Genomic DNA, 245,903 nt, shown 5'->3' on the forward strand with positions numbered 1-245,903 from the left:
GATGTAATGACAAAATGCATTAATACAATTTCTTAAATGAAAACATGGGATATAGGTTCAAGGTGGGGGGAGGTCAGGCTTATTGAAATTAACTGCACAATTTCTCCCAAAATGAAATGAATTCTTCAAGTAAAGTCAACAGTCTGAAAGATAACTTTTAAATTTTTTTGTTTCTCCCTTCATTTTTTCTTCATCTCCAAAATATTAACCCCATTTCACACACCAGGCCACAATTTCCAAGGCTGCCTTCTACCTCAAAAGCTGTAGCTAGCTCCTTCTTAGATCTGTGACCATCAAATCAGAGCACACTCACTTGGTTGAAGTTCTACCTTCTTAACCAAGAAATTGCTACTAATGTAGTCTGAGCTTGCTGAGTTGTATGTAACCATAGATTCTGGCCCTTCAGCTTTATGTATGTAAATCTTGTCTCTCCAGCTGAATTGTAAACTCTTTGTAGGCAGGAACTATATCTTATATGTCTGTATCTGACATATCCCTGAGCACAGTGCTGGGAATAATCATTGTTGGCAAGAGCTCACAACTTAGGCTCTGAGAATGTTAGAAGCACAAAGGACTTTGGCAACTAGGTGGTCCAATCTGTCTCATCTTATAGATAGAAAGTGGCGGGGTAGGTAGGTGGCATAGTGGATAAAGCACCAGCCTTGGATTCAGGAGGACCTGAGTTCAAATCTGGACCCAGACACTTGACAATTACTAGCTGTGTGACCCTGGGGAAGTCACTTAACCCTCAGTGCCCTGCCACCCCCCCACCAATGGCAGCCTAAAGAAGTTGTGAATGGTCCAATGTCACAGAGCTAGTTACACAGCTAGTATTGATTGATGAAGATGCCTTGCTTTTTTGGTTTTCCAGATGATTCTGTGACATTATGTTCATGTAGTTATAAGCCCACAGCTCAGTGAGGTTAAGTCCAACACCAAGTGCTCTGTCTTTTTGGTATATGCTTGCATTCCTCCCAACTGACCCTCTGCCTCCCTAGGGCCCCATGTAGCTATTGCCTTCCTCTTCATCCAGTTTGTTTATCATTGGTATATGTTGAACCTGCCTTGGGTGGGATGTGGCAAAGCCCACCATCACTATTCAGTCCTATGCCTTGGCAATTTTATTGACCTTCTGCAGACAGTCCATCTTGACCTCCCTTTCTTAGTAATGATCATGAAATTTGCCTTCCTCTTTTTCTGCCTTTCAGTTTAACCCAATGACTTCTCATATCGTGCTCCCTTCTTCTTCATGTTCAAGACCAGGCCCCCTCCCTTTCCCATTCAGTTTCTCCTTCCCAAACAGAATGATTTACTTCTGCTCTTAGAGGCTAGCCTAGCTAGAGAGAGCTATTTCACCATGTCTCAGTTGTGCAAATCAAATCACATGCCCAGCCATAGTCTTCTAATGGGAAAAATGCTTTGGCAGAATGCAGCAGGGAAACCAGGAACCTCTCTGTCAGCAGAAAGGCACCCACCTCCTCCCTCCCTGATCCTTTGCCCTGAACAGAAGATACACATCCCCTTTCTGAGACATTAAATCTTCTCCATAGCCCTATTTATGGCCACTGCAGAATCAGCCCTGATTCTTCCCCATGTGTGCATATGAGATGCCCTGCCAGTTTGACCCTGGAAAGGGCATTTTATCGGCCCAGGTGCAAGCCTGGGAGTCTCAAACCAATGGAAAGCCAAATAACTTTTACACTGTCTGACTCCCCTGCCATCTCCACTGTTCTTTTCCTTCCAGAGTTACACAGGGATCTTCCCAATTGGGAAAATACATTTCTGTATCCCAGTGAGAAGCAGAAGGCCCTCTTCCCCTGGGCCTGTTATCCATAGACACATTGCCTGACCTGCCACTCCTTTGTGTCAGGGGCTATCTGTGAGCATTAGAGAGCTGTACTGCAGAGGAGAAGAGAGGCATTTCCCTGCTCACATGTCTATGTCTTATAGCTAATGGGAGGGGATGGATGGGAGGGCTGTCTTTCCTCTGAGACCTGTTGGAGGGGGCCACGTGCTCTCTCCACTCACCCAAGGGCCAGTGCTATTTCACGTGACTTTTGATCCAGGGTTGACATTAGTCCTCAGGGGAAAACACAATGGGCGGCTGACTCTCTCGCCTTATCCTTGTCTGATCATCTGTAACTGTGCCAGATGGAGTGCAAGGGAGGGCTGTGTGTGAAAGGTGGCAGAGGGAATGAAAAGACAAGCTGAGAGAAAGGAGCTGTCTCAGGGCTTTGGGTACTGACTGCTTCTGAACTGTGAATAGAGGAGACAGGGTTTTCTTTGGTGTCTTTTACGTTGCAGGCCTGGCTCTCTGTTCATTTCTTCATGAAGGGCTCAAGGGACATGGGTTTTTTTGACCATCCTCTAACAGTTTCTGTGGAAGGCATTGGAAACTGGATTCTAAAAAGGAATGACCAGGATACTAAAAAGTTATTCTGGATTCTTAGGGACAGTTCCAGGAACTTTAACTCTGTGTATGTGTGCATGTGTAGAAAAGAGGTAGGAGGTGAAGAGAAAGAGAGATTAGAGATGGGAGAGAGACTGACAGAGATAGACAAAGAGACAGACAGAGAGACAGAGAAAGACACACAGACACAGAGATAGAGAGACAAGGAAAGACAAGACAGAGAGACAGAGAAAGACACACACAGACACAGACACAGAGACAGGGAAAGACAACGACACAGAGAAACAGAAAGACAGAGACAGAGAGACAGAGTCAGAGACAGAGAGAGACAGAGCAAGACACACACAGACACAGACACAGAGACAGGGAAAGACAACAACACAGAGAAACAGAGAGAAAGATGGAGACAGAGAGACAGTCAGAGACAGATAGAGACAGAAACAGAGAAGCGTGCTGGGTCTCTTCACCATGACTTGACAAGATAGGTTTGGTCTAACAATGAGGGCTTAGGAATTGGAGTGGACCCCAGAGATCCTGACTCAGGACAGAGTGATCCATTATCCCAAGAAAAACTTTAACTTTTCCATAGAGTAAAAGGGGACCAGAACATTGCCTCCTGAGAACAGGCCATCTGCGAATGAATTTCTCCTTGGGTAAGCATGGCCTCATCTGGATAAGAGGTGGGAAAACATCTATTTCATGCCCTTCCATTTTGAAGACAGAGACAGGAGTGATTCTTCTTTCCTTGGGTGGCTCTCCATATGGCAACTATCTAGGAGTTTCAGAGGGAAGAGATCCTCCTCCCCATCAGGCATTAGCTAAGGGAGGCAGTAGAGGCCTTAGAATGCATAACATTAATCTCCCCAAAACTTTGATGTTTCCCAATAACCTGGGTTGTTGAAACCATCTATACCTGCAATCTGTCCTCTAGCCCACAGGTCCATTGAGATAGCTTCCTGATGTCATTTTTTTCCATTTTGGTGTTAGAAAAGTATCTACTTCAGCAAAAGGTCCAGACCAAGGACACAGTGTAGTCTGACCACCCATTTGACACATAACATATGCTGCCTACTTTATACAATTATTTATCTTTATATGTGTGCATTAGTCCAGTGATGTTGTAGGGCTATGAATCATGGAACACTATGATCTCCAAAGAATTGAAGTTGAAGATCACTCAAAGGGCAGAGGAGAGCCACATAGCAGATATGAGCAGCATATTATAAACCAGGCATGGTGGAGAAGGGCAACTGGAACCTTGAGTTCATGCCCTTTGCAGATCATTTAAAGGAAATGGGCATTTTTGGCCTGGAGAAAAGGGGATTCAAGGGGAATCTGTGAACTGTATTCAAAGATTTGAAGAACTGTGGTGTGGAAGATGGATAGTACTTGTTCTGCTGGAATGCAGAGGGCAAGAGCAATGGGTGACATTGTCAACAGGCAAATTTAGGTTTAATGTCAATAAAAATTCCCAATCATTCTACTGTTCAAAAATAGATTCTTCCTCCTTAGAGGTCTTCAGGCAGAGTCTGGCTGACCACTTATCAGGTATGCTAGAGTAGAGATTCCTTTCAGGTGTGGACTGGACTTCATTGCTGCTAAGGTCAAATTCTATGATTCTGTGACCCATGCAAGAGAAGTGGTATAAAGGATATCATCAGGGAAGTGTAGGACTAGGAAAAGGAAAAGGAGATAAGCTGTTTATGTAGCAAGAGGGAAGGGTAGCTAATAGATGGTCCACATGCTCCTCTAGCAATTATACAATGTTAGGAGAATATAAGGAAGGCTGCTGACATGGTAGATGGACCCACTGCGGTAAATTTATGGGAGGAGGTAGATGAAAGTCACATAAGATGCGTAGACATGAATGGGCTGTGACCTTCATAGATGGAGGTAATATTCACATTGATATAATCAAATCAGAGTGTTGAAATTTGTAAAAATCTTGTCTCTCCAGTGAACCTTCCGAGGACTAGGTCCTTGCCTAATTCATATATCTTCAGTGCCTAGAATGGTGTCCCGTACCACAAGAACTCAAGAATTGTTTGTTAAGGAAGAAGATGAAGAAGTTAGAGCAGAGAAGCAAAAGGCAGAGCGGTGTAATGGAAAGACCTGAACTTTGAGTTGAGAGCCCTCATTTCAAAACCTGGGCTCTAATTGTTACTAGCTGTGTGAACCTTACTTTTGGTGGCTTGTTACATATTTTTAACACTTGAATTTCCTTAAGATGCTATGTACTACATTAACTATGTTCATTCAACATTGACAGTTTTATGATATTGGAGATTTCTTGAGAATGCCTTGTAGCAGAACAGATTTGAAAATGCCCACATGTTTGCATGAATTTTGCATAAAACATGTATTTTAAATAGATCCTTAAGTGATTTAGCATCTCTGAGCTTCAGTTTCTTCATTTGTAAAACAGGCATAATAATACCTGTGATACCTACCACTCAAGGTTATGAGGTAAACATTTTGTCCTTAAAACACTGTCTAGAAATAGATTGTTGTTGTTATTAAAAGTCAGTCACTCACAATTATCCATAAGAATCAGCATCATTTGTCTATTTGAATGGACCTAGGAGTATGGATTCTAAGGTCTGACATTGACTAGTAACTTCCTTTTGTGGAACCCTATCCTTAGAATGATTACTTGTTTCCAAAGGATTATAAAGGAGATCACCAGCCACCTGTACTCAAAAGGGACATGTCATTGTTCACATCATAATTCTGTTTTCCCAACTCTGAAATTATGATTGGCTTACACTAAGTCAACTATTTCTAAGTCTGCTTTAAGGTTTTGCTTATCTTTTCCTCAGGAAATCCAGAAACACATGACCAGAGAGTGGAAAATTTATTTTCAAAGACCTTTTCTTGGCCTCATGGTTTTGGCTGGGAACCCCATGGTTGTCTTTGTTTGAGCTAGAGATTTTGGAATCATATCTTCACCCTTCTTTGATTCTGTAATTGCTTACAGATGGGTAACTAAATGTTCATGATCCTTATGTGACATCAGGGCCTGCAGTAAGCTGTTAAAGAAATGTTGGCTCTACTCCCTCCTGCCCTCATAACTGGCATTGTAGAGAACAGAGAGGAACTTACTAGCAGAAGCAAGACTACCTGGGGCAGGTGCTGGTGAATAGAGACTCATGGAGAGGTTAAAGGGTCATTCTTTAATAGAGCATAAGGGATTTAGGATAGTGAAATGCACCATTAAGATTGATTTCCCCACAAAGTGCCTTTTTTTGTAAGTGCTATCTTTGGGTGGTTAAGTGAATAATCTTTATTTTCAGGAACTTTTCTAAGGAGATTGGACTTGTACCATTAAATGCTGCAGTTTCACTTATTGAAAGCCAGGTTGGTCTCTGGTGGCCCAACATTTAGGTATCCACCAAGATAATTGCCAACTTCAGGATAACCAGACCAAACATTCAGGCAGCCATTCTAAGATATAGAGCAAGGGCTTCTCCCAAAGAGAGAACTGTAATCTCACAAGACTAAACCCAGACTATAAGAGTCAAATGCTTACACTTTCTGCCCCCATCCTTTGTTCCTTCTATTCATGAGAACAGAGTTATCTTGCCATTGATTGTTCACACCTCTATCTCCATGCTTCTTTGATGAGGAGATGAGAAAGGTGGTAGTATTTTCTGGGATCTGACTAACACCAGGACTCATTTGGTGAAGACTAGATGACAAAGGAATGTTTGTATATGTGTCTTTACCTGGATTAGAACAGCTTCTCTGCCATCTTCCTCCTCATTATTAGAATTAGGATTTATTAGAACCAGTGGATCAGGGAAAGGCAGAAGCTGTCCAAGTTCTGAAGGGAACCAAGGTCCTAGCTGATAAAGACTAGGTGACAAAGGAAAGCACGTACATCTTTACCTGACTTAAAGAAATCTTCTCTGCCCACCATCTGCTACCTTCCTCCTCATTACTAAAGTTAGGCTTTGTTAGACCCATAGGATCAAAGAATGAGGATAGGCAATTAGGAAGTCTAAGCAGGACAACTTGTGATTATGTTGGTCCTATGTTGTTTTTATCCCCAGAAGCACCTGAGGCTCAAGGAAAATTGGTCTCTCCATGTTTTTTAATTCTTTCACTTCTTCCATTATGTGATTCTCACCACCCTCCTTCACAGGAAGATGGATTTTTGATAGAGAGATGTGAAGAGCAGATTTCATTCTGGTAAATAAAAGGGAAGTGACTCTAGTTCTTAGGTTAGAGGAGCTTTGGTGTCAGGTGTCACAAGATAGTTTGGAAAGTCACCCAATGTCTTCTGATTGGAAGATTTGAATGGATTAATCAGCTGGATTCACTCAGAGTTAATAAATCTTTAAACATGTTTGAAGGAGAAAACTCAGGCAGGGGCCGTATCCTGGGACCAGCCACAGCCAGCAGAGAGGAGCCAGCCACAATTACCGAGTGGCCCAACTGAGATACTGTTGAGCTACTGCCAGTGCTATACTCCTCCCTCCTCCCTCCTCCCTTCCAACAATCCCCACTGTGCAACTCCACTCATAGACACACAAAGTGGGCAGATTGGCATAAGCAATTTTACCTGCTCCCAAATTTTAAAATAGAAATGTATTAAAGAAGACGCAGCCAGGTAGAATTGTGGAGTGAGTAAAGTTTGTCTGTAGCACTCCTTATGGGCTTTTCTCTACTCAGTACCTCTGTGTCCTCCTTACCTTGTCACCTAGGGCTCCCCAACAAAGTGCCCCCTAGCCTTGTCCCATAAAACATTAGCTTCTATCTAGGGTCTTCCTCCTTATCTGCACCTTTGAGATCTTATCTTCCTTGACTTAGGAGCATGGTTTTATATAAGATGAGCTGGGTAATATTTATCAATAAATCTGGCAAAGGTGCTAATTGTATGGGTTTAAACAGGGACCTTCAAGAGAAACGATTGATGCTTTACAAGTAAATAATGTTAAGAATTGCATATTAGGGGGGCAGCTAGGTGGCACAGTGGATAGAGCACCAACCCTGGATTCAGGAGGACCTGAGTTCAAATCCAGCCTCAGACACTTGACACTTGCTAGGTGTGTGACCCTGGGCAAGTCACTTAACCCCCATTGCCCTGCCCCCCCAAAAGGATTGCATATTAGACCAGTGGTAGATTTTGAGAAAGGCAGATTAATGGCACCTTTCAAGCCCTAGCACATAAGGAATTACTGTTTTATCTAGATAGCAAAGTAGCTTTGATAACAACAATGATCATCATCTCATTCTTTTTTATCATTTCCAATAGAGTTCAGATAGAAATAGTCCAAGGACTGTCACTATCCTGCTATTATTCTTTTATAGTTAATGGTTTGTGGAATATTGTGCAGGTGAATAAAATGAATGTTTTTGTAATTAAATAAAAGTATTGAGATGTGAGGTCATCTTCTGTAGGTTCACCAAGCACATCTTTGGGACAATTCCAGTTGACACGATGATGCTGTAATTATCCTGTTACCACTTGGTTTTGATTTCCTCTACTATTATTATCACAATTTTTAGCAACAATATTTATAATATCTTAGTGCTTTATAATTTACAAAATATTCCTGCATCTTTCATTTGGTTATAGCAATCCCCATTTATAGATGGGGAAAATGAACTCAGAGGGGTTAAGTACCTTGTCTAATTATTGTCTGATGCAGTTAATAAGTATTGGACTTGAACCTGGATCTCCTGACTATGCTTAAAACTCCCTGTTTTAATTGGGCATTTGAAATAAAATGCAGTTGACTGTTCAATAAAGACTAACTTTCCCTCCCTTATAGGGGATATAGGATCATAGATTTAAAATGAAGGGAACTTAGAGGTAGTGCAGTAGATAGAGCTCCAGGCCTGGAATCTAGAAGACCTTACTAGCTATGTGACACATGGAAAGTCACTTAACAGGCAGCTAGGTGTCTCAGTGGATAGAGCACTGGCCTTGGATTCAGGAAGACTCATCTTCCTGAGTTCAAATCTGGTCTCAGACACTTGCTAGCTGTGTGACCCTGGACAAGTCACTTAACCCTAGTTGCCTCAGTTCCTCATCTGTAAAATCGACTGGAGAAAGAAATGGCAAAACACTCCACTATCTTTGCCAACAAACCCCCAAATGGGGTAACAAAAAGTCAGACACAACTGGACTCAATGAGTCCAAGCTTTTCCACTTTCTAAATGAGGAAACTCAGGCCCAGAGACTTTGACTTGCCCAAGGTCACAAAGGTAGCAGATGGTAGATGGGATTCAAATGCAGATCCTTTAATTTCAAATCCTTAATTTAACTGTAACCTTCCTTGGGAAGGGGATGTTACACAATCCCCAGTAGAAGATTTAGGTTAATGATTTCAAGCAGAGCAATTTCCTCTTCTGTAAAGTAAGGTACTAGACTACTCTTAGATGTTGATGAGCTCCAGGTATAATGTTTATTCAAACAACCCCCCCCAACTTATCTTTAAAAATCAGCTCTTTTAAAATTTTAATACAGTTCTTTGTAGTTTAGAAGCACAAACTCCTTCTTCTCTCCATTCAACTCCACTACCTTCTTAAGATATCCAAAACATTTCACAGTACATAAGGGATAATCACTACTTTTGAATATGGCCCAGAATGGTGTTAGAAACAGCATTGCACTTAAGCAAATTCCATAGGTTAACTGCTTCTACTTCTGTTTAGTCCATTATATCCTCTTCCATAACTGCCACCCCTTTGGCAGGGTCCTGCCAGGGAATGACTCAGTAATTTTCAGAATTCTAGAGCAGCTGACAAAGTTAAGAGATGTCTACTTATCAGCTAAAAGATGGTTCTCTCAGCCTAGAAAATAATGAGGACACAACAGAACTCAATGACCTAGGTAGAATCCTAGAGAGGATTTGGTCTAGTGGATAACATGCTGCATTTGCAATTAAGAAGACCTGGCTGGGTTCAAGTCTTTCCTCTGAAGCTAGCTGGGTGATCATGGGCAAGCCTTGAGACCTTCATCTGTACAATGGTGATACTAATACCTGTAGTCCCTATTTCACAGGATTGTTTTTCAAATGAGAAGGTATATGCAGAGCACTTTGTCAACTTGTGTACTATATAAATGTCAGTTATTATTATCCTTCCTCCCTGCCTTCCCCCTTCTCCTGGTGAGTCCATTCCTTCCTCCCACAATTACAGCACTGTCTTTAGATAATAACGAGATGGAGTGTACCACAAGGTGACCATGAATGACATTTCTAATCCTGGACTCATCATCGTGAGTGACCCTCAGCAGAGTAGCAGGGACTAATGTTGTGGGGGATGCTTATCTGGGTGGTGGAGGGGAGGGACATGATTTTAAAAAATCAGCCACAGGGGTTACATAAGGTTCAACTTTGGCTCATTGATTTTGATTTTCTTACAGTTTTTTGATGCCAAGTGAGTCATTTTGGGCTGTTCTGTCAGCATTGGCTCTAATCGATGGGATCGGAATCGCTTTTCAGCCCATTTGTTTTCAATAGCCTGCTATTGGTGGCCCCCCACGTTGGCTTTCTCTAACAGCAGCTGGTTCGCCTGGCTCCCTGTGGGTCTATGGCGAAGAACACTAGCTAAGCCACTGTCACAACTTCAGTCTTTTAATCTCTCCTTCTAAAGGATAAGGTCCCAGGCTTTCCTTTCTGAGCAGATTACTGTCAGTCTTGCAGAAGCCACAAACAGCTTTGCTTGTCACTTAAAGCCTTCCCCTTCCTCTCTGCATCTTCCTTCATCATTGAGAATAGGGTTGACCTTCCCTCAATCTTGGGCTATTCTAAGGACTTGGACAACTTTGGTAGCTGCATAAGAGAGCAAATTCCATGGAGCTTTGGACAGAAGACAAACTAGAAAGGCCAGAAGTTGCTTGCTGCTATCCCTGCCTCCTTGGAAGAAGTCTCAGTCTGAGGTCCACCCTGGGGTTAAATGGAGTTAATGGCCAAAGATCTTGGACCAAACCAGATCCCTGGAGCATCTGGCCCTGATTGAATCCAGACTTGTTTCAGAGAGCCAGTCATGGACAGAATTTCCCTTCCCCCTTCCCAGGCTAGGAAAAGGCTCAGAAGTATTGGTATGTGTCTATGTGGGAGGAGATACCATTTGCCTGGTCATTTGCTCCCTCTTTTTTGGGCATTGACACACCCAAAGTCAGGTAAATCCCCCTTGACCCTGCTCCTGCTCCATCTGGGCCTTTGTTTTGCTCAGATCCTCTTTCCCATCCAAAGACTGGCCTCAAATCACTTCCCTCCAGGGACTTAGCTCTTTAAAAGTCCTATCTCAGGTCCAGGATCCTTTGAAGTAACCCAAGGAATGGCTCTCTGGGACCTGCTTCCCCAATGGGTTTGCCACCAAATCAAAGTATTGGTCAGGTATTATTTCCACCACAAAGAGAGCTAAAAACCAGGCAGGGGATTAGGAAACAATATAGTACCGTGGAAAGAGTAGAGGGCCTGAAGTCAGCAAACCTGCATTCAAAGCCTGCCATGACTCTTTACTTGGTGTATGACCATGGACAACTTCTCCGAACCTTGGCTTCTTCATCTTTTATGAAATGAGCCCAATCATCACCACCACCACCACCACTATTATCACCACCACCATTATAATCACTATTGTCAATGCCACAATTCTTATCACCACCACCACCATCACCATCCTCATCGCCATCACCACCACCACCACCCCCTTACCACCATCATCATTATCATCATCATCCTCGTACCGTCTACCTCACGGAAGGGTTCAAAGAGGCATTTAAAACTGTAAAGGGCTCTATAAGCATAGTTGTGGCACAGTGGGAAAATTTAGATGGAGTCAGAGAATAGGAGTTAAAATATTCTTTGTTCTGTTCTTTTACTATATGTGAGACTTTATCATTTACCCTTTCTGGGTCTTGATTTCCTCATCCATAAAAATGGAGAGGTTGGACTAACTGGTTCCTAATGGTCCTTCCAGCTTTAAATCTACAATCCTATTATCTCACTCACAACCCTAGCCCTTTCTTGGCTTCTCTGATCTTTGAGAGCCTAGGCCTTATAGCCACTGTCACCATTTTCTCTTCTTTCAGCTCCACTACTCTGCCCAGTGTCTGTTTCTTCCTCTCTGAGAATGCTGGTTCAGAGTGATTGCTATGGTAAAGACATTCTTTCAAAGGCCGTTGATATCTCAGTTTTGACACTAGAGATCTCTGTTAGATATGGACTTATTTCACAGGATTTTGAACTGGAAGGGAGCTTAGTCTAAGTCTACCTTTATCCAATATTCTAATTTTTACAAATAAGGAAACTGAGGCCCAATTAGTTGAAGTATCTTGAATAAGGTCAGATAAGTGATAGGTAGGAAAGGAGTAATTTGACTTCAGGTCCTCTAACTCCAAACCCAGGGCTTCTCCTTATTACAGTATGATAGTTTGACCATCGTGCATACTGCATTTGAATTTGTTTATTTATTAAAATGGTCCCAAGAGATCCTTTTAGAACTCTTTCCATACACCCCAGACCTAGTCTTGGCTCTCACCAAGGATTCAATGTAGACAAAAGCCCGTTTGAGCTGAGACATTCAAAGGTTCCACCATTCTATCTAGCACCATTACATGGCTGCTCAGGACAGGGAACAAATGGCTGCAAGAGGAGGTTAAAACCACATGAGGCAGCTGAAGGAAGCACAAAATGATTGTCAAATTGGTAGCAGGCCAGGACACCTGGGCTAGTGCTCTGGCAAACTAGGCCCTCCCTCTTGGCACGTCTCACACTACTGGGGTTTAGGGTTATCTCCTCAGCTAGAGGACAGCATGCCTTCTCTGAACTTGTCACCTTGCAGGACAAAGCTTTAGAAGTCACTTGGGGGGCTCAGGTCCCCCTAGCAGCTCCCAGCTGCATCAGAATTCACAGGCGACACAGCATCCAGTGCAATATGGGAATATCATTTAATAATGACAGGCAGCACTCTGAGAATACTCACTCCAGTTCCATTTTTTTCTTAGGATTCCACAGACTTTTTTAAGCTAAAAGAGAATGCGGATGAATCAAACAATAAGCATTTACCAAGGCCCTAATATGTGCTAGGCTTAGGTCAAGACTATCTAACCATGATACAATGGACAGAATGTTGGATTTGGTGTCAGAGGACCTGATTTCAAATCCTGTCCTGTCACAAACTATCTGTGTGACCTTGGACAAATCACTCTCTTGGTCTCAGTTTCCTTATCTGTAAAATGGAGAGGTTGGACTAGATAGCTACTAAGGTCCCTTCTGGCTTAAAACCAATAATCTTATGATTCTAATTTGATTCCTTCATCTTACAGAAGGGAATAATAAAACCTAAAGAGAACCTAGGACTGGAAAGGAACCTAGAAGTGAGTGACTTGCAAAAGGTTGGCAATGGAACAGAGACTAAAACCCAGGGAAACTGTGTCCCAACCCAGTGCCTAATTGATCAGATCACCAAAAGTGGTTGACCAGCTTCTGCTCCCAGTTTCTCTAAAGCTCCATTCTACACTGAGGAAACAGAGATAATCCTTTAAATGTACTCATTGAGAAAATAAAATTCTATTCAAAGCAAAAAAATGTACTCATTGTCTAGTTAGGTCTCTCTCGTGAAACAATGGGAATTGACCATGCACATTTTCTGGGCAATTTATGCTTAATAAGTAGCTTGTCTTCTACCTCTGCATAGAGGTTCTCAGAAACAAGGAGGAGCCAAGAGCTGAATGCCTTGGATCACCAGGAGCTGAGATGAGAGCCAAGAGAAAATTAACCCTACATCTGGTGCTGCTGCTGACATCCTGGGGTGCTACTGCTGGTGGTATTCTCCAGCCTCACTTACTAAGCTGGCAAGATTCTCTGAGGAACTCAACACACCTTATGCAACCATAGGCAAGGAACACTTCTCCCTTAGTGCATCACTGTAGATTTTCCAACTCTCTTTGTACTTAGTATCTGCATCAAAAAGTGACTTTCCCCTAAGTCTCTTCAGTGGTCCATCTATTTAAGTAGAGTCAGCCCAGGCCAAAGGGGTAAAGATTCAGGAGACACAAGACATCCAATTCCATAAAGGATAAATCCCCTTGACAGGATATCTAAATGCTCAAATAAATGTATGATCTTATTGATGTGAGTGTCTTCTCCACAAATGCAGGTAATGACCCATCAATGACTTGCTCATCCTTTGGTCATGTTCCACCATAACAGCCCTACAAAGGTCCCTCTTTTTCATCCATACATTCCTTTTACAGAACCTTTTACCCATATTCTTTTTTATAATTTCTCATTTGGAACATACTACAGTGTGCTCACACTGACCATATGTGTCACCCTTGACCTCTGGGTGACACTTGTTTTTAATCTTCAGAGACTGTAGCATTCTGACTTGTGGCCATATCATAACACTAATATAATACCAATATTAAAAAGATAGGTCTTCATTTCTTTTTTTTTTTAGTGAAGCAATGAGGGTTAAGTGACTTGCCCAAGGTCACACAGCTAGTAAGTGTTAAAGTGTCTGAGGCCGGATTTGAACTCAGGTACTCCTGACTCCAGGGCCGGTGCTCTATCCACTGTGCCACCTAGCTGCCCCTAGGTCTTCATTTTTTTTTTTTGCAGGCAATGGGTGTTAAGTGACTTGCCCAGGGTCCCACAGCTAGTAAGTGTCAAGTGTCTGAGGCCGGATTTGAACTCAGGTACTCCTGAATCCAGGGCCGGTGCTTTAACCACTGCACCATCTAGCTGCACCCTAGGTCTTCATTTTTAAGAGGAGTTTAGAGTCATTAAAAGAGCTTTATAACTTTCCAGAACTAATCTAGTTGGCTTTCCTCCTCCTCTTTCATTCTAGACCCAATTTCTTGTCCATTGGTACTATCCAGGCAGCTAGGCAGTTGTATAGACTTGGTGCAGATTGTGATGTAGATAGAAGCATGGGCTTGGAGGCAGGAAAATCTGAATTTAAGCTCTGCCTCAGATACTTACTAGCTGGGGGACCCAGATCAAGTCACTTGAAAGAAAAGGGAAGGAGGAAAAGCATTTATATAGCACCTCTGTATGTGCCGTCATTTTTTTTTACAAATATTATTTCACTTGTCTCAGGAGGCAGTATTCTGGTCCCCTTTTACTCTATGGAAAAGTTAAATCTTTTCTTGTGGCTAATGGATCACTTTGTCCTGAGTCAGAATCTTTGGGGTACACTCCAATTCCTAAGCCCTCACTGATAGATGGGGATAAAAATAAAGCCTATACCACAGGGTTGTTGTGAGGGTCAAATGAGATAATATGTGTAAAGCAGTTTGCAAATCTTAAAGCACTTTGTAAATGTGAGCTATGATTTTTTTTTTTGCAGGGCAATGGGGGTTAAGTGACTTGCCCAGGGTCACACAGCTAGTAAGTGTCAAGTGTCTGAGGCCAAATTTGAACTCAGGTACTCCTGAATTCAGGGCCGGTGCTTTATCCACTGCACCATCTAGCCGCCCCGTGAGCTATGATTTTTAACTATCCAACAGACATACAGAGATGTATAAGCTCTATAGGTTGTCCATTCAGTTGCATGTGATAATCTGGATAATAGGCATTCTTTATCCATTTGTTTTTTCCAGGATGAATGGCTAGTTTGAGTGGTCATGGCTCTTTTCCAAAAGGTACTGCAGTGTTCCAGGGATTGATGCACCCAGCATAATGCCATTTGTAAACGGAAGTTCGGGAGCACCTCACCACCCATAGTGAATCTCTCTTTAACTTAGGTTCTGTCCTGGATATCTTCCATGACAGTGGCACAACCCTTTGGCAAGCATACATTTCCCTCATTTATGCCTTGCCTGATATTTATGATGAGAGGGTCACTGGACTAAATTTTCATTGTCTATATATCTTTCAAGGAATCTTGAGTAATTTTGATATATGGTTGGAAGACACATTGTTGGAAGGGAGCCTCTAAAGTGGTGTTTGATTATAATAACATCTGAGAATTCACATCAAGTGACTAGATTAGGTAATTTATAGAAATAGAATAGATAATCTATAAAAATAGTTTCACCAAGTTCCTAACCCTAATCACCTTACATATGCCTTAGAAGGAAGGGACTCTTAAGAAGATACTTATTAAGAACAGAACTTTCACTGCCCCTCCGGCACAAACTCATAAATAGAGACCTCAAGCTGACTGGATAGCACAGTTATACACATTTTAAATGTCCCCAAGGCCATTCACAAGGTACACCCTCCTCATTGTCTTCCAGGAAAGGCACCACACCTGCCAGCAGAGCATGTAGATACCTACACAGAAGGAACATTCTCAACAACCACAGAGCACCCTGTGCAGCTATACCACCTCATTACACTGAAGACCCCTTCTCCCATCTCCTATCTGATTCCTCCCTCTCTCTCTCCTTGATATACGGGCTTGATGTGTCTGCACCCACAGAATGATGAGGGCTTTCTGAAATAAATACTGTCAATGACTGCGTCAATTCTCTCTGCTTAGTCTGATTAATCATGGCTCTAGTGCAAAGGACAGAAACATTGGTCATTCCTTTGCCACAATAGCTGCACCTGGTCCCTTCTTCCTCCCCCAATTCCAAGTGCCCCATTGCCTTTCTTGCTGTGCTAACAAACTCATATTAAAAGATGATTTGTAAACATGTTGCGAATGAGATTAAGTGGCTCTCAATCTCACCAGGGAGCCTCTAATCTTAAATGTAAACTAATGCAAAAGAAGCTATAATTTTAGAAACTGTAACATATTACAAGATATGAATCAAGTGTTGCTGTAATGACAGGATGTTCTGATGGCCAGTAACCTTGGGCAAGACACTTAACCTCTTTGGGGCACAACTGCTTCCTCTGGAGAATGAGGGCGTTGAATTAGGTGACCTCTAAGGTCCCTTCTGGCTCTAAATCTGTTATCCTATGATACTAAAAATTTGACAATTTTTTTCCTAGGATTGACCAGGGAAAAGGGTGCCCTGACTAGCCATCATGATTTTTATAGTTCCCTTTCTTAGTGTAAATTAATAAATTGACATTCTGGTTTGTCAATCAGTCCCCATACCAGTCTATTTCATGTGAATCAATCCCTCAGAGCCTGATTACTCCTGGGAGAACTGACAAAATCTGTTGACCTACAAAGCTAGGACCACATTTTTATAGTGATTTTCCCACCAAGGAACAACCACACCTTGAAAAACTGGCTGAACTAGCCAGCTAGCTTTACCTTCTTCATGACAATAATCTGAATACCAAAAATGAAATCCAACTCCTAAGTCTCTTTACATTCCACAAAATAACACCTGCAATTTTCTAAATTTGCTTCCCAATCCTTTCAATTCAGATTTCCTAAAGTTCAAGTCACTTTACCCTTACATTTTTCTTCATCCTCAAATAAGCATTATTCAATTAAATAAACAAACATTTATTAAGTACCTACTATGTTCAAGGCATTGTGCTAGCAGTAGAGAATATAAAGACAACTAAGACATAGTCTCTGAAAGTAAAAAACAAAAAACAAACACAACACACCATACAATTCAATGAGAGGAATAATGTGCAAAGGGAAGTGGGATGAGCTAAGGACAGATAGGTATAGTACAGCCAGATTGTAGAGGGTTGAATGCTAGAGTTAAGAGTTTATGCTGCCCAGATATGTATTGGCAACATTTTGACTAAGTACCTCCTTCATTCAGATCAGGAGAATAACATAGGTAGAATGCATTTAAATTTCAAAAGACATTTGAAAAAGTCTTATGATGTTCTGACAGTGGAGATAGAAAAATGATACTATGGTTAAGTGGCTCCAGGGCTGGATAAATAATTGGACCCAAAGTCTTGCTTAATGACCCCATGTCAGTCTGGAAGGGCATGCCTGGTGGCTTGCCACAGAGCTCTGTCCTTGGTCCCGCTCAACATTCAATAAAATTCAACAGTGATTTATTAAGCAGCTACTATATGCCAGCCACTGCTCTAGGCACAGGGTATACAAAGATAAAATCCAAACAGTCTCTGCCTTCAAGGAGTTTACATTTTACTGAGGGAAAACAACAAATATTTATGATTTTATTAGCATAGAGATGCCATCCACCAATGTATACAGCAATCCCCAGATAGCTTGATAGATGAGATGCTGTGATGAAAAAAATTAATCACCTGATGGCTACCCTTTAGTTGTTATCAATAAACTGGATGAAGGCAGAAGGTATATTTATCAAATTTGAAGACAAAAGTTGGGAGGAATAGCTAATATTATGGATGACAGAATCAAGGTTCAGAAATATATTGCCAGGTTGAAATACTGTGTTGAAATCAACAAGATCAAATTTATGACAATAAATGTGAAGTCATACACTTAGGTTCAAATAATCATTTGCACAAGAACCACATAAGGGGACCCTGACTTGGAAAGAATTCATGCGAAAAAGACCTAGGAATTCTTAAAAGAATATATTCAGTATGTCAATGGTGTAATGTGACTGACAATAATGCTAATATAATCTTTGTCTGAATTAATAGAATTATAGTGCCCCAACCTTGGGAGATAATAGTCATATATACTTTACTTTATTTATTGTGGTTATTGCTGAGTGTCACATAGTAAGAGGGATGTTGATTATTGGAGTGTGTTCAGGAGATGATGACTAGGGCAATAAAGGGTTTAGAAACTATATCTTGTGAAAATTGGTTGAATGAACTAGTAATATTTAATCTGGAAAAGACTTAAAGAGGGACATAATGTTTGTCTTCAATTATTTGAAGAACTGTCTTATTGAAGAGGGAATAGAATGACCCCAAGTTTTGCAAGAGGGAGAACTAGGATGAATGGATGTCAGTTAAAAGAGGCAGATTTTTGTTTTAATATAGTAACTTTCTAAACAATTAGAGTAGTCCAATCATGGAACTAGTTTGTTTCCTCATGAAAGTTAGTGACCCATTACCAGAAATGCTCAAACAGAGACTGGATAGCCACTTGTTAAGGGATGCCAGGGAAGGAATTTCCACATTGAGTGAGAGCAGGGATACTCTTGCTTTGGGGATAACAGGGGCCCTCCCTCTCAGTGGAAATTGCCTTCTTCCCTCCCCTGGTACCTTAGAGTCTTAATTGTTGTTGTTTGTCCTTTGTTTTCAAAGATGACCATAACATCGGGGTGATGTCATGACTTGTAGTCAATTGGATTTAAGTGAGGAAGGGCTGTGCAAAGTCACCAACCTCAATTTCTCCTCCAGAGCCATCTGGGTCCAGTGGCAAGATATACATCAGATTGTCTGGAGATGGCCCCGACTGTTTAAGACAATTGGGGTTAAGTGACTTGCCCACGGTCACACAGCTAATAAGTGTCTGAAGTCAGATCTGAACTCAGGTCCTCCCAACTTCAGGGCCAGTGCAGTATGCACCAAACCACCTAGATGCCCTAGAATCTTACTTAGGTAACAGAGAGGGGAAGGGGTAGTTTTATCTCCTCCTTCAACACAGTTTAGGGCCCTTCTACAAGTTAGTTATTGATGGGATGCCTTCTAAGGTGCTTTCCAGTTCTAAGAGTTTACAATTCTATGGTTCTTCTAAAATAAGTCAAAGAGAGTCCCATTGCTTCTAGAATAAGCTGTGGACAGCCACGTTTCCTTCTGAGAAAATGTTAATCTAAGCAAAGTTAGACAACACCTACTGAGCTATATACTCAGTATTGTGCACCATGAAGGTTGGTTTGTTGTTTTTTTCAACAAGAATGAAAAGAGTTGCTTCCTGTCCTCAAGGACCTTACAGTCTATTGGGAACAGAGACACAAAAACAACTACTGAACTTGTTTACAGTGTAACTTATCAAAAAAAGAGTAATTTAATAGGGAGCAGGTAAAATTCTACCATGAAGAAGATTACGTGACAAAGTAGGATCCTACATAACAAAACTATTCTATGTCTTTGCAGGTGGCAAAAACTCAGGACTTTGTATATGCACACAAATATGTATGTGCAGAAACATACACCTAAATAGATAAATGTATCATGTATTTATACATACACATATGTGTTTTTATATACACACACAATGAACAGAGTGGCTCCTAGAGTGGTTCTTTTTTGTTTTGTTTTGTTTTTAGTAAGGCAATTGGGGTTAAGTGACTTGCCCAGGGTCACACAGCTAGTAAGTGTTAAGTGTCTGAGGCCGGATTTGAACTCAGGTACTCCTGAATCCAGGGTCAGTGCTCTATCCACTGCGCCATCTAGCTGCCCCTCCTAGAGTGGTTCTAACTGGTCCCCAGTTTTTCCTGGTTCACCTCTCCTCCTTGACTGTTCCACAGTATCCCCTACCCCAGCCTAGGAAATTATCTTCCTTGTTTTAAATCTGTTTTTAATGACCATTTCTACATCCAGCCCATCATTGACATCTTCAGGTCTTGCCATTCATCATTCAACCAATCAGCATTTACTGAATGTCTTTGAGGTGCAAGACTCTATGATATGGAGGGTGGACCTGTCCTTAAGGAGCTTATAATTTAGTGTTCCTAGGGATGCATCTTCTCACTTCTGTTTTCTTCTCTCTCTTCTCTCCTATTTATCACATGTCCCATTGCCAGGGCTAGTATCTCTGCTATATGGTTAATTGATAATAGTTGAGAGATAAGGCTTATGAGGTCACCTTTTCCAGGGATATTTTCATTGTTATAGGAGACTCTTGGAAGTTGAAAAGCCTTCAATATGCAGAGAAATGAATCTCTAATAGAAAAATTCAGGCATTGGTTCAGAATAGGAGAAATAGTTTTGCATGGGGGGATGTGTTTTCTTGGTGCCCCTCAAACGTAATTTCTGCTAATTTCTTAAGGCTGACCATGATCACCAAAGGTAGAGATTCAAGTATGAACTAAATGAGTTTGAGAGATGTTGTGGTAAAGTGGAGAGGAGGTCACTTAGGCTCATCAAGAATGCTATGAAATGATAAAACTCCACCACTGGCGTGTTTCTGTTCCCTTGATTTTTCAAAGTTCAAAACAAGATTTTTTACCTGAAAGGTAGAAGTGGTGCCTCAGCATAAAACACTGCGACCTAGAGACCTGGCTAGATGTCTCTCCCTCCCCCTGCCCCATATACATACCTTTTACCCAGGGGCACCTCCAACTCTCCTGGCAGCAGGTAGAGAGGTGAGCAGAGCAAAGACAGGAGATTTGAGAGTGAGGATCCAGTTACAGAAGGAAAGGGGAAAAAAAGAGAGATAGTGAGAGCGATCAAGAACAGCAATGCAGCAAAAAGGGCTTTTAGTGATAATTAATAATTAACATTTCTAATGATGTCCCGGCGACAGGAAGAGGCCAGAATAGGGCTCTGGGGCATGACAAGGGGTGACAGCAACCTCCAGGAGGCCCAGACAGTCTTAGCCCTCATTAACCTTCACAAGACCACCCAAAGCAGTTCAGATGCTTGACTGGGTTAATAGTGGCCAGCAGGCCTGTGAGAAAGGTTATTAATTTCAGCAGATTTGGGAGGAGGGAAGAAAAGGCTTGCCGTGGGCGGGGTGGGGTGGGGGATGTCCATGGGGGCATGCAGAGAATTACACTGCAGGTTTTGAGTCATTCTGTTTCTCAGATATCAATGGGAGGCCTGAGGGCACAGCAGGAGTGGTATATAAGGAGTGGGGAACCTTTCCCCTTTTCTCCCCCCATCCCCATCTCCTACCAGATCCACATTCTCATGAGCGGTAACCTAGAGCCTCTACCTTTGGACACACTACTCCCTTCCCAGTACCTATCACTAGAGACATTGTCACTCACTGCACTTGGATGAGCAGGAATCACCAACTACAGTTGTTCTAGAGAGATGGTGGGCTGCTGTTCTTCAGTCAGTTAGTTGCATATGACTCTTTGTGATCTCATTTAGGGCTTTCTTGGAAACATTCTGGAGTGTTTTGTAATTTCCTTCTCCAGCTAATTCTACAGATGAGGAAACTGAGGCAAACAGGATTAAGATCACACAGTAAAGAAGTATCTGAGTCCAGGGTTGAACTCAGGAAGAGGGGTCTTCCTGACTCCAGGACCACCACTCTCTCCACCGGGGCCCTTAGCTGCCCAAGAGGGTGGGATACCAGGCTTTAATATCTGCCATTGCTCCTTAAGTTGCACTGGGTCTCAACATCTTCCCTGCTATTATGCTTTCTGGACCCGCAGGCATTCCCCATCCATCCTGCCACTATACCCAAGGGACAAATGGCTCTTGCAATTTGCCCTGTAGCTGTACCCCCCTATATATGTTATAATTAGAATGGAAACTCTTTGAGAGCAGGGAATGTCTCACTTCTCTATTTGTCTCTCCAGTACCTGGCACAATACTCAGCACATAGTAAGTGCTTAATGAATGTGTTTTTATTTATTCCTTTGGGATTGTAAGAACTGGCTCCTTTTAAACTCACTTGGCTCTTCCCCATTTGCTTCAGTGTACTGTGGCACAAGAGCAATGGAAGGTATAGGAAATCCCAGCGGAATGGGAAACCCATAAAGAACAAAAGGAGTCTTTGAAAACAATTGGAATAGAGAAAAGTTCATCTCGAAAGGCGGGAGGGAACTGTCTTGAGCAGGCAGGTAGAGCCACAGCCGAGCGCATCCTGACTGAAGTCATGGAGGCAGGGATCCATGAAATTGTACTTGTGATGGACGTTTGCCCCCATCCTTACTGAGTCCAAGCCTGGACTATCCCAATCCAAAGACTAGTCGTGCCATCAGCCACTGCTAAGTTTACAGAGATAGTGAGAGGCTTTCCTCCTTTCCATTAAGTTCACTTCAACAGTCTTCTTTCTGAATGCCTACAATGTACAAGGCATTAAAACCCTGCTAGAAAAAGAAGTGAGGTTATGTGATGGGAGCAGGATGCAATGATATTATCACATCCCTCATATCATGAACTTGGCCAAATAGAGTGAACCCTGAATTTGGAGTCAAGAAGCCTGAGTTCTACTCCTGGTTCTAATAAGAATCATTAAAAGAAATATTTGGAGCAGCTAGGCAGTGCAGTAGATAGAGCAACAACCTCGGAGTCAGAAGGACCTGAGTTCAAATCCAGCCTCATTACTAACTGTTTGACTCTGGGCAAGTCACTCAACACGGATTCCCTTCCAAAGAAAGAAAAAAAATTATATTTACATAGCATTGTAAGGTTTATAAAACACTTAACATACATCATTTCATTTGACCTTCACAACATCCCTAGGATGTATTAGTCACATTTTATAGATTAAAAAAATTGAATTTTAGAATATTCAATTGAGTTTCCTAAGGTCACACGAACTGGGATTCAAATACATGTCTCCTGATGCCCTATGACAAGACCAAGTCATGTTCTCTCAGTGGGCCTCAGTTTCCTCATCTGTAAAATAAGGACATTAGGTTTGTTGTTAGCTAAGGTTCCTTCTAGCTCTGATATCCTATCCCTGTAGAGTTTTGCTCACCTTCTTTTCCTCGACCCAATAGATAACCTTTGTCCAACATTATTCTAGGTTTGCCATTCTCATCTCTGTGACACTTTAACTTAGAGTCATGGGACCACAGACTTTTTAGAATTGGAAGAATCCTTAAAGATGATCTAATTCGACCCTTTCATTGCTTACTGAATGCCCAGTTTTCAGATCCATCCATCTGGACCTTTCAAGACAAATGCAGATTCTATTCTCCCAGACATGCTGTCTCTCCTTCAAGACTGAAAATTAATATCTATTTGTGATTTCTTATAGTTCTTAAAGGGCAGCTCCAGGATGCAATCTTCTCTGAAATGTACTTTTTGGGAGCTATTTCCTTGGTTTGGTTTCCCATTGCTAAAACACCTTCCAAATATGCAAATAGGCAGATCAACAGTAATTTATGTTTTCCCATGGTCCCATAGCTTTGAGAGGCAGGACTTGAATCCATATCTTACTGAGTTCAAGGCTGACTCTCTAGCCACTAGCCACATATTGACCTTTAAATATGTTCCCAGTATAATTTGAATATCTTATTGTGCCTTTAGGCTGTGCATTAATTTTCTTAATTTGTCAGCCATCCCAATTCACAGAATCATAGAGTCTTAGAACAGGAAAGGACCTTTGAAATAACTTATTCTAAATTTGTCATTTTATAGATGAATAAACAGATCTAGAGAAGGGAAGGAATGCTCCCCCCACCTCCACCAAGGTCACACAACTAGTTGATATCAGTCTGGGAATAAAACCCAAGCTTTTCTGATTCCCAATCCAGAATTCTTTCCAGTTAAGTAAAAATAAATACTTGCTGTAACTGATCGGGCTCTGAACCCAGTGAAGACTTGAGCTGAGGGTAAATTGGCTTCTCATCACTCACAAGGGTTAGCTGGTGGGGTGGGGGTATATCCAGAAATAACTGAGGTAAAATAAATTCCTCTAAAGATTCCTCTAGCCCATCAATGCCCAGATTTAGACCCTAGTCTATTTGCTACCCTAATTTACAGGTTGGGGTGACAGCTGGGTCCAGTAGTAAGCAAACATTTGCTAAGTGCCTCTTAGATACAAGGCACAGGGAGAGTCTCTTGTTGCTTTCATGCTGATTTTGTTGGTTTTCTGAAGGCCAGGACATCATCACACTGGAGCATTTGGTGGCATTGCCCATTTGTGGTCATCAAGGTTTTGCCATTTATGAAATAGGGCATTATTATGTGCTTCACAACTATTTCTGGTGCCTAATTACTACAAGATTCCAGCATATGGCTCAGCATGGAGGAGGGGCTCTCAAGGAGTGTAATTCAGACAACAAGCTACAGATGTAGATTTGATGAAAGCAATGATTTTCTCACAATTAGGGCTACTTTTGGGGGGGTAGTGGGTTTCTCTTCACTGGAGGTCTTCAAGCTATGTCAGGGATATTGTAAAAGTTCAGGTGGACTGGAATAAAATGGTCCTGTTTACCTCCCAATTCTATGATTCTGTGATGTTATCACCATTTTTAGACATTAGGAAAATGAGGAAGCAATGAATACTAAAAAGAACACTGAATTTGGAGTCAGAGAACCTGTGTTTGAATGCCAACTCAGTGGCCTTGGGCCACTTACCTTGGGCAAGTCACTTATCCTCTCTGGGTCCTCAGTTTCCTCATCTGTAAAAGGAAGGGGTTGGACCAGCTGACCTCTAAACGCTTTCCAGGTCTAAATGTATGATCCTCTGATACTGCCTTAGCCGTCTTCCAGAACAAGCCTAGAAACACTGGAATTCCTACTGAACCACACATCTCATGGACCAAGGCAAAACAGAACAGATAAGCTGAACTTTTGGGGGGGGGAGGGAATGAGGGTTAAGTGACTTGCCCAGGGTCACACAGCAAGTGTCAACTGTTTGAGTCTGGATTTTAACTCAGGTCCTCCTGAATCCAGGATCAGTGCTTTATCCACTGTGCCACCTAGCTGCCCCCAGCTGATTTTTTTTTTTTACACAGTGAGACAAATCATTAAAACAGCACAGAAAAACCTCAATTAACTAACACTAACCCTAACAGTTAAATAGAATTTTTCTGGATGGAGTTTTAGGAGGAATTAAATGATAAGAGAAGAGGTGATAGGAGAACAAACTGATATAAAGGATTTAAAAAAAAAGAAATTTCAAGGACATGTATTGGGACCAGTAAATATGCAACCTAATCAACTCTCTCTCTCACACAGCCTCATATCTACTATACCCTGTGGGCCTATCAACAGATCCAAGATTCTCCAGGATACTAGATCATAGTATTATGGAATTTCAAAGTTGCAAGGTTCAATGACTCAAAAGTAATTTAGTCCAAACATACCTAAGCACAGTCCTCTTCTAAAATATCTAAACAAATTGTCTTCTAGTCTGTACCTGGTTGTGTACATGATTAAATGAGGTTCATTTTACTGTATTTACTAAGGCAGGAAATTATACTCATGTATTTTAGGAAGACTTTCAACAGGTTCAATATGACAGCATTTATGTTTAAACTACAGTCAACTATTATATTAAATTAACTGGAACACTCTGCCCTCCTTTGAGAATGACCTTTTCCCAGTCATATCATACATACAACCCTTCTTAAGCACTGTAATGCACTTATCATATGTTATTATATCTTATAGTCATTTGAGTATATCTTACTCTACTGCATTGTAAGTTCCATAATGTCAAGTATATATCTTATGTCTTTGTATCTTTCCCAGCAATAAGTTTTTGTTGAACTGAATTGACTTGAAATTAATTCCCTGCAGAGTCCAGTTTGAGATTTTATTTTAAATAGGTGTAGCAGCTGCCTTCTTCCAGCAGGGGGAGAGTGGTTGCTCTTTAAGTGACCCTGAGTCAGCTCTTCTAAAATGTGATGCTAGCTGATCACAGAATCTCAGAAAAGTTGAAAAGGACCTCGGACAACATCTAGTATAGTCTAAACCTAAAAGAGAACTCTCTGGAATTTAGCTTTGATGCTTTCTAGTTTAGTGCTATTAACAGCAGGATATATAGTGTATAGGGAACAGGATGGAAGAATGACTATAATTTAGATAAAAGAATACATTTCTCTTTATTTTGCATTGTGTTGGACAGAAAGCAATAGTTACAAAAACTTGTAGTAAAATTTCCCTTAAAAGGTAGCATAACTTTGAATCTAGAGTGATGGGGGAAAGAGTCTTGAGAAACCCCCAAATTTGAGACTATCTGTGGTAAATGGAGTGGTAGGAACTTGCAACCAAAATGTGAAATATATATATATATGTGTGTGTGTGTGTGTGTGTGTGTGTGTGTGTGTGTGTATGTTTATACACATATACAATATGTATATTTATACATGCATGATTATATGTATGTGTATATTGTTTAGTCAATTAGTCATAGATGACTTTTCATGACCCCATTTGGGGTTTTCTTGGCAAAGACACTGAAATGGTTTGCCATTTCCTTCTCCAGCTCAGTTTACATATGAGGAAACTGAGGCAAACAAGGTTAAGTGACTTGCCTAGGGTTATATAGCTAGTAAGTGTTTGAGGCTCAATTTGAACTCAGGTCCTTCTGACTTGGGGCTGGCACTTTTATCCACTGAGCTGCCTAGCTGCCCCTATACGTGTGTGTGTTAGTGTATGTGTGTTTATTTATATGTATGTAGTTATGTCTATGTGAGAGAGAGAATAAGGGGATAGGGCAACATAATGTTAATTTATTATTTTGGGGGGGGGGGAGTTAAGTGACTTGCCTAAGGTCACACAGCTAGTAAATGTCAAGTGTCTGAGGCCGGATTTGAACTCAGGTCCTCCTGAATCCAGGGCTGGTGCTTTATCCACTGTGCCACCTAGCTGCCCCCATGTCCTTTGTTCTTGAAGAGTACCAATGACATCAGGAGGATGATGCCTTGACTTGCAAGTGAATTGGATTTAAGTGAGGCAGAACTGTCCAAAGTCATCAGCATCACCCTCCTCTAGAGTCTCCGGAGTCCAGTGGTAAGATGATAAGTCAAGATGACCAGGGATGGTCCAGCAGAGACCAGAGATTGAGTCTTGTGCAAGGAACAGCAAGGAGGCCAGTTTCACTGGCTCATGGAGTATATAGTAGAGAGTAAGGTGTAATAAGACTGGAAAAATAGGGAGGAGCCACATTTTAAAGGGCTTTGAATGCCAAACCTGATTTTATATTTGATCCTGGAGTAAATGGGAAAGCCATTGGAATTTATTGAAGGAGGAGGGCAGATTGGTCAGATATATACCCTAGGAATATCAATTTGACCAAGTTGAGTAGATGGTTGGGTTGGAGTGGGGAGAGAGAAACTCAAGTCAGAGAGACCAACCAGCAGGTTATTTCAGTAGCTCAAGTGTTAGGTGATAAAGGCCTAAACTAGGGTTGCAGTGTTAGAGGAGAGAAGGGGCTATATCCAAGAGATGTTACAAAAGAAAATTTGATAGGGCTTGGCAGCATGTTCGATGTGGAGGGTGACAGAGTGAGGATAAGAGGATGACCTCTAGGTTGTGAGCTGGGTGACTAAGAGGATGGTGGTACCCTCTACACAAATGGAGAGGTTCAGAAGAAGCATATGTTTTGGGGAAAGGGGGGAAGATAATGAATTCAGTCTCAGATGTGTGTGTGTGTGTGTGTGTCTGAGACTGAATTCATAGATAGATAGATGGATAGATGGATAGATAGATAGATAGATAGATAGATAGATAGATAGATAGATAGATAGATAGATAGATAGATAGATAGTTTGAGATGTCCAACAGGCAGATAGTGATGGGAATCTGAAGTTTAGGAGATAGGTTAGGGCTAGATAAGTTGATGAGAGAATGATCAGCATACAGAGAATTGAATCTATGGAAGCATTGCTTGCACTGATGAAATCACAGGTCTAGAAATGTGGCTCCCCTTCCCCAACCCTAACCCCAAAACCAAGTCTTTTTCCACATGACAGTCTTATGAGATAATGTATGTAAAGCACTTTATGCACTTTAAACGGATATATAAATATTATCTATTATTATTATTGATAGGTATTATCCCCATCACACATGAATAAAACAGAATGGTGACAGTTGATGACTTACTCAAGAATATACAACTTAATAGTGACAGAGCTGAGACTGGAACCCAGATCTCATAACTAACAGATTAGTGCTTGCTTTCTAAACCGGACCTTGAAGGATAAAATCGATAAATTAAGAGAAGATTTCAAAGGAGGAGACTGGTAGAAACTAAGATCTGGAGTCAAAATCCAGGAAAAATTTTGGAACATGTGTACAGGGGACTGCAACCAGCTGTGCTTGGCTCTAAGAAAGGGGGCACTCTGGGAAATAAGGAAAGATAAAACCGAACTAGTATTTGGGGGCCCTAGGTGATGTCAGTAAATAGCCTTGAAGAATAGGCAGAGGAAAATGATTTGCTGCTATAGGCAATAGCAGGTTCTTTGAACACTGGAGAAAAGATGAAAATAGCATTTGAGAAAGATTCTTCTGCCAGCTTTATGTAGAATGGTTTGGAGGGAAGACAATCTGGAAAGAGGGAGGCCAGCTGTTGCAGGAGCTCAGACACGAGATACGTGGTGAGATTCCTGTTGGAGGAGGTCTTAAGACCTACCCATTTTTGTCTTCTAGCTCCCAAGTCCATTATGTAGGTGTCCGGGTTCCATTGGCCGGCTTCCACCTCCAAAGAAAACCACCAGATGGAGCTCTTCCACACCTTTCTAGTATCACATGTTCCTAGTAATGGTAGTTATCTATTGGTTGTTTGCTCCCCATGGAAAAGGACAGAGCTAGGACCAGTGCTAGAAATCTGTGATCAAGTAAGGGATAGAGTGGCTGGAAATAAATAACACACACACACACACACACACACACACACACACACACACACACACACACACACACACACTGGAGGTGGCAGCTGGCCAATGGAACCCAGGCACCTACACAATGGTCTTGTAGGGATATTCAGTTTAAGCAATGTGGTATGGTAGAAACAGCATAATACTGAAAATCAGAAGGCTTGTCTGCTTATATTTGCTCTGCTATTTAATAGTGACCTTGGACAAGTCACAGCCTTCAGCTCCTCTCCTCTAAAATGGGCATGATCATAGCTGCCCTGTCTACTTTTCAGGATGGGATAAAGTATATGAAAATGCTTTATAAACTATAAAGTACTATACAAATACAAGGGGTTTGTACACTACTATTATTTAAAAGTTCTCATGTACACCTTGGGGCTCTATCTTAGCTTTGTAAGTTTTCCACTGAAGCTCAGTTCTGCTCAACCCTTGGGCCTTCCTAGATAGCCTTTTCCCCCCCGACTCTTCCCCTCCTAAATCAATACTCCCTTGATCCTTCCAGCCCTATCCATTCCATTGTGACTAGATAGATCCCTGGCCTACCCAGGCTTCGGAAACTGCCATACCCTTCCTGGATAACTGGACTGCTGGTGGGTAACTCTGTCCTGATGCCAACTATGCCAAGGCATTAAACATACTATTGCCTTCAGGCAAAACTGTATCTATATCAAATCTGATCAGGGAATATCTGTCCAGTTCTCCAAGCTCTCTAGGGAAGTAAATTCTATAACCTCTGGTGGTAATTAGTTCTAGTCTCTCACAGCTCTTACAGAGAGAAAATTGTGCCATACATGTATGTAACCTAAATTCCTTCCCTGTTGAAATAAGCCCACAGTTCCTTTTATTCTCTACTCGTCTGAGCTAAATTTGTAGAACCAAAATAATAGGGAAATTCTTCTTCCTACCCCATAGACTAAATACAAATGGTCAGTCAACATTTATTGATCACCCCCAGCTTGCATGCAGAGCCCTGTACTATGTGCTCAGCAAGAGAAATAAAAATATTAGCTAACATTTACATAGCACTTTAAGATTCGCTAAATGTTTTATATACATTATCTCATTTGATCCTTACAGAACACCCTGTGAGGTAGGAATGATAAGTATTATCATCACCATTTTCCAGAAGAAGAAACAGATTCAGAAGGTCGAAGTGATTTGCCCATGGAAGGAGTGAGATGTGATTCCAACCTTGAAGGATAGGTGAAATATGGAAAGAAGAAGAGAGCGTGTCCCAAGTCTGGGAGGGGAGTAGTGGGTTGGAGGGAGAGGATCAATATGAACCAAGGCAATAAGCCTGGTGTGCTTAGGAACTGTGAGACTGGACTGGAGGGTGCATTTGGAGGAGTAGCAGGAAATAACTTTGGACAGGTGTTTGTGAATATGTCCTGGGGGAAGGCAAGATGCAAGTTTGGAGTAGAAGCAATACTTTAAAGGAAGGCCTTTAAAGCCAGACAGAGGAATTTGGAATCGATGTAGTAGGCAATGGGGAGCCAGTGTGGAACTCTTGAGTAGAGGAATAACAGGAGGGAAGCAGGGTTTAAGAAAGATCAATCTGGCGGCGGTGTGTAGGATGGATTAGAAGAACCGGCAGGCAAGGAGACTAGCTGGCTGGCCATTGCTGAAATTCAGGTGCAAGGGGATTAGAATCTGAGGGTGGAAACAGTTGGAACAGAGAGGACGAAATGATTCTGAGAGACTTCAGAGGAAGGCCTAAGAAGACAGAATGGATATGGAGAAATGGGGAAAGGGAAAGTGGAGATGCATGGAATTCTATGGCAAATCTATGCACATAGAAGTAAATTGCACTAGATTAGAGATCCAGGAGCCCAAGTTTTCATCTCAGGTAGAACTGGAAAGCTGTGTGATTCTGGGCAAGTCATCTCATCCCTTCGAGACCCAGTTTTCTCATATCTAAAGTGAGAGGATTGGAATAGATGCCTCTCCCAGTTCAATAATTCTATGGATTCATGACTCAGTTTTCCTTTCACCTGTCTACCATTGGTCCAGAGACCCAGTTTTTAATGGTTCCCCCTGTAGATGCAGTGTTTCAACTTTCTGAGACTCATTGCATTGGGGGATCCTTCTGGGGGAAGCTTGAATTCAGGATGAGGAAAACCCTCATCCCTTTCGTTGTCCTCCTACCTTTTGTCCCAGAGGAATGAAAGGGAGATAGAGAAACAGAGGAACATGGAAGATTTCAAAACAGAGTTTCAGAAATATAGACTGAAGAGAAGCAAGAGAATAATGATGCAATACAGAGTTGGCTTCATAATGTTGCAGTGGATGGATAGACTTGGGATAAAGTGATTAGATACAATCTGCTTTATGTTTTGAGGATTCCAACGATTAATTTAATTACTGAGAGTCCAACAATATTTTCCCACTCATTACCCTACCACCATCACCAGTGGATACATACCATGCCTACTGTGTTTTCATCTAATTCCTGGGTACTCAGCCAACTCCCTTTCCTTCTTATCCCTACCTCCCTTCCACTTGTATAATCTCTGACCCAATTCTTTATGTTCACCTTTGTGACACTGCTTGGCCTTCTCCTGATGAAATCTGTTTAGAATGGGCAGCTGGGTTCTGTAGTGGATACAGCATTGGGCCTGGAGTCAGGAAGACTCATCTTCCCAAGTTTAAAATCCAACCTCAGACACTCACTAGCTGTGTGACCCTGGGCAAGTCACTTTGCCCTGTTTGCCTCGGTTTCCTCATCTGCAAAATGAACTGGAGAAGGAAGTGGCGAACCCCTCTAGCGTCTTTGCCAAGAAAGCTCCAAATGGGTTCATGAAGAGTTAGACACAACTGAAATGAATGAACAACGAATGGACACTAGCAATAATATGTCCATATCTTGGAGCCATGTGCTCACTAATGTGGGCATTCTCTTCACTGGAAGAGATAATGACCCATCCATGCCTCCTCATCCTATGAAATTCTTGTCCTTGCCTTTCCTGAATTCCTTCATTAAGGATCTACTGAATACACTAGAGACAATCTTCTCTAGATCATTAAATAACTCCTGGATATTTCTGTGGCTCTTGGGATATCTTTTTATCCCCTTCTTTGCCAAGCTAATCAGCTCAACTTTTTTTTTTTTGTCAAAAATGTCCTTGATATTTTGAGTCCCCTTTTTCATACAAATGATCATTGCTGATGTGTTACAGTCTATTTACACTCCCCATGTATCTTTCCATTGCCCGTTGGCTCACAAAACAATAAGCTAAAATAATAACACAATTGTTCCTCATTATGTCTCTATTTCAACTTTCCTTCTTTTCAATAATAATAATGATAGCTAACATCTATATAGTGTTTATTATGTGTGAAGCACTATGCTAAGTACCTTATAATTGTTATCTCATTTGATCCTAATGACAACTCTGAGAGGTAGTTATAGTACTACCCCCATTTTATAGATGAGGACACTGAGGCAAAGATGAAGTGCTTTCCCTAGTATCACCTAGGTAGTGAGTGTCTGAGGCTAGATTTGAATTCAGATCTTCCTAACTCCAGGCCAAGCACTCTATCCATATTCTTTTTTAAATCTTGTCTCTTATCTCTATTACTTCTCTCTTTTTTATTTTTCCTTTCCTGCTCTCCATTCTATCTCACTAATTTTTCTGTTTCCTTTTTCTTTCTTCCCCAGTGATGAAACTGGCCAGGGCCCCCTCAAACAGAAGACTCCTTGCTATTTAGCACTGGCAACTTTCTGCCACTGGACTATCCTAAAGTTTAAGGTTCTTTTTCTTTGGCCTATGAAATGGTGGCATTTTCTCCCTTTTCTTCCTTCTTGCCCCTCTCTATAATGTGTCTTCAGCACATCAGATGTTTAGCCAGCCATTTTAGACTACAAATCTACTTTACTACAGTGTGATGAATTTGGGGGGACAAACTACAGACAAGGATGGAGTACAGGTATATATAGTCTTGTGCTTAAGCCAATTTGACCCTGCTAACACACAATGAATTGAGTTTTCACGGTTGCCTTTTAATTTTACCTGGGTGGCATGACTGACTGGATTATTTCCTTAACCTGGTCCTTGAGTCACTCTGTCCTTTCTTGGTGGGCTGCAGGTACAAGCAAATTCCCTTGGGTTTCATTCAATTCCTCTATCAAGTCTCTCCTCCCTAACTCCTTTCTGTCTGAGGAAGTTCCCCTCAATGGTTTCTTCCTGCTTTCAATCCACTTTGCATTGACCTCCTTCTGGTGAGCTGATGGACTCCTTTATTCCTTTGTGTGTGTGTGTGTGTGTGAAGCAATTGGGATTAAGTGACTTGCCCAGGGTCACACAACTAGTAAGTATCAAGTATCTGGGGCCAGATTTGAACTCAGGTCCTCCTGATTCCAGAGCCAGTGCTCTATCCACTGCACCACCTAGCTACCCCCAGACGGCTACTCAGTACATCCTTGCATCCTTGACCAAATCTTCAATTCATTGAGACAGTTTTTGAACGCCTTCTATGCAGAAGGTACAATGCTGTTTGCCTCAGTTTCCTCAACTGTAAAATAAGGATAGTAATAGCACCTACCTCCCAGGGTCATTGTGAGGATCAAATGAGATAACATTTGTAAAGTGCTTGGCACATAGTAGGTGTTATATAACCAGTGACCCCAGGTAACTCTCTAAGACAATTGTGCAGAATAGGTACCCATCTGCATGGGCAAAAGGAGTTTTCTAATCACGAATTCCGAATGTCAGTGAAATCATAGACCTAGAACAAATGACCCCCTTTCTCCTCCAGACCAAAAGATATTCCCATCTGGCCATTTCTAACACCATGTCCTTTTCTTCATGACCCTATGGACCATATTATCCATGGGATTTTCTTGGCAGAGATACTGGAGTGGTTTGCCATTTCCTTCTCTGGTGGATTAAGGCAAACAGACATCAAATGACTTACCCAGAGTCATACAGCTAATAAGTGTCAGAGACTATATTTGAACTCAGGTCTTCCTGACTCCAGGCCCAGGACTGTATCCATTGAGCCTGTTCATAGGCTTAGTCTAGTCCAACTTTCTCATTTTACAGATGATAAAACTGAGGCTCAGAGTTTGAGTGACTCACCCATGATCGCACAGCTAGTAAGTATCAGTGGTAGGAAACACTCTTTCCACTGTGTGACAGTTGCTTCCATACTCCTTGTTTATTGACTGCGGGTGTCATGAAACCTCTCTGAGGTTGCTTTTGGATAGTAGGCAAAGTCCTCTAAAGGCTACTATGAGGATGAATTAACAAGAAATGGAGGCATAAAGGACCTTTGAATGTTGAGAAGGTAGGGCACAAATGTACACCAAAGCTTTCATGCTATTATAATTTGTTTGTTTGTTTGTTTTGCGGGGCAATGAGGGTTAAGTAACTTGCCCAGGGTCACACAGCTAGTTAAGTGTCAAGTGTCCAAGGTTGGATTTGAACTCAGGTCCTTCTGAAATCAGGGCCAGTGCTTTATCACCACCTTTATCAGCCATCTAGCTGTCCCCATGATATTAGAATTTAAACCAACTGTGTGCAATAAGAATGAGGGAATTTTGCTTTCCATGCAGTATTTTTGCACTGCTCTATGGGATATGAGGGATAAAAGCAGTTGGGATTGAAGGAATGATGACCCTGCATTTAGGGAGACAAGGATTCGAATCCTGCTTCTGATGCTTACTAGCTGCGTGACCCTGGGCAAGTGACTTTACCTATCCAAACCTTGTTTCCCTCTTCTGTACCTACCTCATATGAGGTTGTTGTGAGGTCCAAGTGAAATAATTTACTCAAAGTGCTTCACAAATCTTAAAGCAAGAATAAAAGTGGCAGGTATTATAAAGCCAGTCCTTGAACTCAAGGAGTTCAAAACTTGATTGGGAAAAAAAGATTCTGAATACAAGATAATTAAAGAAAAAGAAGACAATATATAGAATCAAGTGCTAACCTTTGCCAGTGATGGGAAAGATCAGAGAAAGGAGAGAGAGCCAGCTGGGTCTAGAGGATCTAGGGAGAACTCCTGGAGGAAGAAGCAACGGGTGGGATTTGAAGAAGTGGGGAGAAGGGTGAAGGGCTTTGCAGTTAGCACAAGTCAAGGTTCTAAGCAAGACACAGCAAAGTACCAATGGGAAACATTACGGAGACTAACAAAAGAATAATTCCTGTTAGGGAATAGAGAGTAATGAAATTAGATAGGATAGAATCATCAGTTTAGGAAAGGAGGCTTAGAGACTGTCTAATACTCATTTTAATTTTTTTTTAGTGAGGCAATTGGGGTTAAGTGACTTGCCCAGGGTCACACAGCTAGTAAGTGTTAAGTGTCTGAGGCCAGATTTGAACTCAGGTCCTCCTGACTCCAGGGCCCGTGCTCTATCCACTGTGCCATCTAGCTGCCCCTGTCTAATACTCATTTGATAGATGAGGAAACTGAGGCCCACATAGAAGTGACTTGCCAAAGGTCATAACCCTAAGTAGTGTCAGAGCCTGGTTATTGGTCCACATGTTCTGACTTTCAGGCCAGAGCTCTTTCCACTATGCTTCATAAAAAAGGAACTTGTGATTATATAGATGGGTATAAGGGAAGTAGAGGTGATGAGGCAGATCCTGGGTGCTGATGGGTACCAGCAAAGTGTTTGCTAGAGGGCCAGGTGGGGGCTGGCACTGAGTATCTAAAGATGTGCCTTAGAAATGGTGTATTCCTTGGGTGGGTAGGGCCAATTCTGCTTGGTGCTCATCCCTTGTGAGTATGTGTAACAAATCCAGACTATGTTCCCTGGAGAGGATGCTGGTCTGCAGTTTTATCATATTCCTCTATCGTCACCTCCACCTCTGACCCCTGCTCTTCCCTAGCACCCTAGGTTTGTTGTATTTGTACCTGGCTGGTTACAAGAAGGTGCAATATCATTATGGAGTGTTTTGTGCAGAGACTAGTCACATCTGGATGGGTAAAGCTGATAATTACTGAGTTGGTTACTAAATCAGACAAGCCAAGAAGAGGGGAACGTCTGCTGCTATGGTTGCTACTCACAGCTTGGCACACCAGGGGAAGAAGTGAGAAGAAAACCAAGAAAGGTGTGTGTGTGTGTGTGTGTGTGTGTGTACACACTTAAATGCTCCAGAACTGAACGAAATGGGCCAATTATCAGTTACTTTCTGGCTCTCTGAGTTGAGAATGCTGAGGCTGTTTCTGCCCAAAGAACTCTGCCCAAGATCAGACATCACAGGAGGTATGCAAATAGCCACACAGAGATGGACACAAGGACCAAGATGCATTTCAAGTTGGCTATCAGAATGGAGGAGAGACAGCATGAAGTAGTGCATAGAGAGCTAGATTTGGATTAAAAAACCAGACCTGCATTCAAGTCTCATCCCTATTGCAAGCTAGCTGTGTCTCCTTGGGCAAGTCATTTAACCTCAGGGCTGCAGGCAACCTGAGACTTGAAGCTGATGTGGGTCAAATGAGAAGATAGACAAGGTGTATTAAAGCTTAAAACTGCACCAAGACTTTTGGGACGCTTATATAGAAAGCACTTTGTAAACCTTTGAGCACCACGTGTGTGTGTTGTTGGCTCTCATCAGTTGCTGATTTGCAACGGTGAAGGGAATTTTCAGGCTACAAGTTCCCCAAACTAATGAAATCACGGATCTGGACACCCCCCCCCCAGTTCCAAATCAGGACACCAGTACTATCCATGGTTTTGCATTGTCACTCATCTGCCTTCAGACCGAAAAAAATGGGCTGAGGGTCATGAAGTGATAGTGGAACAGACTGACTCCTCAGGTTGTTTGGACTGGATCTTCTACATGATAAGTGGTTCCAGTCAACAAACACTTACCACAATCCTGCAAGGTGCAGGATGCAAGACAAAACCAAAAGCTGTCCTTGTATTCCAATAAGGAAGAGTAAATGGCCCTGGGAGTTCTCAGAAACTAGAAGCCCTGTTATATCCCCTCTAGAGCAGTGAGAGCTTTTATTCCTTGCTCCTAGCAGGGGCTTGGCCTTTAGAGGTCTAGTCCCTCACCATCAGCTGCACCCCAGATTCTAGAATGTAAGAAACCCTTTTCTCAGCAGTTGTAAGAGCTAAGTTTTAGGTTGACCAGGGAAGTCTACACTAATGGAGGCTGGCCATATTAGCATCAGCAATGTTTACAGGGAAAAACAAAAGCTATTAGATCTGTCCTGTGGCATCTGATTGTGCATTTATTTCCTTGGTCCTCCCAGCGTTCAAATCCCTAGCCCCTGTGTGTCAGAAACCCTAGGCCTTGCCCAGTTTAGTTTGCTCATGTCAGAACCAGTGATTAGGCCCATTGGTTCTGGACATTTACCTGGGCCAGTTCCCAGCCCTGGGAATGGTGCTGCTTGGCAGGAATGCCCAAGAACGTCCTTTGCTGCTCATGCCTACCATGCATCCCCCTGTGCTTCAGAAATAGACGGGAATCCTCCCATGCCCTCTGCAGTGGATACTTTAGGGAAAGAACTCCCAGTGCGCACCAGCCAGCACCAGGGGGCCTGGTGGGGTCTTGGCGCCCGGGACCAGGGCAGTGCTAGCCCAAGGCGAGGGAGCTGGGGCTCGGTGGAGCGCTCTTGGGACTGGCCGTGCCTCTGTGCTCTTGTCCGAGGAGTCCAGCCGGCAGCAGCCGCCGCCGCCGCCTTCTCCACTCCTCCCGCACTGCTCGCTCCCCGCCCCCCGGAGCCGTCGGTGGAGGCCTTCCCTCCATACTAAACAGTTCCCGGGAGGGACTCGGGCACGTCCCCCAGACCGGATAAAGATCTGGCTCGGCTCTTGGGCTCCGCAGCCCGGAATCTCGCTATCAGCGCGTTCCAGCGGCCGCTCCAGACCGGCCCGGGCCCGGGTCCTGCCGGGGTCGAGCGACTGATCGTTACCGGAGCGGGAGACGAGGAAGGCAGGTAGGGGCGCTCCAGCCGCCCCCGCTGCCCTCCGAGCGCAGCCCGCCAAAGGGACCCGGCCCCCGGAGTCCCCACCCCTGCCTTCCCGGCCCGTTCCTCTCCCTGGGGACTCCAGCTCCCAGCTAGAGACAGCTCCAGGGACCACAGCCCGGGAGGAGCCCTCTTCCCCCCACCCCAACCCCCCCGCCCCTCTTCTCGCCAGGCCCTGCTGCCTCCTGAAGGTTACGAGACGTGGCTGCGGGGAGCGCTCGCTGTACCGGGGAGGAGCGCTCGCTTGCCCCCCGCCCCCGAGGCCGCCGCTCCCGCTCCGGCTCCCGGGCCAGCCTGGCCGCCGACTGCCACCGCAATCCCGGCTACTAAATCAGCGCGGGGAGGCGGCCCCTTTGCCCCCCTCCCCAATGCCCCCCCCTCCCCGAATTCCCTTTCCTGCCATTGGCCCATCCCTCCCTCCCGCCCCCCGCTCCCCACCCCCCGGCTCTCCAGCCATTGGCTGCCTGTCTCCGCCAGCCTTTACATAAGCCTGGGCGCGCTCGAGTGGAGTTGTATAAAGCAGAGCGGCGTCGGGGCGAGAGGGTTGAGGCGAGCCCGGGGCCGGGACAGGGAGCTGGAAGGAGGTGAGCGCCCGCCCTGTCACCGCGACCCGTCGCCCCCAGACGGTGCGGGGGGCGGAGGGGGGCAGTGAGGATGGCACCCGGAGCGGACGGCCCCGTAAGTACCCGGCTGTCCCTTGTACCTCTCTTCCCCCCCACACCTTCGGATGGAGAAAGTTTCTCCCATCCCTCCTCCGTTCCCGCCCCCCCCCATTCCCCCAAGCTGGGCAGCAGGGATGGCAGCTGGGGTGTGCGAAATGGGGAGGAGGAGGAGGCGGCAGCGGTTTCTCTCTCAACTTGAGAAAGGGCGCGGGGTTCTTGAACCCCTATCTCTTGGCTAGAGACAAGCCATGCGGGGGGGATGTGGGAGGGGAAACCACTGGAGAAAGGGGGAGCTATGGAATGGGGAGGAGAAGGAAGAGAAGAGAGGTGGGAAGATTGGGAAGGATTGGGAAGGGAGGTGAGGGGGGATTGTTGGAGGTCAGATGTTTGAGGAGGGGGAGCTCGCTAGAGGAGAGAGTGGAGGTGATGGGAGGGGAACAAGTGAAGAGGACTGAGCTGGGCTAGCCAGTAAGTGACTGATTAAGGCGGTCTCAATCCCCCTGCTTTGGAAGCTCTTGTGCCTGACCAGGATGTCTGTGCCTCCAGTCATTGGCATACCCCCGGAGGGGCTGGAGCTCTCCCTTGGGAAGAAAAGCTCCCTTAGGCATGGAGCTGTGTGATGTACAGCTGCTGAGCCCCTGCTCCACATAGTATTGCTGCTTGAGCTCCCACAGCCAGCCTCTCTCTTCTGCTTGGACTGAGGTGTGGTCTAGCATTGAGTCTGCCTCTGACAAGCTAGATTGCCTTACTAGAGGAAACTAAGTTGCCTCTCCTGGGGGGTAGCTTAGTGGAGGGGAGGGTGGGGAACAAGGAAACCTGGATTTTGGGGGCCTGCCCAGCAATGCAGAGGACTCCCTAGGCTGTATATGAGTTGAAGAGTCCTGTAAGAGTCTGCTTTCTGCAGAGCAGAACTCAGGAATCCTAAGTCATCTCCCCCTGGATGGGATCCTACTAGCAGTGATCAGGAACAAACCTTGCAGGGGGGTGTGGGGATGTAGAAGAGATTCAGGTATGGTAGGTGTAAATGGCCACATCACCTGGATTAAGAGAGGTCCTGATAATTTGGTGCCCCTGCTATCTGGCTCCCATGTGGCATTGCGGGGGAACCTAACTCTTAAGCAAGGAAGGACCCAGAAGCTTGGGAGCAGACAAGGGGGTAGGCATGTTCTTGAGCCCTACCTGAGGTTTCTTTTGGGCCAAGCTGCAGGACTTCCAGAATTGGAGCCAGGTCCAAGGGAAAAAGGAAAGACAAGGGACTAGGCGCTTGGCAGAACATTGTCTAGAAAAAAGGAGAGACATCATTGGGAGATGTGGCGTTGGATGCCATGATGGCTTAGGACTAGGGATGGTAAATCCTTAATTAAACCTGATATAAAGAACAACATTACCATATAAACCAATCTTTGGAGAGGATAGAGGGCTGGCAGCATCCAGTCACTTTCAACATGGCTTTCCAGGGAGAGTTAATCTCTTTTCTTAGTAAAGAAAATCTTTAAAAAAAAACCACAAAACCAACAGGTTCTAAAATGAGGCAACAGAGTGGAAATAGGGACATCACCCCTAATATGTTCCCAATTTCATTACCACCAGTTGAAAAACAGGAACTTTGGGGGAAGGTTCACACTTGTATAGAAGGGTTACCTGTTCTGAATTTTTACCTGAAACTTAATCACAACTTGCTTTTGAATGGATCCTGTTGCCTTTGCCCTATCCCTGGACATTTGTGGTTGTCATATGTTCTTAGTATGGTTAATTCAGCTTGGAGGCTGAATGAGTACGCCCTCTATACTCCCAGAAAACTAACTCCATCATCCTTGTACCTGCAATTGACACCTTCCTGGTCTGTTTCCCAGGACCATCACACCACTGGGAATTTGTGCAGCTAAATACCTGCTCCATTCGGCCTCTCTTAGCATCTACATCTAGGTTTAAGCTGATGTTTATTTTTTGGTTCTCTCATGTTTGATTGTGAAGTTCGGGGAGACTACTCCTGGGAAAAGCCTTTTAAGAGGTAACATGGTATGATAGAAAGAACAATGGACCTGAAGTCCAAAAACCTGGAATTAAATCCTGACCATGATCCCTCTACCCCATCTGTGGCTTCTAAGCTGGTGACCTTGGGCAAATCCCTTGACCTCTCTGACTCTCTGTTTCCTTATTTGTAAAACAGAGGAAATAATACTTTTATTATCTACCCCTTAGAACTTGCTGAGGTGATATGCTATATCTTAAGTGCTTTATAAGGTAATGATATCTATCATTTATATAACACTTTATTGTTCCTATGTGGCCTGTTTTTGTATTTTTAGGGGAGAGCCCCAATATTATTCTTTCCTTCCACTAACTTTCCAGGAAACAAGCCATCAGATCTAAAAAAAATAATATATGCCTGTGGAGAGGCAGCTTATCATCATGGAGAGAGTCCTGGACCTGGAGTCCAATGGGATTTCAAATTGTGGCTTCAAAACTCACTGGGATTGTGGCCATGGGCAGCCTCTCTGGTGTCTAGCAGGTTTTAAAATGCTTTTTGATTGATTGAGGATCTATTTCCTTATCTGTAAAATGGGGATGAGCCCATTTATACTACCTACCCTTAAAGAATCGCTGTGAGGAAAGTACTTTGTAAACCCTTTAAACGTAAAATGAATGTAGGTTATTGTCAGTGACGGTAGAGCAGCTCCCCAAGCTCCCTTGGATTCTGTGTGGGCCAGGCAACTTGAGGTAGCTACAGGGCCTCAAGGACAACTGGCTTCTTGTATTTCTTTCCTTTCCCACAAAGGCGAGGGTGACTTCCTCATTCTTGCTCTTATTCATTGTACTCACAAGGGGCCACATGTTCCCTGAACCTTGTTAAATGGTGGTTTAGTGTATGATTAGAGAAATGTGGGGAGTGTTCTCCCCCACTCCCCCCCCACAACACTGCAAAAGATGCTGAGATGTATTGACCCAGCTCTGCCCACTTGCCATGATCATTCCTTTGTGCTCTATGGGGCTCTAGTCTTTTTGTTTTTTGTTTTTTGCAGGCAATGGGGTTAAGTGACTTGCCCAGGGTCACACAGCTAGTAAGTGTCAAGTGTCTGAGGCCGGATTTGAACTCAGGTCCTCCTGAATCCAGGGCCGGTGCTTTAACCACTGTGCCATCTAGCTGCCCCGGGCTCTAGTCTTTTTAACTAGTCAAGAGCAGGAAACACATCTCCCTACGGTGTTCCAAACATAGCCAGCACTCAGTAGAGATGAACAGACAAGAAGTTTAGTGATGTTTTTGTTTAGGCAGAGAAGGGAGCACTTCCCCCGCCCCAATGCTGTGATTATGGAAATTGGATGAGGAGGAGGTACTATTCCCATAACTCACACAGAAGATCCTTGTTTGTAGCTGTTAAATGTTTTTCATAGGGTCATAGGTTCAGAGCTGGAAGGGGCCATAGGGGTTATCTAATTCAATACCCTCTTTTTAGAGATGAAGAAACTGGGCCCCCCAAAGGGTAATAAGTGACTGGTCCAAGGTCATACAGGTAAGTAGTAAATAGCAAAACCGGTATTCAAACCCATGTCCTCTGACTCCTGATCTTGTGCCTCTCTCATTGTACTATGACCCTTCTTCTTTCCCCTCTGTCCTTTCTTTTTTCCATTTCCCAAAATGTCCTACCCATTTTTCAGAAAAGTCTTTGGTGGACAAACAATGTGTCCTTTTCTCCCCTTAAGAATATGGACAGAAATAGGAAATACCTTACCCGTTCCTTAATATTGGTCTGCCTGAGAACAGTCTAAGAGAATTCTCTCCTGATCCTTGACTAGGGAGGTCTGCTGGAATAGGAAGGAACTCTGAAATGTCTTGTGGGTTCCACAGGACAATGTCAAAGACAGAAAGCAGAATATTAATGGGATTCCCCTAGAGCTGTAATCTCTTGAAAGATGGGGGTAAGGGCATCCCACTGCTGAAAGCTTTACTGTTCCCTTGCCAGTTTAACCCATTCCTTACCACTGCTGTGCTTAGTGTTAGGGTGACCTAATGTTGCCTGTTTCCAACTGTTTGCAACTCAGGCCATCCAACTTAAGCTGTGGTAAACCAGGGTGGGGGGAAATTCTGTGTAGCTTGTGGGAGCTCCTGCTGTCAGTTCATAGAACTGTGAACCGTGCAACACACCAATGGTTCCTCTTTGTTTGGTCATTCAATAAATAAACACAGGATGGGAGATAATGTCTGTCCTCCAAGAGCTTATAGTCTTTTGGTGAGATAAGACAAGTACCTAGAAGACTATAATATAAGATAGACTAGGAAAGAGCAAAAAGTACCCAGTGCTATGACATTTTAGGGGAGGGAGAGGTTCCTGACTGAGAGGGTCAGAGAAAGCTCCAGGGATAGGATACCTAGCTCAGATGCCCTTGAAGAATGGGTAAGAATAAAACAGACAGGACAATTCATGTGATAAGGACAGTGTGAGCAAAGCCAAAGAGTCAGGAAATCACAGAGCATGTTAGGGGAATATACATTTAGAATCTGGTTTCAGTGAAGGGAAAGAGTAGAATTATGGAATGTTAGCATTAAGGGGAACATGAGGTCATTTATTCCAATCTCATTTTATGCATGGGGAAACTGAGAGATCATAGAGGTCAAGTAGCATATCCAAGGTCACACAGCTAGTCAATGACTGGATAATGGAGGAGAAATGTTGATCATAAAGGGCTTTGAATGCCAAATGAAAGAACTTGGAGTGTATTCAGTAGGGAGCCACTAAAAGTTTTAGAGCAGAGGAGAGAGAGGGTCAGAGCTGTGCTTTTAGGATTGGAAGAATAATTCTCAGAACTTGAAGGATAATTAATAGTCCTTTCAAGATATAACTGTAGCCTTGACTTAAAATGTGGCAGTAAGAATGGAGAGGAAGAGAAAGAGGCATGAGCCACTGCAGAGGGAATCTCACAAAATGCAGATTTCCTATGGATTGCACTAAGGTCCAATGCCAAGACGGAAGATAGTTACCTCTCTTCTTACCTCTACAGGAAGGGGAACAGGGATTCTCTAATCTCAGAATCTGAAATGAGCAGCTCATGAGCAGCCTTTTCATCCTCAATATGCTAGCTGGGGATTTATGTTATGATGATGGAAGCTAGGGTTTCTTAGCATACCTGAAGGTTGCCTGTGCATTCTCTTAGCCTTCTGGGCAGACTCTAAGGTTAGAAAGCAGGGCCAGGGTTATCTTTTACTTTAATTCAAAGTGGGGCTTAGGGAGTTATGTCTAAGGTTACTCCCAGGGGCCCTTAGCCATAATGACACTATAAAGAATCTGGGCCTGCATTTTCAAAGCTTAACCCAAGAAATAAGTGATGACTTGAGGATGTATGGTCTTAGAGAATATAATTCTGGTACTGGGATTCTATGAAAGACCTTCCCTCTTGCCTTCTCCTCCTATGAGGTTGCCTCATAGTAGTGCCTACTTTTTGCTGACTCACTGGTGTTTTCCCCTGAGCAAGTCACTTAATTTCTATTTGCCTCAGTTTCCTTAAATGTAAAATGGAAATAATAATAATCACATCTACCTCCCAGGATTGTTCTAAGGATCAAATGAGATAATATTTGTTAAGCTCTCAGTAGAGTGTCTGGAATATAGTAGGCACTTAATAAATATTTATTTCCTTCCTTCCTTCCTTCCTTCCTTCCTTCCTTCCTTCCTTCCTTCCTTCCTTCCTTCCTTCCTTCCTTCCTTCCTTCCTTCCTTCCTTCCTTCCTTCCCTCCCTCCCTCTCTCACTAACAGGTGAAACTAGAAGTATAAGAATATGAGTACTGGCCCTACTTATAGCTAAACTTTAGAACTCATATGGAAACAAAGCTGTAACTAGGTTAAGCCAATTGGGGTTTTGCCCCAGGGTGCTGATTGTACTTAGGTCTCTTCTGTGTCTAGAAACAACTGAGGATAGCAAGAGTAATTAGTTAAAACATGAAGCTATCAGATAGTGAACTTCCTCCCCACCTCCCCTGCAGTTACAGTCCAGATGATCTTGTTGTGCCTTCCCTCCCTATCCCTTCTCAAGGAAGACTTTCTAGTAGAATCCTCAAGGTTTCTCAGGGTCTCTATCCAGAAGTGTTGGGTTTTCAAGATTTCTGACCACCCTCTCTGGCAGCTAGATGACACAGTGGATAGAATGCTGGGCCTGGAATCAGGAAGACTTCATCTTCCTGAGTTCAAATCTGGCCTCCGACACTTACTGGTTGTGTGATCCTGGGCAAGTCACTTAACCCTATTTGCCTCAGTTTCCTCATCCATAAAATGAACTGGAAAAGGAAATGGCAAAAATTGCTCCAGTACCTTTGCCAAGAAAACAACAAATCAGATCGTGGAGATTTGGACATGATTGAAAATGACTCAACAACAACAACATTCCCCTCTCCAATGGAATTTGTCTTTAAAAATAATTTTGATGAAGTGTTCTGCCACAGCCACAAAAACTAGAAGGTATGGATCCATGGGGAAGGGGTATTCACCAGGGCCTCTTAGTCTCTTACCCATGCCCACCCCTGGGATTTTCATTTGTGAGGACAGCCTTCCTTTGGAAGTTATAGGTATAACTCAGGTTGTGATGGATGACATTGAACTATTGATTCTTAGGGAAGGCTCTTTCTATTGGAAGAAACCTTCCTATGGGCACAATGATTTAAGAGTACTGACAGCATCTGGGCATTCTGTGTCTCCTGCATGTTGTAGATATGGGTTATGTGTCCAGCCAGTGGCCTTCTCATTACATGGAGGGCCGCATTGGTTGTATAGGGGATTTAGGCCCAGATACTTTTCTATGGAGATGGTATAACATTGATCAGTCACTACTACTGAGGTCATAACCACTGGTTCATACATAAAGTGAGAAGCCTGCATAAAAATGGGAGGCTGTATCAAGTAGAACTTTTTTTAAAGTAGGGGGTGAGATAAATTGGAAACAGAAGAGAAAATGGTGAAAAGAGGTGAGCTAGAGTCATGATCTGTGATCTACCCAAGATGGGGGGTGGGGAGGGGAGGGATGGTACTGTATGCCATTGTATCTTGTAGGATCTTTTCCCACCCAAGCATTCTTTGGCTCTGGAGTAAATTTTCCCATCATGGCACTGGGCCTACAGAAGAACATCCAAATGGTTTTACTAATAGGAGTCTGGAGGGTTCTATTCCTGTCTCTGCCACTGACTCATTGTATATAATCTTAGGCAAGTCATTTCTCCCCATCAGGCTCCTGTTTCTTTGTATAGTGTGTCTACTCTCTGCCTTGCTTGGGTGTGGGTGTCTACATGCTGATGGTCAAAGAATAAGTATAGTTGGTATTTTTAATAAGAAAAGCCAAAAGATTCGTCCTTCAGAAACCCTAAGTAGACACCTTTTTTTAAAAAACGTAAGGGATTTTTCCTTGAAAGAAATCATGTTGACTTCATAAGAGGTAAAGCATTTCATTCTTGGAGATATTCCAATTCCTTGGCCCTGCATATTGGTTCCAACCCAGGAAATCTGATCAACATCCGGAGGAGAAAGTGATAGCTACACAGATGACAAATGACTGGATCTGTCCCCACTGAGAAAGGGAGATGGCAAGTCCTCCTTCATCCTTTTCCTTCTCAGCCATCTCTGTGAGAGAGACGGTCCTGCATGGAACTTCGGTGAAGAATGGGGAAGAGTGTTATTAATTAGTAAAAACCTTGTTTACTGAACAGGCATATTCTTAAAGATCTCTTTCAAGGGACGTTTTGACATATTACTTTAATTAGCCACAGAAGAATCCTAAGTGTAGAGAGTGTAAAATGACCCTTCCTGTTGTTTCCAGTTACTGTTATCTTTGTTTGCTCTCGACAAGCATGGTGACAAGGTCATAGGAATCTGTTACACAGTGCAGGCGGTGCAGCCCATCGGCTGTAGGTGGGACTGCAAGAGAATTATAATAATCACATTTATACTCCATTTACCACATTGACTTCATCATGGCAGGTGTATTATATTCAGCCTCATTCTTTCCCCAGAATCCCAGCTCTGTACTGCCAACTGTTCGGACCCATCCATTGGGATGTGATGCCCATGCCTCAGACTCAACATGTTCCCAAACTGACTTCTTGCCTTTCTAAGCTTACTCCTTCTCCCAACTTCTTTACTGATTCCACCACCATCATCCTCCCTGTCACCAAAGTTCAGAACCTCAGGGTCATCTTTTTCTTCACTTTCCCATATAAACAAATCCCAAGATTTATCTTTTACCAATTCCAGTCAGTTCTATCTCCACAATCCCTTGCATCTATCCCCTTCACTTTACACACCTTTAGACAGGAGGTTCTAAGGACCTTGAAATGGTCCTTTAACTAGCTTCCTATTTCCCATCTCTCCCAGTCTTCTCATAGCTTCCCAAATCTTCCTAATATAAAAGTCTGAGCTAACTTGGAAATTCCCTGATAAAAAAAAAGCCTTCAGTGGCTCCCCATTGTCTACAGGACTAAATAAAAATTTAAACCTGTCATTTGAAGTCTGTTGTGATCTGACTTCAATCTACCTTCCTGGCCTGATTTTTACAGTATTTTTCATGTATGGTATATTCTAGCCAATCAGAACTACTAGTTATTCCCTGAGCTTGTCCTGTCTTTGTCTCCATTTCTGCTATTACACAGGCCATTCCCCCTGCTTAGAATGCACTTTTTCACATTTCTTACTGATAAATTCCTTTTCTTTCTTTACAGTCCACTTTAGGTGATATTTCCTCTGTGAAACTTTCCCTGATTTTTACCAGTTCTCCCAGTCAAAAGTGATCTCTCCTTCCTCAAATTGTCTTAATAAAAAAATCTTTGTTTTGGACTGATCGTTGACTGTTATTACATTGTACCTTAGATCATACCTAATTTTTTTGCAAAGTATATACACTCTGGAGGCAACTAGGTTGCTCAGAGGATAGAGGATTTGGGTTGGAGTCGAGAAGACCTAGATTCAAATCCAGCCTCAGATACTAACTAGTTATGTGACCCTGGGCAAATCACTTGAACTTGTTTGCCCCAGTTCCCTCATCTGTAAAATGAGCTGGAGAAGGAAATGGCAAAACCATTCCATTATCTTTGCCAAGAAAACCCCAATGGACAGCATTGGTGTGCTATGGCGTCTAGGATTTGAAGAGTCAGACATGATTGAACAAATGAACAACTATATATGCTCTCTAAGATTATAAAACTGAAGGCAGGGACTATACAATTTTTTCATCTTTGTCTCTCAAGCTTTCAAGAGTACCTTTCCCATAGTAGATAGTAAATACTTGTTGAATTGAATCAGAGGGACCTTGGAGATCAACCAGTTCAACTTCTTCATTTTACAGGCGAGGAAACTGAGGCCCAGAGAGTTGAGGTGACTTACCTAAGGTCACATTGCTAGTACTAATGCCATGTTGCCCAAGAACATTTACAAACTACTTTTTAGTTCCAAAGCAATGAACTGTAGCAGGAACTTATCCCTAAAGATCCTAGGATTTGGAGCTAAAAAAGAATTAGAAGCTAGAAAGAATTAAAGCTAGAAAAAAAGATTATCAGTAGAACCCCATTCACTTTCTGCTCTTCAAAGTGATTCACTTTCTTCATGTGAAAACAAGTTACTGTGCCTTCTAAATGTGTGGGGAGCATGTTGCACCTCTAATGTGCTTTTCCTTAATTATTATTTATATTGATTAGTGTCTTTGCTGTCTTCTGCTACCAAACCTTAAATTTAAGTGGCCAGAGGATCATGTTTTTCCCCTAGAGCTTGGAAGTCTGCTCCGTACACAGGAGGTGCTTCATACGTGTTTGTTGAATTGAATCGTTGTTGAATTGAATTAGCTTATTTGCTGGCATCGTTACAGATGGTATTAAATGGTTATACCCATTTTGTATACAAGGAAACTAAATCTCAGGGAGGCAACATCTTACTCCTGGCCCTAGAGTCAGAAGACCTAGGTTAAAATTCCATCCCTGTTGCTAATGGAGCCATAATATTGTACAATCCATCAGCTACAAGGCTCTTTTCAAAACAGAGCTAACAACACTGATCAATACAATGATCCGACACAATTGAAAAGGACTCATGATGAAAAAGGGCATCTAGGTAGTACAGTGGATAGTGTACCAGGCCTAGAGTTAGAAAGACCTGAGTTCAAATCTGACCTCAGACACTTAGCTGTGTGGTCCTAAGCAAGTCACTTAACCCTGTTGGCCTCAGTTTCCTCATCCATAAAATGAGCTGGAGAAGAAAATGGCAAACCACTCCAGTATCTTTGCCAAGAAAACCCCAACTGGGGTTACAGAGAGTTAGAAACAACTAAACAACAACAACAGGATGAAAAATGCTATCCACCTCCAGAGAGAAAATTGGTGAACTCTGAGTGCAGATAGAAGCACACTTTTTTCACTTTCCAGAAACAAACAAATAATGAAATAAAGAGAGCTAACAGCAAAAGAGGTATAAAGCCCACCTTTGGTCAGTAGGCAGGAACCAGGTACCTCTGACAGATTTCACCTCTCTCAGGCTGTTGATAGGGCTATAGGGCAATAATTCAAACTTTCCCAAAGTTCAATTCTCTTCCAGTGAGCTTCCCAGAAACTGCACCACCTTTTTCTTCAGCCAATCATCAAAGCAAAGCCTGTCTTCCAATCAACAGGCTCCCAGAACAGCAACTGAAGCTTCTCCTGCCGGTTTCTTTATACTCTTCCTCTTCACAGCTGGATTTTCTCTTACTCTCAATGCCCCAAATCTGAGCCTCCTAGTGGCCCATGAGCTCACCTTTCCCTTATGATGTAAAACTTAAGAACTGCATCTTTTTTGGTCAGCTTTGAAGCCAACAATCCTTATTTAGTCTTCCCACAGACTCCAAACAGTTCTTTGATTTGCCCTTTTTTTTTTTCATTTAACCTCTCAAACTCTGAAAACAGCCCCATGCAAATGAGCTGATGGACCACAATGCCCTACAGCTCCAGTTATTTCTCTGGTTTCAATAGATCCTCCCAGTACATTCAACTGAGTGCCAGTTTTCTCTCCAACTTTCCTAACAGTCTATGCCACTTCTTCACATTTTATTTGAGAAAATGTTTCTTTATACATGGGTTTTTATCAGTTTTTCATGCACAAAAGTTCTTTTTCTGCCCCTTTCAGCAACCAAACTGTTCACATATGAAAATATATAAATATCTTATACTTACAACATGTGTGATTTTGGGCAAGTCATTTAAACCTTCTGGGCCCCAGTTTCCTCATATAAACTTATCCTAGATTATATAAATTGGTGGGTTCAGAACTTGAACCCAGGTTTCTGGCTTTAAGCTCTTTCTACTGTACTACATAATTAACTCGTTCCTAAATAAGCCTACAGCATCAAATCAGGATGGCAGTAGTTTCATTTCTGTCTTTGTCTTCACAGAATCACAGAATTTTCCAGTTGAAAGGGACCACAGTAGCCACCCAGTCCAATCTTTCCATAAATGAAATTCTCACTACAACATACCTGTTCAATAAGCATCTGACCTCTACTTAAAGACTTCCAAGGAAAGGGAACTCACCACCTCTGAGTCAGCCCCTTATACTCTTGGCCCTAATTGTTAGAAAGCTTTTCTTAACATCAAGCCCATATTTGCCTCTTTGCAACTTCCACACATTGCTCCTGATTCTCTCTTGTAGGGCCAAATGAACAAGCATTAATCCCTCTTCCATATGGCAACCCTTTAAAACTTGAAGACAGCTCTCTTAGCCTCTGTGAGTTTTCTCCAGGCAAAACATCCCTACTTCCTCCATCCAACACTTATATAATCTGGATTAAGGCCCTTTTCATTCACCATCCTGGTCACCCTCTTCTGGATACTTTCTCATTGTTAAATATCTTTCTTAAGCTGTGGTACCCAGGACTCCAGATGGGATCTGACTAGGACCAAGGACAAAGGGACTATCAACTCTTTGTAACTGGAAGCCAAGCCTGTGATCCATTAGCTTTTTTGGCTACATGGATACATGAGACTAATGAGCATGCAGTCCAGCACTGAGCACAGTGCCTTGTGCATACGAGACACTTAATGAAGTTTGTTTAATTGGATTTTAGATCAAGAAAAGACCTTAAAGATCTAGGCCAAATCCTTCATTTTGTATGTGAAGAAACTGAAATTGACACTTGCCCAAGACCCTATAGAAACTCAGCTTGGGTTAGAATCCCATGCTTTTGACCTTGATCCCACTCACATGCTCTTTCAGCTATGACACCCCGACTTCAGGAAGTCATTCATTTGTTCACTAAACATTTATTAAACCTCTATTGTATGTAAAGCACTATACCTAGTGTGTGGCTGGTTACAAAGATAAAGAAGACCTATCCCCTGCCCTCAAGGGGCTTAAAGTTTATCAGTGCATAGAAGATCTGCATCCAAATTGGAATATAAGTGCAAAAGAAAGTGACAAGTAATGTATAATGAGGCCAAATGAAGAGGTCTCTCCTGTCTGGGGCGATCAAGCAAAACTTTATTTAGGACCCAGCATTTGAGTGGAGCCAGGGTTGGATCAACCATTTCTACTTTTGCCTTCCTCATTTGACAAGCAGGCAAACAAGCATTTATTAAGTGCTTATTATGTACCAGACACTGGGCTAAGGGATACAAAAATAAGCAAAAAGAGAGTTCCTGCCCTCAGGAGCTTATATTCTCATGGGAGACAACAACATATAAAAGGGAGCTGAAAAGGAGGAAGGGAATGGTGGCAAAATCCAGTGTCAGAAGGAGAGGCATCCTTGAGAGGGAATGAAGGATGCAGGCCTGGGTCACTCCTCAAAATGGGGGCCCTGAAAGAAACTCACCAATGGGAGAAGGGGACCAGTCGAGGGATATCCCAGAGGCCCTAGGTGTTGAGGGAAGTTCTGGTATGAAGGAGCAACTGAAACATCTGTATTGTGACTCTTCATTTGACTTACACCTGGTTGCAGGGGCAGGGACAATGAGAGATCAGTTCATTTTGACTTGAATCCTGTCATAGCTTCAGGGAAGTGGTAAGAGACTTGAGATTCACCTCTTCCACAGGTAGAAATAGACTCTGAGCTCCCTTGACAACTGTATTAAACCAGAAGTTTTCTAAGCCAAGATATTAATTAGGTAACATCCCTAAACATCTTTCTGCTCAGGCTTTTGGTGAAGGTGGCTCCTAATGCCTTCTGGGAATGTGGCAGTGTAGTCCACTGTCAATGGACAGGATGGAGGCACAGTTCACAAAAGCTTCAAAACTTCTCTCCCTAAATTTGCAAAGCATCTGTTAATGACCATATCTGAAGGTCTTTGGATCTTTCTTCTCAACCCATCTGATGCATTGGACTTTGGTAACCAGCCTCTGTTTCTAGATGCTCTGTCCTCTCTGGGGTTTTGTGATATAACTCTGTCCTCGTTTTCATCATACCTTTTTGATCATTCCACCAAAACCTCCACCTCCATCCTCATCTCCACCTCTACCTCCATCTTTTTTACTGGTACATCATCCACATCATGCCCCTTAACAGTAGGTACTCCCCATTGTTTTATCTTAAACCTTTTCTTTCTTTACACTTTCTCTTGGTAACCTCCTTGCTCCCATGAGTTTAGTTATCTTCTTTATGCTAATGATACACACATCTATAGATTCAGCTCTGGTCTCTCCTCTGAGTTACAGTCCCACATCACCAATTGTCTATTGGACATTTCAAACTAGATGCCCCCCCAAATCTCTCAAACTCACTATGTCCAAAATTGAAATCATTCTTTCCCCCAAACACTCCCTTTCAAACTATTCTATTTCTTTTGAGAGCACCATTATCCTATCAATCTCTCCGGTTCATAACCTTGTCATTCTCCTTGACTCTTCACTTTCCCTCAGTCCACATATCCAATCAGTTGCTATATTGTGTTTCTGTATCTTGCATGTGACCCATGCTCTCTACTCCCAGACCTACCACCTTAAGGCCTTCATCCACTCTTGCTTAGATTGTGGCAATAATCTACTAATGGGTCTTTTTCCTTTCCTATTCCAGTACATTCTCCACAATGGTGTCAGAGTGATTTTTCTTAAGCATATATCTGATCAGATTACTCCTCTACTTAGACAATTCCATTGGCCCCCCATTGTACCTAGAATCAAATATAAAGACCTCTGTTTAGCTAATAAAGCCCTTCACAACCTGGCACTCACCTATCTTTCCAGCCTCACAGGACATCACTCTCCCTTCTATACTCTGAAATCCAAACTGGCTTCATTGTTCCTCATACACAGCACTCCATTTCCTATACACTTTTCCCCACCACTGCCTGACAGCATCTTCAAGATGTTGCTTCTGTACCACCTTCTACATCAGTAGTGTCAAATAAAAATGGGGATGGTATACTGGACCTAAGGATCCCTGTAGGCTGCATGTTGGCTTAGAAACCACATATTAACATCTGTGTACTATTGTATTTTTGTTTATTTTATCAAATATTTACCAATTACCTTTTAATCTTGTTCTGGCCCACTGGGGAGTGTTGCAGGCAACCTTGCTGCCTGGTATATTTGATACATCTGTTCTACGTGAATCCTCTCCTGTTCCCTCTCTCATAAAATTGCCATTACCCTCTCTGCCAAACTACCTTGTATTTAACCACTTTGTATTTATTTGTATATAGTTATATTTGTGTAGATTTTATATGTGCATGAGCACATATATGTGTATTTATTTGTTGTCTCCCACATTAGAATGTAACTCTCCTGCCAGTGGGGATTGTTTCATGCTTTGTACTTGTATCCACAGTGCCTTATATATAATAGGGGCTTAAAAATTCTTGTTAATTGCTTGATAATTTTCCCTCTTTCTTTCTCCTACCACCTCCATCTTCTCATATTCCTCCCCTCCAAATTTTCTAATATTCTTTTCCTCTGGTATCTAGGTCTCCCCCCACCTCAAGACCAGAATGGATAGATTCTTTATATCGGGGTTTTATCATCTTATTGCTATATACAAATAAACCAAAACCCAGAGAAAAGAAAGCACATATGCAGTAGGTTGGTGGACCCTCTTGGCATCTCACTAGATTTCATATGCTTTCTCCCAACATCCCTTTCCTATCTTAAGTATGATACCCATTTTCTCCTCACAGTTTCCTAATGAACACTTCTTTATACTCATGACATCCCCATCAAATTCTTTGATGGCTGTATAATATCACTTGGGTAGGTATTCCTCTATAGGTATGGATCCCACATCTCCAGACCTCATCCTATGTCATTGCTGTTTGTATCTTTCTAGTATTGTTTCCCAGAAGATCTATTTCCAGTATCAAACCCTTTCTTCTGAGTCTTCTAATATTCAGAGGAGGTAGTTCAATTCTTTCTGTAGTGTATCAATTTGTTCTTTGTTTGGTGGAGATCATGAATCTTGGACATTAACAGTTAAAAGAATGTTTATTAAGGGGGCAGCTAGGTGGTACAGTGGATAAAGCACCGGCTCTGGATTCGGGAGGACCTGAGTTCAAATCCAGCCTCAGACGCTCGACACTTACTAGCTGTGCGACCCTGGGCAAGTCACTTAACTCTCATTGCACCGCAAAAAAAAATGTTTGTAGATGGTCTAAAAACTGTGTAATTGGGGGCATCTAGGTGGCGCAGTGGATAAAGCACTGGCCCTGGATTCAAGAGGACCTGAGTTCAAATCAGGCCTCAGATGCTCAATACTTACTAGCTGTGTGACCCTGGGCAAGTCATTTAACCCTCATTTCCCCACAAAAACCCAAAACAAAACAAAAACCAAAAAACCTGTGTAATTCACAGCACCTTCTTAGCATCTATGGGAGTTTCACCACTAAATCTGGAACTATTTGAGTATCTATTATCCATAGAGCACCTGCCTCATGTAACTTTCTATTCCTGTGCCCTTAGCAGGAATTGGATCATAGATTTTGGAAGGGACCTTAGTCTGACCTCTTCATTAATGATGAGACTCAGAGAAGGTAAATGAACTGTTCAGGGTAAACACAGGTAATAAGTAGCAGAGATGAAATTCAAACCCAGCCTTTTGCTTCCAAATCCAATGGAGTTTTTTTGGGTAGAGGATGTTTTCCCATCCTACTTTATCCATTGCCTCTTGGCAGTTTCTGTGTTCTATCCCTCCATTCTCACAATGCTCCTAGAAAGATAACTATGTGGGTGGACCTAGCTTTCTGCAAGTAGGATATAATAACATTTTGGACTTGTATACAATCTCTATTTCAGAGTTTGGGCAACTGGGTTGTAAGAGAGCAAGTTTCCCCCAGGGTGCATGAAAAATCCGTAGTGGAAGCAAGCCAAATACCCAAAATAGAGAATAGAATAAGACAGAGATGCCACGTGCCAGATACACTCCTAAAAAGTGTCTGTGAATCAAATTTTTATAAACTGATCATTTAAAATGCACTAGGAGAATTTGCTAAAGGTATCTGCTCGTGAATCTTTTGGTAAAGTAATGAATCACCCTCTTGTTTATATTTTGTGTCAATCCAAGTCCATAAATATTTGTTGAATGTAGATTGTAGTAAACCGTTTCAATGGGAGAACTCTTCGTAATGGGAGTGCTTCCATCTCTTTTTTTTCTTTTTTTTTTTCAGGGGCCCAATGAAAGCTCTTTGCCCTTTACTGTTTACTTTCCCAGAGGTCATCTGGTCTATGATCTCTGCCCAAAAAAGAAAAAGATGATAACACTACTGGAATTACTGAACCCTCTCCAGAAATTATTGGAAGACCTAGGAGTTTTAATTGGTTCCATGAAAATTCAGTTCCATTCAGTCGGGTTTTATTAAGTGTCTATTACATACAGGGCATTGAACGAAATGGTGGAGATACAAAGAAAAGAGCAAGTCAATCTCTGTCCTTGAGAAGCTTGTGTCATTGGGCAGAATGATATATCAGGTTAGCTCCATAGGACAAATGTTAGAAATGGGTGACTGGTGGAAAATAGGAAAGGATTCGGTTTAATATAAGAGCTGGAGCTGCAAAGGACACTAGAGGTCACCTAACCTGACTCTCTTGTTTTGCAGGTGAGGAAACTGAGACTGGGGGAGAGGAAGTGACTTGTCTAATATTACATGGGTAGTAGAGCCAGGATGGAAACTCAAGTCCTCTGACTCCAAAGTCAGTACTCTGCCCACCAATAATGTTTAAATTCTCTTATTGGTTGGGACAGGGTTATCTGAGAACAGAATAGAAGGTTCTAAGTCTAAAGGATGTGTCTAAGGACAAATTCACTTATAGAAAAGACACTGAAAAGAGAAAAAAATATAGCCTACCCATGTATAGTTATAAATTGTTGATGAACAGTTTATTTAAATGAATCCTTGAAAGTATCACCCTATTTTTGAAAGCAACATGCCAAGAGAGGATTTTTTTAAATGCATGGATTAGTTATCAAGATGGTTTTCCCTAAAAGGAAAATGTTTACTTTGTCATGACCTATTTTATATTCAAATGTGTCCATAACATGGTAACAGAATTCAATAAATAGTTGTGTTTTTAAAAACTTAAAAAAAAAGAGTGTAAAGGGGTCTGAGACCAGAACATTTGTGAACTGCTGCTTTAGACCATGTTGAATTTGAAGTGATGATAGGACATTGAGATGGAGATGTACGGCAAATGATTAGAAATGCAGGTCTTGATGTCAGGAAAAAGGCAAAGGAATTTGAGATTTACTAAGGGCCAATAGGGAACTACTGAATTTTTTAGCAGAGTGACATGACTAGTTCTTATGCATAAAAATATTATTTTGGAAATGGCATCAATGATGGATTGGAATCAAATTGGATGGAGATCTGTTGTTGAGTGCCCCAGGGATATGTCCTTAGTCCTGTGTAATTCAGCATTTTTATCAATGACTTGTAAAAAAGGCATGCTTGTCAAATTTCCAGCTGGACACTGTGCTGGGAGGGATAGTTAATATGTAGGATTACAATTAGGCTCCAAAGAGATCTCACCAGGCTAGAATGATGGGCCAAATCTAATAAAGTTAAATTTAATAGGAATAAATGTAAAACTTTGAACTTGAAAAGTTAATTTTTTTTGAACCAAAGTACTGGAATGGGGAGAGGGGGAAACCTGGCTATAAAACGGTTCATGTGATAAAGATCTGGGGATTTTAGTGGACCTAAAATTCAGGAAGAATCAGCAATGAGATGATTTTTTTTAAAAAAAAAAGGCTAATAGGCCCTCGGCTGCATTGAGAAATATAGAGGGCAGAGACTGTCTTTTGCTTCTTTTTGTATCCCTTGTGCTTAGCACAGTACCTAGCACATAGAAGGTGCTTAATAAATGCTTATTGATTGACTGTTCAGAGAAAGGTAGATGATAATCCTACTGAACTTTACTTAGGCCACATCTAGACTATTTTATTCAGTTCCAGGTGCCATATCTTAGGAAGGGCATTGATCAGCTGGTGAGAACCTAGAAAAAAGGACAGCTAGTATGATGAAGGGGTTGGAGACCATGCCATATGAGGAGTGATTCAAAGTCTCTAAGGAGCTTTAGGTGGGAGAAGAAAGGCATAGGGAGGGCAGGATAAATATTTATAATTTTATTATAATTATAATAAGGATATCCTTAAATATTTGGAAGATCCTTATATAGAAAGGGAATTAGATTTTTTTCCTTGGCTCTAGAAAGCAGAACCAAGGCAGCTAGATAGAGCTCCAGGCCTGGAGTCAGGAAGATCTGAGTTCAAATCTGACCTCAGACACTTCCTAGCCATGTGACATTGGACAAGTCGCTTAACTTCTGTTTGCCTCAGTTTCTCCATCTGTAAAATGGAGATGATAATAGCACCTACCTTCCAAGGTTGAGAGAATCAAATAAAATAATAATTATAAAGTGTGTAGCACAGTGCCTTGCACATAGTAGGTGCTATAGAAATATTAGCTATTGTTAGAACAAGGAGCAGCCATTTAAATAGCAGAGGGAGAGTTGGTGTGAGGAAAAATTAAACTTGGCTAAAAGTAGGATGAAGAACTTTAGGAGGAAGTAGGTCGCCTTGTACTGTCTTTAAGCAGTAGCTATATAGATTGTGTATGTTGCCCATGATGTAGAAGTCATATGTAGAACATGTCAGGCACACATTGAACTAGATGGTTTTTGAGGACTATTCTAACTCTGAGACTTAGGGAGATCAGGAGAGAGTAGAAGTTGGAAAACCTATTTGGAGAATATAAGCTCCTTGAAGGTAGGGGTCATTTTTATCTTTATAGCTTTAGCACATAGGCACTTAAATGCCTGTTGAATTAACCAAGGCTATTATACTTATCTGAGTAGACAGAGAGATAGATTAGATAGATAGATAGATAGATAGATAGATAGATAGATAGATAGATAGATAGACAGACAGATAGATTAGATAGGCAGATAGACAGACAGAGATAGATAGATTCGATAGATAGATAGATAGATTAGATAGATAGATGATAGATATTTATTACCTACCAAGCACTGTGCTACATGCTAGGGATACAAATACAAACTAGCAAGAGAATCCCTGCCCTCAAGAAGCTTACATTTCAATGGGTGTGGAGAATACACAAAGGTGAGAAATTCAAGACAGTGGCATGGTTTTGATGCTGGTGGCTGGGAAGTGAGATGGAGTACTTGTTTCAGGCAAGATAAAACAAGAGCTTACCTGTCCAAGTCCAAGGTAGTTCTAGGGGAAGAGTCTAAGGTTCCAGTGGTGAAAAGGTGAGGATGATGCCCAGAGTGGAGGTGACAGGGTTTGGAGCTGGTACTGTGGTTGTGGTAGCAGGGATAGAGGGGGAGAGACAGATGTGGGAGCTATGTTAGGGTTAGATTCAACAGGAGTTGGTAACTGTTTGGATGGGAGAAATAAAGGAGAAGGAAATCACAGAAAATGGTAAGGTTGGGGATAGAGACAGTGCTTGAAAGATGGTACCACATAATGTTTTACATAATTGCACATTTATAACCTATATCTGATGGCTTACTGCCTCAGGGAGTGGGGAAGGGAAGAAGGGAAGAAGGGAAGGAGGGCTAGAATTTGAAACACACAACTTTAAATAAAAATGTTTATTTAATAAAATAAAATGCCAAAAGGAAAGAAAAAAGTGGAGGAAGGAAGGAAAGAAAGAAAGAAAAGATGGTACCACAGATGGAAATAGTGAGACTGGAAGAAGCAGGTTCAGGAGGAAAGATAATAACTTCAAACAGAATAGAATGGTCAGCAGTATCAAAAATGACAGAGGTTAAGGAAAATTAGGACTGGAAGAAAAGGTCTTTGTATGTGGCAATTAGGAGGTCACTGGTGATCTCTTAGTCATACGGGGCAGATGCCAGCATATAAGGAGATTAATAGGAGAGTGGACGATAGAAATAATTGATATATGAGAAAAAGAGAATAGATCTATTCCATTTGGTCCTGGTTCTGTCCTCTGGAGACAATGGGTCATTAGAGGTAGGCTTCACTTCAGTGTAAAAAAGAGTTTTCTGTTAGAGCTAGCCCCAAATGAAATGGACTGCCTTGTCACCTAGTGGCTCCTTGATCACTCAGAAGTGTTGACAAGATGACCATCTGTCTGGGATATTATTATCATCATCATCATCATCATCATCATCATCATCATCATCATCATCATCATTATCATTATTATTTTGCAGGGCAATTGGGGTTAAGTGACTTGTCCAGGGTCACACAGCTAGTAAGTGTGAAGTGTCTGAGGCTGGATTTGAACTCAGGTCCTTCTGAATTCAGGGCCTATGCTTTATCCACTGTGCTACCTAGCTGCCCCTGTCTGGGATATTATTAAGAAGATTCCTCTAGGGGGCAGCTAGGTGGTGCGGTGGATAAAGCACTGGCCTTGGATTCAGGAGGACCTGAGTTCAAATCCAGTTCAAATCCAGCCTCAGACACTTGACACTTAACTAGCTGTGTGACTCTGCGTAAGTCACTTAATCCTCATTGCCCTGCAAAAAAAAAAAAAGAAGAAGAAGAAGATTCCTCTAGTAGGTGAGCGGTTGGCCTAAAGGACTCTAGGGGCCTATGCAGCTCTAAGATTGGAGTGTTTAGTGAAGGCGGTGGGTGTGGCCAAATTCCTTTGTCTGGGAAAGGCAGGGAAGAAATAAGGCAGTAGATATATTGGCCTACAAAGCCACGTTTCTTTTATTTCCACCCATAGAGGGGAAAACCATGCATACTTCGAGATGGAAGTGAAAGAGCAATCAGAAAGAGAGACAGTGAAGATGCCAAAGAAGGCCAGAGAGTCCAATACACAAGTAGAGAGTAACCTCAGGAAGGAGAGAGGACACCTCTTCCTCTGAGAAAGGAGGAAAGGAAAAACGTGAGGTAAAAAGGACAGATGATGAGTTCTAGCACAGCGAGATTTGTTGAACAAACCTTATGCCCTTCCTGATTTTCTGACTTTGGATTGTCCTTTGTAGTTCTGTGAACTTATCAGAATAAGGATATGGTAGAAATGGAGGGCATTAATATTCTGTATGTTGACTCTTCTCCCCGTTGCTCTGTCCAGCTTGGAGATTTTTGTTCATTTGGATGTATGTCTGGTGACTGGGCCTGCTCTTGGGCTTCATGGCAGCTCTCTTCCTCTGCTCTTCTTGCATGTGTCTAGTAAGTGTGCTCCTGAGCTCTACAGCCCTTCAAAAGCAGCTTTAGAAATGGCTTCAATGTTTCCCAGCTCTTCCTTTCACATGCAGGCAGGCACCAATGGTGCGGCAACATTGCCAGCCTTCAGTCATCTCCAAACAATTGTGGGTCTTTAAAATTGCCCTAAAAGGCTGACTATTGATGGTGGTTTATTTTTTGCTACAGCAGTTTCATATGTACAAAGCAGTCTCTACAACAGCCTTATGACGTAAGGAGTGCCACTAGTATTATTTGTATTTTACAGATGAGGGAACTGAGGCAAAGGGATGAAATGACTTGTGCAGTGTTACTTGGCTGGTAAATAATAGGACCAGGGTGAACTTAGATTTTTTCTGATTCCAAATCTAAGAAAATCTTTCTCTGCTTTCTCCTTGTTCTTCTTTCTCCTCTGCCTTCTTTTTTATTTCCTTCTCTTTCCCCCATATTCTTCCTTTTCCTTCTCCTCCTTTTCCTTTTCTTCTTCCTCCTGTCTTCTCCTCCCTTTTCTAATGATCATTTCCTATTCATTTTCCTTCTCCTCTACCTCTTTCTCCTCCTCCTCCTGTTTTTTTCTCTTTTTCTTCTGCCTGTTCCCCCTCCTCCTCCTCATATAACAAAGACAACAATGGCAATGACTGCTGCTGCTACTACTACTACTACAAGTACTACTACTGCTACTACTATTACTACTATAATTTGTAATTACAGCTAGTTTTACACAGTGCTTTAGGGTTTGCAAAACATTGGACATACATGATATCATTTGTTTTTTTTTTTGTGTGTGTGTGTGTGTGTGTGGTTTTTTTTAGTGAGGCAACTGGGGTTAAGTGACTTACCCAGGGTCACACAGCTAGTAAGTGTTAAGTGTCTGAGGCCGGATTTGAACTCAGGTCCTCCTGACTCCAGGGCTGGTGCTTTATCCACTGAGCCACCTAGCTGCTCCACATGATATCATTTGATCTTCACAACGACCTTGAGATGTGGCTGCATTTTGCTGATGAAGATACCAGGGTTGAGAGAGGTTGTGACTTTTCTAGGGTTTACCCAGTTCCTCGGTGTCTGAGGTGAGGATTCAGACTCAGGGATTCCTGATTCTGAGTCTACCTTTCTATCCTCACTGCATTGATGTGCTTCTCAATCATCCATACTAGCCTGAAAAATCAAGAAGCCTGGGTCACTGGCTACAGGTTTGCCAGCCCAGTTTATCAAAGTCATAAATCCTAAATCTAGTCCAACCCTCTCATTTTGAAGACTAAAAAACTAAGACCAAGGGAGGGAGAATGACATATCTCCAGACCACATAGATAGTAAGTGGCAGAGTCAGCATTCAAACCCAAGTCCTTCAGGATCCACAGCCAACAGCCTTTCCACTGCCTTATACTGCCCTATCCCTGAGGCTACAATTCATTGAATTTGGATGTCAGTAGTCTACTGATGTTTAAAGATGCTGGTGGACTTAATGATGTACTATATAAGTACAAAAACTAAGTACATAAGGTATTTTAATAAAATAATTTGATTACTTATTTTACTTCGGTCCTCCAAATTCTGGCAATGTAGGTGCTTCTTTCACCAATGTAGAGTATTATGGTGTTCATGAGTTACTATGGCTGAAAAATTCATGACAGTGGTGGCCAAACTTTTGATTATGAGCTTTTCCAAAATAAGCTATGGGTTGGTCTACCACCAACAAATATATAAGACCATTTGCTAAGGCTTTCTAGTTTGGTAAGACCATGTAGAACTCATGCTCTGCTGGCAGAGCCTTCAGGAACCCCAACTCACCTCCCTGACACAATGAGGCATTAGACAGCAAAGACTTATTTCTACTTTTTTATATGCTTAAATATTCAAATGAGTTCATGATTTTATCAAGGTGGGTCTTTTCTCTAACAATGCTGATTACAGTCCATCTATCCCCACCAATCCTGTGCAGCCTTTGTTCATATCATTTTTTTTTTTTTGGTGAGGCAATTGGGGTTAAGTGACTTGCCCAGGGTCACATAGCTAGTAAGAGTTAAGTGTCTGAGGCCGGATTTGAACTCAGGTCCTCCTGACTCCAGGGCTGGTGCTCTATCCACTGTGCCACCAACTGCCCCTATATCATTCTATAATGTTCTCACAGGTAGTCTACCCAACATAGTCGAGTACGTTGAACCTTCCTCAATTTCCCTTGATATCATGGGGATACCACTGGAGTATAGGGCTCATCCATCAGTTATTCCTTTCTCTTGCCTCATGACCAACCCATCTTCTTTCTCTCATCCTTGTCTTTGTTGACCCCTTTGGCTGTGGTTGTACTTCATAATCCCTCATTTGGAGTATACTGCAGCCTAGTCCCACCCACCATGCACCTCTCCTTTACCCTCTGGGTGATAGTCATTTTCAATTTTTCAGAGATGGTAGACTTCCATGCCTTGGAGCCTTACATGAACACTGGTAGAATATTGGTCTTAAAAAGATGGGTCTTTGTTTCAAAGAGAACCTTCCTATATAACCTAACAGATTAAACCATTCATTGTCATTTGGAATAAGGTTTTTTTTGGGGGGGGGGGCAGGGCAATGAGGGTTAAGTGACTTGCCCAGGGTCACACAGCTAGTGTCAAGTGTCTGAGGCCAGATTTGGACTCAGGTCCCCCCGAATCCAGGGCCAGTGCTTTATCCACTGCGCCACCTAGCTGCCCCTGATGGCAACCCAATAAAATGTCAATATCATTGGAAGCCCTCCTTCCTTCCCCCAAACTTTGTAGATAGCTTTGTTATGCTGTGCTTACTGAAAATATTCTTCCCATAAAATCAACCAGGTTGGCCAGAAATTCCTGCCAATTAATACCACTTATTTTTTTGGTCTGAGGACCCACACACTTTGTCAGAGGAACCACATATCTAAGAGATCTGTCATTTTAAGCCAAGGGCCCACCAAGTCACAAATGACTATGGCTGATCTATTTTATATTTTAGCAATGAAGTTACTGTTTTATTGTTTCATATATAATGTGTGCTGGGAATTAACCTCATAAATTTACTTTCTAAATAACCCTTGTATGCTTTATATTCCCTCTCTTCATCAAAGCGGCTGAATGTGTTACTAGTAATCCGGAACAGTAGCCATTCTTTGGAGGAAGATTGCTACAAAGAATATTATTTTCCTTTCTACCTTTCCTCCAATCTCTTTCCCAGCTCCCCACACCCTACAAAGGGAAATGGAATTTTACTTTTCTATTCTTAATCTAGTCAGATTGAGGATCAGCTCCAGGAGTTGTAGGCTTGACCCAAGACAGCCTTTTTTTTTTCTTGTTTTGGTCCCAAGGTTTATGTATACTTTGTTTCCAGGCCTCATCCCTTCGGTCCTAAAATGACAGTTTCAAGAGATATTTCGGAACAGGTTCATACTGGGATAGACATAAAGCTATGGGAGTTCATTTGGAACTGAACTTAGCCCAGTGAAGGAAGAGGACATTTTCATAGACCTTCTCCAAAGATTTGCCACTAGAATGTATGTTTACAAACTGGCCACTTATCTATCAATAATTGGGCATAGAAAGGACTTATGATTTCATTGGCATAGGAAACTCCTTAGCAAGCAAACTTCCTCTGCCAGTGTAGGTTGGCACCTTCTCTGCGACTTGTATTCTTGAAAGGCCGAGAGCCACCCACAGAATTCAGTTCTCACCCAGGGAAGTTAAATGACCTGCCCAGGGTCATGTGATCTAGGTCTTCCAGGCTTCAAGGTCATCCTACATATCAACTACTAACTAGTATTTATTTATTACTGGCTAGTCATTGCTGGCTATTTGGAGGCAGAACATAAAATGTCAGGGTGCAGTTCCTTTCCTAAAAATGTTTACTCTAAAGCAGGGGTCCTTAGCCTTTTGGGGTAGTAGACCTTTTTGGCAGTCCAGTAAAGCCTCTAGACCCCTTCTCAGAATAATGTTTTTAAACACACAAAACAAAATATATATTAGAGTTATGAAGGAAGAAAATTATATTGAAATACAGTTATTACAATCTCTATTTAAAAAAACAACAGAAGAACCCAGGCTAAGAAGCCCAATAATAGGTACAAATTATGTGTAATATACATATAATATATAATTAAATAATATATATTATACATAATTTCTCTATGTATATATACATATATACATATATTATATATGTGTGTGTTTGTGTGTATGAGGCAGCTATGTGGTACAATGGATAGTGTGCCAGACTTGGAGTCAGAAAGACTTGAGTTCAAATCCTGCCTCAGACTCACTTAACTTCTGTCTGCCACAGTTTTCTTATCTATAAAATGAAAATAATAAGAATATCTTACCTCCCAGAGTTGTGAGGATCAAAAGAGACCAATATGGACAGCATTTCCCAAACCTCAAAGAGCTATGTAACTCCTACCCTTATGATTGTGATTATTGTCCAAAGCATTAGAATTTTGCATTCCATCCCATTCCAGTTTTTGCTCTGAGTACCATCATATCAATAATGTCTTTACTTTGGGAAAGAGTGTGCCAGTTGACCACCATATGGATCACTCTCTGTAACTCTCCAGATACTCCCTTTAAAGGCCACTTCTCTCATATATGTGTTGCCTTCCTCTATTGGAAATCAGAGACTCTCTGATTTTTTGTATTCATATCCTTGGCGATTCACACAGTGCTTGCCATATAAGTGCTTAATAACTGCTTTTTCATTCATTCATTCCTTTACCCAGTTCCCGTTTTCTACCCTGATTGACAGTAAATCTAATAGAAAAAATTTGGAGTTTGGTCTGACCACCTAGATTCAGGTCTGGGCTTTTGTCCTAAATGTGTGATTTTGGGGAGCTCATGTAACCTCTGTGAACCCTAGTTTCCTCATCTGAAAAATGGGGTTAACAATATTTGCACTACTTGCCTTTATAGGCTAGGTTCCTGTAAAGAAAAGTGCTTTGTAGACATTAAAATTATATAAAAATGTGAACCATTAGTTTTGAACTTTGTAAATGTCAGAGTTCAAAGCAGTGCAAATAGTCTGTACTGACAGGTTCTTCTGGAGGACAGCGTGAGAGGGGGAAGTATTTGTACAGTATCCTGGAACTTTATCATGGGCAGATTTTTGTTTATCCCACCTTATTGGAATTCTTTCATAAATTCTCAAAGTTGGAAGGGACTTCAGAGTTCATTTAGTCCAACCTATCCTTGAAGAAGAATCCTCTCTAAAAATCATCCAGTAAGTAGTCATTCAGATTCCTCTTTGAAGACCTCCAGCCCATGGTATGTTAATAAATATTTAACAATCAATTTGGACTCTTGCATTTTATCAGTGTCCTTCCTAGAATGTGGTTACCAGGGGGCAGCTAGGTGGCGCAGCGGATAAAGCACTGGCCCTGGATTCAGGAGGAACTGAGTCCAAATCTGCCACTTGCTAGCTGTATGACCCCAGGGCAAATCACTTAACCCTCACTGCCCCGCAAAAAAAAAAAAAGAAAGAAAGAAAGAAAGAAAAAAAAAATGGTTTCTAGAATTGGACACAAAATACTCCAGATGTTGTCTGATAAGGTCAGAGTATAGCAAGCCTATCACCTCCCTGATCCTATACACGGCCTCTCTCAATGTAGCCTAATAGTACATTGGGGGTGGGGGTGGGGGAAGTGTGGCACAGGCTTGTTGAACTATTGACTCATTGAGCTTGAAATCCGCTAAAATTCACAGGTCTTAGGGGCGGCTAGATGGCGCAGTGGATAAAGCATCGGCCCTGGATTCAGGACGACCTAAATTCAAATCTGACCCAAGACACTTGACACTTACTAGCTGTGTGACCCTGGGCAAGTCACTTAACCCTCATTACCCTGCAAAAAAATAAAATAAAATTCCCAAGTCTTTTAGAAATTTTTTTCTAGTTATAGATCCCCAACTTTCAACTAATGAAGTTGATTTTTTGAACCCATGGGTAAAACTTTACATTTATTGCTGATGGGAGAGGGTGAATAAATCAACCAGGACTCAGCCTCTTCTTAACCACTGAGAAAATAGAAACCAGGTCACTCCCTACTTGGTCACTGGGACTCAGCCCATAACCACAGCCTTGCTCCTTGCCCCACCCCAACCCCATCCTTAGAAAATACAGGTAGGATCTGGTGTGGTTCCCATTCCAGATGGGCCCTCAGATACTAGACCTCTCCCTAGCAAGCTATAAAGCTAGTTTTGCTAACTAGGAAGGGTATTACAATCTATTGCCTACTGGCTAGCAAACTCTCCTCTTCCTCCTCTTATAATCTCATTGGTTCAGAGTTGAAGTCTGTCTGGGTAAAAATTTCCTTCTCCTATCATTCTCTCTACTCATTCCCACCAACCTAAACCCAAACTCTCATGAGATTTTGTGTTTCTCTGCCTTCCCCTCCATTGTTCCCTCTGGGACCTTTGTTTTATTGTTAACAAATTTCCCTTTTTCATAGTCCTCTACCTTTCTTACTCCTTTCACCTTCTTGTATTCATAGAAATCTGGCTCCATAGAAGATAGTACTTGTTTCCAGCTTCCTCTCCACCCCAACCCCTGCCCATGTATTTGGTTCCCTTCAACCACCCTGGATTCATAGTTCATCAGTTTCCTCGACTCCCATGATCTGCATTTTTGGTCTGCCTCAGCCACATATAGGGGCAGTCATGCTCTTGATCTCATTGTTGCCCACACATATTTCTGCTATTTAGAATTTTGAAATGCTCTTGACTGTACTAACCTGTCCTTCTGTCTCTCTTTGCACCTCTCTCCTCCTAAGCCTACTCTCATCTGAACCAACACCTTCAGTCACTCCATGTACCTTGCTCTGGTCTCACTTACCTCCCATAGAATTAACCAGTTATCACTGCCCTCCATCTTTGAATTCCTTGTTCCTTTGTCCTATCATTGCAAATGTCTTTCCAAACTTCAACCCTAGGTTATCTTCATCATTCACTTCCTCTGTTCCTATTCTCTGTGTGCTTAACATTGTTAGAGGAAGCCATTCAACAGTGCTGATTGGAGTCACTACTAAGTTACATTGTCTAATTTCAACTGGGCCTTTATTGTAATGTAGCGATCCTTTAGATGTTCCCATATGGGCTCTTGCATTTCCCTGAAGTGGCTATTCTAAATGTTCTCGCTCATTGAGCCACCTACACTTTCTCCTTCCTTGTTTCAGCAGAGGACCTCACCTATTACTTTACTGAGAAAAGAAACATCATTTCTTAGAAACTCCTTCTCCTACTCATTTCTACATCTCAATTGCCCTCAGCATCATCCACCTTTCCCTTCTACTTTGCTCTAGTCTTAGAGGAAGAGGTTGTCAAGACTTTCCACTACTTGTGTCATTGATCACATCCCCTCCTGACTACTTCAATCATTCTCTGTCTACTGGCTCCTTTCCTAATGTCTACAAACATGTTCAGATTTCCCTCATTCTTAAGCCTTTGTTTAATCTTGCCATGCCCTCAGACAAACATCCTACATCTCTCCTCCCTTTCAATCCTAACCTCCTAGAAAACACGTCTATGATCTTGTCCTCTACTTCCTCATATCTCACTTACTTCTTTACTGATTGTGATATGGCTCCCCATCCATAAAACTCCACTTAAATTGCTCCCTCCAAGGTCCCAATAACTTGGGGGTTTTTGTTTGTTTGTTTGTGAGGCAATTGGGGTTAAGTGACTTGCCCAGGGTCACACAGCTAGTGAGTATCAAGTGTCTGAAGTCAGATTTGAACTCAGGTCCTCCTGAATCCAGGGCCGGTGCTTTATCCATTGCGCCACCTAGCTGCCCCCCAATTACTTGTTTTAAAAAATTTATTGGTGTATATGCTATAGTCTCTTTAGAAATATAGAAGTTTCTCAAGGGCAGGGAATGCTTCATTTTTATATTTGTATCTCTGGTGAGTTGCACATAGTAGGTCCTTAATAAATACTCAATGAAGGACTTAAGTACATTTTATCTAACCTGTCAAGATCTTTGTGAAATCTGTGAATCCATTGCATAAGACTCTACCTTTCCATAAGTTGTCTCCTTCCCAACACTGTATCATCTGCAAATTTGATAAGCATATTCCCTATGACTTTATCTAAGTCAATGGTCAAAATGTTAAATAGCACAGGGACACCTAGATCCCTGGAGCACTGCACTGGAGACCTCTTTCCAAGTTGGCACCAAGTCCAAGCCAAGTCAACAAGCCAGCCATTCAACCAGTTTTGAATTCATCTAATTATTCTGTCATCTACCACACATGTCTCCAGTTTGTCCACAAGAATAGTAAGAGAGACTTTGTGAAGTGCTTTGCTTAATCTAGTTAAGCTATATTTATACCATTCCCCTGATCTATCAGTCTAGTGACCTCATCCCCACAAAAAGGAAATGAGGTTAATCTAAAATGATTTGCTTTTGGTTACCTGGTCCTTCTATAAGCTGTAGAGTTCTATAAGTGAGAACCATTTTTAAAAATTATTACTTAAGTAATTTAAGTGACTTAGGATGGCTCCATACCCTAATTCTTCTTTATGAGTGAACAGTATTATTAAAACCCCACTATTTGGTAGCTAAAGAATTAATGTAGACATACACATGTATATAGTATGAGGACACTGGTAGATAGGTGAATTTCACCTTCCTTCACTGTATCCTTGGCAACACCAGCACTAGGGAAAGAGGGATGACATTTATTAACAGTGTTTTCCTGTCCTGTCCTATGCCGACCCTGAAGCTCTCTATGTTTTGTCTACTCCCCTGTTGGAGGGTAAGGAAAGAGTTCTTATACTTGTTCTTCTCTACCACAACCCTCTATTTCCTAGGTGTTGAGTTGTCTAGAGTCCATCTCTATTTCTCATGGCCAATTAGAGCTGCTCACTTCTTGAACCATACACCATGAGCACTTTTCACACCCTGGGCTTCAGGGTGAAGTGATATGTGATAACTTGACTCTACCTCACCATCCTCAATGAATAGGACCTACCTGTCACTCCCTACGTTTCCTTCACTTGTTCCCTAAGCAAGGACCCCACCCTCACTTTGGGGGGGTGGGGGTAAGTCTAGAAATACAGTAAATATGACTTCGTTTTGGATTAAAGAAGTAGTTTCTGATGAAATGACAAATAAAATGATTGGTAAAGACAGTTCTTCCCTTTTCTTTCTTGCCTTGTCACTTTGTCCTTCTCTTCTTCTCTGTTCCCTTGTTTATGTTCCATCTGACTCATTTGGCCAGAGTGCAAGGAATCCTGATAGTTAAGGAGTGCCCGCTGCTGGGCCCCCTTTCTAGGGAATGAGCATTAAGGAGTAAGCTCAGCTGGTACCATTGAGACAGGCAGCCCTCGGCTGGATCTGGAGCACAACTTTCATCGTGGCTTACTTTCTCAGTTCTGACACATACCTTATGGAGACAGGAGTAATGCAAGCAGGGGTGTGCTAAAACTAACTCATACCAGCTTCTAAGAGCCAGTTGTTAAATTTTCCCTGTGATCATTTACACTTTGGAAATCGGCAAATGCTACAAATCAGGGCTTGATTTGTTCTTTCGTTGATTGTTTAAACTTAAGAAAGTAATGGAGAAAAAAATGTTAGTAATCTTTATCATTAGGTAAATAAACATTATATAAATCATCTTTATGATAATCAAGATTAAACTTAAAATTCTGTGCCATGTTTTTGGAAAGCTGGTTGTTAAACAACGTATAACCTACATACTGCTATGGACATTCATGATTTTATGCACCATAGTGATGATAAAGCAGGGGAAATTGCCAAGGTCAGACACCATCTGCTACAGCTGCACCCCTGCTCCCAGCTTCAACCGATTTCCTTGCCTTCATATTCCTAACTCACCCTCTCATGGTCTTCTCGTCTGTAAGATGGAGATAATAACTGTGAGAACTCTCACCAAACACTTTCTTACCACCATGTTTAGGCTGCTTAGAGCCAAGACATACCAGTCCCCTTCCCATTATCTATTTCTTTCTTTCTTTCTTTCTTTCTTTCTTTCTTTCTTTCTTTCTTTCTTTCTTTCTTTCTTTCTTTCTTTCTTTCTTTTTTTTTTTTTGTGAGGCAATTGGGGTTAAGTGACTTGCCCAGGGTCACATAGTTAGTAAGTGTTAAGTTTCTGAGACCGGATTTGAACTCAGGTCCTCCTGACTCCAGGGCTGGTGCTCTATCCACTGCACCACCTAGCTGCCCCATCTATTTCTTTTTAAATAGCTGTCCTTCACATCCTGTATCCTGTACACCTGTCACTAGCTATTCTGCATGGTGTAAGGTGCCACCAGCACAGTCTTCCAGCTGTAGATCATGTAGTACCCCATTTTCCCTACCATTCTGGCACAAGAGTTTTCTTTCCCTCTCATCTCTTCTCCTATGGAGCAGGGACAACACATAAAGAGAAAGAGAAATGTGGCCATTTCAGGCAAAATAGGGGACTACTGAGAACGACTTATTCTGATAATACATAATCCATTCCCTAATAATAATAGCTAGCAATTGTATAGTTCTTTCGGATTTGCAAAGCACTTTACATATGTTATGTCACTTGATCCTTACAATGGTGTTTAATTGAAAGATAGTAGCTATTATTGTACCCATGTTAGAGAGAAGGAAACTGAGGCTGAGGAGAGGTTACATGACTTCCCCAAGGTCACACAACTAGTAAGAATTCACGTCTTCCTCACTCCCAAGTCCAGCACTCTATCCACTACATTACCTAGCAATATCAAGCTAATCAAGGATTGCAGAAAATGGGTAGCCACTTCTATTCTGGGATACAAACAATGACTTCTTTGTTACCTGTGAGGAAATAACTGTGTAACTGAGTTGAAACATCTTCAAGAAGCAAGTAAACATGCCAGGGGGCTAGAATGCCTGATATGAAGTCAGGAAGACTTGAGTTCAAGTTTGACCTGGGTAGTATAAGCTTCTGGGCAGTTCACTTAACCTTTTTCTGCCTCAGTTTTATCATCTATGAAATGGGGATAACAATAGCATCTATCTCCCAGGCTTGTTTTAAAGATCAAATGAGGTAATGCTTTAAAAAACATAACAAAGAAAGAAGAGTTTTCCAAAAAGTTGAGAACAGAGTGGGGGAAAAAGTTCAATCTGAGTCTGAGAATGACAAGGGGCATAGCCTTTAAAAGCCGGATAGCGTGGCAAGGATCAATCAGTCCATTTCATAGTGTAGAAAAGCAAAGCCTTAGATTCCTCTTCTGTAAAATAGGGGAGGGGATTGGACCAGAAGACCACTGAGGCCTCTTCCTGCTATCAACGATCCTATAATAATATGACCATCTTAACAGTTGTCGAAAATTCATTGAATGGACAGACAGACTCAAAGATACAACCTGTCACAAAACTATAGCAATAGCACTGAGTTGTGAAGTTCTTCTTTTTTTTTTTTTTTTTTTTTGCAGGCAATGGGGGTTAAGTGACTTGCCCAGGGTCACACAGCTAGTAAGTGTCAAGTGTCTGAGGCCGGATTTGAACTCAGGTCCTCCTGACTCCAGGGCCGGTGCTCTATCCACTGCGCCACCTAGCTGCCCCGTGAAGTTCTTGAATAGGTTTATTTCATATCCTTTTATGGTAGATTGAAAAAAGATACTGGATTTGGAATTATAAGGAGCTGGGTTCAAATCCTGACTCTGGGTGACTTTGGACAATATCCTCCTCCTCCTCATCATCATCATTACTGATTTATATAGTACTTTAAAATTTTCAAGTTGCTTTGCATGCATTATCTAATGTGAGCCTCACAACGACCCTGTGAGTTAGGCCCATTTCACAGATGAGGAGACTGAGTCTGAGAGAGGTTATGGGATGTTCCCACAGTCATACAGATAATATGTGTCACAGGGAGGATTCAAACCATATTCTAACTGAATCCAAGCCCAATTCCAACCATTATTCTAGTTTTGGGACCTCAGTTTCCTCATCTGTAAAAAGAGAGAGTTGAATTAGATGACCTCTAAGAGCTCTTCTAAAACCAACTCTATGGTCCCCTAAAGCAACAAAGTGGAAGCTGTTATTCTTTATAGATTTCCTAGTAATTTGGGGCACCTCACTCAGTGGAACATCCATTACTTTCCTTTTGAAGATGAGATTAAAATCTTCTTTCCTAAGAGTCTTCTTAGAAGCAATTTTCTGACCAGTAATTGAAGTTTGAAGGAGTTACAGCTTTTTTTTTTTTTAGTGAGGCAATTGGGGTTAAGTGACTTGCCCAAGGTCACACAGCTAGTAAGTGTTAAGTGTCTGATTTGAACTCAGGTACTCCTGACTCCAGGGCCGGTGCTCTATCCACTGTGCCACCTAGCTGCCCCAAGGAGTTACAGCTTTAAGGGACCTTAGAGGTCAGGTTAGTCTGACTCCTATATTTTACAGATGAGGAGACTGAGGCATGAGAGGTAAAACCCTGCCTTTGCTTTGCCCCTTGGGAGATGGCTTTTCTTATGATCATGGGATTTAGATCGAGGAAGAACCTTAGGGATGAGTGAGACTATGGGCAGGTCACTAGACCTCTCAATTTTCTCATCTGTAAAATGGGGGTGATATCTGTTGGAATCAACTCACAGGGTTGCTGTGAGGATTGAATGGAAATGAATAAAGTCCTTTACAGACCTCACAATACTCAGTGTTAGTCCTTATTATTATCTACTTCAACCCACCTCGTTTTATGGATGGGGATCCTCAAAGAGGTTAAATGATGTGCATCTGGGTGATCGCCAATCGTCTTGACTTTTGTCCTGCCATTGGATTTCTTTCTTTTTTCCCATAGGGCATTGAGGGTTAAGTGACTTGCCCAGGGTCACACAGCTAGTAAGTTTCAAGTGTCTGAGGCCAGATTTGAACTCAGGTTCTCTTGAATCCAGGGCCGGTGCTTTATTCACTGCACCGCCTAGCTGTCCTTTGCCATTGGATTTCGATGACTCTGGAAGAGACGTTGAGGCTGATGACTTTGTGCAGCTCTGCTTCACTTAGATCCAATTCACACCCAAGTTGAGACATTGCCCTGTGATATCATCAGTCCTCTTGGAAATGAAGGATGAACAATAGTGGAAAGATGGCTGGCTCTAGTGTCAGAGGACCTGGGTTCAAATCTTACCTCTGACACTTAACTTCCTGTGTGGCTTTAGGTAAGTTAGTAAGCTCCCAGGGGTCTCTGAATCCTCATGTAAAGAAATGAGGAGACTGGACCATATGGCCCATTCCAACTGTAAATCTGCGATCTTATTATGACTTGCCCTGGTCACATAGCTATTAAGTGCCTGATCCAGGATTGGGATCCTGTTCTTCTTACTCTAGTGTAGTCCTTAGCTATTCCACAGGTTATCAAAGACTCCTGCCTAGTTAGAGGCATGTGTATGTCTGCCTCCCCACGTGAGGACCTTCTTCATTTGTATTCCCCTTCATTAAGACATCAGCCTCACTCAGACCCAGATCTTGCTGACTGATTTCTCCCAAATGCTCTGACATGCCAGCAGGATTTGTTCCATCAAAGAGAGGTGAGGTGCCTTCTGGAAGTGAGCAGCCGCGACATCCCCTTCGGGGGATTCGGTCCGGGCAGCAGTTGTGGGATGGGTTCCAGCCGGGCCTTCAGTCCTCTCAGGGTGGTTTCTTGTGCCTACCAGAATAGTCAGGTTGATGCTATCTATAGGAACTTAAGTGTCTCCCTTGCTCTAGCGTAGAGAGGGAGGGAGTTCCTACTTTGGCCTTCTGCATCTGTCTCTTGGGTGTGTGCCATCCCTTCCCATGGCCCCAGGCAGCTTGGCAACACTGTGAGTTATGTTAGAGATATAATAATGAATTATACAATGTATTATACATAATTAATTTATAATAAAACACGCATAAGATGGTTTAATTTCTCCAAGTGACTGATGCAGTGCCAGCTAGATTCTGCTGGAATGTCTGCCCTGGCTGCAATGACTTTGTTTCCTGGCTTTAAAGGCAGGGCCCCGGGAAGGGGGTGGAAGTTGGCCCAGGGAGGTAGCAAATAGTAAATTCCTTCTTGGCTGCTTGTTGGAATGTTGCTGTTCAGTCTTTTTCAGATATGTCCGACTCTTTGTGACCCCATTTGAGATTTTCTTGGCAGAGATACTGGAGTGCTTTGCTGTTTCCTTCTCCAGCACATTTTACAGATGAGGAAACTGATACCAACAGGCTTATGTGACTTACCCACCATCACACAGCTAGAGTCTGGGGCCAGATTTGAACTCAGGTCTTCCTGGGTCCAGGCTTGGTGCTCTATCTATTGTGCCACCTCATTGTTGGTACAAATACCATCTAAGGAAGTCTCCTTCACAACTGCTGATCCCTAATGATTCTGGCTGCCTTGACCTGAACCTCCAGGTTCCATGCTATGGGAAGAGTCTTGGGTTTGGAGTCTGGGGACCTGGCTTCAGATTCATGCTCTGTGTAACCCTGGTCAAGTAACTTAACTCTCTGGACCTCAGTTTCCTCTTCTGTAAAGTGCAGGGTCGGGACAGGATGACCTCAGAGGTCCTTTCCAGCTTCCAATTTCTGTCCTTGTGATTTTCTATTTTCCTTCATTTCCTTTCATTGCTGGGATCTGAATGTCCTGGTTGTTGATTAAGCTTCTTGTATGGTGGCCAGCTGTGTTTTAATCACAACTATTTACATGGGAAAACCCAGGCCTGCTTGGGTCCCCCATCCCTCCCAAGAGTAATGGCCTCCCTTTGAAGCTTGTTGGCCTCGCTTTCAGATGCTGCTGAGGATGCTGCTGCTGCTGCTGGGGTGGTCCCTGCCTCCCAGTGAGGGGTCCCAGAGAGCCGAGCCCATGTTCACCGCAGTCACCAACTCTGTCCTGCCGCCCGACTACGACAGCAACCCCACCCAGCTCAACTATGGCGTGGCCGTCACCGATGTGGACCATGATGGGGACTTTGAGGTTGTGGTGGCAGGGTAGGTACTGGTTTGTTTTGTTTTGGGCATCCTACGGAGGATCTGCTATTTGCCTCTTGCAGGCATAACTGTAGGTAGCCATGGCTGCAAACTTTGGTGCCCTGGCTCAGGGAGCCTTCTTCTATTTCTTTTTTTTGTTTTTTGAGGGGCAATGAGGGTTAAGTGACTTGCCCTGGGTCACACAACTAGTAAGTGGCAAGTGTCAGAGGCCGGATTTCAACTCAGGTCCTCCTGAATCCAGGGCTGGTGCTTTATCCATTGTGCTACCTAGCTGTCCCCCTCCTCTTTCTACTCTGACTCCCTGGGTGTGGGAGCTGCTGGCATTTCCTTTTTGTCTGGGCAGCTTATGTGACTTTATCTTTACTAATACTGGCTTTCCAGCCTCTAGGGGTTTCTGGAATTGTACTGGGCACAAGGAAGATTGTTGTTGTCATTCAGTCACTTTTGACTCTTTGAAATCTCATTGGGGTTTTCTTGGTCAAGATACTGGAGTGGTTTGCCATTTCTTTCTCTAGTTCATTTGACAGATGAGGAAACTGAGCCAAGCAGGGCGCAGTGCCTTGCCCAGGGTCACAAAGGCAGTAAGTGTCTGAGGCCAGATTTGAACTCAGGAAGATGAGTTTTCTTGACTCCATGCCCATCATGGAGAAAGATCCCATTGTGTTTATTCTGGATGGGTGAGAAGAGTGTCAGGTCTTCTATGCATACATGCTGCTCTTGTATGTACATGTATATGGATGCAGTCTTGTGCATGTATGTTTTCACATATACACATATGTACAAATATGCATAGGGGAGCCTCCTACTTCTACAATAATGGCGGCAGAATAAAAGAGAAGAAGGCAGAGGTTGCTAAGAATGCCAGTTTGGTGAGCTGTGTGCATATGGTTGGACACAGATAAAGAATTGTAGAGAATGGGCAGGGATGGACAAGTTATCATTTGCATTTTTTTAAGAAGCATTCAAATAAGTGAAATCAAAGATCCAGAGGTTTGCGGGAGGGAGAGAGGGAGAAGGAGGAAGAAAGTGTGTATGTACACACACACACACACACACACACACACACACACACACACACACACACGACAGGTGGTACAATGGACAGAGACCCAGCCTCTGAGTTAGGAAGACCTGCGCTTAAGTCCCTCCCCAGAGGCAACCCAGCTGTGGACCCTGGGCAAGCTACTTAACTTTTTAGTACCCTCAGACAACTCTCCAAAGCTTGAAGCTGCAGAGAAGGGGAGAGGAAGGAAATTCATATTTATTAAATACCCAAGCACTGTACTAAGCACGTTGGAAATATTATCTCATTTGATCCTCACAACAACCATGGGAGGGAGGTGCTATAATTCCCACCCCCCATTTTATAGTTAAGGAAACTGAGGTAGATAGAGGTGAAGTGACTTCATTTACGATCATCTGGCCTCAGACACTTGCTAACTGTGTGACCCTGGCAAGTCACTTCACCTCGGTTTGCCTTTACATAGAGTGTCCCTCAGACCTGAAAAGGCCTTCAGATTTACCTCTTAAAATGCTTAGCTTCACTTCAGGTGCCATCTCCTCCAGGAAGCCTTTCATGATCCCTCCAGTCATTAGTGCACTCTCTCTCACTCTCTTCTCCAACTAGCTTGTATCCATTTAACTCTTTCCACGTTGTCTCTCCCAGTAGAGCATTGGCTTCTCAATGACAGGGATTTTATTCCTGCCCATGTGGCTCAGCAGCTCACACAGTGCCTTGTTCCTGATAGTCATTTAATAAATGTTTATTGAATGGAATTGACTCCTGTGAGAAAGGGTTTGAGCCACCAAAGCTGAGACAGAAGACTAAAAAAGAAAGTTTCTGAGTCGATGAACAAGGCAGAGCAATAGCTCCAGAGGGGAGAGCTGCATCTGCAAGGCCCTCAGCTGTCTCTGGGGCTCTATCCCTTCTAATCCTTAAATGGCTCTAGTTGGGGGCAGGGGGGAAGGGAGGGAGAGTAAGTGTATGACAGTAAGATAGCAAAAAAAGAAAATAAAATAGGGTTACTGAAAAAAATCTTAATGTATAAAAGAGAAGAGAAAGGAGGAGAAAAAGAATCCCAGATAAACGGGACAACTTTGAAAGTTATATGTTGGATGTATTATGTGGGCAACTAGGTGATGCATTAGATACAGTGCTGGACTTGAGTTCAAGAAGACCTCAGTTCCAGGGTAGCTAGGTGGTACAGTGGAGCCAGGAGGACCTGAGTTCAGATCTGACCTCAGACACTGCCACTTACTAGCTGTGTGACCCTGGGCAAGTCACTTAACCCAATTGCCTCAGCACCCCCCCCCAAAAAAAAGAAGACCTCAGTTCAAATTCTGCTTCAGATCATTGCTCCGAATAAGTCACATAATCTCTCTCAGTCTCCATTTCCTCATCTGTAAAATGGGAATAATAATACACCTTACTAGCACTACTTGTGAGGCTCAAATGAAATAATATATGTTATTATATGTACTATAAAAGAATTTTTATATCATATATTATATTATACAACTCTTAAAACTCTAAGTGCTATTACTATCTTAAAAGAAAAGCAAGCTATACATAATAGATGCTTGCTATTTTGTATTTGATTTCTCTGTGTGTGTGTGTGTCTCTCTCTCATCTACTATGTACATGGAAATGCTAGTTTTATTTAATGAATGCTAAGCTTGGAAAAAATATTTTTAAAACAGTAAATAAATGCTTCTACCTTGCCACGCTCTTGGGACCTCCCTCTATCGGAAAAGTTTGTCTAACTGCAGACTGCAGTGGTACTTCTCTCCCAGCCTATCAGCCAGCTCTTGTCCAGCATGGGAAATGCTCCTTAGCTCTTCTGTCCTGACCACTCAGTTGATCTCAGTTTTTCCCTATTCAGTTTTCAGGGACCAGTGAAGTCCCTTTCCCAGCATTTCATAGAGAGAGCCTGGGGTTTGCACAGTTGAGTAGACTTTATCTAAGCTTCAAGGGAAGAAGCAAAGACAGCCTGGTGCTGCTTGCTTGCTTTTTTTCTCTTTTGATTTATAGCCCCTTGGCAGCTACCTCAAAGGCAAACCGAAATAGCAAAGTCACGGGCCATATTACACCTCTCACAACTCGTCTTTCAGGTACAAAGAACATGAATTAAAAAAACCCAAAAACCTGGAGGTCCTCTTTCAAAGACCTTCTCCTGTCCTCCCTTTCTCTGGGGAGGAGTTTTTGCTGAGGGCCTCTTATTCTTTCTGTCCCTTAAATTTCAAAGGTGATTGGTTGACCATCAAGCAAGGTACACAAGTTTACTGAAGCCAGTACAGCCAAGACTCTTACTTGAGCATATCAAGTATCCATTCCTTCTTCTATGTACTACCTCCAGATTCTTATTCATTGGATTTGAAGGCATTTCTTGTTATGTCTAGAAACTGACTCTTTTTCCTTTGCAAATGCTAATGATTCATTTTTGTCCTTTTCCCTTCTTATATTTCAATTGCTCTCTAATTTCATCAACGTAAAATACATCAAAGTACTGCCACCAAAGACCGCAACCCATTCACAACACCTTTTCCCACCCAATTTGGGTCCCAACGGTGAAGATTGCAAGCCATGCATACCACCCAATCCTTTTTTTTTTTTTGTGAGACAATTGGGGTTAAGTGACTTGCCCAGGGTCACACAGCTAGTGTTAAGTGTCTGAGGCTGCATTTGAACTCAGGTACTCCTGACTCCAGGGCCAGTGCTCTATCCACTGTGCCACCTAGCTGCCCCATACCGCCCAATCCTAATCAATTTGTACACCAAAGACGCAGATTGCAATCCATCCATACTACCTCATCCCACCCAATTCGTGTCCACATCCTCCTAAAAATCCTTTACAGAGGATCTGACCAATCAACTAGAGACCTTCCAGGTCTTTAACAAGTAGTTTATTATTGGTATAGTACTGTCCAACTGAGATATTCACTTTGGCTTCATGACCAACTCACCTTCCTTGTTTGACCAACTGTTTACTGGATGGTTCTCCCTTATGTCAAGATGATACGTCTCTTTTCAATGGAGATTTTTTTCTCTCTCCCAGAAGCTCAAGAAATAGTTTTTCTATGTCCTAAACAGTAGAGAAGCAGGTTGTTGTGTGTTATCTATTTTGTGGGTTATCTCTATAACAAAGTTGGAAGTCCATTTTGTGTGTGTTTATTATCTCTTTCTCTGATTAGCATCTTGGGATTATCCTATATGAAACAGAATTTCATCTCTCCTGCTCTTGGTTCAGTTCCTTGAAACACTTTCAACAAAAAATACTTAACCCTGGCCCCACCTTTCTCCCCGAGAAAAGACTGTATAAGCCACTAAGAATCAATTTTAGAGGTGCTCAGGTTCACAGGCATTCATCTGAGAGGTGATGTTGTCTCTCTCCAGAAAGGAATGGGGAGCAGGGAAGGAGTTAATCAGAGTTCAGGATGATCAAACTAGGCAGCTTTCTAGTTCCTGGGTCTGGCTTTCATTGTGGCTTCATTATCTGGTTTGAAGTGTGGTAAATTCCCAGAGCATTAGACACACTCATGCTTATTTAAGGACAAAAAATGAACTCCAAAGATAAAAATAACTTTTTGTGTTATCAAAATGTTTTTCTGTTGAATCTTCTGTTAGGAATGATTTGTCATCATTTCCCTTTCTTTAGGCTGGACAACCAAGAGTTGGATACCTAGATAAAACTTAGAATATCAAGTTATGGGGGGCAGCTAGTTGATTCAATGGATAAAGCACCAGTCCTGGATTCAGGAGTACCTGAGTTCAAATCTGGCCTCAGACACTTGACACTTACTAGCTGTGTGACAGTGGGCAAGAAGTCACTTAATCCTCATTACAATAAAACAAAATAAAATATTTTTTAAAAATTTTAAATTAAAAAAGACAACCCTCATTGCCCTGAAAAAAAATTAATTAATTAGTTAGTTAATTAATTAATTAAATGTGGGGGAAAAAAGAAGTTATGAAGTAGAGGACAGATGGTAACTTAGCAAAGCTATTGTAGGAGGAAGTTCATTCGTGAAATGAGGGTTAGACTAGATGATCTCTCAGATTTCCTCCTCCTCCTCCTCCTCCTTCTTTTATTATTGACTTGTTTTTACTTGGGTTTCTCAGGGGTCTTATGTCTTTAGGCAATATGGTAGTGTGGGAAAACTTGAAGTCAAAAGACCTGGGTCTAATCCCTTTTTGGGTTTTTACTGAGATCATCGACGAATCTTTTAACCTCTTTTGGCCTCAGTTTTCCTGTCTGTAAAAAGACAGACTTGGACGAGGTCCCTCTGTAAGAACCCTTCTGGCTCTAAATCCTCCGTTCCTCCTCAGTTTGATGGCTGAGCCTATATTTGATGAAGTGGAGGGTTTATACAAAGACTGGAAGCAAGATATTTGGCCTTTTGAAAGCACCTGCACTTCAACTCATCTTGGCTCCATTGACCTTGTGGTGGATTTTGTTAGGAGGCTGTGTGATCTGTTCTCTGCAGTATGCAGAGGGCTGCTGCTCTGAGTGTTTGCTCTTCAAATAGGCTTTTTTGGTATCTCAGTTCTGGGTATCGATGCCATTGATTTTGAGCCTGTTGCCAGTGAGTTTGTTGTGTTTCAGATTCTCCTGTTAATTGTGATGGAGGGAGTGTGCAGTGTGTCTGACTCAAGGGAGGAACAGAAACTGACCACTCTTTTTTGTGCTGAGTTCCCACCCCCACCCCCCGCCTTTGGGTGTACATCAGCATCAGGGGGGGGGGGGCGGGGATGGTCTGGGCTTAGCTTTCAGAGCCTCTGCTGGGAGAGTGCCTATGCATGCTGACTGCATATCTGTTCACCTGCAGGTGCAAAATTTCTCTTGGCATATTGTCTCTTCCATGCGTTTCATGGAGTAGCATGGGCTTATATTTTGGAGAGAGACACACATGCCTCCTGGTCACTGGAGATTTTGCTCCCTGGCTCCCCGTGTGTTAATTGGAAAGCCAGGTGCTTCCCTTTCTCCCATTAGGAAAAGTGCCCACTCCAGGGACTCATATCACCTAGACTAGAAAAATCTGGTTTTGCCATTCTTGTCCTTCGCAGAAGCTGCCTCTTCCTTTTTATTCCCAAAGGTCTGAGGTGATCTTCTGCCAACCAATAGGAGCACCCGTCAAAATAATAATGTAATATATGTTTCTTGAGGGCAGGACGATGACAATGGTCACTGTACCCCAGTGACTTGAGCAGTTAATAAATACTTGAATTGAATTGAAACTAGCTGTAGGGTTAAATAGGTATTTAGATCACTAGTTAGTCCCCTGATAGACACTTTGTGACATCCCCTTCAGTGAATTAAGGTCATGGTTGTTGATAAAGTTTTAACACCTATTGGACAACTCCCTTTAATCTTTCCAGGCCTCAGTTTCCTTATCTGTAAAATGAAAAGATTGGGCTAGACAGTCTTTATAAGGTGCTTTCCTGCTCTAAAGTTCTGTGACATCTTCTTCATAGCTCAGGGAGTGTTGGTTTTTTTTAAAGGGGAATGCCAGTCTTTAAAACAATAGCTCCTTTTGATAGGCTCCCTGCCTAATTTTACAGTCGCATTGGAAAATCGATCCTGGTTTTATATGTCAGATATGATTTGAAGTAGTCACTCCGTTTCTTGTGAGGTGAATCCTCTGCAATTCAACAGACTGTGAATATTTGGAGAATGCTTTTGCTATACTGCCCTGGAAGGACATCTCCCCCCATTAGAAATAAAACATTCACATGAGACTCTCATAAGAGCAAGAAGGGAATGTAGGTCAGGGGTGTGCTGGGAAATGTTTAACAACAGGCTCTCCAAAAGAAAAAAGAAAAAACACCATGCAATGGACACACTTTTTTTTTTAATTTTTTTTTTTTAGTGAGGCAATTGGGGTTAAGTGACTTGCCCAGGGTCACACAGCTAGTAAGTGTTAAGTGTCTGAGGCCGGATTTGAACTCAGGTACTCCTGACTCCAGGGCCCATGCTCTATCCACTGTGCCACCTAGCTGCCCCCCCTTTTTTTTCAATGTACACACTTTTAACTTTAACCTGCATCATTAACATTTTCCCCATCACTTTCTTAAGTCTAGACAATCAACAAAACCATAAATCAAGCCCTGATTTGTGGCTTCTAAGGTCTAAATGAGGACACTGAAAATTTAAAAGTCACTTGCTAGCTTATTGGAGCTGGATCCCACATACCCCGCCTAGTTCTAGTTCCTTGCTTGCCAAATAATGAAACTATGACACACAAGGATAAGACTTGCCCAATGTCACACAGCTAGCTAGTAAATAGCAATGCCAGGGTGTAAATGCAAGGCTTCCAGCTCCAAATTCAGGGCCCATCCCTCTACACCCTACTCTGTCTCTTATTTGTTTAAGTGAAGCAACATTTATGTATGCCGGATGTTTTTCCCCCTATCATGGAGATATATAATGATTTGAACAAAAGAAGGCGTCGTTTTTAACTTTGTCAGAAATGTATGTTTTTAGAAGATGTTAATTTTGTTCACATTGACATAAGAAATTTAAAATATTGGTTTGTGTAGCTAGCTCAATCTTTAACCTATTTTTTCTACTTATCCATGAACTGGAAAAGAAAGATGAGTTTTTTCTTGCTTTTTCAATGCCCAAACAATTCCTATTTAGAATGAATTAATCTAAAGAAAAAAACAATATTTCTGCTTCTGCAGAAGAAGCAAATAATGTTAAAAGCTGGCTTATGACACTTAAACTGGATTTGAATCTTTTCACTTGTTCATTTGGACCAGAGTAGCTTTCTTTAAAATCTCATCTGCAAAAATGTGTTTCAGAAATAGTATGTGATAGAATTTTGCAGCCAGAAGAAACTTGAGAGACCATCTAGTTCAAAGGGGTTTTATCCTTAATGTGTCCTTTGATGGTCTGGTGAATCCTTTAGACCCCACCCCCCCAAGAATAACAGGATTGTAAAGGAAACCAAAGGTTTCTTAAAATAAAGGTGCAGTTGGGGCAGCTAGGTGGCGCAGTGGATAAAGCACCGGCCCTGGATTCAGGTGGACCTGAGTTCAAATCCGGCCTCAGAGACTTGACACTTACTAGCTGTGTGACTCCGGGCAAGTCACTTAACCCCAAATGCCTCACCAAAAAAAAAAAAAAAGGTGCAGGGTTTTTCCCCATCCAAGTTCACAGATCCACTACATACCCCTTGGACTCCGAGTTAAGCGGCCCTGACCTAATCAACCCCCTCATTTTGCAGCAGAAGGAATTGAGAACCAGAGATATCAGGTGACTTGTGCAATGTTGCACAGCTAAGTCAAGACAAGTAGTTTGTTTTTCTTGTGCCCAAGGGAGAGTTCTTTCGCTCACAAAATGATGCCTATATAGTCTTTACCCTGAAATACATTAGCGTTGGTGTTATAAAGGCATCATTGCTAGATGTCAATGTTATAGCCCATTCTTATTTTCACTATCTATGGAACTGAATATTGAGAATAAGGGACGGAGCTAGAACACGCCTTGTTGGGACTATTTGTCAAACTTCTTTTAAAAGATTGAGTCAAGGTTAACCGCCTCTGCCCTCCTTTCCCTTGCTTTCTGCCCCCCTTCCCCCCCCCACAAGAACCTGTCACACATGAGATAGGAATAGAGCTAACAGAAACAGAGGGCTAACAGAATGCAAAATGGCCAGCCTAAGAGATGACGGCATAATCGCTCCATTTGGGGGAACAGGGGCGGAGAATTTGAATCTAGTGGCTTTGCAGTGGGAAGAGAGTAAAGGGATTTAGGGGGGTAGGCTGTGGCTGGAATCTTTAACAGCCTGGGGTCATCAGAGGGTCATTCCCTGAATAAAATAAGCTTGAGAAAAGAGAAAGCTTTCGTCTTCTCTCTCAGGCCTCTTTCTACCACCAGAGATACTATAGCTCTAGGGCGATACACTCTCCAACCTCATCATCCCTCTAAGACAAAGGTTCTTACACTGGAATCTGTGAATTTTTAAAAATAATTTGATAACCATATTTCAACATAATTGGTTCCCTTCCTAATCCTATGTATTTTAAGCATTTTCAAACATTCTTCTGAGGAGGGGTCAAACTGCCCTCATAAGTCAGAATAAGGTTAAGAACCCCCTATCTATGGGATTGTCTTCTGACCTCGTACCAGTTTCCTGGGTGCAGAAGGATTTAGTACTCACTGGCCTTATGTTGGATCAATTTCACCTTTTGGTCAGAGAGTTAGTTGGCAGGGGTGGGGCAATGAAGACAGAAATAAGAGTGGGAAGGTAGGAGTGACAAAAATAAATATTACTTGAATCAAGAGTTCTTATCCCCTTTTGTGTTGTGGATCCTTTTGCCAATCAGATGGGACCCCTTCTCAGAAGAATGTCTTTGGATTTTTAAAAAATTCATAATTGAAGGAAATGCTAAATTTTAGTTAGAGGATAATGTTGTTTTTCAATCCAAGTTCATGGACAACCTTAAAATTTCTACCTGGTCACCTTGGGGGTCCCTAGTCGCCTGGTTAAGAGCCCCTAGTTAAGATTTTGCCAGATCTAGCCTAGTTCACCTGCATCTGTTCTCGGCTAGGTAAAATCTATGCACGCAGGTATTAGTGGCTATGCCAGGAGATTTGAGCGAATGTCGGTGTGTAGGAAGTGCTTTTTTCCTAGCTGCTTAGTAATAACACAGTGCTACCTTGCCAAAATGCCGCCGTGTCACAGGCACGAAGAGCACGGGTGGAGGCAGCGATGTGTAGATGAGAAGGAAAGGAAAAGAGAAGTATGTGCATAAAGCTTGCCTGCCTTGGAACAAATCCATTTGCTGCTGCCTCTTGGCAGAGGAGCATTGAAGATCTGAGACCCCAGCTTTGAACAACCCCATCCAAGTTAATGGGCATTTGATAGTGCCTGACCAGGGAAGTAAACTCACAGGGTGGGTGGAAACACATTCTGTCTCCCTTAGCTATCAGCTCTGAACAGGATTCATTCCCCAAATATTTATTAAGCACCTACTATGTGCTAGGTGCTAAGCTATGGATAAAAAACCTAAAATGAAACAGACCCTTCTCTAAAAGAGCTTACATTCAATCAGGGAGATACGGCCAAATATAGGTACATACAAAATGAATTCAAGGTAATGACAAGGGTGGGGAGAGCAGGAACTAGTAGCTGGAAAGATCAAGAAAGAGCAGAGGCAGTAACTTAGTGCAGTGGATAGAGCTCTGAGCCTGGAGTCTAAAAAACCTGAGTTCAAATTTGGCCTCAGACACTAGCTGTGTGATCCTGAGCAAATCTCTATAGCCTCTGTCTGCCTCTGTTGACCTCATCTGTAAAATGAGGGTAATAATGGTGCTTACCTCCCAGGACTGTTGTGAGTTAAAAATGAGATGTTTTGCATATAAAAACTATACAAATGCGAGCAATTAGAAGGTGGGGCTTGAGCCTGAGTCTTGAAAGGAATTTGGGATCCTAAGAGGGAAAGATAAAGGAGGGCGACGTGATATTCCAGACATAGGGGACAACCATTGCAAAGGTACACAGACAGAACATGGGGGGTGGGATGGGGGAGCGATGTGTATGAGGAAGAACAAGGTCAGTTTGGCTGGATCACAGATTGCACGAAGGTGAGTAATAACTAATAAAGCTGGGGAGGTAAGTTAGGACCAGGTTATGGGAGGCTTTAAATGCCAAACAGAGAAGGTTATATTCCATTTTGGAGGTAATAGGAAACCACTGGAGTTTATCGACTAGGCTGGGCCAGGGAGATCAGTGTCACAGTCAGACTATGCTTTAGAAAAATCACTATGGCGGCCATGTGGAGGACAGATTGGATTGGGGTGCAACAAGGTTTATACAAGTGCTAACTTCATAAGGCCATGATCAAATCAGAGCATTCCTTGGAATCCTCTTGTGCTGAAGTTGCCCTTGTTCCAGATGTGAGCAAGAAGCTGAGACTTGATGCCCTGAAAAGAACTTCAGGAGCTGAGGGGATGATGGTATTCCAAGATTCAGCATGGCGGTCGGTGCCTTTATTGGCATAGGAGGCGTAGCATCCTCCACCACTGTGAAGGGATCAGGAGCTGGTCTGGACTATTTCAGCCACTGGAGGTGTCTATTGAGCTTATTTACCACCAATTATGATCATCAAGAATTTTTTTAAAAATACCCTTTTTTTCTTTAGGAGGCAGTGAATTTCAAATTATAGTCATTTGCTGAGTAAGGGTCTTATCCCAGAATTTGAATTGGAGGAAACATCAGAGACCATCTAGTCCAATCCATTCCTGGCCCTGAATCTCTCCTGCAGCATGCATGACCTTTGGTCATTTAACCTTTGCTTGCAGACCTCTTACTGGGGAAGAGGAGAGCCTATGACCACCTGAAACCACCCTCTGCTGCTTTTTTTTTTTTTGGTGGGGCAATGGGGGTTAAGTGACTTGCCCAGGTCACACAGCTAATAAGTGTCAAGTGTCTGAGGCTGGATTTGAACTCAGGTACTTCTGAATCCAGGGCCGGTGCTTTATCCACTGCACCACCTAGCCGCTCCTCCCTCTGCTGCCTTTGAACAGTTTCGATTTGCCTTGGATCAAGTCCAAATCTCTTCCCTTGCCACTTCTCCCCATTGTTACCCTGGAAGTTGATCATATTCTAGCCAGAGTACCGCAGGCCAGGCCCCAATTCCTCTTCCCCACCCCCTGCCAAGGTGATCCCTTTCAGAGAGGAGACTTTGAAGGTTTGATAAAGGCTATGAATAGTGCTTAACTCATTATTTTACTGATGGATTTATTCCACCGAGTGTGGAAAAACTATCTATTATCTCGACCAAGACCAAACTAGAACAAAACCTGGATCAGATTTGGAAAAATAAAAAGGCCTCAAACAAAGAAATACAATAGCAACTCTACCAACAAAGAGCTCGTGCTCCAACAAAACATTTTGTTGCTAGAATTACTGCCACCAGAGCAAGAAATAATATAGGAGGCATGGGGATGCACTCCAGGACATCAAAAGAGGAGGGGAACTAGAACAAAAATATGGCTAAGTACTTACTAAAATAAGGATGTGACTTAGACAATGCCCTGAATGTTGAGGTCATCAATTAATCAAATATTTACCGAGTGTCTGCTATATGCAAGGCCTTCTGCTCACTCCATTGTTGTATGTGACTTAAATAATCATTTGTTGACTGGATAGCATTCCTGGCCTGATCCTTCTGGCTGCTCTGGACTCCTCCTGTCCCCCGGCATAATGCTTCCGATTAATGTGAAGGAAAGGTAGTGGTGCAGGAGAAACAACCCTGACCTAGGAGCCAGGAGACCTGGCTAACTATCCCTGTGACCTGGGGCAAATCACTCAACTTCTCCCAATCTCAGTTTCTTCATCTGTAAAATGATGGAGTTGGACTAGACAGTAGAGCAATCGGCAAGAGTCTATTAAGCAACTATTAGGTGCTAGGCACTGGGGATAAAAGGCAAAAAAAAAAATCAGTTCCAACTCTAAAGGAATTTTCATTCTACTGGGGAAGATGGCAAAAACATATGTTAAATATAGGCAGAATGAATGCAAAACAGGCACAAGATAGGTTAGGGATAGGGAGGGCACTAGTCATTAGAGGGATTAGGGAGGGTTTCACCTAGAAGGTGGAGCTTCAGCTAAATCTTGAAGGAAATAAGGGATTCTATGAGATGGAGACCAGGAGGGAGCATTCCAGGCACAAGGACAAGTTAAAGGCACAGAGATAGAAGTTGGAGTGTTTTGTGGGTAAGGAATGGGAAACAATGTATGATGAAACTGGAAAGGTAGGCTGGGGCCAAATTGTGAAGTGCTTTGAAAAACAAATAGAGATTATATTTGATTCTAGACATAATAAGAACCATAGGATTTAGAATGGGGTAAGGAGTGACATGGTCAGAAATATGCTTCTGGGGCAGCTAGGTGGTGCAGTGGATAAAGCACTGGCCTTGGATTCAGGAGGACTTGAGTTCAAATCTGATCTCAGACACTTGACACTTACTAGTTCTGTGGCCCTGGGCAAGTCACTTAACCCTCATTGCCCCTCGAAAAAGAAAAAGAAAGAAAGAAATATACTTAAGGGAAATCACTTTGCCAGCTGTAAGGAAGGTCGATTGGAATGTGGAGAGACTTGAGGCAAGAGACCAATTAGGAGGCCATTTTAATGGTTCAAGTGAAAGGTAAAGGGTGGGGGGGGGTGGTAATTTAAGATGATAGATGTATAAGTAGTGAGGAAAGGATGGATGTGAGACAGTTTATAGAGAAAGATGATATCTAAAATTTTAGAAAGGTCTCACAATCTATGTTCTATGAATCTAAGGTGAAATCCCCCCAAATGTACCGATGGCCAATTGTACAACCCCTAGTGTTTTTATTTTCTGAGGAATAGCTGACCATCAGTTTCCTGTGACACCCTTCCCCACAAAGGTCAGCAACACATCTCCCTGTTGACTAGGAAAATCAGGAAATGGGGAGAAAAAAAAAGGAGAAGGGATGAAAAAGATGAGATATCCTAGGTTAGGTACTGTCTCTATGTTGTGAATCTCTCCCTTCTCAAATCTCTCATGCCATTCTGTTTAAACCTTCCCAGTTTATTATTAACCATTATCATAATCTCTCACATTTCTATAGTGTTCTGTAGTTAATGTAGTGCTTTTCCCACAGCCCCATGAAGTGGGGACTGGCAAGTTGTAGTATTCCCTTTTTAGAGATGAGGAAACTGAGGCTGAGACGAAACGACTCATTCAAGGTCACGGCATGGTAAATGGTAGAACAAGGGCTCAAACACAGGCTTTCTGATTCAGAGCCCTATCTTCTTTCCATTCCAAATGTTACTTTGGATTTAATAATATTTTAACATATGTTTTTAATATGCACACACAAACAACAATAATACATTTACCACTACCACCACTGAATTATAGCACCTTATGGGCTTTGAGAGTGGTTATCTTTTCATCTTTGCAGCCAAAGCACCCAGCATAGTGCCTTGCATGTAGAAGGTGCTTACTAAATGTTCATTGAATTAAAATGTGTTAAATTGTCTTAATAAATGTTGAACTGAGTTGTATTTTTTCTCTTCTATCCAAGACAGTTAGAATTTAGCTCCATAGTTTTCTTGACTATGGTTCCTTGCCTACTTATCCCAAGGTTGCCCATAGCTTTTGAAGTACCTTCCCAGTGGGTTGGGCTATGTGATCCCAGAAGGCCCTCAGCCAGGTTTTTAAGGCCTGTCAGCACTTTACTAATGGACAGCACCACAGCCACTGACCCAGGGCTGACTAGAATGTCCTCTCTTCACACCCAGGCAGCACGGCTTCCACAAATTGTAAAGATTTTTGTTTGATTCCTGGTTTGTTTATAATGTGGCTTGTTTTGTCATAAAGAAACTACATTTCTATAGGATGTGATGATAATAAATATCGTGGTAAATATTGGTTTCAAATGTAACTTTCGGTAATAAGGTAGCCCAAATCATTCAAATGAAGATGGGACAATCTATCAGACATGGGTGTCAAATGGACTTTCAGGCAACAATAAGTCAGTCAGTCAATAAGCATTTATTAAGCTCTTACTATGTGCTAAGCACTGGGGGTATAAAGCGAGGCAAAGACAGTCATTCCCTGCCTTCAAAGAGCTCACAATCTAGAGGTAAAAATCTTACATACAAGTAAGTTATCAGACCTCAAAAACCTAGTCTATTTCTGTACACACCTTAAGAATTCCATGGTACAAGAAACATTTCTTTTAAGAGTAGACTTTTGAATTTAAAAATAAAAGCAGGCACACTATTTCCTGGTGAACAAAAGGTCTAGTTCTCAATTGTGGGTGAGCAAAAGACTTCAGAATAGAGGGATATTGACTGCTTGTCCAGATTTACTGTCTAGTGTTAACTTGAGCTTTAACCAAGAACCCAAGAGAATGTCATAGTCTTCCTCTTTCCCTCCTATAATTGTCCATAATATGGAACCAGAGTACAATTTTACCTCGATTCAAAAAGCATGTATTGAGCATCTACTACTATGTGCAAGACATTATGCTAGCTGTTTTTATGAGCTACACATTACCTGGTTTTTGCTTGAAATTCTACAAGCTGAACATTCTTCTATGTTGCTATCTAAAAATTCAACAGCATTTCTTTTTTATCTATGTCCCTTTTTTGGTGAATTTTTGCCCCTAACAAAAACAAAAGTTGTTGGTTTTTCATTTTTTTACCCTTGCTAGTTACAGTAGATTCTTGATTTATTCTACTAATTGGATTTGGGGGAAAACTAGATAATTGAAATTCACTGTTTATTAAGGAAAATTTCATTATTACCAATAGCTCCCACCTGCCCTTTCACCAAACCTTTTACCAGAGCTGCTAACCTATAGCAATATTCACCACCTCTTTCCACCGCTGCCCTTCCCTGGTGAAAGTGATAACAAGGAATTCAGAGATCGAAAATATGACAAGAAAAGAGGAGCACAGGGTCTAGGTAATCCAAGAGCTAATTAGCACCTGAATAATTAGGATCTTGAAGTTAAAAAAAATAAAGGTATCGTGGTTCATGTCACTAAGAACAGAGCACGTACAAAGGTGGGGGGAGGACAGGCAGAAACGCAACAATTCTGAAAATACTTAGGATCCATTTTGTCCCACTGTTAACATAAGTTCCTTAAGGGTAGTGGCTGTTTCATTTCTGTCCTTGTCTCCCCAGTACCTTGTGCATGGTAAGCATTTAATAAAGGTTTGTTTGAATTCTCTTTTTGAAGGGAAGAGGTAAAAAGAAAGAACAGTACTTGTGTCCCTTTTTTCATCTTATAACATTAAACAAGTGCAAGATGTAAAGATTAAGTCTACCTAAGTCTACAAATACAGTATAATTATCTGGTACTTCCCAAAAATCGATGAGGGAGGTAGGTCAGGTGGGATCATTCCTATTTTGCAGATAAGGAATCTGGCACTCAGGGCAGTTAATCTACTTACCCAAGGTCACACAGCTAGGTCTCCTGAATTCCTAGCTCAGTGTGCTTACTAAATAACAGCAACAAACACCTGTATAGCACCTTAGGGTTTATAGAGCACTTTACATAGGCTATCTCATTTGATCTCAACAACCCTGTGAAGTCCAGGCTTCTGTTTGATCCCCATTGTACAGATGAGGAAACTGAGATTGAGCAAAGGTTAAATTAACTTACCCAGGATCATAGTTTGAATGTCTGAGGCAGGTTTGGAACTTACCTTCCTCATTTCATGATAGCACTCTCACCCCTATGCCACCTATATCACACTATACGACTTCTCAGACACAGACATGTATCATACTCAACCACTAGGAATAGTTATGGGGGTGCCATATTTGATGTGGGATGGATTTTAGGGTCAAATTGATCATGAGTCATCCCAAAAGAATTACACGGCTCAGTGACTCAGTTTCCCAAGTTTTATTGCAATACTGTGAGCGAACACAGGGAGAGAACCAGAAAAGTGGAAAGGTATCTCTTGAATAGTGAAAGAAAAGATAGTTATATTTAAAGTAGAGATAAATTGATTATTAGTCTCATTATAATAATCTCTACTTTAGGGAGGTACAGGGGAGGGCCTATCCTAATTTGGAGTTCCTGGGGGCTTGATCCAACCCCCGAGGTGGGTACCTTTTTCCATGGAGGTGTGTATTTGGGGTTTACACGTCATAAGGTGACTCTGGAGACAACTTTGGCCTTTTATGTGCATGTCACCTTTTGATTCCCATGTCTAGTTTCAAAATATTTTCATTTATCAGTTTGAATTTCTATACCCTGTCAGGGTATCATTGTTATAGTTAAGGCCTCTATGACCTGCCTCTATATGTTCTTCTTATGGGTACTGATTAATGTGGGGGTAGTGAGAACCTAGGCTTTGACTTGTATTAATGAAGACTCAAGTCTTAAGTTATCCATTAACTGGGGTCAATCCCTTTTAGAACTGGGGCCTATAAGTTATAGCCCCTCTTGGAGCTTAGATCTGAATTAGAGCTTGGGTCTCAAGTTTTTCTGTTAACCCCTTTTTTGCCTCCTACATCAATATTATCCCTAGGTAAAGATGCAAATAAAACTTTACCTATGTTTCTAAGAAAATTTGCATGCTCAGATGTAAAGGCAGGGTATTTCCAAAGGAAGGGGGAAAGAGAAAAGATATCCCTAAAGGTCCAGTCAAGGTATAGTCTTCCCTGGATAACCATGGACCCCCAAACTATTGATAGTACTGGCTTTAATTAAAGAAAGTGTCTTCCATGTGTGGAGCTACTTCAAAAAAGGATATCACTTGTCAGCCCATGTTCTAGTTGGTGTTTAAAAAACATGGTAGTCATTTCCATACCCCCTTTGTCCTAGTTAGGATTCATTCACAATCAGTTCTCATCCCCCTCTGAGAAGAATGTGATCTAGTGAAAATATCACTGGATGTGGAATCAGAAGACTTTGATCCTTACCTCTACCAGGTCCTGGCTGTGTGATCTTTGATAAATTGCTCAACCTCTCTGAGTTTCATTTTACCCACCTGCAAAAATGGTGATTTTTAAAAAAATGTTACTAAGTAAGACTCACACAGGACAAGGTATGGATGGGGTCTGGACTGTACCAGTGCAAGAAGTACCCATACTCATTACAATACCAATCTCGAAGGGTTGTTATAAGACTCAAATGAGAATCTAAAGCACCTTGTAACCATAAAGCCCTCTATGAATGTAAATGTTATTCATTCCTACCCCCTGAAGGGTCATGCTTGGTATAGAAGAACTCATTATTCATAACTATGATTAGACCACCATTCCTGGGTGTTTCCAAGCTGGCTTAGCAGACTCCGACCCTGACTCCCATGCAGTGATGCAGTGGGAACATTCAGTGACGCCATTAAAAAAATTTAATTGGCTGAGACAGACCTTTATAGCCTTCTTCTGGTGTACTGCCTTAGAAAGGTTGCCAGGAGAGGATGGGGAGGGGAAGACAAGCAGTCAGCTGTGGGCTTTAGCCCCATACATCTGCAACCAGCATAGAGATGGAATGGGTACACTGGAGCTTTCTAGCACAAGATGCTATCTGGATTCAATGAGAATAGGCTGGCTAGCTGTATGAAGGGATGTAAGAATGAAAAACACATCTCTTTACCCATTTCTGCATGGGGGTTGGAGGCTGTTTTTTGTGGGAGATGGACATCCCTTTAGTGCAGAATACTCTGCAAAAAAGAACCTCAGCAGACCAGGAGCTATTCCTGTCTTCATTTAGCTACAGTGACTAGAGCAAAGTGCGTGTTCAGTTTGACTGCCAGATGTGGCCTGTAGAAGATGTGAAAAACACCTGTTATGCTTGTTAGAAACTGACAAAGAACTGAGCTCTCTTTTGTAGGTTTTTAACTTATATGTTTATATCACTAGCTGCCTGGTGAGATGGAAACCAAGGGTTGGCAAAGAAATGATCAGAGATGCCTGAAAAAGGTGGATTGACTGATAGGTTGAGCGGCTTTAGTAATCTCTCATTAGATGAAGATGATGTCTTTTGGGTGATTTCCCCCCTGTTGAACTAAATATGGCTGATGTAAAGTCTCATCATTTTTGCAGGTGAACCTATTTTTTTTTTTGCAGGCAATGGGGGTTAAGTGATTTGCCCAGGGTCACACAGCTAGTAAGTGTCGAGTGTCTGAGGCCAAATTTGAACTCAGGTACTCCTGAATCCAGGGACGGTGCTTTAACCACTGCGCCATCTAGCTGCCCCCAGGTGAACCTATTTTTAAAAGCAAAGATACAAAACATTCTATGTCCAAATGAGGGATCCATTTGGGAGGCCATGCATTTATTCCAATAATGTTGCCATTGCCCAAAGTGTTTTGGGAAAATCTCTTTTGGAATTGCCTTCAAAGCCAGTTCAAAAGCCACAGAAGAAAATCAGCTCATTTACATATAGCAACACTTTATTTTTAACCCAAAACAATATTCCCTCATATAATAGCCTTTAATACCCTTGATTCTGAATGACTTTGGGGTATTTCCAAAAATCAAATCCAACCTCAAAGGAACAAGATTGACCACCATTGTGCTTATTAAAAGAATGGGCATTTGGCTATTCCTAGAGGGAAGTTCAAGAATGGTGGGAACTGGGGCAGCTAGGTGGCGCAGTGGATATGGCACCGGCCCTGGAGTCAGGAGTACCTGAGTTCAAATCCAGCCTCAGACACTTAACACTTACTAGCTGTGTGACCCTGGGCAAGTCACTTAACCCCAATTGTTTCACTTTAAAAAAAAAAGAATGGTGGGAACAAGAGCAGCATAGGCTCATAGATTGGAATTGAAAGGGACTTCAGAGACCATGTAGTCCAATCTCCTCATTTTACAGATGAAGAAACTGAGGCAAATGGAGGTTAAGTTGCACAGGTATGAGTTTTGGAACTTGAACTGATGTCCTCTGGCACCCAAACTAGTATTCTTTCCACTGGCCTACTTGAAAGAACACTCGTTTTAATGTACAAGTTCTGGGGCCTTAAATCAGTTACATTACCTTATAGCCCCCACCCCTGTTTACACTGGTCCCACCATATCTGGGCCAAATTTCCCATTGGAAACAGTTGGTACTTGATGTTTGATTGTTTTATCTCACTTCTTCTAGACATAGTTTCTCTCCTTTTGCTTTAGGAAATTGTGCTTGTGCAAGTATCCTGATAATATATTCCCCTCCAACTGAAATAATCTCTTTCAGTGGCCTTGCTCACACTAGTGATTATTACCTCTGTATCTTTTGTATTTTTATATTTCTTAAAGTTCGTTCTCTGCCATTCTCTTGAATTTATCAAACTGAGCAAAGTAAACTCATTTCAGGTATCTAGCACCGAGAGTGCAAACAGCATGATGCAATGAGCAGAATTAGCGCTGCTTGATCAGGGTCATAACCCTAGCATGCAGAAGGATGCTAATGCTGAAACAAGTGTATGATAAATGGTTTTGAAGACTTTTTTTTTTAGCAGATAAGGTAGGTGGTACTTCTCTACAACCTTCAGATCTCATGGCTGTTGTCTGGGCCATGGCATTATTCGATATGCCAAGTGAGACCATAACCTTTCTGTAAATTGAACATTGTGATCTTTGAACATCTGTTTTCTCAGATAACCAATACCTCCATTTACACACTCAAGTTGCTTTCTTGGAATTCTCTCCCTTCTCATCTCTGCCTCCTGACTTTCCTGTCTTCCTTCAAGAGTCAGCTAATATCCCACCTTCTGCAAGAAGCCTCTCCTGATTTCCCTCAGTGCTACTGACTTCTCTCTGTTGATTATCTCCAATTTATCCTGTATATAATATGTTTGGACATGATTGTTTTCATGTTGTCTCCCCACTTGACTGTGAGGTCCCTGGGAGCAGGGACTGTTTTTATTTTTATTTTTGCTTTATACCCTCATCATTTTTTTTTGGACTGGGCAATGAGGGTTAAGTGACTGTCCCAGGACCACACAGCTAGTATCAAGTATCTGAGATCGGATTTGAACTCAGGTCCTCCTGAATCCAGGGCTGGTGCTTTATCCACTGCACCACCTAGCTGCCCCATACCCTCATCATTAAGCACAGTGCCTGACACATAATAGTCACTTAATAAATGGTTATTAGCTGACTGGCTGACTGATTTTGATCCTTGGGAGGCTACCTTCCATAGTACAGGGACTTTCTGAATTTCCTGAAGTCCCACTCAATTTGAAATGTCAAGTGGGGATGGATTGAATTTGATGAGGAGGCTCATGATCTCCAAAGTGGATTCCTTTCCATTTTATTATATGTCTTAGGATAGATGCCAACACTTACCTGAAAATCTGCTTTTGGATATCACAGCATCAGCAGTATTCTGGAGCTCCGGTACTTGATTAGACTGTTATTCAATCTAGATCAGATTCAACTGAGATTTATTATCCATCGAGTGATTCTGCCTTCACCTTTTTGTGGGTGAGCTAATGGACCATAACAGTAAGAACACTTAGGAAGAGCATTCGACCATGTCAGGAAAATTCCTGAAGCAAAAACCCAAACTTGTTTTAACCTCATCTTAAGCTGAAAGGGTTGGAAATGCACCCATTGTCTAGGTCTTCCTGGGCACTCACAGTCATGGAGGATGTTTGATTGGAATCTCTACTAATGAATAATGAATGAAAAAGCTCATATTAAGCATTCACTAGGTTCCAGCAATTTTGCTAAGCACTGGGGATGCAAATAAAAAAGTGAGACATTTCCTTGCCCTCAAGAAGTTTATATTCTAATAAGAACAACAGGGGGCAGTGCCAACCCTGGGTTCAGGAGGGCCTGAATTCAAATCTAGCCTGAGACACTTGACACTTATTAGCTGTGTGACCCTGGGCAAGTGGCTTAACCCTCATTGCCCCACATCCCCAAAATAGAGAAGGAACAATGACACGTAGGGGCCAATGGGTGGCAAGGGAAGGTTATTGTGCTCTGGAAAGTCACAAGAATGATGAGTAGAGCCATGAGGTGGTCATTTGATACAGCCTTCCTTGAAACAACAGGCTGAGAGTGCTAATCCTCAACAGGCTATGCCAATTAAATCAGTCAACGGTTTTTGTTAGATTAAAGCCACTCAAAATTGGTTTCTATTGTCTTATTTTTCCTGCAACTAGCAAGAGGTAAAGGGAGCCAGTCCTGCTTTGGTGGGACACCTATGCTGAAGATCTGGAACAAGTGGGCTCCCTGGGTGCTGAAGGAGAATCCCCACAAGATCATAGATTTAAAACTGGAAGGAACTTCAGAGGCCATTGAGACTAATCTTCTCATTTTACAAATGAGACACTTGAGGCTGAACAATTTAATATTCTGATTGTTATCTCCAGAAGACTAAAGACTACATCCAGCCAAATTCCAATCTAATCATCAACTTTTTTTTCCTCCTTTAGCTCTATCTACCCTTCTCTTTTCTTATATCTCATTGGTTCCCCTTTTCTGCCCCAAAGGGAGAAGGTACACACTCTTAGTTGAGGGTTCTGAAAGTTCACACAAGGTCTTCTATTTCATTAGTTTCATCCCTCCCTCTGGAAGCTGTTTATTTTGTAGTTAAGAGACTTACCTAGGGTCACACAAATGTTAAGGATCTGTGGCAGAATTTGAACTCAGGTCTGCCTGACTCCAAGCTCAGTTCTCTCTATGTACTGCACCACCTGGCTGTCTTAAGGTTACTTTAAAATAATGTCTTACCTTGAATTTCCGCACTGGACTTATAACTTTAAAAGCGATTAACATCTAGGAGGACACCCAAGCCCTCTAGTACTCCAAATCCTTAAAGCTAAGAGGGTACAGAAAAATTACATGCATTTCTCTTGCTTTGATTTAGAAATTCTCAGCAAAAATGTCAATGGCACTAGATGTCTTGTTTTTTCTCTGCTGGATAACTTCCCTTACCATGTCAAGAATCAATGGTATTCTGAGGACGCTTCTGCTTGGGTGCTCCAAGAAAGAGATGAAAACACTCACTTCCACAATTGAGTCTTAACTAGGATCTTTGAAATGTATAGTTCAGTGACAGCTTTTTCCCTTAGCAGTTCTCCATTGCTATAGCTCAAGAACATCAGTCCCTAAGGCTTGGGCCACAGACAGTGTGGCACTTATATCTCTGCCTGCCAAAGGTGTTGGTGGTATGTTATATCACCTGCATTTTGTCATCCTGTTCTTTATGCCATGAGTTTTTCATTGAGCCTCTGCCTTGGTTAATAGAGGCTTCAATTTTTTTCACTTTTAGTTGATGTCAATTTGCCAGGTGCTAAAAGCCTTCTACTTGGGGTCAATCAATTCTGATATCTCTTCGTTATTCCCATCAACCCAGTCATGGTATTTCTTGGTGGTGAATCTAAGAGCCTCTTCATTGGCATTAATGATGGCAGCTTTGATGGAGTTGTTCAGGCAGCATCATTTATTGAGCACTCGTGTGCAAAGTACTTGATGGAGAGGTAATAGTAATAATGGCTTGTATTTGTCCACTGTTTTACAGCTTATGAAACACTTCTGGCTACATTATGTCATTTAAGACAAAAGGAGTCAAAAAATGTGGTAGACGGGGTCCCTGTCTTCATGCTGCCTATAGTCTAATGGTGGAGATCACATGCAAATGTAATGAAGAATATATGAAAGTATATGCAATAGAAACAATATGAGTTTGCAGCTGGTAAACACCACAAGGCTTTATATATATATATATGTGTGCTCTAAGATGGTTGCTGAGTGACCAGATCCAAGTGGTTTGTCTAGGGCACTGCTTTGGTAGATTAAAAAAAAATCAAATTGATTAATTCTAATGAGACACTGATGAAAGAAATCCCACTTGATGCCAGCTAATACTTGTCCAACCTCAAAGCACTATGGGTACAAATCCCTGTAATGAGAGGAACATGTGATGATTAAAGATCAACAGGTGAAATAGCAGCTGGGCAGGTGGTGATGTGCGTTATGTTTAAGATAAGAGCTTTGAGAATGCACAGGGTTGAGGAAGAGGGCAGCTCTTCTGCTCCTCAATTTGTACCGTGTCCCTAGATTCACAACAAGGAATCTGCTAGTGACAGTGACAGCAATTGTCACTGTGGAAAGTACTGTCAGATTTGTAGGGGATTCGCGATGGCGAGCAAGACATCTACCTGCCTGCTGTACCTGCCAAATGGTGAGGATGATATCTAACATTTGTATAGAGTTTGGAGATTTACGTTGCATTTTGTGCACATCATTTCAGCTGATCCTCATGGCTGCCCCATGTGGTGAGTAACATCGTCCCATTTCATAGGTAGGAATTGAGGTTTGGAGTATAATGTCACTTGCTCTGAGTCACACAGCTAGTAAGTGGCAAAGCCCAATATTTAAGCCAAGGTTTTCTGACTTCAAATTCAGTGCTCTTTTCTCTATACTACATTGCCACCCCCGAGAATGAATCCTTCTTGAATCGAAGCGTTGTGTTACGATGTAAAGTAAGGGTGTTGGACGTGGAGTCAAATCCAGGTTTTACCGCTTAGCATCTATATAAATTTGAGCTCAACCATCTTCCAGGCCCTTAGTTTCCTCATCTGGGTTGGCCAAAGATAGGTTGTAGGGTCTTTTCAAGTTCTGAAATCTATGTTCACTTAATCAAGCATTTGTTGAGAACCTACTATGGGCTAGGTGCTGGGGATACAAAAATCAAAACAATCACTACCTTCAGAAAGCTTATATTCTAACAGGGGCAACAGTATGCACGGATCCTATGATAGTGCCCCCAGTCTTTTCCCCATTGCTGCTTCCTCTCTGGTTATATGACTATGGCCTCAAGCATCTTGAAGTTCTCAAGGCTGAGTTTGCTTCACTGAGCCTTGGATTGGGGCCTAAGGCCTCTGACACTGCCTTTTAATCAACAGAACTTTTGCCAGGGTCATTCATTCCCTAACCATTTACTAAGGGGTGACTGTGAGCAGAACACTGTGCTAAGTAGCACGGTGCATAGGCTACATTTAAGACACCATCCCTACCCCCACTTACTATCCAGTAGGGGAGCTCAGACCTTTACACGAATGAGAAGAAGAAAAGTGCTTAAGAGAAATACAAAGTGCTATGAGGACGGATGAGGGATAGATCACCTCTTGAAGCAAGGAGCTGACTCCGCCATTTAGGATTCCTATTTAAGAGACATAACCAAGCAAATGAGTCATTAGTCAGTCTCATATCTTACAATATATTATAAATATATTGGTTCTTGGCATGGCTCGTGTAACAGATATATTTGTAACCCCGGGCATGGACATTAATATAATATAATATTGCCTTCCATTTGTATTGCGCTTTACAATTTGCAAAGTCTGTTCCCATCGATTATCATACTTCATCCTCATAATAAGCCTGGGAGTCAGGCAAGGCGTATGTTATTATCCCAATTTTGCATATGAGGAAACTGAGGTCACCACTTGCTTCAGGTCCTATAGCCAGTGAGTAGCAGAGCTTAGACCAGAACCCCCAGATCTCTCGCTTGGTTTTAATTACAGTGGCTGAATATCATTCCCCCTGCCCCCATCTCTCCCGGGTGCCAGACAGCCTTCTTGTAACTGTCGCCTTTATCCCCAGTACACAGCATTCCAGCTTGCCGATTTTGCTGCTTGCTAAGATGACTTTTAGCAGAAGAAATATGGGATGGGGGTGGGGGGATGAGAGAGGGAAGAGATCAGGGGGGAGGTTGTGGAGAGGACAGTTTGCTCTGGGTGTAGTCATGCCAGGAGACAGGGTAGCCAGTACCCTTAGTGCCTGCTGATGGTCCCCAACCCCCAGGAGGGAAGCAGTAGGTCCTAGTAGTAGCAGGGAAAAGAGAGCTCTATCACATGGGCCTGTGGAGGACCCAAAGGCAAAGGGAGAGCAGAGAGGAAATAGACCCCATCCTGGTTGCCCCACTGTAGTCATGGTTCTGACTTTCGGGCCAGTGTTCACTCTGCTGCAATAGATTCCAAATGCCAAGTGCTTAGCTCACAAATGGATTCATGATGTTTTACTTGGCATAATAGTAATAAGAGCTGACATTTAGATAACACTTTGAAGTTTACAAAGAAAAGCAGAATGGATGGCATAGTGGATAGAGAATCTGTCTTGCAGTCAGGAAGAGCTGGGTTCAAATTTGACCTCAGGTCTACACTGGTTGGGTGACCACAGGCAAGTCACTTAATAGCTTAGTGCCCTGAGCAAATCTTTCAAGACTCAATTGCCAATGCACATTGGTGGTGAGAGTTTCCACACTGGGAGCTCTCTGCATTGATGATGAAAATTATAACTAGCATTTTAAGATTTGCAAAGTGTGTTTTTATCTTTGCAACAATCCTGGAAGGTAGATGCTATTATTAGCTCCATTTTAGAGATGAGGGAGCTGAGGCAAACAGAGGTCAATTGACATGCTTAGGATCAGTTAGTAAGCAATTTATTAAGCACTGAGACTGGATGCCAAACACTGTGCTAAGCACTGGGGATACAAAGAAAGGCAAAAGTCAGCCTTTGCCCTCAAGGAGCTCACAGTCAAGTGAGTGACATAATAAGCAAACAACTGCACCAACAAGATAAAGTCAGGATAAATTGGATATAGAGAGGGAAGTCACTAGCGTTAAGGTAGATCAGAAAAGCTTCTTTTATGAGGTGCGATTTGAGCCGAGACTTGAAGAAAGCCAGAGGAGGAGATGAGGAAGAGGAGCAGTACATGCTTTAGGAATGCCAATGAACATGTCTGGGGTCTGGAGATGGATTGTTTTGTGCAAGAAACTAGTGTGAAGGGGCAGCTAGGTGGCACAGTGGATAGAGAACCAGCCCCGGATTCAGGAGGACCTGAATTCAAATCCGGCCTCAGACACATGACACTTACTAGCTGTGTGACCCTGGGCAAGTCACTTAATGCTCCTTGCCCTGCCAAAAAAAAAAAAAAAGAAATCAAGAAAGAAAGAAAAGAAAAAAAAAGAAACTAGTGTGAAGAGGTCAGAATCTCTGGAACAGAGTACTTGGGGGGTGGGGTGGGAAAGGTGGGGAGGGAAAGCATAAGCTTATTGGAAATATAGGAGTGTGTTAGGTTGAAAAGGACTTTGAATGCCACAGAGGATTATCTATTTGATCCTGGAAGTGATAAGAACCCACAGGAGTTGGTCCAATAGGGTTGGGGGTGGGGGGTGACACAGCTAGTAAGTGGCTGAAGTAAGATTCACAGATCTGGACCCTACCCACCCCCCCAATTTTTTTTAAAATGTGATCTTTTCAACAACCTTATGACATAGGTTGTTGTTCAGTCATTTCAGTTGTGTCCCATATGGGGTTCTCTTGGCAGAAATACTGAAGTGGTTTGCCATTTCCTTCTCCAGCCCATTTGACAGATGAGGAAACTTGAGATGACCAGGGTTAAGTGACTTGCCCAAGGTCACACAGCTGGTAAGTGTCTGGGGCCAGATTTGAACTCCAGTCCTGGAACACAGATGACTTTGTTCCCATTGCTAACTAGTCACATGACCTTGAGAAAGACACAGCCTTGGGCAAGTCATTCTGAGTTCTTGACTCCAAGCCTAGTGCTCTATCCACTGCCAACTAGCTGCTTGTGAAGTAGTATTGTTAATCCACATTTTACAGTTGAAAAAAATCGAGGCGTGGTGAGTTTAAATAATTTGCACATGGTCACAGAGTTTGTGTCAGAGGTGGGACTCAAACCCAGACCTTTTCTGGCTCTGAGAGGTGCTTCCTCTCCCCACCCCCACCCCGATACCTTAGAGATTGGTTTGTGATGTGTTCATTTGTTAAGAGGATTGCATCATTGGAATTAACCTTTCCTCTCCTCCCTTACTGATGACCATGTTACAAAGGTTCAAATCCCTTCGTGCTCTGATGTTAAATCATGCAGATGACCGGGTTTGTGCCTCCACCTTTTCTCCTTCCCCAGCCCCTGAACATCAGAAAGGACAGAGTCGTCGGTCTGCTCTAACATTCCTCCTTTGTCTTGAAAGCAGTATCTCGAGTCAGGCCATACATACTGATGATTGTGGCATATTGGTCCCCTGCCAGTTTGATATAGAGTCATGAGGTACTCATCAATTCCAATAGGGAACTTGTTGAGTTAGTTCAGGCTTTCATTCTTGATAGCAAAACCAATTCCATGAAGCCAGCATTTCTCTGGCTGGTTCCCTTCCCAGAAGATGGTGTCACAGCTTCCTTATTCATGGAGCTGCCCCTCCCCTATTTACCTAAGCAAAGGTGAGGAGCTTAAGATTGGAAAGGTTACCTAGCCCAGCTTATTTGTGCATGTATGCTTTCCCCAACATACACTAGAATGAAAACTCCTTGAGGGCAGGGCTTTACCTTTTCTTTGTCTCTTCCTCAAGCCTGAGTGAGCCTGAGAAGGAGATGGCAAACCACTCCTGTATCTTTGCCAAGAAAACCCCAACAAAGAGTTGGACAGCACTGAAACAAGTCAACAACAACAAAACAAGCCTATGGGGGCAGCTAGGTGGTTCAATGGATAAAGCACCTGCATTCGGGAGGACCTGAGTTCAAATGCAGCCTCAGACACTTGACATGTACTAGCTGTGTGACCCTGGGCAAGTCACTTAACCCCCATTGTCCTGAAAAAAAAAAAACAGAACCCAAACCTATGTACCCAGTATGTGTTCAATAAACATTGGTGGAATTGAGTTGACATAGATGTTCAGAGTGACTTGTCCAAGGCTGTGTCTTGCAGCTAGTTGGCAACAGGAACAAAGTCTTGTCATGTTCCAGTCAGTGTTCTCCACTAAATGCCCCCAATGTTTTAACCTTTACTCATCTATTTAAGAACTAAGGCTCTTTACTGACTCCAGAGGGTTTCCCCATTCTTGTGTAAGAAAGGAAAGGGGGGGAGGGGGCGGGCCCTGTGGTCAGTCAGTCAATGAGCATTTATTAAATACTTACCAATTGCCAGGCACCGTGCTAAGTTCGGAAGATAAAAAAGTAGATTAAAAGATTCCTGCTCGGGGGCAGCTAGGTGGCGCAGTGGATAAGGCACCAGCCTTGGATTCAGGAGGACCCAAGTTCAAACCCAGCCTCAGATACTTACTAGCTGTGTGACCCTGGGCAAGTCACGTAACCCCCATTGCCCTGCAAAAAACAAAAAACAAACAAACAAAAAAGATTCCTGCTCTCTAGGGGCTTCCATTCTAATGGGATACAGGCTATAAATAATGAAGTTCATACAATGCATGTAGATGGAAAGTAAGCTCAGTGGGGCAGCTAGGTGGCGCAATGGATAGAGCACTGGGGCCCTGGAGTCAGGAGTACCTGAGTTCAAATCCAGCCTCAGACGATTGACACTTACTAGCTGTGTGACCCTGGGCAAGTCACTTAATCCCAATTGCCTCACTAAAAAAAAAAAGAAAGAAAGAAAGAAAGAAAGAAAGAAAGAAAGAAAGAAAGAAAGAAAGAAAGAAAGAAAGAAAGAAAGAAAGAAAGAAAGAAAGAAAGAAAGAAAGAAAAGAAAGAAAGTAAGTAAGCTCAGCGGGAAAGCACTAGCAGTTAGGGATGGGGGGAGGCAGGAAAGGACACCAGCAAAAAATGGGTTTGAATTCAGTTTTGAAGGAATTCTGGGAATCCAAGGGACAGAAGTAAGAATGAAAATCATTCCAGGCAGGGGAGACAGCAAGGACAAAGGCATAAGGACAGGACGGGAGCCATCTCTAACCCTGATCTGCTGGCCTGAGTCCTTCAGGGGCAATTCCTGTGAGTGGGGATGGGTCTGTGAGGACCTAGTGCAATAAATAGACTGTGGTGGGGTGGGGTGCTCACCTGCTTACTCCTATTACATCATGTTTTCAGGTGATGTGGAAAAGAGTTTTGCCAAGGTTGTATAGCTGCTGATTGAATCTGCACCTCAAATGCTTACAATTAGGAGGTTCTTGGAACTCAACAATATTTTTGGACAATGTTCATGTTGAACTACAAGGGCCAATAGCTCGGGAGACTGTTCTCTGGGGCTGGACACTTGGTAGAGCAAATTAGGGGACTTTGCTCTGACTTATACAGACTTAGCAGGGAGCAGGTCCTAGCAAGGACTGCCAGGAGCTACTGACTCTTCCTCTCAAAGTGCCAGGCACCCTTCTTGTAATTGCTGTCCTTACTCCAGACATGACAATCTTGCTGCTAGTTAAAGAGATGTTGTATCATTTCATGAAAGGTCTCTGCGTGCAGGGTCATTTTAATAACTGGCCAAAGCCCTCTGGGGACCTCCCCCACTTTTAAGGGATGGCCTCCAAATGTGCTGATTTAGGAGAATTCATTTCTAATTTAGGTAAGAAGCCTCAGGTCAATACTCACAACACAGAAATATTTGGTGAATAGATCTGCCATTTGCTGTGACATTCACCCCAAAGGTCAGAGAAGAGTTTCTACGGAAGTTGCTAATAAGTACTTAGTACTTTATATAGTGATGATTCCTGGGCCCAACATAACTGAAGTGAGTGAGCTTTATGGAACGGTAACAACAAAAGCAACAACAATGATATTCGAATAGAGAATGAATATAACAATATGTAAATAAATATATAATATATAATATAATAGGAATATTAGCTAGAATTTATATGGCAACTTAAATGTTTGCGAAGTGTCTTAGAGAGGTCACATCATTTGGTCCTCATAATAGCCCTGTGAAATAGGGGCTCAGGTTATCCTTATTTTACAGATGAGGAAAATGACGCTGAGCAAGGGTAAGTGACTTGATATGGAACAACTATATAAGCATCTGAAGCAGGATTCAAACTCAGATCTTGCCAACTCCAATCCATCCTTGAATCTGCTGCACCATCTAGCTACCTACACTTAGTGATACTTAAATTTGAAATCATTTTTTAAAAAGTTCCTTATTTTTTTATTTTTGTTTGGTTGTTTATTTTTGCAGGGCAATGAGGGTTAAGTGACTTGCCCAGGGTCACACAGCTAGTAAGTATCAAGTGTCTGAGGCGGGATTTGAACTCAGCTACTCCTGAATCCAGGGCCAGTGCTTTATCCACTGCACCACCTAGCTGCACCCAAAGTTCCTTATTTTTTAAACCTAATATATCACACAGTGCTTTCTTCAAAGCTCAGTGAGTAATCACGGAGTTGCAGAGTTGGAAGGCATTTCAGTGTCCATCTAGATCAATCCATATCGGAATATGGAACCCGTACTGATGGATTATCCAGCCTTTGCTTGGAGACTCCCAAAGAGGGAAGACCTAGCACTTGAGGAGGAAGTCTGGGCCTCCCTTTGCCTCTGTAGTTTCCATCTTGGCCCTAGGACACATTGGGTGGGAGGCAAAGGAAAAATTTCTTGATCAGAGCTACCCCAAAGTAGAATGGGTTCCCTGTGGAAGCGGTGCGTTCTCCTTCACTAGAGGTCTTCAAGCTAAGGACTGGATGTCTGCTTGTTGGGTATGTCATGGAGGGGGTCTTGTTCAGGTATATGATGTGAAGCATCATGGGTAGCACCCTTGGAGTCAGGAACACCTGGATTCTCATGTTGCCTTCAATACTCACTAGCTACATGACCTAGCCAGTACTGCTTGGTCTTATTTTCCTCATCTATAAAACAAGGAAGGGAGAGGGGAGACTCCTGACATCTGAAATCTCTTCCAGCTCAAAACTGATTATCCTATAACCTTATGGGCAGCTAGGTGGTGCAGTGGATAGAGTGCCAGGAGTGGAGTCACAAAGATTCATCATCATGAGTTCAGTTCCAGTCTTAGACACTTACTAGCTGTGTGACCCTGGGTAATTCACTTCACCTTGTTTGCCTCAGTTTCCTCATTTGGAAAATAAGCTCGAGAAGGAAATGGAAAAACCACTCTGGGGAAAAAAACCAAATGGGGTCACAAAGTGTTGGACATAACTGAAACAACAACAACAATGACCTTATGACCAGATGGCCCCTGGGGTCCCTTCTGACTCTGAGATTCTATGGAGTTCCTCCATCTAGAGTAGGAAGAACATAGGACTAGGATTCAAATGCCTGAATTTAGTCTCAGCTCTGTTCACTTACTAGCTGTGAGAACTGGAACAACTTCTGTAACCTTTCTGAGCCTCAGTTTCCTCCTCTGTAAAATGGGAACGATAGTACTGACACTACCTACAGGCATCAGGGTTTGTTTTGAGGTTCAGATAGGCTCATATACAGACAAACCCTTGTTTTTGTTATCATCCACCATTTGTAAACAATGAATGAGAGTTCCTAACTAGCTGTGATGATTCAGGTTCTTTCCTTGACTTATTCTGGTAGCAGGAGGAAAGAAATGAACATTTATTGAGCACTCACTAAGTGGCAGGCACTGTGCTAAGCAATTTACAAATATCCCATTTGATCCAACAACCATGGGAGGGAGGTGCTAGTATTATCTCTATTTTACATTCTAGGAAACTGAGGCAGACAGAGATAAGTGACTTACCTATAGGAGGTGCATAATAACTGGTTGTTTTCACTCATTAATCACCAAACATTCATTCATTCATTCATTTTTTTTTTAATTTGAGGCAATCAGAGATAAGTGACTTGCCCAACATCACACAGCTAGTGAGTGTCTGAGGCTGTATTTGATCTCAAGTCCCACTGAAGCTAGGCCTGGTGGTCTATCCACTGCTCTACCTCACTGCCTCTAGGAAGGCAGCATCCTCTTGTTGGGTTGTTGATGGAAGTGAGGAGCATTGGTGGTAGGCACGGACATATCTCTGATTCTTGGTGTTACCATCACTAGTCCTGTGGGTGACTTCCTCGGCACAGGAAGGTAGGACAGGAAGGGTCTGGGAGTCTGACTACTGAGAATGAAAGCTTCCATCAGAGGCTGTGAAGGAAAAAAAGGTAGAGTCTGATCAGAAATAACAGAATTAGAGTTAGAAAGCACCTTAGAGATCCTCTAGTCTAACCCCTCCCCTATTTTACAGATGAGAAAACTGAGGTCCACAGAGGTCCCATGATTTACCCAAGGTCATGCAGGTAGCAAGCATCAGAAATGAGAAGTGTGTCATTACTAATTAACCTTCCCTGGCTTAGTGACTAGGATATATTGAATATAAGACTCTAGAGAAGGGGTTAGAATTCAGAGGATCAATGAACTTGAGGAGGAAAATCTACCTTGATTTCAACATAACATAGTTTTCTTAATAATTTTATGGAGCTTATTTTATACATTTAAAAACATTATTTTGAGAAATCTCCCAAGGGGTTCATAACACAATAATGGTAGAACCCTGAGCTAGTTCCCTCTACCCTGGATGGGGGGTGGGTCATGTCTCTCTTGTGTTTGGTGAATCCTCTCTTTGGGTTGAGGATGGATAGAGATGGGGAGATAGGAAGCAGTGGGAACCAGCAGGTCTTTAACTCTTGGCATGTGTGTGCAGAAAGGAAACACTTCTAGGCCTGGGTAATGTGGATGAAGCGGCTTCATGCCAGATGTTCTGCAGACAGGCTTCTCACTGGGGCTCCATCCAGCCCATGGGTCTAACAACACTGGAGCCCCTTTGCAGCTGCCTCCTGGGTCCATGAGAGAGAAACTACACCGTTCTTACTGCTCTGACCTAGACCAGAGTAATGAAAGGGTTAAACCTCCCTTTTCTTTGAAGCTCATAAGGTTGGACCCTTTGCAGTAACTTCCCTTATGAAGAAAAGGGAACATTTTTGGCAGAGAGGAGGAAGAAAAAGAAGCTTGAACACACTCTCTTTCCTCAGCCCCCAGCTGCTCCCACCTTTGGGGGGGAGGGAAGCGGGAAGAAAAGGGGGAGCTAAGAGCTTCTGAATTATATTGTGAACTAAGCAACCTCCTGCATCTCTCTCCCCTCTCTGCTCCCCAGTGAAGGATGGAGGGGAATGTGGAGGGAGGGGGACCAGGGAGAAGAGAGAGAAGCAGTCAACCAGGGTCTGAGATTTCTTTCCTTTCTAGGATTGGTCCAGAAGCATTTTGTGTTAAATGCCGACATATAAATTTGTAGACAATCTCCTTGGGAGCGAATTGGATTCCTTCATACGGCCCTTAAGCACTACCATTTAACCAGATTTCACAGGAGTGTCTCTCCACCCCCACCCCTTCCCCCTTTGCTGACCCCTCCACAGCCACCCAGGAATTGATCTCAGCCCAGCAAACTGCCAGGCTTTGCATGGGGCTCCTGGCTTCTATCAAAATGCTTTGCACAGATCCCTGTCTCTTCTCACTCCGTCCTTCTTTCTTTTTAATTCTTCGCCTCTTCTCTGCCTCTCTCTTTTACTCGCATTTCCCTCTTTCTCTCCCTCTTTTCTCTCTCATTGCCTTTCCCTCCCTCCTTAATATCTCCCTGCCCCCTTCCTCTCTCTCCCTCCCCTCATCCCTCCCTCCTCCTGTCTGAACAGTGGCAGCTGCTTCCCAATGCAGCGAAATGCACCAATTCATTCAGCTTCACAGACGCTTTAAGGTCGTTACTAAATATATCAAGCAGAAGAAAAGGGTCTTTTTTCCTATCTCTGAGTGTGGAGCATAAATTCCGGCCTTAGGATCCTACACTGTCCTCACTGATCCAGAATGGGGAGGAAATCCAAACCTCGTCAGTTTCCCTGGAGCCCTCCCCCACAGCCAGTGTGTCTATCTCTCTGCAGAGGCTGCTGTCTGCCTCTCTCTCTCTCTCTCTCTCTCTCTCTCTCTCTCTCTCTCTCTCTCTCTCTCTCTCTCTCTCTCTCTCTCTCTCTCTCCCCCTAGGGAAGGCGAGTGACACAGGAGAGGGCAGTGGTAGAGGTGAAGTGGGTGAGGGGAGTGGATAGTGAGAACGCAAAATTATATATGAAATCAATTTCATATCTTCAAGGAACTCAATACTTTTAAAGGTATTCAAATGACAAAGAATGAGCCAGTCTCCTCTAAATTTCTATTTCTTCCCCTTTAAACTTTTTAAAAAGAAAATTGGGAAGTGTTGAAAGGAATTGATTTGACAGTCCCAGAGAAGGAATTCTATTCAAATGCTCCAAACCATACGTATTCCCTCTAATTTTTGAAAATTGCTACATGAGTAAAAAAAAATAGTGAAGGCTGAAACCTACATGAACCATTTAGCATTGTAATAAAATTAAACTTGTGTATTTCTTGCCTTCTCAATGGGTGGGGGAGGGGGTGCAGGCAGGGAGAGAATTTGGAACTGAAAATAAAAATTCAAAAGTCGAAAAATTTTTAAATACATTTCAACTTACAGCAAAGTTAAGTTTTTAAAGCTAACTACCTATGTGACCTTGGGCAAGTCACTTGGTGGCTCCTGGCCTCGGTTTTCTTATCTGTAAAATGAAAGTGTGAGACTACATGGACCCTGAGGACTCTTCTGATGATCTAGGATCCTAGGTAAGACCACGGTTTATCCCTGACAGATAATAGGGAGGCTGGACTGCCTAGGTAACCAAGAATTATGGATCTGGGATTTTTGAGGGAGCCTCAAAGCATCTTTCTCATCTCTCAGTTTCCTTTTTTCCTTCCTCTCTAGCCAGAGGAGCGTGTTGAAGAGGGTCAAATGCTTCTTTTCCTACCCCTTTTCAGAGCTAGCCTGGACACACACACACACACACACACACACACACACACACACACACACTCCAATTTCCCTGATACTGCTTGAAATTCTACCAATTCAAGATTAATTCATTTGTGTTAACAAGAAAGGTGGGAGAGTTATTCACAACTCAATGGGGATTAATTTAATCAGATTGCTTTCCTAGCCTAGATGCACTAAGGAAATGGGACTTCTGGTATTGGAGGAAGGGAAGGATGAGAGGCAATTTGGAGACATAGGACATTTCTAAGGAGGGCAGGCCTTGTGGGAGCACCGGTAATGAAGAGCTTTGAACAGGTGGAAAGAACTGGACTCTCAGCGGTCTGAAGAAACAAAGGCAAATTTGGTTTGTTTTAAAATTTGCCCATGGCTGGCACACCTCTATCTTGGCATCTTCTCTTCATCTTAAAAGCCACACTGCGGGGCGGCTAGGTGGCACAGTGGATAAAGCACCAGCTCTGGATTCAGGAGGACCTGAGTTCAAATCCGGCCTCAGATACTTGACACTTACTAGCTGTGTGACCCTGGGCAAGTCACTTAACCCCTATTGACCTGCAAAAAACAAAAACAAACCAAAAAAAAGCCACACTGGGAGGCTTTCTAACCCCAGCGAGTTCTCCATCTTCCTGATCTTGGCTTAACTTTCATGGAAGAGGAGAGGAGAAGGTCAATCGGCCAGCTACAGGGAGCTACCTCGGCAGTGGCTTGAACAGAGAAGTCTGAGTAGGTATTACAGAGAGAAGCCACCATGTGGAAAAACAGTATTCATGGGGCTCTTTTGTGGCATGTGTGGTCAGGCAAACGGTTTAACAGGAATTATGACTCTGAGGAAGCCCAATTTACTCTACCTAATAATAATAACAGCTGACATTTATATAGGGCTTTAAAGTTTCCAAAGCACTTTACATATGCTATCTTGTCTGGATTCTCCCAGCAGTTCTGTGAGGTGGGTATCCCATCTTAGATGATTTCCAGCAGCTGCCACTCTGGCAACAAGGGCAGTACCTTCCTCCCTACCTCTCTCCCATGCTGTGCCACAGCCTCATGCAAGACATTGGACCTCACTCTTTTAGCATGCTTTGCCCAAGTGAGATGAGTCCAAATGAGATGGTGGGGACAAGGCAAAGAAGTCGCTGGTAGACCATTAACTTTAACTTGAAAGCACAAATAAGTGACTTTTCCCAAGGTCACAAAGGGGCCCAGGGGGTAGGTCCAGAAATTCAGTCCCTGAACCCTGATCCTTAGTCTAGCATTTACTGGAATTGAAAATCATACCTGCTCCAGGAGGCCTTTCCCAGACCCCCTAAGTGCTATTTCCTTACCTTTTCAGAGCTCCTTCCATCTGCTTTGCGCAGACCTTATGTGTACCTAATTATTGTAAATTGTCTTTCCCAGTAGAATGTAAGCTTGTTGAAAGCAAAGATTGTCTTTTTGTCTTTCTTTGTATCCCCATTTCTTAGCACAGTGCCTGATACGTGGTAAATGCTGAATAAATGCCTCTTGACTTGATTTGATAATATTCACCTGTAGGCCCAAAGCCCCCAGGTTCTTGTGTCACTTGAACAGATTTTTCCTGACTATTCCATGAAGTCTTCTTATGGTGCCTGTTCATCTGGCCACATCTCCTGGGTTTGCCAAAGGTCTCAGTATTCTTTGGCAAAGCACTTTTTTTCTCCTAAAGAGCATAGCATTTGGGTGGGCAATGCTAGCATACAGAGAAAAGAAACAGAAAAAATGGTTCAGTTCCCTCTACCCTTTAATACTATAGATAAATATACATAAATGCACATATATGTGTGTGTACATATGTATTTTCCATATGAAGTTTCCTGCCATTACAGAAATCTCATAAAGATATGTATATATAGACATATAGATATCTCTATATGTATGTATGTCAGATAGATAGATAGACAGACAGACAGACAGACATTTCAAGTGTCCTGGGAGCAATCTTAGCTGGTCTAGTGGCTAGGGAGCTATGATGCTATATTCCCTTATTACCTCTCTCCCGAGAACCAGAGAAGGGCCCCATCCACCAGATGACTGGGATAAAGTGAGCAAAGACATTGCTAATGCCTGAAATTTCCATGAGTGTCTTCAATCCATGGAAAGTAAGATCAACCAATCCCCATGGATGTCATTATCAGGTCTTCAGATGTAGGCGATGGAAAAGCAAAAAGGTGAGAGGAAGGAAGGAGACAGGGATGGGGGAGGAAAAAAAGAGTAACCTTTGCCTTCCTGTTTCACTCCTCAACAGATCAGTTTCAAATCTTTTCATCAATCAAACTTCTAGTCACACTCAGAAGTCCTCTACTTCCATCCAGTAGGTGACCTATTTTGAGGTCTTCTAATGATGGGACTTCCCTGGACTTTCCCCTGCCACTCCTCAAGACTTTTCCTCTCCTTCTCTCCTGTTTCAGAAAAGGAATCTCAATTCTCTCCAAAGTTAATCTCTCTATCTGTGCTGTGGACTCCATCTCCTTCTGGTGCCTTTTCCAGGACACCATTTTAGCTTTTTTCTCATCTTTCTTAATCATCTTCTGTCGATCCCATTCCAGTAGTCCCTTACCATCTGCCCATAGAAGTGCTTAGGTCTCCATAATTCTAAAAGAGTTTTTACTTCATTTTTATTTCATTTGGTTACCATCCCCCTTCTTCTCACTTTCACAAAAAATAGTCTAGTACCCAATGCCTCCATTTTTTTCATCACCTTCCCTCCCCTCATCTCCTTGTAGTATGGCCTCTATACCCACTACTCTACTGCTCAAAGATGGCTAATGACCTCCTAATCACCAAATTAAATTCCCCTTTTGGTCAGTTCTCATCTTTCTTTGATTGTGTTGAGCACCCCCTTCTGCTGACTCCTAGAGCTCACACTTTCCTAGTCCCCTTCCTTTCTCAAAGCTCATTCTGGTTCTTTCTACAACTCCTCATTCACTTCCTGATCCCCTAAGATGGGTATTCCCTCAGGTTCTGTCCTTGGCCTTATCTCCTCTCTCTATATTATCTCTCATGGTAATCCCATTATCACTCCCTTGGCTTCAACAATTCAATTTAGCAAACACTTATGTAGCATTCACTATGTGCAAGGCACTATTCTAGGGAATGAGGATATGAAGATGAAAAATGACACAATGGCTTCCCTCTAAGAGCTTGCACTCTCTCTAATGGGGGAGAAGTCATATATACAAATATGTGTGATACAAGGTAAAATGGAAGAGAGAACCAGCCAATGTGCTCTTGGATAATTTAAGCAGAGAGGGAATACTTTTCATTCAACGTAGGAGTGGAGCAGGGAAGGGAATCAGGGAAGCCTTCTTAGAAGAGGCAGCCTCTGAGCTGAGCTTGAAAGGGAAAGAAGGATGTTGACAAGCAGGATCATCTTAGGCAAGTCACTTCACTTCCCAGTTTCCTCATCTGTAAAATAAGGGATTTGGACTAGACAGCCTCATTGTTCCCCTCCAGTTCTGCATCTGTGATCCTATAATAATATATGTGGGAAATGTGTTCCAGGCATGGAATTCATCCCACTTGAATACTTGTACATAATAAAAGGTAGAATGAGATTTAAGAAGCAGATAACCTAGTTAATCTGTAATGTAAGGTACTTGAAAGGAAACAATGTAAAATGAAGCCAGAAAGACAGGTTAGAACTATATTGCAGCTAAGGCATTTATCATTTATCCTATGGGTAAAAGGGAGCCACTAGAGGTTTTATAACAGAATAATGATATGATCATGCCTGTGTATTAAGAAGATTTATTTGATACATATATGAAGAATGGGTTGGAGGGTGGGGGAGGAGGGATGAGAAATTAGATGCAGAGGTACTAGTGGCTATTATGGTAGTACAGGTGAGAGGTGGTAAATGTCTAACCTAGGGCAAGTAACAACAGGGGTGGGGAGGAGGGAATGGAGGCAAGAGGAGAATCAATGGAATTTAATCTGATCAGTGGATTGGAGGTGGCATTATGAAGAAGGACATATACATTGAGAGAATTTCCTACTATGTGCTAGGCACTGTGCTAAGTACTCTTTACAAATATCTCATTTGATCCTCACAACAACCCCAAAAGGTAGGTACTATCATGATCTTCATTTTACAATTAAGGAAACTGAGGCAAACAGAAGTTAAATCACTTGTGCAAGACCACACAGCTAACATCTGAGACTAGATTCAAATTCAGGTCTTTCTGACTCCAGACCCAGCACTCTCTCCACTGCACTGACAGCTGCCTCAAATAGGCAAGAGACAGGGATGACGCCAAGATTTTGAGCCTCAGTGACCAGGGATCAGTCAACATAAATAAAGAAGCCTGGGAGAGGGACAGGTTTGAGGGGCAAGATGATGAGTTCAGTTTGGGGCATGTTGAATCAGAGAGGTCTGGGGTATATCCAGGTAGAGATGTCCAGTAGGCAGTTGGAAATGTAGGGTGGAGATTCATCATAGAAATCATGACTAAATATATAGATTTGGGTGTCATCTGCATTGAGGAGAGCCCTAAAGCCATAGAATTGGAATTGTCAAGAAAAAGAGGAAAGGCCTAATGACGCTCACATTCAGGAGCAAGAAAATGTGGTAAAAGAAGGCAAGGATCAGCAAGACAGGCAGGAGGAGATGCAGAAGAGGGAAGTGTCTAGGAAGTCCAAGGAATATATAAGTACACACACACAAATGGCGGTCAACAGTATCAAATGCTGCCTAAAGATCCAGGAGGTTAAGGATTGCAGAAAAGTCCCTGAATTTGGTGATTAAGAGTGTACTGGGGGGGGGGGGGAGGCTAGGTGGCGCAGTGGATAAGCACCGGCCCTGGATTCAGGAGTACCTGAGTTCAAATCCAGCCTCAGACACTTGACAATTACTAGCTGTGTGACCCTGGGCAAGTCACTTAACCCCCACTGCCCCACCAAACAAAACAAAACAAAACAAAAAGAGTGTACTGGGGGGCAGCTAGATGGCGCAGTGGATAGAACACTGGCCCTGGAGTCAGGAGTACCTGAGTTCAAATCCGGCCTCAGACACTTAACACTTACTAGCTGTGTGACCCTGGGCAAGTCACTTAACCCCAATTGCCTCACTAAAAAAAAAAAAAAAGAGTGTACTGATGATCTTGGAATTTTACTTTTCTTTTTTTCTTTTTAATTTTTTTTGGTGAGGCAATTGGGGTTAAGTGACTTGCCCAGGGTCACACAGCTAGTAATTGTTAAGTGTCTGAGGCCGGATTTGAACTCAGGTCCTCCTAAATCCAGGGCTGGTGCTCTATCTACTGCACCACCTAGCTGCCCCGATCTTGGAATTTTAATAGAGCGGTGGGCAATGGATGATATAATATGAGGATTTGAAAGGTAAGTAGTTGTGAGTCAGTAAGTGTAAACTTATTTTTAAAGAAACTTGGCATTGAAAGTGAGGAGAGTCATGGGAAGATGGCTTTTAAAAGGAAGCAGGATCAAAGGAAAGTTTTGGGTTGCTTTTTTTACTAGATAGGAAAACCTGAACATGTTTGTATACAGAAGGAAAATAGCTCAGAAGGGGAGAGGGAGGGGAAGAGGAAGAATCAGAGAGTAAAAGCAATGTGAAAAAAAAGGGAAAGGGCCTACATGTATAAAGATATGTATAGGGACAGCTAGGTGGCACAGTGGATAGAGCACCGGCCCTGGAGTCAGGAGTACCTGAGTTCAAATCTGGCCTCAGACACTTAACACTTACTAGCTGTGTGACCCTGGGCAAGTCACTTGACCCCAATTGCCTCACTAAAAACAAAACAAAACAAAACAAAACAAAAAGATATGTATAGCAGCTCTTTTGTGGTGGCTAAGAATTGTAAATGAAAGGGGTATCCATCGGTTGGGACACAGTCAAAAAAACAATGCTGTATGAAGGTAATAGAGTACTCTTGTACAATAAGAAATGATAAAAGGGATGGTCTCAGAGAAACCAGGGAAGACTTGTGTGAACTGATGCAGAGTGAAGTGAGCAGAGTAATATATGCTCTAGCAATATTATGAAAATGAGCAAATTAGTGATTTACTGAACTTGGAAAGACTTAAGAATTTTGACCAGACCAGGGGACTATTGATGAAGAATGTTACCCACCTCCTGATAGAGTGATGGACTAAATATGAAGAACATGACACACATTTTTGGACATGGCCAATATGAGACATTGTTTTGCTTAGGAATGTATATTTGTTACAGTGACTTTATTTTTATTTTTTAGTGGGGGAAGGAGAGAAATGATATGCTTGTCGACTGAAAATAATACTTTATAAAGAAAATTGACCCAATGGAGCAAGGTCATTAGAAGAAACAGAAAGGGTTAGAAAGTGAAGAGATCAAGGGGTTAGCTTCTACACAGGGAGGACCAGCTCATCCTCTGAGGTGTGACTTTTTCCAGCAGTGCTGCATAGCTTATGAATAGGAACAGAGAAGGTGGGGGTGACCCAGAATTCAGGATTAGCAGGACAGGATCAAGAAGACAAGGAGTCAAGGAATTCAAGAATGAAGCACAAGAACATTGCTGAAGTACGTGATTATAGGGTCAAGGCCCTGTAATCTTGGAAGAAAAGGGAGAGGGGTAAAGCTGGAGCAAAAGTTAGGGCCTGGAGTCGATGATGAATACGAACAGCAGAAATGAGGCAGCAGAAACGGAGGGAGTTAAAAGTTTGAGATCTTGAAGGTGGGGTATTTTCAGTTGATGGTAATAATAATAGTAATAACTGACATTTATATAGCCCTTTAAAGGTTACAAAGTACTGTTGATCTCATAATCCTGGGAGGTAGAAACTGCAAGTATTACTGTCCCAGTTTTATAGATAATGAGACCTCGGTCTCAGCAATGTGAAGTGACTTGTCTATGGACACACAGCTAAAATAAATATGAGAGATGAGATTTGAATTAAGCTTTTACTAACTCCAACTCCACCACTCTATCAACAACCCTATGCCACCTCTAGAATAATAAAGTTGGAAGACAAAATTTTTAACCTGGAGTCTGTAAACTTAGTTGCTATTGCTTTAATTTAATAACTCTTTTCAGTACCACTAGTTTCCTTTGTAAAGCTATGGATTTTATTTTGTCCATTTCAAAGCATCATTCTGAGAAGGGGTCCACAGGCTTTACCAGACTATCAAACAGGTCCATTATACCAAAAAAAAAGTTAAGAACCCCTGATCTAAGTTGTAGTCACCTTTGTAGGTAGCTGAGGTATAGAAATATAAAGGTCATGAAAGTTAAGGAGGCTGAACGGAGAAAGCAAACTGATACAGGGGTTATCAACATGGATTTTGTAGTCACTAAAGATGGAATGAAGAAGGAGACAATGGGGAGGCACAGTTTACCTGAGGAAGGTGGGAGAATGATCTGAAAGTCCTGTAGGTGACAATGACAAGTGTCAGGGCAGGATGATGTAATTGGATGGCGCAAGCTTCCGGAGGGGTAGGGGGGAAGGTTGTTAATAATAGCAGCAGATCAATCGATCGATCAATCAATCAATAAACAAGCATTTGTTATTAGTAAGTGTTTCCTATGGGCTGGGCAGTATGCCAAGAGCTAAAGATAGAAAGACAAAAATGAAACTGTCCCTGTCTAAGGGTCTGGATGTGACGCTGGAGAACAAAGAGATTCCAACTTCTTCCTCCTTCTGTGAGCTAAGTGAGGCACAAACCAACACTGGAGAAAGTGGTAAGGGATCTGGTGTCTTCAGAGGAAAAAAAAAGGTTTCATTTAGTGCCAGGAGGTGGAAGGATTGCAAGAAGAATAGATCAAAGATTAAGGAGAGTAAATTAATTTTATTAGGAAGAGGTAGGCTAGGAGGGAGGCTCAGGAAGGGAAATGGTGAGAAGAGAGATTCCAGAAGACACAGATAGGGAAGGAGGAGGAGGGCAGGGGCTTATGGGAACTGTGGGGAGGAGGATTAGGAACTGAGTTGCATAGGGATAAGAGTACAAAAAAAAAATAAGAATTCAGGAAGAGAAAGGAAAGGAAAGGGATTTTCATCTAAGCAGACGGTGGTGCCAAATGATGGAGATTTGAAATCCACTAGCCACAGGGCAAGGGAAGGACCAGGTAGGCAAAAGCTTATACAAATGATAACAACCACAACAGCTAGCATTTATATAGTTCATTTAACTTTACAGAGCCCTTGGCATCCATTATGTCATTTGATCCTCACAATAATAGTTATAATCCTGTTATTATCCTCCCGTTCAGAGTTGATGAAGTTGGGGTGACTTGCTCAGGGTCTGAGACCTGATTTGAACTTAGATCTTCCTGACTCTGAGTCTATCACTCCATCGAGGATGACCCCATCTGTATCTTACTCAGTGCCAAGGTCCTAATCTGAATGTTGGCAGAATGAAGCTTTCACAGATGTACTATGGAGGTCTGACGATACAAAGATACCATCTACCAGGTTTCTTCTGCTGGGAAGGACTTCGACTATGATCTCTATTCAAATCAGCTATCAATTTATATTTATAGCCCTGACCTTTTTTCTCAAGTCCTGGATCTACATCTCCACCTATAGCTACTTTAGATGCTACATCTCCCTCCTACATGGTAACTCCACTTGTCCATAAATGAACTTATTGTCTGTCTCCCCCACCCCTTTTGTTGCTGTTGAGTTATTTTCAGTCATGTCTGACCCCTCATGACCCCATTTTGGGGTTTTCTTGGCAAAGATACTAGAGTGACTTGCCATTTTCTTCTCCAGCTCATTTTACAGATAAGGAAACTGAGGCAAACAGGGTTAAGTGACTTGTCCAGAGTCGTGCAGCTAATAAGTGTCTAAGGCCAGATTTGAACTCAGGAAGAAGAGTCTTCCTGGTTCCAAGCCCAATGCTCAAGTTCCAGCTAAAATCCCCACCTTCTAGAAGAAGCTTTGTCAATCCCCATTTATGCTTATGCCTTCCCTCTGAGATAACCTCCCATTTATCCCATCTATATTGTATTTGTAAATACATAGTTCTTTGCATGTTGTCTCCCCCAATAAACCATGAGCTCCTTCAGAGCAAGGACTGTCTTTTGCCTTTCTGTGTATCTGTAGTGTTTAGCACAGCAGCCGGCACACAGTAGGTGCTCAATAAATGTGTGTCGACTTGACTTCACTTCTCGTGGTATAAATTGACTTCTTCCTTTCACTTGCCCTGGTTTCCCCTGTTAGGCTTCAAAGTAGGAGCACCAGTTCTTCCTCCTTGGACTCCTACTTTTGAAAGTAGGAAAGAGGCAAATCCTTTCAGAAAGGTGTAAATTCACTTCCAACATAGCAACCTCAGATCCTGAGAAGGAGCCAGGTCTGTACCAGTAAAAAGGGTCTTAAGCCAAGCAGAATTAAGTACCCTCTCTTTCCACACTGGTGTGAACAACCTTAAGCATTGGCTACAGATCATAACAACCATCTTACAGAGGCTAATGGCCAATTTCCTTTGGTTTTCAAGACAAGCTCGTCATTTCAGGGACATCTGTATAAATCATTGGCCTGGGCCCCATCTAAAGAGGAGGTGGAGGTGTTTTTCATCAGAACTCACAACTCAATTAGACCCGTGTGTTCTTTAAAAGGCCAATTAAGGTCAGGGAAATACATTCCATGTTAATAACTTCATTGGCACTGCAAGGTAGGCAAGCTTTGCCAGAGTCAATAAATACATCAAGTATTTGTGTCTAGGAGCATGTGTCTTTGCTTCCCACTCGTGCCTGTAGATTTGGCAGCAGCTGATGGTAAAACCAGAAAGGTTGCTTCTGCTCTGAAGGGTTTTTTTTTCCTTTTAGGGGTTGTTCCCCCACCCCCACCCCCATCTTCTTCTTCAGTGAAGAAGTCTTAGAGCCGTCCATAGAGCTGAAGAAAAAATCCTCCTGTTTCTTTGTTCTTGGTCCATTCCTGGTGACTGCCTATGCCAATGGAGGACAAAGTTCCCAAGCTGGAAGTCCATATTTGAAATTTTGTCATCTTCAATGCTCTTTAAAGAATGATGTGGGGGCAGCTAGGTGGCGCAGTGGATAGAGCACTGGCTCTGGAGTCAAGAGTACCTGAGTTCAAATCCAGCCTCAGACACTTAACACTTACTAGCTGTATGACCCTGGGTAAGTCACTTAACCCCAATTGCCTCACTTAAAAAAAAAAAAAAAAGAATGATGTGCAGGAGGCAGATAGAGACTTGGACTAGATACCCATGTCCAAAGGCAGCTGGGGGGTGCTGTGGAGACAACACTAGGCCTGGAGTCAGGAAGACCTGAGTTCAAATGTGACTTCGGATACTTACTAGCTGTGTGACCCTGGGCAAATCACTTAACTCTGTTTACCACAGTTTCCTCATCTGTCAAATGAGCTAGAAAAGGAAATGGCAAAACCTTCCAGTATCTTTGTCAAGAAAACCTCAAATAGGGGGCAGCTAGGTAGTGCAGTGGTTAGAGCACAGGTCCTGCATTCAGGAGGACCTGAGTTCAAATCTGGCCTCAGACACTTAACACTTACTAGCTGTGTGACCCTGGGCAAGTCACTTAACCCTCATTGCCCTGCAAAAAAAAAAAAAAAGAAAGAAAGAGAGAGAGAAAAAGAAAAAGAAAAGAAAAGAAAACCCCATATGAGGTGATGAAGAGTTGGACACAACTGAAAAACAACATCTTTCATGCCATTTAAAGGATGATGTGGAGAAGAAAGAAAGAGCCCTAGGCTTGGACTCCTTGAGTTCAAATTCTGCCCCTGATACTTACTTTTAGCACTTAGCACAATGCCTGGCACATAATAGGCATCAATAAATGTTCATTGACTGACCATCTGGTGATCCCGGGGAAGTTAATTGACTTCAATTTTCTTATTCGGAAAACAGGAGTTATGGCCTACCTACACTAACTACCTCCCAGGGGTATTATTCAAAGAAATCTTTGTGGAAGTTAGAGTATCAAATGAGTGTAAACAGCTGAGGGACTAATCCCCACTAACTTGTCTCTTCTTCCTCTGACCACTACTGGATCTCCCCTAACAGCCCACATTATTTGGGGAGGACAGACATCTATTCAAAATGTCACTGACACAGTCACAAGAACATTCCAATTGGGGTCAGAGGAGCTGGGTTTGAATCCTCACTCTGACAAGTCATTGAAGAGCCCTGGACCTCAGTTTTCTCATCTCTAGATGGCTTCCAAGACCCCTTCTGGCCCTGATTCTATGAACCTGTGAAAGTTGGCTCCATCTTGCCTTCCTTGGGGACATAGCCTCTCCTTGGAATCTCTAAGCCCCCTCATCTTTTAAACGTGGTCTCCTTACAGAATGTTGGAGCTAGAAATCTGCCAAGGGCCCCTTATTTTACATGTGAAAAAGAGAAATGACTAATGTAACACAGCTGGTAAATATTAGAGCTGAGATCAGCAATCGGGTCTTCTTCAGACTCCTAGGTCATGGTCAGACTGGCACTTTGTGTCACTTTCCTGTCTTTTGCGACTCTGCCTTCCTTCAAGCAACCAGATGGTTACTTAGGCACACTTGCCAATGGGCACGGGAACCGATGTTTTGAGACCTATGGGGGCACAGGGGCCTAGCTGGTGTATTTGGTTAGTTTTTCCAGGTGCTTATAACTGAGGTTTTTTTCAAGGTGTGGCCTATTTCCTTTATCACGGACAAGGCTGTCTGTCTCTGCCTTGCATCTCTGCCCTGGATGCTAATGCTGTGGAGATGTGAGTGTGTTGAGTTCTGCTTGACTGCCAGAGGTGTGTATTGAATTTCTGTTTCGGATCATTTAGTACGTTGTGACAAAGGGAGCGGATGTTGTTTCGATTCATGTGGAACCAAAACGGAATATTCTCTTTCTGTTCTCTGTGCCGTGACACGGTGGGAGCTTCCTGGCGGCTGGCAGCTTGCTGAACAGGGGGCATTGGTCCCATTTCGTAGTCAAACCTCCTTGTGAAACCCAGTGGAAAATGGGAAATTTGGTGGCAGGTCTTCAGTTGCATTAATTTCATTTAAAATCTTCCCCAACCCAGGTTGTTATTGAATTAAACATTGAAACAAATAACAATCAATAATATAATAATATAATGTGCTCAATTGTATCACATTTAATAACGATTGCGTGTCCCTTTGAGGAGGTAATGAGCACACACACTCACTAAGCAGTGTTCAGACTTAATTCTTTAATTCCGAAAGGTGTTCTGAGCATTTCGTGCTGAAATTAAGTGTCCAAGCTTTATAGGAAAAGGCCTGTGCTTCCAGGAAGCCAGTCACAATTGGGCCTAGTTAGCCTTGTCCAGGGGAGGCATCATTACTGATCAACCTCCTTTGGTGGCTGAAGTGAATCATATTCACTGATGGATGGATAAGGGAATAGGAAGAAAGACTCTCTCCTTGCCACTATCCTCTCCCTGCTTCCTGGTAGATATTTGGTGCATAAGAGCAACTGGGTGGTGAAGTGGATAGAGCCTTGGCCCTGGAGTCAGAAGGACCTGAGTTCAAATCTGCCCTCAGACACTTACCAGCTGTGTGACCCTAGGCAAGTCACATAACCCTGCTTGCCTTAGTCTCCTCATTTGCCAAATGAGCTGGAGAAGGAAATAGCAAACTGCTCCAGTATCTTTGCCAAGAAAACCCCAAATGGGGTCACAAATAGTCAGACACAACTGAAACAGCTCAATAGTAACAACCTGGCACCTAGTAAGCCCTTAATAAATGTTTTGGGTATCTCCCCCCCCCCACATTTATGGCATAGTGAATAGAGAGCCAGCTTTAGAGTTAAGAAAACCTGAATTCAAAACCAGCTTCTGGCACTTACTAGCTGTGGGCCTGTGGCAAATCTCTTGATGCCTCAGGCAACTCCCTAAGAATGTAAGTTATATATGAGTTGCTAATCTTCATTGGCAAAGGAAATTTCCACACTTGGAGTTCCTCATACTAATGAGATTATAATTCCAGATTCATCATGTCATGACAATTTACATTTATAGGATGCTTTAAGGTTTGCAAAGTGTTTTACATATATTATCTCAATTCTTACACCCCTTCTATAAGGGGAGTAATAGCTATTATTATCCTCATTTTACAAATGGCCGTTGGGGGTGGAACGCAATGTGATAGAGCACTGGGTCACGAAGACTCATCTCCCTGAATTCAAATCTGGCCTCAGACACTTACTAGATGTGTGGCCCTGGCCATGTCATTTAACCCTGTTTGCCCCAGTTTCCTCATCTGTCAAATGAGCCAGAAAAGGAAATGGCAAACCGCTCCAGTATCTTTGCCAAGAAAACCCCAAATTGGGTCACAAAGAGTCAGACATGCCTGAAATGACTAAACAACAATTTTCCAAATGAGGAAACTGAGGCTAAAAGAAGGTTCAAATCTAGGTCTTCTTGCTTTCGAGTTTAGCACTTCATCTATTTTTTAAAAAACTTTAAAAAACGGCTCTATATCATCTAAAGCCAGGGAGCATTTAAGATTGAGGTCATACATTTAGAGTGAGAAGGGACCTTTAAGGTCAGTCAAGGGGCATTTATTAAGCACTTCATATATGCCAGGGACTGTGCTAAGTGCCGAGGATACAAAGCAAAAGCAGGATATAGTCCCTGCCCTCACAAAGCTTACATTTTACCAGGGGAAACAACATTATAAATCAGAACATAGAAGATAAATACAGAGTAGATCAAAGCAAACAAGAGGGGATGCACTAGCACCTGGGGAGGGGGTGGGGAACAGAAGAGGCCTCCTGAAGGAGGGGGCCCTTGAGCTGAACCTCCATGGAAGCCAAAGATTTTAAGAGTTGGGGGTTGGAAGGGAGAACCTCCCAGTCATGGGTTATAGTCAGTGCAAAGACAAAGAGATGGAGATAAGAGTATTGTATTTGAGGGACTGCAAGTAGTCCAGTTCCACCCCCATTGATATGGATGAAGAGATGAGAAAATTGAGACCTAAAGATATGCTATGACAGTGTCACATGGGCAGCCGAGATTTGAACCTAGGTCCTGTGACTCCAAATCCATCAGGCTTTCCATTGCACCACTTAGCTCAGCACCACATGTAATAAGGGACTATTCAAAGAGAAATAAGAAGTCCCGACTTTAGGAATTGATTTTGTTGTTCAGTTGTTTCAGTCATGTCTGATTCTTCATGACCCCATTTGAGGCTCTCTTGGCAAAGATACTTGAGTGATTTGCCATTTCCTTCTCCAGCTTGTTTAACAGATGAGGAAACTGAAGCAAATAGGGTTAAGTGACTTGCCCAGGGTCACACAGATGGATTTGAACTCAAGAAGATGAATCTTCCTGACTCCAGGCCTGGGACTCTATCCACAGCACTACCAAACTTCCCTTAGGGATCTGGAATCTAGGGACAATTGACCTTGGACAATTTGATTGGTCATCTTCAAAAGGAGGGGCCCTGTGCTCCCTTCTAGTTCTAATCTATGCACCCATCATCTCATGTAGGCATATGTAGGACAAACAGCTAAATAAAAACAAGTGTGCAAATGGCCAGCAGGCTTTTCTGTGTGTGTGTGTGTGTGTGTGTGTGTGTGTGTGTGTGTGTGTAAGTTATTTTACAAATCAAGTTAATTGGCATGGTAACTGCCCGCTGGGAACCACTGATCAAAATAAGACAACAATGAAGCAGGCGGCACCACAAACAACTGAGCGAGCAGTGAACAAAGATATGCCTTAAGTAAATACATGATGTTAAAATTAAAGTTAGGCACCAGCATGGCATGAGGACATGTTGGCAAGTGAGGGGTGGGAGGCAAACATGGGATTTGCATGTTCAGGGGACATGGAAGCCTTGCAGTTGGCCACTTCTACTCTCTGCAGAGGAGAAAAGTCAGGGAGACAGCATTTCATACCCTATGTGACATTTCCTGGTACTCTTGGGTTTGTGAGGCCAGCCCCACAGAGACTGATTATTTCCTCCTTGGAACTATGCCTACTTCCTCCCCTCCCTTGCTGTGGAGCACATGCACCCCATCCCCCAATCCAGCCAATCTAGCCTCCACTTCCTTTGTCTCCAGATCCCCAATGCATATTTCACATTTCCTAGCCTATTTGATATTTTCTTAGTATTTAATGATATTTTCAAACCATAACTCCCCTTTCCTGATGCCTGATGATAAATTCTATCCCTATACCTCCTCCTCTATATATGATGCAAGAAGAGATAGTCCAGTACTTGGCGAAGATGATGTAATGTTGACAGCTGACAGAGAAAAAGACAGAACTCATGATTCCACTCCCATTTTGCTCCCATCTTTCCCAGCAAGAACTATTATCCTCAAACTAGAAATAGCTGGCAGGCAATGTAATGAGGGTGTATCAGCCTAAGGTAGGTGAGGGAACTTACATTTAAGGATTATAAAGTGTTTGGAATGTACCATCTCATTTGATCCTCACAACAATTCTATGAGGCAGGTTGCTCTCGTATAATTAACTCCCTTTTACAGATGAGGAAACTAAATCTCAGAGAAGTGAAGTGACTTGCCCAAAGTCACACAACTAGACAATTACAATGTCAGCTCTCTCTTGACTATAAGTCCAATGCTTTTTCCATTGCACCATACTGCCCCTTTCCTCTCCCATCCTAGGAATAGGACAACTAGCCTCTTTAAATGGCTTTTTCTCCAGGCCAAGAGATCATTATTAGTTACTCCCTGAATTTTCATGTGAGGAAACTGAGGTCCAAGGTGCCCAAAATGTTAGTGAGTAGCAGAACTGGGATTCAGCCCTAAGTCCTTGACTCAGAATCTGACCTTCTTATCCACTGCCTCTTGCTGTTCAGTTGCAGAGAGTCCAGGGTTCCAGGGTAGGATAGAGGGTCAGTGCATAGGATCTGCAACTGCCTTTCTCCATGATGTTTGTTGTGCTTAAAAAGGGAAGAGTAGACACCTATTGAGTGGTTGTATCTGTGAGCAGGCACATTGTTCCCACAGGACCAGCAAGCAAGGTTGGTTCTTGGGTATGTCATAACCTGGACATCAGTAGCTATGCATGCCCCCTGGGCTGGCAGCACCACCACTGGCCCCTTCTCCCAGTTTTGCAGGTTTAGTGTTATCTTTGACCCTCCCCCTTCCCTTTCCCTCCCTCTTCTATCCAATCACTTACCAGGTCCTCTGAGCTTCATCTCTGCAATCTCTCTCTTCTCTCTTCTTACTGTCAATATCTCAGCATAGGCTCTCCTACTACCCGCCTGGATTACTGCAGTAGACTCCTAGAGGTTTCCCTACAGCTATTTTCTTCTTGCTCTAAACTGCCCTTACTATGGATGCCAACATCATCTTTCTTGTGCATAGATCCAGCCATGTCACTCCTTTGCTCAGCTCCCTGTGGCTTCCCTAGAAAGGATCAAATTCTCTCCTTAGTCATTGGCTCAACAAGCATTTATTAAGCACCTACTATATGTCAGACTTTGTGCCAAGCACTGGGGCTACAAAGAAAAACAGAAAACAGTCTCTGCTTTCAAGTTACTCACAGTCTAACGGGGAAACAGCCTGCAAACCACTACATACTAATAAATGTACAGGATAAATCAGAAATAATCCACAGAAAATCTGACATTCAAAACCCTGCACGATCTAGTGCTACCCATAACTCCAACCTTTTCTCTTGTTTGTCTCCCAACTCACCACTTTATACTCCACCCAGACTGGTCTAGTATCTGTTGCCTAGATGCTCTAGGTACTCTCCCACTGACTCACCTTTGTTCATGCTGTTCCTTATACCTAGGATGCTGTCACTCACCTCTTCTCCATGAAACCTTTCCTGATCCTCCAAGTTGTTAGTACCCTCTTCTTTCTCAGACTACCTTGTGTTATATTTTTCTGTGTAAACGTCATATTTCCTAAGTCTCTCCTCCCCTTATCCCAGTAGAATGTAAACCCCTTGAGGACAGGGTCTGGTTTTTTTCCTCCTAGAACAACGCCTTTCATAAAGTAGGCGTCTTAACAAATGATTGTAGAATTTAAGTAGCTATTCATTCTTTAAATGCCCAAACTACTCCTCCACAAGTTTTCCCTGACACCTCTATTAATAGTGATATTCCCCTTCAGATAGCATATAGCTCTTTGACTTGTATCCCTCTGATATACTTATTGTGTAATGTTGTCTATGTGACTTAAAAAAAAATTGGATAGTTATCTGGCTTTGTTATATCTCTACCAGACTCCATAAAAGCAGGGGTTGTCTTTTATCTAAACTTCATATGTTCCTCAATGGATGGGAGAGTGCTTGGCATAATGTTGGTGTTTAGTAAGTATTTGTTAAATGAATTAATGGATAAAAGAACTGATCCCCTTCTAAAATAACCTAGGGAATCCCATCTACCAAGAAAGACACAATTCCATCTAGACTAGGAAATATCCAGTCCTTCAATAAGTCATGGTATTGATCCAATTGGTTGGCTAGCATCCACCCATCCAATTCACTTAATTTTAAAATTTTTGTTTTGTTTTGTTTTGTTTTTGTGGGGCAATGAGGGTTAAGTGACTTGCCCAGGGTCACACAGCTAGTAAGTGTCAAGTGTCTGAGGCCGGATTTGAACTCAGGTCCTCCTGAATCCAGGGCCAGTGCTTTATCCACTGTGCCATCTAGCTGCCCCCTAAATTTTCTTAATAAATAAATAAATAGATTTATTTTCTTTTACAACTGCTTTCTTTTATAAATACATTTTATTTTTTAAATTATCAAACATTTTTATTTTCTCCCTCCTGTACCCTAATCCCTGGGAGGGGGGCGGGGCAGGGAAATGTGTGTTTCATTCTACATATTTAGTCCTTCACCTTTCTGTGAGGAGGTAGGTAGCATTCATTATCATCAGTCCTCTGGAATCATAATTGATACACTTATCAGAGTTGTTTTTTAAAACTGTCCACTTTTAGAAAGTTGTTGTTATAGTAGAAATTGTTCTAGTTTTGCTCACTCCACTCTGCATCAGGTCTTATGAATCTTTCCAGGTTTCTCTGAAACCATCTCAGCAATTCTTACCATCCAATAGTATATTCCATTATATTCACATACAGTAACTTGTAGCCAGTTCCCCAATTGGTAGGCACCCCACCTTAATTCTCAGTTCTTTGCCGTTATAAAATTATGTGTACATAATATATTAAAATAATAAATAAACATATGCACATAATAAAATTATATGCACATAATACATATGCACATATATGTGTTTATATATATATATATGCACATACAGGTATGTGTATATGTGTATATATATTCCATCTTTTTTTTCTTTTTCTTTGATTTCTTTGTTATAGTAGCAATTTTCACTGGGTCAGAGGGTATGCACAATTCAGTAACTGTTGGGGCATACTTCCACATTGCTTTCCAGAATGGCTGGACCAATTCATACGCTCCACCACAGTACCTCAATGTTCCTGTTTTCTCACAGGCCCTCCAACATTTGTCATTTTCCCTCTTTTGTTAACTTTTGCCGATCTGATGCATCCCATTCACTTTAAAACATTAAAGTAAACCCTGAGGTTTGAGAGTCTTTAAATGACACCTCCGATGGCTTCATTTCCACTTACCCTAGGATACAGTGATGAAAAGGGCAGATCTGATCCTCTAACTCAATGGTGTGAAGCAGTCCTTTTTATTAATGGATCCCTCTACTCATTAACTCAGGCACACACACAACTGAGCGAGCAAAGGTCAAAAGGCTATGAGCATCTTATGTACCTTTTAAAAACACTGCAACATATGTAGACGTAACCTTGCAAATGAGCACACCTGCTTGCCTAGGCCAGGGATGTATTAAGTTTTCTAATTTTGTTCTCTTTCTTTGCTCTTACTGATCCACTTGGTCTTGCAAACATCCCCTTATCTCTGCCAATTACAAAACCCTTTTATTCATGCTCCTTTTGATTATTAATTCATTTGGCTACATGGTGTATTTCAGGTTCTCATACTCCGTTTTCTCTGTAAGCAGGTTATCTGGGTACAGAAAAGATCATTGCAGAACGGTCATGTCTTTATTCGAGTAGGAAAGTTTAAAGTGGAAGGGAGAGAGGGACACCCTGTGGATTGCCTCCTGACAGATCATGGCCTGGAAAGCACAGACTAACCTTGCCTAATGTTACTGGGCCTAACTTCTCTTAATCCTTCTCTGATTCTGGGTAAAATGTTTCCAACACTGCTGGCTCATACAGGGGATGCCTAAACTCCCATATAAGCACAGTTCTCTGCCCATCCCAGGTTGCTAAAAAAATTTAAAGATGTGACCTCAAAACGACTGTTGATAATTTTGGAAAAAGTTATAGAACAAAGAAACCTGGAGCCAAGCACACATTGCCTTGATTTTCCAAAAGGGCAGCCTCTATAATGTAAAGACTAGTAAACCTATGTTGATTTCTGGAAGTTATTCAGAAAGGATCATCAAACAAGAATACGATGATTACTAGAGACAGCACAGGATAGTAGGTAGAGAGCCTACTAGAAATGAGGAAGATCTGGTTCATCTCACCTCTGACACGTGCTATCTGAGATTTGAGCAAGTCTTAAAATCTCTGTGTGTCTTAGGAAACTCTCTAAGACTGCAAATTGCAGAACAGTTACCTTTCTACACTAGCAGGAGGAATTTTCTCATGAGGTGTTCCCTGCATGGATAAAATCAAAGGTCTGGATGTAAACACACACACACACACACACACACACACACACACTCACTCACTCACACACAGTGAATAATGGAACCCAACATGAGTTAACTAAGAACAGGTCATGCCAAACCAACCCGATTCTATTTTCTGAGAGGGCTATTTGGGTTTGTACCTAAGGGGAATGCAAGTGCTAGTGAGGGCTTTGATGTTCTGACCTTTTCCCTTTCCTATGCAACATTTTTATCAAGGATTCAGACAAAGACATTGAAAGTGTGTTTATCAGCTTTATAAATATTGTGGAACAAAGAAGGAGAGTTAATATGACAGAATAAAGAAACAGGATTCTCACTCCTGCCTCAAATTTTCTGAAGCACTTTGTCTGAATCCCTTCTTTCCTGGATCCCATTCCACTTTGTACTTTGCTAATTTGTATATAGGTGTTTCCTCTTGAGATTATAAACTCCTTGAGGTAGCTAACTTGGGTAATTTTGTTGCTTCCTATCCCCCCTACACAAAACACAATGCTTTGCACATAGGAAGCATTTGACAAATGTTGAATTGAGTTGAATCTCAGTGGGCTGAGATACTGAAATGAAACCAACCAGATGAAATTTGACAAGGACAGATGGAAGGTCCTACAGCTTGCAGGTTCAAAATCCAATTACATGTTACTAGCTGTGTGACCCTGGGCAAGTCACTTAACCCTCATTGCCCTGCCAAAAAAATCAATTATATGAATATAAGACAGAGGACTGACTTGAGAGCATTGAGAGAGACCTGGGGGGTTTAGTGGATCACAAGTTCAATATGAGCCAACATTGTAAAGAAGCTACTAAGAAAATCTCAGGCACTATTGGAAGAAGGCGTCATGATTCCAGGAAGTGTAATAGCCTGACTGTACTCCATCTTGGTCAGAATATGGAGTGAAATGTTCTTGATTATGGATACATCATTTAAAAGGGGTGGGGGGGGAGGTAATTAATGAACCAGAGGTAGCCTGGCCCAGGGGAGGGAATTCTGGGTTCGGAGTAAAGAAGATCTAGGGCCATCCCTCCCAATCAAAGTTACTTTGTGTATAAGATTGTTTCACTTCTGTCTTTGTATCCACAGGGCCTAATACCATGCCTGGCACATAGTAGGCATTTAGTACATTCATCGATTGATTCTCATCTCTGATGTTTCCTAGCTGTGTGATCTTGGGGCAAGTACCCTAACCTCTATGTGTCTCAAACAATTCCCTAGTATTTGTCTACTAAGTCATACATGGATTGCAATTTCTGTTAATGGAGGCAGTTTCCATCTTGGTATTTCCCCATGAGGTCACATTCATAGATAGATTAAATCTTCATTTTGACCAACTAGAGAATATACAGTAGAGGAATACTGGATGGTGAAGTATCTGAAAACCATCTCATACAAAGAGTAATTGGAAGAATAAGTGGTTGAGGGATTAGACTGAGGGGATCAGATCACAGAGATGAATCATAGATCTGGAGTTGGAAGGCACTTCAGAAGCCAACCATGCAACTTCTTGTTAATGATGAGAAATCTGAGGCTCAGGGGAGTGGGGGGGGGGTGGAGTGATTGTCAAGGTCACACAAGGTTTTCGTTTGTTGTTGTTGTTTGGATTTGGTCCTTTGTGCTCTAAAAAGACCAAAAGGACATCATGATGTTGGAGTTAAGGTACAGTGTGTCCAGCCGTGGCTGATCAGACCAATATGAGCTCAAAAGGCTCTACCACAGATCAGGTACAAATAGTCCACGCGAACATTTGGGATGGAGATGTTTCTATATTTGCACACTTCACATTTCTTTTGAGCTCCTGTAATTCTGCTTTGCTCATAGAGCACAGTGCCTTCTTTAATGTGGGTGTGCCATACTACCTATACCAGTGTTTCCCATGTCTTACAATTGATACCAGAGTTTTTAAGAGTGTTCTTATATTGCCTCACTTGACCATGTGAGAGCCTGCCTTGTATGAATACTCTGAAATATAGTCTTTTAGGCAAATGTACATTTGCCATTCAAATGAGTTGTGCTCTCTGCAGTAGAGTTTGAATGTTTGGCAGTTCAGTTCGAGAAAGGACCTAAGTTACCACCTCACACCTGTCAGAATGGATAATATGACACACACAAAAAAGAAAAATGATAAATGTTGGAGATGTAGGAAAATTGGAACACTAATGCATTGCTGGTGGAGTTGTGGACTGATCCAACTATTCTAGAGAGCAATTTGACCCAGCACCAGCCTCTTTGCCACAGAAGAGCCTGATGGCATTCAAAACCTCTTTTTCAGTTGGAAGTTTGGCTGGAGAGGGATTGACTTCAACCTGATATAAATATTCAATGGTTTCAGTACTGGTTGATGACAGTCTGTTGAGAAGTGTTCAGCCCATCTCTCTAGGATCATGTCCTTCTCACTGATCAGTATGGCTCCATCAGCACTGAGTAGTTAACATGCACCATACATTTTTGGCCCATAAATAGCCTTCAGGGCATCATAAAACTGCTTCATATTGTTACTATCAGCATAAAACTAAATCTCATCTGCCTTCTTACTGAGCCAAGAATCTTACATCTCTCTTTAATTTCATTTGTACTTTACTTTTGATGGAATTAACTGTTTTCTTTTTTAGAGACAAACTATCCTGCTGTTAAACCCTATAGAGTTCTCATTTTTCATTTAGTTGCTTCTGAATTTCCCCATCATTTTCATCAAACCAATCCTGATGTTTGTGAGTGTCCTGGCCCAGATGAGGAAATGCAGCACTGCATACAAATATCTAAAAGCTGCCTACTCCTTTTCTGTTTCACCATTATCAACCATGTGTTGGCTCAGCTTTCCCTCCAAGGCAACAACAAACTGTTCACTGGAGGAGAAGAAATGTAATCTGCTGGCATTGAGTATTTTATCATTGTTATTCACTGGGGTCACTGCTTTTTTTGAATGTGAATGTTTAGCTTGAAGAGGATAAGTCTATGATCCACCCATCACTCTGTATCACACCATGTCTACATCCTGTCTGTCTCTTCTCTTTACAATCAGAGTCTATTAAATGCCAATGTTTGCTGCAAGGGTGCATCCATGAAGTTTTGTTCTATTTAGGTAAATGGAAGGCAGTGTTGGTGATGAGAAGGTCATGAAATGAACAAGTCTTCAATTGTTAAGTGAGTGTTACTGTTTCTGATTCCATTACTGCCAAGGACTCCCTGCCACATCTGATAGTCTGTGCCAACTATGGTATTAAAGTCACCCAGAATTACAAGCTTGTCCTCTTTTGGCACACTGATGATGAGGGTCTCCAGGATTTCATAATTTTTTTTCTTTGATCTCATCAGGGTTTGTCATGGTGGGACTGATGTTGGTGGTGTGGCACTTTCCTGCAAGTGGCAATCACATTGTCATGAGCCTGCCATTCACTCCTTCTGAGAGGCACACAGGTTTATTGACTAGATTAGATATGATTGTGAAACCTACACCAGATTCATAGCGCTCCCCATCACAGTGGCCACTCCAGAACAAATATGTATCCAGTTCTGACTTCAGTAAGCTGACCTTAATTTGCCAGCCTTGTTTCACTCAGGGCTGCTATTAGGATGCAATACCTGCTGAGTTCTCTCAAAACAAGAGCTGTTTATCTTTCAGGTCCACTGGATTTCTTGTCGTCCATAAGTGTGCACACATTCCATGTATCAATGGTGATAGAATCATCTTTGCAAAAGTTTTTGTACATCTTTTTTCTGTGCGTATTGACTTCAGGGTAGGATCCTTGCCTGCCATGGTAGGCAATTCAGGGTTAGACTAAGTGAAGTAGACAATTTTTAGGGTACCTTTTCTAGTTCCTTCTTCACACCAAGAGATGAGCAGTGCAGTCCCCTTTTTTTTCAGGGTAGTGAGGGTTAAGTGACTTGCCCAAGGTCACATAGCTAGTAGGTGTCAAGTTTCTGAGGTCAGATTTGAACTCAGGTCCTCCTGAATCCAGGGCCGGAGCTCTACCCACTGCACCACCTGCCCCAGTGCAATCCTTTTAAAAAGGTTGCTCAAATACCTGGGGGCCTGCTGAATCCTGCCCTGCTTCAGTCCAGTGAGAAGATGACCCCATGGTCCTCCCTGAACACCCCATATGCCCCTGTCACACAAGTAGTGTCAGAATAAGGGGATTTGAACTCAGGTCATCTGATTTTACAGCCAGTTCTCTTCCTGCTTTGCCATCCTGTTGCCCTATCCTCTCACTTTAACCGTAGGAGGGGCAGAAACCAGAGAAGAGATGCTGGGAGGGTATTCCTATGGTCCTTGGAAATAAAGGTTGCTCAAGAGAGTTCTAGAACCATCTGGTTCACACAGAATGTGTCATGTGATGTGTGGATCACAACAGACACAGTGTATTGGACTCAGGTGCCTGGGTAACAGAATATCAAGAACCTAAATAAGTACCCATATGACCTTGGACAAGTCACTAAAATTCTCTAGCCCTCACTTTCCTCATCTGTAAAATTCGACGGTTGGATTCAGTGGTCTCTGATGTCTCTTCTCCTTGTAGACCTATGAGCCTATGAGCCTAAACACTCAGATAGCTATTTATTCAATTTCATCCTCACAGCAGCCCTGGGGCTAGGGGAGATATGAATTTACTAAATTTGTGCCAGACACTGTGCTAAGCGTTTTCTGAATATTATCTTATTTGAACTTCATAGAGACTCTATGAGGTAGGTGCTATTATTATCTCCATTCTACAAATGAGGAAACTGAGTCTGGGAAAAGGTTAAATGACAGCCAGTGTAGGGGCAGCTAGGTGGCACAGTGGATAAAACACCAGCCCTGGATTCAGGAGTACCTGAGTTCAAATCTGACCTCAGACACTTGACATTTACTAGCTGTGTGACCCTGGGCAAGTCACTTAACCCTCATTGCCCTGCAAAAAAGAATGACAGCCAGTGTCACACAGCTAATAAGCGTCTAACCCAGTTCATCTTTTTTTTTTTCAGGGCAATGAGAGTTAAGTAACTTGCCCAGGGTCACATAGCTACTAAGTGTCAAGTGTCTGAGGTCAGATTTGAACTCAGGTCCTAACACAGGTCTTCTTGACTCCAGGTCCATCATGCTCTCTACTGTAGTATCCATGTCACTGACTCACATAAAAGTGCCAGTTGGCATATTCTGCTTTGGCCTGCACTTAACTGCTTAGCCCATAGAAAAATTAATATAGAAAATTTATAGTGCCATATGTTTTCTCTCCACTTTCACAATATTGTATTTGAAGCCTCTAGTCCTAGATGCCAGATTGCTTCTAGACTTCAAGAAAAGGCTTTAGGTAAAAATAGATACCTTCTCCTGCTAGGTTAAAAATTTTTTTTTTCCTCTTTTCTTACACATTTGACAATAGGACCCGATAACAGGAACGTGGGCTACACTTTGCTTTCTAGGGTGCTGTCTAATTTGGTTTGGCTCATGGGTTTTTTGGGGGTGCTTAACTATTTCTACAATAAATATTTACCAAGTGCCTGTGTAGTAACTGTTGGGGTGGTGGAAATTAATCAAAGGAGACCTCTGCCCTCAAGGAATTTATGGTGTTGGTAGGTGATATCCAACAGATGGATGCGTTTATGCAAATTAACTATAAAACAAGGTGGAGTGGGCTAAATGTAGTGAGAGTGTTCCTTTGCTCTTTTTTTCCCCTGTGTCCACTGAAGAAAAGTTGTTGCTGGAAATAGGGGGACAGAGATCACCCCTGTTCTTGTACCTCAAGGAATGAGCACCTCAGAGCATCCTTAGTGAGATGAAACTGTTGAAGAGGTCTCCCTAAAGCGATGGGGCCCTGAAGGGGTGGGAGGTAGAACAACTTTCTCTTACAACCGGCCCTTAATAAATTCTTCTTGGTTGATTGATTGATTGAGTCTCAGGGTCATGGTACTTGCTTCAAACGGTTTTGTCCCCATGGGTTTTCTCTGCTTCCCATTCTCATCATCTGCCATCTGTAAGGTCAGCTAGCTGTATTTTCTGGCAGCAGAAATGTGGAAGGGAGAGTTAAATGGGAGGCAGGGGCTAATCTTGGCTGTGGCCCTGACCTACGGTATGCCCATGACCAAGTCATTTTTCTTTTTTACAAATGAGGAAGACCCAGTTCATCTCTCTGAGGTGACTTAGGGTAATAATCTGGAGGACAACGTTACCCCTCCCCCTTCCAAAGGAATTGTTCATTTTTAAACCTTTTTGTTCCAATGTCCTAAGAAATATTTCAGGAAGAGCAAATTGTCTCCTCCAAGTATAGAAGCAGGAATAAAAGGTTATTCAACCATTTTCCTTTGGACTTATCCTAATGATCTCAGATTGAGGGGGGCATGCAAAGTGGTTCAAATGTTTAGACAGTGCTGTTTCAGGGCTACAAGGGCCAGTCTCACATTTGTTGGATTATCCTTTTTTTTAAAGTACTTTGGGGGCAGCTAGGTGGTGCAGTGGATAAAGCACCAGCCCTGGATTCAGGAGGACCTGAGTTCAAATCCAGCCTCAGACACTTGACACTTACTAGCTGTGTGACCCTGGGCAAGTCACTTAACCCTCATTGTCAGGAAAAAAATTTAAAAATAAAGTACTTTGGGTAGGGTAACATACTGTATATGGCATCTAGAATAATGGCATGTGTTGTTAATAAGGAAAGCAGAATGTAACAGGAACTACCCAACTATCCCATCCCAGTATACCTAGTCTACTGTCACCCGACAACCCAACTGAAGATTTTTATGTCTATAACACCCTAATGTCAACCAGCAGAATCACCAGTTCCCATCTCAGAGATGTAGTAGATGATCCTATGGTATGTCTTGGAAAGTCCTTACCAACAAAGTTGGTAAAAGACTCCCAACTGCCAGGAAGGTACCAAGAAAAACCAAATCACACAGATGCCGAGGCAAAAGAAAGCATGCACACGACACATAGCTGATTAAGTCTGCCACAAATTTATGTTATCTAATCTCAGCTCAACCCTCATTACAACCAGGCAATTCTTCTACTCCTCCCTAATCAATTTTCTATCCCACTCTCTGTAGTGGCTGTTTCAAACCTCTCCCCCCGCCCCCCAGCTGAGAACCTTGTCTCATACTTCATTGAAAAAAATGGAAGTCATTCACCCAGAGCTTCCCCTTTCCCTTCATTTTCATCTTGAATCACTCAGATATCTTCTCCCAGTATCTCTTTTAATCCTCCATTAGATGAAGAGATTGCCCTTCTCCTCACCAAGACCAACCCCACTACATCTACCCATCCTGCCTTCTCTAGCAAATTGCTCCCATAATTATCCCCACTCTCTAATCTTCAATCTCTCCTACTTACTGACTTCTCTGCTACCTACAAACACATCCATGTGTCCCTCGTCCTTAAGAACAAACAAACAAACAAAAACACTCCCTAGATCCTACCATCACAGTTAGAAATTGTCCTATATTGGAGACAGCTAGGTGGTGCAGTGGATAAAGCACTGGCCCTGAATTCAGGAGGACCTGAGTTCAAATCCGGCCTCAGACACTTGACACTTACTAGCTGTGTGATCCTGGGCAAGTCACTTAACCCTCATTGCCCCACAAAAGAAAAGAAATTGTCCTATATCCTTCTGCTTTTTTTCAGCTAAACTCCTTAAAGAAATCATCTGTACTAGGTTTCTCCACTTTTCCTCTTCTTCCTCTCTTCTAAAACAGCTAGGTAGTGCAGTGGATAGAGTACTGGGCCTAGAGTCAGGAAGATCTGAGTTCAAATCCAGCCTAAGATACTTACTGGCTGTATAATTCTGGGCAAATCGCTTAACCTAAGTTTGCCTCAATTTCTTCATCTATAAAACAGAGAAAATAATAGCACCTACCTTCCAGGGTTGTTGTGAGGATCAAATAAGATAATAATTATAAAGCACTGTACACAGTGCCTGGCACATTGTTGTTGTTGTTAAAATTGTTTCATTTGTGTCTGATTCTTTATGAGCCAATTTAGAGTTTTTTGACAATGATACCAGAGTGTTTCCTATTTCCTCCTCCAGCTCATTTGACAGATGAGGAAACTGAAGCAAACAGGGTTAAGTGACTTGCCCAGGGTCAAACAGCTAGCATCTGAGGCCAGATTTGAACTCAGGTCTTCCTGAGTCCAAGCCGGCCACTCTATCCACTGTACCACCTAGTTGCCCATTTAAATGTTAGCTATTATTATTATTAGTTACCCTAAAGCCTCTGTATTCTGGCTTCTGACTTTATCACTTAACTAACACTGGTGTTTCTATAGTTACCAATGATCTATTAATTGCCAAATCTAATGGCCTTCTCTCAATCATGAACCTCCTGGCCCTCATGGAGCATTTGACAGTGTCACTCACCATTTCTTCCTGGATACTCTTTCCCCTCCAGGTTTTCATGACGTTGCTTTCTCCTGGTTCTCCTCCTATCCAACTTACAGTCCCTCTCAGTCTTTTTTAGGATCTTCATCCAGATCATACCCACTAAACATGGGTGTCCCCCAAGTCTCTGTCTTATTTCCTCTTGTCTTCCCTATATACTCTCTCACTGGGTGATCTGATCAGTTCCCAGGAGTTCCATTATTATCTCTATGCAGATAACTCCCAGACTTATTTGTCTAGCCCTAGTTCCTTCCTGAGCCCCATTCTTCTATCACCAACTGCCTTTTGGCCATTTTGAACCGGATGCCCCATAGGCATCTCAAATTCAACACGACTAAAACAGAACTCATTATCTTTTCCCCCAAACCTTCCCATCTTTCAAACTTTCCTATTACTGTCAAGGGCATCTCCATCGTCCAATTCACCCAGGTTTGAAACCTTGGTATCATCCTTTAGTCCTCACCCTCACTCAATAGATCAAATCCTTTGCCAAATCTTGCTAACTTCACAGCATCGCTTGTCTATGTCCCCTTCTCATCATTCACACAGTTCCCACGCTAGTTCAGGCCTTCCTCATCACCTCTCTCCAGGACGACTGAAATAGCTTTCTAATTGGTCTTCTTGCCTCAGGTCTCTGCCCACTCCAATCCATCATCCACTCAGCGGCCAAAGTGATTTGCCTAAAGCATACATCTGCCCATGTTGCCCCCACCCCCCTGTTCAAGAAATTTCCCGCTAGGATCAAATATAAACCCTTCTGCTTGGCCTCTTCCCAACCCCTGGCCCCTTCCTACATTTCCAAGCTTCTGACACTTCATTCTTCTCCATACAATCTATGACCCAGCCATACTGGGCTACTTGCTACCCCTCCTGTCTGGAATATTCTCCTTTCTCCCCTCTGTTTCTTTGTTTCTCTGACTTCCTTCAAGATTCAGGTCAAATTTCACTCTCTACAGAAGGCCTGCCTTGGTTCCCCAAACTTTTGGTGATTTTTTTCTTTGAAATTACCTTCCATCTACTCTATTCCTTGTACATACTATTTGCATGCATGCCCTGTTAGTATGTGAATTCCTTGAGGGTAGAGACTTTTTGGCCTTTTTTTGTCTCTTCTGCAGCACAGTGCCTGGCATATATGAAGTGCTTTTAAAATGCCAATTGAGACAGCTAGGTGGCACAGTGGATAGAGCACTGGCCCTGGATTCAGGAGAACCTGAGTTCAAATCCTACCTCAGACACTTAACAATTACTAGCTGTATGATCCTGGGCAAGTCACTTAACCCCAATTGCCTCACACACACACACACACACACACACACACACACAAAACAAACAAACCAAAATGCCAATTGACTGACTGACTGACTGACAGCTCATTACACCAGCATCTCATGGGTCATCATGCCAAAAGGGAGACAGAGAATCATCTTCACATCAGGAAAATCTCCAAAGTATCCCAAACAATGATGCAAGAATAGCATCATGGATAAAGTGCAGAACTCAGAGTCAGTAAGTTGTTATTCAGTCATTTTTCAGTCATGTCCAACTCTGAGACCCCATTTGGAGTTTTCTTGGCAAGGATATTGTAGTGCTTTGCCATTTCCTTCTTCAGAAAGTCAGTAAGACATAGGTTCAAATCCTGCTTCTGACACATCCTAGCTGTGTGTCCCTGAACATGTCAGGCAGCTTCTCTGAGCCTCACTGCAAAATGGTGAAAACAAAACTGACATTCCCTACCTTACCAGGTTGTTGCTAGGCACAAATGAGATCATGTATATAAAGTACTTGGCAAAATTTAAACTGTAACATATATCAATTATTCTTATCATTCCAGCATTCCAAAGGCCCTTGATGTCAGAATCCTTCCACAAACAGATTTCTGCAAAGGCTACACAAGAACAGGCAATCTTTTTCTAGGCTCTTTTTAAAAACAGATTTTATGGATATTTTTTACTTTTACATTGCCTACATTTCTTCATATATCCTCTGTTCCCCCCTCCCAGAAAGCCTCCCCTTTTAACAAAGAATATTTTCAAAGAGGAAGGGGAAAAATCGCAAAGAGCAAACAATACATCGAAAAAACATGATGTTATATTCAAAATTCCAAATCAGTGGAGCCCTACCTCTGCAAAGGATAAGAAGGAGGTATTTTCTCTTGTCTCTTCTTAGAGGCCAAGCTTGGCCTTTATAATTTCAAAACCTTCAGTCTTGATTGCTTTATAGTGGTTGTGCTGTCCATTTACATTGTATATATGTTGTTTTCCTGGCTTTGCTCGCTTCACTTTGCATCAGTTCATATAAATCTTTCCATGTTTCTCTGTATCTATCATGTTTGTCATTTCTTACAAGCAAAATCATATTCTTTTTCATTCAAATGCCACAGTTTGCTTAGCCATACCCCAACTGAGGGGCATTTACTTTGTTTTCAGTTCTTTTCCATCACAAATAGTGCTGCTATACATATTTTGGTGTATGTGGAGCCTTTCCTTTTGTTGATGACCTCCTTAGGGCATATACCTAACAGTGATATCTCTGGGTCAAAGGGTATGGAATTTTATTTTTATTTCTGACATTCTAAATTGCTTTCCAGCCTAATAACCAGTAGTGGTTATCCCTCCTTAAATGGATATATAAGACACAGCCTCTATTCAAAGGACATTCTTATGTCGCAACTGAAGCCATCTGACAGAGCCAGGGCCACTCAGTCAGTTTCTACTCCCATCCTTGTTTCTGGCAGTGATATTAGCCCATACCTGGATATCACAACATCTGTGTTCATCACCAATATTACCATTTCCTACTCTCAAGTCCCCAGGAAAAGTAGGTTTGATTCTTAGAGATCTTCCTAGTACATCGCTTGACCATACCATTTAGTAAATCTGATTGCCTAGTAATAAAAAAGTTCTATTTATTTCACATTTAAAAATTTTGGATATAGACAAAGGAAGAAAAAAGTCCATAATGTATTTTTAAATACTGCGTGCTGTCCCATAAGATTCCTTTTTTCTCACCTAGAACAAACACTCTATGACTTAGTATATCTCTTCCCCAGAAACTCTGTACTCTTTCAGAGTCCCTCCCTGCCATCCCTATCTTAAAGCACCAACCCTCTTCACCCAGGGATAGTACCTGCTGGACTCCCATCATACATTTCCCCTGTTTTCTCATGTCATACATTGAATTTCAAAAGCCTGCTGCTAGTCTTTTCTTATCTGTCTTGTAAAAGAGAGTGTTATGGTTCATGGCCCTTCCTTTCTTAAAAAAAAAAAAAAAAAACCAAGCACTTGTATCAAAAGAAAAAGAAAGCTCACACAATCCCAAAGGAGTGAGCATATGCAAACAGTAAGGATTCATCTGCTCAGCTTTCTGACCTGCAGGTTGGAAATGAGGCTCATTTAGACCTCTGTAGGGAAGGTTCTACAGGAGCTTATGCAAGGGAAGGAAAATCAAACCCTCTTTGGACAGAAGTGGACAGCACCCAGAGTCACCTTCCCACAATTTTGTCCCATAACTTACAGCAGTGCAAAAGAGAAAGGTGTATAGTTAGTATGCCATTGTGTCTTGTGCAGGGAAGTCTATAATTATTATCCATTACTATTATTGTCCTGTGCAGGGCAGCTAGGTGGCACAGTGGATAGAATGCTGAAGTCAGGAAGACTCATCTTCCTGAGTTCGGATCTAGCCTCAGACACTTACTGTGTGACCCTTGTCAAGTCACTTAACTTTATTTGTCTCAGTTTCCTCAACTGTAAAATGAGGTGGAGGAGGAAATACAAACCACTTCAGTATCTTTACCAAAAGAAAACCCCAAATGGGGTCACTAAGAGTTGGATGAGACTGAAACAATTGACCAAAAGTTCATTGATTATATTACACTTCCAAGTTGGCTCCCTGGATTTGTAGTCACTTGCTGCATATTGTACCCCTGCCTTCTGTCTTGCTCTTTAGATTTGGTATTCAAATGAATACCATTTGGCTTGATCCAACTGGGTCTCAGGATACTCTAGGATCACAACTTGTACCTTGCCCTCTATGCTCTTACTGATGTTCTTCCCTAGGACTTTGTTGATTCCTCTTAATCACCAGAAGGAATCTGCCTCATCCCTACCCTCCATTCCTTCTGCATGGGCCAGGAATTTGGCATCCACTCCAAAATTCTGTGGGTTTCATTGGGTGTATCTGGGAAGAACAGTGATTGATCCTAAGTTGCTGCTCTAACACATTGCTCTGAGAGTAACACAAAAAAAGAGTCAGGCCCCTGGACATACACACTTAAAAGATTCATTGGGTAGAATTTTCTTTTCTTGAGATAAGAATAAGCTTGCTTCCTGGAGATAATGGCACAATGGAGGGGAGGGGGCAAGGGAAGCACCTCTCCACCTAATAGAACATAGTGCTGAAGGGTGAATCAAATACATTATCAACTAAGCATCCTATAAAATACTCAGTCCATCTGTGTATTTGCCAAGTGTTTTTTCCTAAATTCTCTTTATGTTTCCTTCCTCTGTGTTCAATTGCAACAGTGTTGTCAGATTTAAATTGTAAGCCCCTAGAGGGGAGGGACCCAGTTTGTGTAAATCACTCTACTGTGATCAGCAGAGCACTATGTACCAACAGATACTGAATTGGTTTTTTATAATAATGGAGAGTGGCTGGCTCTTGCAGGGGGGGGGGTGCAAAAAGGAAAAGGAAGAGGAAAAAAGAACATCCTGAACCTCTCCTTCATCAACATGGACATTCCATCACCATTCCAGAGAGTATTTTCTTTTCTTCCAAAGAGTTCCTTCACTAACAGCAGCTCACTACATCTAGTAGCACTAATAGTTGTACCTGAATAATAATACTTAGTAGGTCTGTAGATTTACACTTCTTCCCAGGTAAGAATATAACATTTGCCTTTATAACTTTAAACTCACAGTTGCAGCACCAGAAGCTCTAGGTTTTCTCCCCTTCAATTATCTTCCTACAATTAGGATATATTGTTACCAAAAGGCAGTAGGTGTTACATTTCACATTGTCCCAACTACAAGGTGCATGCTTTATTTAACACTCAAATGACAACTCTGAACTCTACCAGTGGATAGTCTGGTCTAGTCTAATTGTGTTAATATAGTCCCTGGGTTTGCCTTGGCAGGTAGACTCCCAAATATTTTATACTGTCTGGTCTAGTCTAGAAGACAGACACTGGACCTCGAATCAGAAAGACCCAAGTTCAAATCCCAGTCCTTATCAGCCACATGATCCTAGGCAAGTCTCCCCATCTATAAAATGAAAATTGTATTATCTTCCCTACTGGGTTGTTGTGAAGTTCCAAGAAATTACCAGCAGAATGTAGCAAAGAGAAAATTAGATCCTAAAATGAAGTAGACTTTGAGTGAGAGGTTTCTTTTTAATTTACCATTAAACTTACTTTGTAGGCCAGTGGGGAATCTGTCAGAGAATCTCTATGCATGTATCTTTCTCTGCATCTCTCTCCCCACATGTGTGTCTTTTCCCAGTTTTGTAGGTTTCATTGTTTCTTCCTCCAAATGATTCTCAGTCATTCTTTTCTTATGTCTGTACTTTGTCTTCTTTTGTGTGTCACAAAATCATGAAATTAGAATTAGAAAGGAGAGATCATCCAATCCTCTAATCCAGGGATTCTTCATGTCTTTGTGTCTAGGACCCCTTTCTTATTCTTTCTCTAACCCTTTGGCAGTGAATCGCATGAAATCCATGGGCCCTTTCTCAAAATAATGTTTTTAAATGCATCAAACAAGACACAAAGGTTTACAAAAGGAAACCAATTATATTAAAATTATAAGGGAAACAAATTACAACAAAAACCAATTCCATTGAAATAAAGTCTTCAAATTCTTTTAAAAAAAACAAGTTCAGGGACCTCAGGCTAAGATCCCTGATAGTTCTGCTTCCTCATTTTATAGAAGAGGCAACTGAGGCCCAGAAAGATTAAGTTCCTTGCTCAAGGTCACACAGCTAAGCAGTATCAGAGTAGCCAAGATTAACCCCAGACCCTCTGACTCCAGATCCCTTGTTCTTTCCGCTATACCAGGTTGCCGGTCCTATACCAGGTTGCCTTTCAATGTCCTTTTTAATGTTTTTCTCTTCCCCTCTTCTATTTTCTCTTCTCTCTCTCCTTCCCACCCCCCTTCTCCCTTCACTAGAAATAACATAGAACTGAAGTACATTATTTACTTGTATTTGTTGAATAGAGTTTTGAACTCCCTCTTCTTAATTGAAAAAGCAAATGAGTAAAGCATTTTCTATTTCTCACTAATTTTTCGATTTTGCTTTTTACCAGCTTGATTTTTTTCTCTCTGTGTAGGGGGCCTTTGATGGGGGGAAAAAAAAGGTCCCCCATAGCATAAGTTAATGCTTTGGCCCCTTTCATCTACAACCAGTATACCATCTACCTACTGGAGTGCCTCCCCCCACCCCAGCTCTGTTCCTGTTCACCTTTATGTTCCTCTGTTGAATTTCAAAAGAGGGAATAAATAAAAATGGAGGAACCAGCAGGCTGAACGAACTATCGATTGATGGTTCAGACTACTCATGGCTCTGCCATCCTGTGACTTATCTTGTGACCTTCAATAAGTCCCCTTCCCCTGTGCCTTGGTTTGTTCATCTGTGAAACAGGGAGAATGATGTTGAGCGAAGCTATTGTAAACAACAGTGAGAGTGACTATAAACACTTGGCAAGTAGAAGGTGCTATGACAAACATTAGAGAAAGATCACAAGGCTTCGAGATTCCAAAGCTGGCAACAAATACCTTCAAAGAATACTGAGTTCTCTTTGGTCCATGAGGGTGCCCTTTGTCCTCTAATAAACTCATTTGGCTGCTCTAAATATCCAATTCAATCCAGTAAGCACTTATTAAGTGTTTCCTTCTTTTTTAACCTGAAATCTATCTTATTTTCTATTGGATCCCTCTAATTGACCAAGAATCAATGAGCATTTATTAAGCAGCTGCTCCATGCTAGGCACTGTGTTAGGCTCTGGGGACACAAACACAAAGAATGAAATAATATTTACTTTAAAGTAGCTTACATTCTAATGGGAGAGTCTGGTACATATATAATAAGTACATACAGATTAAAGACCAACACAATAGTGACTTCAGATATGCCCTAATTATCATGGAACCTGTATACTTTCATATGGTACTGTAGAGGGAGAGGGAGAATTTGAGTCAGGAGAGACTTGGTTTTGAATCCATCTGTGGCACTCTGTGACCAAAGACACCTCACTTCATGTCCCTGAGCCTCAGTTTCCCCAAATGCAAAACGAAGATAATAACATAAAGTAAAATAATGCACTATGCTAAGTGCCGAGGATGCAAAGACAAAAAGAAAAAAAAGAGTCTCCCTGTCCTCAAGATGCTTACATTCTACTGGGATATGCAACAGAGGATTATCAGAGAAGCACAGATCTAGAACTGGAAGGGACTTTAGAGGTCATATAGTCCAGCCCTCCTTGTTTTATACATCATGAAGAATGACCTAAGGAGGTTAAGTGACTTGCCCAAACTCACATAAGCAGTTAAATGAAAGAGCCAGGATTTGAACCTAGGTCTTCTGAATCTAAAGCAAGTAGTCTTCCCATTGTTCTATGCTGCCTCCCGTGTAAACAGGTTAATATTTACATGATCATCTGAGCTGCTGGAATACTACTAAGGAAAAGCTTCTCCTGGGAGATAACACATGAACTTGAGTCTGGAAGTAAGCTGGGAATTCTAAGGGCAGCTCAGTGGCACAGCGAATAGAGTGCAAGGTGAGGCGGGAGCCACAATTTGAAAGGCTTTTGGTTGCCAAGCTGAATAGTTTGTATTTTTCTCCTAGAGATAGATGGTTGAGGCTAGGAATAGGGTGAGCATGCATGATCCTCTGTGGTCAATTCTGACAAACACTTATACCTATCACCTACCCAGGCTCATATGGGGGAAGTATCTGCTGGCACATTCTTCCCTATTCCGCAGGACCACAGATGGTTAGGGCTGGCCAGAGAGGGACTTCATGACCATCATCTAATCCAACCCCCTTATTTCAAAAGTAAGGAAACTGAAGCCCAGAGCGCTCCAATTCTTAAGTAAGAGAGAGCACCAGGATCACCCCTGGGTGAATTGATTCCAAATCCAGTGGTCCTTCCACTAACTATACTACGTTTATTTAATTAACTCTCAGTATATCCCTGGTGGAGTTGTTGCCATACTCATTGTTATTGAACAATTGATGCTCCCCACCCTTTGAGATCTCCTATGTGGAAGGCCCTGGGCTTGGTGTGGAAGACACAAAGACAAAAATATGAAAAAGTCCACTGCCCTCAAGGAGGTCACATTCTGATGAGTGGGGGAGGGGAGTAGGGAATACCACCTGTATGCAAGTAAATAAATGAAAAGTCATACCAGGTCATTTCAAGAGGAAGGAGTGCTAAAGAGGAAGGGAGCAAGGGCAGAGGATCAGGAAAGGCCTTGTGGAAGGCGAAGTAGCTGAGCTTTGCTTTGAAGGGATGCAGGGATTCTGTGGGGTAGAAGTCTTCTTTCCAGTTGCTTCTTTCCGGGTTCTTCTTTCTAGCTGCTTCTTTCCAAATGCTCCTTTCTGGATGCTCCTTTCTGTGTGCTCCTTTCTGAATGCTTCTTTCTGGGTGCTTTCTGGATGTCAAGGGTCACTTGTGCAAAGGATGGACTTAAATGTCCAAGCCCAAGCTGGAGGAAAAGCTAGCAGGCCAGTTTGACTGAAACAGAACATGTGTAAAGGGAGGTAACATGAAATAAGACTGGACAGGTAAGCGTGAGGGGTTGAGAATTGTGTGTTTTGACCTAGAGACAATATGCAACCATTAAGGATTTTTGAGTGAGGAGGGGAGAGGGTATCATTGTCAGATTTGTGTTTTGGAAGTTATCATTTTAGGAGAAATATTAATTTGACAGTTATGTCAACTTGGAGAGGTAATAGAAAATTTTGGGTGCTGAAGGTAGTGGAGTGTTGTCTATCATTTGGTTGAGGCAGGCATGTTTTTGAGTGCAACAGGAATTTTGAGGGAACAGGAATATGGTAAAAGAAGAGATGGGCCACTGAATTGTTGATGGGAAAAGTATTAGGCATCAATGAAATGGGGGTGGTGTCCTACCAACTGGCTAAGAGTGTGGTTATATTTTTTAATCTATCAATCAGAAACCAAGAAAAGCTAAGACTGGTATGAAACATTCTAGACAACTACAAGAAGGATAGGTAATCTGGGTTCTGATTAGCAAAGTGTCTTTGAAGGGGCAGCCAGGTGGTACAGTAGATAGAGCACTGGCCCTGGAGTCAGGAGGACCTGTATTCAAATCCAGTCTCAGACACTTACTAGCTGTGTAACCCTCGACAAGTGACAACCCCAATAGCCTCCCCTCAAAAATTCAACAACAACAAAACATAGCATCATTGTGTTGCAGAAGGCAATGGATTTGGAGTCATATGTGACCTGGGTTCAAATCCTACCTCTTATACATAACCTTCAATAAGTTACTAAAGTCTAGACCTCTGTTACCTCATTTATAAAAATTAAATCATCCCTGTGGTCCCTTCCAGCTCTAAATCCTATGATCTTGGAATAATGGTTCCCATGTGTGACCTTGGATAACTCACTTAACTTCTCCAGGCCTCAGTTTCCCCATCTATAAAAATGAGATGACTGGATTAGATGACTTCTAAAATCCTTTCTGCTTCTAAAGCTTATCATTGTGTGGTTGTCGCCTTAAGTCAAGGATCTGTTCATTTCTCGAAGGAAATGATAAATCTCCTAACTTCTCTGGGCTTCAGTTTCTTCATCTTTAAAAATGAAAATGTTAGACAAGAAGATCTCTAAGATTCATTCCAGTCCCCAATTCAGTGATCCTACCAATGATGCTGTAAAATACAAGAGTATGGGTCTGGGGAAAAGATTTGGAGAAAATTAGCATAGGTCAAAATCTCGGAGTATTGAGGCACATTTGGTTTTGTCCTAGACTAAGGGTTTTTAGCTTTTTTGGCGGGGGGAAAGGAGTCATGGGCCCCTTTGGCAGTCTAGTGAAGTCTATCCACCCTTTCTCAGAATAATGTTTTTAACTGCATAAAATGAAATACCTAGGAAATCAATTATATTGAAATAATTATCTTTCTACCCATATATCTTTGTATATCTATGTATACAATGATATATACATGTACATATGTATTTGTCTAGCTATATACATTTATGTATATATGTTTAGATATATAGATATACTATATAAGTTCATTCACTCCAATTAAGAAACTCTGCCCTAGACAGATGAAATTGTTAGCAACCATGTACAAATGGTGAACTTACTCTCTTAGAAATCAATGCCTCCTAGACTCACTATGCCTTAGTCACAAAGAAGAGAAAGAGTATTGAGGAAGAGGAGTGGATGCTAAAATCATAAGCATCTTCATGATGGGGGATGAGCTGCTGGAGACTAGGGCTGGAAATATAGATCTGTGAGTCATCTTATACAGATGATGATCCAAACCATGGGAGCTGATAAGGGTCCCCAAATGAAAGAATAGATGGGAGACATTCACAGTTAGAAGGTAAGATATGTATGATGAGTCAACAAAAGAGACCGAGAAGGAGCAGGCAGGTAGGAGGAGAGGATGGTCCACTGTGTCCAGTGCTACAGAAAGGGCAACAGAGGATGAGGACTGAGAAAAACATTCCATTTGGCAAATAAGAGATCATTGGCAACTACTATAGAGAGAGTAATTTTAATTGAATGATGAGGTCAGAAAGCAGATTGCAGAGGTTTTAAAAGAGAGTAAGAGGCAATTAAGTGGAGGTTTTTTTCAAGGAGTTGGGCTGAGAAAGGTTAAAGTCTATGATTGTTGTTGTTGTTATCATCATCATTGTAAGATAATGGCTTTTGGAGGCAAGATATAGTGTCGGGATGGAGAATAAGACTGGTCATCAGGTACTCAAGGTTCTTTTCCTAGTAGGCTTAAGGAAATCATATTTCACTCAGATTAAGCATTTCTTCATACCTGAGGCTAGCTGGCCAAGTGCTGACAGAGCTAGCATTGGGACCTCACTGTTCTGTCTCTCTGTCTGAGGCACCTCTCATAGGTCATGTAGCCTCCCCTGACACACAGAATTCAGACACTCTTTGTTAAGGTGTCTGACAAACTCCCTTCCATCACCCATGCTGCTGACTCAGTCTATAATAAGTTTTCTTTCTCCCCTTTCATGCACTGTAGGTGCCAGGAGGCACCTGGCCAGTTTTCTAAAAATCCTCCAACTTCACTGGCTCCAAATCTCAGATAACTATGAAGAGGGTCAAATTGGCTTCATTTTCGGAAAAGAAGAAAGCGGCTTCTTTCAGAGACCTCGGAGACTTCAGTCAGCTGGCCCCAAGTGTTCTCAGAAGGGGACTCATCAGAAACAGGCAGTTGGAATCTCCCTTAAGTTACACAAGCAGGTTAAAAACAAAGGAAAGGGAGCGTAAGGGATTAAACCTACCTGGGGTTTGGCTAGATTCCTCTGGAAAGTTCAAAAGAGTCTGATGCTGTGCACCAGAAGGCAGGATCCCAGAATTCCCTCCTTTACCTTGCTCCATTCCTCTTTGGGTGACCTTCAGCAAATTACTGTCTCTTTTTGGACCTCAGATTTTCCAGGTGAGATAGAAAATGGGGCATCTTAATAATTGGGGGACCTGAACCTACTTGACTCAGAGAACTCCAAGGATTAATGAAATGTGAATCAAGTGGAGAGGAGCAGAGTAAGGTTAATTAAGCTAGCATCTCTTCCCATTGGTGATTCCTCCTGGAACTTCCATATTGAGGAAGTGCCAACACCAGCCACGCTTGCTCCTTTGCTCCTCTCCCTCTATTGCTGACTCTCTGGACACACACGCACTGCTTCTCAGCTCCCTTATATGCATTGTCTTACCATTAGACTATAAGCTCCTTGAGGGCAAGGACTTTCTTTTTTGCAGGTCTTTATATATTCCCAGCACTTAGCACAGTGCCTAGAACATAGTAAGTATTTAATAAATAATTGTTGTTGTTGTTGTTGTATATTAAGTGCCTACTATGTTCCAGGCACTGTTGTAATGGAAAGGGCACTGAACTGGGAATTGGAAAAACTTGCTATTCCTTACTGTACCATTAACTTAGCTTTGTGACCTTGGCCAAGCTACTTACTTATCTAACAGAGGCAGGGGTCAGAAACACCTGAGTTCAAATCCAGCCTCTGACACTTACTAGCTATGTGACTCTGGGCAAGTCACTTATCCCCTGTTTACCTCAGTTCCCCATCTGTAAAATGGGAATAATGACAGCACTTACTGCCCAGAGTTATTGTGAGGATCAAATGAGATAATTGCAAAGCACTTAGCACAGTTCCTGGAACGTAATACATGCTCTTTAAATGTTAGCAATGATGATGATGCAGCTAGTAGATCGCCTGGAGTCAGAAAAACTCGTCTTCTGGGTTCAAACCACATTTATCCTTGTTTTCCTCAGTTTCCTCATCTGTGAAGTGAACTGGAAAAGGAAATGACAAAACCACTCCAGTATCTTTGCTAAGAAAACCCCAAATGACGTCATAAAGAGTTGGACATGACTGAAAATGACTAAACAATTATTATCGGCTTACAAAAGCAGCCAAATAGAGGTGGATGGAGCCCAGAGTCAAGAAGACCTGAGTTCAAATCAGGCATCAGACACTTGCTAGCTATATGACACCTGGGCAAATCACTTAACCTCTCAATTTCTTCATATGTCAAATAGGAATAATAATAGTACCCACCTCCCAGGGTCATTCTGATGATCAAATAAGATAATATTTGCAGTGCTTAGCACAGTTCCTGGCCCATAGTAGATACCTGGTAAATGCTTTTTTCTTTTCTTCCTTTCTTCCTTGCTAACCACTAAGGTATGATAACGGCTAAGATTGGGAGATCAAACCCATGCTTTGGTATGTCTTAGACAAATGAAATAGGTCAAAGAAATCCAGTGGGTTGACCTAATCTAGTTAAATTTATTCACACTCTCTAGCCTGAGATGCTAATGTCAAATGTGTGATTTAAATGTGGGAAGTGTCTTGTCAGGTTCTAAGTATCTAACCCCAGTCAAAATGACTTATATTGCCCTCATACTTCTTCACTCAGGAAGGCCTAGGGCCAAGCAAGGCCTTCTCCTGTCCTACGCTTTACCTTGGATGCTATGCAGGCAGTCAAACAACCAGGAGAGTAAAGACCAGACTCTCATTTATTAGTGGCCAAACTTTGGAGTTTAATCATGGAATGCTTGGCAGTTACTCAGGCTACCATGAGACACCCACCTTGTAGGGTCAGACTACCTTGGAATCTCTATTTAGATAATTTTTTCCTTTTAAAAATATTCTATTTTCCCCCAGTTATATGTTACAACATTTTTTTAACATTTGGGTTTTTTTTTAAGTTTTAAGTTCCAAATTCTATCCCTTCCCCCCCAACCCCCAGATGGTAAGCAATCTGATACAGACCATACAGGTGCAATTATGTAAAACATTTCCATATTAGTCATTTTGTAGAAGAAGGAAAAGAGAGGGGGGGAGGAAGGAAGGAAGGAAGGAAGGAAGGAAGGAAGGAAGGAAGGAAGGAAGGAAAGAAAGAAAGAAAGAAAGAAAGAAAGAAAGAAAGAAAGAAAGAAAGAAAGAAAGAAAGAAAGAAAGAAAGGAAGGAAGGAAGGAAGGAAGGAAGGAAGGAAGGAAGGAAGGAAGGAAGGAAGGAAGGAAGGAAGGAAGGAAGGAAGGAAGGAAGGAAGGAAGGAAGAAGGAGAAAGAAAGAGAAAGGAGGGAAGAAAGTAGAGAAGGAAAGAGGGAGGGAAGGAGCAGAGAGAGAGAGAAATAGTACACTTCAGTCTGTATTCAGACAATATCAATTCTTTCTCTGAAGGTGGATAGCATTTTTCATGATTCCTTTGGGATTCTTAGATCATTGTATTGCTAAGAATAGCTGTCATTCACAGTTCTTCATCACAGAATATTGCTGCTACTGTGTACAACATTCTCCTGGTTCTGCTCACTTCACTTTGCATTGGTTGATGTAATTCTTTTGGAGTAAAGATTTTTGCAAGCTGTTCAGGGAAGACAAGGTCCATTTGAGAGTGTGTGAAAAGAGATGTTGCTTCCTTGTCCTTCTCTTCTCCCTCAGGTATAATGGCCCCAACCTGGTTCTGAAGTATGACGCAGTCCAACAGCGCCTGGTAAACATTGCAGTGGATGAGAGAAGCTCTCCCTACTATGCACTCCGGGACCGGCAGGGGAATGCCATTGGGGTCACTGCCTGTGACATTGACGGGGATGGCCGAGAGGAAATCTACTTCCTTAACACCAACAATGCCTTCTCAGGTAGGGAGCCTGGCTACTTCCCTTCTGTCCTCTTCTCTCTCCAACACTTGCTTTTGGCTCTCCTAAAGATGTCTTCTCAAAGAGGTCTCCCTGGTATCTTCCCCTATAGTCCTTGGATTTCCTCATTAAGGAACTCTTGGGGTGAGGGAGGCCTATAGAGACCTTACCTTTTAGAGCAATAGACCCAGTACAGGGGAGTCATAAGCGAAGGTGAGAGCCATCTCCAGCCCACAAATTGCTGAACTGGATCAGGGTTCTCAGAGCATCTCACAAGGAAATGGACTTTACAGGGTCCCATGATTCCAAGGTGCAGATACAGGTCTTCTCCTCAAACCTTCAGAGGCTGTTAACTCCCAACCCTCCCCATGCTGAAATGAGGACAGCACATTCTGAGCACATGCTATAGAATCCTCAGATTGGATGTGTTGATCTTCCAACCACTGCCAGCCACAAGAGGGTTGGACTTTCTGGGATGCCTCTTTAGATTCTTTTAGAGTCTGTCCTGATTAAAATCTCTAACTTGTCCAGATGGAAGGCCAGCCTTGGGTTCAGGAAGACCTGGTTTCCAGTCCTTCTGACATATACTGGCTGTGTGATCCTAGCCAAGTCACTTACCCTCTCGACTCTTCAAAATTAGAAGTTGTAGAAGTTGTCAGTCTATGTGGTTGAAAGGAATTTTCCACACACAGATGAAATAACAGGTCTAGAGCAAAATCAAAAACAAAAAAACCCCACACAAAATCTGTCCTAGACCCACCCCAGCCTCTGTGGGCAGGAGAGAAGAAGAATAGTGGTAGTAATGTGTTAGTGAAGCAGGGACAGGTAGTGCTGAACCCTAACTTGTTCTTGAGTCATTTCAGTCGTGTCCAACTCCTTGTGATCCCATTTGGGTTTTCCTTGACCAAGGTGCAGGCATGTTTTGCCATTTCCTTCTACAGCTTATTTTATAGATGAGGAAATTGGGGTAAACAGAGTTAAGTGACTTGCTCAAGGTCACACAACTAGTTAAGTGTCAGATGCCAGATTTGAACTCAGGTCTTCCTGACTCCAGGCTGGGAACACTGTGACACCTAACTGGCCCACCAAACTATAATACAATTCAACAAATATTTTGACATTTGGAGTCAAAAGACCTCTGTTTGTGGAATCATAGCTTTAGATTCAGAAGGGAATTTAGAGGTCATTGAATTTAAAAATGTCAAACTCATGGCCTCACAGGCTAATTACAGCCCTGAACACTATGGAGTACACAGATTGAAATATAATCAGAGATGACTTCACATGGATCATTGATATCTTATTGCTTGCCTTCTCAATGGGGGAGGGAGGATGGAGAGAATTGGGAACTCAAAATGTAAGAAAGAGAAATGGATAGATAGGTAGAGAGAGAGAAGAAGAAGGAGGAGGAGAAGAAGAAAGGAAGGAAGGAAGGAAGGAAGAGAGAGAGAGAGAGAGAGAAAGAAAGAAAGAAAGAAAGAAAGAAAGAAAGAAAGAAAGAAAGAAAGAGAAAGAGAAGGAAGGAAGAAGAGGAGAGAAAGGAAGGAAGGAAAGATCTAAAAATGTGATTGGGAAATATTTAACACAATAAACAATTATACAATAAAACATAGATAATATTAATTTGTGATTTTCTAAGACAGTATGCAGCTTGCCAAAATCTGTTTCTGTTTGAATTTGACACCACTGATCTACTTTACTTCCCCTGATTTTATAGATGAAGAACAGGAAAAGGTTCAGGGAGTAGCCCAAGGTCACATAGGTAGTAAGTGCTTTAATATATAAATAGCAATAGTAGGTTTTAGAACAGCTAGGTGGCACAGTGGATAAAGCACCAGGCCTGGAGTCAAGAAAACAAAGACTCATCTTCCTGAGTTCAAATCCAGCCTCAGAAACTTACTAGCTGTGTGACCCTGGGTTAACCCTATTTGCCTCAGTTTCCTCATCTGTAAAAATGAGCTGGAGAAGGAAATAGCAAACCACTCCAGGATCTCTGCCAAGAAAACCCCAAATGGAGTCATGAAGAGTTGAACACAACTGAAAAAAATGACTCAGCAGCTATAGCAAGTTTTAATATATTAATATAAGTATATTAATAATATATGCAGATGAGGACATTGAGATTGAGACGACAGGCTTTAAACTCAAGTCCCCTGAGTCCAAAGCCTTCCCTCTGTCCCACGATGCCTCACCGACATACACTAGCTGTGTGCCGTTTGGGGTGTCACTCACCATCTCCAGGCCCCGACTTCTTCATCTGTGAAAATGAGGACAATACCTGCCCCTACTTACTTCCCAGGGCTGTTGTAGGTCAAGTTGCCTTGAGAACTGTGAGGTTTCTATGCAAATGTTAAGTTTCAAGGTGTGGGGCTTGACAGTTTCCAAAGCTGTTTTTCACATCTGAGCTTATTTGTTCCTTGCCACAACTCTGTGATCTGAATCTAGGATTCTGAAGCCTCAGTGAAAAAATGATTTGAATGAGTGAGATGAAAATGAGGTGAGGGGAAGAGGAGAAAAGGGCAGGAAAGGGCACAAGTGCTTAGGTATAGACAAATATAGTGATCTGGTTTGTGCCCCCTCTACCCCCAAGCACCCATGGACTACTCACTGGCAGGACCTCTAGGAGACAGCCCTCTGGTGAGAAAGGCACACCTGGATCTCCTTTATTGCTAAGGGAACTTGAGCAAGGGGAAGCTGGAAAAACTGAGTCTTTGATGGTCCCAGACTCACTGATACCCAGAGATCCAGCCCCAGGTGGCTCCCTGCTCCCTGTGGATAGAACCTGGGGAGAGTAGGACGTGAGATGGGGCTCGGGGCCAGGGCCAGGGCCGGGGGCAGGCAAGGAGAGGGTGCTGCTTCTTGGCCAGCTGCCAGCCTCGAGAAGCCAGGAAACAATGAGCCCCAGCACCCGAGCTGTATTTTATGGGTTTTCATCTCATCTTGCCACCAACTCAGGCCTGTGCGACTGTAATTATCCCCACACAAATATCAGGGCATGATTATCCAGCTGGATTTACTGCTCTCAGTTGAAGGGAAGATTGGATTGGGACAAAGTTAATTGATGAGCTGATCAACTCTTTAATGTGGGGCAAGGTCAGGGGAAGAGACCAAAATCCATCTGAGGTCCGGCTGTGGACAGGAGCTACAGGGCAGGTGTGCCTGCAAAGGGCAGGAAGGTGGTCAGGGGATGGAAATGGGGCGGGGGGGGGATGAAGAAAAGTCAGAAGAGAAGCAAGAAGATTCTAGAAGGAGAAATATTCATAAGGTCCTAGATTTAGAGCTGGAAAGGACCACAGAGACCATCAAATCTAACCGCTTATGTGTCTTGTCCAAGGTAGTACAGCTAGTAAAAGTCTGAGGCAGGATTCAAACTCAGATCTCCTTGACTCTAAGTCCAGTGATCTATCCACTATGCCACCTAGCAACACAGAAGGGACATAATGGCTCACAGCTCTAATGGGCTTTAATGGACTAATATAAAAATACTAATAATATATACAGGGGGCAGCTAGGTGACACAGTGGATAAAAGCACTGGCCCTGGATTCAGGAGGACCTGAGTTCAAATCCCAGCCTCAGACACTTGACACTTACTAGCTTGTGACCCTGGGCAAGTCACTTAACCCTCATTGCCCACCCCCCCAAAATAATAATAATAATAATATACAGACAAGGACATCAAGGTTGAGAGGTTAAGTGATTTGCCCAAGATCACATGGCGTCAGAGCCAGACCTTGCACCCAGGTCTTCATACACCAAGATCTTCTACTACAACAGGCTACCTCTTATATTAGAACAGTACGCCACATCTGGGGAAGACAGGAACACCTCAGATGTAAGCAGACAAAATAGATTTGTTGAGAAGAAATCATGGCCTTTCTGGACACGAGTGCCCCAACATTCACCTCTTCAGGGGCTGAGGACCTGGTTTGGGGTCACCATCCTAGAGACAGAAGTTCTTCCCTGCTCTCCCCCACCCTGCCCTACCCCCAATGCCCAGCAGCCTCAGCTCTGGCTCCACACTTCTCGGTGACCTTCTGTGGGTTTGAGGGATGTCTGTGGTTTTGAGTTAATTTTTCAGTTGAGTGATTCAATTGATTCATTGACAATGGGCGGAGATGGGGAGCAGAGACACTTGTGCTGTGTCAGCAGATTCCCCTCTGTCCAGCTGGCTCTGTGCTTGACTGTTCCATCCCCTGGCCACCATGGGGAGCTCCATCCCAGGACCAACACCACAAGGAGTGTTTGGCTTTGGGGATGTCAATGGGTATGGGCTTGATTGGCAGAAGACTATCTGAGAGAAACCTAGATACAAATGCTGGGCCTGGACTCTCAGACTGTCCTGCATTCTCATTCCACCTCTGGTCATGGGACAATCTTAACCTCTCTGAGTCTCCATTACTTTTTCTATAAAAGGAGGAGGTTGGATTAGATGGCCTTTCAAGATCTCAATTGAAGCAGACAATTCGAAGATTGTGACTGCCCATCTCCACTATAACCATCAACTGGTGTTGTTTGTTGTTGTTTCTTAAAGGGATTGGGAGTTCCCATCCCTAAAGCAGTGTGCATTTGGGAGGGATCCTTTTAACTACTCCAACCACTCTTTCCCAAGAAAAGGTAAAAATAATACTGTCCCAAGGAGATGAAAGGCAGAAAACCCTGAGCTGTGAGTTGAGAAAAGATTAGAGACCAAGCCTCTGATTTTAGTAGAACAGAGAACTCCTGGGTGAGAAAACTCCCTCTACCAAGGAGGTCATGGTCTTAGAGTTGCCTGGGGCCCTGAGAGGGTAAATGACTTGCCCAGTGTCACTTGGCTAAGTTGGCTTCAAAGCTGCCTCTCTCTGCACCATGCCATGCTGACGCTTGAGAATCCAGAGCCTGGATTTTAGTCCTGACTGACTAGTTAATTATATCAGAACTGGCATCCCTTACAACTCTAATATCCTATGATCTCAAATTCTCTGCACCCACAGCTCTAACATTCTATCAGCCTAGGTCATCCCAATAGGGAATTTAGTAGCATACTAAGGAGCAGGCAGGACAAAACTTGTGAGTTCATCATTGCGGGGAACTCCCAAGGAAGAAATCCCTTTTACCAATGGGGACTGGCAACTGTTTTGCAACTTAATTCTGAGGGTGATCTGGAGGCACTGAGATGTTCAAGTAACTTGCCCAGGGTCACATAGTCAGTATGTATTAGAAGCAAGACCTGATCCCTGACTCCCAGGCTGGTCCTTTACCCACTGTGAAATGTTATCTACTTAGAAATGGAGAGACATGCCAGATGGTGGATGAGAGACTCACTAACAGGTAGCCAGGAATGAGAGAATGATTCTAGGAAAAGGAGTGAATTATGTGATGTTGGTCTTTATCATCTCCTACCACTGAGTACTAACCAGTGCCTGCAGACTGATCCCCTACTGGGGAAGGCCATTGAGCATGCTTTTCCCAGATGGGCCCCTCACTCCAGTGGTTCCCTCACCTATTCCAATAAACCACTATGAGTAGCGTCCAAAAGGGTGAGCATGGTGAGAATGCTTGCTGGCACCATTCCCCTACTTCTATGTAATCTGGTAATATAGTAGCTTTACTCTTTTTTTTTTTCAGGGCAATGAGAGTTAAGTGACTTACCCAGGGTCACACAGCTAGTAAGTGTCAAGTGTCTGAGGTCAAATTTGAACTCAGGTCCTCCTGAATCTAGGGCTGGCGTTTTGTCCACTGCGCCACCTAGCGACCCCCTTCAGCTTTATTCTTTCGTTGGCTTTTCTTCATCTAAAGAATTACCTCCAGGAATGGGGATGCCAGGTGCCATGACAGGTCATAGCTCTGGAATCAGAAGGGGCTTTAGAGATTATCTAATTTATAGATAAGGAAACAGGCCCAGAAAAAAAGGTTGAAGGATTTGCTCAGCATCACACAGAAAGGTCGTAACAGGGCTGGAATTTGAACTTGGGTCTTGAGGGAATCCAAGTTGACTATTCGTTCCATTCTTTAGGGGTTGGATGGGTTTTGCCTTCCTCCAGTGATACAAGGAACCATTTGGCTTAAGCCAAGGACTTATCCTCTCAATTATTCCAGATCAATGAATAGTTATGTGTGAAGTGATACAGGGAACCCTCCATTCTCATGCCTACTCAATCCTCGGACCTAATTCACTACCGTCTTTACCCCTAAAGTGGATTTCTAGGGCATGTTCATTCCTAACCATCCGTGATACAGTTCCAACCCCTAAAATATGGTCATTTCATGACTCTTTTTTATCTTTTTTCATCTTAAGAGCATTTTATTTTTTCCAGTTACATGGAAAGATAGTTTTCAACATTTGTTTTTATAAGATTTTGAGTTCCAAATATTTTCCCTCCCCCATCCCCAAGACAGCAAGCAATCTGATGTAGGTGTCAGATAGATAGATAGATAGATAGATAGATAGATAGATAGATAGATAGATAGATAGATAGATACGTATGTGTGTATATATGTATATATATATGTACAGTCACATTAAGCACATTTATACATTTCATGACTCTTAAACCATACAAAAATCATATTCTCTTACCCCTTGCCCTAGACCCCATATATTCTGCTATCCTGGGTTCTAACCACATTTAGAATTTCATATTTATAGTCAGGTCATATTCACTTGCACCCTCCCTTCCCCCAGCTAACAGACCACAAACTCAAATGGTCAAATGAGCGTCAAGTCGTGAGAAGGGGGGTGGGCCAGACAGCAACAAGAGCAAGACAGTGCAGAGACTCAGAAAGCTGGTTCAGGGACACTCTCATCCTGAAACCAGATTTGTTAACAAACCATGATTATTGTCCAATCCCAAACTACCAAACTGTGTCCAATGTAGCATAGAGTCAGTAAGGTATATCGAAGGCCAGGCAACAGGAGGCATATTTTGAAGGCTGAGAGAGTATGGAGAGAACTTTTATTAAAACATTAAAACACTCCCTCACTGGGACTGATTTTCACTCGTTGATTTCCTCTTCCCTAGTGACTTGTGACTAATTCTGCTGGATTTTCATCGGCCAAGTCACCCAGAGCATTTTTGATTGAATGTCCCAATCACCTCCCCGAGCACAGACATTGTTTTTGCCTGATGCCATAGCATGACCCTCCTCCTTAGCAATAGATAATCGACTTGTTATTACAAGCCCTTCCCCCAAGTCCAGCTACCTGCCAGCTTACCCTTCTCCCTTCAGCAGTGCTAAATAAAGTATGGATTGGATCACATCCTGGTTTGGATCAGCCCCTGGGGGAAGGATATTAATTAAATTCAATATAGTTAAACAAATATTTACAGGGCACTTGGTATGTACAGGACACTGTGGGAGGCAACATTCTAGAGTAGAGAGTACCCAGCCTTGGAGTCAGGAAAGCCTGGGTTCAAACTCCATCTTGGACACTTACCAACTATGTGCTAATTTACTCTACCTCAGTTTCCTCCTCTGTAAAGTGGGAATAAAAATATTCTTAGCACCTAAGTCACAGGATTACTGTAAGTTTCAAATGAGCTAGTATATGGGAAGTGCTTTGCAGACCTTAAAACACTATATAAATGTCAGTTTAGTGGTAGTAGTAACTGTGGGGAATACAAAGATGAATGAGGCACTGTCTCAGCCCTAAATGGGCTAGCTGTTCCACTGAAAGAAATTGCCCTTTAATTCCAGATCTGTCCCAAACCCCATATTCACACCCTTCGAACTGCCCCCAGAGAGCTCCTCCAGTTCCCCTTTGGAAGGTAGGGACTAGGCAGAGAGAGGCTGGTGAGTGGAGAAGCTGATTCTTCTCCTTAGGGAATAAGGTTTGAAAAGCCCAGCACCTGATGGTTCAATATCTGTGTATTGATTGGTTAATGGTCACCCTCCTCCTTCTTAGAACTCTCTCCTCCCTTGGGTTAGAGAATATCTTGCTCTTCTCTCTCTCTCTCTCTCTCTCTCTCTCTCTCTCTCTCTCTCTCTCTCTCTCTCTCTCTCTCTCTCTCTCTCTCTCTCTCCCTCCCTCCCTCTCTCCCTCTCTCCCCTCCTCTCCTTTCTCTGTTTCTCTGTCTCTCTCCCACTCTCTGTCCCTCTATCTCTCTCGTTGCCATCTCTATTTACTACACTGGCCTCTCTCCTTCCCATCCACCCCCCAAACATGACTATTCCCTATTATTCAGTCCTTTGCTCTCTGCTTGTATCTATATGTCCTTTCTCTTGGAAATCTCATTAGCCCTCCTAGCTTTAATTATCACCTTTATGTATATACCTTCTAAATCTATATATCCTTCCCTGATCTTTCTCTTGAACTCCAGAGTCATCAGCCTCCTGGATTTTTCCATTGGGTACTCTTGCCATTATTTTGAATCTCACAGGTTTAAAATACTGGGAGGCAGCATGGTGCTGTATCTCTGAAATCCAAAGGACTGAGTTCAAATCCTGATTCTGATACACCCTGAGTGATAGCCAGTCACTTCCTTTCCTTGAAAGGGTTGGACCTCATGGCCTCCAAAGTCACTTCTAGCTACAAATCTATGATCTCCAATCCCATATGTCTCCCCAAATGGCTTTACCCTCATGCTCCTATTTCACACACTGTTCTCCTAGTCATCCAAGCTGGGAAGCATGGAGGCTTCATTAGTTTTTGCCTCTCCTGCGCCCTCCACATCTCTATTCATTCACCAAGTCCTGTAGATTCTTCCTTAGATATGTCTCTTGTATCTGACCCTTCCTCCTTTCCATTTCAAGCCCTTATCACCCTCTGCCTAGACTGGTCTCCAAGCCTCCCTTTTCTCCCTTCCCCAGCCAATTCTGCAAATTATTGCCAAATTAACCTTCCTAAAACCCTGCTCTGAAATCACAGATTGATACAGTTAGCAGAGATTCTTCTTGTCATTCAGTCATTTCAGTAGGATCCAATTCTTCATGACCCCATTTGGGGTTTTCTTGGCAAAGATACTGAAGTGGCTTGCCATTTCCTTCTCTCTCATTGTACAGATAAAGAAACTGAGGCAAACAAACAGGGTTCAGTGACTTGTCCAGGGTCATACAGCTAGTAAATGTCTGAGGCCAGATTTGAAGTCAGGTTCCAAGTCTGGCATTCTATCTAGTATGCCACCTCACTGCCCCAGAAGAGATTCTAGGATTCCTGTATTCATAGGATCATAAATATAGAGCTGGGGGCAGCTAGGTGGCACAATGGATAGAGCACTGACCCTGGATTCAGGAGGACCCAAGTTTAAATCCTACCTCAGACACTTGACACTTACTAGCTGTGTGACCCTGGGCAAGTCACTTAACCCCAATTGCCTCACCAAAAATTTTAAAAAGAAAGAAAACAATCCCAGCCCTCAAATAGTTTTTGTTTTAGCCCATGTAGATGGAATACACACACTCACATACACATATGTGTTTGTGTTGGCATGTATGTATATGCACATATGTGTATATAATTACATATAAAGTGTGTATGGATAAAAGATGATTTAGAGGGTGAGACACTGGGGATATCAGGAAGGATTCCCCAGCTAAACTGTAAACTTCCTGGGAATGGCTAACATGTCTCCTACTTCTTTGTATTTCCCCGTGGTGCCTAGCACAGTTCCTGGAACATACTAGATGTTAGGAGATAACAACAACAGTATGTCTAGGGAGTATCTGTGGGGTTCACAATGTCCTTTCCTCATAACTGCCCTGTGGGGGAGGTGAATATCATCCCTCTGTTTTACAGGTTAGAAAGCACAGGGACTCCCTTGCCCATAGTCCACAGCTAGTCAATGTTAGAGCCAGGGTTTAGTGTATATGTGTGTGTGGTGGAGAGAACAGTGGATTTGGAATCAGAGATTCTGGATTCCAATGCTGCCCTATGATTGAAGGCACTAAGAAGACTAGCTAACCTTCAAACAGACTTTAAGGTTTGAGTTTCACGACAACCCTGTGAAGTAGGTATAAGTCACTGGACTTCCCTGAGCCTCAGTTTCTTCATTTAAAATAAGGGCATTGTATTAGATGACCCCTAAGTTCACTTCCAGCCCTAAATCCTTATACTCCTGTGATGCCAGGTCCAGCACACACCTCTAAATAATGCTGTCTCAGCAATAAATATTTGTTGATTGATTGCATGCAGAGGCTTCAGCTTGCATGAGGACTCACGCCCCCAAAAAGTTTTCCCTTAACTGCCCTATTAGCAGCAGGTTCTCCCAGTAGCCTGGGATCCTCTAGGGCTGTGTGGTCCAGGCTTAGGGGTCCAAGTCCCCATCCCAACCCTCCCAGCTCTCTTTACTCACCTGTCCTTTCCCAGGCTCCTCCATGAGAGTGGGGAAGGTCCTTGGGTTCCCAGCAGCCTTCCCTTCTCCTGAACAGCCTGTCCTCTGCCCTCAGTGTGGCACCCCAGGCTGTCTGTGGCTACAAGGAGCTGGCAGGAGGGATGACGTGCTGACACGGACCAGGGGCAAGCGCCCAGGCGTTTATTACCTGTACCATCGACCCACACAGCTCACTGTTTATCTGTCTTCCTGACACACCTAATTACCCAGGTTGCAGCTGCCAGAGCATTTGCTCTTCCTAAATCACAGAGTCCCATTACTCCTGTCGCCCAGGCCCCTCTGCTGCCGCCTGCGGAAGGGCTGCCATTGATTTTGCCGTTCCCATTTATGATCTACAAGGCTCTGCACCACTCTTGCACATTTTACCTTAATTAGTTTATTCTTCTGAGTGTCCCTGGTCAGCTCTTAAGCCAAAGGGGCTGAAGAAGGAGGAGGAGGCCATAGAAAAGCAAAGCCAGGCCCTCTTCCCTTTGGCCCCAGGGCCTGCCTGGACATTCTGTATGGAAAGATGAAGGGCTTCCAGGAAAGAGAGTGGAGCCCTGGGGCAGCATAGTTCTTAGGGTAGGGAAAATTCAGGGCCCCTTCTTCTCTTTAGCCCCCTTCCCCCCCCCCCCGCCCCCGGGTTCTAGCCTGTTTAGAAAGCAGCATCTTCTATATCTGGCAGAGGCATGGCTAGTGATAATACGTCAAACTGCACCCAGGGAATGTGGCAAGAAATGTGCTTTCAGTTGGGATGGAGAGAGCTGGGGGAAACATGGTGGAGAAGTGATACTTTACTGCAGCCAGCCATCTGGTAGCTTTCTATTTTAACTAATTATTCTTGCTAACTAGATGCTAAATTCTATTGTTTCTATGCTCTTGAAAGACTACCAATGCAGTCAGGGCCCTGAGGCAAAGCTCTAGTCACCCTGCCCTAGTATAGCTCTAGTATCTGGAATCTCCTTAAATGCCCTGCACAGACCAGAACCCTTCAGCCTGGACAGTGAAAGCGATGACTTTCTCTTCTTAGATACTAATTTCCACAGAGGGTTGAGATTCCCTGGGGAAATGACTTTGAGAACCTCTGTTGGCCTAAGGATCCTCTGACTTGAGAGCCAAGTGCAGGGGGGATTGTGTCTGAAGGAAGGAGATACCAAAAGCATAAAGGGGTCAGTATTGTGGGATGGGTGGGGCCTCCTGCTTAGAAAGTACCTTCCTAGGTTATAATATTAATGATAGAGAGCATCCCAAAAGTTTCAATGTAGTTGTAAGCTATCAAAGCCCACAATTTTGGGGTTTGCTTGGCAAAGATACTGAAGTAGTTTGCTATTTCCTTTGCTAACTCATTTTACAGATGAGGAACTGAGGCAAATGGTGTTAAATGACTTGTCCAGGGTCACACAGTTAGTGTCTGAGACCAGATCTGAGCTCAGGAAGATAAGTATTACTCCCTCTAGGCCCATTGTTCTAATGTGCCAACTGTCTACAGATATTATCTCCATTTTACAGATGAGGAAACTGAGGCACAGAGAGGTTAACAGTCACATAGATAATAAGTATCACAGTTGGGATTGAAACCCTAATCTAAGGGTCTGGGTGATGTGTCCAACAAGATGAAAGATGACATTTTCTCCAATCCCTACTAACTCAGAAAAAAAATTGTCAAAGAGGAATTTTGCACCAAAGGGAAAGCAAGTACAACTGTATCCATAGGACAAGAAAGGAAGGAGTCCAACAAAGTAACGGCTTTGTGAATTAACAGTGGCAAATGATAAACCTTAAAGAGCTCCCTCAATACCCCTCCCTCGACAACTTCCACCCAGCAATTACAAACTGACCCATTAGCTTCTGCTTTGAAACTCATTCGGGGATTTCCCTGCTGCTACAGGGACTTCAGAGACAGTGCACTCTACCTTTGTCCTTCTCCATTATCCTGTTGCAATAAAGCAGTGGACATTGACTCTGCCCAGCCCCTTTGGGGGTAGAGATGAATAGGAGGGGAGAACTATGCTTCCCCTGGAAGCTAAGTGATACAATGGATATTGCTCCTAGAGTCAGAAAGACTCATCTTTCCTGAGATCAAATCCAGTCTTGGACACTTAGCTGTGTGACCCTGGGCTAGTCACACAACTCTGTTTGCCTCAGTTTCCTCTTTTGTCAAAAGAGCTGTAGAAGGAAATGGCAAACCACTCCAGTATCTTTGCCAAGAAAACCCCATATAGGGTCATGAAGAGTCGGACATGACTGAAATGATTGAACAACCATATTTCCATTCTACTTGAGTTGGCTTAGGGAGTCTAAGCCCAAAGCAGCAGAGGTTGTCCCTTATGCACCTATCTCCCCTCCCCCAAACTTTCAAAAAGTGGCAGATGATGACTCAGCTCAGTCAGAGAAGTAAAGAATAGAGAGAACAGAAGCAGAGGATGAACATCTGAAGCTATATTGAGCCTAAAGGAAAAGGGATGGGAAACCAAGCTGAAGCCAATTCTGTCTCTCCAGAATTACTTGGGTCAGGGAATATGGCTGATGAAAAGTAAATTCCCCATCATGGGAAGAGACTGAGACAGCACAGGGGTCCAGCCCCAAGGATTAATCCATCATCAAAAGAGGAGGAGTCACAAAGCGAGAGATGGGTGAATATAAAGAGAAAGTGCTAAAATCTCCAAAACCTTCAAGAAGAAAATTTAAAACCTAGAAGAGCATAAGTTGACGAATCAATGAAAAACAGACTAAAAAATCATGTGAGAAGATGAGTAACAAAACATCTAAGAGATTAACCAAGTCTATCTAACTTTAAATCCTGTTTATTATGCCATGCTTGCTTAAGGAGGTATGGAGAAGGGGGCAGCTAGGTGGTGCAGTGGATAAAGCACTGGCCCTGGATTCAGGAGAACATGAGTTCAAAGCCGGTCTCAGACACTTAACACTTACTAGCTATGTGACCCTGGGAAAGTCACTTAACCCCCATTGCCTCTCAAAACCAAAACCAAAAAAAAAGGTCAGTGCCTTATATGAAGACAGGAGGTATGGAGAAAATGGGCTCTGCAGGGTTTAGCCAGTGACATAGAAAGGCTCTCTTCAATGAGATCAGCTTCAGCCCCAGATAACAATTACATCTTCTGAGGCAAATTCTCAAGATAAGCACCAAGAAGTCCTTACCCAGCTGTGAATTAGCTCAACTACTTTGGAAAACAATTTGAAATTATGTTCAAAAGGTGACTTAAATGTCTATACCCTTGGATCCAAATATCCCACTTCAAGACATATATCCCAAGGAGGTAAAAGAAATAAAGAAACCATGTACACCAGATTATCCATAGCATGACTTTTTGTGTTAGCAAAGAATTGGAACAAAGTAAATGCCCATCTATTGGAAAATGACTAAACAAATTGTGGTACATGAATATAAACTTGACAGCATATTAGAGTCAGAGAGACCCCAGTTTGAACTCTACCACAGATACTTACTAGCTGTGTCATCCTATGCAAGCCACTGAACCGCTCTGTGCCTCAGTTTCTTCATCTGTAAAGTATGGGGAGTAGAGTAGGCAACCTCTGAAGTCCCTTCCAGTTTTATATTATCATCCTATCATCTATGATCCTATACTGAGATACTGCTACACCATAAGAAACACTTAACATGAAGAATTCAGAGAATTATAGGTGGACTTATGAGCTGCAGAGCCAAAAAAAGAATATATACAGTGACTACAACAGTGGAAGCATAAATATAAATGAAAACAAAACAAAACAAAAATTGAATGATTAAGTTTTGACCTGGAAAACAATTGAGAAAATGTACATCCCTCCTTTCTTTGCAGAGGTAGGGGACTGTTGGTGTGGAATATTGAATATTCAGTCAGATACAGGTGATGTATTGATTGGTTTTGCTGAATGGATTTTTTTCTTTTAAAATATTTCTTATATCTTTCTGGATAGGGGAAGGGATAGTGATATATTTGGTAATGAAGGTTATGTAAAAACAAATTATTTCAATAAAAAGAAAAGCAAAGTCTTCCTCTCTGTTCTCTCCACTGAGGACAAGGTAGAAAATATGGGTCCCTGATTCTCTTGAGATCTCTTCTGTCATGGAATGTCATCCCTGATGAAGGATAATATTCTCCATAGACAGCAGGATTGGGCGGAACCAAGAATGTCTCCATGGAGAAGTAATGGGGAGAACATCACTAGGCTAGAAGTCAGAAAACAAATCCAAAATCTGAGTTCTGCACCTCACTAGCAATGTGATCCAGGGCAAATTTCAGCCACAATTTCTTCCTCCATAAATAGTAGTGATTTACCTGAATGTTAGCTATTCTTTGGGGACAGGGAGAATTCATTTTTTGTCTTTGTAATCCAATGCCTGGCACATAATAAATATTTATTAAATGGATAGGGTTGTTGTGAGAAAAGCTTTTGATAAGCATGAGTAGTCATTACTTCCAGTTTTGAGGCACTGCCTTACTGAGATCCTTGGTGTGGTTTTCTGAGTATCACCACAGCTGATGTCAGTTCCCCAAATTCATCTGTGAACTCAGTATAATCCAGGAAGGTGTTAAAGTAAAAACCTGACTCCTCACAGGTTAAGTGACCCTGGAGAACTGGAGATCAAACTAGGAATTATAATCACAGAATCTCCCAGATGAAAGAAACCTCAGAAGCTAACTACTCCAACTTATACCTGAACAAGATTTGGGGGGGGGGGGCGACAGGGCAATGAGGGTTAATTGACTTGCCCAGGGTCACACAGCTAGTAAGTATAAAGTGTCTGAAGCCGAATTTGAATTCAGGTCCTCCTGAATCCAGAGTTGGTGCTTTATCCACTGCGCCACCTAGGTGCCTGCTTGAACAAGATTTCTTTTCTTTTTTTTTTTTTTAAGTGAGGCAATTGGGGTTAAGTGACTTGCCCAGGGTCACACAGCTAGTAAGTGTTAAGTGTCGGAGGCCGGATTTGAACTCAGGTCCTCCTGACTCCAGGGTCGGTGCTCTATCCACTGCTGCCCCTGAACAAGATTTCTAATGACCACGTCCACAATAACTGGTCATCCGACTATTGTCTAAAATCCTCCACTCATGAAGGGGAGCCCACTACCTTCTGAGGCCGTCCATTTCACTTTCAGATACTTCTCATTATTTGTACATACTCTAATTGTTTGGGCTTTTTCCCTTTATGTCAGGCTCTTTGCAATTTCCACTCATTGCTCCTATAGTAGTTCTGTCTTCTGGAACTAAACAGAGTAAGTCTGATCCCTTTTCCATAAACAGCCTTCCAAGTCCTTAAAGACCATGTCTTCCCCAAGTATTTTCTTCTCCAGGTTAAACATCCTTAATTCCTTTCATTGCTCCTCATGTGGCATGATGTTCAGAACTTTCACCATTCTGATTGACCTCTTATGGATACCCTGCATTTTATCAGTATCCTTCCTACAACGAGGTGCCTAGAGTGGAGCATAATACTCCAAGTAGCAATAGCTATTTCTCCCAATTTGGGGTTTGTTCCAGGTTTGATAAATGATAGATACCTTTATCCAAGTCACTGATAAAATGTTAAAATGTGACCCCGCCAATCACAGATCTCTGAGACATTCCACTAGATTCCCTTTCTCAAGTCAACGTTGAACCGTTAATGACTACCGGTTGGGTCTGGTCACCCACCTAAGGACATTAGAATGTAGCCCAGCTTGTTCACCAAAGCATCACTATGTCAAAGGTTGTGCTAAAATATAGATAAACTGTAGTTCTAGAATTCCCTGATCTACCAGACTAGTAACCCTTTCAAAAAATAAAAAGAGGCTTGTCTGGCATAATTTGTTCTTGACAAAGCCGTGCTGACTTTGGAGGGTAATTCCTTTCCTAGATGGTCACTGGTCCCTAATCCACTCCAACATTTTGCTGGGAACCTTGATCAAGCTTGCTGGCTTTATTCTCTTCCCCCTTCTGAAAATCAAGAAATTTGCTCTTATCCAGTCCTGCAATACCATCCCATTCTTCATGATCTTTCAAAGGTCACGGACACTGGGTCAATAATCACATCTGCCAGTTCTTACAGGATCGGAGGTTGTAGTTCACCTAGCCCTCATGATATGAACTCATTAAGGCAGCTAGCGCTCCCTTGCTATGTCTCTACTTATTTGGAATGTTAACTTCCTATGATCTACTTTGTTCTATCATTTTCCATCCGAATATCCTTCACCTGGGCAAAGAAATCAGAAGCAAAATAAAGGTTATCCTGTTCCACCTTCTGTCTATCATCAGTTGTCATCCCCTCATTGTTAAATAGTGGTCCTCCTCTTCTTTTTGGTCTTTAGAGCGACTTATCAGTCTCAACTTGTTCTGAGCTTGAAGTAATCCTGCCACTGACACTTTTGTCCTCATCCTCCATTACCTGATGTTACATCCATTCTCTGTATACATCTTTTTTAAAATCAAGCTGGTGGGGGACAGCTAGGTGGCGCAGTGGATAGAGCACCGGCCCTGGAGTCAGGAGTAGCTGAGTTCGGGTCCAGCCTCAGACACTTAACACTTACTAGCTGTGTGACCCTGGGCAGGTCACTTAACCCCAATTGCCTCACTAAAAAAAAAAAAAAATCAAGCTGGTGGGGGCAGCTAGGTAGTGCACTGGATAAAGCACTGGCCCTGGATTCAAGAGGACCTGAGTTCAAATCCAGCCTCAGACATTTGACACTTACTAGCTGTGTGACCCTGGGCAAGTCACTTAACCCTCATTGCCTCGCAAAAACCAACAACAACAAATAAAATAAAAATAAAATCAAGCTGGTACGCGAGCTCCCTATTTATCTATACTGGTCTCACTAAATGGGTCCTCTTTTTTTTCATCAGGATTTTTTCTCTTTGTGTCTTTTGAAGATCAGGTATCATTGGACTGTGAAATCCTTGAGAGCAAAAAATGTTTGGGGATTTTTGCCTTTCTCTGTATCCTGAGAACTTAGCACAATGCCCTGGTACATAGTAGGTGTTTAATAAGTACTAGTTGACTAAATGACTCCATAATCTCACCCAAGTTAGAAGCAAGATTGAGGCTGAGCCCACTCAAGGGCCCAATCTCAGTACTGATTGGTATGAAAGCTTTAACCTGCCCTGTTTTTCTGAAAACAGGGCTATTTGCCCTTCCTTAGGTATCCTGATGGGAAACTAAGTGGTGCAGTGGACAATGTACCAGGCTTGAAGTCAGGAAGACTTTCCCCAAGTTCAAATATGACTTCAGACACTTATTAGTTGTGTGACCCTGGGCAAGTCACTTAACACTGCCTCAGTTTCCTCATCTGTAAAATGAGTTGGAGAAGGAAATGGCAAATCACTCTAATATCTTTACCAAGAAAACTTCCAAATGGGGTCATAAAGTCCAATATGACTGGCAGCCTGATAACATTTTGCTCTCAGAGACTTACCACATTGGCACAGGACTTAATGCAGACATCTGATCACTTTGGGCCATACTGTAGTTTAGAACTCCCAAACTCAAGAGATCGGCTATCTTCAGCTTCCCCAAGTAACATGGATGACAGGCATGCACCACCACACCTGGACTTGGTCTGTGTCCTCAGAATTTCATCCTTGGGAAGTTTCCTCCGTAACTAACTTCCCCTTCAGAATTTTAGAACATGGAATCCTACCTATCCTTTCTCTGAAGCATTCAAAATCTGTGGGATGTTTGTCAGACTGTGCCTAGCTTTCTAAGGAAAAACAATCACTTCCAAAATTCCCAATCTTTTCCACCAAACAAGCTTGTTGGGGAAAATTCAGTGCAGAATACTAATTCCCCTTGTTGGTTCCTCCATCTTTTGAAGAATGAAATTATCAAGGCAAATCAGGAAATTATCCATCTCTTTGCTTTGGACAGAGAGAAGCCTCCATTAGATGTTGACATAATCAGAGACTTCCATCATTACTCTATCATGCTTCAATGCTAGGCAAACTCCTCATCTATTATTCTGGTTTTGTCTAGGTGGTCTATAGTCTACTCTAGTGACAATATCATGTCTTTCTGTTTCTACCCTTACTGATCTTCACCAAAATGTTTTCCACTGTTCTCCTCTCTGCTTCCTAGAATTCCTCACATGAATATAAGAATTTTTTTAATATTCAATATTACTTTGTACCACCATACCCTTCCCCCCATACCTTTTACCTATCCTGTTGATTTTGTTTACAATATATCCTTCCAGAGGCATATTCTACTCATGGACCTCATCCCCCTAAGTCATAGATGGATGGATGGATAGATAGATGGATGGATATTCAAATTTGCCTCCTTGAGTTATAATCTCCAATTTACTCTGTTATATCCTACATATTCACCTTCATGGATAATTGTAGGCAGTTTTTACCATCCCTCTTCCCCTTACAACCCTTTTTACTAGATTAACAAAGCACCAGTGAAATATGTGTTTACCAATGCTTGTTAGGTGGATTTCATCCCTGGCCAGGAACCTGTCATTCCTTTATCTTAAATTATGGTCCAAAAATTCAAAACAGAAACCCTCTTCTTAAAGAAGCTATTCACATCCCAAATCTTCCTCTCTCTTTTTAAACCTTTTCTTTCAAATTGTTAATACACACGAGACTACAACCCGAATGCCTAAGGCCTTCAATTTCTTGTTGAAATTTTCACAACCTTTATCAATCAATGCTTTAGTTTTCTTTGGCAGTTCCATGTATGCCCAAGTGAATCACCACATGTGGGTAGTAGTCATCCAGTTTGACAAGTCTTGGGAGGTTTTCTGTCACATCCAGGGGACAGGCTCCAGTAACACAGCAAACCTCTCTGTTATCATCTTGACAAGACAGTGGCCTCGGTGCCTGCCCCTCAGCAAGGAGTCACCAACCATGACTACTAAGCCTTACTTTCCCCTGACCCCTACTGGATAATCTCTCACCTGATAACACCTCTAGGGTCTCATCATCATTCCTTGGAGAGCAAGCAGATACTTCTTCCTCAAAGATTCCAGCCCCAGGGCTGAGCATCCCGAGTGCTAGGCTGAACCCACCCCACTATGAACTCTTGCCAAATCATTACAAGGTTTAGTAGCAGGTGTCACAGGGTCAGTCACCTTAAAAATTATTTAGTCAGAGAAAGTTAGGACTGGAGAGAACATTAAAGTTCATTTATTCATTTTACAGATGAACAAACTATGGCTCAGGGAGGAGTAAATGACTTTTCCAAGGTCATAGAGCCAAGACTATTTATTACCCAGTTCTTTTGAATCTCGAAGTGATGTCCATTTTGCTGTATGTTGTAATCCTTGGCCTTGCCATCAGACCCACTACCACACCCTGAAGATATTCTTTCTTTTTTTTTTTTTTTGCGGGGCAATTAGGGTTAAGTGACTTGCCCAGGGTCACACAGCTAGTAAGTGTCAAGTGTCTGAGGCCAGATTTTAACTCAGGTCCTCCTGAATCCAGGGCCAGTGCTTTATCTACTGCACCACCTAGCTGCCCCCCTAACTTTTCTTTTTGATGTTATCTCCCTGAATTAGAATGTAAGCCCTTTGAGAGCAAACTCTCTGAAGTTTTCTGTTCCTATCCTCAGTGCTTAGCACAGTGCTTGGCACAAAGTAAGTGCTTAATAAATTATTTTTCATTGATCCATTTACTTAATTGGCTTTCCTTCCCAGGGTTTCCCACATCAGTCCACAAACTGAGAACATGGGTTGTTTTTATTTCAATAATGTTTTCATAAAAGAAGTAAAGTGAGAGAGAAAAGGGTAAAGGGGAAGAATTGAGCTTGAACAAGTCAATAGATACTACTCAGGTTGCTGAACCTTTCATGTCTTTGTATCCCTAGCACTATTTCTCACAAATAGTAAGTGCTTAATAAATGCTATAAATTGAACTGAATTCTTCCCACTTTCCATTAAGGGACTTCAAATTCTAAGAGAAAGAGGCCATGAGGTTGTCCTTAGGGAAATCTTTACCCTAGATGATGAGATTTGGAGAATTATAATAGACAATAAAGGTCATCTGGTTCAACTCCATTTTGTGGGTGTGGACATTGAGATCCTGGGTAGTTACATGATTTGCCCAAATTTTACAGACATTAAAAAGTAGTGCTGAACCTTGAAAATTGGCCTGCTGATTTAAAATTGTTTTTCCAAGTTAACATGCTTCCCGTTTCCTTCCTGACAGGACCATTTTAAACTCCTTTTTTCTTAAATTCAAAAAGAAAGTACCCATTGTGCCCCTGGAAAGTGTCCTCAGCCTTTCTGGTTACTGGGTGCTAGAAGTGATCAACCTCCACTCAGTGATGGAGCCCTTCATGTTCTGGTTTCATCAACTATTCTCTCTTCCTGCTATTGGAAATCCCTGATTTGAAATCATTATCATAGAATAGCCAAGCAGAATTACCTTTTTTTAACTTTATTTTCAATTAAAAAAAAAATCCAGGAGCAGCTAGGTGGCTCAGTGGATAGAGCACTGGCCCTGGAGTCAGGAGTACCTGAGTTCAAATCCAGCCTCAGACACTTGACACTTACTAGCTGTATGACCCTGGGTAAGTCATTTAACCCCAATTGCCTCACCAAAAAAAATATTTTTTAATCTATTTTTTCTTCCTTTCATATCCCCCCATTCAGAAAAAGAAAAACAAAACCCTTGTCACTAATATTCAAGTCAAGCAAAACAATTCCCACATTGCCCATGTTAAAAAAACAAAACAAAAAACAACAACAACAAAAAAAAACCCACACAATTATACATCAGGGTCATTCTGCACCCTGAGTCTATCCCCTCTCTGTCAGGAGGTAGGTAACAGGCATCCCCAATGGTTGTTGAGAATCATGGCTGGTCAGCACATTGATCTGACTTCTCAAGTTCCTCAAAGTTGTTAGTCTTTACAATGCTTTTACATAAATTGTTGTCGTGGTTCTGCTCATTTCCCTCTGCATGAGTTCATGCAAGTCTATCCATGTTTCTCTGAAACTATATCCTACATCATTTCTTACAGCACAATAGTATTCCATTAGATTTCATGTACTATAATTTGTTAAACCATTCCCCAATTATTAGGCATCCTGTTGGTTTTCAATTCTGCCAGAATTGCTTCTGACAGATGTAGGTCTGGCACCCTATTCTAAGTGCTATCTTTATATTGGGTGCCTGGGGAGGGGGCATCTTATGGGCAAATTCTGACCAGGGTGCTGGGCAGCGCCTCCTGACTTGCCATTAGTGTTACCTCTCCTTTCTCTCCTCTTTCCAGGGGTTGCCACTTACACGGACAAGCTATTCAAGTTCCGGAATGGCCACTGGGAGGACATCCTGAGTGACGAGGTCAACGTCCGCCGTGGGGTGGCCAGCCGTTTTGCTGGGCGCTCTGTGGCCTGTGTGGACAGAACGGTGAGTTGGAGGAACGTGGGAGTTGGAGGAACGTGGAGATTCCACGGTGTGGAAGCTTATGAGAATATGATGAGAAGATCAGAATGAGAATGAGAGGCTGAGATTAAAATGGGGCCCACCAGGCAAGCATCCCTAGAGATTTTCTTCTTTCTCTCCTATTCTATATGGCTCTAGATGGGTCCAGTGAATGCTGGATGGGAACTAGAAAGGACTAGAAATAGAGATCCCTGAACCTGGGCACCCTGGGAATAACAGGCAACAGTGAGGGGCTCCCCGCTCAGATTCCTGCCACTACCATGCTGAAGCCCCTCTCCAAGCCAGCTCTGCTGCTGCTGCTGGTAAATCCTTAGTACGGAGGTGATTTATGTCTCCTGTCACCTGCTCTTTTGCCTCCCCCTCCTCTACTTTATAAACATTTATCACTAAATCAGGGGCCCAGCTGCTGCCTGGTCAGCTCAGACATTGAAGGGGAACTATCCCTGGGGACCCCACACTCTAGGGAAAAGGTTGTTGGGAGGGGGCATCTTACTTCGCAATCAAAATTACACCGAGGGGATTGGGGATTCAGCGTGAAACTTCACAGTAGGGGCCTGCAGGCCCTAGGAAGAGGCAGGTGCCAGGTATAAATATTTATTTCTTAACAAGCTGGTGCTGGGAAGAGAAGCCAAGCTGGGCTGTGAAGCCACATTTAGACCTGACCTGAATCCTTGCCACCTGGACTCCTGCCTGGCACAAGGTGATGGGAGAGGGGGTAGTCATCCCTGGAGCACAGCTCCAAGTCGTGAGGAGAATGGTAGGGAGCTGCGAGAGAGAGGAGGAAGAGGGTATGTGGAGGGAGCCAACGCTGCCGCTCTCATTCCTGCTTCGGGCTTCGCCTCCTTCTCTTCCTCCTTCAGATTTTTCCAGCTGGGCTGGGCTGGTGAACTTTAGGGAGAGCTTTCTGCTGGTGTGTAAAGGTTAATCAAGAAAAAGGACACGTTTTCTGGCCTAACAAGGTTATCTGCACACAAATGAATTTAAGCACAAGACAAAGACACAGTCAGAATGCAAAAAAAAAAAAAAGGAAAAGAAAAAAAATCACCAAGAGCACATTAACATTAGCATAGCCAGTCCTTGCCGGAAGTGTTCTCTGCCTGGAAGAGCTGGCTTCCTCTCTCCCTCCAAATCACAGATAACACACCCCTACATCTTAAGAATGTCAAGTTTGCAGGATAAAAAAGCTCTCTCCTTCCCTCTCCCCCCAGCCCATCCTTCTGCAATCACTCTGCCCTTAAGAGAATGGTTGCTTTCTCTGTCCAGCAAAGAATTCCCCCAAAGCCTGAGAGGTGAATAAAAAAAAATCTGGGTATGAAGGGAGAAGGTAAGAATGGAAGTCCAAATATACTCAAAACCTTCAGTAAAGAGAGCCTGGGCCACACTTGCTGGCTAGTAGCTGTAGTAGCTGACATATTTATATGCTATTTTAAGATTTGCAAAGTGATTTACTCGTATTATCTCATTTGAATTTGGCCCTGGAAAACATCGCAGCAGGTGTCATACCCATTTTGTAGATGGGGAAACAAGCGCAGAAAGAGTTAAGTGATTTGTCCATGGTCACACAAACAATAAATATGGAAGACTGGATTGGAAACCTGATCTTCCCGGAACTATACCACCATTCTGCCTGCTATACCATGAGGTATAACTCAAGTCTTCTACAGCCCCTTCCATTAAATTCAGACACTCTTGACATCTGAATGAATGCCATACTTTTTCATCTTTCTTCCCATCTGTCTTCCCCATCACTGATATCCCAGCAGATGTCATTCCTTCATAGGAATGCTATTTGGTGACTCCTTATCCTTCTCCCCTGTCCCCCATGGTCAGACAGGTAATAAGTAGCAGAGCCGGAGTTTGAACTGGAGTCCTTTGATACACCATATTGCCTCTCGATGCTGCCCCATCCTCACAAAGTTATTCCTAACTTTGTTCATCCTAATTCTTTGTTTTGTCCCATCACTTCCAGAATCAGATGTTAAATTCTGTTTTGCATTAAAAACTTGTCCTAAAAAACCAAACAAACAAACAAAAAACTTGTCCTAAGCTGGCTTCCTCCTACCTTTCTGGTCTTCCTACCCCTTATTCTTTTTTTTTTTTTTTTTTTGGTGAGACAGTTGGGGTTAAGTGACTTGCCCAGGGTCACACAGCTAGTAAGTGTCAAATGTCTGAGGCCAGATTTGAACTCAGGTCCTCTTGAATACAGGGCTGGTGCTCTATCCACTGTACCACCTAACTGCCCCTCTACCCCTTATTCTTCACACACACTCATATTCAATGATCCAGTGACACTGGCCTCCTTGCTATTCTTTATATAAGATACTCTGATTATTTTCATGGGCTTCCCCCCATGCCTAGAATCTCTACCTCCTGCCTTCCCTGGCCTCTTCCAAGCCCCAGCTAAAATCCTGCTTTCTGCAAGAAGGTTTGGGGCAGCTAGGTGGCATAGGGGATAGACTGGCAGGTCTGGAGTCAGGAAAACCTGAACTCATATCTGGACTCAGATACTAGCTAAGCAAGTCACTTAACCCTGTTTGCCTCAGTTTCCTCATCTGTAAAATGAGCTGGAGAAGGAAATGGCAAACCAGCCCAAAGAAAGAAATAACCCCAAATGGGGTCATGGAGAGTCAGATACAACTGAATAACAAAAAACAAGAAGCTTGTCCTGATCCTCCTTAATGCTAGTGTCTTCTCTCTGTTTATTATCTCCCATTTATCCTGTGTATCTCCAGCCCTTACCATACATAGCCCATGGCACATAATAGACCCCTAATAAATGCTTTCATTAACTTGTCCTGTATCTCCTTTTGCCTTCCTCTCATTTTCATCTAAATTTGATCATTGGATTAAGAGCTCAAAGGGACCTTAGCAATCTTGTAATCCATTTCCTCCCTCATTTTACAAGTGAAGAAATGGGTGCATTGAAGTTCAAAGAACTAGATTCAAATCCCAGGGCTGCCACTTATTACCCACCATGACCCTGGACATGTTACTTAAACTCTCTTGAGCTCAATTTACTTATCCATAAAATGAAGGGATTGGACAAGACTGACTTTGAGGTTCTTTCGCACTTTGAGTCTGGGATCCTCTAAGTCCTCGAGAAGTGAAGCGATTTGCCCAAGCAAAACACACAGATAATCAATGACAAGAGTTAAAATTTGAACCCAGGCCTTGTGATTCAAAATCCACCATACAGTCTCTTGATCACAGACAGGCTTTACCATTAGGCTCTCTCCTCCCTTAACTGGTCAGTTCCCTACTTGTGCCCATTGTGTGGTCAAAGACTCTTATCTTTTCTAGTCCATCTTTGAGCCCCGACTTATATAATTCCTCATATTTGGAACAATCTTATCCCTAACTCTGCCACATCCTATTTCATCCACCTTTTATCTCCTGCCAAAAGTCTTCCTTGATCATTCGTGCTATTAGTTCCTTGTACTTGTACAGCTTTTTCCCCTTTTCAAAGTACATCTACATTCACTGTCCCATTTTATCTTCACAACAACCCTATGAGGTATAGAAGGGTTGATAGCATCCCTTTTAAGACTACATGATGTAGCAGATGGAGTATTGGTCTTGAAATGGTGAATATCTGGTGAGAGAAGGACCCAATACCAGTTTGTTAAGAAATAAATATTCTGACTGATAGCTATTAGCTCTGTGACCACAGGAAAGTCATTTAGCCCCTCTGAACCCCAGTTTCCCCATCACTAAGATGGCAATAAGTTCCGACTTCATACGGTTGTGATGAAGTTCAAATGAGATTAGATATGCCTATATTTATACAGAAAGATTATAGATATATGCATACATACAAATATATATGAAAAGGTTTTTTCAAACTTTAAAGCACTGTATATGTCTACTAATAGTAGCAGTTTCAGTACCACTAGCAGAATACTTGTAAGTACTAGTACTAATGGTAGTCATTTAAAAAAATGATTCACTGGTAGCCCAGAGAGTTGAATTGATATGCCAAAGGTCACACAGCTAGTTTGTGTCAGAGCTAGAATTCGTTCAATTCAGCAAGTATTTTTAATAGTATTTTTTCCAATTATATGTGAAGACAATTTTTAACATTCATTTTTACAAAATTTTTAGTTGCAAATTTTTCTCCCTCCTTCCCCTTCTTTCTTCCTAAAATGATAAGCAATTTAATGTAGGTTATATATGTATAATCGCGTAAAACGTATTTCCATATTAGTCATGTTGTGAAAGAAGAAATAGACCAAAAGGAAAAAAAAACATGAAAAGAAAGTGAAAATAGTCTGCTTCAATCTGCATTCAGAGTCCATCAGTTCTTCCTCTGGGTGTGGATAGCATGTTCTATTATGAGTCCTTTGTAATTGTCTTGGATCACTGTACTGCTGAAAAGAGCTAACTCATTCATAGTTGATCATCACACAATTTTGCAGTCACTGTATACAGTTCAACAAGTATTTTAAAAATATCTTCTATGTACCAGACATGATGCTAGACCTTGAGGATACAAAAACAAAATTAAATGGTCCCTGTCCTCAAGGAGTTTACGTTCTAATGGGATGGGGAGGGAGAGGCAACATATACACAGAAGAAGGAATACATAATATATACAAATGAAAGACAAAGTAATTTCGGGAGAACACTCACAACATGGATGTCAGGAAAGGTCTCAGGTAGGAAACTTACTTGAGTTATGTATCAAAGAGAGCTAGGGAATCCAAGGTCATAATGGAGAAACAAGTCTGGGTCTCTTGCTCCTCCAGGTTGTGACTTTAGTCCTTTGCTGCTCTTCCTCCCAGCACCAACAAACATATGTACAATCACCTTCTTTTGAAAAGAATTACACCACTCAGGATATTCTCTCAATTAATTGCTGGATTTCATCCTTGGTATTACTTTATAGCCTCTGATGTTGCAGCCCCAAATTCTAGATATACATCAACCAAGTCCAACCATGGGATGCCCCTAAAATATATCACTCTTTTTGGCCCATATTACCCCTGTCGAGAATTTTCTCTGGGAAATCACAGAACATGATACGTCTTAGTTCCATAGATGTTAATTAAAAAGCCTCCCCCCCAACCTTTTCTGTATAAATACAAGTCCCATACAAGGATTATTGCTCTTTCTTCTAGATGCTATTTCATTTCCATAGACCCCTTCTTGTACCCTTATATTGATATGCAGTAATTAACTTCATATCCATATTTATCTTTGTTATTCTTCACTTCTATTGGATTGCAAATTCCCTTAAGAAATGAGCCAGGGATAAATAACCAAATATTGTATATCATCAAGAGATGTTTCAGAAAGGGGCAGGTTGTTTTGGCCATGAGGAACTCAATACAATTCATTCTTCAGGGACTTAATTAAACATTGGTTATGAGATGGATGCCCACAGAAAGGTGGGGAAGTCAGCAACAACAATACTTCCATCTCCTTTGACCCAGCTGATTCAGTTGTTCATTGTCAAGTATTCATTGAGCACTTGGCTACGTGGAAGGAGGGTCATTCCCATCAAAATTCTCTCCAAATGAAGAAATGTTATCCCTAGCCAGGGATCAGGAGTAGTAGCAGTAGCCATTGTCATGAGAGTAGAAAAGAGCAGAAATCTTCAGTAAATCCTCTAAGCAGGGATGGCACTGAACATGACACATTAAAGACACAATCTCTGCTTTCCCGGAGCTTATATATGAGTTTCTGGGAGAAGAAAATGGGCCCCTTCGCTCCTCCCTGCTTCATCCATTAGTCACCTTAAAGTGGTTCATGATCTGCTTCCCAGGAGAAACTGGTCTAAAAGATTAGGGTGTAAAAGATGTAGTTGGTTGGCTGTGGAGGAGCTGGTGGGTGTATATATACCTCATACACCCACATGGTCCTATAAGACCATAATATAAGGTGTAGAAGAGATATAGAGGTGTATCAAGTACATTAGTTGTCCTGAATTATTGTTTTCCTTTTGATAGATCAGCCAATCCATGAATATTTCCCGAGCATCTTCTTTGGCTCTGCTAGGTGCTAGGCAGATGGAGTGAGCTGAGCAGTAGAAGGAGGGGTGTGTGTGTGTGTGTGTGTGTGTGTGTGTGTGTGTGTGTGAGAGAGAGAGAGAGAGAGAGAGAGAGAGAGAGAGAGAGAGAGAGAGAGAGAGAGAGAGAGAGAGAGAGAGAGAGAGAGAAGAGTTAAAGATGGAGAGTGGATATGACCTCCCAGGGGAGCCTGGGAGGAAAAGGGTGGAACTTAGTAAAAGGTCCATAGTCAATGACAGAATAAGGGAGAACTGAGTCTTTGGGAAAAGACACAAATAGCCCTGCTCACCCCATTCTCTTCCACTGCAGGGCTCAGGCCGCTACTCCATTTACATAGCCAATTACGCCAATGGCAATGTGGGCCCAGACGCCCTCATTGAAATGGATCCAGAGGCCAGCGATCTCTCCAGGGGCATTCTGGCTCTCAGTGATGTGGCCGCTGAAGCTGGGGTCAGCAAATACACAGGTAGGGGCCCTGAGGAGGGCAGGGAGGGAAGGAATGGGGGCTAGGGTGGTGTTGTGGGGAGAGAAGGGGATGCTGTAGGTAAGAGTGTTGTACATGAAGTTGGAAAAACCTGAGTTGGAATGAAACTTACCGTGTGACCCTGGGCAAGTAAGCCACTTAACTCTTCCCTCAAATGTAAAGTGGGGATAATAATACCTGAAGGACTAACCTCTAAGGGTTGTGAGTGAGGATCAAATGGGACTATGTATGTAAAGTGCTCTATCAATATCTGTTATTATTGTTATGAATGATAATAAGAATTTATTAGGGTGATGTCCATAGAACAGACCTGAGTCCTACAAAGTCTGGCCTGTGGCTTGAGAAGGAAGAAGAGTATGGACTTGAATCTCTCATCCCATGTCATCAAGAAGGGAAGGATGATGCCAGAGATGAGGGGCATAGCTTAACCCTTTTCTTGCCACAAAAGGATATTTCCAACCTATTTCTCTCAAAGAGCAGGGACTCCTAACAGGCACCGAGGAGGCCCAAGCAAGTATTGGCTGTATGGTGTGTGACCATCAAGGGGAGGGTGAGGTGTGACCCTTCTAAGGTTCCTTTCTCTATAGGCTCCAGCTGAATCTCAAATGATGGGTGAATAGGTTCTGTAGGAGAAAACCGACACATCACAAAAGCTAAGGTGTAAAGCATCGGTTATGGCCAAGCAGCAGATGAAGTTATTTATTTACACATAAGCAGCCAGGAATTGAGCACTAAATCCCCGAGCTTCAGCTGAGCCTCATCTCGGATAACTGAATTCAAAGAATTGTGTTTTTATTTAAAATCTCTACTCCCCCCCCAACAAGGTAAACACCCCAATGTTTTCTCAGCTAGTAGACCTGCAGGGCCCTACAGGCATAGTCACTAATAAGTGAGATATATTTTTTGTAAGGAGGGAGACCTTTTTCTTATTCAACACAGTCGCTAGCTAAACTCCTGCTACTTGCCACTATGTGGCTGATGACCAGCATCTACCCAAGTTGTAATCAGGCAGTCAGTCATCAACAATTTATTAATGGCTTACTATGTACCCCAGTCCCAGTGCTAAGTACAGATGAAAGCCAAAAGGAAGACAGTGCCTGCCTTCAAGCACCTTATAGTTTAATAAGGGAAGATAGATTAGAGTAAACTGATAGGGGAAGGGATATGATAGGGAAAGTCCAGAGTCAAGTTTGAAGAGGAATGAGATACAGGTGGTCTAGGTGCTCTCCCTAAATGGAGGTTCTGGGGAGAGCCATCCAGTCAGAAGGAGAGGCTGCAAGAGTAGATGGTACTTCCAATATGTGAATTCCAAGCTTGGAGTGAGTTTCAAGGATAAAGAGATTTCTGAGGCATGGCAGAGAAAGTTGGGAGTGTAGCCTCAAGGGGAATGGGTAACAAATGAGTACCTAAAAGGCAAAAATTCCAAACAATTTTTACATTAACTTTAGCTAAACTAGGGTCAATCTAGACTTTGGAAATGGAATTTCTCGTTAGAAACACTCCCGGTTATACATGTCAAAATGTATCACAACATCTCTGGAGGCAGCACGGTATAAGAGAGAGAGCATGGGACTTGGATTAGGAAGCTGGGCTCAATTCCTGCCTCTGACACTCCCTAGATAATGTGACCTTGGGCAGGTCACTTCATGGGTCTAAGACTCAGGCAGCTATCTAAAATTATAAGTTATAGGTAGTTCGTGACCTGCCACGGCTTCCTAATTGGTCTCCCTACCTGATCTCTCCCTTCCTGATCTCTCCCTTCTTTATTCCATCCTCCACTCAACTGTCAAAATGATTTTCCTAAAGCACAGATCTGTCTATGTCACTCCCCTACTCAATAAGCTTCAGTTGCTCCCTAGTAGCTCTAGGATCAAATGTAAATTCCACTGTTTGGTGTTGATAGCCTGTAACCATTGGACCCCAATCTACTTTTTAGGTAGTCTTATTTCACTTTACTCCCCTTCATTTACCCCAGCAAAAATGGCCTTATTGTTCTTCATACACAATACCTGGGAAACAGCTAATGGTGTCCAACTCAAATAGAAATGTATCCCTGAAGGCTACACATTGACTTAAAAAAACACAAAGTAACATTATCTATGTTGTATTATATTTTATTTATTTTGTTAGATATGTCCCTACATTTTAATCTGGTCTCAATGGATACAGCACTGGACTTGGAGTCAGAAAAGTTTGAGTTCAAGCCTAGCCTCAGACACTAGTTGTAAGTCTGGCCAAGTCAATCAATTTCTTTCAGCCTCAGTTTCCTCCTCTGTAAAATAAAGATTATATTGATACATATATCACATGGTTGTTATGAGGATCAAATAAGATATCATATATAGGGGATTTAGCAAATCTTAAAACCTTACACAAATGCTAGCTTTGATAATGATGGTAGTGGTGGTAGTGATGCTAATGTTCCATTTCTTGTCCCTGTGATTTGGCACTAGCTGTCTCCTTTGCCTGGAATGCAATCCCTCCTTACTTCTGTCTTTTAGATTCCCTAATTTCCTTCAGGACTCAACTCAAGAATCATCACTTCTACATGAAGCTCATCCTGATGTTCTCATCTGCTAATGCCTCCCCCAGAAAAAAATTACTTTGTATATACCCATATATGTACATATTGATGCCCCCATCAGAAGGGAAGCTTTTTGAGGGGAGGCCCTATTTCACCATATCCCCAATTCCCTAGCACGGTGCTGGGCACATAGTAGTTTAATAAATTCTCATCAATTGTCTGTAAATGAAGGGAATTCAAGTAGTAATGAAATTACTAGTCCATGAATTACAAACTCACTAAATCTAACTACACAGAGCCTAGAACATTGAGATATCATCTCATCTATCCCCCTGCCTCCAGGCATCTGGGTGTCTGTCATGTTTCTAAAGCTTTCCAAGGGAAAGAGTTATCATGGCTTTCCAAGGTGGTAGTTATGTCTTCATTATCCATGTTTCCACCTCAGTAAAAGGGGGAAGATTAATTCCAACTGAGCTGACAAAGTTTTCGAGGACAAACTTGCTAACAAATGACTAATGGATAAAGGACTTTGCAAATCTAAAGCACCGTGAGCATGCCCAAAGATCCACGTGAGGATGCTCTGCAGGAAAGCTGTGTCAGTAATAAACCATATTTTCCTGAGAAGGAAAAAAAGCTTCCACAAACATGCAGAAGCATCAGCCCAACACTGAACAGTCCATTTTTCTGAATAGCTCCCAGTTCTGCACACAAGCCTTGCCTGGCCATTTAAGTGACTTGATCTGCAAGGATGGCATGAGATCCTAGAAAATTATGAGACTGCCAGGGGCTGGGTGGGGATGGATTGCAGGAAGAGCTATACAAAGAAGGCCCTGTTAAAAGAATTAGGATTCCTGACTCTGAGAACTGGAAGAGACCTTAGAGATCATCCAGGTCAAACTTCTGATTTTGCAGTAAAGGAAACTGAGGCTCAGAGACTTAAAATTATTTTGGGGGGGTGGAAAAGAAGGGGGGTTGTCACAGCTGGTTATTAGCAAAGCTGGGACTTAAAACCAGATCTCCAAGATTAGAGAACTTCTAGTGATGCTGGGGTTCCCTTCTGATTAAGATGATTGAGGCACATAAGCAAGAATAGGATTTTTTTTAAAACAACAACAAAAAAATAGGACAAACCCCTTTGGATGGGTTTAAACTGACTGGACTGGCATTGATTTTAAGAGGCTTGGAAGATCAGGAATCAGGAGAAACAACAAGTTCAGGGAGGGCTGAAATAGATCTGTGAGAGAGCCTCAAGTTGGATCCAGAGGCACAGAGGGTCTTTGCAATGAGAGCTGCACTGGCGTGGGTGACCTAGGTGTGAGGGGAGCACCTACCCAGCTTCAGAAGGGCTCAGAAAGAAGAGCGGGCACCCAGAGGTACCCACAGTACATGTTACAGCTGCTACATAATTCCTCAAGATTGTTGACCATAAAGAACCTCTCTGGCCTTGAGCATTTGCCTTCTCCCTGTTCATATTCCCCAAAGTCATCATTGCCCGCCTCGACAGCTCTCTGCTATGAGCCTTCCCAACTCTCTCTAGGCCACTGAGAAGGGGAGATGGGCAAAGGCTACATACCTTCCCCTTTTCCATTTGAAGATGGCACCTACTTCCCTTTAAGGGCAGGTGGAGAATGTCCACAGGGCTTGTGCTTTTTTCTTTAGGACTGTGCTTCAGGCCCTGAGGGGTTAAAGATGGTCTCATCCATGCTTTGATAATACCCCGAGCTGGATGACTTGGAAGGAAGCAGGCCATGAGCTCCTAGGAGGGTAGAGACACCGAATGTGCCCAGAGCATGCATTACACATACCCAGTCCTGCACAGGAGAGACCTGAGAGGGTCAGAGGGAGATGTGGCCTGCATCATCTGGAAATGAAATGCCTCCCTACCCCTCAGGTGATAGAGAGGTAGGTAGAGGACACTGTGGAGCCCCTGAGGACTCTGTCAGGGTCTTGCCTGACTTAAACAATCTGATTGAGGGCATCCAGCCCTTTGGGGATCACTGATCACCCCTCTGTCAAAGCACTGCTGGGGTGGGGGTAGGGCAGAAGCCTCTCCAGACAGCCAATGCTGTCTATGGCCACACTGTTGGCACACAGTGCCATCTAGCGGTCATCCAGCCAACTCTCGAGGGAGTTGCATGCCCTGGGGAGGGAGTATTTGTCCCATTGCTAAGAGAACCCAGAGGCCATTTGCTAGGAAGGATATTAGGGACATTTCGCCCCTTACCTATCAGGAGATAGCTCCCAGGCATGGATGAGAAATGGGAGCCCCAGAATTTCACAGTTACAGAATAGCCACTTGGGACCCCCGCTCACAACCACTGCGTGCTCCCGGAGCCGATAGCTTCCTCTCTCCTCCTCCAACCAGACTCAGCCTTTCTCGTTTCTGTCTTCCTCGACCAAACTTCTCCCTCTACCCACCCCCAAATCCTTCTTCTACTGGGCTCAGACCATTTAGGGAGCATCTGCCCAGGATGGAAGGTGGTGATTAAAGGAACCTTCAAGGAAATTTCGAAAGAAAATGAAAGTGGATTTATGATGTTGGGTGGGGAGTTTTGCCGCTGGCTGGGAGCAGAAGTGAACAAAGGAGAGGGCAGATCTGATTTATAGGAAGTCATTATTGGAAGAGACGCGGATGCACATAGCCCAGCTGAGGCCTCCCCGCTTCTCTGGTATCAGTGTCACTCTGGAGGGGTGACCAAGGACAGCGGCACCAGGCGTTGGGACCATCCTCGGTACGGGCGCAAGTCCCATTTCCTTCAGCAGGTGGGCATCCAGGGATGTCATAAGGGCTTGTTCCCAAGTTCCCCTTAACCCCCTCCTTCCCTCCTCTTCCCCTGCCCACGCCAGGCAGCTGCAGAATTAGAGCATCATCAGTTTCAGAGCTGGAAAAGGACCTCAGGGATCATCTGTCTTCTAAACCGTCCACTTCATTTTACAGAAGAGGAAATTGAGACCCAGAGAGGTTATGCGACTTGCTCAAGGTTGCTCAGGTTGCCAGGCCCTTCAGGGTAGTCTGTCTTCTATCACCCAGGTTTAGGAATCATCCCCCTCTCCTGTAGCATTGACTAAGGAAAAGTGATAAATATGTAATGCTCACCTCCCTTTTCCCTCACTGTCTTACAGACACATGCTGCAAAGAGAGGACGGATAGGAATGATAGGTAACATTTATTCTCCTAGGGAGTTGTTTTACCTCCCAGGGTTATAATCAGAGGGAATGTCTTTGCTGTATAGCTATCTCCACCCTGTACCCAGCCTCTAGGATGGGGACAGAGGGGGACACAGATATCATCGCACCAGCCAGCCATTTTTATGCCTTGGAAAACTCAAGATGCAGCCAATAGGCTGATAGTTGCTCCCTCTGCTAGCACATTAGTGCTTCTACTCTCCCTTCCCAGTTTTTCCCAGTACCATGGACTTCTCCTTTCATGACCTTTTATAGACCTTGTAAGTCTCTAGTCTTGGACTCTTTCAAGGTCATTTTTTCCACTAAGGACCCAGCTTGTGAGTCCCAGAAGACCAAATTATCTAGATAGTAGGCTTCCTCTGACAGTACTGGGGATCTCAAATGGGGTCCAGGTCTGGATACTCCCAGATGAGTGCTTCCAAATGCTATTATCCTCTTAAATTTCTTTTGAAGACACCTGTAATTCTTGTCCTTTATGGTCAATCAACAAGCATTTACTAAGTGCTTATTGTATGCCAGGTGTTGTACTAAACACTGGGAATATAAATACCAGCAAAAAGAAAGTCCCTGCAGAGCTTACATTTAAATGGGGGAAGAAACCCCATGAAAAGAAGCTGAAAAGAGGGGAGGGAGTCACAGAGGTATGGCTGAGAAGTTGAGAAATGAAGACACGGCTGACCTGGGCCCCCAATCTAAATGAAGGTTCAGGTAGAAGCCATCTAATCAGAGGAGGGATCATAAGGGCTGGAGGTACTTCCAAGGTGGGAATTCCAGGGTTGGAGTGATCTTCCTGGATGAAGAAGTTTCTGGGGCATGGTACCAATGTCTACAGAACAGCCTGAAATGAGAGGAAAATGAAGCCCAATGTTTACTGCAATTTCCACCACACTCTTGGCATTCCCCTGTAATCAGTCTCTCTCTCTCTCTCTCCTTCCTTTCCAACTCACCCCTCCCATCCAAAGGTTGGCATTTAGGTCCCCAAAGTTGTCCCAGACACTTCCCCCTCCTTACTTCACCCCCCCAATGCTTTATGTTGAAAATTGAAATACCTGCTCTTGGATTGGGTTGAATCTGTCTTACCAGAATATAAGTGTATTAGATGCTCTGTTATCTGGGAATCATTGACTCATAAAATTGGAAAGACCTTAGAAGTTACATAGCTATGGCATGAATTCCTCCCACAACATCCTTGAAAAGTAGCCATACAAGTTCTGCCTAAAAACTTCCAGTGACAGTAAACTCACTACCTTGCCAGATATTCCCTTCCTTGGTTGGATGGCCTAATTAGCCAGAGCTTTTTCCTTACATTGAGCAGAACTCTTATCTCCCTGAAACTTCCACCCAGTCAGTTCTAGTTTTACAAACTAGAACCAAGAGTGTTATAGATAGAGAGAACCCTTGACATCTTGTCCATAGAGTGAATGGAGTGCTAGATGCCAAGTCAGGAAGAACTGAGTTTGAATCCTGTACCCCACTCAGCACAAGTCAGTTAACATCTCTGTGCCTCAGTTTCCTTATATGTAAAATGATGGATGTGGACTTGTTAGCCTCTGAGACCCCTTGCTGCACTAAATCTATGCTTCTGCAATCCCTTCATTTTATAAAGGCGTCAAAGGCCCACAGGGATTTGAGGTGACACCTCCCAACAGTCATACACCACAGATGACAGTAGACCCAAGCCTTTTTGTATTCTAAGTTCAGAGCTCTTTCCATGACAACACACATGACATCACACACATCCTATTAGACCCACACAAATAATCCTTCTTGTATCGTTTGGAATTAGCCCTTCAGATATTTCCCAGGATCATAGATTTAGAGTTGGAAGGAACCTTAAAGGTCATTCTAATTCCCTCATTTTTCCAGATACAGACACTGAAGGCAGCTGCTATTTCCCCTTCCCCCTCTACCCCCAAGCCTCATCTCTTCTCAGCTAAATGTCTCCCATTCTTTTATCCAGTCCTCATATTGCACATTTTCAAGAGCCCTCCCCATCCTGGTTGCCTTCCTCTCATTGCGTTGACATCCCTCTTGCAATAGATCACATAGAATTGAGCACAGTATCCCTAATGGCGAATGAACCTCTCCCCCAATGTGGTGTGGGGTTGAAATGAGCAGCAAAACCCCAAATTCCTGGGAAGTTCACAATGCTGTTTAGTCTTTGGGCTAGTGGCGCTAGAAAAATGGCAAAAGGATGGGCAAGGCATCAGGGCAATTACTTGTGCCACTGTCCCGATATATCTCTATAACCACAATAGCCCTAATGCCAACCCCACCCCAGCAGACATGGCCCAGGCAGGGGAGCTTCAGAGTTTCTCATCCCAAAATAGGCTCCTTCTGAAGCTTGAAGGAGGCAGCTTTAGGATGAATGCAAAAAGCATTGCTTTACTCAACAAGCCATGTTGTTATCATTGTTGTTCATTCGTTTCGGTCACGTCCCACTCTTCATGACCCCATTTGGGGTTTTCTTGGCAAAGGTTCTGGAGTGGTTTGCCACTTCCTTCTCTAGCTCATTTAACAGACGAGGAAATTGAGGCAGACATGCCATAGATGTACAGAATTACAGAATTAGTCCAAGAGGAATGACAAAAATGGTAATGGCATCTTTCATGGGAGATCATGACAATTGTCTGATGACTCCCAGAAAACTCTAACAAGAAGCCCTAACTAGAGCTGAGAGGAGCCTTGGACCTAGAACATTAAAACTAGGAGTTTTTGAGATCATCTCCAGCAGTTCTTATCCTGGAGCCAGTGAACTTTAAAAAAAAATTTTGTTTGATAACTGTATTTCAACATCATTGGTTTCCTTTGTAATCCTATGTATTTTGTGTTATGCATTTAAAAAGATAATTCTGAGAAGTCCATAAGCTTCACCAGACTGCCAGAGGGGTCCACGACACTAAAAAGGTTAGGAACCCCTAATCTAGTTCCATCCTCTCATTTTTTAAGTGAGAAGGCCAGTCATTCTCAAAGGTTAGAGATTATTCCACCACTGCCACCACCCTCCTCCTGCCTTAGACTAACATCTCTTTAATAACTCACCATGGAGCTGTCATTCATGGACTTATTAAACCCCAGGGGCATGGGGCCACTGAGGGGGAAGGGTGTAGATAGAAGTGAAGGATTTTGCCTGAATAAGGGCTCCTTGACATCAACTAGGCTAGAAGTAAAAGTTTAGGGCTGTACATCAGACTGGTAGATACTAGCTTGAAGCGAACTCAAATATTAATACTGGCAAACATGGAAATTCATGCTGAGCTGACACAAAAGGGCCACAGAGACCCAATTGCTGGCTAATCCAGCCCGGCTTCCACAGGCTAATGCAGATGCCTGAGAGGGCAGCACCATGGATGTAGCACTCACCTGTTCCCGGCTGGAGCTGTGAACTTGCCAAGGAGGCGGTGTGGGTAACATCTCTGTTATGGTCCTGTTGCCATGGTAATAAATTGTCACTAATTAGTAGTGTGGTTACCATGGCAATTTCTAGTAATTACAGGTTACAAATGGTGCAAGGCTTCAACCCAACCCAATTAGTTAATTAGAAAGATTTAGAAATTTGTCCAAAAGGGAAATAGCCTGCTTCGCAGAAAATGAAGAGAATGTGTCACAGCTTGGGGCCAGAGGCAGAGGGGAAATTGGAAGATGCCAACACCAGGGGAAATAATGGATTTTCTCCACAGTTAGTCCCTGGGCAGTACCAGCATTGCAGAGGGGCATTAGCCTAGACTAAGGTTTCACCACTGATATCCGGGCACTGGGTCTGAGCTGGGCACTGTCTCCTCTAGGCCTAGGCAAGGAAGAAGACCCCTCGGCATCTGCCATTTCTGAAGGAGGAGGCAGAGCTCTGGCACCGGCACCAGCATCCTTTGCTGTTGGTCTAGAAAGTAAAGCCTGGAACCTTTGTGTTTGCCACACTCCACACTATGGTCTCTGTGATTAGGAAATTGGTGCTTACCTGTTAAAGGCACTCCACGAGAGCAGTTTGAACTTCCATGTTGTTTGGACCATCCTTTAAAGTTTAATTAGATTATCGGTGAGAAATCAAAAGGCACAGGGCCTAGAATGTTAATGAAGAGCCTGTTAAGAGAGCATTAGGCCCTGCAATCCCAGGTGGCCCTGACACCCTCATCCACGCGGGCAGCCTATATAAAGTGCTATTTTCAAAGACGAAGCATGCACTGTTCTTCCCTCCAGGGACATCTTCCCAGACATCTGGAACTGGGAGTGTCTCTATCTCAAATTAGCAAAGTGACCTCAGGCAAGTTGTTTCCCCATCTGGAGGGGATGAGCTGTGATCTGTCACTCCACATCAGCAGGTGCCCTGAGCTCTGGTTTATAATGCAATCAGACCCTTGAAAGGTAAACCCAAGATGCGGCATCCCAGGTCTATTCTATATTAGACTACCCACCTTCTCCCCCCATCCCTGCATCGTGCCTGTGGTGCTCCCCTGAGCTGATGAGGGCAGCGTAGGGAGAGCCTGGCTTGTGTTCATTTGAACGCTTTGCCAAGTCATTTTGCTATTTCCATATTACATCATTTTTCACATCTGGGATGGTTTAAACTCAACCCTGTATGGAGAAATACATAGACTAAATCAGAGCTTCTTAAACTTTTTTGGGTCACGGATTCCTCTGGAAGCCTGGTGATGCCAATGAACCTTTTCTCAGAAGAATGTTTTTAAATGCACAAAATAAAATATATAAGATTACAATGGAACCTGATTATATTGAAATGCAGTTATCAGATTATTACTTTTTGCAGGGCAATGAGGATTGAGTGACTTGCTCAAGGTCACACAGCTAGTAAATTTCATGTGTCTGAAGCCAGATTTGAACTCAGGTCCTCCTGACTCCAGGGCTGGTGTTTTATCCTCTGTGCCACCTAGCTGCCCCTATCAAATTATTTTTACAAGACTTCATGGATCCTAAATTCAGCATTCTTGGATTAAATTATTTTCCATGTCTTCATGATTCTATGACTTGCCCAAATGCACTCAATTCTCTAGGGGCAGAGCAGGACTTAAGACCCACAGCAATTCCCCCAGGGGACACGGGTTTTCTTCCTCCTTGGAAATGAATCATGGAACACAAGAGCAGGAAGGTAGCCTAGAGTTCCTATAACCTTCTTTTTACAGGTGAGAAGACAAGCCCAGAGAGGAGATGGTGAATTATTTTGTTCTTATTCTCCGGTCCCTTAGGTTTAGGTTTTGAAGCATTAGAGTGATTAGAGAGAGAAAATATCCAAGCATCCATTAATTTCTGGTAATAGCCCTTCTTGGACTTTTTCTACAGAGACTTGGGGGAAATAACCAGTTAGAGAAAATCCCTTACCTGGACCTTTTAGGTTTATAGATCTAGAGGAGACCTTGAAAATCATCTCATCCAATCCCCTCATTTTATAAATTAGGCAACTGAAGCCCAGGAAGATTAAGTAATGAAACCCAAGGTCAAACAGGTATCAAGGGTAAGAGGTCAGATTTAAAGCCAGGACCTCTGACTCCAGAGTTCTTTCCTCTCAAACATGCTGCTTCTCAGCTGGAGCTGTCAAGAATCTAGAAGCTTCCTTCCATCTCCCTAACTCCATGATGTGTTTGGGTTTCCTACCTTACTCTTCCTGAGTCAACTAGCATTCATGAGCATCTGTCAATCCACTGGTTAATCAAGAAGCAATTATGTGCTATGTGCCAAGCACTGTGCTAAGGCTTTCTGGGGGCACAGAGTGAGCTGGCCTGTTGTGCTAGGCACAAGAGAAAAATACAAAAGAGAAACCATTCTTGCCCTCAGGGAACCTATGTTTTCCTGGAGGAAAACAGCATGGACACACACACGTAAATATCTCATCTATCCAAGATGATTAGGAGGAGTTGGGGTCTGGGGGTCAAGAGCACCAACATCTGGAGGAATGGAGGTGGGAATAGAAGATGCCCTTATAGACAAGATGTGGCACTCCATCTTGAAAATGGAAGTATTGCAGGAGTGTGGAGGCAGAGCCTTCTGGACAGGACGGATCTCAGTCAAGGAGAGTGTAGGTGGGACATCTTCAATGGGGAGCATCAAGCGGTCCTTCTGTGAGCAGGAATATGGAGTGCATGAGAGGGACAGATGTGAAATCAGTATGGAAGGATAGGTCAGAGCCAGATTGTGAAGGGCTAAGAGTGAAATTTTGTATTTTTTCCTGGTGACAACAGGGAGACCCTGAAGCTTTTTGAGATGGGGAGCGGCATGGTCAGACCTATGTGTTAGGAATTACTATTTATTTGACCACCTTGTAGAGCTTAGAGGGGCTTGACCAGAGTCAGGGAGAGTGGTTTCTAAGCTATGCAATAAGTGCAGGTCAGAACTAGGGTGGTGGGAGTTTTGCCGACGATATCCCCCCCCCCAGGGGATGAAGGTTTGAATGCTCTGCTCTCTCCTAGGGGGCCGAGGAGTCAGCGTGGGGCCCATTCTCAGCAGCAGTGCCTCCGACATTTTCTGCGATAATGAGAATGGACCCAACTTCCTCTTCCACAACCAAGGGGATGGCACCTTCATCGATGTGGCCGCCAGCACTGGTGAGTGTGATCCATTAAGCCCCGTACCGTCAGGCTACAGGGCCCTGGCCACTGTGAACCCATCCCCTACAGTTCAGCTCTTTTTCTGAAACTTCAGATTCACCAGGAAGTTTTCAGGGATTCCATTCAATTCATTGAGCATTTATTTTATACTTACTGTGTGCAGCCCAGAGTAAAGACACCAAACTTGAGGTGGGACAAAGTTCCTAAACCCCTGAAGCTCCAATGTGGCCATGATCTCCCTTAGCTATTCCCAGATGCTTTTCAAAGGGACATTCTCATCTAAGCCAGCTCTCTATTCTCCTTCTACCTCTCTCTGCTCTTCTCTCTGCCTGATTCCATCCCACTTCGAGTGCCCTCCTCCTCCTCCCAAATCATCTTGTATTGAACCACTTTAAATTTGTTTGGTTTTATGATCTATGTTTAGTACTTTAGTCATTTTTCACTTACATAGGTACTTGCCTCCCCTGTTACAATGTATGTTCCTCATAAGCAGGAACTGTTTCATTATCAGTTCTTAGTACTCCTAGGGTCTAGCACATTGTTCTTGGAATATGGTAGGCATGTGAAAAATGCTCATCAATTGATTGATCATTCTCCCCAGTGCTCCTCCTGATCCTGCTTCACTCATACAGTGCCCCTCCCTATAGCTGTCCTACGAATGAAAGTCTAGCAACTTGACTAACGTACAGGTTTGCCTCCCTCTTGGAAACAGGTCATACAAGAAGGCCTCTGACCTTAGATAAAGGAATTAGAGCAGGCAGCTAGAGTCAACACCCAAAAGATGGGAAAATCTCCTCTCACAGAGCTACTGACTTCAGTAGTTGCTTTCTGGTCAAAACCCCTCAGCAGAGACCCAACTTGATTGGGACCCAGCCAGTACCATGACCTTTGCCCTCACCCTCCCTTCTTTGTGAGTTTTGCCCAAACCTAAGATCAAAGGTGAGCTCCCTGACCCCCCACCAGACATTTACCTTTCTCATTGCCAAGTTCCATTTTTGACTCTTCTCTGGCAGCTAATTTTTCTCATCACTGAGAAATCATAAAGCTTAAAAAAACACTAAAAAAAAAACACCTGAAAACCTGAGGATCTGATAAAGTGCTAAAGAGATGGAAGCAGAGGTGAGTGAAGAAGTTGGAACAGGGAGTGGGTATCAAGGTGGGGAGGAGAGAGGAGAGGTGCTAGTCCCATAATTGAAAGTCAGAATGATTGTAGGGGTTTAACAAGACATGTCAAGAGGGCATTCATCACCCAAACAGATGCTGCAGTGAAATGCGGTTCTGGCACCTTTTATTCCCGTGAAAGGGAACCGTCTCCTTGTCAAGGTGCCTCGTAGATAGGAGAGAAATGGGCCAACACAGAAAGCCACAGACATTTGGAGCTGGGGAGATGCAGTGGAAAATTAATGGGGTATTAATCCTGGAGGCTGTTGAATTCGACCCCCATTACATTCCAAATCAGCAGCCTCCAGATCTGGCTCTGCTTCCCGGTCCCCCCAAACCTTGCTCCTTCCTTTCCTATGAAGGTATTAACCGTGGCTTTTCCAAGTGTTTGCTCAGACCTCATTGTATTCCGCTGCTGGATGATTGGGCCTATTTCAGTTTTAAATAGTGTTTCATGGAAGAATCAGTTGAGCCCAATCAATGCTGAAAGCCATAGTCCATTTTACTTGGCACATTTAAGGGAAGGCCTTGTTACTTAGCTAGAAACACCTGGGGAGCGCACAATGAAAGCAGGAGCAACAAGGGAAATGTGCTAAGATTGCCTGTACCTCCTGGGCTTGGGCTGACCCTTCCCCACCTGCCCCCTATGCAAAGGCCAGGACTGACCCCCACCAAAGTGGAGCTGCCAAGGTCAGGCAAGGGATCCAGGCAGGGATGTTGTCCACAAGCTTTGGGCATGATGGTCTACTCCTACTAGAAGGAGGGAGGGAGTCCACATTGATCTTGATGGAATACTCAGTGCATGGCTACATCAAATCCTTGTTGAGACTCCAAAATCCATCCTCACTCCATTCATCAGGATGCCTGCAAGATCGGAGCAATTCAGGTGCTTTGTAGAGGGGCACGGGTGACCTACTCTGGCAAGCCTAATTGCTTTCTCACCTTAGATGTTGTAGGCAAGCGGCAATCAAGTTTCTAGACTGGAAACTGAATAGGAAATCCTAATATGGCGAGTTTCAGAAAAGAGCAGGGCAGAAGGAAAGGGGACGCACCCAGGGCAGAGATTGTTGGACAGAGAACGATGATTTTTCTCGACTACAAGAGAGCTCAGTCATGCTATGGATGGTTCAGAGGGAATATTGATTTCCTGACCTTTCATGGCTATCCTAGTGTGGGGTGGTCAGCTCAAGCCTAGGCGCGGACAGACCCTTCCCTGGCTGGTGTTGCCTGCCCTATATGCTCCCTCAGATATCTCCAGTAAAGTCTCAAGGCCTTTCCTTGAATGTGCTAAAGAAAATGGCCTCTTGCTTTCAGTATCCACTGGGCTCATCTAATTTCTAGTCTGGCGCCCTTTAGCGATGTCCTCCAGACACCAAGGACCCCTTCTCCTTTTCCTACCCCACCCTACCTTTGATTGTCCCCAAACACCTTAAATCCTATAGGGTGGGATAACAAACTCTCCGATCTCAGAAAAGCCTGGAAAGTGTCGGTTTTGGAGGCTGGCAGCCCTAGTGTGATCAGCTCTGCCAAAGCCTGTAGGAAATATGTGATTGTAATAGGCTTGCTAAGAGGCCTGGTCCTTCCTCCTAGGCAGGTTCTACCTTGAAGGACAGGCTGGCCTTTGGCCGAGTAAAGCGAATTATTTTATATCAGAAGATGTGGGTTCAAATTCAGGAAGGGCTATTTCTAGGTATGTCACATTAGTCAGTCAACAAGCATTTAATGAGTGCCCATGTCCCAGGGGCTATGCTAGGCAGATACAAAGAGCTAGCCTGTCTGCACCTTAGTTCTCTTACCTGTGAAATCAGGTGGTTTTAGTAGATAACCACTAAGACTGGTCTGATAATCTATATTGTAAAACAAAGTAGAAAAAATGAATATGTTACCGGGAATATGTGGGGGGGGGGGGCGGAATTCTTAGGCCTGAGCCTCTGAGCAACAAGGAGCCCTGGGTGTTGCCCCATAGGAATCCCTGCTCACTCTCTCTCCACCCTTCCAGGTGTGGACGACCCACAGCAACATGGGCGTGGTATAGCCCTTGCTGACTTCAACAGAGATGGCAAGGTGGATATTGTCTATGGTAATTGGAATGGTCCCCACCGCCTGTATCTGCAGATGAGCACTCATGGGAAGGTCCGCTTCCGGGTAAGCAGGCCAGGGGTCCCTCTCTCTCTCCCTTTCTCCCTTCAAAGCACAGTAGTATGGTCCTGGGACAGCATCATGGTATGACAAGCAGCTAGGTGGCATAGCAGAGGCAGTGCCAGGCCTAGAATCAGTAAGACTCATCTTCATGAGTTCAAATCCGGCCTCAGACACTCACTAGCTGTGCAACACTGGGCAAGTCACTTAGCCCTGCTTGCCTCAGTTTCCTCATCTGTCAAGTGGTCTGGAGAAGGAAAAGGCAAGCCATTCTAGCATCCTTGCCAAGAAAACCCCAAATCAAATGGGATCCCAAAGAGTCAGACATGACTGATAAGTGTCCGTGACTCAACAACAACAACAATGATGAAATGACTTCAGGACAACAAGACTTGGGTTGAAATCTCCACTCTGCTACTTCCTACCTGGGTGATCTTGAGCAAGTCATTTGCCCATAAGTCTCCTCATCTTTAAAATGAAGGGAGGGAAGATTGAAGCTTGGACCCAGAGCTAAGAAAATGCATTTCCCTCCTTTCACTGCAGAAACAAGAAATGGTAGAATATTGTATCTACTGTCAGTTATCATCCATGTGTTGGTTGCTTTGCCAACTGCCTTTTTCTTCTCTATTAATCTTTGTTACAAAGGAATGAGATAACATATGTAAGGCACTTTGCAAACCGTAAAGTGCTATATAAATTCTCGTTAGTATTATTATTACTGCTACTAATAATAAGAGAAGGCTTGCAGGGTACAGGAAGTAGGGAGGGTTATATTTTTGGAAATGAATCTAATTTACATGATATAAAAACAGAAGGCGTCATTAAAAATTTTTAAATAAAATTAAAATATATCAGGGAATTTCCCTACATCTATAAAAAAAAATGAGGAATTTGGATGAGCTGATGCTTCAGACCCCTTCTAGAGCTTAATCCTAGGAGCTTCTCTGTTAGAAGCCACTGACAATCTCTCCCACCACACGGAGAATGAAGCCTGGCTGCTCTCCCAAGCCCATCCACAGCTTCTGTTTAGATAATGATCTGAAGGAAACAAGAAGGCCTCGGGCTCTCTCTGAGGCTCCATCATGGAGCCACAGAGAAGGAACAAGTAGCTAAGTCAGCCCAGGGAAAGGAATTTCTACATGGTAGGGGGCAAGGGCAAGTAGGCACCACGTTGAGCACTGCCCTGAGCTCTCTATGGAAAGGACTCCTTTATGGGCAACCAGGTGCCTTCCAGCTCTGAAACCCCCCCCCCACCCCCCACCCCCACCCCCAGGAAACTCAGTATCATGAGGGAGCATTTCCTCCCTCCCCATCCGAAAGCGATGAAAGCAGTCCAGTTCCAACAGCTGTGTGGTGACAGTGCCTGCAATGTGAACTCTGGGCTTTTTTTGGTAAAAGGAAGTGCGGGGTTCAGAAGGGCAGAAGAGTCTGTCCCTTGACTGAAGGATTATAGAAAAAGCCCTGCCACCATTCCTTTTCTCTCTCTCTCTCTCTCTCTCTCTCTCTCTCTCTCTCTCTCTCTCTCTCTCTCTCTCTCTCTCTCTCCCTTTCCCTCTCCCTCTCCCTCTCCCTTTCCCTTTCCCTCTCCCTCTCCCTCTCCCTCTCCCTCTCCCTCTCCCTCTCCCTCTCTCTTTTTCTTTCTCTTTCCCTCTCTCTCTGTCTCTCCCTCTCTCCCCCCTCCCTCCATCCCTCCACCCCCTCTCTCCTTCCCTCTTGCTCCCTTTCTCTTTTTCTTTCTGTCTTCTTCCATCTCTTCTCTCTCTTTATTGCTCTATCCATCTTCCCTCCCTTTCCCCTGCTCCCTCTCCATCTTTTTCCCTTTCTTTTTCTCTCTTCTTTCTCTTCCTTCTCGCTCTCTCTTTTCTTTCTTCCCTTCCCTCTTTCCTTCTTTTCCCCCTTTTTCTCTCCTTTCTCTTTCTCCCTTTTTCTCTCTTTATCCTTCCTCCCTCCCTTCCACCCTCACACTCTCCCTCTTCCTCTCTCCTTTTTCCCCTCTTTCCCTTGTCACTGTTCCCCCTTCCTCCCTCTTCATCTCTTCCCTCTTCCTACTTCTTCTTGCTCCCCCTCCCTTTCCTTTTCCTCCTCCCTCCCTCCTCTAATAGTGGAGCCTATAATCTAATGGTGCCACCTCTTTTGTCCAAATTTTTATGTAGCAATAAAGGGCCGCAGTTAAACTCCGGGTCCCAACTCCACTAATTCTACTGCCAAGGTCAGGCTGGCTCCTTTTCTGAGCTTCAAGCCACCCTGCATTGGCCCTGAAGTCAACCCGCTTTACTCTCCTAGAAGATGTCCATAGCCCTAGATCATGGGAGTGTTTCCATGATCCAGTGGATAAAGCACCGGCCCTGGATTCAGGAGGACCTGAGTTCAAATTTTACCTCATACATTTGACACTTATTGGGCAAGTCACTTAACCCTCGTTGCCCCACCAAAAAAAAAAAAAAAAGAAAAGAAAAAAAGAAATTAAATGGGAATTTGGGAGTGTTTTTCCACAGCCACAGATGACCCCAAAGGCCAGCAAATGACACAGAAAAAACTTAGAAATGCAGAAAATATTTGTATGATATCAACATATTTTATCTTCTAATATCATAATAATTCAAACTTCTTCTCTGGTATGAAGGGAGGGCCAGAAAATCTTACATGGATTTTCCAAATCATGGGGGTACCATGCTTCCTAAGCCCCTCGAGATGTAAGAGAGAACTGGACTAGCTTCAATGTCATTGGATCTCTTCAAGGGGAGGCTAAATGAGCTCTTGTTGTTAATGTTCTATAAGTAATTCCTGTTCAGGTACAGGTTGAAATTCACAGTGTCCGTGGTTCCTGGTCTCACCTCTGAGATTCTGTAATTTTCTAATTCTGACTTTTCTATAATCCTATTATAAAGAATTAATTGTTATTTGAGGTTTTTATGACTCGGCTGGCACTGGCCTGAGGCTCTGCAAACTGCACGGTGCTCCACCCACTGGTTGTAGCCGTTGCCATTCCCCAATTAAAAATTGGTCCCCACACGATTATCATAATTTCTTAGTATCAAAAATTCTTTAAACATACAGCGGCAATGACAGGTACTTCCCACCAACAGTAAGAGAAGGGTTGTTCTTTCCCACAGGTAACTCAGGGTGCTCTGGACCCTTTCAGTTTCTCTAAACCTAGGTCCCAAAACATTTATCCTGAAGTCTGGGTCATCTGTCTTTGCCTCCGATTCCTTGCCAGGGTAGGGTGGAGACAGAGAGATTTCTTAGCAAAGTTCCTAGAGTTCATTGGAGAAGACCCTGGAGGGGTCAAAAGCATCTTCATTTCCATTCTCTGGACCATGCCTCTAGTCTGATAGCACAGCATCCTGGCCCCTTCTGGATTCATGGTTAAAAAGAAAGCCAAAGCTCTCTGGGAGCTATAAGAACAGCTGGAGTTTCTTAGATTCATTCTTTTATTTAGCCAATGAGCATTTATTCAGTGCCTACTATGAATGAATGGAAAAGCATCTATTAATCAATTACTATGTACAAAGGACTGCACTGAGTGCTAGGGATACAAACAGAAAAGCAAGATGGCTCCAGCTCTCAAGAGGTTCGTATTCTAATAAGGGGAGGCAGCACATAGAGGAGGGTTCAGGTGCAGGGCAGACAACAAAGAAGCAACAGGACTGGTTGTAAAGCCCAGGGTTTTGGAGGGCACAGCAACAGGGCAGATGTCAAAACCCAATGGTCCTAGACCCTAGGGCTTCGAGGACTAAAATGAAAGGCCCTGCCTCAACAAAATTATGTTCTATTGGGGAAGACATGTACACATGTGAATAAATATGAAGTAAATACAAAATCATGTCAGGGCATACCAGAAGGCAGTCCCTGAGCAAAGCTAGGAATTTTAAGGGGTAGAAGTGAAGAGGCAGCCTGTGCAAGGGTGTGGAGATGGAAGTTAGGCTGGAGGAAAGTGCAGGAGGAAGAGTAACATGGAAAAGTTAAGACTTCTAGGAATGAGGCACCAGTGCCGAGCGGCACATGGGCAGCCCAAGGGAGCAGAAGCAACAACAAGGAGATGAGGAGAAAGAAGCTGGGTGTAGCTAGCCGCCTTCTGTGCCTCCAGGCCCCCATGCTGCCTGGTCCAGGCTTCCGTGACTTCTTGCAGCCTACTCCTGGCCGGAAGAAGCAAACCTTTAAATCAGCCTTGTTACCAGGCTGATGGGGAGTGACCTCTCTCCCTGGCCTCTCGTAACGGGGACTGGCCTCTCCAGAGTGGGCAGCTTGCCAGCCACAGTAGTCATCAGAGAGACCAGTGGAGCAAGAGCCTGGGGAATGGCGAGAAGGACATCATGGCTCCCAGAGGGCACAAAGGGAGCGTCGGAGCTCGGCTCCAATGAGCCACATTGTGAGATGGGAGTCCTGAAAGGCAACAGGGCAAAGAGTCCTCACTCCCAAACTAAAAGGTCATGGAACCCAAACTTTCCTTTTATCCCCAAAGGAAAAACTCCCCCCTAGAGTTGTTTCCCTCTCTCCAGTGGTATACAAAGACTCAACCAGCTTGTAGGGGTCCAAGTCCAGTTATTCTGGATCTGGGTCTGTGTCTGCCCAGTCACAGGCTGGCATTCTATCTCTTGTTCCCCCCAAAAGACACTCCTGAGCACACCTAAGTGAACCTCAAGGAAAACACTGCTGGCAGAAGAGATAGAATGAGGTAGGTCCCTGTATGACCTTAGGCTACTAAATTAATGTCTTTGAGCCTCAGCTTTCTCATCCCTCAAATGGGCAGCTAGGTGTCAAAGGTCATAGAGTGCAGGGGCCTGGAATCAGAAAGACCTGAGGTCAAATGAAACCCCAGATATATACCAGCTGTGTGACCCTGGGCAAGTCACTTAATCTCCGTTTGGTTCAGTTTCCTCATCTGTAAAATGGGGGTAATAACAGTACCTACCTTCCAGGATTGTTGTAAGGGTCAAATGAAATAATCATTGTAAAGTGTTCAGCACAGTGCTTGGCACATAGTATGTGCTATATAAATTAGTAGTAATTATTATTTTAAAGCTATTGTCATTATTAAAATGGAAATAATAATACTGGTGCCCCCTGTTTCACCAGGTTATTGTGAGGAAAGCACTTTGCAAACTTTGACTCATTATACAAATGGTGGTAATATTATCAATAACAGTAATAATGATTCATTTTTGTTATTAATAATAAGTTAGTTATGTGCATTGTTAATTATTCATATTAATTAATTATTATCTGGCTAAGGCAAGCAAGGAAAAGAGCTAAAGTCAGCAGGTCCCACATATACTTGTAGAGGCTTGCAGTCCCCAGTTGGGGGTTGGGGGCAAGCTTATCTCTGGTGATGCAGGGGATGGAAGAGAATGAGAGCAGATGCCTTTTAAAACTGTGGCTGGAGGGGGTAGCTAGATGGTGCAGTGGATAAAGCACTGGCCCTGGATTCAGGAGGACCTGAGTTCAAATCTGGCCTCAGACACTTGACACTTACTAGCTGTGTGACCCTGGGCAAGTCACTTAACCTTCATTGCCCCCCAAAACCAATCAATCAATAAATGGGTGAATGAATGAATAGATAGATAAAAAATAAATAGATTAACAGTTATATAGATAAATAAATAGATGAATAATGAATGAACAAATGGAAGGATGGATGAATGAATGAATGAATAAATAGATAAATAAATGGAGCTGTGGCTGGGGGGAGAATCCATCACCTGGCAGTGTTGGTTACAGAGTCACTGGCTAGAAAGAGCCAGGTCCCCCTGCCCCCAAGATCATCTGAAACATGTTTATTAGCCTCTTTAGCCCTGACTGCCACCAGTGGAGTTAAGCAATACTTCCTTCTAAGTGCTACTAACAACCCTAAGACATGGGCAAAGGGAAAAGTAGGGAGTAGAAGAAAAGAGAGAAGCAAGAAAGAAGTCGAGAGAAGAGCAAGAGAGTCGCAAGATGTGTCCAGGGAGGGGAGGAGCAGAATGCTTTGTTCCGTTGACAAGGCAACAGAGTGTGAGAGCGCCCTGGATTTGTAATAAAATGACCTGTCACTTATTGTCTACTTGACTCTAGGCAAGTGGCTTCCTCTCTCTGGCTTCAGTGTATTCATCTGTAAAATGGGGAGACTTTGGACCAAATAGTCTCTAAGGTCCCTTCCAGTTGGTCATCCAATGATCCATACCATCCTGAGGGCAAAGCTGAGCCTCTCCCAGGTGTGCCAGGTGTTGGCAGTACCCAGGGCACTGCCTGTAATAAAATAAGAAAGTATTCTGGTTCAGGGCTATCTCATTTCCTTCAATTCAATCAACATTTATCAAGTGTCTACTGTTTGGAGCCGATACCCTGGTCTCCTTGCCCAATGCCTCCCGCAAAGTGGGCAATTAATAAATGTTTGCTGAATGGTAGATTGCCCTGGGAGGGGGGATTGAAGGGTCCTCACTATCTGGAGCAGGCCCTTCCCCGGATCTCCTGCTCCTCCTGACCTCTCTCTGTCTGTCTGCCCAGGACATCGCCACTCCCAAGTTCTCTATGCCATCCCCGGTCCGCACGGTCATTGCTGCTGACTTTGACAATGACCAGGAGCTGGAGGTTTTCTTCAACAACATTGCCTATCGAGGCTCTTCTGCCAATCGTCTCTTCAGGTAGGGTGTCTGACTTCCCACTCTACACACCTGCAAGGGGTGTCCCCTTCCCCAGGGATAAAGGGCCAGTGAGTAAGACGGAAGCCAGGCTAGGAAGAAGAGGCAGGACTCAGAAGAGACATATGTGTCTAAAGGGATTGATGGGAGACAGAGGGTCTCATAGTGGAAAACAGCAGAAAGAATGCTGAATTTGAAATCCTAGGACCAGAGTTCAAATTCCAGTTCTGCTGCTTACTTAGCTATGTGACCTTGGGCAAATCATTTAACCATCCTAGGTCTCAATTTCCTCATCTGTAAAATAAAAGGCTAGTGGCCAGCTAGCGGCACTGGCCCTGGAAACAGGGGGACCTGAGTTCAAACCTGGCCTCAGACACTCACTAGCTGTGTGACCCTGGGCAAGTCACTTAACCCTAATTGCCTCCAAAACCAAAAACTGAACTAAGAGAAATGAATCAATCAATCAATCGACAAAAAACCAAGCAAATTAATTAGTTGGAGAATGATGATGGAGTTGTAGTAGATGACCTCTAAGGTCCTGCCTAGCTCTAAATCTTTAACCCTGTGATGAGATGTTCTCTCGGGTCCCTTCTGGTTCTCAGTCCTCCATTCTAAAAGAGAACCAATCAAGGCAGGAACCTTAGGTCTGAAGCCCCAGCTTCTGTTAAGGCAGCTGCATGGCATACCGGATAAGACTAGACTTAAAATCCTGCCTCACACACTTACTACCTCTATGACCCTTGGGCAAGTCATCTCACCTCTTTCCGCCTCAGTTTTCCCTCTCTAAAATGGGAGTGATCATGAGGGTTGTCGTGAGATTATAAGGAAATCATATATGCAAAGTACTTTGCAAGCCCTGAAGCAGTATGCAAATACCAGACTAGATGTATAGGGCAGGGTAAGAGCAGAAGGAGATGGCCTGAGAAGGTAGACTGGTATGGATGCTGGAGGAAGGTGGAAGTATTTCAGTATTTTGCGGTTAGAAAGGAGAGTGTTTTCTACGAGAACAGAAACCGAGCTGTGTTTCTACTGTCCTGAGAATCAGCCCTCCTGCCTCTGGGTACCAAGTAGGCTGGCTAACCTGCTGCTTTGTAGGCTAGTAGGGTTTGTGATTACCCTGAATCCTGCCCAGACAAGCTCAGGGGGCTCACTCAGCTAAGGAGAAGAGAGAGGACCAGGCATGGAGAAGCCAGGGTCTGTAGGTTCTGGAAATTTCCCAGATCCCTGACTCTGCTCCTCTGAACCCCCAACTCCCTAGCCCAGAAGCATGGCCAACTACTATTAATAAAAGGCGAGAGCTATGACTAAGGGTGTTTTAAAATATAATTATTAACAAAGCATCAATCCTGACTGGATGTAATCACCCCCTGAAGGCACCAGATTTACTAATTAGGTGCCTTGCAAAAAGCTTATTCACGACTTCCAGATTAATTGCAGAAGATCAATTGCTCGTTAACAGAGACGTGCTTTTCTTCTCTGGCTAATAAAGTGTCACTTGCTAGGGGCCCCTGAGCAGGGAGAGGTATATCTCATTTGTCTCTCTCTCTCTCTCTCTCTCTCTCTCTCTCTCTCTCTCTCTCTCTCTCTCTCTCTCTCTCTCTGGCCCCAGAATTCAAGTATTCTTACCTTTCTTCTCATGGATCTCCACCTTCCTCCTTCTCCCACACTGACTCTGCCCTCCCCCACCTAGCAGCAGGCACCAGTCCCAATCCAATGCTCAGATACCCCTTCCTCAACCATAGGGAAGACTGAGGGGCATAAGGCTGGCTCAGGGGCTGGCAGGGAACAGGTTAAACACATGGCTGCACACGTGGGTGAGTGTTTACTGCAGTCCTGGAGGCATTGCCCCTAGCTGTGGCCCGGGAGCCAGTTGCCTGGTAAGCGGCTGTACCCAAGGTCCCTGTGGCAGATGGTTGGGTCCTGAGCACACAATGGTGGGTATGAGAGGGTCGAACAGCTGGGGCCACTACACAGCTGGCTGCCTGTGGCGGTTTTAACCCCTTCCAGCACCACACTGCTCCGTCTCCTCACCTGCCCCTTTCATGGGACTGTGCCCCTCCAGCTGGTCTACCCCGCTCCATGGAGGCATGGTCCTCTGTGGCCCTGGGTGCTCTAGGCCACACTGAGTGTGGCCTTCTATCTGCATATTTGAAGGTTATCCTTGAGGGCTCTTAGCTTCCTAATAACATGGTCTGAGAGTAACAAAAATATACTCAGAACCCTGGTGACAGACTGGTCACAGTGCAGACAGCCATAAAGGAAATGCAGATATTAAAGAATCCAGCATTGTGTACACGGCCAGTCAGGATCTGTCCCCTGCAAGCAAACACGTACACAGGTACTGTACAGTCACACTTTCTCCAATGACATCCACAGCTCTCATGGGTACAAACTCAACATGGACCCTCAGCCAAGCACACATCGCGTGATTGGAGACACAGACACACAGAGACACATTTCCTCCATCATAGACACACATATCCCAACAGAAAACTCAGAAGCTCAAAGGACCCTACCAGGATGAGTCTCCTTCCTCTCCAATCTTCGTTTAAAATGCCAATGGCACCAAATAAATCCAGGAAGCCTTCTATTTTGGCCCTATCAGAGCCCTCCTGGGGTTCTCAGTTACTTTCTGGATCAAATTCAGCAGCATCCTCCAAATATGACCCAGGGACCGGTTTCTGGTGGCCTGTACAACAGCTTTCTGTCCTCCCCCATATTTGCTGTACACATTGGATGCCAAGAATCTGGGTCAGTAATAATAATAGAGAGGGAAAGACGAGGGGAAAGAGAAGGAGAAAGAAAAATTGTGTGGACAGCTGTCACAGCGTGGCCCCCTAAATGGAGGAAGGGAATGGGAGGGGGACACCCCTGTGTAAAGAGTAGAGCGTTGGCTGCTTTCTATTTACGTGGCTCGGTTATGAACACGTCAGGTAGCCAGACCGCCGACATTAAGGAAGTCACTTCCCTCCTCCCTTCCTCTGGAAAAGGAAGGGAAGAATCCCCTACCAACAACTTGGGTCACTTAAGGACATCTCTCCCCCTCAGTCTTCACTGTCAATCAGCTGTCTTTCCCCAGGCAGTCTACAATCCATCCATTATAGAAAGGGGGAAAGCAACATGTGCAAAAATAAATGAAGTCCTATTCAAAGGGGGAGGGGGAAAGCGAGCAAAGCCACATTAGGAAGGTGAGCAGAGCTAAGGTGTGCTGTGTGGGCATTTTTTCCTGGCAGTGCCAAGGACACTGTGGTTCTCAGTAAATATGCAGCATTAATAGCTACTGTTCTCTGGGTGTGTGTGGATGTTTGTGCTCTGGTCCTGTCAATTCCTGGAAGAAGCCAAGGCATGACTCTGCCCCAAATTCACTGTGGGACCCTGGGCAGGTCATTTCCCCCTCTGGGAGTCAGTTTCCTCCCATATAAAATGAGGAGGTGTTGTTACTGGATAATACCCAAGGGCCCTTCCAGGCCCCTATGATGAAAAGTTAGGAATGCAGGGGAGGAGTTGGTTCTGGGAAGGAAGCTCTGACTAATAGGAGCAAAATGGAAATTAGGGACCCTCCAGTTCTCAAACTTTTGGGGATCATGGACCTTTTTTAACAATCCGGGAAAGCCTATGGACCTGCTCTAGGATAATGTTTTTACATGAGTTTTTTAAATGCATACGATTACAAAGGAAACCCAGAGTTATTGAAAGTAAGAATGCCATTTTCTTTCCCACCCTCAAATCTATCCACGGAGCACAGGTTAAGAACCCCTGCTCCATGGGGCAGCTAGGTGGGGTAAAGTGGATAAAGCACGAGCCCTGGATTCAGGAGGACCTAAGTTCAAATCCGGCCTCAGAAACTTGACACTTACTAGCTGTGTGACCCTGGGCAAGTCACTTAACCCTCATTGTCCCACAAAAAAAGAACCCCTGCTCCAGAGGCTAAGTCCTTGATGCTGATTCTTCTTGTTCCCTGCAGGGTCATCCGAAGGGAGCATGCTGACCCCCTTATTGAAGAGCTCAATCCTGGAGATGCCTTGGAGCCTGAGGGCCGGGGCACAGGTAAGAAAGGGTTTGGCCATTCCCTGGCTTCACGTCCTCTAGCTCACTCTTGTCTCACACCTGGCAATGAAGGTGGATGGTGAAGGGTAGCCCAAGGGCATCTACCTCCTATATAGCTCCCCTTCCCTCTTTGCCCACCTACTGAGGATCTCAAGGAGAAAGGGCTCAGGGGCCGAGTGGGAAAGGGGCGGCGATGCAGCTTTGGTGGCTTTGGTGAGGAAAGAGGGAAGAAGGGACTCCCCTTTGCTAGGTGGGAGTTAATGGGATGGAGGCTTCTCTACTGATACTCACTGGGAGTGCTCTGCTCTGTGGGAGGTAGAAAAAATCAGAGAATGCCTGAAAAGACTCTGGAACCGCTCCTGCTCCTTACATGGGAGGTTCTGCAAGTTCTGAGTCCTTCTATACCTAGGCAGTGGTGGAGTAGGAAGACCACTGAACTTGGAGTCAGGACAGACCTAGGTTCAAATTCCATGTGTGATCCTGGACAATCCCTTCATCTCCCTGACCCTCAGCTTCCATATCTGTAAAATGGGCATGATAAGACCCACCTGAAAGGCTTGTTGTGAGGATAAAATGATACACTATCTGCAAAGCCCTTTGCCAACTTTAAATGGCCGTATAAATGTCATCTCTTATGAGCTGTTATTGCTGGGGCTGAACAAGTAGCAAAACAAGCCAGACCAGGGAGGATTGGAGCTCCAGAAACTAGACAGAATTCAAACACGGTGACACAAAACCATAGCATCATAGTTTTAGAGATGAAAGGGAAATTCAAGGCCAGCTGGTATAACTGCATCCTTTTACAGTTGAGGAAACTGAGGCCTAGAGAGATTAAAGTGACCCACCCAAAGTCACACAGGTGGTAAGTGGGATTTAAACCCAGTTTTTTCTGGCTCTACAATGAAAGGGCCCCTGACCCTGGCAGGGATGAGGTAGGGGGTTGAACGGAGCCTGGAAGACTTACAGGCTTTCCCTCCTCTACTCTCAAGGTAATTGGTGCTATGAAAGTCAGCCTGGTCCTCTGCCAGGTGGACCTCACCTCCAGCAGGCCCCTGAGCAGTCCAGGTGGGCTTTAGCTACCAGCTGCAGGAGGGATTTTGAGATCCCAGACACCAAAGTAGCCAGGGGCCCCTTGGCCATCAGCTTGATGAGTAACAGCTGCTCATGTCGGTCCTGGGTGGGCGGGACCTTGGGTGGGTTTTTGTTTGTTTGATTGATTTTTAGTTATAGAAATAAATGCATTAAGTCATTTGGTAGAGATGAGCAAGCTGGAAAGGAGGCCTGGCTCCTTCTCCTCCAGGCTCTGGAAGGGTTAGATTACATAGGATTTAGACAAGGGTGCCTGCACATGAACAGTACAGCTAAGCAATTTTGCCTAGAGGGTGAGTCTATCTTAGTTCTTGACCTCAGGCTTCTACCTTGTCCATTGTAACCCTCCCAGCATCAGGCACCCTTTCAGTGTGGGGCAGCAGAATGTGGAGTTGGAAAAACAGGGTTCAAATACCACTCACCTCCTGTGTGACATTGGGCAGGTATTTGACAATACTATAAGGGCAGAGGCCAATCAGTCAGTGAGGGAGCATTTATTAAACACCTGCTGAGTGCCAGGTAGCATGCTAAGCACTGGAGATCCAAAGAAAAGAAAAAAACCATTCCTGCCCTTAAGGAGTTTATAATCTAAAGAAGGAGACAGCATGTAAACAGCTCTATACAAACAAGGTAAATATAGAATAACTTGGAGGTCATCCGAAAGAGAAGATGCCAGCATTAAAGGGGAGTGGGAAAGGTCTCCTGCGGAGGAGGGCTTTGTTCTGAGAGTGAAACCAGGAGTCAGAAATCAGGGTACATAGCAGCCCAGGCATGGGTGAAGACCACGACAAATGCATGGAGTATCACATGTAATGAAGAGCATATTGGCCACAAATAATTGGGTCTTAGGACAGCTAGGTGGTGCCATAGTGCATAGAGTTCTGGGCTTGGAATCGGGAATACTCATCTTGGTGAGTTCAAATCCAGCCTACACGCACTAGCTGGGTGACCCTGGGCAAGTAACTTCACCCTCTTTGCCTCAGTTTCCTTATTTGTAAAACGGGCTGGAGAAGGAAATGGCAAACCTCTCCAGTATCTCTGCCAAGAAAACCCCAAATGGCATCATGAAAAATCGGTCACAACTGAAATGGCTGAACAACATAGCTGGATCTTAAGAGTTCGTGGAGGTGGGGGCAGCTAGGTGGCGCAGTAGATAGAGCACCGGCCCTGGAGTCAGGAGTACCTGAGTTCAAATCCAGCCTTAGACACTTAACACTTACCAGCTGTGTGACCCTGGGCAAGTCACTTAACCCCAATTGCCTCACTAAAAAAAAAAAATAAAAAAAAAACAAAAAGAGTTCGTGAAGGAAAGTAAAGTGTAAGAAGACTGGAAAAGTAGGCAGGGGCCAGGTTATGAAGCACTTTTAAACACCAAGAGGAAGATTTATGCATATTGTATTCAAGAGGTAATAGGAGGTTATTATGTTGGGGGGAGAGGGTACCATGGATAGGAAAATAACCTTGGCAGCTAAGCAGCTTGTCAATACATGGAACCTAGAAATCAACCAATGAAAGAAAGAGAGTTGAAGCTTGGGCCAACAAAGGGTCATTTTACAGCCAGCGATACCAATAGACTTTAGCAAAGATGTATTATGCACTTACAATGCACTCTGTGGGGATTCAAAGCTAGATATGACATAGACTACTCTCAGGAAGCTTATGATCAAAGAGAAGAAAGAGGCAAGAAACCATGTTAGAGGGGAGAGTGATAAACATAAAGGAATTTCCAGGCAAAGTGTATAAAACATTAAAGGAGGGAGACCTCACTTTTATCAAGAGAACCAGGGAGTGGGTTTCAGGGAAGGCTACATGGAAGAACTAGCACCTGAGCTGAGCCTTGAAATAAGGAAAGCAGTCTGACAGGTGAACAGTGAGAGTAAGGGCAGATGAGTGGTTAGAGGGCAGAAATAGGGGGTAAAATAGTTTGCTTTGGCTGCATCATTTGTGAGGGAAGACTTGGAGGAGTAGGTCAAAGCCAGATTATATGGGACACTGAATGTCAGGATCAGAATTGATATTTAATTCAGCAGGCAATGGGGAGCCATTGAGGATTTTCAAATAAATTGGGAGAGGATCAGGGAAGTTCATTAGGAAGATTACCTTGACTATGGAAAGGATAAATTGGAGAGAGAAGAGTCTGGAGGCAAGAAAACCAGTTGAGTCAGATGTGCAATAAAAGGTCAAAGGGTTGGGGTTATGAAAGTCAACAGCCTTTTGGTGACTTGTGAATGGTAGATTAATCTCTTTGTCTCCTAAAGGTATTGGTGGCTCTCTGGCAATCTCTTATGAAGCCTATGAGGTTGTTGGGGTTTTTAATGGTTCTGTTGACATTCTCCATCCATTCTGCTAGTATGGTCCACAAACAGCCCTTCTTCTACCCCCAAAGGTTAAACCATGCAGTGGGAGGTAGGTAGATTTCACATCCAATAGATCCCCCCACTCCAAGGCCAGGGCCAGGTAGAACAAATCAAGTACAAGATCAGAGCAGCACCACCAACAAAGCTGACTTGAGACTGAAGCTGTGTCTTCATGAGACTCTTTTTTTTTTTATTTCTTTTTTTTTTTGAGGCAATGGGGGTTAAGTGACTTGCCCAGGGTCACACAGCTAGTAAGTGTCAAGTGTCTGAGACAGGATTTGAACTCAGGTACTCCTGACTCCAGGGCCGGTGCTCTATCCACTGCACCACCTAGCTGCCCCTTCATGAGACTCTTACATCTTCCTAGCCTAGAGGGTCAAATTGGTCCCAGAATCCAGGGTAGAGTTAATCCAGAATGAAGGTGGGGGGTTAAGTAGTTGCACCAGGAAGGACACAAGGGCAGGAAATCAAACCAGTTATTTCAAAGGGACCCTTAATCCCTCAAAAAGGATCAGAAGCAGGACCTCTAGAGGCTAGTTATCTGGTGCCACTTTCTTTTGCCCCACCCTTTATACACCATCTTTAGGGTTTAGGAGGTGGGCTTTCAGGCTCAACCTTTCTTGGCTCTGGCCTCCCCAGCCTAGACAAGAAGTTAAGTCTGTGTTGTTACAGGGGGCGTGGTGACAGACTTTGATGGAGACGGAATGCTGGACTTGATTTTGTCTCATGGAGAGTCCATGGCACAGCCTCTGTCTGTCTTCCGGGGAAACCAGGTATGTAAGAGGCTCCAGACCAAGAGATGACCCTGGGACCCTGGGACCCTGGGGTGAGTGGGAGAGAAAGAGTTAATGATGGTCTCTGGACCAACTCAGGGCAATCCAATGACTTTAAGGGGAAAGTCCAATACATTCAGACTCTGAAATCCCAGGAGCACTCCCTCCTGCTTTTCCTTCCTGTTTCTCCTCTTGTCTCACCATGCTTTCTGCTCTTGTCCTTTTCTTTCCTTCCAGTGTGTCCTCAGTTTGCTCTTCTCCATTTCCCTAAATCCTTCCTTCGGTCCATTTTTTTTCTTTTGCCCATTCCTTCTTTCCCCTATTTCTCTCCTCTTTTTTCCTTACTCTTCTCTTGGGTCCCCCTACCAGGGCCCTGTGGCTATCTTGACACTTTGGTTGCTGCCACTCTTACTCCTCTGAGGATAACTGGACTTTCTTCTCTCCACCCCCATACCCACCCCCAGGGATTCAAAAACAACTGGCTTCGAGTGGTGCCCCGGACCCAGTTTGGCGCCTTTGCGAGGGGGGCCAAGGTGGTGCTTTATACCAAGAAGAGTGGGGCTCACCTGAGGATCATCGATGGTGGCTCTGGCTACCTGTGTGAGATGGAACCAGTGGCACATTTTGGCCTGGGTGAGTCCAAACCAACTTTGCGTAACACTGAGTGAGATCTGGGGTTCAGCCTGGAGAGTGAGCAGGGCTGAAGGTGGGGGAATTTTCCTGATGAGGCAGCCACTTGATGTACTAGCCTAGAAGTCATGGGAAACAAAGGTGATAGAGTACAAAGTATATTAGATTTGGAGTCAGAAGAGATCTGGGTTCCAGTCTCAATTCCGTGCCGGCTATATGACCATTGGCAAGTCACTTAACCTCTATGATCTCTGTTAGAAGGGACCTCAAAGGCAATTAATTCCAATTCATACCTGATGACCTCCACAACATCAATCAAAAAGTATTTATTAATCACTTACTGTGAACCAGACCAGAGCTGTAACTAAGGCAAGGCAGTGGGGTCTTTTGACCCAAGGCACTGAATTTGAAGGGTGCTGACAGTACTTGTGCATAGAAACAATAGAGTTTAGCATCTAGTTAGCAAGAATAATTAGTTAGCATCGGAAGCTACCAGATGGGGTTGGTTTGATCTCCACCCCTAGCACTGCAGTTTTCCCACTGCTCTATATACCTACCACATTACATGCACTTCATACTGTAGTTTCCCTAGCTGTGGTTTGTAGTGGTTGTCCCAGGTATAAAAATTGCTGTCATTGACAAGTGGTCATCCAACTTCAATTTCAAAATCTCCAGTGAAGGAGAACCTGCTGCCCCTTAAGTCAGCTCACCCCACCTCTGGAAAGCTTAGATTCTGTTATCAATTGTCAATCATTCCTCAACTATATTTTCCCCTAAACAGTGGTGGCACTTTGGTGCAAAAAAGAAATTAAAGGGTCCCTTCCTGCCAGTCCTGCAGTCCCCCCATAGTTCTGTGGGCTCTGCCAGTTGAGCAAGTGTTTATTAATTGCTTACTGTATACACAGGCATTGTTCTAAGCACTGGGGGTACAAAGAAAGACAAAAACATGGCTCCTACTCCTTCAAGGAATTCTTCCATTGAAATGGGAGAGACATGGGGGCAGCTAGGTGGCGCAGTGGATAAAGCACTGGCCTTGGATTCAGGAGGACCTGAGTTCAAATCCAGCCTCAGACACTTGACACTTAACTAGCTGTGTGACCCTGGGCAAGTCACTTAACCCTCATTGCCCTCAAAAAAAAAACAAAAAACAAAAAGAAATGGGAGAGACATTATATAAATAAGCTATCAGGAGACAGAAGGTGGTATGAGAGGGCAAGGCACTGGCCAATGGGTGCACCAGGAAAGGCCTTTGCAGAAGACCTGAGGCTTGAGATGAGCAAAGATGACAGGGCAGAGCATTCCAGGCAACACCAAAGCACTGAAGAACAGCAATGAGACCATTGTACCTGGATCACAGAGTAAATGGAAGACTGTAAAGCCTGAAGAGGCTGGAGAGGCAGCCAGGAGTCAGCTTGTGAAGACCCAAATGGAGGACGGTCTTTGAAGTAACATGGGTCGGGCTTTTTGTGCTTTAGAAACATCACCTTGGAAGTTGAGGATGGATTGAATGGGCAGGGACAATTCAAGAGATGCTAAGAAGGATGAAGGGGTGTGATCTTGGCCCAGGAATGGATGCCTCCTCCCCACACCCACACTGCCCACTACTAATCTACACACACACACACACACACACACACATGGACCCTGAGGCCAAGCATATTCCTTAGACCCAGAACAACCAGGTCCCATCTCAGTGAGCTAGGCTGAGTAGCCATTCTGAGGCAGGGTTGGGGCCCTCCAGGTCAGCTCCAGGCCTGGTAACTGAAATGTCCCCTGAGCCAACTCAGAAGACAACAGTTCCCACAAGCAAAGACTAGTGGAAAGTATCCTTCCCAGTGGCCGTGAGGTCCATCATAAATCCCCAGAGCGCTCCTTTCACAGAGCAGGGAGAGAGCAGAGGCTTCCTGATTGATGGAGACATCCAGACAGTCTCATAGGACAGAAGGCAGGGAAGCAGATGGGGAAGGGGAGAGAAAAGGGAAGGAAGCCTAGAGTAAAAGGGAGGGAGAACAGAAGGACAAAAAGGGCTCGTGAAATAGTGCGAACTCGCAGTGCCAGGGTCTGGCACTTTGACTGACAAAGAGAATTTGGGGTTCAAAATGACCAAATGCTGGGATGGATGAGGATGTGGCTTAGGGCTGGAAGAAAGAGTCAGGAGGGTACATAGGAAGGAAGAGCCATGAGCAGCATGGATGAAAGCAGAAGCAGAACCAGCAGGAGATAACTGGACGGACAGAACATTTATTAAGCACCTACTGTATGCCAAGCTCTGGCAATACAAAGACAACCCCTACCCTCAGGGATTCTAATGAGAGAAGAGAGTATAGAAGAGGGATCTGAAAAGCTGGGGGTGGGGGAGGTTCCAGATAGCCAGGAGTGGAGCTAGGTGAGGGGTTCTGGACAAATTCTGGACCAGAACTCAGTAATTGGGTAAGGGGGCTTTAGGGGCAGAGACATCTCCAGCTGGAGAAGACAACTGGGGCAGAGCCTGATTTCAGACCCTAACTCCATCTCAATATCACCAAGATGTGGGGGGGCATTCCTTCCCCTAGGTGGTACATTTCCCACCCCTGCCCACCTCCCATCACCAGCTACCCAACTGGCCCAACCCTTCACCTGACCCTGGGTGCTCACCCCCTCTGGGTCCTTTGGCTGCCTGACTCTTCTGCCACCTGACCCATAGTCCCAAGTCAGGTGACATGCCTGGATACTGGTATAGGCTTATCAGTGGAGTTCAGTAGCCAAAGTGACTCCCCACTGGCCATGCCAGCAGCTGCCATCCCTCATAATAAATTCAGTCTTGGCCCGCCCTGCATCACCATCTTCATCTGCTCTCCCCTTTTCACTGCATCCTCTGAGAAACTTCCTCTCTTATGATGGGAAACAGAGTGGATTTAGTGAAACACTGGAAACAGATAAATTTAGAGTCCAAGGATGTGAGTTTGGATCCCGGCTCTGCCGTCACCACATGGGACCTTGAACTTAATTCTCTACCCCTCAGTTTCATCATCTGTAAAGTAAAGTTGTTAGACTGAATGACTAACAAAGTCCTCTCCATCTTTCACTGTATCATCTTAGATGTCTTCCTCCCAAATCCTTAACATCTCCTGGACCTCCCTGAAACCTAACTCTCTTCTGAAAACATCACACCAACCTGCTGTTCCTTCTCTCACCCCACACAGGGTCAAGAGGTGAAGCCAATATGCTCCTTGCTCCCCACTGCCATTTTCAGACTCTCCCTCCAGCACCATCACTCAGCAACCCCCCTCTCCCTTAAAGCTCATTCTATCCCATCCAAAGCCTCCACAAAGATGCTTACATGTAAAAGAGCTGCGGGTCACTCGTCCTCCCCAGAAAACTCCAAAGCTTACACACTATCTTATTTCTTCTCCAAATTCCTGCCTCCTTTGAATGCCCACATCTCACAGTTCCTCGACCTCCTCTACTCCCATGACCCCTGTCTCCAGTCTTCTTCAATCACATACAAGTACTTTAGACATCTGCTTTTCTCCTCCCAACCATCTCACACACACACACACACACACACACACACACACACAAATACACACACCAGTTCAACTGAATTTTCCCCTAGTGCCCCAATTCATAGTTGTGATTCTGAATAAAAGATGCCTAGATTGAAAAGGGGGTAAGTAGAAAATACAAGACAGGCCAAGGCAAAAATGGGGGAACCCAGGCCTGGCAATAAAGAGAACTGTGATTTCCAGACATTTGTTCAGTATCAGGAATGATTATTGCAGTGAGGAAGGAATGGCAAGGATAGGGGAAGACAGAGGAAGGAAGGAATAAAATTTATGGAGAAATTTTGGAATCTCTAAAACTGGAAATGGAAATGATTCTCTAGGCCCTCCCAGGGCAGCTTCAGGGAACCCTCCAGCCGTCTGACTGTTAGACTGAGTCTGATATTTGAAATCTTGAGTGACTGGGACCCTTTCCTCTCCTTCTCTCTCCATCCATCAGAAATGGTTTCAAAACCTATTGTCTCTTTGAAGCACAATGGGTGTGTAAAGGAGCATGCATGTAACTGTATTGTGTAGTTGTGTCTTGTGCATGTGTCACAAGTGCACTGCGCATATGTGTGCTATTTTATTTTTATGTGTATTTAAGTGTATTATTTTATTTCTTTTAATATTTTTCCAATTACATATAAAGATTTTTTTGAGTTCCAAATTTTTCTCCCACCCTCCCTTTCCCCCCGCAAGCCAGCAAGATATATAAATGATACATTTATGCATATTTTTATGTGTATGTGTTATAAATGTGGACAGGTTGCATAGTGAGCATGCCGGATGTGTCCGTGCATTGTGTGTGTAGAAATATGAGGTCAATGCATGTTGTGTGTCAGTATTATGCTGTCCATGTAGGTGTATTTTGCATATGGATCTGCATGTTTCCATATCAGTCTTCTCGGTGTCTCTTCCATGACTTAAATCTTGTCCCTGCTCTCTCTGCGTGCCATGGCTTGCCCAAGAATGCCCCTCATGGGGTTCACACCGTTGAAGACTCTAAGCCACATTCTGTCCGCAGTTCCTCATCCTTATGCATAGCTTGGTTGATTTAGTGGGTTTTGTCCTTCTCCAGAAGCCCCCCAGCCTCTTTCCGCCTTTCTTCTCTGTACTCTAATCCATCCTTCATTTGGAAGGCATCTAGTCCCTTGGGGTACCCCAGCTGGCTTCTTCAAAACTAAATCTACCTGTACATGATACTCAAGCCCTATAACAAAATACTTGGGGTCTATGTGTGAGGGGTAGGGCGGGGCTTGGGAGCGCATCTTTTGGTAGGAGGAGTCTGAAGGACGATAACCTCTCTCTGACAAGATGCCCATTTCCTCTTGCTTCTATTTGTCACCGTCCCCTCCAGTCTTTCTGGGACTTCTAGCTGCCTTAGATTGGGATTGGGAATTTATTTCTCCCGTGTGTTCATTTGCAATATTCAACCTGTTTTGATCTCACTGGTTTTCCACCTCTGCCCTCATTTCTAGCCATGTCAGGGTTCTCTTGGAGTTAGTGCCAATCACAGATCTATTAGCTTTCTGCTTACAGCCTGTGAAGAATTTTTTCTAGTCTCTGTTCTCTCTCTCTCTCTCTCTCTCTCTCTCTCTCTCTCTCTCTCTCTCTCTCTCTCTCTCTCTCTCTCTCTCTCCCTCTCTCTCTCTCTCCCTCTCTCTTCCCCCCACCTCTCTCTCTTCCCCCTCTCTCTCTCCCTCTCTCTTCCCCCCACCTCTCTCTCTTCCCCCTCTCTCTCTCCCTCTCTCTCCTCTCTCCCTCTCTCTCCCTCTCTCCGCCCCTCTCTCTCACAAACACACACAACACTACATATTCTTTATTCTATATAGTTATTTCAGCTCCTAAGCTCCGGTGCCTGACTGTTCCTTGCTGTGTGGAGGCGGATGACTGTTTGTTACCCAACACATAAAATAAAATAAACTCAAATCATTTCCCTGCCCCCACCAATCCATAAGAAAGCCTCGCCTGCCCTAAAGATGTTGACACCGAAGGCCCCTTTTGTCCAGGCTTTCAGCTCATTTTTTTTTCTTTTTGCATGTAAGACAGGGTTAGTATCTAAGCCGGCTGGAGCTCATTTGAGGAGAGAAAATTCAATGGACCTCCCCCCTCCCCTGTAAAAATGGTTTTATTAGAGTGCAAAAATATTCCACCAACTATATTCCCACCATCTGCTTTGCTCCTAATTCTTCTGAAAAGAGCAATCCTGTTTGTCTCAATTGCCTTTGTCCTTTGTAAGTGCCTGAGACTGCTCAGGGCTGCTCCTGATCTCCCCTGTCCCCTCTGCTTAATATCAAGGTGAGCTGTATTCCCATGCAATCAGGCAGCTGGAGAGGCACGCCCTGGGCCCTGGACTTAAGGCTGTATTCAGGGGATGCAGCGGGGCCTCCCTTCATCTTAGTCTCCCAGGGAGCTTTCCTTACTCTGAAGGCAGCTTGTCGGATCAGGGGATCTCAGGGATTTAGCGCTATGGACCATCCGGTCCAACCCCACCATTCCCCTTTCTCCCCAACCTTGGCAAAATTACTTAGTGTTTGCTTCGTTTGTATCTTGTGCCTCTTTATCTATAGGCATGCTATAGTTCTTTGATAGAGTGGGTACTTCCTGAGGACAGGGACTCAGTGCCTGGCACAGACACCGGCACATATTGGGTGCTTAATAAATGCTCCTCTAATTGAATATGAAGGAGGAAACGAGGCCCAAACAGGAAAAAGAGATTGTGTGGCCTCAGGTCACCTGGGAGGAAGGAGCCCAGCCAGGATGGGAGCCCAGGCATTGTCCTTCCCCCAACTCAATCATCTCCAGGGACTTGCTGTGAACTCCAGGATTAAACCTAAAATGTCCTGTTCAGTGGGTAAAACCCTTCAGAGCAAGGCCCTCCCTCCTCCTTTCTATAGCCTGTGATCCAGTGACCCGGGCCTCCCTGCTGCTCCCCACCCCTGACACGCCATCTCTCAACCCCATGCCTTGGCCCCGACTGCCTCCCACTGATGGATGTTCCCCTTCCTCCCCTTCTTCTGGCTTCCTCCAAGACTCAGCTCAACCCCTGCCCCACCCCAGGTGCTGCAGGCCTTTTCTCATCTTCTCCTCAACCTCTACCCCCAGTGCCTAATGCTCTTTTCACTATATGACACTGCCCCCTTGGGCCCATCAGAACCAATATCTCCTCGGAGAAGGTTGTAGGCAACAGCTGCCTCACCCAGTGCTCCAGTTCCTTTGCCCCTGCACGTCCTGATGCCCTGGACTCCAGGCATGCTGACCCACTCCTTCCACAGGGCAGTATGTGTTTCCTGGTGGGAGGCTAGGGGAGACAGGAAGAAAGAGACTCCTTTCTTTATGCTATACAAAGAGGTCCTGAAAATGCTTTCAACTCAGGCCCTGGTACTTAATAAATGCTTGTTGATTGTTAGATTGATCCTCACTTCACAGATGAGGAAACTGAGTCTCAGACACATTAAGTGACTTGCCCATGGTCACCCAACTAGTAAGTCCCTGAGGCAGACTCCCAGGCCTCTCCTGAGTGGAATTCTCTCCTACTTTCAAGTCCAGAGTTTCTTCCACCAAATCACGTCAAAGTTTACCCAGCCAGTACATGTCCCAGCCAAGATTCAGACTGAGACCTCCTGACTCCAAACCCAGCACTCGTCCTGACTCTGGATGTTGCTTCTCAGATAACCAAGGTTCCCCTGCAGTTGCAAGGGAAAGCTCCTGAATCTGAATGTGAGGTGCCACAGCAGGTAACCCTCAGGAGATCGCTGAGTTCATGATACCATAGGGGCAATATGATATCGCCTTTCACACTGTCCTTTCACCCAAAGGGCTCCTTGGGTGATCTTGTGGTGCCTTTGGCTTCTTCACCAATGCAGATGCTGATGTAGAAGGGGAGAGTTGCCTATACAGCACTGTTTGGGTTCTCTGAGCAAGGGACAAAACATCCCAGGCTTCTGTGACAAATGAAAACAACAGAGAGACAGAGTTTCTGGGTAATAAATAATCAACTTATTAATTAGGCTAGCAATTAATCAATAAATTGATGGTCAGTGGTTTCTCTCTCAGCCATCAAAGATCCCCAGTGGAGATACAGAATGCCTTAAATACCTTCGTAAAAGGGGATGACTGACAAGTGAAAATCAACACTGATTGGTAGACATTTAATGAGGAGGTGGTCTAGAAGCCTTCAGCTCCTCCTACTGAGAACCTGGCTTGATCATGAGACTCAGCCACCTCCAGAAATCTGGGCAAGAGAATCTATCTCTGTTCAGGCTGCCCTAGTTGGTTTTCTTCTTCCTAAGTTTGGTCACCCTAAACTCTAATGGAGGGGTACAAGGACAGGGGCTCATTTCCTTTGGGGTAAGAACTCTCCTAGACTGGATTCTGTTCACACCCTAAACATAAGTAAGGTCTCCAAAGTTGGGTGGGGCCCAGCCTAAGGTGGAAGAGCATGCTCCCCAAAGGTTAGGGTTCATCTCAATCATCCATGTCCTTCAGAGGCTGACCTTCCACAGAAGCCTCAGTGAAGAAACAGGAGAAAAATATTGGATCCTAATTTAATAATTGGTTATTAATAAAATAGAGAAATAATTTCTCTCACTTCTTAGGGGACCAGCTGGCCTAGAAGTCACTACATGACCATGACAGATGTCCCAATCAATTAATATAGACTGTGGTGTGTCCCCAGCCTTCACCCCTTAGCTCAGGCTACTCCCAAGGTTCATGAGGCTGCCCTAGGAAGGTATGCCAATTATAATCCCATCCTTCCAACCCTGTGGATTCTTTTTCTCAAGGGTGGTCCTATGGCTAAGTACAAGGGCGAGCTTTAAACCCAAGAGATTTGAGCCTATAGACACATCAGGTAATATGAGCCTAAATAAGGCATAAAGTTCTGTGGATAAAGTGAATAAAGTTCAGGGTTTAGAGTCAGGAAGACCTAAGTAAGAATCCTGCCTCATGCAATTACTAGCTGTGTGACCCTAGGCAAATCTTAACCTCCCCCAGCCTATTTCTTCATCTGTAAAATGGGGGTAATAGTAGTAGCTAAGTCACAAGGTTGTAAGGATCAAGTTAGGTGATATATATATATATATATATATATATATATATATATATATATATATGCCTTCCAATTCTGAATCTATAAACCTAAGATCTTGGATAGAATATAAACTCCTTGAGGGCAGGGATTCTCATTTCTTGTCTTTGTACTTTCAGCACCTATCACAGTGCCTAGAACCCAGTGGGTGCTTAATAAATGCTTATTAGTGATTGATTTATCTTTCTGTGTTCTAAAAATAAATAGGACCTGGTTGCTATTCTCTTAACATCTTCTTCCAGACGATTGTCTAGCAGAATGATTTGGGGCAGGAAATGAATCTTATGCTGCTTCTCTCCTCTGCTTTGTCTGTCCTTTCTCATTCCACAGGACAGGATGAGGCCAGCAGCGTCGAGGTGACGTGGCCAGATGGTAGGGTTGTGAGCCGAGGGGTAGCTAGCAACGAGACTAACTCTGTGCTGGAGATCCCCTATCCCCGAGAGGAAGATGGGCCGGTCAAACCAGCAACACTGGAGGTGGGCAGAGGGTCTAGGTCCCACCTTCCCTAGAGGACAGCACACTCACAGCCCCATAGGAAGGAAGCCAGAGAGGGCAGCCCATTATAATGGGTCTATGGCTAATGTAGATGCTCAGTTCTTGTTTCCAAGACATTTCATGCCCTGAATGAGCAAGCTTTCCTAACCGGGACATCTTGTGACCCTCAGAATTGAGATGAAACCTCTTAGCAAAATGAAGGGCTCCTGGCAGCTCCTCCCTTGCCTTGGAGGGCAGCAGTTCTGACCCTCCTGGTCTTTATGCTGCAGCTGTGAGGTGGTAGCCTTGGGTATCCCTCCTTCAGTTCTCCTCAGTCCTGCAGGCTGGGGGTGGTGGCCAAGGAAGGAAGAGGAAAGCCTAAAAGTTGGGTCTCCTAATTCCGGCTCATAGATTCCACTATGGAGAAGGGAAAAGAGCGGGAACTTGAGGTATCAACAGTTGGACTCCTGAATCCCTATTGGTCTAAGTACAAGGGAGCAAAAAGACCTGGGAAAGAGGGAAGAGGCTGCCTTCAGGCACTGGACCTGAGCTCAGCTTCTACTTGATCTGGGCTCTGGATAGCAGCTGCTTTGGTGCTGTGACCAGAGAGGGCCTGGGACAGGGACATCGAGGCTCACTGGTGTCTCCACTTCCTCCCACCATGCAGTGCGGCCAAGGATTCTCCCAGCAAGACAATGGACGGTGCATGGGTGAGTAGCCAACAGGTTCCACGGGTCAGAGGATTGGGGGAAGGGAGTGACCAGGGAACAGCTTTTGGGGGAAATAAAACACAAGGCCTCATCTAGAAGGAGTTCCAGATATTCGTGAAGAGGTGGGAAGAACCTTGAGGGGGAATGTGGTGTTAGAGGAAGGAAAAAATGGCATGATGGAAAGAATGAATTGATGCGCTAACTGGAGCACATCTTGGCATTCAGGTTCAAACCAAGCAAATGTGTATTAAGCACCAACTGTGGGGATGCAAACATGGATATGAAACAGACCTTTTTCTCAATGAGCTTACAATTTAATGGGGGGGGGGAAGAGGGGGTAAAGGACAGCATGTATGTTTTAAATAACTGTGTTATAAGGGAGACCAAGTCACTAGCTGTGTGACCCTGGGCAGGTCACTTAACACTGTTTGCCTCAGTTTCCTCATCTATAAAATGACCTGGAGAAGGAAAAGGCAAACCACTCCAGTATCCTTGCCAAGAAAACCCCAGTGGGATCACAAAGAGTTGGACATGACTGAAAACAACTAAACAAAAAGTCAAATGCAAAGGAGGAGTCTAGGCAAAGTGCTTTGAAAATCTTTCAGGAGGGGGGCAGGAGAGATCACTACAGAAAGGCTACATAAAGAGGAATTAGCAAGGGGATCTGGTCCCATAGTCTGGTAGAGTCTGGTGTCACCATCATGCACTTGCCCATCTGATCCTATGGATTCTCATAGACTTAGAGCTGGAAGGGACCTTAGAGGCCATCTAGTCTAGCTCCCTCCTTTGGTAATTGAAGAAAGTGACTCCCCAAAAGGCTAAAGGTCACTCCAGGAGCAGGTCTGGCAGAGCTGCAAGGAGCAGCCTGACTAGAGTTGGCAGAATTTAGTCCATGCAATTCTGCAAGCATTTATCATGTCAGGAATTGTTCTAGCTTCCAGGAGTCTGGGCTAGGCATTACAGGGGAGCACTGGGTATATGCCCAATGGTGCACCTTGCAAAGGAACCCACAGGGCAGTTGGATGCTGGCATGGGTAGTCAAGGCCATTCTGATATGGGATTATAATATGAGGTAGTACCAGGACATGCCATGGCTGTAGATGCTGGCTCAGGGACAATTGTAAAAATGAAAAGGGCAAAAGTGACATTCAGGCTCCTAGTGGTTGCCAAGGTCTTACAATAGAAGCTTGGCAGCTAGGATGCCTTGTAGAGTTCTTCAAATGCAATCAACACTCCACAATTGTTTTTCCATTAGGATGATTGGCAGGGAGAAGGTGCCCACCTGGGATGAATTTTTATTCACTAGTTGCTTCAGTTAGCATGCATCTGCCCTGCTCAGTGAGTGGCTCCTCGCTTCCTTTTCAGACACTGATGAGTGTATCCAGTTCCCGTTTGTGTGTCCCCGGGACAAGCCAGTGTGCGTCAATACCTATGGAAGTTACCGATGCCGAACAAACAAAAGGTGCAGCCGGGGCTATGAACCCAACGAGGATGGCACAGCTTGCGTGGGTGAGTGGGAGAGATTGAGTCCCAAATGTAACCCAAGAACAAACAGAGAGTGGGATGGGCCAAATAAAGTCATACTGATTCCTTTAGATTTGGGAATTGCCTAGGGAACTTCCCTATCCAAGATGATCTACCTCAGCTTTTCTACTAGTTTGAAAAGATAAGTTGAGGGTTCCCTAGATAAAACTCCAGTAAAAAATCATGAGGCCTGGCAGCTAGGTGGTGCAGTGGATAAAGCACCAGACCTGGATTCAGGAGGACCTGAGTTCAAATGTGGCCTCAGACACTTGACACTTACTAGCTGTGTGACCCTGGGCAAGTCACTTAACCCTCAGTAACCACCCCCCCCCAAAAAAAAATGTTATAAAAAATACACACAAAAAAATTTTTTTAATCATGAGGCCTCCATCTCCTGGGGAAGTCATTGCCCCCCTGCCCTTTGCTGAGAAGCCCACTTCTCCCCACCCCACTCCCACACGCACTTTTGTTCTCAGGGTGGGACCCCTATCCATGAGCTGTGCTCTGGACCAAGCTTGTAACTGAGGAGTTACAATTCTTTTCCTCAGACTAGTGCTCCTGTCATTAAGCCAGTGATCTTCTTCCTTCCTGGAAAATAAATTAGCTCTTGTTAACCTCTGTCTAAATTGGCATTTCTCTTCTCCTTCCCCTCCTCCTCTTTCATCCCTCCCTTTCTCTCTCTCTCTCTCTCTCTCTCTCTCTCTCTCTCTCTCTCTCTCTCTCTCTCTCTCATTCTCTCTCATTTTTTTCTCTCCCACTCCTGCAGCACAAGTGGCCTTTCTGGGTGGATACCCCTCTGCCGCCATCAGAATCTCCGAGTCTCTCTCTCAGGCCTCCTATCTTTTTCTAGGCCTTGGACTTTGCCTTCAGTTATATGCACTTTAATTCCCATCAATAAAGAAAGACTAACAACCTTTGTGGAACTGAATCTCTCTCCCTCTGCCTGTTTCTCTCTCCACCCCCAGTAGATATTGCAGTGTTCCCTCAGAGTCATTGAATGGACAGCAGGGTGGCCATCTTTGAAAAGGGAAAGGGAAGTTACCAATATTTTTGTAAACAGAGTTGTTTGTGAATCCTTTCTTTGCATGTTTTCTGAGAAAACAGAAAGGGAAATTCCTCCCCACTTCCTTCCCTCCCTTCCAAAACAGCCACAACAGTCCTCGTTTATCTGTATGAGTCCGTGTTGTAACCTTTCTCTTGTTTGTTATTAGTTTGCCCTTAGCAAAGATGGCTCCCAGGTGGTTGCTTGCTTCATTATAATGTATCATGTGCCTGCTGGTTTGGCCTGTGCTGTTTCTTCTTTGCCCACCCTGACTCCCTGGAATGGAAAACACCTTCTTGAGGGGATGGTGCTGGTGGAGGTGGTGAGAGTGGCAATGAGAGTGGGGGGGATGGGGTTTCTTGATGAAAATGTTAAAATTTTAATCTGCTAAGTCTTCCAGCCCCTCCCTCAGAGAATTTATGACAATAAACTGTATGCTGGATATTAGTGCTGAGCTGGTGAAATTCCTCGGGGGCAGTAGATGATGCTTGAAATATTGTCACCCACTTTGTGCTTACATCACACCTTCCATCCACTGAATGGTCACAAGATGCCATTATCTCCACAATACTTTACAGTGAAGCCAAGCGAAGGAGTAGAGAAAACATCACCCCCAGGTCAGACGGTGGTGCTAAGAATGAACAATACCACAAGTGCCATATGTGCCATGCCGGTCATTCATCAGCCTTGGGTTCTAGATCTGCCTCAGCCCCAACTTGTAGAAATAATGTGGGAAGTCTCACCTCCCTTCTCTGGGCCTTAGTTTCCCTCTCTGTGAAATGGTAGGGTTATAGTACATGATCTTCAGGGTCCCTTCCAGCTCCAATGGTCTATAATTTTTTGCCCAAGCAGGCATGCCAACAAATTCCAAGGTGCCACCTGGGCCCCACTGAGCACAAACAACAATAGTGGCAGTCTGGGTACAGGCTAGCATGTGCCCCTTCAGGGAGGCTGGGGTTCAGTTCAAGGGAAGGGGTTATGGAATGAGGAGATAGTGAGCTTGTAATTCAATTCAATTCAACGTTTACTAAGAACCTACTATGAGCAAGGAATTGGTCTGGGCAGTGAGTGTATAGGGCTTTCCCTAGAGGAGGTGAGCAAGTAGGAATAGAACTCTGGCAATCCTAGTTTTTAGAAAAGGCCTCATAGCAGATTTTTTTTTCTACTCAACATTTGGAGATTCTCAGGACCAGCCTGCCTTCTGGGGCCGGACCAAACACATAGAATACTTGAATAATAAGTCTTCATAGTGAAAGTTGCCATTATCTCTCATTATTAAATTGTAGATATCTCTTCTGGGAAGTAGAAGGAGGGGGAGCATACAGTGCCCCAAGATATAATAAAATCACACTTAGAAATGCAGTAAACCTTTTAAAATCACCTATTTAAAGGAGAGCTGCAATTTTCTGATATTATAATAATGATACTCAGGATAAATAATAAAATGTGAATCCCTAATAGGTACAGCTATTTTTATATTTGCAACAGTTGTTTGAATTACAAGTCTAAAGCAAAAAGGGGAAAAAAAAAGAAAAACAAGCACAGCTTAAGTGAACAGCATGTAACAGGCTTCAGAAAGGCTTTCATTAAGGTACTTCTGCCTAGACACAGTGGAGCAGGCGACTTAGACCTGGCTGTGAAATCCTCTCTTCCAAATCTCTCATTTTACATTTGAGGAAACTGAGGCCCAGAAGTGACTTGCTCAAGGTCACACACCTGGAAGAGCCAAGATTAAAGCCCATGTCTTCCATCTCCCAAGCCAATGCATGAGACTCAGCCTCCCTTCGTATTGACCTCCATCTCCTAGTGCTTTGGAAAGCTGTTACCTCTTTAGGAAGGAGTGAAGTTAATGGAGGTGAGGGGGCTGGGAAACACAGAAATCCAACAATTCAAACCATTCCAAATGCAGCCACGCCCAGAAACCCAAGATCATGTCAGCTAGACCACACACAGCCCTACATTACAATGCCATCCAACACTTCTTGGATACAGGCTCTGACAACAAAGCCCCAGAGTAAACGGGCAGTTGATTTATTGAAACCCACTGACTGCAGAGAGGACCAGAAATCTCAGTGAAGTGAGTCTCCAGGTAACCTAAGTAGTCGCATCAGGTTTCTGATTTCGATAAGGACCGGGTGGAACAGCAAATGTCTGAACATCAAGTTCTTTATAATGAGGTTTTCCCGTTTCCGTTTGTGGGTGGGGCCCGCTGACATCCATAGAATTATTCCTGGCCCACTCTAGTCCAGAAGCAGAGGCAGATGTGCAGTGCCAGTGGCCTGAGATCACACCGCCTTTTCTCAGCCCGGGGTGGTTTGACAGGGTCAAATGTGTGAGGTTGGCTGGTGATTGCAGCTCCGAGTCAAGTCGGAGGAAGGGGTGAGGCTGGGCATTCTTGTCACTACTACTGAAAGGACATGTTTAGCACCTGTCAGCAGGGGGTGAGGGTCAGTCAGGTGGGGGTTGGGGGAGGGGGTGAGAGAGCTGAGTTCTGCTCCTACAAAAACATTCCACGTGCCTCTTCCCCTTGGATGTTGACCATCTAAACTCAAAGACATGGACAGAAACAGATGAGCAGACAGCTAGACAAACATTCAAGCCCAGCAATAAATATATAAACCATCCTATGCAGGTTTTGTGTTTATAGTTGCCAAGCAGAACTGGCATTTCCCATTCTAGGGGGCCTCCCTCTCTGGTAGAGTTCTGCCGAATCCCGGAGGAGGCTGAATGGAGGGTGTCTGCCTACGACCTTGCTTTGCCCCTACTGCCCCAGGAGCTCTGCTCTGGGAAGGTGCTACACTCCTGGGGCCAGAAGCTGGGCTGAGCTTCACTCAGCCTGCCAGGGCCCCCTCCAAGGTCTGACACATCACACAGACCCACATGGCTGGTCTGATGCAGCCAAGCAGAAAATCCAGTTCTCTGCTCCAAACAGGGGCTTTGTTCATCTTTCCAGAACCATGCTGAAGCAGGAGACAGAACATTTAATCTTTCAGGAAACAGGCTAAGTCTTTCCAAGCAGATTCCACACTCACACAAGCCCAACCCCAACCCAGACACTTGGCTGGGATGACAAGTAGAATCCCACCCTCCCTAGGGTCACCTTCTATCTCTTACAACCATAGTGTGGACTCGGGCCCCAGCCTGGTCCTATCAGGGGGATGTAGCAGCGTCTCCTTGGTAACTAGCTCACCCTGCAAAGAGTCAGAGAGAGGGAGGGATGGTGGGAGGGACAGAGTGAATGGGGATCAGTGAGCTCCACAGATAATCCAAAACTTCACCTCAATCTTGTCCTTGTAACTTTTATAAGGTGACCAAGTTGTTCCAACTCCTTGCCCCCTGGAGGAAGTGCTGTCGAGCTATGAATTGGTCAAAAGGTCAACAAAAGAGGAGTGGACACATCACAACAAACACATCTTACAGGATTATAGAATCTTAGAGGACATCTAGTTCAACACCTACCTAACTGAATATTAGGAGGATCAATAAGATCTCACCTCTGAAATGCTGTCATTTCAACGGAGAAAGGCACTTAGCTAGCCCTTATTTATTCAGTCATGTTTGACTCTTTGTAACCCCATTTGGGGTTTTCTTGGCAAAGATACCGGAGTGATTTGCCATTTCCTTCTCCATCATAATATACAGATGAGGGAACTGAGGCAAAAAGGGTTAAGTGACTTGCCCAGGCTCACACAGCTAGTACACATGTCTGAGGTTGGATTTGAACTCAGGTCTTTGTGACTCCAGGCCCAGCTCTCTATCTACTGAGCCACCTAGCTGCCTCTTTTGTTAAATAGGCCCCAGCAAGATTGGAACTCATTTCCCTTGGTTTACAAGGCCAGTGCTCTAACCCCTGAGCTTTGAAGCCAAATAGGCTAGTGCTAAACTCTTAGCAAGATCAGGCAAGGTCCCTGCCCTGAAGGAACTTAAAATCGGACCCAGACTTTACCTCACTGAGCAGGAAAGCAATTGTGGGGATAGTGGATAGAGAAATGGTCCCAGAGCCAGGGACCTGGGCTCATGTCCTTCCTCAAACATGTCCTGGCAGAGAGAACTGACCTGAGCAACCATTCTAGTGCTCTGATTAACTCTAAGACTTTTAAGTTGCAGAAAAGGAGCTTACCAGCATTGGTAGTAGAGGGAGTCCCCTTGGCCAAGAATTGCTCATATCAATATAATCACAACTTCCATTCCCTATCCCTATTCCTACCTGACTCAAGCATTAGAAGAATCTAGGGGGAGGGGAGAGGAGAACAAGGCAATTATTTAGATAAACATGGTACAAATTAGGATATGATAAGTGCACGAGAGAAGGCTGAAGTGCCTTGAAATCATCAGGGATCAGGGGAGGAGACAATTAAACTGGATCCCAGAGACCTCATATTATCCCAATAGCCCAGGGAGGTAGGGAACCAAAATCTAGCTTAGGAGGAGAGGATCGGTGCATCACATCCTCAGACCAGAAACGTCCAGGGGACTCCCTAATGCTCCCACGTGTTTCTGTGGCAAGAGTATGAAGGCTCTTTGTTCTGGCTCTCCCTGCCCTGGAGCAAGGTGAGCAGCAACGGAAGTCATTTCCTCCTCCACCCAACTTTCATCCCCCACCAACTAACAATGGACAGCCTGGGATCCAGATTTAGCATCTGCTTTGTTCTGATTCCTGAGGCCCTTGGTGATGGACTCAACATCCCATCTCTGAGCCTGCACCACCCCTGGGAGATGAGGCGAGCTGGCAGCGCATAGATTCAGTCTCAGATTCTCCAGAAATGCCATTTCCAGAAAGAATCTTCATTAAGGAACCAGGAGGAGGAGGGTTGGAAGGCAATGTCTGATAGAATAAAGCTCTCAAAGGGGCAGGATCTGCTAGAGCAGCTGGGCTGGGCCGAGCCGGACCAGAGACCCAGTCTTCTACTCAGGATAATAAGAAGGGGTCAAACCCCACCAAGCTCTCCAGTGATCTCAAAGCATTTCAGGAACAATATCATCCATTCTGCCAGCAACAGTTGTCCACTTTACAGATGTAGAAAGGGAGGTGGGCCACTTTACAGATTCATTCATTTATTCTTTTTTTCTCATTCATTCATTTTTCTTGTTTTCGCTTTTTTGGTTTTATTTGTGGGGCAATGAGGGTTAAGTGACTTGCCCAGGGTCACACAGCTAGTAAGTGTCAAGTGTCTGAGGTCAGATTTGAACTCAGCTCCTCCTGAATCCAGGGCCAGTGCTTTATTTATCCACTGAGCCACCTCGCTGCCCCCTCACTCATTCATTTTTAAGTGTTTGCTATACTCCAGGCACTGTGCTAGCCTTGAGGGTACAACAATAAAGTGAAAAACTCTCTGCCCTCAAGAAGCTTATATTCTTTTTGGGGGAGGGAGGGGGGATAAAAACACGAACACAGATGAGTAAATATGAAATATATAGAAGTAAGTATACACGGATTTCCAGGAGAGAGGTAAAAGGGCCAAAATGTCCTACAAAAAGAGGACCATGAAGTAGGACTTCCGAGCTGGGTTTTGAATAGTGGAAGGAAAGCACTTATTGCCTTGAATGCTGTGCCCAGGTTGGGGGCGGAGAGGGGAGAGAATGAGGCCAGAGCTGCTGCATTGGTTTCCTTTGCAATCCTGCATCATTTATTTTATGAATTTAAAAGCATTATTTTGAGAAGGGGTCCACAGGCTTTGCTCTGCTGCCCAACAGGCTGGGTTAACAAATGGTTTCCCCTGACCATCTGCTCTTCACAGGCCTGTCCCAGAGCCTCGGCGGCCACCTCCCTCCCTCCCTCTCCCCAGGCTGAGACTCCTGAACGGAAGCTCTCCACTCTTGCCCCACTGCTCTCCCTAGTGGATTGCACCAGCTCTTCCTTCCCCCACCCTGGCAGGACTTAGGTTTCCTTTGGCATCCATGAAGAAAACCTGGGCATCCAGAACAAATGGGCTCAGAAGTGGGGTGGGGGTCGGGCGACCCTTAGAAGCTGTCCTTTCCATTCTCAAGGTGCAAAAAATATGGCTTATTTGGTAAAATATGCCTTCTTCCCAACAGCTCAGAACACTCTTCATCCACTGAGAATTGCAATCCCTATCTGTATCTATCCATTTGCCTGCCTCTCTGTGAGACTAATTGCATTCATCTCTCTAGCCATCTCGACATCCATCTCTTGCCTCTGCCTCCCTACATCCATCAGTCATTTCACAGCACCCAGGTTTCCCTGAGTCTATCCATCCATCCACTTGTCCCTATGGATGACAGCTGCCTTTCTGTGGTGTTTCTCTTCCTCCCTCCTCAGTCAAAGGTCGGAGGGTCAGGGGATACAGTGCTAGAAAGAACCTATGCTCAGGGCAGCAAGACCTTTTCCCAGGACTGTACAATTCTGATTCTTCTCATAGAAAATGATCACTGTAGATGCTTGCATATCCGGCCCCTGCCCCAACATTTGTATCATTCTCCTCTTTCTCCATTAGTGGACAGAGTGCTAGATAGACCTGGAATCAGGAAGACCTGAGTTCAAATGTGACCTGAGACACTTACTAGCTTATGACCCTGGACAAATCATTTAGCTTCTGTCTCACTTAGTTTTCCCATCTGTGAAATGGAGATAATAATAGTCCCTAACTCCCAAGGTTGTTCTGAGGATAGATTGAGATGATATTTGCAAGGTGCTTCGCAAACCTTCAAGTGATTCTATAAATGCTGCTACTCCTCTTATTATTAGGCTGAGGGTTCTTTACCTTTTTGTGTCATGGGCCCCTTTGGCAATCTGGGGAAGCCTGGGACCCCTTCTCAAAATAATGCTTTTAAATTAATAAAATAAGTGGTGCAGGATTACAAAGGAAACCAATTATATTGAAATACCATTATCAAGATATTTTTACAAACAAAATACAGACCCCACCCACTTTGCCCCATTTACCAGCATCCTTTTTTCTTTCTCACAGACCATGGAGATTTTTTTCTTCAAACAATCAATAATCAACCAGCAAGTATTTATTAGGCCCCTACTGTGGGCAGGCATTATGCTAGATGCTAGGGATACAAATACAAAGAATGAAAGGATCCCTACTTACAAGGAGTTTTACATTATAATGGAGGAGGTGACAAGTACAAATAAAAATATATTCAATGTGATTGTAGAGTTAATAAACACCTATATATATATATACATATATATATATATATATATATATATATATATATATATATATATATATAAAGTAGTTAAATAAAAGGTAATATGGGAGGGAGGGCCTTAGCAGTTAAAGGGATCAAGAAAGGCTTTGTGTAGAATATGATTTCTGAGCTACAGTTTAAAGGAAGAAAGGGAATCTAGGAAATGGATGTGAGTAGGGTGTATTCCAGGACTGGGAGACGGTCAGTACAAAGTGTGGAAAGAAGAGATGGAATGGCGAGAGAGACAGAGACAGAAAGAGACAGAGAGAGAAGGGGAGGGGAGGAGAGAGAGAAAGAGACAGAGACAGAGAGAGAAGGGGAGGGGAGGAGAGAGAGAAAGAGACAGAGACAGAGAGACAGAGAGAGAAGGGGAGGGGAGGAGAGGAGAGGGAGAAACAGAGACAGAGAGGAGAGAGAAACAGAGAAGACAGAGAGAGAGGAGGGGAGGAGAGGAGAGGAGTGGATAGCTAGAGAGGAGAGGAGTGAAGAGGAGAGGTGAGAGAAAGAGAAACAGAGAGAGGAGAGAGAAAAACAGAGAGAAGACAGAGACAGACAGAGAGAGAGAGCTAGTCTGAGTGGATCAAAGGAGGGAAAAGGGTAAATTTCCAATGCCTTTCCATTCCCCTTCCCTTCCCCTACCAGCGTGTATGATCAGTCAGGAAGACCAATTGGGAGACTTGCAATAATCTAGGCAAGAGATAATGAGGGCCTGAACTAAGGCAATATCTGGGTAAGCAGAGAGAAGCCTATTAGGTGCTGGGCACTATACTGTGAACTAGGGCTAAAAGTATCAAGAGAAATGATGCCTACATACAAAGGACTTACATTCTAATTAGGAACTTCATGCCCTACACCTTTGTCTTTGTTCTTTCTACTCCTTGGGATCATAGATTCAGAGCTAGAAGGGACCTCAGAGGCTGTCTATCCAGTCCAACCCCCCATTGAAGAAAATGAAGTCAAAGAAGCTACACAACTTGCCCGAAGTCTCTTAACTTGTTAGGAGCAAAGCCAGAATTTGAACCCAGGGCTTCTACCTCCAAACGCCATGCTCTCACCACCATACTTTGGCTGTCTCCAGGTCTCCCCCTCTCCTCCCCAAAGGATGTGCTTTCAGGGCCCATGCTAATAGGATGGAGATTGTATTGGGATGGATACTTATGGCCAGCCCTTCCTGGGCAGCCAGACTGAAGATGAGGGCTGGGAGAAAGTTCCCATGGTCCCATGAATTTGAAGCTGCTGCCCATAGCAGAAGAGCGATGGGGTTGCATGCTCCAGCTTTCCAGTGGCTGAATGTAGTCTCTCAGTGCCTCTGCTTTCCTTTTCCTGACTACTCTCTAAGTGGCACAGTACCTTGGAACCTTAGGGACTTCAGAAGGCAGCACGTGGGTCTGTTCTCCCACCCTGCCCTTCCCTTGCTCCCCTTCATTCGTCCCTCAGCTCTGCTTTCAGATGGTGCTTAGCTTCTCCATCCCACGAATCAATAGTGTCTATTACTCTAGAATAAGTAACGACGTCGGGCACCTGGAAGGATAATCTATCTGTGTGTCTGTACAGTATTTGTCCATGTGCTTCTCTCTGGCTCTGCCCGGGAACCAATCCAGACAGGGCTAGATTCTTTTTGTCTGGCTCCAGGAGCACAGTAGAGCCTCCCCAAAGCTGTCTTTGAATCTCTGCTATGGGACCCAAATAAGCTCCTTCACACACGTCCATAAATAAACCCCCTTCCAGGAGATCTGAGATAGATCTGCCTCGTTCTGAATTCCCCTCCAGCAAACGTTGTTAGGGTGAATGCACTACCTGGAATTGTGGTCGAGTACAAAGAGCCCTGTCTCTGGAATCCAGAGATGTGAGTTCAAATGTCATCTCTGACAATGGCCAGTTATTTCACCTCGGGCAAATCACTTAACTTTATCAGACTGTCCAAGGAGTCCGGATACAAAACAGTTAAGGACCCCCTCCTCCAGAATCAGCTCAAGCATCCCCACCTGTTTTCCTCAGCTACTCATGCCCTCCCCCTCAAAAAAGGTTACCTTTAATTGATTTTGTATATATTTATATAAGCATATGTTGTCTCCCCTCAAAAGAATGAGAAGTTCTTGACAGCAGGAATTATTTCCATTTTATTTTTGTATCCTGAGTATTTAGCATAGTGCCTGACACATAGTAAGTATTTAGTAATTTCCTGGTAACTGTTAACTGACTGGTAATTATAGAGGCATTGTGCTATAGCAAATCGAGTGATGATCTTGAAGTTGGGAAGACCTTGGGTTCCAATTCTATCTCGAACGTCAGCTGTGTGACCCTGGGCAGGTTGCTTAACCTCTCTGTGCCTTGGGAAACTCCCTCGAATTGATCTACTAAGTCACAGATGAGCTGTAATTTGCTTCAGTGAAAGGATTCCCCACACTGATAAACTGACAGATTCTTTGCTTATTCACATATTTTCATCATTATCATTATTCTATTCAAAGCTGCAGGCATTTCATAGAAGAGTGAATGTCCAAGCTCAACACCAGGGTCTGCAGCCTCAGTACTTGTCATTTCCACCATTCTCCTCCACTCATTTGAATTCACTCACCTCCTTGTTACAAGGAGGGTCTTTTATTTTGTAAAGGACATACAGAACATCACTACCTAGTGATGGTGACGGAAAAAAGGGGGGAGAAAAGAAAGAAAAATATATAAATGAAAAAATTAAAAGTATTTACAAAAAAAGAAGTGTCTGGTTAAATTTAATATGCACTTTTTCAAAATGACATCATAGAAATTCACAGTTTTATGTACACTCCTCTTTTTCTAGATTTCTTTGCATATTAAAATACTCATGTCTGTTAATATTTTTCATAAAAAAGCATTTTTAATCTCATTCACCTCCTTCATTCAACCTGCTCATCTCCATTCCTTTCTGAGTCACTCAACATCAAGCATCACAGCTGTTGTGACTGCTCCAGACTCTGTCCCTGACCTAGACTAGGACAAATTATGTTAGTGCTTCCTTGGCTGTTGCCCTTTCCATGATGATCCCCAAGCCTGGATCCATCCCATTGTCTACTTCTCTCCACTCCTGTTCCTGGACTGCAAAGCTCTTCTGGAAAAAGAGCATGCTGTTGTGAATAAACCTGGCCCGTGACAAATTGATGCTGTCCAACTTCAATCTGGCCCTTGCTATTGCCTGGCAATCATATTATTTATCTCTCATTGACTCCCTCAAACACTACCCACAGCTGCTATTGCAGACCTTCTCTGCTCTCATTAAACCTCAGTTCCCCCTCCCTCCCTTGTCTTCATTTTCAGTAGATACTCCAGAGAGACTCATCTACTCTTCTCTTTGTCTCAACATTTTTCTGTCTCCACATCCCTTCTCTCATTCCTTTCTCCAGTCTCAAAGGAAGATGCCTTGCTCATACTATATACTGAGTTCTCCTCCCATCAGAACTCTCAGTGGACTCTGCTTACCCTCCCCTATTCTCTCCATTTCCAGGATCAATTCAATAAAGATTAATAAATACTTTCTCCCTAGCATGAACTCACTGCCTCAGCCAACCTGATCTCATAGGACATAGAGCTGTAAGACACTTTAGAGATCACCTAGTCTAACCTTTTTATTTTGCAAACAAGGAAAGTACAGCTCAGAGAGGGGTAGTGACAAACCTGAGCCCCCTCACTCCGAGATAATGGTTTTCTATTAAGCCACAATACCTCTCTTTATTGTCCCCTCAACACATCATGACGGTTCCTACCTTTGTGCCTTTGTTCAGCCTGTTTTGCCTGCAATCCAAAGCCTATTTTTATCCTTCAAAGTCCAGATCAGCTCCCATACCCACTATGAAAACTTTCCCTGACAGCTTCAAGCAATTCCCTCCCCTTCTATCTTTATATCTAATCAAATTCAATTCAACATATACTTATTAAGCATCTATTGTGTGTGCAGAGGAGCTGGGGGGGGATATACAGGGGTTAGATAAGATATTGTCCCTGCACTCTTGGGGTTTACAGTCTAAATGGAGAATACAATGCATACATAGATAATTTTAATACAAAATGATACATGAGAAGTATACTAGTCTTTTCTGTGATTGAAGTTGGGAGAGAGGAATTACCAATTGGGTAATTATTCTTTGTTACCTGTTCCATACAACCAACACTAGATTATATTCAATTTGCTACTTTGCTGCATATGTTCCTATATTTCCTCTATCCTCCATATTAGTCCTATTTTCAGATGCCTCATCAAGGGTTAGAGGTGACCCTAGGTCCTCCAGGACTATGGCAAAAGAGCTCAAACTCTGGCAGACTCTATCAAGCTGGAAAAGCTTTGACTATGGCCCCAGGAACCATCTCATCTGTCTGCCCTTCCAGGACCAGTCTAGCAAAGTACAGATAGAGATGCATCCCCAGAAAGCTGGCCACTAGGCAATCCACAAAGCATACGACATAGTCCTTCATTCTTTGTGTGGTCCCTTCCCATTTTTGCCCTGACGATGTAATGGGAAAGGAAGCAGAGGGTGCCCTAAAGGGTGGGTTGTGATCTGTGAAAGGAGATGGAGTGCCCACTCACATCCACAAGTGTATAAACACATCAAAATATCAAAGTTCTCTGAGTGTATCATACCATTATCATCATCCACAATGAACGTTTATTGAGTATTGCTTTGGGTTGCCACATGGCATAGTGTCTGATAGCACATTTACCAGATTTATAAGCATTCAAATGGCAAGTGGTAAGAAGGAAGTAGCAGCTGCAAATCCTAGGAACCATCAGACTTGAGTGATGACCTTCTTTTGTTCAGATACTTTCTCCGGCCCCGCCTGCTCTAGGAGGAGTTCGCCAGTCAACTATGTCTCATTTGGAACACAGACTGCCAGCAGGTATAAATGAGTTGGGTATAGACCCTTGCTTTGGAGTGCCCCACCCAGTCAAAATGGCTTCTCCCTTTTGTCCCTTATAGTAAACAAACTCTAAGGTTATATACAGTCATAAATAGAACCTAGGATTTCTATTGGCTGGTCACGTTATAAAACATTTGCCATCATTGATCATTCTAGAATAAGCAGCCATATCACAATACATTTGGCAGTTACAGATCATTTAAAAATGAACATAGTTATGTCCATCCATCCACAAGATGGATGGATAAGCAGCCCTGCCAATCCTAACACAAGTACTAGGGATTTTCAAGATGTTAAGAAAATCAAAGATGTGGTTCCTGCTTGGGGGAAAAAAGAGTATAATCTAGTTAGGAAGACAGGATATGACCACCAAAAAAGTTTAAGCAAGGTAATGTGGTAGGTACTGTCAGGGGGGAAATGGGGTGGGGGTCCTTCCAAGAATTATATTCTAGCCACACAGTTCAATTAGAATTAAAATGGTCTTTTGTTTGGCTCTAGAGGACGTGACCTGAGGGGTAAGTCAAAGACTTTACCCCTGGGGAGGAAGGCTCAAACATTCTCCCCCACCCCCAACAGAAGAAAAGTAAAAAACTTTTCTATCATATAGATGGGGTGATCACCTGAAAATGGAAAGTTATTTTGGGGGGTAGGGTGGGGAAATCTTGGATGCTAGTCTTTCCTGAGAGTCAGAGGGGGGTTATTTTTTTTTTTAAATGCTAGTCCTGACCTCTGGAGTCATCTCTGTCTCCTAGCTCAGGTCAGTTAATAGCCACACTCAAATGACTTTCCTGCTGTAGAATTTTATCTTCCCTTATTTCTTAGGTGTGTCTGTCCTGAAATATTCCTTTGATTCCTTGATATGTCTGTCCTGTTATCTGGTCGTCCTAAGCCCCATGTCAGTACCGAGGGAGTGATACAGATGATAAGTTTATAGGAGGGAGACATCGTGGTGGATGGGATGGTGACTTAACATGACCAGCACGTGGGCTGGATGATAGAAGAAGGAGATGCTCAGAGAGAGAGTACAATCTTTTAAATATGGGTGGGATTTATGTAACCTGTGGCCCGGAATATTTCAGTTCACATGGACCATATTCAATCTCTCTTTAGCTTGAGCCTCATCCAGAGATTTCCCTGGGCACATCAGCACTTGACCCATGTCTAGGTCTCCACAACAAGAAAAGAGCCCTCAGCTCCCATACTGTCAAAGTACTCAGACTAACAAAACATCAAACATAAAGCACATTTTACTTAACCCAACAAAAAACACAGAGCCCACAGAGATTTAAGACAACTCTTCTTTTCTCTCTGGTTAGGCTCACCTCAGGGCCCTAAAAAGACTCATATCACTATCCCTGAGTTGAGGCTCTCCCCACCCCAACTCCCAATGAGGGAATGCTGACTTGCAGTGAATAGAAAGCTGATTCCGTGATGGAGCCTCAGTAAGAGCCCGAGGCTAGCTAGCTGTTTCCCTCTGATCATTATCTAAACCCAAGCTGTCAGTGGACTTGGGAGAGCAGACAGTCCTATTCTCAGTCTGGTGGGAGTGGGTGTGGAAGAGATTGTCAGTGTCTTCTAATAAAGAAGCTTCTAGAATGAGAAGGGACCTTAAAAGTCATCTATTCCAAATTCCTCATTATTTTTTTTAATAGCTGTAGGGAAATTCCTTGATATATTTTAATTTTGTTTAAAAAATTTTTAATGCCTTCTGTTTTACTAGCCCATGAATTAAATAGATTTATTTATTTTGTTAAACATTTCCCAATTACATTTTAATCTCTTGTGGTCCACATTGGGGAGTGTTGCCAACAAATTTACCACCTCTGCTCTAGGCAACTCTCTAAGATTATAAATTGTAGAGACAGTATGGACCTGCGTGGGTACAGGGATTTTGTTCCCCTAGGAGTTTACTCTATGTCTAAAATGACAAATATAGTCTCCATCCCCCTAATAAAATATAAAATTTTTTCTATGCCTTTGTTGTCTTCCTTTCCTTAAGTTTAGCTTATGAATCCATCAGTCCCTCAATGTCCACACCATTGGGCTTCCTCCTCCAATGCATCAGGGCATGGAGGTGACCTGGGATTCCTGCAGGCTATGCCAGAGGAACAACAATTCTGGATGGTTCTCTTCCCTTGGAAAGGCTTCAGGTATGGTCCTGGCAACAGACTGAATCTGTTTTCTAAGGACCAGCCTAGCCAAGTACAAAGAAGCTGCTCTGCAGGAGCTGGGCCATTTGGTCAGTGGTCCTTGACCGTGGCAACCCATGAAACAAAGAGAATGTAAAATGACCCTCTGTCCTGTCCTTCTGCTGCCACTGCATGAGTGGCAGAGTGGAAAAGAGCAAAGAAGGCACTAAGGGTCACCCAGTTTTACACTGTCTAGAAATGTTAACTCAGCCATTGGTACTCTGGGTTTAAGATCATTGTCTAGTGCAATAAGCAGACATCCTGCTGGAGGGACTGAATAGGTATTGAACTTGACAGTCTCCATTTGAATAAAACCAGAAGAAAGAAGGAAGTCACAACTAGAAGAAAGGAGGGAGAGAGGGAAGAAGGAAGGAAGGGACAACAGAAGGAAGGAAGGAAGGAAGGAAGGAAGGAAGGAAGGAAGGAAGGAAGGAAGGAAGGAAGGAAGGAAGGAAGGAAGGAAGGAAAGGAGGAACGGTTATGAGGTCAGGATTAAAGTTTAAACTGGCCAGCTAAACTGAAGGACAGACACACCTTGAGAAGCCAGAGAGATAAGCCTATTAGGCGTGGCTGCTGCCTGACTGGTGCCAAGGGGACAGATAACTCCAGAAGTCAAGACCACTACCCCTCATTCCAGCTTCCCCCACCCCCAAAGGGAACTTTCCACAGTCAGATGATCACCCCATCTGTCCCTCCACCATCTGTCATATATAAAAGCTATGGCCTTTCTCCTGTTTGAGGAGATAGGTATCTCAGAGACTCAGGTCTCTGTGCTATCTCCCCTTGAGAGAAGTTTGACTTATCTCTGGGTTCCTTTCTCTAGCACCCCCAAAAAGATTATTTTATTCTAATTGGATTTGTGTGTGAGAGAGTATAATTTTTTTTTTGGCAGAGCAATGAGTGTTAAGTGACTTGCCCAAGGTCACACAGCTAGTAAGTATCAAGTGTCCGAGGCTGAATTTGAACTCAGGTCCTCCTGAATCCAGGGCTGGTGCTTTATCCACTGCGCCACCTAACTTCACCAATGTAATTCTTTAAAGAGGAATACCTAAGGACCCCCACTAAGCACTCATTTCTCCTGTGACAGAAGGAAGGAAGGAAGGAAGAAAGAAGGAAAGAAGGAAAGAAAAGAGGGAGGGAAGGAGGAAGAAAAAGCATTTATTATACACTTATTTATGCAAAGCCCTGTGCTAAGCACTGGTGATACGAATAGAAAAGGAGAGACAGTCTGTGCTCTCAAGAAGTTCCCATTCTAACAGGGAAAACAATACATATTAATAATGCATATAGAATACCTTCCAGTTTCTGCTGCAAATCATATGGAAAGATCCTATGATCCTTAGGGCAAAGTGACAAAGCAGATATAAATTCCTCTTTAATGCCATTCTCACAGATAAAATTATATCAGTTTCTGATGTTGGCTGGTTTGGCAGTGCCAAGGACTTTGGTGGCAAGAAATTTGTTTTCTGAGTTTTCTGTAACTATGACTGCACTTGCCAGGTCACATCTCCAAAGAGGTTGCTTCCCCAGATGATGGCTATCAGAGCTGAGCCAGAAGCACTGCTATTTCCAAGGCTCGTGGGTTCTGAGTCCTAGGCTGAATCGATTAGAGTCTAAAGAGGGGTCATGATCAAGGTGGTAGTGGTGACTTAACCTGACCAGTACATGCCACCTTCTATCTCTCCCTCAGGAAAACCTGCTGTTTCAGCTAGGCTAGCTCATCTGATCCATATGTGGTGGGTTATTGTCAGTTGATGGAGATGGCTGGCCCCTTCTCCAAAGGTTTGCTGGATGATGGGGGGGTGGGCATTGGGCTAGAATCAGAACTGATGGTCTGGGTGGAACTATCACTCTTAGAGTTCTTGGGTATAGTCACTCATGGATTCTCCTTGGAGAGGTAACGAAAGAGTGACAGAGTTGGTTTTATGGTGAACTCAAAGACAACAAGACACATCATTTCATGGGAATATTTGGTCATTTCATATGCAGCACTCATAGTAAATATTAACAAAAAGACTACCATGAAAAAAACTCAGTCTGTTACAGAGGATTGAAAGGCAGAGAAGTTCTATGAAGAACAGCAAACAGCCAATGTCTTATTGAATTTGAATGAAATTACATTGAATCAAACAGAAACAAGGAAGTTGGGAGGAGAGGAGTTGTTCATCCTTGTTCTCAAAAAGGATCAATGAATGACATGCGGGGAGGGGGGTGATGTCTTGACTTGCAAGTGGTTTGGATTTTAGTGCGGCAGGGTTATGCAAAATCATCAGCCTCACTCTTTCCTCAAGAATCATCAGAATCCACTGGCAAGACACAGATCAAGACAACTGGCAATGGCCCTGAATGCAGTGAGACACCTTGGCCTTTTTAAGCTAAGGTCTTTCCCAGGTCTCAGTTTGTCTGAGGTAACACCCATTCAGTGATTAAAGATTAGGTAAGAACTGAGGCAAAAGATGGCCTAATGTGACTTCCCAAAAGAATCAATCTGAGAAGGAAAGACCCTCAGAGTATCTGGCCAAAACAGAAACAATTGCTATTTACACTCAGTCTGAGCCATTACAAACCAAACAAAGAGCAAGTGAGGCTGAGACTTCTTTTTTGTTTTTTTGTTTGTTTGTTTGCTTTTTGTGAGGCAATTGGGGTTAAGTGACTTGCCTAGGGTCAAACAGCTAGTAAGTGTTAAGTATCTGAGGTCAAATTTGAACTCAGGTCCTCCTGATTCCAGGGCCTGTGCTCTATCCATTATGGCACCTAGCTACCCCGGGCTGAGACTTCTTATTGGCCAATCAGTGAGAGCCAGAGGGATTGGGGTTTAAAGGCATATTCAAGCAGCTCCATTTGAATCACAATGGCTTTATCAAAGTCTGTTTTTTCAGAGCTATATTTCAAGAAATCATAAATGAAAAACTACATGAGACAAAAGAATTGTCCCAGTTATTTTGAAGGAAAAAAAAAAGATAAAATTAATCAACAGGGGAGGGAAATCTAGCTCCCAAACCCCAAAGTACTTGTGAAGTATAAGCACTCAAAATTTATATTCCTTTGGATAGAGCACCCACATGTAAGGGTATGACTCCCCACACGGGGAGAGGAAGAGGAAGGGGAGAGGAGGGGAAGGAGGGGAGAAGAGATAGGTTTTTAGGAGAAGATGATGAGTTCCATTTTAGACCCATAGAATTTGCAATACCAGAAGGATATACAGGAGGGGGCGGCTAGGTGGCGCAGTGGATAAAGCACCGGCCCTGGATTCAGGAGTTCCTGAGTTCAAATCCAGTCTCAGACACTTGACCCTAGTTATGTCATCCTGGGCAAGTCACTATAACCCCCATTGCCCTGCAAAAAAAAAAAAAAAAAAAAAAAAAGAAGGATATACAGGAGATGTCCAGCAGCCATTAAGCATGAAAGAACTGGAGCTCAAGGTAAATATAAAGACCAGGTGCATAAATGTGGATTGGTCTCTGCAGAGATGTGATTGTTGATTCCATGGGAGTGGAGAACATCAAGAAAAAAAGTAAAATAAAAAAAGAGGAGAGCTGAGGATAGAGACTGAAAAGATACATGCATGTGTGCACACGTGTGTGTACTTACACACATGCACACACACCAGGAGTTGATAGAACAAAGACGTAGGAGAAGACGGGTCAAGAAACAGTAAGAAAAATAGGAGATTGAAGAGAAAACTACCTCTGAATTCAAGGAAGGAGATAGTTTCCAAAAGGAGGGGCTGACTGTTCAATCAACATTTCTTGAGTAACTGCTACATGTAAGTCAATTTATTTGAATTCAACATCCATTTATTAAATGCCCACTAAGAGTAAGCTTCCGTGTAAGTTAGCAGAATAATAAAGGATTTGGAAGCAATTCCATATGAGGAAAGGTTAAAGCAGCTACAGATGATTCACCTGGACAAGGGAAGGGAAGGAAGGCATAGTAGCTTTGGGATTGTTGAAGAGCTATCTATCCTCTGGGAGGAGAAGACAGCCTACATGGCACCAAATTGCCAACCTACAAGCAACGAGTGCAAGTTGCGAGGGTACATATTTCAACAGTTTAAGGAAGCATTTTGAAAATGAAACTGAAATGACAATGACTAGAAGACAGAGAACTGAGAACCTTTCACAATTTGAGTGGGTTACTTTATGAGTGAATGAGCTTCTGGAACTCCCTGGGAATGGTCAGAAAGGCTAGATGGTTATTTGTAGGAAGATTCTAGAAGAGATTTTAACTGAAGTACTTCTTCCAGTCTAAGATTCTCTGCTTTGCTGGCCATGTCCTATTTCTCAGGGATAAAGATGAGTTGGACCTAAAATTAAAAAGTCATACACTGGGGGCAGCTAGGTGGCACAGTGGATAAAGCACTGGCCCTGGATTCAGGAGGACCTGAGGTCAAATCCGGCCTCAGACACTTGACACTTACTAGCTGTGTGACCCTGGGCAAGTCACTTAACCCTCGTTGCCCTGGAAAAAAAAAGTCATACACTGATCAATGTAGACACATCATATACATTAGAAATTATATACCCCAAGGCAGGGGGTTCATAACCTTTCATGAGTCACAGATCCTTTGGCAGTCTGGTCAAGTCTATGAACCCCTTCTCAAAATAATCTTCTAAAATTCATAAAAGAAAATACATCGGGGGCAGCTAGGTGGCACAGTGGATAGAGCACCAGCCCTGGAGTCAGGAGTATCTGAGTTCAAATCCGGCCTCAGACATTTAACACTTACTAGCTGTGTGACCCTGGGCAAGTCACTTAACCCCAATTGCCTCACTTAAAAAAAAAAAGAAAGAAAGAAAAAGAAAATACATCAGATTATAAAGGAAAGAAATTATATTGAAATACAGTTATCAAAATATTTTAAAACAAGTTCATGGACCCCAGGTTAAGAAGCCTTGCTCTAAGGAGATCACAGGACTAGAGATGCTTAGGGTCTCAGAAAGGTGAAGGCAAAGTCTCCTGGGATCATCACTTTGGAGTAGAAGGGATCTTAGAGGTCATCTAGTTCAGCCTTGTCATTTTACAGATGAAAACACTGGGGCCCAGAGAGGTTAAATGATGTTCTCAATGTAACACAGCTGCTAAGTGGTAGGAATGAGTTTCAGGCTAAGGTCCTCTGACTCCAAATCATGGATGCTGGAGTGGAAACCCAGCTCCAACAGTATCTTGCTATGTATCTTTGGGCAACCCACCTGCCTTTTCTGCACATATATTTTCCTACCCTCCTGGAGTGATGGGTAAGGTAGTAGCTATGCACTCCTTAAACCAACAGGCACATCTCTCGCTGCAGTGCCTTCTTTCACCACTCAGTGGCACTTTATACTCTGGAAATCCCCTGGCTTTCATTTTCCCTCCCTCTGGACAAGATGCACAAGCTGGGATTTGGGAACTCCAAGAAGCTGAATCCCAGGAATCCCACAGATGTTTAGTCTGTTCTACCTGAAGATGCATGTTCATGGAAGACCCTTCCCTGGGATCTGGCTTGATGACCATGAGGACTTGGCCAAAGCAGAGGGGTCTTAGGGGATACTGTATTGGAGAAGCGGGTCCCTTCTCTCTCGTTCTCCTTGCGGAGCATCCCAGGCAGTGTCTTGTAATGTAAAGAGCCCTGGACTCAGATTCAGAAGAGACTTAGGTCTGGATCCTGCCTCTGACACATCCTAGCTTTGTGACCATGGGCAAGGTATTGATCTTGTCTGGACCTCAGTTTCCTCTACTGTAAAATAAGGGGATTGATTCCTTCCAGCTCCAGAACACCGACCCTATGAGCTAATAACGCCTGTTGTGCTTACTTCCCAGGGCTGTTGTCAGGGTAAAATAGATAATGTACATAAAACACTTTGTAAACCTTAAAGCAATTATCATTATCTCCAGGCTGATGATGAAAAAGGCAACTGGCAGGAGACCCCAGCCCAGACACATGCTCTTATCTATGACTCTGTGTCAGGTGGGATAGGTGGATTATCCTGTACCAATTAGGTGAGCATAGCAGCCTCATTCAGTCATTCATTCATTCAACCGGAAAAAAAATCTGTAAGGATCATAGATTTGGGACCATAAAGGACTTTAAACATCATCTCATCCAACTACCTCATCTTAACAGATAAGAAAACTGAGGCCCAGAAAGGATCATATCAGATTACAGATTTAGAGTCGGAAGCGACCTTGAGCCTTCATTTTACAGAAAAAGAAACTGAGGCCTAACAGGTACAGTAACTTGCACAAGACCACACAGATAGTAAGTGGTACAGCCAGGATTCAAACCTCTATCTTCTGATTTTCTTAAGACTATATTTCCAGGGCAACTAGGTGGCGCAATGGATAGAGCACCGGCCCTAGAGTCAGGAGTGCCTGAGTTCAGGTCGGGCCTCAGACACTTAACACTTACTAGCTGTGTGACCCTGGGCAAGTCACTTGACCCCAATTGCCTCACTAAAACAAACAAAAAAACAAAACAAAACTATATTTCCTCAAGGGCAGCTAGGTGGCACAGTGGATAAAGCACCAGCCCTGGAGTTAGGAGGACCTGAGTTCAAACCAGCCTCAGACACTTGACATTTACTAGCTATATAACCCTGGGAAAGTCACTTAACCCTTATTGTTTTGCAAAAAAACAAAGAAAACATTCTATTTCCTCTCTTACTACCTACTATGTGCAAGGCACCATAGTTGGTGCATGCTATACAAAAACAATGTGACAGACTCAAGCAGTCAGCAACTCAACAATTTATTTCACCACAACAAATATTTTTAAGAATCTGCTATGTAGGGGAAGATGCTGGTTTCTCTACTGGAGTGAGCAGACATGTGGATCCACATCTTTTCCATGGACCCTAAGCATAAATATTCATCAGCCTACCTTGGGTCCTGGTTTTTCTCTTTTGTGCTATAACAGGCTCCTCTAATACCCAAACAAAGCCTAGGCACACCTATGCTTATCCTCTCCCCTCCAATAGAAACAAGAGCTCTGGAGACATTGATTTGGGCTAGCCAGGCAGCAGGACATTGGTGTTGTTCAAAGTTTTTTCCTATTAATTTGATTGACTTTGTGGAACAAGACTACCAGACCCTACAGTTTTCTCCCTGACCCAATAGTGGAGCCAGGGGGTTAGGGATAAACTGCCGTCCCTTTCCGCTCTCCAGTGTGAAACTCCTCATCCTGTATCCTGGGCAGCTCTTGGTCTAAGGTCTGCTAGGCACCCTATGGGGCTGTGAGGAGATCTGTTGTGGCTGGAAGATGCCAGAAGCTTTGTCTGTCACTTTCCCCAAGAGTCTTTCCCTGACATAAATAATTGTATCTCTTTCTATGAATGTTGACTGTCAAATAAAAACCTGAATAACTCATTTGAAGAAAGGATGAGAGACAGAGCGTAATAAGAAGGAAACCACCCTCTGACCCAGAAGGTCTTCATGTGGAAACTGAATGACCACCTGTCAAGGATATTCAATCAATCAACAAGTATTTATTAGTTTATTATTTACTATGTCCCAGGCACTCTGTTAGGCACTAAAGATCCAAATACAAGAGTGAAACAATCCATACTCACAATGAGTTAACATTCTAATGGAAGAGACCAGCACAGATAAAAACACATATAGCATAAAAATAAAGTAAATACATAACATGTATACGAAGAGGTAAAATACAAAGTAGTCTGGCAATAAGGGAACTGATAACTGGATGATGATGAAGAAGAGTTTCATGCAGAAAAAGAATACCTTAGTTTCATTTTAAAGGAAGAGAGGGACTCTGTGGGATGGGGATAAGAAGGGAATTCATTCCAGTGCAAAGGCATTGGCATGGGAGATGACGTTCAGGCTATGAGGAACAGTAAGAAGTCCAGTTTGGCTTGGGGAGGGGGAAAACACAATGTCCACTGAGACTGGAAAGAGAGGTTGGAGTCATATTGTGTAGGACTTTAACATTTTTATCCTAGAAGCAATAGGAAGTAATTGGAGTTAGTTAAGTAGGGTAGTCACATGGTCAAATCTGCCCTTTGCAGCAGTGTGTAGGCTGGGCTGAAGTGATGA

General features: G+C 43.3%; 1 protein-coding gene across 2 annotated transcripts; it reads left to right on the forward strand.

Moving 5' to 3' along the window:
* Positions 1-38,048: 38,048 nt before the first annotated feature.
* Positions 38,049-224,079, forward strand: CRTAC1 (cartilage acidic protein 1). 2 transcript variants are annotated; one of them, XM_043984830.1, is made up of 15 exons: positions 38,049-38,155; positions 74,527-74,726; positions 151,831-152,027; positions 173,528-173,664; positions 180,018-180,174; positions 192,319-192,453; positions 195,617-195,762; positions 202,240-202,376; positions 206,338-206,420; positions 210,539-210,639; positions 211,104-211,272; positions 220,213-220,358; positions 221,024-221,066; positions 222,432-222,575; positions 223,357-224,079. In XM_043984830.1, exons 2-15 carry the CDS (start codon positions 74,527-74,529, stop codon positions 223,473-223,475), a joined length of 1,914 nt encoding a protein of 637 aa, XP_043840765.1. In that variant the 5' UTR covers positions 38,049-38,155; the 3' UTR covers positions 223,476-224,079. The 2 variants fall into 2 exon arrangements, with proteins under 2 accessions (XP_043840765.1, XP_043840763.1); XM_043984828.1 differs by having other exon boundaries at positions 38,058-38,249.
* The last annotated feature ends 21,824 nt before the right edge of the window (positions 224,080-245,903 follow it).

The sequence above is a fragment of the Dromiciops gliroides genome, chromosome 2 (assembly GCF_019393635.1).
Source record: "Dromiciops gliroides isolate mDroGli1 chromosome 2, mDroGli1.pri, whole genome shotgun sequence".
Taxonomy (NCBI): Eukaryota; Metazoa; Chordata; class Mammalia; order Microbiotheria; family Microbiotheriidae; genus Dromiciops; species Dromiciops gliroides.

Coding starts and splice junctions, on each gene's coding strand:
- CRTAC1 (XM_043984828.1), top strand. CDS start 38,226: ATGGCACCCGGAGCGGACGGCCCC. Junction 152,028..173,527: donor CACCAACAATGCCTTCTCAG/GTAGGGAGCCTG, acceptor TCCTCTTTCCAG/GGGTTGCCACTTACACGGAC. Junction 221,067..222,431: donor AGACAATGGACGGTGCATGG/GTGAGTAGCCAA, acceptor CTTCCTTTTCAG/ACACTGATGAGTGTATCCAG.